The sequence below is a fragment of the Corapipo altera genome, unplaced genomic scaffold, assembly GCF_003945725.1.
Source record: "Corapipo altera isolate COAL_440 unplaced genomic scaffold, ASM394572v1 1, whole genome shotgun sequence".
In the NCBI taxonomy this organism is placed as follows: domain Eukaryota; kingdom Metazoa; phylum Chordata; class Aves; order Passeriformes; family Pipridae; genus Corapipo; species Corapipo altera.
In genome coordinates, this window is record NW_020884873.1 from 27982400 (window position 1) to 28270757 (window position 288358).

The 288358-nt window shown below is 38.0% G+C and overlaps 3 protein-coding genes across 8 annotated transcripts in view; 2 read left to right on the top strand and 1 right to left on the bottom strand.

The window, feature by feature from the left end:
* Positions 1 to 28344: 28344 nt before the first annotated feature.
* On the top strand, positions 28345 to 141932 carry PPP1R12A (protein phosphatase 1 regulatory subunit 12A). 4 transcript variants are annotated; one of them, XM_027655443.1, is made up of 26 exons: positions 28345 to 28687; positions 66262 to 66392; positions 84318 to 84436; positions 92765 to 92924; positions 94738 to 94882; positions 97405 to 97479; positions 97894 to 97982; positions 98109 to 98257; positions 101895 to 102016; positions 104381 to 104596; positions 105420 to 105514; positions 108454 to 108576; positions 110099 to 110260; positions 110709 to 110885; positions 114242 to 114332; positions 115818 to 116015; positions 116192 to 116360; positions 118365 to 118483; positions 119677 to 119742; positions 125349 to 125365; positions 126474 to 126615; positions 127297 to 127401; positions 128231 to 128278; positions 131719 to 131749; positions 132799 to 132849; positions 139443 to 141932. In XM_027655443.1, the coding sequence occupies exons 1-25, from the start codon at positions 28451 to 28453 to the stop codon at positions 132828 to 132830; spliced, it is 3018 nt and encodes a 1005-aa protein (XP_027511244.1). In that variant the 5' UTR covers positions 28345 to 28450; the 3' UTR covers positions 132831 to 132849; positions 139443 to 141932. The 4 variants fall into 4 exon arrangements, with proteins under 4 accessions (XP_027511244.1, XP_027511254.1, XP_027511226.1 ...); XM_027655425.1 differs by lacking the exon at positions 131719 to 131749 and adding an exon at positions 134508 to 134669 and having other exon boundaries at positions 28347 to 28687; positions 139443 to 139524; XM_027655453.1 differs by lacking the exon at positions 108454 to 108576.
* Positions 141933 to 155889: 13957 nt separating this feature from the next.
* On the top strand, positions 155890 to 233708 carry PAWR (pro-apoptotic WT1 regulator). The gene is made up of 6 exons (XM_027664141.1): positions 155890 to 156587; positions 196971 to 197099; positions 218695 to 218729; positions 226977 to 227124; positions 228494 to 228598; positions 232985 to 233708. Exons 1-6 carry the CDS (start codon positions 155910 to 155912, stop codon positions 233069 to 233071), a joined length of 1182 nt encoding a protein of 393 aa, XP_027519942.1. The 5' UTR covers positions 155890 to 155909; the 3' UTR covers positions 233072 to 233708.
* Positions 233709 to 264050: 30342 nt separating this feature from the next.
* Positions 264051 to 288358, bottom strand: part of SYT1 (synaptotagmin 1) — a 351884-nt gene continuing 327576 nt past the window's right edge. For all 3 annotated transcript variants that reach the window (XM_027661549.1, XM_027661558.1, XM_027661540.1), the window contains 2 exons: positions 271352 to 271485; positions 264051 to 267149 (listed from right to left, as the gene is read on the bottom strand). In XM_027661549.1, coding sequence (XP_027517350.1) covers positions 266943 to 267149; positions 271352 to 271485 — 341 coding nt within the window. In that variant the 3' untranslated portion in view covers positions 264051 to 266942. The remainder of the gene's footprint in view (positions 267150 to 271351; positions 271486 to 288358) is intronic.

The window sequence follows — 288358 nt, forward strand, 5'->3', positions numbered from 1 at the left end:
TTTTTGAATATGCAACAAAACAAACTATTCCATAACTCTCTGGGTTTGATTTGTCCTCACTTAGGAAAACAGAACAAAACAAATGGAACTGGTACATGCTGTGAGGGAGACTCTCATACCGGTGTGCTGTGTGGTGTGATGTTCCCTCCAGGAATGCCAGCTACTGGAGCTGGTGAGAGACCCATCTGTAAGAAATGGTCAACACCCGGAGCAGACAAAGCAATAACAACAAAAAAATCATTGATGCACATCTGTTCATGTTGTTTTGTTCATATGTATTAGGTACAGATACCCTTACAGCAAAGGAAAAGTATTGTTTAAAATTATTTCGATATACCATGAAAGAGAGAACTAAGCCTAATGGAGAAGAAAGACCTTTTCCAGAGAGCACGGCCACAATTCCTGACAAGGGATCTTCTTTGTTGCAAGGGCACTAGGCCAGGGCATATATGACGTCATACATAAGATTCTCTGATTTTGAGTCAGCCAATTCAAACAGTAATAAGTCAGAGCACTGTGCAGCAACAATTGCACTAATTGGAACAAATTGCCCTTAGGGGGGAAATTAAAAACAAAGGGATAAGCTTCCCATGATCTTTGCGCTGCTGAATCCATTTACAAGAGCAAGTTCTCCATCACAGTGGGCAGCAGCAGTGGTGGGCTCTGAATCAGCTATGAAATCTAACAGCTCTCAGCGGGAGCCATGAGGCTGCTCTTCAGGAGGGAGAAAATAAGACTGGCTTAAAGACTTGTGTTGTTCTAGGATTAAATGACTGAAGAAAAAAAAAATTAAACCTTTAGCTTTCTCATCTAATATAGAGATGATAAACAATGTGCCATAATAAAAGGACCTTTCCTGTGCAAGGAACTTACTCTAGTAAAGTATGAAACATTTTTTGGTTTCTTATGTTCCCTGGAGCAACTTCTTAAAAAAATACTTTTGCACATTCTACGCACATCCTTCCCTGTTCCTAAAACGATTACCACTGAGACCAAGAAATTGTATCTTCTTCTGGCATGGTCCGAAGACTCAGGGTTGCATGGAGCATGACTTGTAGGGCTAAACTGTTCCCTGAGGACTTTACGCATAGTCAGCCCCCTACATTTCCATTTCATTTTTTTTCAAAATCTATTTGAGTAATGTCACTGGGACATTTTTCTCCATTGGATTGCCTGTGGACAGTACATTCTATTTTTCTGTGGACAAACTTATTTTATGAATTATTTTCTGGCTTCTTTTTTGAATACATGCAAGCTTGTAATGACGCTACATAGATAAGTTAGCTGTTGCTGAGTTCCACAATACCGTACGTATGCAGTAATAGGCACCATCCTAGTTTGTTTACTCTACGCTGAACAGCAAAGAGTCAGCTATTATAGTCAGTACGATAATATCTGAGAGTTCAAGTTTGATTTTTTTTCCATTCTGTTACAAATCTGTTACCCCAGAGGTGCTACCACCATTGCTGATGGCCTCAGCCTTGGTCAGAAGCAGGTCCGTCCTGGAGCCGGCTGGCATTGTCTCTGCTGGACATGGGGGAAGCTTCTGGCAGTTCCTCACAGAAGCCACCCCTGTAGACCCCACTAGCAAAACCTTGCCATGCAAACCCAACACAAGGCCATACTGAGGACACATCACTGTGCATTTGCACTGGTTTTATATTCTTCCATAAACAACTGCTATGGCCATGTCAGACAGGATACTGGGCTAAGTGGACTCTTTAGTCTGACCCAACCTTGTTATTCTTCTCCTGCTATGTTCTTCTTATGAATTTATTTTCTGCTTCATTGACTCAATCTCCAGTCTGCAGGGCCCATTACTTTGTTATAAAGGAAATTAGGTAGGCAAATTACTCTTGACAATTTCTCAAGGGCTGCTACTCCTTAATCCTTGCTTTGTTATCCTCTCAGGATGCATATAGACAGACCAGGATACCTCTTATTTGGATTTGCTTTTGTCAAAACCTCATTTTTTTGCTATGGCAAAAGCAACATTGAATTTTACTTTAGAAATACAGATTACAGTACTGTGGAGTATTCTGTACTTCCTCTAATTTTTATTTTCAAGTCAGTAGACTTTTCTTTGCAATAATTCTTATTTAGCTTCTAGATAAAAAGTGTTAAATTATTGCTTAAATAGTTTCTAAATTCCGTAAAGATAGGTATGAGGCCTCAGCATTTAGTGGCCCATTTGAGTTGCTTATCTGAAACTGGTGCATGAGTTACACTGGAATACGTAAACAATATAGCTGAAAAGCAATGTGAACAGTGCCTTTGATCATGGTGTACCAGAGCAGACTGTGTTGTTTGCTTCAGAAGAGAAAGAAAGTTACTAATGTTGCTACTGCATCTTTTAATCCTTCCTTTGACCCCCGTTTCACAGTTCAGTTGCAGTACTCTGAAAAATACTGCTTTTAGCAACTGTCCTAGCAGTTGCAGAATAGGCACATCAGGAAACTCGAGACATACACAGTACAATAATCATGGGTGCTGCATGGAGACACCAAATCCCACACTTCCAGTACCAATGATACAACAATATACCAATGATACTCTGTTGATTCTGAAATGGCCTTCTTGCAACTCAATCACTTGCAGAACTCAAATATATTTCTCATTCAAAGGCAATGAGAGGTCTTCAAAGTCCTCCTATTCACTGTTGTTTAGATAATTACAAAATTTTTAGACATCTCTTATTGCTGTTTTGCATAAGGCATCAGTAACATTTTTAATTGGCTGGGTACAACTTGCTAATTTTGTTTCTCTTAATACAGTGATTATGCAGCTTCTAGGAACACCTTGGTTGACAAGGTATTTAAAAGAAGTCATGGTCAATGAGAGTTTATTTTAAAATTTTCAATAGTTTTTAATTCTCTGAATCTCTAGTGAGATCTGTGCAGCTTTCTTGACACATTTTCACCAGGTCTTTATGCTCATGATGAGTATATGGATTGAAAAAATACAGGTGAAAATGAAATCATAGTGAAAATATGGTTTTATTCTGTATCGTTAAATTCTTTAAGCATAATGTATTCCTAAGACTAGGCCCATGACAGAAATTTCAAGATTCTTTTGCCAAAAATAACAAATCAGGGCGATTAACATCCCTTGCCACTTTTTTTTCCATCTCTTTCATTATTGTTTTTTCCTATTCCTATCTTACAAAGTTAAATGCAGAACTTGTTTATATCAACATTGTTATTAATAGTAGTGTATTATCATGACATAAATATATATTGCTATACAAATACTAAGTTTTGCAGAAAACTACATAATTCATCAGGATATCCCAGATTCTGAATTGACCGTTTTTCATTGTGCAGCTTCAATAAAATTGAAAAGTTTAAGCCTTTTCATTCAAGAGCAAAAATTGGCTGAAGGGGAAAACAATGGATGTTTGTTCTGTAAGTTAATGATTAAATTTAAAAGATTGAATTATAAAGTCAAATATCCTTAGAATAACTTAATGAATCTCAGATGCTTTTGAAATTGAAAAGAAAAAAATGAAACAACATTTGGACTGATCCAGAGCCCCAGTATCAACTCACTGTTGTGAAGTTGATTAGCCAGTTCATTTAAACTGTTTGTTGTTTTAGTTTTACTGAGCTTACCTGAAAGTAGAAATATAAGTATAAAAAGCAGAATTGTCACTCTGTTTCTCTTTTGTTTGTGTCTGTTTTCTTTGTTGCTAGACAACATGTTATTTTTTAGATGATTTCCCATAATTAAAAAATACCACTATAGCAGATAATATTAGAGAAAGTAAAATAACATACTGTCTCTTTTGTCCTAATAATGGGAAGGTATTTGTCTGGATAAGGTCACAGTTGCTTCTAAGTATAAGTTACTTAATTGTTTTCAGTAAGGCTGTTGTGTGAGCTCCAGGACTAGGCAGTTTAATCTAAAGCAGAACTCTCTGTCTTTGAAAGAATGTTTCTGAGGACGACCTTTGCAGGATATAAGGATGAAGTACTAGGTCACCAGGGGCTGGGCAGCTTGGATTTTACTAGTACTTTTTATTCTGTTTTAGAAGAGAATATGGATAATAAAGAAACGTCATTTTACTAACTCTGTTTTCTATGACCATATACTTTCAATCCTTTGTATTGTTTAGGCAGAGAAAAGGCCACTGCCAAAACAAAGGTTGCCTTTGAAATAGCTCAATTCATGAGTTGCAGACATAGTTTGTGAGATTTTTAACAACAGCCTGGGATTTTTAATTAAAAAATAAAAATTTTATGCTATTTATGTTTTCCATGTGGTGGCAAATACCAATAAATCTATTAGGTATACATTCTAATGGTGCATTTTCAATGGAAACAGGGGAAGAGTGGCACCCCATTAATACTGTCTGCACATGTGCCTGATACAGCTGGAACCGTGTTGCTGTGCACTCACAGAACAGCTCCATCTTCTTGGATAAAAATAAATTTCATTCCATCTGAGTTTGTATATGGATGGACGAGCCTGTGTGCATGGCTGTTCAAAGAGCTCTCCCTCTGCACAAACATTCTCTTTGCAAAGCCAAAGCTGGAGGCCAGTTCAGTCAAGATATGTACCAGTTTAACAACAAATTGTACTCAAGATGTTTTTATAATTGACATATCTGTGGACAGTCTAACCCCTACTTTAATCTGGCTTGTATCAACTAAAAAGTCCACAGCTTTTGTGGGAAAACAAGCCCTGGCCCTACCCAAGTCTTGTGCCTGTGCATGGAGTTTATAGAAAACTATGCAGCATTAGTTACAGTGCAATCAAGGGTTCACTAGGAGGAAAGAAAAGGACTTGTCCTCATGTGAACTGTGCATAAGATGCCTTTAATTACTTGTGGGGGCTTTTGAGGTGACACAAACTGAGAGGATGTTGGAGATGAAGGTAGAATTACAACGTAAATTTATGTAAGTGTTAGGAGCACATTTAAAATTCTTAATTAACTGATTTTTAAAATATCCCTGTTAGCCAAATGCATGCAACAGTCCAAAGATGAGCAAATGGCAGTACAAGAAGAGTAAATTTAGCATCCACCACTATGCTAAAAAACAGTTATCCAAAACACAAGGCACAAGGAAGGGTGGATTTCAGGGTTGGTTGGTTGTTTGGGGTGAGTTTTTTCAAATTTTCCTCTGTAAAGCTAAAGTGATCCTCTTGGGGAAAAAGAGGACTCAGGAGTTTTTTCCAGGGCAAGCAGTACACATATACAAACCTACAGCTGCAAACACAGAGATATATGTACCCTACATTTTCTCAGAGCCATTCCGGCTCCAGCGGAAGAAGGCTTGTTGAACTGGTCTTTCACTGGGTATGTAGGGAAAGCAGAAGCAGAAATAAATATTTGAACAAATATTCAAAGCCACACTGCTTCACACTGATTTTCAAGTAGCTTACTTTCAAATGCTTGTTGCATGTTTTCACGATGATGTTTTACTTTCTTTTCTCATCTCTGTCTTGAATCATGTTCTGTCTCCCCACTCTGCCTCCATTTTTTTGGTCCTTACACCCCTCCAGCTTTTTTTTCATAAACACAACAGTAAATTGTAATGTGGGAGCACCTATGACTTCACTTCATTATGCTTTTGGTGCTCAGCAATACTGGTATAAACATTTCTGGTTTTACATTTTGATCTCAGTTGTTTAATCTGCAGTGTGTTTAAACTAGACATCAGCATGATTGCAGTCCTTAGCAGGCAATCCCATTCCTCCAGTGAGGATGCCTATTTTGTATAAAACATGTGATGTTAGAAAGGTTTGTTAGCATATACAACAGTGAGACAGCTAGGATGCCATCTATGGATTTTGTTGGAGCCTATTATCTTACAGAGTAGCTAAAATCAGATAAATGTCATTTAAATGCTACAAAGTGCATCTTTAGCATGGTGCGAGACATTTATATATGCAACTCCTGTTATTATCAGTAGGATATACATCTACTCTGCCTTACTCCTGGTATGATATGAACAATGAATTTATAGCCACACTCTAAAGGAGCAAAGATTTCTGTATAGGTATTGCTAAATATATACTGTGTTATCTTGGTTTTACTATGTTACAGGGAAGAAAAGTTTGCCAATATATTGCATACCTGTACAATAAAGAGCAAAAAAGAATAATGTATAGCTGAAATGCCTCACCAGCACTGAAAGGCTCTGGAAAGCTGCAGCAGCACATAAATAAAGAGCAACCCACAACCCTGTGCCAGATACGACTTAGTTGGGAAACTATGCAGTGATTAAACAATGAAATTAAACACATAGGACCTGGTACATTTAAATATTTAAATGCCACTTTTCATAACAAATCATACTAATGCATGACTGGGAGTCTGACCTTGCTAGGATGGCCTATAACACTGTAAGCAAGAGAGATAACTTTGTGCATTCCTCTACATCTTCATTTATGATCTGTGCTCTCACCTAAAGGCAGGGTAACCTACATGAGATCTTGACTACGAAACATCTTTGGTTTTATATATTTATCAAGGATATGACAGCCATTTTTAAGTGAAAACAGTGTGCTTCCATATAAGTGTAAACCTGACGTAAATCCATTGACCTCAGTAGTGCTACAGGAAAATGCAAGTCTGGTTTCTTGATGGCTGCCACTTAAAAGTCTCCTCTTAGTATTTTAGCTACTACTCACATTACCTTATTGAATAACTCCATGGCTTTTTTCACTGGAGTTATCTCCCCCCTTCATCTGCCATTAAGGTAAACTTCACGGTGGAAGATCCATTCAGATGTCCTTCAGGAAAGAAGGTTACAGGTGGAAGAAACTTTCAGCAGAAGGAAACCTTTGTACCAGTTTTGTAATGAAGAAAAATATGGCTGTGTGTTTCCAAAAGAAGTTTATACTCCAAAAAGGGAAGATCAGTAGCAGTCTATGCTGTGGCATACTGAGCAGGAGCTCTCAATCTTTCAGTGCTTTTATTTATGCCAGCAAAGAGCTGGTTATAAGATGTTAGCCCCTCCTTGTATCCATGCCAAAACTATATTAAAAGATGCATGTAAATACATTAAGTGCTTTCCTAAAAGTAATTTCCCTTGAAAGCAATTGCATGACTGTAACAGCATCGTGCAGTCATTGAGTTACTTGCTAGTTTCTGTTTATGTACATGTCTATGTGGAAAAAGAAGTGCCTTGGTAACAGCTAAGCTCACTTAACTAAAAGGTTAAAACAGCAAGAAAAACAAGGTAACTTGTGTTCTATCTCTGGGTAATAGATCGAGTTCCAATCAGCATTTTCCACAGATCTCAACTCCAGGTGGCAAGCAGAGCTAAACCAGACTTGCACTGTCACTGTCTTAGCCAAGGCTTTCTGAAGCAGGAGGGGGTGGGAAAAAGCTGTCTGGCACTATGCTGCTCTAAAGGTCACTCTGCCTTGCACAGGGAGCCTGCAGCAATGTGAATTCCTGAGTCAAGATTGTCAGGAAACATTTTTTTATCTGAAACTACCTTTAAAACCATGTTAAAAAAAAACCAATGGAAATGGATCATTTCCCCAGAAGTCCTTTATCATGAGGGCATTTTCTCTTGGAGGGAATTTATCTTGATGGAAGTTTTATAACCAGATTTAATTGTAAAACCATAGCATTTGTAGAACAGACATGCAATGGCCCTTGGGGATTATTATTTTAGCCCCACCCTGACACCTCCACATCTTCTCTTTGGTTGGATATTGCCCTGGGGAGAACATTTGCTCCTACATGCAAGTCTCAGAGTTTAAAAGGATTTTCTATTACAAATGTTCTGTCTCAAAATTCCAACTTTTTTTTAAAATCTGTCAAAGTGTATAGTAAGTGTGTGCTAAGGCCTACTGACACATCCAGCTTCATCTCCATCATTCACTTCTTTTCAGTTATTATTGCGGGGTGCTTTTATGTGTGTGTACTTACATGTATCTATCTGTCCATCCATCCATCTATCCATCCATCCATCTATCCACCTACCAGGGGGCTGTTGGGCAACAAGAGCAGAGGGAACCCATGGCTCAGGCTGTGGCCCTCTCACCCCTAGGCTGAGAGGTCGTGTTCAAATCTCATTTTCTGATGCTGTGGACAGAAATCTGAACAATTAGTGGCTTCATCTCTCAAACAAGGTATTGACCTAGGATTTCTGAAAATTGAAGATTTCAGGGGACATTTTGGAAAGAAAAGGGGAATAACCCCAATGCCTTGCCCAACATCCCAGTCTTCAGCAGAACTAGCATCAAAACAGAGTGTGATTAATGCTAAGTACATAACGGCTGCCACATCTGCCTCTGCAAGTAGAAGGTCTCCTGCAAACAAGCTTTTTATTCTTTCTTTCTGGTTCCGGCTACAAATCAAAAAGTTTCTTTAACTGCGGGACAAACATTGTAAAATATGTTGGTGCTCTAGTGTTTTACAAAGATTATCTTGACTTATGAATATGTTTTCACTGCCAATTTTAAATTGGTGTAATTGAAATACTTGCAGAAGATTCCCATCCTTCTTAAAGACAACAGTCTGTGGCCTGAACTTATTGTCTTCAAACTCAACACTACTGCACTGATAATCTCTCTAAAGACAGAACGGTACTTACTGTTCAAAGATGGCATTTTTGAGTGAAATAAGCTTTACTCATTCCCGTTACTCTTGAAATTTGATGTAGCTAATGCTGGAGAAGCTTAAATGGCCAAGTTTAGTTTTATTTTCAGAATTATACCCTAACCCAAAATATATGTTTAGAAAATCACTATGTTTTTGCTAACAAGCACATAAGAACTCAGACAGAGGCTCAGAGAGTTCCCGTGTGGATCACATATACTTCAGACTTAGCACATAGAGAAACTACATTGGAAGAAAATGTTACAATAAAAATTTATCTTAAGCCACATAAGAATTCTCATTTCCAAGTGGTGAAGGTGGACTGTGGTAGCCATTTGTATAGCTGTACAGTTCCTAGATAGGGAAAGGATCGCTCCCTGAGATCATAGAATCACAGAATATCCTGTACTGGAAAGGACCCGCAAGGATCATCAAGTCAAACTCCTGGTCCTGAATAGGACTACCCCAAGGGTTACTCCATGTACCTGAGAGCGTTGTTCAAATGCTTCTTGGACTTTGGCTGGCTTGAGATCAGTGCCCGCCCCTCTGCTTGCCCTCCCACTTCCTCTCTGTGAGCTTTCCTCTCAATCTTCTCTTCTCCAAGCTGAACAATACCCATCAGCTTTTTCTTTGCAGAAATTGAGTCTCTCAAAAATGGGAAATGAATAACTAAAATGGCAGAAACTCGCTCTCCTAAGCTGTAGGAAATAGAGAGGTAAAATACATTCACTTCTTACATGCAGCCTTAGCTCTGCCCGGAGGCCAGCAAGGACAGCTCTGCATGCACCACCAAGCTGCAGTTGCAGATGCATCTTGGAGAGAAACCATATGAACATTGTAGTAAAGTAGTTGCAGTAACACCTTCTCTTTGCTATGGCAGAGCTCAGCTTCTCAGACACAGTGAACAGGAGACACAAATAGATGGCTGATTCTCAAATACTTAGGATCATCATGTTGGCATGAGGACATTTACCCACTAGGGTTACTTCTGGCATTGTAGTTTGGCTAGACCAAGGGAACAGCGAGTGCTTCCCCAGGGTGATATGCCCCAGCGTTCTGCACTGCATTTCCTGGTGTGGCACTGTGCCAGGGGCAGCTTAGCACTGTACTGTAAGTCCAAAATGCCTTCTTTAGGTTTGTAATGGGACTTAAGGGGAAAAGTTCTTACATACCAGCTTACACTTCCTATAGTCTTCTTTTCTCTTGTATTTTATTTTGCATTTCCTCTGTAACATCCATATTCATTTTCATGTCACAGTTCATTCTCTTCATTAATTTTCATAGAAATACAGGTGGTATGCAGGTCAACAGATGTTTCTCTGTTAGAGATGTATAACATGAGGGGATTGTGTTTTGGTTTTGGTTTTTATTATTATTGTTATTATTTGCAGAATTTCAACAATTACTGAAATGGGATATCCTGTGCAGGGCCAGGAGTTGGACTCAATTATCCTGATGGGTCCCTTCCAACTTAGCACGTGCTATGATTCTGTGAAAGCAGTGAGAATAACTCCAGTGGACAGTAAATTAGTTTCTGAATGTTATTGGCATTTAAGTAACACCTGCACTTGGTAAGGTAAAGCTACAGGGATTGTGAGACAAGTCACAAGAAGTGAGGCTGAGTACTCATATAATCCTTGACAATCACCAGGGGAAGTGAGATTATGGAACAACCTTTGGAGAGTTCAGCCCCAGCCTCCAACTTGACATCTACTGAATGAGGAAAGCTCTGATCAAGAAAAAAGAGATGACGCTGATGCAGACTTATTTGGCTTTTCAGCAACTATGTGGAAGCTGGAAGACCTAAGGCATTTCATCTAAGACTGCAAAACTACCAAGTCAGCACAGAATTGTGACCATGGGCGATACAGGGTCAGTAACAGAGGAACACAATAAATTTGCTTCCTTTTGCCTCCCTGTGATTTAGAAGGAAATAATATCACAATTTTGCCATCCACAGCCTTCTCCCTACTTTACCAATGGAAGAGAAGGAGCTAATTTACCAGAGTTGGGAAAATGTCATTGAAACATTGGGGACATATCATTACTGTGAATAGAACTGGTTAGGGAGATACATGATAAGTCTTCAGAATGAAATGGTTTTTGTTTTAAAAAATGAACTTTTTTTTAAAACCTTTAAAAGAAAAAACAAAACTATTTTTTTAAGCTTTTTGAAAGTCCTGAAGGGGAACATCTTCCTAGACTAGCACATTCACATTGGTGTTGTTGCCAGACTAACCTGTACCTGAGGAACCAGCTACTTTTCCTGTTCTTCATGGAGCTGCTGGGATCTGAAGGCAGATGTGAGCATAGCTTGAATGTTTTGCATTTCCATGCAAAATGACTGTTTAATGTGTATTTGTAGGCTGATGCTGGAAACCTTACATAATTAGATTGTGTCTAAGTAAGCCAAAATATTTTTGTTCTGATATTTGAATATTGCATTTTACAGATTATTTGTAAAACAAAAAGGAAAATGTTACCAGAAAAGAGGGTAGGAACAAAAATACCTCTGCTGATTTTGAACTGCCAGACACAAAGGCAATTATCACAGCAGACTGTAGAAATATGCACCTGAAGGAGGCCTTGAGGGCATGCTTTGACGTTATGTCAGAACCAGAGGAATATCTGCTTTGTGCGAATTTGTGTCACTGTAGTTGGCTTGCATATAGACTTTAAATGAACTGCTGATTTTAAATGAATATGCCAGTTTTGAAAGCTTGAATAAATCATTGTCTACGTAAGAAATCATAGCAAACAGAGACATTTCTATGAAGATTTGAGCCACGAACAAAGAAGATTCAAGGTACTGACCATTCTTATATGAATCACAGATTAGAGCATCATTACCCTTAGGGTACAATGTGGTTAATATGCAGTGAGTACAAAGTGTATACACAAGTGAGAAGACCTAGTTCAGCCATAATATGTTATCATGTGGCAGGAGATGCCTGTAACTTAGATCACAAAAACATCCATAAAGTACAGTAGCTCTTGTCAAGTAAGTTTTAGGTTCTTCTGTGTCACAACTCTATAACACAGTCTTTTGGTATTTGAAGGGTGCAAACATTTTGTATGCTTCCTGAATCACCTTCTAGTTATTCTGCCCTCTCTTGAAAAGTAACTGCCTTCATTTCTTAGCTTCTGCACACTCTTGACCAAGTTAGAGATCATGTCCTTTTTTTCTATTTCTTCTTTCTTCCAGTTAAGTTTCTATACTTGTTTTTCAAGCATAGCACAGGAAGGCCACTGAGAAGTATCTGATGAGCAGGAAGAAAACTGCAAATGAGAAAACTCTTTAAAGTTTTTCCATAAGTATATTATTAGCAATATTTAATTTGCTTTAGATGGTTCATTCAGGACAGTTCAGCAAATCCCATTATAATGAATACATGAAGGACATGACCAATGGACTGCCGGATGTCAGCAGTGATGAGATAACTGACTATACTTGTGATTCTGATTGATATTTGGCTTATCAGGATGCCAAGGGATCAGTGCAATAAATTGAAATGGATCAAGGATTTGTGCAATGGGATATTTCAGAGTGCTAATTCTGCCATTTTCATCATTATTCCTGGGGTTGTTTTGCAGCCAAGCTTATCACTGATTCTTCTCCATATGGACTGAGGAAGCTGAGGGCTTCTTTCCCGAGAAAGTTAAGGAGCAGTACTTCAAATGGCTTTTGGGAACAAGGCATTTTTAAAAACACACTGGGAATTGTAATGGAGGAAAAGTAGGGCTTTGAGATGTAATTGCTATGACTTTGGGCCATAGAGTCATTAACATGAACAGTCCCAGTTATAGGAACATCGGCATCTTTGATGAAGGATTAATCACTGACAATTAATGCAGCATCCCAACAGGCACTAATGGGAAAGGATCAAAAGGCACATCAGCTAATTTTGTTAAATTGACAAAGATTTGAGATTTTACCAACAAGATTTAAGATTGCAACATGAAAGTAAATGTCAAACCAGGGGTACTTCTACTGATAAAATCAAGGTGGTTAGTGCTTGCCTACCTATAGGTAACAGTAACTGCATCAGGTTTGCTAAATGTTAACAGTCTTCATTGTTATCTCGGCAACATCTTTTAAAATATGCCCATTTTTACTACTCATCACCATACCATAGAAACTATATTTATTCATGCAAACAGGCTGCTGACACACAAATTGACAAGATATCTTTCTGCTTCTACTGTTTGTGATCTACAGCCTACAGACTCTGGTACATTAATTCCATCTATCAGAAAACTTGTCTTCATATCTCAGTTTATATAGACACTGCTCATGATCAGCCTTAAGGATCTCAGTGTAAAATCAGAGACAATTTTTTTTCCCCTGATTTTCTCTAGGTCCCTGAGTGCCTGGGTGCAAAAGGCTGGCTGGATCAATCTATTTAAAATGAGCTGGAGAGAAAATGTTCTCATTGTCAGACCAAAAAATTCATGCCTTGAGACAGCAGCAAATTGTTTGGAAACACTATAAATGTTACAATACTAAGGTTGAATTATTAGAAGCATATTTAATGAAATATAAGGTTTTAGATTATTATCATTCACATCTTCACTGTCATTCTGTCATGTCTTATTTGCTCTGAAAAAATTAAAAGAAGCATCTATCTTCAGTTCTTTAAAAGAAAAGTGAATTCTTCCTGCATGTAAGACCTAGGATAGCTGTATCACTGTACACAAATGAATGTCCCATGGCAATATAAAGTGAAAAACTGAAATTCTCCAATTGTTTTCCATTGTTCTAAATGCAAGCTTTAGTAGTGCTGAGATAGCAGTGATGTAGTTCATCGCCCAGATATGCAGTAATATTATTTGGTCATTGATGTATAGTGGAGTAGGAACAGTCTCAATTCTCAGTAGGCAGTCTTCAGTATCTGGAAGCTGCACCTCCAGCAGAGATTTTATTCAGAAAAGTAGTGAAGTTTTGAAGTGAATGCTCTAATCATCCTCACTCACTGTGTATTGGCTTGGTTTGTAGAGTGGGTTTGGTGCAAACATAAGATATTCTTTCTGGGGGAAATGAAACTGTAACTTTCATTCCAAAAGTATACCAGCTGCGCTCCAAGCCTAATTAGAGGAGAAGGATTTTGAACCACATGTGTGGTAGGCACCACCCACAATATAAACCTAGAAATAGTTCAAGCATCACAGTAAATCTGTCCAAGGTAAGATGCCCATCCATATACATCCCAGGGAAGTGGTTTAGTCACTATGAAAGTGGGACATGGTTTAGTGGTGGACTTGGCAGTGCTGGGTTAATGGTTGGACTAAATGACTCAGAAGTCTTTTCCAATCCAAATTATTCTACGATCCTATGGTTCTACAAAAGTCAGACTCACTACCAGCCATTTCCAGCTGCTCCTATTGCATGGAATTGCTGATGTACATGTGACCACGCTGCTAACACACAGTAGCATGCAGCCTACTACAAAACATTGAACGTGGAGTCAGGCTGTGTAACGACACACATTTCCAAAAACAGATCTATAAAGCATGGGATCAACAGTGAAAGCTGTGAAAATCCAAGAACTGTACCTACAATTGTGAATAATAACCACTTTCAGGTGTTTCTCTGCAAGGTGAATCTTTGGATTTTGCTTCCTCTGCTCATATCAGTTGCAGGCTGACGTGAAATTGAAAGGGCTTGATTCACTGTCCAGCCATTTACACGTGTCCAAAGAAAATGAAATGGGAATGTTTAAAATCACCCCACTAGAAGCCCAGACCTTTCATTCCACTTTGCACTTGCATTTTGTTAGTTTAAATGATTGTGAAGTAGGGGATATTAATGCTGCCTGACTTCAAGCACCCATCTTAGGAGAGCAGTCTCCCTGGACTCTGTGGTCACTGGAAAGAGAAAAACCTTTCTGGAAAGCAACTCAGATCGCCTGTCTTTGATGACTGAACTCAGACTCTGTAAACAATCTCTTGCACATAGCAATAGAATTGTAATAATAAATAATTAAATAATAAATTGTAAAAGTGCATTAAAATAGTGAATTAATGCATTTTAATGCAACAAAAATTATGGAGAATCAATGATTTTTGCACAGCATGAGATTGAAAACAAACACAGTTATTTCATGAGAAACCAATGTAATTCTTAAATCTGATTCAACAAAATTTTAGGTTGTAGAACCAGAGGAAAATAATCCTAAAGCTTTATGATTATTTCCCTTTTAAACTACGTGATAAACAGTAACCAGGAGAACCCTTGCTTTAAAAAGAAAAGACCTGGCAAAGCTTCTACCTAGAGCAAGAATAAGACATGATTACAATGTGTTTACTGGAACATGATAAAGTCATTTGAGAAAACAAAAACCACTGGAAACCTCACATTTGCTTTGGATACCTATCCTAAACATAATGCAAAATATGACATTACCTTTTCCATTTCCTTATAAAACATGGAAAGAATATGAAAATCATTTTAAATTGTTGCACTTTATTTTTTTTGTCCTGGGATAAACTAAGATCACTGTCAATAAATTCAGAAGATGTTACTGTGAGTGCGTTTTACAACCTTATGTATGTTAGTGGAAGAAAGAAATTCTGTTTAAAGAAAGGATCTGATAGAAACAAGCCAATCTGGATAATTCAGCATGCAGGCTAGCTCCCTTTACGTAGACTTTCTCATGTATATTTATATTATGTAAGAACATCCCATCCTGAAAAACCCATCTGACTGCTGACAATAACTAGTCTTGCTAATAGTTTATAAGTCTAAAGGTGAGCTGGGAATGAACTGATGCACTGTTTAAATGGCAAAGGCCAAAAGCTTTTTAGTTTTGAAGGACCAAAGCTGGCACAGTGTCAAATGGCACTTCGGGAGAAGTCCAGCATCTCATAGATATATATACACCTGTATACATACATATATATACATAAACATAAATATATATGCAAGCTTAGCATCTTTCCAGCTAGAAGCAGATGCACCAAGGGAAAAAGACTCACATCCAGTTCTGTTGCACTGCACAAGAGCAATGGGTGCTACAGAGAGAATTGTTGTTATATGTATCTGGTTAGATTAATACAAATACCATAATTAATACCCTGGCAGTCATTTCATAGGAACTGTGCAAAGATGTACACAACTCTGTAGCAAAATGTTTTATTATAATGACTGACACACATGCCAGAGAGCTAACCCATCTTCTTGCACCACCTTCAGCCCTTCAGGTACTGAAATGCCTAGTTCCAGTTTATTACATCTTTTCATCCCCTTAAAAATTAAGGCTTCTGCTTATATTGAGGTAGAATCCTTAATAAGTATACGCTTACTTAATTAGTGTACATGTAAGCATATGCATACCTACTAGGCCTTCAAGGTTTCAGTGGGACCGATTACATGATTGCGCCTCATTATATTGATTAATATTGTGTGAAAACAAATGTTCCACAGATTTCTTTACAGTCTTTCCCTAACTTTACTAAAATTAATAAGTGCATTCTCTTCTAGGTATGAATATGCAATGACTAGGCAAAGAAGATGACGCTTCCCTCACGCAGCCAGTCATTGGGTGCTGTGCCCTGAGGAAGTGGACTTGGCTTCCAAAACAGGTGTTATAGCCAGCAGACAGATGTGATTAGATGTTGGTAGATAGGGCGTACACAAAAGATGTCCTGAGAACAAGTGCAGTGGCTTGAATTCTGTTCTCCGCCTTGCCTCGAGGTCTCTGTTGCTGTCTTTGGCTTCACTGATCAAGATCCAGCTGGCATTTGCCACCTGTTCATGTGTAGTTCTGGCCCAAGCCATATGTCCTTGCTGCTGCTCTGTCTGTTCCTTCTCCTGGACTCATGAATTGAACTCCCTGGTTTCCTGGCTCCATTTGAAGTTCAGCTCTGCTCTTGTCAAGGTGCATGCAAGCTTCCTGGTGCCAAACCCTACTTCCAACCATATGCCTGCCTTACTCGGTTAGCCTAATGACTACTATATGTCTCTGGTTCTTGATTTCAGATTGCTTTAATTATATCATCTGGCTCCTTCCTCCACCCAGACTCCAACCCTGGGGCCTCACTGTGAGGCTTGCAACACCCATGTCCCGTCATAACAGTCTTCACAGACAGGTGCAGACAGATGGCAGCTTGTTTCACTGGTGCTCCAAGCCCGGCAGAAACAAACCAGCTTTGGTTTCAGAAGCACACACCTACATTACCTGAAAGGAAGAGCTCTTTTATTTGCAGACAAGATACACAGAAGCTTGGAGCACAGATAAATTGAATCCATCTCTGTCTATACTTGTTCAGTTAGACATAATGTGTAAACCTATACTAACTTTTAGGGTACAGATTAAATTTAAATAGTAAGTAGAGACAGACTGTTTACATGTCTCAAATGTTTGCCCAGATGTTGAGCAGTATCCCTTGTGACACGTGGGTAGACACAGACAGGAATCTACTGTGTGGTTCAGAGAGGACCAAGACAGAAACATTTCTACTAAACTTTCAAAAACCTGGTTGTAGCTTACTTGCAAACATTATCTATGTTCACCATGCCATTCAAGTGAAGTGTAGCAACTTCATGTCATTAATTTGGGTATCAACCAAATTCTAGTCTCAAGTGCACTTTTTTGAACATGGTGGGTTGACCTTGGCTAGATGCCAGGTGCCCATCAAGCCACTCTATCACTCCCCATTCTTAGTTGGACAGGGGAGAGAAAATAAGATAGAGAACAACTTGTAAGTTGAGATAAGGTAGTTTACTAAAGCAAAAGCAAAAGTTTGTGCACGCACAAGCAAAGAGGAAAAAAATTTTTTCTCTACTTCCCATCAGCAAGTTATGTCTGATCGATTCTCAGAAAGCTTCAGCACACAGTTGTTCTGGAAAGCAAACATTGTAAATAATGAACACCCTCCTCTTCCTCCTCCTTTCCTTAGTTTTTATATCTGAGCTTATCTCATATGGTATGAAATATCCCTTTGGTCAGCTTGGGTCAGCTGACCTAGTTGTGTCCCCTCCCAGGATCTTGCCCATCCCAGCCTATAGATGAGGGGTGGAATGCTAAGAGACAGTGCTGATGTTGTGCCAGCGCTGCTCAACAGTAGCCAAAACACTGGTGTGTTATCAACACCTTTCTGTCTACCAATGCAAAGCACAGGACTGTGAGGGCTGCTATGGGGAAATGAACTCCAGCTCAGCCAGACCCGATACAGTGAATCAGGTGTCTCTATTTGTTTCAATAGACCTAGTCTAAACTTTCTCAAAATATGTATTTCTGCAAGTGGAACCCAAATCTGATTCCTAAAGTACTAAAACTTGAAGTTCAGGACTTTATCCAGGGTAGTTAAAATAAGTTTACACCAGCTGATGATTTGATCCTGTGTAACTTCCACACCAGCAAATGAAACATCAACAGATATGGACGATGCCAAAAAGATTTGCTTGAGCTACCTTAAAGCTAACTAGTTTGGCTACTGTTGGCAGCATACACAGAGCTGCATAAAGCTCAAGTGTAAACTAAGTTAGGCTAGATTTAATTTAGACTAACGGAATTTTGCAGCTTAGGCTGAGCTCTGTGCTTACATAGTTTGTACCCAATCCAGGCAACCCAAAACTAACAAAGCCACTTTACATTGGAATCATTAAAGCAAATACTGAAGCTAAAGGGTGCCTACTTTATGGCAGCTTTAGAAGTAAATGAAGTATTTATTAACTTCCAAATTGTTTCTAATACCTGAGTACCTCAATGAGACTGCTCCTAAGTACTGTATGATGTGAGCAGGATCTGCCCATAAATGCTTTCAGGCATGTGACAGAGACAAATACTTTTGTGCTTTTGTTTCTAGGTAACTGCCTGGTTTTGTTTAACAATGTTTTGATTATGGTATGGACTTCACTAAACACTGTATGGGCAAATGGCATGCTTTATGTTATATATAGCTTTATCTCTCTACTTATGAGGACCGCGTGGGGTAATTGCTTCTTTGAGGGCTGATCCTCATCTCTCTACTAAAGTTAAAGTGTGAATCTGTGGGAACGTTATATAACAGGGGAATGAGATTCCAGATCTGCTATAATATGTTTAACCTGACTAAATAGCCAGGCTGGAAATTGTGTTGTATAATCCCCTCATAAGTTAACATATAATTAAATTACAGATTTTGGAATTTATACTGGAAATCATTTACTTGCATAAGAAACTCCAGTGGGATTCAATGGGATATTATTGGGAGCTAATACAAACTCACTAAAACAAGCAGGATTTTCTAAACTGAGCCTTGACTGTTTTAAGTAAAAACAAATTAATGCCTCTAGACACTCTCTAGACAGAGCAAGAGGTCTAATGTGACCTCTATGCATGTATCACCTATACAATTATTACATTTCTAGAAGAAAACGTCATTAAAAATACTGCAATATTTGGGGTATAAAAGACTAAGAAATATTTTTTCCTTTGTGCTGCTGCAGAGAAGTGTGAGTGTTATATGACAGTGATTGTATGCACGATACCGTTGCAGGATATTCCTGTTTTGTGCAGGGATCTGCCTGGCGTCTCTTTCAAAGTAAATATCTTCGGAAATATGCAAGGCAGAAAAGCAGTGACATAGATTTTGAATTTTAAGTATGGATTAGCTCCTTTTTACAGAAAAAAGACATCAGAGTTGTACTTTAAGCCAGTATTTTTTTACACCATTTCCTTTTCTTTAGTAGTTAGACCTCTTCTCTAATCTTACCTAAATGCAAAATGACGGAGTAGGACAAAATCCTTCTCTTTCTGAAGTAATCATTTGGCATTTATTTTCCTTGGACTAACACTGTGATTTTATAAAGATAGTAACATTTCATATTATGCACAAATTCAAAATTATGAAAACTCTAAATTTTTTAAATATGGGAGCCCACAGATATTTTAGCACAGAAATCACTTTTGTGTTTTCTAACATGCAAGAGTGTTTGTGTTTTTTCAGAACACTCCTTGCTAAATTAAAGTTCCCACTGCAAAAGAAGCTGTAGCATTGGGTGCTTCATCTCCAGTAGCCTTTTATATGTTTATTAAAGCTTTCATTTAAATATTTGAGATCTTAAATTATGAACAGTGGGAGTGGGAAGATTCTAATTAATGTGACCAAAATTCTTTATTTAGCTCCTGAGGGTTAAATACAAACTGAGGTCAGAAATGCAAAATTAAGAACTTTGAATTATTTATCCCGTGTACAATCAAGACAATGCAGAAAGAATCGTGGCTTGCAGAATATACCACTTAAGGAGTCTTTCTGCTGTGCCTTTTGCAATCGGACGTGTCTATCTCGCATTGGCCTTTTTAGCCACCAGCACGCTTGGAACAAATGTGGACAGAGCCCTTCCCAAATCTTCGTTTGCGAAGCCTAGCCGTGAAAATCAAAATTCAGATGCACAAACAGGAATGTTCCAACTTCCTGTTAGTTATTCTACTTATCAGCCCACAGTCCTAAATAAGTAATCAAAATGTTAAAAATAAGCAAAACAATTACATTTTAAAATTGTATCTTCCAAGTCTAATTATATACGCAAGTAGTTAATTTTACTGCTATTAATCTAGTTAAAATAATGTAATTTCATATCTATCTTTGTCTTAAAATAAGTGTAATGTAGAACTTTCCTAGGATCAGCCTTTACTTTCTTGAGACAGTTCCATTAGAGGGAGAGAGCAAAAAAATGCACATAAATAGAAATCAAGGAATGCTTAATGCAACCTGGAGCCAAGTGCCTGATCTCGGTAAAATCTGTGGTTTAGATCTCAGTTAGTACTTGAAATAAAAATATACATAATTATAAAGAAGTAACTATACCAGTGTTGCAACAGGGAAGTGACCATGACCCAAACCTGCCAGGGAGGAAGAAACAGGTGGGCATGGGAGATGAAGGACAGCACCAGCACTGTCTGGCTGTGGATGAGAGGGTGAGTTTCAGTTGGGTTCCTGCCTCACTTCATGCCACTGTTGCTGTACTCCTAGGACTGAGAGTGTGCTAAGTCCCCTTGAGACTGTCAGTTTCTAAAATTAACACTGCCAAGAATGAGAAAGTTTTTTTATAATGTAATATGAAAATTATCTATCCCTCCACTCACTATCATGTTTGCCCAGAATCCTATTTGCTAGCTGCCACATGAAAGCGAACAGAAAGTGAAATGAAGACAGATACATAACCTCTACAGAGAAGACAAAGGCAGTGCTCATTTACTCTAGTTAGAAGATTTATTTTCTACATGCCAGAATCCACGCCCAAAGGACACCAAAACATTAAAGAAATCTTCCCAGACAGGAAAAAATACTGATTTAAAGGTCACAGCTAAAACTACGGGTGAGATTTCTTGTGATGGTTGAGCCTATATAATGTGTTCCTGCTTCTGCGGAGAGTGACTCTGTCCTTCCTCAGGCCTGGTCACACATTCTCAAGTTTTTTGGAAGCCCCCTGTCACCCTCTGATAAGTCTGCTCAGCTTGCTAGACCAGCAGAAAACTAGCTGATCCAAGAAGTAAATAGTCTGCCAGTGCAGACAACTCACTCAAGTAGGTGTTAAATGAACACCAAAGCCAGGGAAAAGATTGGTAATGGCATTTGTGCATCCAGGGGTAGGGAACGGGCAGTACAAAGAAAGGAGGACTGCCCCCTTCTGTGGCAGTTACCTATCTGAATGTCTCCATCATCTAGCGAAACCTTAGCCTAGGTCTCTGAGAAAATGCTGGAAGACATGCCTTTCTCTTAGGCAAAGAGAAGGTTGAGTCATATATCCAAAATGTTTAGGGAAATAAAAAAAAATTGTCCAAGATCTAGAGGTTACAGCCTTTTCCTCATCTTATACTAAGTGATTAAATAATGCTTTGGTGAGAAGAAGCTGGTTTTGAGTTACTTAAGCATCTGCTAAAAGGAAAATTAATTTTACATGTCCCTTCTCAATGAGGTATTCTGAGTTATCATGATGAAGGAGGAGTTGCAGAAGTTGCAGGCTAGTAAGCCAATTTAGGAATGGTTGGGAAGCATAATTTCATCAGATGAGTGCTGAAAGTCATAAGCTTATCAAACCAGAAGCCATTTAAGAAGATTCTGAAGCATACATCTCTGAACATTAACGATATGGATATTAAAGTTTCTGGAGTACCTTGGTGTTATGTTAGTGGTTGCTGGAGATTAATGTTGCCTCAGATTAATTATCTCAATTAAGTCACTCTTCTTTTGAACTGACAAGATGAAGCAATTCTATTTCACAGAATCACAGAATATTCTGAATTGGACGAGACAAGAATCATCGAGTGTAACCCTTAGTCCTGCACAGGACAATCCCCAAGAGCCACACCATGTGCCTGAGAGTATTGTCCAAATGCTTCTTGAACTCTGTCAGGCTTGGTGCTGTGACCACTTCCCTGGGGAGCCTGTTCCAGTGCCCAACCACCCTTGGGGTGAAGAACCTTTTCTAATATCCAACCTAAACCTCCCCTGACTCAACTTCAGGCCATTCCCTCAGGTCCTGTCATTGGTCACCACAGAGAAGAGATCAGTGCCCACCCCCCCTCTTCCCCTCACAAGGAAGTTGTAGACTACAACGAGGTCTCCCCTCAGTCTCCTCTTCTCCAGGCTGAACAGACCAAGTGACCTCAGCTACTTCTCATACGGCTTCTCCTCAAGGCCCTTCACCATCTTTGTTGCCCTCCTTTGGATGCTCTCTAATAGCTTATTATCTTATATTGCAGTGCACAAAACTGCACACAATATTCAAGGTGAGGCCACCCCACTGCAGAGGAGAGGGGGACAATCGCCTCCCTCAACCTGCTGGTGGTGCTTTGTCTGATGCCCCCAGGACACGACTGGCCCTCCTGGCTGCCAGGGCACTGCTGACTCATATTCAACTTGCCGTTGACCAGGTCCCCCAGGTCCCTTTCCATGGCACTGCTTTCCAGCATCTTATTTCTTTATGGCCTTGTGCTAAGGAACAATAGGAGGCCACCAAAGGAGTCACCTGATGGTTTGGGATGAAGCCTGATCAGTTGAGCTGTAGCCTGAGGAGTCACAGAAGTAGCAGCTTTCCATAGCAAACAAAGGGCTTGTAACAAATTCAGGGGAGAGAAAAGCTGTAGTAGAAGTGTTTATTAGGACACTGAACTACTAGGAAAAAAGTGATTTCTGAGCAAGCAAACTTTCAGTTGCTTGTTTCTCTTGTATTCATAGACACAGGTCTTTATGAATATTCTTATAATAAGCATTGCTGTACTTCAACAGCCAATTCTCTTTCTTAAGAAACTACTTGGTTTTCACTTTAATGGCTGTCTGAATAGACTAAAGGATGACATTATTTTTGCAGTGATATTGGTGTGTCACTATGTTACTGCATTGCTAAGACTAATCATGATGTGAGAGCACAGTTATGTCATATGCTCTGCTGGCTCACAAAAATAGAGCCTGTAGGCACCATGAGCAGCAGGGCATACTCCTAGATGCCCAAAATCCAAGCCAGGCCAATTGTTCAGCCACATAGAAATTTTAGTATTTTTAATTTAGAGAAATAACATATTTATATATCCCAAAAATACTTTAAAAGGAAATTCATATACCTTCTGGAAGCAGAAAGGCAGAAATCTAAGTGTCATGGCTGTCAATAACCCTTGAGTGTATGTATATATGCATTGTGAGTGAGAATCTAGAACAGGATGTCTTTCATTTCTATTTGTCCAAAACATCTTCCTGCAGCCCTGGAAGTATATTTCTCAGCTGTGATATGTTCAGAATGCAGTTCACAGGGAACATCTTGCATGCATTTCAGAGGGACAGGTCATTCCATTCCCCCTCAGCACTTAAATCGTGTGTTTCAACAGTAAACTCCTTGACTCAAGACACACACAAAAGTGGGAAAGAAACATTTTAACCTCAGAAATGCTGAGCAAAGGTTCATAAAAGCTACTGTAGGATTGCATGGCCTTTTGGACATCAAAATAAAGCAAAGATCCTTGTTCTTAAGACCAAGAGGCCAAAATGGACCACTGTCATGGCAGAGTGTTTAACACTCTGTCTACATCCATACACATGCAGTATTCCCAGTACTGCAAATACTGAAGAGAAACAGAGCATACATATTTCTGTTACACAACATATGGCCCAGTTCTTTTTTTTTTCCTGAAGTGACTAGACAAAACTTAATTGAAAGTAGGCGTGGTTTTATAAAGTCAATATTATAAAAAAGTATATTTTCCTATTTCTGAAGGATATACTTTTTACTAGCCAAGACAATTATTTTTAGCTTAACCTATGTACTGTTGAAATTGTCCACTGAACATATGTCTAACTGAGCGAGTATAGAGAGAGATGGGTACACACAGAAATACGTGAGAGCATCTCTAGGTGACTAAAGTTTAAATGTTATCTTGCATTGCCATTCAGGAACAGAGAGACACCAATCTGTGTAAAGCTCATAGAAGATGCTGGTAGAATACACCATTGTAAATCTGATTCTGAACTGCACAGTTTATAAATCTGTGCTCTGGTTGCTATGGCAGTGTTAGTTTTGGTTTTGGTGACTCAGGATTATGCAGCATCAAAAAGTAACTCACTTCGAAACGTGGGGTTTCTGTGCAAGAATCTTACTCAGAACTGACAAAATCAAAGAGCAAGAAGTCTACTTCGTACATAGTTTACTTGAAAATTTTGATAGCAATTTGTGCATAGTCTTATTTTGTTTTCTTTTTATAAGGAATGTATCTACCAGAGTTTTCACTGTTACTTGTGTAGGGGTGTCACACAATAAGAATAGAGAATACACCAGATTTAAAGATAGAAAAGGCTATCAAGTAAAACAATGAAAGAAATGCCTTATTCTTGTGATAAGTATCTCTGCCATGGCCTTTTCATGTGAAAAAAGATTTTTATATTTTCTTATCCTATCTCTCCTTTTACCATCCATGATTCTTTAAAAATTCTGTTAGATTTATCAGATAGTAAGTTTTATGTCAATATATATACAATATTTGTCACTATCCCTTCAAATTACCCTTTTTTTACCAGAGCTGGGTTTGATGAAATTAACTGTGATATATTAGTTTTTCTTCAATGGGGAGAGAAAAATGTTGGGACAAAATTTTTAGAAGCTGTGTCTAATGCTGTTCAAAATGAAAGACAAGACAAGACAATAATTACCATGTTGGAGGTCAGAACAAAAATTCTACATCTCAAAAGCTGACTATTTTGGGTAGTGCAAAAGCTTCATCTGCATAGTTCTGTGGTCTAGAAGCCTGTGGGAAATAGCTTTGAACAATGGTTGTAACAATTTTCAGAAAAAATGGAAAACCAGAGAGCACACTGATAACAATCTCATTGCTAAATCATTGTATTGATCGCTTGAAGCCTGACATTTAATTAACTGGAAATATATACACACATTGATGCTATCTCTGCAAATGTTTACATGATTACCTCTAGATGAAAGTAGTCCTACTGAATTCAATCTTAGTATTTGCAAGTGGAAAATTACATATTCAATCAGCTTTAGTGCTATGTATATACACACAAACAAAGGATTTAAGAGCACATCTAGTGTGTTGGGTAGTCTGGTAGCATCAAAAGAGCCCAATAAAAATAGATCTACTTACTGTGTCCTTAAGTTGGGCACATCAGGTAGCTCAAATGGTTGTGTCTCTTTTTAGTATACTATGATTTTTGTAAACACACATGCACACTTATGCAGTCATCTAATTCACTCTTGTGGTATTCTCTTGCAGTAGTAGTGACTCTTTCAGAATCAATTTTATACTCACTTTCAATATGCCCTTCAAAGAGAGTTTCCTTTAGCCCTCTGCACAGATGAATTTCACCCTCCATGCTTACGTAGATAATTGGAAAAGAATATTAGATTTCTACAGCAATTATTACTGGTAGTTACATATGTTTATCTCAATTAGTACTGAATTAGAATCTGTAGACAGTCTCATCTCCTCTCAGCTACACTGATTTTACAATGAAATTGAATGACATTAGAATGGTAGGATGAGGTAAAGAATACGGCCCAGTATGCCTTTGCTATTGAAGTTACAAACTTTTCTGAGAGATATGACATAGGAAAAATAAAAATAAAAAAAATTTTAAAAGTTATTGTTATTAGTAATAATAATTTTATTATTTTTTCCTGCTTTTTTTTAATTTTGTTGAATACAGAAAATGTGAACAACTGTAGAGATTTTCCTGCTTTTTTTTAAATTTTGTTGAATACAGAAAATGTGAACAACTGTAGAGATTAGCTAGTTTACATGAATGACAGCTCTACTTTTTGTTTAAGGAAGACCATATGCTTTGCTAGATTTAAGAGCCCCATATAATTTCCTCCAGAGCACACAGCTATCTCAGAACGACATATATATTCTACACACATGGAATATCTGAATTTCAGCTGGCTGTACAGCTGAATTATATGTTGTCTGTAGAGTCTGCAAAAAGCCTCAAACATAACATCCAACCATGAGGTGCAATCCAAAAAAATTTAAAAGTCAAGGAAAAATAAAGTCAAGAATGTGGAACATACAAATAGCTGCAGTGTATGGAAACATATTTGCTGAGGTTTTCTGAAAAAGCTGTAGATGAATCAGTGAAAAATGCCCTGGAAAAAGGAATAAAAGGAAAGTATTAGATCTGATCTTTAAAACCAGACTGCGTGATACTTAAGAGCAGAATTGAACTGTAAAACCTCTGCATTTCACTAAGAGGCCAAGAAGAGAAAGTTAGAGTTAAAGGGGGATCCATGACCAGAAAGAAAATGTTGAGTAGGAAAATTTAAATCAAGAAGAGGAGACTGGAGCCTATCAATTTGCCTAGAACTACTTTGTTGCTAATAAAGAACTGATTTAAATATTGCTTGCTGAAATCAGTCTATTACATTCTGCAGCTATATGGTTTCTTGAAGACTCAAATTTTCAGACAGTCAACTGAGAGAGAGAAAGAGAGAAGCAGCATGTTGGGGAGGAGGGTAGTTGTACAATATCAGAGACATTCAGGGAAGGAGAATGCAGCTTTTATCTTGCTTTACTTTTTTCTGGCTTATAGTTTTCAGGTCCTTAGGAAATGGATTAAGAGTCTGTCCCCAAGGAATTTTGCCCATGAGGACAAGACCACAGCAGGCGGCTGGAGTCCATGCAAATCCCCTCCTTAGACATGAGTCAGGTGATCCAGTCAAGTTCCCACATGGTAACTATCCATACAGGGCTGATGGTACCAGCACTACACCAAAGCACAACTGAATCACTTGTGTGAGTAATAAAAACTCAAAGACTGCTTTTGAAGTGCACTCTGAAGAGTCAGCCATATTTTCAAACCCAGGAACCTAAAATGTACCCTGGATAGTCACACAGGCTGTCAATAGGAAGGTATAAATTAGAAGCCAGGTAATCAGTCATCCACCTACTTAACTGCAAATCTTTCTCTGGCAAATCTTTCATCTTGACTACCAGATGTTGTCTTTTGTTCTCAATCACATTGAGCCTGCAAATTGTCATTGCATGTATCTAATGCACTGCTGTATGAGTAAATCTGACAGATACTATGCAAATATCTCCGATGGAAATCTGTTCTGAAAGATATTAAGAACGGCACATTGCTGCAGGCACCTTACAGCTATTACTTCTTGTGAAATGCTGCTGACATCTTTATCAATAAAAATGGAAATAAGAACCCTGAGTTGGCTGTGAGACCGCCCACCATAAGAAGGAGACATAATTAAAAAAGTGCAAATCATGCAAAATTTGAAGTGCATGAGGTTTGGTGACCCTCTCAAACTATACTTTGTTTCCCATAATTAGTTGAAAATAAACCCCACATTTTATCCCCAAAGATTATTCCATTTAAAGCAAAATACATATTGCCTTTAGCTAAAGAAACCATGGAAAATAGTTTATTATCTGTAATAGCTTGGTTCCTAGAAGTTGCAACTCTGAACAAAAAAATTTTAGTCTTTGTATCTTCAAATGCTGCACCTGTTTTCTCCCAAGAGAAAGGATGTTGTGCTACCCCAGGTTTTCACATCAAGGAAGTGAACTTTAGGCAAAATGGACAATAAGCACAAGGCTTTGTTCACTGTCACACAGAATGTTGAGGAATGTATGCACCTGAAAGATCATCTAGTCTCAAGTCCTCCATGTGCAGGATCACCTCCCACCAGACCGGGTTGCTCAAAGCCTTATCCAGCCTGGCCTTGAACACCACCAGGGTTGGGGCATCTACAGCCTCCCTGGGCAACCTGTTCCAGTGTCTCACCACTGTGAGAGTAAAGAATTTCTTTCTCATATCTAGTCTGAATTTCCCCTCTTTCAGTTTGTACCCATTACTCCTTGTGCTGTCACTACAATTCCTGATGAAGAGTCTCTCTCCGGCTTCCCTGTGGGCCCCCTTAAAGGATAGGTGCAAATGTGGAAGGATGTGTAGGGGCAAATGGCAGCTGGTGCTTTTGTACGTCACGCTGGCCTGACGTAGTCATGTCTAACCTCCCAAAACAAAGGACCCTCAGGAGCTGTCCCATTTCTTTCCTCTTTTCCCTCCAAGTGTCTGCACGTGCCCCGTTTGTCATTACAGGCAGAAACACGGGTGTTGCTACAGGTGACACAGAGGTCGCACGCAAAGGCTGACGGCACCTTCAGCTCAGCTGCCCGACGCAGCCATAAGACCACTGACTCTCCCACCTCCGCTCCCACCTCCGCTCCGGCACCGCCCATCCCATGCCGCTCGCGCACGCGCCCCGCCCCCTGGAGCTCTCGCGAGGTTATGCTAACGAGCAGCCACCGCCCCGCCCCTTCGGTCCCCGCCCGCCCCGCGCCCTCCGGCTGGGCGGGTGAGCGCGCGCGGCCGCGGTGCGCTGTGGGATAGTGGCGGTATAAAGTGTACGCTCGGCGCGGCCGGGGCTGAGGGGGCCGGCGCGAGCGGGGCATGAAGATGGCGGACGCCAAGCAGAAGCGGAACGAGCAGCTGAAGCGCTGGATCGGCTCCGAGACCGACCTGGAGCCGCCCGTGGTCAAGCGCAAGAAGACCAAGGTGAAGTTCGACGACGGCGCTGTGTTCCTGGCCGCCTGCTCCAGCGGGGACACTGAGGAGGTGCTGCGGTTGCTGGAGCGGGGCGCCGACATCAACTACGCCAATGTGGACGGGCTGACCGCGCTCCACCAGGTCGGTGCGGGGCTGATCGAGGGGGGCCTGGCCGGGTCAGGCAGGCGGGGAAGGAGGGGGCGAGGCCGGCCGAATGTTCCCCTCGGCGGAGGTGGAGGAGGAAGGGGCCGGAGGCGGCCGCGCTCCCTCCGCTGGGGGGTGTCGGGGCGGGGAGGCGGCGGCGGGGTCGGGCTGGGACAGGCCGGAGGGGCCGGGGCCGAGCCCCGGGGCCGGCGGGGCTGCAGGGGCGGGAGGCTGCGCCCCCTCCCCGCGGGCCGGGCGTCGGAAGGGGCGGCTGGGCCTCTCCTCTGGCGGGGAGGAGGTGCCGCTGACCCCTTTCGCTTTCCCCTGTTGGCAGCGCCTCCCTTGGAGGGCCAGGGGCAGCGGGCCCTGCCCGGAGGGGGTTGCGGGGTCGGGGGCAGCTGCTCCCCGGCGCGGGGGGGTGGCTGCAGGTGAGGAAGGCGGGCTCGCTTTCCCCGCTGCCCCTTGCCTGGGATCCCGGTAGCAGTTCCCTGCGTCCCCCGTCTCCACGGTTCCGCAGCAGTTGAGCCGATTAAACCCCGCTCGTGTGTGCGAGCAGGCGTGGGGAGAGACGGATCATCTATTTCTCTCCGGTTTCTATGGGGAACCAGTGTTTTGTTCCTTATATAGAAACGCGTATCAATAAGAGGCTGCTTGTTTTCGTTACCGATGGCTCCCGCCGCAGTGGGAAAGCTGAACTTCAAGGGAAGCAGGGCTCTTACATTTTTCTTCCGTGCGTTGGAAAGTAGTAAAAAACCCAATCCATATCGCTTTGTTCTGGTTGTGAGTATGTGGGAGGGGGTTGGTGCCGAGGGAGATAACTTTCACTTGGGGCAGGGGGGGAATGGAAGGGAAACTGGCTATGGAGTTTCCTCAAAATGGATGCTTTGTGCATGTTGAACTTCATAGCAGTCTGATTGGAATCTCAAAACGTTAGCCAAATAAGGAAAGGCTGTGGCAATCCGGAGATAATACGGGTTTGCCTGAATAGTTTTTTCTCTAGAAGGCCAAAAGCTTCCACACAATATTAGATTCACTGAATATTTAGAAAGCAAAAAATGATCTTTGACAGGCTAGCTTCTCATTCTTAATTTTAGAAGTTCTTCAGTAGTTTAAAAAAAAATCTTAATGATTATGAGGTGTAGGTTGATCAAGTAGAAATTTTCCCAAAGTGATTAGGTGAGGTAGTTAGGATGTTGTTTTTATGCACCACTTTTCTCGCATAAACAAAAAATGAGATGGTTAGTTTATTTGCTGCATTCCATATAGATTTTTCAAGGGTGTGAGACTCTAGAAATACATAAATTGCCCTGCAATTATCCCCTCCTGAAGATAAAAGTTTCTATCAGTCTTTGCTCTGTTTCCTGTGTATGAGTTGTCACTTGCTCCCCTGTAAAGGGTGTTGGTTTACTTTCAGTTGTGAACTGAACTGGAAGAATGAATGTGTGTTGTGGTTAAGCCTGTCAGCATGTTACTGCAGCACAGTTACCTGACTGCAGGCTAGCCCCTCACTTCAGTATGAGTTTTATGTATTTATCCTCCTCTAATCAAGTTATGATTGCTTCATGCTTCCAGGGAGCTCTGTACTAGAAGTCATACCTTAACTGGTTAGATCCTTGGGTCTGCAAGTTACTGTACTCCAGTGATTGGTAGTGATTGGTAGGAAAGGATGACGTTTGGCTGAACTCTATTGTTAGAATAAGAGATGGCGTTATCTCTCTTTACGAAGTCCCGATGGCATTTTCAAAACGTCTTTCATACTATATACAACAAAGCTTTCATCAGGATAATTCTGCACTTATTCTCTCCTTTTTACCTGTAGTCAGCTTGACATTTGGAAGGTAAAAGTTGAAGGGAACAGAGGGAAAGGTTTACATCACTTCTAAAATTCTTACTCAGTCTCCCACCCCCCCTTTAGTGATACCAAAGGGCCTTTTCTGATTTTATGATATTGAAAGCAAATAAGAAGATCAGTTGTAAAGTTATAATCCTCTTGAGGCAGTCCCATAAATCAGTGTTGCCTGTTGCTATTTAAAAAAAAAGGCATATAACAAATCCCTACCTATAACCAGCTCTGAATGGTTTCACTTCATTATTATCAATAAGTCTTATTTTCCTCTAATATGCCATATAAAAGGTGCAAGTCAAACACGATGGATTCATTTAATCAGATTTGGCTGCGGCATGATCAAAGCTGTGTCTGTTCTCAAAAGAAACTTCAGAAGCTTGTCATTCTTCCTCACAGTTTTGACTGACTGATGTCAGTTGTGTCAAAGTCCATGTTGTTGTGTTTCAGACCGCTGTGGTTTGCTGTTGCTTTGTGCGTTTTCGTTTGGTTGGTTTTTTGTTTTGTGTCATCTGTCAGATCCCATGTAGATGTTACTGCTTCACAAGAATAAATTTATCATAGCAAAGAGAAAATGATTGTACCTCTTTGGGTTGTGCCTTTTTTTTTTTTTTTTTTCTTCCATTATTTTTTTTTTTTTTGCAGTTATGGAGGGCAAATGCATGTGTCTGAAATAGCAATAGAATTAAATATTTAATATACTGTTTAGCTTCTGATTTTCCTGATGCATATGGCAGTTATAGGAAGAGACTTAAGCTGTGTTTTCTTTTCCATGGCCCAGGTAGTTGGAAGTGCTGAGAGGGAAGTACCATTAATCCTGAAATTCTGATAGACTTCAGATCTGGTCTTTAGTGGAGCATCAAGCTTTCACTAAAGCCATTAGCTAAGCTTTTCCTTTATCAATGGGGTAGAGTGCCATCACCATCAGAAAGCTTTATGTAGAATTGTTTCTCTTTCTGCATATGGGAAAGAAAAAATTACAGTTGACTTGGTAACTCAATTGTGGAAAGGGGGGATTATATTTGTAGGTACCTGCTTCATGTCTTGACACTGCCAATGAGTAATTTTGATTTATATTTGCATGTGCATAAATGAGGGGACTTGAGTGCATCATATCTGAGGATAGGTCAACTAAATTTTTTTGAGATCTTGCAGAAGGGGAAAAACTTGTCATTACGTGATTATTATTATTCCTGTATGTGATGGTGTCAAATCACTTGCTTTAAGAACTTGTTCTAGCACAAGTTCTCACATTAGGCCTTTAGCACAAAGGACCAAACTGTGTGTACCATTTTTCTGTCTCAGAGATATGTGCAGTGTAGGATATTGCAGCAGGATAATATGTACTCTGCTGCATAACCTGCATTTATATTGTGTGCATGTGTCTGGAAGACCAGAAAACTTAGTTTTAAATTAGACCTTAAATTTACAATCAGATGTCAATGTTTACAATGCATTACTTTACTAGAAGTTGGTTTTCAGTGTTGCATTCGCAGACAGTTGTCATGCAGGACGAGATCTAACTTAAAGATAAGTGCAGCTTTTCTAATCTCCTTAACAATTGAATGTAAGGGGAACTTGAGACAAAAAAGAAGCCCAAAGGTGAGCTGTGACCTTGCAGGTTATTAGTTTCTGCAGAGTGTGGGGGGTAAAAGTGTCATATTCTGAAATAATGTTAAGAAGAGATAATATACTATTTTCAATAAAACCTGGTCCCTTTGAGGGCAGACGTATTTCTTCAAAGTGGTGTTCAGTTCTGTCATCCTGAAAGCTTAACACCTATCCTTCCTCAGAGTTTAGACTCTCTTCTGCTTTCCCTGGCTTCCATGAAAGAGGACTTGTTTCACTAGCTCTAAGTGGAATTTATTGCTTAGGTGGCTGAAAGTAGTTTGTCTAGAAGTTATGTAGAGCTTTGTACAGGAAAGAGGAGCCCACCCTTTCTGGGCAGCACATGGGAAGGCTGTGTGTAGTAGGGAGGGACCATGATGTGGCCAGTTTCCTGGAAGCCTGGATTTCCTGTGCACGCTGCTCCCCTGGGAGTATGGGATGTGCACTGTGGAGTACCTGCACTCTCCTGATAAAGAAAGTGGCTGAGATTAGGCTGTGCTTAGGTATGACAATTTATGCAGCCTGCTTTTTGACCGCCTTTTTTCTTTGGGGCTGCTCAGACTTAGGAGATAGTGACCTGGTTTTTGGCCTCATTCTCTCTGGTGAGAAGGTGAGTGCTGCAGCCTAATTCCACTACATACCATGAAAAGAATATGTCCTGATCTTACTTCTTCCTGGGGAGGGTACTTGCTTTGGAGCTAAGATAAGGGAAATTGTCTTGGCTGTTTGTGTGTGGGGATCATCGAGTCCCTGTAGGGGGTGTTACTGGTGAAGGCCCCTGCTCCTTGATGAAGGATTCATGTGCTCTCTTTTCGTCTGGGACAAGTACAGTTTACTTAAGCAATATTCCTTAAAGTCTGTCTCTCTGTATCAAATAGTGGTTTTCTGCAACTCCTCAACTACTAAGCTGAATATGAAGGTCAGACTGTTTTACCAACATTTACATGGCTACATATCAGTTTGCAGGCAGAGCAGTCTGCAGTGTTAAGTACAAGTTGATCCTTTGGTAGTAATTAAGGTGTCATGTGTTTCACTGAAATCTTCCTTTTTCTAGCTGAGTAAGGACAGGTGTTGCTGTCTTAATATTTCCTTGAAAAGTTCTGTCAGGACTTCTGTTGGCATATTCTTAGAACTTGATATAGTAATGAGCATTGTTACAGTTGTAACTGTCCTTGTTACAACACCCTTTCAAACACCAAGTGATACCAAAGGTACATAAAATGTACCAGCACTGGATCCATTTGCCTTAGAACTTGAGAAGAGGGCATTAAGTCACTCTGTTGGGATCCTTTTTGATGAATGATAACATGGGTCATGTATTTGAGCTGGGGCCACAGCATGTCAAGTCGTAAGAGCAAAGAACAGGTTGTTACAGTCTTAGATCTGTAAGGTGTTTGCATCATAGCAGGAGCACCCCAACAACCAAGGGTAAGGAAGGTATGGAAATAGCTCAGAGCTATCCTAGTAAAGTTGCCCTCTTTTGGAGGGGAAGCAACCTTGCAATGACCAAACCTCCTTACGCTCTCATTGTAGATGTTCTACAACTGAGAATTTTGGAGAAATTTGCTAACCTTGTATTATTTTATCCTGGCCTTTTTTTTTTTTTTTTTAAGTTTTCTGTCTGTGCAACAAAACACAGAGAAAAAGAGTCCTGAAATAATGGTAATATTGACTTCACTTGGTGATTAGACTACAGAGGCAAAATCCCTTTTGTAATAGGAGTTGGTTCTTGTGTGGGCCATAGATCTTTCTCTCTGTAGTTACAGTAGCTAGGTTCAGATTGTACAATAAATACTTGTTAACTTTCTACTGATTTTGCCATCTAAGATTTTTTTTTTTACTCTCTGAAATGGAGGTAAGAAGAGGAGAAAAAAAAGGTGTGATTTTTCATAATGTACTATAAGTATAATAGTGAAAATCTTAAATGCATTCAAAAGAATTGTGTTCTTTTTGGTGTTTTATAAAAGAAACAAATAACCATCTCTTCACCTTTTTAAGTGTATTGTTTCTGAGTGATCTGTCAAGTCTGAACCTGGGATTTCTGTTTTCTTTTCATTGCTATGGATATTTCTTGTACACAGATAGAATAACCCAAGTGAATTCTAGCATACAGACATTATTAAAGTATTTAAAGCCAGTTTCCATGTTAACATAACTGACAGATTTCTTAAACTTGCTAGTCATGGGGGAAGAGTTCTACATTCCAATGTAAGGATGAATTCAGCTGGTAGGGCTTTGGTGCTTACTGAAGCTAATGTTCAGGGACAATTTCTGCTGGTCTATAGATAGGAATTTCACCGTAGCATTATTGCTGCTTTTATAGTAGAGCTTTATCTATGATTTTCTACATATTCTGGTCTGGTTTCGGTATTATTAGAACACATTTTCATGATAAATCCTCAAAAAGCACCTTGTAAGAGTAGATGAGATGTGCTCTTTTATGTAAGAATCAAACTAATGGGAACATGGTTGAGTCAAGGCCTTTTTGATATTAGCTTTGTAGTGGCAATAATGCTATTTTTTACCAAATTACTAAATTTCAGTTTGTTAGCTAAATCTGAGGCTAGGAGACAGAAGCAGTCTGTATAAATCACTAGTAGAGATACCACTTAAGTCTTCTGAGGGACCTGTATTCCAGGTTTAAGAATATATATTAAATTTTAGTTGGAACAGATAATTTGACAGGGGCCTGTCCAGTTCTTTATTTGTTTATCGCTTTCCTCATACTCTCACTCTCTCAAAGTTATTACTTAGCCTAGTTAGACACTTGCTACAGTCCTTTCAAAACTTGAGAGCCCAATAATTGACAGCCTCTCTCTGTGTGGTTGTGTCTCCGAAGGCTGGCCTCACACCCTGTGAAATTGAGGAACATGCACATATTCTGGCAAATACTGAAATTTTATCCAGGGATATATTCAGATGAGTTAGATTTAGACCAACTAATATGCTCTGAAAGGAACATGGTGGTAGTTTTGGACAACTGTAGCAGGAGTACACCTTTTCTGGGATTCCTGCAACCAAGAAATTGTAAATGATATCTTTACTACTGTATTGTAATATAAATATAGTTTATGACATATAAGACATGCAGCATATGAGGACATTTGCCTAACAGATATCAGTGCTCAACAATATATTTTTCTTCATTGATCTGGGCAATGGTAAAATGCAGACTGGAGTTCAGCTGCAAGGCAGTGGAGCCATCTGTAAGCTGGGCAGCTTCTAATGCTGCTGGATGGGTGGTGACATTCCAAGCTCCTTTACTTTCCTATATGCATTCTTGAAATGACAGTCAGTGGAAAGCATGGCATAAGAGTGGCAGCATTCCTCAGCTGTTTCCTTTCTAGTAGTTTCAAAACTGTAAGATAAAACAAGTAGGCAAAAGATGGTCAGGGTACTTGAGGGTATGGGGGAAGCATTGTTGGATTTTTTTTTGTTGTTTTGTTTTGTTTTTGTTTGGCAAGACCTGGTACCCAGCTTTTCTGTTTTAGTTGTTTTTTGAGCTCACTGAATCAGCCTCTGTGCTTATCCTGGAAACACTGAATCTTTTGATGGCTCTTTCACAAAACCAAAATTAGAGCAATATGAAGTTTTTGAACAAGACTGTTTCCCATTTATGCCTGTGTTAGCACTTACCCATTAACAATATATTTGTTAGACTAATGGCTTCTAAAGGTCTGTTAAACACAGTGAAGAGTGGAGTTCGCTTTATGGAGAGGGTGAAACCCCTGAGAAAATCTTAACTGCTAAATGTAACCTCCCTTTGGGGCTGCACACAGACTTAGGTTTGTCTTCAAGACTGCAAGTAAATAATTCCTATACTACCTTAATTTCTGAATATTTACATTTGGTCTGTAACTAGCACATAACCATCTATTTTGATACTAAATTATCTGTAAGCTGTGGTTGTTGGAAATGGTTCTAGCCCCTAAAATCTTCAATCTCACTGATTTTTTTTTTTTATCTTTTATTTTTAAATCAGTCTGAAATATCCTTTGATTTATTTTCCTATGTTACAATTGTAATTCAGGCTCTTGAGTTCAAACTATGACAGCTTGCTTTAATGTGACTAGTAAGCCAGCCAGTGGTGATTACTATGCAAGTTTTAGTTCTGGGGTGATTATTTATTTAGTTTTGCAGTTTCTGTTTTACCATACTGACAGTGAAGTTAGAAGAGTAGCCAGAGTTTTCTGTATACATACATGAGTATTTGAGGTTTCCTGTACATCAGAAAATTATGTGCGAGTCTTGGCCTGTGTTGTGGATCTGAAATATATATATTTTCACATGAATTTCAGTTTCCTGGGGTTGTCCCAAGTCTTAACAAAAGTACTGGTTTTGCAGTATGTTCACAAATATATGCAATTATACTTGAATAAGTAGGCTTAATTAAATGAATAATCTTAATGAAATCAATTAGTTTTCCAAAAGTGTGCCTCCCCATCCCAACAATGAAACAATCCAAAACTGCTTGTATTATCTCCTCAATCAATTTGAATTTTTATTACCTTCCTTGTGTTCTATACAATATAAGTAACACTGCTTATTGTCGTTGCATTATTAAGTTATTTTTTAGCTAGTTATGAAAAGTCGGTGCTTTTAAACTTGTTTTGTTAACCTGTTATTTGAAAATGCTTTTAAACCTGGTGCTTTAGGTTCTGAACTTGCCGCAAATTTGGGCAAAAATTATTTACCTTAGGTTTTAGTCAAAGTGAAAAGTGAAAGTTACGGTGACAGCATTATGTCTGTGGACCAAATTTGGACTCTTGTTATTAAGGCATAGTCTCATTTCCATGGAATTGTATAAAACAATGTCTTTAGAAAGCTTGCCAAATTTCACAATTTGCTACCACTTTTACTTTGCTCAATTACTGTAGCAAGTTGAATTATTTTAGGTCCTAACAATAAAGATTTTTTTTTTCACGAGGAGTCTGTACTTTGTCTCCTACTCAGTCGAAAATGCAAGTAAAGTGTGTTACCTCTGAAAGAAGAATTTTTGTGTACTGTCACTTTCTCAGCTTCTGAGTGTAGCAGAGCAGAGAGGGTGAGTTGTGCTAACACGGACTGGCAGTGGCTTTTTGTGGATGAATTTCTCTGGGCATGGCTTTCTGGTCACTGATTTTCTGCTTGCTTGCAGACAGCCTAGCAAAACGCTTGGCACTTGTGTGTCCCTCTAGCTATGCTTGGATATGTGTAACAGTGGTACTGAATACTGGCACTTGGATGTTGCAGTGCTTATTGGGTATTGGTAGGCTTAGGAAGAGAAGCAGCTTTCCTCCACCTCTGTAAAGAAGGAATCTAACAGATCTAGTGGCTCTTGTGCTTAACACTTCTGAAGTACTTGTAAAATACTGAAGGTGGGCTTTGGCCTCATCTATCAAATATGACTCCAAAGAAGGCTTATGAAGTTACTGTATAAACCAAGTTTTACCTATAACTGTATGTAAATATAGCAGTGGTGATTTTAAAACTACTATTTTTAAGGAAAATACAGAACAACTTGGTGTGAATGCCAGAAGATAGGTCATATATTTTATGTTTTAGCAGTTAGCCATGTAAGATGTGGGGGTGGGGGAGCTCTGTCTCGATCGTTTTCTCAGCAGTTGAAGAGATTGCTGTACTCCCTAATACAGTAAAAAAGTGTTGATTGTAACTATAACAATGGCATTTGAAAGCTCAAGTGGCTGTTAGGACTTGACTGCTGCAAATAAATATTTTTAGAATTTTTTCTCCAAAAAGCTTTCTCACATGAGAATCGGTGTACTGGTGAACAAGTTACCATGGCTTTCCGAAGCATGATCATTAGCAGGTTCTTTGGCATAGGGAACATGGAGATGGGAGTTTTTCTGGATGTATATGGAGCAGTTCCTGAGAGAAGATCAACTGTTGGGTGTCAGCTTCAGTTTGACCTATAAAAACTTTACAAAAGCCAGAAAAGCCTACTAAAACAAAATGTGTGATTAATAAGATGGCGGATTTTAAAAGCTGTTGATGCTATTAATGGTTTGGCATCCTTTTTTAGAGTAAGTGACCTGCCATGTCAGGTGCATATGCTGGATTAAAACATAAAACCACAAAAGCTGTGGCATGGAAAAGCTTGCATGATAGTATTCTTATTAAAGACATTTTGCTTTTAAGTTTGTTGGTAGGTGTTTGTTGTTTGTTTTTTTTTAATTTGAGTGGGTTTTTTTTAAATTTGAGGGTTTTTTTTTTGTTTTAAACAGCATATAAATTAAAAAAGCATTAGTAAAAGTTGAAGGCATGCAAGCTATGGGGATTCAAAGTGAAAAACCGAACAGCACTTAAATGTAACTTTCTATTAAGGAGCATTGGCATCAGAGCCATAGTTTCTTCAGTGACATCATTTATCATCAACTACTCAGAGATATGACTTGAAGAGCTGATGTGTAACTTCCCCCTTTTTGGAGATCCTCCAGGGACTTAGTATCCGAGCAGCTGTTTGCTTACCTGCACCAGTACTTAGTGTTTTCAAGACAGAAAATCTCATGGCTGCATTTGGAAGGCTTTCTCTTAATTTCTTCTAGGATTTTGAGCACTTCTCATTTCTTCTCTGTAATTACCTAATATTATTTTCTATTGCCAAGATAAATGACCTAAATATGTGAGAATTTTCTTGGTGTTTTTTTTTCCCCTGTTCATTTTGCTTTGTCATGTTTTGTTTGTATTTGGTAACATGCTTTGCATTCTATTAATACTTGGAGGGTGCTTATGCAGAACTTAAGTAACAGCCTAAATCAACTGATTTGGACTACGTTATTGCAGCTTAAACTGCAAATATTACTTGGGTATTAAACTTTAGGTCAGAACCTTCAATTTCTAAAACAAATATGGTTTAAAATCTGGCTTCAGATGTTTGGCAGTTGAGCTCACATATGATAGGCTGTAAAACTGAGGAGTGTCACTTAAGTAGGAGTGACATCACTAACTTTTTATCAATACACTTCTGTGCTTATCTTTAATAGCTGTCTGTGATTCATGAGACCCATATTACATCGTACAGTTGCATAAGTTTCTCTTTTAAGAAGTTCTACTACCTAGAGGAAGTTGGGCATGGGGAGAGTATGATTCCCTCCTTGCTTGAAACACTGTATTCATATGACAACAATACTGTTGCCAGTTTAGCAGAGAATGCAGAGTGAAGTTCTTGCTTACAAGAGTGTGCTAATACACAATGAGTAGCAGAGTGATGGTGGTCTGCTGGAATAACTAGGCGAAGGTAATGTGTCTGCCCCACTTTCTTTGGGTGAGTGGAGGAGATGAGAGCAGCAACTAATTTGAAAATTACACCTGGCACAGTGTCTAAACTGAAAATTACAATAGGGCCACAAGTTACTGACTAAATGGGTTGGTCTGTCATGCTGAGAAAATCCTCTCTTTAGCCATCAAGGCATGTGTTTCTGTAGTTGAGCCGGTGGTTCTGGCTGCTTTGCTGTCTTGGATTTGAATTGTGTGTTCTGATGCTTGTTTATTTAACCTGGGGCTTTTGACTTGTCATCAGGCCTCTCTGTCACATGTAATGTCCAGTAAAGCAAGAATCAAAGGGAAGTGCTGCATCTCACTGAATGAGTGGAAACGGTCAGATTGGACTGGTTATGGTAAAAGCTGTAGGAGCTGCAATATGAAGTAAAGCTCACTGAAAGATGCTATAGTTACAAGGGTTATAGATTAGAGCAAACTCATAGTGATTTTGATTGTTTACTTAGCTTTAGAAGCTTTTGGAGATGTCAAACTCTTGGATCTGTTTCACTTAAAGAACTTTTTGATTCTATCCCAAAGAGTGGTATTGTATTTTTAAAACAGGCTGTTGTGATGGTTATGATGTAAGTGTATATATTTTCCTCCCCTCCCACTTCGAGTGTAAGTTACAGTCTATGGTTAATAGTTCTTAACATCTTGAGTGTCTTTGCAGCTATTAGGAGGAAATGTTTTCATGCCATATAGTTTATAGACTCTTGTGGTATCTCTTGTGTTAAGGATCAAATATGGAGGTGTGCTGTAGAACCTAAATGTATTGTAGTGGTGTAATAAACCTGTAATATCACCCTGTCTTGATACTGTTTTTACAGCTGCTAGAGTTACTGTATGAATAGTACAGATGCTTAGGTTGTTAATAGTGCTCTTCAGCCATAAAACAAAGAGTTAAAATTTCGACTTTAATTGTCTCTGAATCTTTGCAGTAAACTTCTACAGCATTCTTTTTGAGCTTGGGAATTCAAGTGAACGTCAGCAGTATTTTTTTTTTTCTAGAAGAATGTTCAAATTGGCAAGCTTTAACTTTGTACTCTTCATTTTTGCATTGAGTTTGACCTGTGATTTCAAAATATGTCCCACATACAATGAAAGAATTCAGAATTTTTTGTATTGTCATAATTCAGTCATATATTATGCCCGTAGTTGTAACAACTTGTTCTTCCACTAAGTGCCATAAATCAGTAATCCTTTTTTTCCTGAGTTCTTTCTGGACTGTGGATATTCTGCACTTGCTAGCTGGCAAACATGTTGAGTTGTACAGGCCACTCAGTTTGGAGATAGAGAAGTCTTTGACTGCGTGAAGCCAAAGTCCTGATTCTACATTACTGTGATATGGGATTATTTAATTTATAACTTCATCCAACACTTGAGCTAAAACTGCTAGAAGTAGATATAAAATTCTCCAGTAATAGCTGAATCTCAGTAGTAAAGTTCAGTGCAACTTTTGCCCCAGCTGAGGAAGTTCTAGTGCACTTGCTTTGATGAACTCAGATTTTATTTTGTGCAGGTACTGGCACAAGCAGCTCCTTCAGCTTGTAACCAGCTATGATGTGTAATCAAGTATAGCCAGATTGCTCTGACCTCCTGCAAGTTGGTCTCCTAAAATGGAAATTATTCATTTTGCAGATGGAAATTGGAGCCAAGCAGCTGTGAATTCCAGGAGACAAATACTGAAGCAAATTCATAACTTTGTTCTTCTGTTCAACAACCAATGACAGTTATTTGCCACTTGTTTTCAGTCTGTGATTCAAAGATCTTTTCTGTAAAGTCAGCAAATATTTGTATGAAGACAGTGCTTAATATCCAAAGTTTTTTTTGTTAGTTTGTTTAAGTCTTTTTTTCAAAATCCTCACTTTCCCTAGCTCCTTCCTCTAAAACAACAAATTCTTGCTATTCCCCAGCCCTCACTTCTGTGGCTGCCATTACAGAGAGTTTTGTTAATTTGCATTTAATCACTTTTACAGATGAATGGCAGGAAAGTAGGATAGATTGCCAAATATGTGTGCACATTTTCATGCAGCAGTGATGCTGATTACCTGCAGTTGTAGAAGTTGGTGTAGAACTGCTGATCTAAAAGGCCTGTTAAAAGTGGCAAACTACATGCTTACAGATGGTAATTCCCCGAATCTGTGCTCTGCTGTGGCTCAGTGTAACTGTGCTGTGTAGGCGAAAGGTTTACTGTTCCATGGGCACTTTAGCTTTGGAAATAAAACCTGGGTGAAATTGTATTAGTGCTATGCTACTGTTCTGTGGTGTTCCCAGGGAACTACTTATTTAAATTTATAAAACCATAATCTAACTGTTGTAGAAATCTTTTTTGTCTTGTGTTGAAGTTTGCTGTATATTTCAGATTTTCATGGAGGCTTGCAACTAGCACTACTTCAGGTTTAGCTTTTGACAAAAATCTGACTTACAGGCAAAGGCAGAGCTGGAGATATATGCAGGCAAACTACCAAACAACTCTGCCAACATGTTCCCAAGGGTCCTACGTAAACTGCAAGAAAAATTATGCAGCCTCCTTAAACTGCAATCCTGGTAGCCATATTGAAACCTTGTCTTTGAAGAAAGAAGGATATTGTGTTGTGCCCTAAGGCTGCAAAAAACCTAATACAGTGGCATAAATAGGCAAAATGGGAAGGATCTTTTCCCAATAGGCAGGTCACACCATAAATTCTTTTTGATGAAAAGTGCTTTTTTGGAGGACAGTTAAAAAGGTGAAAGACAAAGTAGAGCTGTGGTTTGATGAAAATTACTAAAAAAAAATACTTCTACTGGTCCTTGAAGACAAAAACCTGCTGTTGCACAGGTTTCACAACCTTTCTGATTTACCTCTCAAGGAGTGGACACTGAGTGTGGTACTACTTTATGAGGTGGGCTGTATTTAAAGTATATAAAGTACTTCTAGATACTGGCTGTTGAGTACCTAGTGGAAGGCTCTACTACTTCTGCCACTGAAGTATCTGGAAGATATTTGTTTAACCTTTGTCCCTTTGCCTGAATACTCTTAAGTGAAACAAAAATGAGAGGGTTTTCTTTTACTTTAAAGACTTTTTTTTTTAAATCTGAGTTATGTGGCTTTTGATTTATAGGGTCTAAGGAATTCTGACTTCAAGTCCTTGGCCACAGAAGGCAAGTAAATATTTGGAGACAGGGTACTTACTGTAGTAGTGTACCAAACAGTCTTCTGTTTCTTGTATTCTGGTTGGCCTCTTTTTTTTTTTTCCCCCCCCTTCCCAAGGCTACCTGAAGGAGTAGAATGATTTTTACTCTGCACCTCTTTTAACTTTGTACATTTAGCCAACAGTTTTAGAATGCTGTTTGATATTATATTGGCCTTGATAGCTTGTAGTGTGGTCTTTCTTGTTTTAGTCAGTCCAGGCAAAAAGTTTCTCTCCAGTCTAAATGCAAGTATGCAGGCTTCAGTGTGCTGAGCAGGGATGGCTTTGCTCAATCTATTTCTGGATGTAAGAGCTTACTTTTTTTGGCAGGTAGGTAGGCACGTGTTGTGTTGTAATCTTTCTACCTACTGCAAAGTTAGTCTGGACAGAAGCTGTGTGCTCTTAGTTCCTGAAAAGTGTGATGTGGAAGCAGAGAAACTACTGAAGAGGAGGAATGGCAGCAGCATACCAAACAGAAAAGGTTTGTTATGGAAAGAAAGTAACAAGTTTTGTTATAGCAAAGTATTCTTTGTTCTGCAAAGCAGAAATGTAAAATGCAGTTGCTAACTTTCAGTGCTGTATAAGCAAGCAAATATTTATTTCATGTATGTGTTATCTTGCATTACTTTCCTAGAGTTTTCAGAAATCTTATCTTAGATTGTCTTTTGACTTTTTTTTTTAAAAGGACATGTGAACAGGTGAGTGAGAGAAGAGGTGGGGGCACTGGCTTGATGAGAAATGAGTTAGAAAAGGAGTTTTGTTTTGTTGGGGTTTTTTTTTAATGAAAGTATGGTTTAGATTGACTGCTTTGAATAATGATTCTTAGAATTGGATGCAGAAATTTAGATGCTCAGTATAGTTCTTCCATGAGTATTGTTTGGGGAGATGGGGACTTTTACTGGTGTGCTAACTAATGGTTGTCTGCCTGTTTGGAGGTTTTGTGGTGTGGGTTTTTTTTTTTCCTTTTTGAAGACTCTGCTGGTTTTTGCTACACTCAGGCAGCTTTTTGGCTACTGAAGCTGAAATCTTTTCCAGAAAACCTGAATTGCTTCACAGATGTGGTTATAGATATTTCTGGAGGTCCTGGTGCATGTTTAGAACTCCTGGGTGTTACAGTAATACAGGAACTTAAGTGATAACTGCTGCACTCAATAGCTTTTCTCTCATGGTGTGCCTGACATACAGATACAGGAGTAATTCCTGATGGAACAGTGGCTTCACTTGTCCTAGGCTCCGTACAGATCTCTGGAGACATCGTTCCTGCTCTACAGTGCATCATACTGGAAGATATGGATGAAGTTTGGCATGGAAGAATACAACCAAATATATAAAATGTGCTTGCTTGCATTTTAATGTTGAATTCTTGTTGAAGAAAAATAAATTTTATTACATAGGTTGTACTTCTTCTGTATCTGTACCTGGTGAATTGAGGGGCACTGTAGTAATACTGGGGGGGGGGGGGAAATTGTCCACATTTCCTGGGCTGTTTGATGTTTCCTTTGTGGTGCTTTGTTATCTGATGAACTTAAAGTAGTTGGGTAGTCATAACTATTCAAAATTTCTTTTGAATGTGACAGAGTATCTTTGAACAGTCTATAGTTTTTTAATAAGTTTTCATTTATGTGGAGCCAAGTTCCTAAAGTAATAAATTAAAACTAAATGGTTGGTTACCTTCTAGAAGTTGTGATGGTATAAGTTAAGACACCTGGTGGCAAAAAAAAAGTCCCTAAAATCCATCCAAAAGGTGTTAAACTGTTGCTATGTGTTACTTGATGGCAAAGAAGGCATGGGTTAAATTTTGTATATTGGTATTTAAGTATTGTAAAGTTTTGGGGGGTTTTTAAAAGTAGATAGGCTCTTGCTTTCAAGCTCATTGTAATTGTTAATTTCAGCAAATTTTATCTTGCTTTAACCATAGTTCTGTAGTTGTGATGTTCTGAACATACTTAGACTGAAAGCATCCAATAAAAATAAAGGTAGCTTGCAGTAATGGAAAAAATGACTCAGTACAAGTTGAGAACAGAAATTAGCCAAAAGGCAAACAGTAATCCTTAAAACAGCAGCTAAGTTTAAGCACTTCATAAACTAGATTTAAGATCATTCTGTTCTTCTGGTTTTCCAGTTACACGAGCACTTCAGTTGTAGTGTTCGTGTGTTATTTTTACTAAAATTTCCCAGTTTTGCCAAACCAATTTCATACTTGGGTGTACTAGGATTGATCTACTACCTTATTTAAGGACCATAACCCAACACAATACAGTAATCTGAGAATAAGGTACAATTTAACTGAGGAAACTTATACCACACACTTCAGAATGACACCTGAAGCATAAGGGTGGTGCCAATTTGTCTTCTGCCAATAGCTGCATATTTCTTTGGAGTAACAAGGAGGTTACTGGTGACAAAAGGGCCATCAACTGTTCAGCTTCTCTGGTACTAGTCTGCATGCCAGAGTTCTGAGATGTAGATCAATTTTCAAATGAAAGAAATAACCCATTTCCTTGTGAGCAAGACAAATCATGTATTGCATTTCCATATTTAACCTTCATTTAGACCTCATATCTTCAGTTCAAGACGTTAAGTACAGGGTAATTTTAAATATTAAGCATTAATAGGGAAGACTGTTTTAATTAGGGAGTCATTGCTTTATAGCTGTGAGTGACACTAGGTCATAGATGTCTCATATAAAGAATTGATGTTGATCAAATTAACAATAAGGTGCTTCTTTCCTTGGATTCTTATTTAATTCAATCTGTTCTATCTGTACCTTTGCCCAAAGTAAAACTAATAAATAGAATATTTGTCTTAAATTACCCAGTCATATTCTGCAGCGTTATACTCTTGGTAGACGTGTAGCAGGTACCTACCAAAAAAATACCTGGAACACAGTAATTGGGTTTTACAGACACCTCTTTTGTTACCTCAGTGCTCCCTAAATATGCTTATAAATGACATGACAGGAACTAACTCCTGATTTTATGGCATCCAAATGAGCTCCAAATTACTGAAAACTGGCTTTGTCATTTGGTTTCTTAAGAGGAAGTGGAAATTAAACACAGCTTATTCTTAAAGTTCTTAATAACTTTTTTCAAGGCGATAATTCTCAGTTTTACACTCATTTTACCTTCCCACATTCACTCTTTGATGATGTTGGCTCCTGCCTGAATGATGTCTCTATTATGCAGATGGTTTAAAGCATAAGCATGCATAGACTTTTTCCCTAGATAGCATTAGCTTTCCAAATAAGAATGGGGACATTCTGGAGCAAGGGCTTTGGCTTACCTGAAGGCATTGGCCACATTTCAGTCCATCAATGTTTTCTAGTTTCATTGTTGGAGTCCACCTGAACACAGTGATTTAAAACATCAGGAAAATAAACAGAATTCACTCTTTTTTGTTGTCCTATTTGTGATAAAATTGATTGAAGTTACGCTTGATAACTTCGTAATCAACTCTTGCTAATCCTTCTTTTAAGAACGTTGTTAATCCACGTCTGACACCTTCATCGGGAAGCCTCAGTTATCAATACTTGTCTAAGAAACAATGATTAATTTATTTACAAGTCTTTATAGACTTCTAGTGCGGACAGTAGTGAGCACAGACTCAAGAACTGGATGTTGCTCTACACCTGGAAACACTTATACTCCTCTAAATACCACAACTTGAGAAGAATTATCCATAAGGCTTGCCCATCTGTGGCTCAGCTCTCCAGCCCTGTCTTGGTATACTTGGAGTGTTCTTTCTCAGCGCTCACGTTTAAAATCATATATTCTAGATTCTCCTAAACTATAGCTGTAACTTCAATGGATCTTTCCAGTTTTTCCCTATCTCTAGAACAATAAACAACTCCTATCCATGCACACAGTTAGTATCTGTTTTAGGTAAATGAATTGCTTAGCAAAAGGAATTACCTGTGGTAATACCTAAACCTGTTCTACTGCAGTACTTATCAAAGTGCTGTTTCTGATCTCTTGGATAATTATATACTCTGCTTTTGGAATAGTGTGGTTAAATGCAAACTTCCAGAGCAGCAAGGTGATGTGAGTGTATTTTGTCTCACCACTTTTTTTACTTGCCATCTTCTTGTGGGGCAACTTTGATACAGCTCAGCTCTTTCTTCAACTTGGTTAATTACCTCATCCATTCATAGATGTACTGGTGTCCTATTTTTCATTAGGGCTATGGGAAAGGATTTGCATAACCATCTTAAAGCCCTTTTTTCTGAAACTCAACATCTACATTGATTTTAAGGGAAATTTATACATATTTTATTATTAAATATATTAACAAAATGGTGTTGTAGAAAAAACAAAGAACACTCGCAAAGTTACTGGAAGCTTCTTGCCCAGAAAGTGACAGCAAGTCTGGATGTGAACTTTTCTTCACTTTGAGCTTGGAAAGCTGGGGTTGCATTCTGCTTTCATAACTGTGTACTCTGCAGTTGAGATGTAATTTTGTGATTAGAGTGAGGATGAACACTGCCCCAGCATGTGATCAAGGTCAGCTGTTGTTAGGTTTTGAAAGAAGAGTGCTTGTTTTCCTTTGTGACCTTACAAGGCTTAAAACTTCTGAGTTGTCTCTTATTAAAGCTTTTAATTTGCCCTGACCTGGATTTTCATTCTTCTCCTAAATGACTGGAAAGGCTGGTGGGCTGAGCTTTGTTGATAATCAGTTACCTTCTCTTCTCACAGTTCTTAGGGCAGCAGGAGTGGTATGAGGAAGAGGAAGGAGATGAACTGATTCTAAAATTTTTAGCTAGTGACTGGATACAAGGCCCAGAGTGACTGTGCAGCATCAGCTGATGCCTGTATAGAACCCCTTGCGCACTGTAGCTCAGGATGTGTAAATGTAAAGTATGTGGCTGTTTTAGCAACCTGTTCTGTCCTAGACATTAGTGATTTCCTTGGGAAGAAAGTAGTCTATAGCCCAGACTAAACTGGATAGGGAAAAAACTTACCTACCATCTCATTTCCTTCTTCCTTTTGCCTACTAGCACATTACAGAGGACTTTGCTGTGCTCATGTTATTAGGTCTGCAGCATGCTACAGTTGTGTTGAGTCTTTTGCCTAACCTGATTTAGTCTAATGAGTAAGTCCTCAGCAGAGCAGTAATAGGTATTTTCTGTGCCATTCCTAAGGCCAGGAGTGTGTTAATGTTATGTTGCTTCAGTGTTGGCACTTCATATTTAGTACAGGATTGATAGAGAATAAGTTTGATTCTAGAAGTGTCTCAATGTGGAGCCCTTCCAAACGAAAGCTCACCATCCCAGCTGAGGCATCCCACAGAGGCAATATCTGCCCTTGAAGATTTCTTCTAAATAGAGCCAATATATTTGGCTTTTTGAGTCCAAGCTCACATAAAATGTGCTTTTAGCAAGTTGATACCCTGCAGAGCAAAAATATAGTTGTAGCTACTATAAAGTTATCTGAAGTATCTTGGTATAATGATATATTTTTCTGAAATAAGCATGCATTTACTTTAGATACTTAGGGATGTAGATACTCTGAACTACAGTGCTGTCGTTGTTATAGCCTAAATGCCTACTTAAGCACAGTGCTTACTCATTGACAGCTCCTGTACATTCCCATGCTCATTCACTCTTCTGTAGAGAAGTTTAATTTGTTCACTTGGCAAGTCATGTGGTAGATGAACTTGCAATTGGAGTGCAGTAACTTCTAAAATACTGGTATAAGAACTAATTGAGCAGTCCATTAAATTACTGCTTAGGACAACTCAACATAAGATCTTGAGAAGCGGAGTCTTAGCTCTCCTCTGTGGATAAAATCACATAAATCTACAGCTTCTTATGGGATCTTTTTAATTTGGGGGAATGCTAGTCAAATGAATTCCAAACTTGAGTAGAGGTGGCTCTAGATTCACAGTGGAGCACATAGGTTTCAAAGGTGTTTAGTACTGAGGGCAAATTTAAGATCAAACTAAAATTTCATCTTTTACACAATTGTTGTTGTCATCTCTCCTCTTTGTGTGCGTATTTTTATATTTTCATGCTGGCACATACCTCTAACTTAGTCTTTTTGTATTCCTGTATTTGTCTGTCTAATCCTAAAGTTGGTATATATCTCTTTTTTGCTCCTTCTTTGAGACTGATGTTTCCTTCCATTGTCTTGAAAGCTTCCTTGCCCTTCTCAAGTGGAAGCCCTGCAGTCCTCTTTATTTTGCACCACTGTCTGTTCAAGAATGGTGCTTTCTCTAGTTCTCCCTGTCCTTTCTCTGTAGACTGTGTATTACCATCTCCTTATAAGCACTTGCTCGTTAGAGTTATTCTTGTTGGAATCTGGGCTACAAATAATCTTTCCATGCAGCAAGTTGCTGCCTCAGATGTATGCAGGCTGCAGCCAGTGGCTGGCAGGGAGATTCATTTGCTGTCAGACCCCTGAATTAGGCTTTTCTGGTACTTTTCATGTGCACCAAAATCAAGAGCATTGTGTTTGTGAATGCTGCCTGCAGTCTGGAAATTGATCTGGTCTTAATATTATGTAAAGAAATGTATTCAGTTGAATGTTAAGCAGTAGATTCTTCTGGAAGGCTACTTACATGAACTCGGTTAAGGCGAAAGTAGCGCTGTATCTGTAAGGTTTAATTCTAAAGTGTCTTAAAAATGTACCGCAAACGTTCAACTTAACTATAATATATAAACTAAATAGACTGCGTGGATCTGATTTGTGTAGGCATTTTCCTTGGGAATCCCAGTACCTTATATGGTCAACTTGCTTTGTAGTTCCAGTGAAATGAAGGCAGCCATCCAACAACAGGGAAAAAAAAGCCAGCCTGGCTGGCTTTAGCTTTGTCTATAATACCCTGTTTCTTGGCCTCCTTCAGTAGTACAGTAGCTAATTATTAAAACTAAAAGTGTGCAAGAGCCTATGTAGCAAGTAGAAGAGATAGATTTCTTTTGTAGTTGTAACTTTATACTTAAGATTTAATGTTAATTTAGTAAAGAGTAGTAGTATATTGATGATACAACTTTGTTGCACAATGTACTATTGCCATCATGTAAGTTGTTGTGCCTTCACTCAAGCTTGTTGTAAAGTGGTGATAATTCCTGTAGCTGTTATAGACAAAGTTTAGCCAACAGAATCCAACATGCTTTTTTCTGTGTGTTTGGCCTGTTTGTTAACTGCTTGAATCATAGCACGTTAAGGGTTGGAGTGGACCTTAAAGTTCTTTATCCACTGAGTGGTCCATCCATCAAATCCATGTCTCTCCAATTCAGAGATAAGGATATTGCTGGAACAGTGTGAAATGCTTTGCATAAATCCAGGTAGATGATGTCAGGTGCTTTGGCCCTGTCCACCAATGCTGTAACCCTGCCAGATGCTAAGAGTTTAAATAAATGCCTTTTGAGGCTTGCATATTAAGGGATTGCTTCAGAGGAATCTGCTTCAGGTTCCTATGGAAAGAGCATCTCAGTAGAGTAGCACCAGTCATTGAAAATGACAAGTTTGTAGTTGAGGTAAGCTACCCTGCATTTACTCTCAAGTATTAGGATGCACATAAGCTTTACTGTAATGCTCCTTGTGGTAATTTGTACACCTGTGCTTTAAAAAACCCCTCCTGAATGAGAGGCTAGACTGTTAAACTTAGTCATATCTCTTTATTCAGATACACAGGATCCTGTTTTACAAGAAGTATGATAAATCGAGAATGCAAGAATGTCAGCACCTTTCCTTGGAGTCCTCATAGAAATACAACATATTTTCTATTGTGGAAAAGAAAAATGGAGCACTTTGTCATTTACCTACTGTGATGAGAGTAGTATCAGTAAAAATGCTATAATATTAATTTTACTTGTAGTGAAGAGGGTTTTTTCTATACCTGGCTGTCTAAGGCCTTTAGGATTCTTTCAGTTAATCATATAGCTCCAGTGCCTGGTTTGTATGAAAAGGAAAGGACAGTCTACTGAGGTCAGTAATAATGCTTGGGCTGATATGGGGCATTCCAATCAGTTTTCAGAAAAGCAGCTTTTGCTTCTTTGTCTTTTGGTTGCAGCTTCTGCTGTCTTGATGTAATGACTTCAACTAATTGTATTAGCAGAAACTGTGAACAGCTGATTCCTATTTACTTTCTCTGTATTATTAATGATTTTGTAGTTATGTATTGCATGGTCATCAGCATCATTTTGTTCTAGGCTGAAGAGTTCTGGCCTAGTGAGTTCTTTTTCAGGAAGATAGTCCATCCCTTTGGTCAAAACATGAATCTTCTACAAACTCTTACTATAATTTTTGGTTACGAAGCTGTAAAGGATGATGGATTTTTTTTTTTTAATACAGAATCAGATTGGGAGAAGCAAGCAGAAGGTTTCCTTGGATGAATCTGTGTTTTACTGTTCTAGCATTTTGGAGGGTGATAGGATTTTTCAGAAGAAATCCTTTATTCAAGCTTTTTCAGATTTCCCAGAAGAGTGCTTCAGAGAAAAGCTGATATCCGACAGAATTTACCAAGACCTAAAGAAAACCCACAGTACCGTACGGTGATATATCTAATTTAATTTTGAGTATGATAATTCAGAGCACAGAAGCAGTACAGATGTCAGGCTGCTGTGAGCTTGTAAAATTCATTTAGAGGTATGCTAGTACTATCTGTGCTGTGACCCCTTTGCCTCCATTAGCACAGAGGAGGAAGCTGTAAGATGCAAAAATAGAGTAGGGGTGTAGGAGTGAGTCAGAAGAGTGGAGGCAAGAGCAAGCTGTCAGATGTGGGCTGGCTGTCACGATGAAACTGAGAGTTGGGAAAATTAATATGTGGAAAAGGAAGTGGGAAAGAAATGCTCATACTGGGAATATTGAAATAATGGAACTCAGGTGTTGGTATATTATATATCGGGTAATTAATGTGAAATCTGTACTTGGACTTAACGTGCATTAACCTTTTAATACTCTATTATGTCATCATACCTAGATTATAGGGCCTCATAGAGGATTGGCTCTTGGGGTAGTTCAGGACATCTGAAAAAGATGCTGTTGGTCACGGAACTTCTTCTGCTTTGTCAGTGAGGGGGAAAAGATGAGACTGGCAACTGGGGTAGAAGACTGCAGGGAAATCTGTAGGAACATTGTGTGCTTGTGACTGTGTAATGAAAGAAAACTTTCCTTTAGAGATACGAGATGGTATATCCATCCCAAAACCTCAGTTCCACGGCATTCCAAATTGTATGGTTACATTAGGAGATATGGCTTATGATAACCTTTTTGTTTGTTTACCATCTGTAAAATGATAGCTTTCGTGGTAGAGACTTTATGAATCCTTCTTATGTCCCTAAATGGTTGGTAAGCACTGATAGTGGAAGAATGCATGAGAAAGTGAGTTCTGTTTGCAACAGGATTTGAGTAGTGCAGGCTGAACTCTGAACAGTGAAGAAAAATCCATAATTTTGAATAGCTGCACATTATGAAAGCACTGATCATCTAATAGATCAAATGGATCAAGTTCCTTTAGCCACAGGGAAGTAGAGGTCATGTAGGAATAGGTCATAGGTTTGTGGGGCCAATTGTTTTGGCTTAGGTAGCATTAATTAAAGCATTTACTAGGCCTGGAATATTTGACTGTTGAGCCTTACTATTGCTTATATATAGGTCTGTGCATAAATATTTAAAGCCAAAGTAGAGTCCTTAGAGAAGCATAAAACTTTAGCACATTTTGCCTAATTTAATAGTGCAAATTCAGCTGGCAGAACAGCTTTCCCCTCTAGGGATTTTTTTGTGTAGGTGTGCCCTGTAGAGCAGAAAAAGCAAGCTCAAAGCAGCAAAGGTAGTCTTGTGGCATGTCATGGAGCAGGTTTTTCTGTTCAACATGGAGGCAGTCTCTTACCATGCACTCTGAGGTATTTGAAGCACAGCCCTTAGACTGATGGATAGAGCTTTCTTGAAAATAAATCGAGAACCAGTTTTCAAAACAGTTTGCATTGCAGGAACTCTCAGTTTACAGCATGAACGGTGGACTGTTGAGTAGTAGAGAAAGTCAGATGAGCCTTTATCCATTTGTCTGAAAAGAGGAAACTTGGAAGTCTTCCCTATCAAACGCTACCCCTGCCCTTGCCACTGCTCCACCCTCACCACTGAGTGGTTACCCACCAAAACTCTGCAGCATTCCCCATGCTCAGGCAGCGTGTGTATTTTGTGTACTTTCTCCATATAATCAAATCAGTTTCATTTTTTGTCTTTAGCACTTGTTCTTTGGTATTTATGGGGGAAATGCAGTCAGTAAAACCAGTCCACATTCCTGTGACTGACCTTGAAGCCAATGTGCTTTTCAACTAGGCTTTCATTTTTGTGCTCTTTAATAATAGTCATCTTTAACTAGCAGTCTGATGTACAAGAAGCAGACTCTAAAACATTCATGATTAATTTTGTGATGATGTGCATACTGCTAAGGTCAGGTAAACAACAGACTTCTGGGTACTTGTTATTTCTTTCATGCTGACACAGTCCTGGTGAAGAGAAGACCAGTGTGTTTTCCACCCTGGTGCAGTTCAAATATGTCAGCAGCCTCTCAGAAGCTAGAAGTCAATACAAATGAGTTATTGCATAATTAGAAATTTAGGCTTTTATCCCTTTCTCCATAATTCTTTTTTCAAAGAAAGTCAGAAATGGCTGCAGCTCCAGGTACAATTAAAGCAGTACTGTACTTTGTTGCCTTGAAAGGGTGTGCTCTTGCTTCTTCCTACCACTATGCTGTTTTCTTTCCCTCCTCCTTTTTTTCTTTCATTCAATGGGTGGGGAGGGAGAAAGGGTTGTTTCTGCCTTGCTGGTTAGTTGAATTGGCTAATGGAGAGTCTGACAAATGCTTTTGGGAGTGTGCAGTTGAGAATGAGGAGAGAGACTGGGACCTCCCTGTTTGTCAACAGTGAGCTCCTGTAGAATCATGCCCTGAGTGATTAGTGTATGTTAGCTCAAATGAATTAGGGTTTGCTGGTTCTATAGTGCTACCTCCTGCAGGGAACAGAATATTTCTTAAACTCATCTTGAAACATAGAAAAAGGCAAATTATCCAATTGGGTGGTATTTATGAGTACTTTGAAACATTATCATCATCTGAATGTCATAGATTCTAAAGCAGAACATTCAAACGAGGGTCTAATTATCATCAACTAGAATATTGTTTTCATATAACTGCCTAAAATCAAGTGTGGCAGGGAAAGAAGATCATGTAATAAACTCACTTAAAATGCTTTCCTAAAGTATGTGTTTTTATCAGCATTTGACTACAAGAGCTTTTACCAAAGCTATATTCTCCTAACCTCTTAAAGTGATATTATGTGCTGCTAAGGAGCGTGGAAAAAATACATCAGTGTCTTTCTTTTACTCAGGTGAAAGCTTCCTGTAAAATGACACTGTTGAGGAAGTAATGAGCATAAGAACTTAACCTTTTTTAAGAAATATTTTGGCTTTCTAACAGGTTTCTTTAATGCCTTTTCTCCTTGGAACTCATGTCTGAGCTTCCAAAATCTGGCATGCAGGACTGAGAAGCTAGAGATGAACTGCTGCAGCCTATGTAAGAATGCATGAATTCCTTGTGCTCTGGCAAAAGAGCAGAGTACACCATGATTTTGCCATGCTAATTTTGGCATGTATGCTATTATGAGTTACAATTGCTCATCCAGGCACAGTACATTTCTCTCGCTTGCTTGCCTGCTTGGATAAAATTGCTGCTCAGAAAGTTAGCAAGAAATGGAAAACTTAAAATTTACTGGGCTACAGGTTTGCCTTTATAGAGATAACTTGGTTTGTGAGGACCAAAGGCGCTGTAGAGGGTGGGGCAAATACAGCTGTATCCTTGCTCTTTTTGTCAGCTCTTCGCTAGAACTTGTAGAAATAAGGGGATGGCAGGCATGACCTCTTAGTAGTGCAGGTTGTGCCACATAGAATAAGCAGTAACCAGAGCTGTGGCTGGAGAATCCTAAAGTCATGCCATGTGAGGTGCTGCAGATCTGCTGTCTTAAGTGTTTGGTGACAGTGGTGAAGGTGGTGTAGCATGAATCAGAGTATACAAACAGATTTACCTGAATGAGGCTTGACATGATCTCGGTACTGGAGCACACACAGCAGTTTGAAGAAAAAGAAGCTAATTTTGTAATATACTGATGAAAATTATAACATTCTTAGTATACTGATGCTTTTAATATAGTGACCAAAAGTCAGCATATATTGTTCTTTCCCTTTGTATCAGAGTAAATATGGAGTCAGGCTTGCTGTTCTCTTTAATGCTGTGAGGAGAACAGAAATGCTAGTTGCAGATGCACTCTAGAGAACTGCTTCTCAAAAATACTCAATTTGTGATGGCTTTTCATGCATTGTGTGCCAAAACAGCAGACTAAGTCTTAGATACGTGATGTAATCAGGGTCTGCTATGGTCAAAAAAAGAGAAATTGTTTCACTCAGGTTTGAGGAGACGTATTTAAGGGTGTCCTCTGAACCTCTTCGGTTCAGGTTCTGCACCTGAGCATTTGTGAACAGTTGTTCTGTGCGGGGTCAACTTTTATCTGGCAAGGCTACTGGCTTAAAAACCCTCAATGGACCCATGTTGGTTCAAAACTATTTCCTGGTGCCCCAGGCCAGAGTAGTGAATGTCAAGTGGGTTCAGTGTTGATCGGGTCTGGCTCCATGGTGCAAAAAAAGCAATGGTGCTGTTGGTGAAGGTAATCAACCTTTTGGAATAGTGTAACTGTTGACACGTTATTGCCTTTCTGCTAATAAGCCTAATGAACCTCAGTTATCTTGGTATCTGTCACATGAATTATTTTTTATTTGTTTGTTTGTTTTTTATTTATTTTATCCAGCACAGCTAACACTTTCAGGCATTTGTGTTACTGCTTTGCAGCGCTGGTACAGTGTAAACAGCCCTTTACTGTTTCCCAGGTATTTCAAGATCTGTTTAGAAAACAAACACTGGCAAACTTGAAGCTGCATTAAGTTCTTGAATAGTGGCTAGAGAGCTGCCTAAGCACACTTGTGATTTGTATTACCAAGATCTACTGAGTTAAAATAGTGTTTAAAATACGGTTTTAGTGTTTTTCTTAATTACTAGTAGATGAGAAGATATATAAGCCTCATTACACAAGAGAAAACTTTCTGATTCTTTCAAAACACAAAGTAGAAGTATTTGTTGACCAATTTTCTATATTTTTGTATCTATGCCTTGTTGCTATTTTTTTCCCATTCTTATCATACTTGAGAACTGCTTTAGTATTCCTGCCCCTGCCAGCCGTGTTTTTTCACTGAAGTTCATAACTTTTGTATCCAAATTTCTACTCTGTTACTTAAAGCTTGTACTATTTATACCCATTTTTAAATCTGATTTTATCTTGATTTTTCAGGACTTTTATTTTTTGGAGGTATTTTGTTTGGTTTTTTAGTTGCTGCCATACTTTTGCTTTATTTCTCTACTATTGTAACTTCCTTATCAAATTGCTTTTTCGAATAATGACTTCTGGTCCATGTGATACCCATTCAGAGGACAAAAAAAGACTTGAAAATCTGCCCTTTTAAAATGCCATGTATTGTGTATACATGGTGATACATACTGTTGTGGATGGATCTAAATAAACAGATTATTTTACTTGTTGTCTCTTGTCTTCCTGTCCGTTTTTCAATGTAATTGGGATGTAAGTGGTTTCTTAGGAACTTGTGATTACTTGCAGTTTCTTCTTTTAATCCGTCCTAATGAGTTTCTAATGGGACAACTGTACCAAAAAATTTCCTGTTTATATAGACCAGAAGGAGTCCAGTGTCAAAACTGGTACTTCTGTCCTGCTCTTTTGGGAGAAAGAAAGTTCCAAAGTGGATGTTGTTAATTTTGTGGCTGGAGATGAGTCGTTAGGCTTCTGTCTCTGTTAGGAAGTACTCATGACTGTTTTCTTGTGCTAGTGAAAAATTTGAGTACAGTCAAAAGGCAGTCGTTGGAGGTGGGACTGGGGTTGCTGCTGGGGCAAAGGAAGCACACATATGCGAGTGCAGGTTTCATCTTTGCTCAAGTGAAGCTTTGCTCAGCAACCTCACCATGTGGAGAGCCTATTGAAAAGGGTGTTAAGTTACACTGTGGCAAAAATGCCTTTTTTAGAAATTGCAGACCATATCTGTGCAGATGAACAGCTGCATAGCTGGCCTTTGAGAGACAAGGAGATGGATCCTGAATACTTTTTTTATTCTTTATAATTGACAGAGGCTTGTAGTGCATTTGATTATTATCTCCTTAATTGTTTGCACAAACGGTTTTGTTTATTATTCTGAAACATGCAATGTATTTCATGTAGGTTATTTTAGAAGATTGTTTAGCAGATTTAGCAAAGGCACAGCATTTCTTTGTGCAGATTAAATGAGAAAAAAGGCTTTGGACAGGTTGTTCCAAACAATATTATGTGTGTACCTACAATGTGGAAATATGAATATATACATGGAAATTACCTGACACTGAATTTTTTAGCATTGTCTGTATGTTATGTGCTCCCCTCTTGGAAGTTTGAAGGAATTACTCGGAACAGAAAGCATACCAGGTCCCAGTTTCTTCTGATTTTGTTCTGAAGTCAGAAATGAACTGAGCTGTTTTAAAATTAAGTTATGTGTGTACCACAGCCAGACTTCTCTAAACAGGAAAACTGGAGAGCTGCTACTTGCTTGGTTTTTTTTTTTTTGAAAAGTGAAGTTAAAATGCATATATGCCACTGCTATGTGTAAAACACACTGTGCTAACAGGATTATGCTGGAGGTTTATCACATATAACACCCTGTGTTGCCCTGCTTCAGAGCTAGGTCTGTCCTGAGGAGCATTGAGGTGTTACTGCTGGTACACTTGGCAAAAGTGTTGTCTGACACCTGCAGGATTGTGGGGACTGGAAGCTGTAGGTTTCTCACCTTATTACCATCTGAATAGACAAAATCCATATTAAATCTAGTTTTAAGAAAGAGCAGTGTTTGATATTTACTGTAACAGATTCAGATAATTTGCTTTTGGAGAATTTAACTTAAACTGTATTTAATTGGGTTTTTTTTTAAAAAATCCTTCTTTTTTTGTTAAAATTTTACTGAGACTCTTAGAATACTTTCATCCTGAACCTGCTGATTTGCAACCAATATCGACTTCAAGACTTAACAGGATTTTTGAAGAGTTGGAATGCTTTCCTATTTATCTAGTCAATTCAGTGGATCATAAATTTGATCATAAATTGAAAAATGTACTGGGATTTACATAACAGAAGAATAGGTTTTCTTGTCTCAGTCTAGGAGGAGAAGGTAGCAGTGGCAAGATGTTCTTTCCTTAAAAATGGAAAATTATGGGAAACAATTAGTCACATTTCCTGTTTAGGTGTAGTCCTACCTTTGTTCAAGTGGTTTTGTGTACAAAATGCACTTTTGATAAACAAATATATTTACCACATTTAAGATTATCTGATTAATGTTTAAGCAATTTGAAGTACCATTGTCACTTCTAATATGATTCTTCATTCCACATGACGTGATTATATTAACTTTTTACATATAAAATGCGTATAAATATAACTGATGCGTAATTCATACATCATATGTACTAGTTTATTATGTTAAATTGAATTATCCAAATTAGCCAATTATTTGGATAGATTCTCCTGCTTAGGGGGTAAAAACGTCCTGACTGGTACCAGCCTCATCAACTTACTACATCTGCTTTTACTGCTAATGTGTTGTATAATGCTAAGGATAAAACCACACATGGCAAGTGCTAATTGAATGAGTATCTTACAGCCTTTTTGTACCTGTAATCTTGGTTTCTTCTGCTAAATGTGCTTTTTATTGTCAAATGTAATGTGTATTAGGAAAGTGAGTACACAGAAAGTCTGTCTTGGTTTCTCTGGTATGCTCTATCAACATGTATATTTTTTCCCTTGTTGGGGTGAAGGGTTATCATTGTTTTACTAAATTCAGTGTTATTACTTCTATTCAGCTCTGCCACTTCATTTAGCTAAAATTAGAAAGCAGTGAGAACTTCCCCTAGATCCTGCTAAAGCAGAAGATTAAACGTCAGTTGATGACTACAATACTAATGCAGCCTGTAAGAGTTCACAGAGGAGTGCTGATAGATGTGGTCAGGTTTGCTTTCTTTCAAAGCAGTGCAGTTTTCCACTCTGAAGAACTCAGAACTGTATAAAGGTGATAGTCAGAAGCAGAGGGAAAAAAACCAAAAACTTGGCACCTGTGGTTTAAATTTAATACAAGGAACATAGAGGCAAACAAATGTATTTGTTTATGTAAACGGATTCTTCTAGTAAATTTTCTTGATGACTTTTTGTTAAGAAAGTATATTAGGGCATATCAGAATGTTAGATATTTTAGATTGAAAAGGTGCTTGAACTGGCTCATGAACTCAGTTGCCCATATGCTAAAAACAATTTGTTTACTCACTGAAAAAAATAACTGTTTGAAATAGGATTGGCATATTATTAAATTTGACTGGGACAGAAATACATGTCCTATACAATGCTGCTTTCTCCTTCTCAAATGTAATACTGACACATTGTGTGACCATGAAAAGTAATCGCTATCTGCCAAAGTTATAACAATAAATGCTTAATGAAAGCATAATTGTATAATAGCACTATATTTTTACAGTATGATAATTTTGTTTACTCCTAAACCCTATTTCTTTTCTATGAAGAAAGAGTGCTTCCATACCTGTCAGGAGGTAGATGTGGGTAGAGGGTTGTATGTCTCTGTCCTACTGAGCATGGTGCATCAGCCACAGGGCCTGTTCAGCCTTGAGAAGAGACATCTGAGTGGGGACCTCATCAGTGTCTGTAAGTATCTGAAGGGAGAGTATCAAGAGGATGGATCCAGGCTCTCCTCAGTGGTGCCAAGCAATAGGACAAGAGACAACAGGCAGAAACTGATGCACAGGAACTTCTTTGCTGTACACTGGAACAGATTGCCTTGACAGACTACGGAGTCTCCGTCACCGGAGATATTCAAGAACTGTCTGGACACAATCCTGTGCCATATTCTCTGGGATGCCTCTGCTTGAGCAGGGAGGTTGGACCAGATGACCCACTGTGGTCCCTTCCAACTTCACCCATTCCGTGATTGTCCGATTTGTTGAAATTGCCTCAGAAAGCAATGTGCAAAGGCATGGGCTAGAAGAAAGAGAAGGCCGCTTGTGAAACAAATGAGCCTGAAATTCGTTTCTGGATGTGACTCCCAAATTCAGTGATTTGATAGGTTTCAACAACATGTAGCTAAAATGAGAATCTGTCATATGTAATTTGTACATACCTACCTGTCTAAGCCTTCAGGGTTCAAGACAGCTTGTAATTTGCACATCGTACGAACTATAATACCATGCTGTCAGTCACATTTTCTTTTCTGTATTTCACCCAAGAAACTCATGATCTTTCACCACGTTGACTAAGAAACCTGAATGTGAATTTAAAAGCAAGTTCCACATAATGTACTAGTTTTGTTTTTAAATTCAAAGAAACCAGAGGGAACAGCAGAAGTTGTTTCTCAGGTGCTTAATACCATGAGTTTAAGGGAGAGCCTCATTTGTGTGAGCCCAAGGATTGTGTGAACTTCAGACAGAGTTTGCTTCATAGACCAAGATGCTCCTCACCAGCTTGGTCAATATATTGAGCCAGGAGAAAAAGAGCATTCAGGCAAATAGATCTGTGCCAGCATCAGTATCTTAGTTTTTCAATGCTGTTTGGTTTGGTCTTTTCCAAAATAATTTTTTTCCATGGCGTCTCATTTTCCCAGAATTGTCTGGGGGGTTTAGGGCAGGGGGGTTTTTGGCAAGTTGTCTTGAGAATTTTCTTTGAGTTGAAATACATGAGTACTATTAAAGTTTAATATTTAACATTTAGTTTGGTGGTTTTAATTGGGAGATAAATTTTAGTGTGCGGATCTCAAGCACTCCTGAAAATAGATTTGCACACAGCTAAAAAGAAAACAAATATTTATTTGAAAATACATTTGCATGTAATACTAGGTAGCCTGGGAATAGCTGGGGTTGTTTCAGCAAGAACAGGAAAGGAGGCATTAGACTAGGTCATTTTTCCATATGATGTCTGCCAGAATGAGTCTTGAGCCATTACTGGGGTTGGGAACAGTAAGGGTAGCATCTCTGGTTATAGTAAATAACATGTTGCAGCCAACTCTCCTCTTCCTCTTATTTGTCTTAGCAGGAGGTTAGAGGGCAAGAATAGCTCTATCTTTACTTGAAACACTCTAAAACCACTTAAATATATGTATCCTATTACAGTCCTGATTAAGAACTATGATTAGGCATTCATTAGGATTTAAACAGTGGAAAGTCCCTATGAGATCAATTTTATAATATGTAGATTATATCAGTCTAAACACCGATAGATTTTAGTATTTTTCATGAATTGTACCCATAATTAAACTTATGGATTTAACTATAAATTACAAAATAGCAAAGCTTTAGAGCATGTAATTAATTCAGTAATTCAGTGTAGCAAAGTAAACAAGGCAAAATTGTAGTATGGAAATTATATTATGCTCTTACTGCATATTGGGGCTATACAATTATTGATTTCATGTAGCACCTGGCTTTATCCACCTCTTGGAGATGAAATAAAATCTAAGTGAATTTCTATTGACATACAAATATGACAAGTTGTTTACATGAAGTGGAAATAATAGCTAGAGAAGTTTGAGTTCTGGAATGATCTGTCTATTTTTGGCAATGTTTGACAGTTCTGCAGCGTTCTAATTAGGTAACGGTGGTTAATGGGTGCTCAGTTTCATAGTCTCTGCATGCCTTCCCCATGAGACTTGAATGGGCATGAAACATTGCATCAGGCTCAAGTAGTGTTTTCTCCTTAGGAGAAAGTGTCTCTTTCACCTGCTTTTGCAGGTGTCTAAAATGATTCTCATTTTCTACACTTGAGAGTGAAATGTTTTGAGAAATTTCTCTGGAGAAGAGTTTGCTGCCCTGCAGTGGAGGAAAGCCTTTGACATTGAAAGTTATGCCAAGATTGACTCATGTTCTGGGGTGAGAGAAATACAAACAGTAAACTTGAAATGCTGGAACTGGCTGAGGCCATGAGATGCTCTTGAAATGATTTGGGAGCTTGAGTTATTTGGTATGGCAACTATAATTTTAACTCCTTTTTATGGACCAACTCTCCAGTATTTTAAATAGTAGGCCATTCTTAGATGAAAATAACACACAAGTGCAACATACACAAAATATTTACAAAGAAGTTAATTAAAATAATACTAGTCTAGCTAAACAGTAATATTACTAGTTTAACAAGAATATTTGCACTGTAAACTGTTCCATTTTTATTAGAAAGCATACTTTAATAAAGTAAAATATTCAATCCTAAAACTAGATTTTGGCAGTAGGCGAGGTATCAGGTATTACCCCAACTCACTGAAAAATAGAAGCTCTGACTTGTGGTTTGTCTAAATGAACACTTAATTTCATAATTAAGCAACATTTGTCATCTGTAATATTAAATTAGTACTTGAAGTTCTGTTACAACACCAAAACTCTCCTGTTTCTACTCGTAAATGTGAACATCAACAGCAGCCTTTCTGCCCTGTATGTACTATATTAAATAGAATACCTGACCATTTTAAAATACCTGCTTTTGTAGTGTTACTTGAATAGTAAATAAGTGTAATAATCCTAATATTTTGTGACCTAATTTGTTGGTAAAAAACTCAAATGTCTAGACCTCATTAGATGCCATTACCTCATTAGATGTTACCAGTAATGAAAAGCAGTAAAAATTGGAGCCTCGTGTAAGGTACGTACTGTACAGCTCTGCTGCCTGTGTGTGGGACAGTAGCCGAATGATCGATGGTCAGTTCCCTTCCCTACAAGATTTCTGATTTCTAAAAAATAATTACAGACTTGTTTTTCCTGTCTTTTGGGGAGGAGTGCTATCTGCTGTATTCTTTGGCTGAAGAACCAAGCCCTTTTGGTATTCTTTTAAAGCTGTTTATTTTTAAAGTTACTCAGTTATGTCTACCCTTCACCTATGTTCTTAACACCTGATTGTAATGAGAGCCAGTTGTATCACATGCCACTTGCACTGGGATATGAAGTCATGGCGAATACACTTAAAAGTTTAGCATGTTTAGCAGGTATCTGGTTATCCGCTTTAGAGTATTTATGGGAAAAGGTTAAAATGTTGTCCCCAGCATCAACTGGACCTATCTAGGACTGGTCTGTGTGGGAGCCAGGAGCTGCTGATCTTTGCTGGTATTTGCAGTCCAGGTTTCATGTTACTTTACAAATGGAAAGTGGGTTTTTTTCCTGGACTTTAGTATATTTCTTTTGAGATTTCAGTTTCTGTTCTTATCAGAAAAGGTAACCAGACTTTGTGTTCTCAACTTTGCTTTGTTTTGCTTCCTTTATGACTGATTAGCTTAGTTTCTAAATTGGTTCCCAAATGAAAAAAGGTTTATATGATTGCATCGTGCAACTGTCATTGTATTTGGGTATCATTGGCTAACTTAGATCAAATTTGGCAGGGGAATGAGCGCTTCATGTGGAAATGCTGCCTTTCTACCAGCTGGTGGAGGCTGGGGATGAGAGACAGAAACCAGTGCATGGGATGAAGAGTATCTTGTGTGTGTGAGCTCCCATGTTCTGCTAGCCCCAGGAGCTGGCTGGTGTGTGTGCTCTACAGATGTGGTTTGCAAGCACTCAGAAAGAGCTTTAGGGTGACCTGTTGTTCTGCTAAGTGGTAATTGAGGCTCTAAGTGGGAAATATGGACCATGAAAGGAGAGACTGGGAATGAGGGGAGATGAGCTCTAAGAAATGAGATGAATCCTGAAAGGATTGTAACAGATGTGGAAGAGGAAAGCCCACAGTTGTCTGTCCTCTGTGCAGATTCTGGGACAGAAATAATGGTGGGAATTTATCTTTTTGAATCACTCTAACATCAGTGGAACACTTGTTATTTACATCTTGCATGTACGTGTCTTTTTCCTTTGTAATATCTTTGAAGCTGAGGTCTAGAAGGGCAGACTATTTGGAGGCTGTTGCTTTAAGTTTATCATGCTGCTCTGACAAACTTTCCTTTTGTGGCTGAGGTGTCAGCCTTTAACAAGAGGCACTTCTGACACTTGATAAATATTGCTTTTAGAAGTGAGCAGTGCAGTAGAAATGGAAAAACATTGAGATAAAATTTCTTTTATAACATTTGTTTCTTGGCTTTCTGACTTAAGATACCTACTGATAGTCAGCGGTGCCTTTCATATGGAAAGTGCTGAGACTGATAGGGGCTGCCAAACACCTGCCTGGGATGCTGTTAAGGAGAAAAAGGGGACATGAAGAAATAGGATACATTATATACATGTTCTTCAGCAATAGAATCAGTTGTATTTGCTTTTCTTCGCCTTAAGATAGATAATACCTTTTTGGAGGCCTCAGTGAGTTTTCAATAAAATATTTTTCTTGTTATGAATGTGCTATCTGATAATACATGAGAAGTGTATTTGAGCTCTTCTGATTCTTGCCATGTATGGCACAATAAACTGCCCAAATTTGGTCAAATATTTTTAGCCACTTAGTCATATGTCTTTTAATGTGCTGCATATGTAAGCTTTTGATTCACTTAGCAACAGCATTTTTATGAGTATATCTTGCCAGGTTTTCTTATGTATATTTGAAAAAACAGGCAAGGATTCTTCTGTGTTGGGTTGTGTCACAATTAGTTGGGTTGGGGGTTTTTTTTGTTTGTTTGTTTTTTAGTAGTGCTAATCAATTTTAAGATATCCTTGCTTTCACAGATGATGAATTCTAGAGGATTTTAAGATACACAAGTATGCAGCATATTAAAATATCTAAATTTAAAAATGTTTCTGATAGAAATTTATTTTTCCTTATAATTAACTGGTGAATATTATTGTAGATACAGAATATCACTGTATCAGGCAAACTGGATATCCAGAAAAATATGGACATGTGGCGTGTGTGGCATATGGCTTGGTTAGTGTTTCTGTTAAGTGTAAACATCTGAGCTTCTTGAATTTGTTTTCCTTCTGAACTGATTTATGGTCTTGCATTTGATTCCCTTTCATTTAAGTAACGCGATGTCTTACAACAAGAGGAGATTCTCTTCTTTCAAGCTTGTAACTAGTGTATAAACATTGTACACTGATGATAAGTGGAAGAAATTAAAGACAATATGCTTGATGAATTTATAGTCTTTATTGTTGGAATATGTTAAAAAATTATTTTATTAAAAGAATTCCTGGTTTATGGATGGATATGACTAAAACGTTTCCAAGGCAGTTTTCAAAAATACCTGAAAAGGTAGGAAGGTTTCTGAATGTTTTCACTCAAGAATGTGGTTTTGTGTTTAACTGAAAAACAAATAATGCAAGCAGTGTACTGCAGTCGAGCTGCACATTTCTGAGTGAAAAAGTCCAGATGAGGCTCGTTAAAACAGTTCTATGTTACATTCTAAACAAAGCCTGAAGTTCATACCTAACTGAAACAAATGGGGTCAAAGAGGGATGATTTGTTGCTGTTTTTGTTTGGCTGGTTAAACTGGGCAGCAATACATCAGTGTAGCTGTTGCCTCAACATTGCAGAATGAAGGAAAGCTTCAGGATTCATCTTGGAATGTCCAATTGCTTAAATAAAGAAATCTGAAGGATTTTTTTCCTTAGTAAAGCAGTATGTAATTTTTTGTCTTCTTAGAAGTATACTGGAAAGTAAAATTTATACCTTAATTGCATTTAATTAGAGGCATAATTCTCTAGAAGGATTTAGGAGCCCAGGAGTAAAGTTCTTATTTCAGCCTTCTGGCTATGTAAGATTGTTGATTTATTAAGCTAAAAAGTTAATACCAGTCTTGTGGGGTCTAGCTGTTTAGAGTTCTTGCTGTCCTGAGATGCAGAGGGACTTTTCTCTCAGTTGCTCTGCCCTTTTAAGGGCAGCATTATGGAAGTTGGCAAGAAAACTCGCTGAGCACCCTGTGAGAAAAATACTTGAACACAGAGAAGCAATGCAAAATAGGAGTCAGTTAAGATGGAGGTCTGCAGAATGGCTGTAGTTCTGCATCTGGGCAACACTGTTTGCTTGGTGATTAACAGATGTGCAGATATGATAATATTTTTGCAATTGCCAAATTGATACTCAAGTAAGTTTTATAAACAGAGATGATTAATAGACTGTTAAAAGATTTATGGTGGTATAGAATATGCTGCATTAGAAAACAGCAGGGGGATGTTGAAATACAATGTAGCATCCCCTTGGTACTCCTTAGTCTCAGCTGTATTACAGTTGAAACCACATTATGGTATTGTTTCCAAACTACTCCCTATCTCTTAGTCACAATTCTACTTCATGGTTAGCATGGTTTATTCAATTTTAATATCCGCTCCAGTGGCCAAGCTGGGCCTGGGGTGGAGTGAGGACCTGGTTGGTAAGTGGCTTCTCAGAAAATCAGAATGCAGGTACCTGAGAAAATAATATTTTTTGGTTTTGTTAAACTCTGTTTACATTCATTTATTTAAAGTTTTACAAATTTGAAACACCTGCTGTTTATCTCTCAAATTCTTCCTGTCTTGCTGTCAGAGCTCAACAAGTTAACCATCCTTCCTCATCAAACCTGGAAATACTTACCTTTTCTCCTGAAGATGTTGCTTAAAGATGCACAGTATTGTAGAACAGCTTTAATATGAACTTACTTCTTAACTCTTTCTTTCTTTCTTTGTAGGCTTGTATAGATGATAACGTAGATATGGTGAAATTTCTGGTGGAAAATGGAGCAAATATTAATCAACCAGATAATGAAGGCTGGATCCCTCTACATGCCGCTGCTTCCTGTGGATATCTTGATATAGCAGAGTAAGACTTTTTCCTCTATTTTTGAAATCAATATATTTTGCTAATACATTGTTAGAGAGGCACTAGAAGCAGATGGTATTCATAAATTGTCTTTCTAGTTGCCTCTGGGATGTGTAGTGAAAAAGAATGCTTTTATATTGTGTGTTGGTTGTGAAGTGTGCTCTGTCCATAACTTTGTGCATTGCATTTTCTCTTTCTAGCTTTCTTACATTGCATCTTAGGTAGATACAAACATAAACAAAACATAAGACTGTTTATGACTGTCAGATCGTTTTTTTAAATTATTTTCTTCCGTAGAAAGATTTTTTTGGGGGGAGGCATATAGAGAAAGTTCAAATTTACATTTATTAGTGGTCTGAACCATTATCCCAGGATAAGTCTGTGTAGGAGATACATTTTGCAGTTGTATTTGCAGTCTTGAAACATTTGTTTTTCAGCTGTGGTCTAGAACAGTGACTTTTGCTAGTTATTTTGGCTGTGGAGCAAAATCTTAGAGTTCAAGTTAGATGCCTGTTACGGTATTAGTTAAAGCTTACTCACTACTGAATTCCAGGAGTGGTTTTATTATTCTTGAAGTCTGTTCAAGGCCAGTGAAGATATGCTAAAATCAGATTTTTCTAAAGGTTGTCTCTTTGAGCCTGAAATAATGGTTGATTTGAGAAAATGTGTGATGTACGTGGTTCAGCACACTGTTGCTGCAGCTAAGCAGGTAACAGTGTCTTTCTAAAGACACTTTGGGTAAACACAAACTTCGTTAATTCTGCTAAATTCACTGTGATGTCTGATCCAGTGTAAGGTTTGTATAAAATATAAAACAGTATTTTCTCATGTAATTACAGTGGCGAAGAATGGAAATGATGAGTTTGTTCTGTGAGTTTGAGAGTTTTAATTGCCTCAGTCTAAAGGAAAATGAAAAATTCTGGGGACTCGTATATAATTTTCACTGGGAATATTTTTTTTTGGGTGTTCATATGGTGAAGTGCCTTGTATGTCCTTGGTATAACTGGGGCACTGTGTGACCACAGCATCTGTAATCTGCGTTTCTATGCTGTGCAGATGTTTGATGCTGTAGTCCATCTTGCATGTGTATTGGTAGTGCTTACTTGATGACCATACTGTGACAAGAATTTCCCTACAAACTGAGATAATAAAGCCTCTCTTCAGTTTAGTGGAGATAAAATACCTGCCTTTTTTCCACAATAAGAAAAAGTTGAATAAGTGTTCTTGATTTGGCATTGCAGCTTAATGTAGGCACGTGTTCAGGAAAGAGACAGCAATGTTCCATGTCCACAAGACAGTTTTTTCCTGTTGACTTGAGTATCTGAAATCTGTCACCTTTTTTTTATATCAGAGTGGAACAGAACCAGTGTGCATATTTTCTATAGATAGCTTTTTGAAAAATGAGGTTATTGGGGTATAATCCTGTGGGATGTGGGACGTATAAGCTGTTGGAAGAGCAGTGTTTTTAAGGTGCATGGAGTTTTGAAGATAAACTGTTGAAACAAATTTCCATATACAGTTGAGAAGAGTAACTTGACATGGATGTGGCAATACTTAGATCTGATGAGGCCCATGGAGTTTAGATTTTCTTAAAACTGCTTCTCCAAGAGCTCAGCTTCAAATAATGTACAAAACTGAATTCTACAAAGCATAATTTGCAGATGATGCAAAATTGGGAGAAGGTGAAACGAACTTTTAATTTGGGTAAATTATGGATCTTATGTACGTAGTTCTGAAAAGATTACAGCTAATAGCTTGTCATCTTTCAGTTCTTTATGATTTAGCATTTTTGTAAAGAACATCTTCTGTTCTTTTCCTATTTTTGTGCAAGAGAGAAGAGAGTCAGGGAATGAATTCTGGTGTTCCCTAACTTTGTTAATGAAAGGCTGGGAGCGTCTGACCTGTGCTTCCCTTTCTCATCCTCCTGTGGAACTGCCTGTTGCCAGCTTTGTAGAGCTTCTCAAATTGGAGACTCAGCAATCTTATTTCTGCTTCCTCTGCTGGCATCTTACATCTTATTAGGGCTTCCTTCAGATGAAAACAGCCACAATTTATTTCTCTTGAAATAGCACAATCTTTTAAGTTCTCCAAATATGCAAAATTACTTAATATATAGAATTTGTTTACAATGCTTATATTTTTACAATTCATAAGAAAAATATTGCACAATAGCATACTTTCATTATTTCAGGTTTGCATGTTTCAAAATCAAAAATTATGTCTAAGAAAGTAACTGAGCTAGGAGATGAGGATATTTTCTGCTACAAAATGCATTTTTATGTTTAAAATCTTAGAATCATAGAATAGTTTGAGTCTGAAGGGGCCTTTCAAAGGTCATCTAGTCCAACCCCCCTGCAATGAGCAGAGACATCTAAAACTAGACCAGGTTATTCAGAGTTCCATTCAACTTGGCCTTAAACAATTCCAGGAATGGGGCATCCACTTCTCTGGGCAACCTGTTCTGGTGTTTCACCATAGAATCATGTAAGTTGGAAAAGATCCAAGATCATCAAGTCCAACCTTTGACTGAACACCACCATGTCAACTAAACCATAGCACCAAGTGCCACATCCAGTCATTTCTTCAACACTTCCAGAAATGGTGACTCCACCGCCTCCCTGGGCAGCCCATTCCAATGCTTAACCACCCTTTCAGTGAAGAGATTCTTCCTAATGTCCAACCTGAACCTCCCCCAGAGCAGCTTGAAGCCATTTTCTCTTCCCCTGTTGCTGGTTGCCTGGGGGGAGAGGCCAATCCCCACCTGGCTACACCCTCCTTTCAGGTAGCTGTAGAGAGTGATAAGGTCTCCCCTGAGCCTCCTTTTCTCCAGACTAAACAATCCCAGCTCCCTCAGCTGCTCTTCATAAGACTTGTGCTCCAGACCCTTCACCAACTCTGCTGCCCTTTTTTGGACAAGCTCCAGAACCTCAATGTCATTCCTGTAGTGAGGGACCCAGAGCTGGACACAGCACTCAAGGTGTGGCCTCACCAGTGCCAAGTACAGGGTGACAATCATTTCCCTGATCCTGCTGTCCACACTGAGGATGCCATTGGTCTTCTTGGCCACCCAGGCACACTGTTCGTTCATGTTCAGCCAGGTGGTGACCAGCACCCTTGGGTCCTTTTTCACTTGGGCAGCTTTCCAGTCACTTTTCCTCAAACCTGCAGGACTGCAAGCGGTTGTTGTGACCCAAGTGTAGGACCTGACACTTTGCCTTATTGAACCTCGAACAGTTGTCCTCAGCCCATCAGTCCGGTCTGTCCAGATCCCTCTGCAGAACCTTCCTACCAGAAGGGTAGAGCAGATTAACACTCCTACCCAACTGAGTGTTATCTGTGAACTTACTGAGGGTGCACTCAACCCACTCGTCCAGATCATCGATAAAGATTAATATTAAACAGGACTGGCCCCAAAACAGAACCCTGGGAAACACCAACCACCAGCTGAATTCACCATTCACCATCACTCTCTGGGCCTGGCCGTCCAGCCAGTATTTTACTCAGTGATGAATGAATAAAGAGTCCAAGCCATGAGACACCAGTTTCTCCATGAGAGTGCTGTGGGAAACCTTATCAAAAGCTTTGCTGAAGTCCAGGTAGACTTTATCCACAGCCTTTCTCATCCACAAGGTGGGACACCTGGTCATAAAAGGAGATCAGGTTGGTCAACCTGTGCTGTCTGCACCTGATCCCCTGATTGTCCTGTACCTTTCACTCACAGTGAAGAATTTCTTCTTAGTACCTAATCTAAACCAACCCTCTTTCAGTTTGAAGCCATTCCCCCTTGTCCTGTCACTACATGCCCTTGTAAGAAGTCCCTCTCCAGCTTTCATGTAGGCTCTTTTAGGTACAGGAAGGCTGCTATGATGTAGATCCCATAATGTACACATTCTTCCTAAGTAGTACCTGCTGGTACTCAGATGTTCCCAAGTGAGGGCACTCATATGCTGGAGATATGTGAGAAGTACCGAGTATGTAGGTGGTAGGGAGCTTCTTCAAAAAAACCTCTGGATATCTCAGGGAGCCACCACTTCAGCCATGTTTGGGCACTGGTCCCATGCTGATTGCGAAGGGGCTGATGAATTCATGGCATGACCTCCACTTGTTGGGGTTTTATTTTGCTTTTACTAACTGTGCTGTCTGGTCACTGGGCTTGTCATTGCAGGTATATTCCCTGTCCCTGTTATCCTCCACTGTGTTCACCAGTCCAGTGGCATCTCCCAGCAGTTTCTCCTGTCCCATTTGAGCTTTCTGCCCTTCAGAACAGCTGTATTCTCTTGCCTATGCTTCCTGTCTCTTCTAAAAAAACAAATCTTCCAGTTTAACAAATGTTAGTCTTATGGAAGGCCACTTTAAGTGAAATATACAGCAAGAGAACATAGTATAGTGTGAAATAAAGCGTCAGCTGGTTGCACATGGGGAGTTGTGCTGTAAAAGCAAAAATTCTGGTGTGGAGAGCAATTGCTCCTGTTCTTTCTGTAGTTTCTGCTATCTGTAAGTGCTAGGAGTGTTTCAGCTTACTGGAAATTCTTTGAATACTTTTAATTTTAGAATTGCCTGCTTAAGTTGCTGTTCATCTAGGTTATGATTATATGAATTACCTTACAAGTAATTGTAATATGAACATGTTTTCAATTATAATTCTTCAAAATTGCCAAAACAGGTGGATTTTGTGTAGCATGTTCTCTTTTTGTATTCGTCTCCATTTTTTTCATTACACAAAACTTTACACAAAGGAACCTTTTTTTCTCTAATGTGCTAGTATGAACTAAAAAGTCAGCATCAAATGCTTTGTAAAATTTTAGTTATATGAATAAAAACTTTTATGCAGGAGGACTTGAACAGAAATTTTGTGTACATTCTTTAAGATGGTATTTAATGGGTAGGATTAAATTTACCTTTGTAAGACTCCTGTAAAACTATTTTTGTATATAATGAATTATTTTATTTGATAGATCTCTTCTACAATTTAAAAGCATGTATATTTTTTCAGTATCAAGGAATAGACAAATTCCATTTTAGAATGTAAAAAATGTAATGGACGAGGGAAAAACAGTGGTATTTAGAAAACAATTCTAAAATGCTTCTCTTTTATTTCTCTCTGCTTTGTATTGCACCAGATTAATGTAAAATAAAACTGAAATTATAGAAATTTGTGGTCAAGAATTAAAGTTTGTGTTAAAAATTTATTCTCATGTGGGTTTTGTAGGATACCTAGTTGTGAGTGTCTAGTTGATGTATTTCAAACCTTGTTTGCAACTGTACAGTTATACTACTTAAATATGAATGCTTTTTCATTTTACCCAAAATGAAAGAAGGTTCATCTTCCAGCAAGTGTAAGAAAAGTGTTTTTCAAAACCAACTTAGAAGTCAGTGACAGTTACACTTTTGTGCAAAAAATCCCCACAAAACAAAAACTGAAGGGGGAGAGAGATGTCTGCTGAGGGCAGAATACCTTCATGTAGTAGGTATTACAACAGTTTGCCCAATGTTGCTGTAGATACTAAAATTCCTCATGGATTCAAGGGTTGAGAAGTCCGTGGAGGGTGGATATATAAAAAAAATACAAATGCAGAATATATACGTACAAATGGGATCTGGTTCAAAAAGTTCATGAAAGTAGATGGAAACTAGAAAAGTATTACAGGAAAAATAGCATGTATTTGCTCCATTTTTATTCTCTGTGAAGATCTAATTTCTGGATATAGGCTAGTTGTTGAATGAATGCTTGAACTAAATCTGTATGTTTGAGAGCCATGTTTGATACACAGTTACATATGCAGACCCTAAGACTTAGCACATTTTCAAAATACACCTTCATTATTTTAGAGGCTTTAAAGGGTGAAGCGTGTGATTGCAGTCAGAAAGAGAAAATCTTGTAAAGTTCAGAACCTTCTCACTCAGTTTATTTAGGAGGAGAATAGCAGCTTGACCAACTCTGCTGCTCTAAAACCCAGCTCACCCACTTTCCTTCCTTCCTGAAGTATACCTGTGTTGTATCCTCTCCTTCCCCTAATATTTAAAGCAGACTTTAAGAGGTTTGTGTGTAACCACTCGCTTGTTGCTGACGCCCAACTGTTCTTCCAGACTCCAGACACCTGAAAGTGAACCCAGACAAACTCGTTTGCTGAAGCCTCGGCAAACCATTGTCCCAGGATGTCCCTATTTTAGTAACAGGCCATTAAGACTAAATGAGTGATCATTGTTTGATATACAGAGGACTCAGAGACAATCCTGAAAACCTGTAGTTGGATACCTAGATGTTCGATTATAGGGTGCTTACAGCTCTAGTTGGCTTGTGGGGACTGCTGTGGGCGCTGGCTGGTAATGATTCCTGCTTGTGCTCTTCTGACAACAGAGCTAGTAAAGAGAATCCACTGCAGTTTCACAATATGCCTAATGAGATCTAACTTGAAACTACTGCGGAAACAAGGAGATACTTTCTTCCGTCCTCGGTTTTACTCACTCCGCAGGCTCTTACCTCCTCTCTTGCATTATCTAATTATCACACAATGTGGGAATTATTAGCATAAGACTAACCTTCACGGAGTTTGGAGGATTTATTCTCTTTTGGATCAGTGAGCTGACCTGCTTGCCAGCAGCAGTTGGCATAGATACGCAGGTAAAAAAAAAATCTGAGCTGCTTTTCAGACATACCTAGTACTTCTGATCAGAAGCGTGGCTGTGTAGAGGTGCCTGTGCAGTGGTAGAGTGCTGTGTTTCATCTCCCACTTCATGAACCTGAAGCAGTTGGTACTGTTGAATGTTCTTTGACGATAAGTGAGAGTGTTGGTGTCAGAAAGTGTTTCAGAGCAGTTGTTTTTAATCCATTTCTCTCGAAGTTTTAATCACTTTATCACCTGAAGCCGTTTCTTACTCACTGGTGATTTTTAATCTCAACTCTTTTAATCTAAATCTTTAGGATTAAACACTTTAATCCTAAAGAGCAAAACATTATTTAGGCAGAGCAGGCCTATAAAAATGCTGGGGATGGCTTCTGTTCCTTCAGCTTTGTTCCCAGTTATGGTTGTAAATAACTGAAGTGATATTATTAATGATACATTCAGAAATGGATCTTCGAAGGATAATCAAAAATTTGGATTTGTGAATGGCAAGGTGAAGTTTGTGGTTTGATATAAACCACATGGAAAGTGATTATGCAAGCTGGTATGGGGTTTGGTCTGATAGAGGTGCTGCAAGGTGAATGAGTGGTTTTGTCAGGATTCAAGACGTTTCTTTAAATGACACTAGGAAATGTTAACTGGAGGAGTAGAATTAAAAGGAAAAAGAACCAAATGTGAAACTTGATACAACCCATTCAGAAAATGAGGACTTCAGAAGGATGTGTTATAAAACAAGCCATGTGACAAAATAAAAGCAGGGAAAGAAGATTTATTCCCAGCCAGAGAAAAACAGCTCTTCTAGAAGAATGACGGACTCTTACAAGTTGATACTGATAAAGACGCAGTGTTTGTTTTGAGAGCTGTGAAAAGGTCACTGCAGGCTTTGGAAGATTGTTTCAGGTAATTAATTTCCATCTGCTGCCTTCTTTCTGGAAGAATAGTTTGGGAAAAACCATTAATGGGAGAGAAAATATACCAGTATGGTAGTCATCTGTGTAGTGTCCCCTCCCCGCCAGTCAAAAGTGTGATGCTTGTTCTTTATTGGCAACATAAAAGTTTCTCCTTCTCCAAGCTTGTGTTGGATATCTGCAAGGATAAAGCTAAATTCTGTTAGATAAAATAATGGAGAAACTTGGAGAAGATCAGTGAGCTAATATCAGTTGGCATTTTTTTTTCTGAGGAGGTACTGGGGCTGTGTACTGTTACCAGCATGTTTTTGCCTCATATATGTACATCCTGTGAATAGTGAAATACTAATGAAGTTGTTATGGTTGATGGTAAGATTCCCTTTTTAAAATCATGTCACTATGTGGTAGAATTTACTCTTTTCTTCTGTGTAGCTGTGATCTGATGTGTGGATAAAACCCACTTGACAGCAATACACAGTAAGATCTAGTTGATGGGTTAGAGGAAACTATAGGACCCAACAGATTTGTTGCCTGTTTGTTCAGCTGAGTGTAGGAGACCTGGTCGCTGTAGAATGCACAAAGGCAGTGTGTGCTCTCTAGCTGCTTTCTATCAGATTGGGTTACTGTGTGCATGTCTACTTGTGACCGTAAATATTGTTTAGTAAGTATATTGTGTTTCTGTTCTTCTAAGGTTAAATGTACTAGAATTTAAGTCCAGAGATATGTTCCTCAGGGACATATGACTTAACGGAAAGTATCTTTTTTGTCTTAATGTGATTTAGCAGTTCACTGGATCTACGGAAAAGTCAAGGAACTGATGTCCAGTGTAAAGCTCAGAGCACTGAAAAAGAATTTGAAAGTGCAGCTCATGTCTCAAAAAACCATCCTGCTTTGAGAAGTCATGTACATAGGAAAGATCTTACTTATCATAAAACATTGGTTTTATTGGTATTCTGAGAACAATTTAGAATAAATACCTTACCTCTGAATTCTGAAGTAGAATATGATACATATGGAAGAGAAGACATACATAAGAGTGATAGATATGGAAATCTGGGAGCTTGGATAGACTCCCAAGAAATGTAACACTCAGTTCCTTCCTGGCTGGTGTCTTGTGGCCCATTGCCACAGATAAACTCCTATTTTCTAGGTATGACTGGAACATGAGAGAACAGCTCTAGATACATGAGCAACCAAGTTTTGAATTGCACAAATGCTTGGTGAGTATGGCATACTGTCACATGTGAGTGCCTCATCAACTAATTCAAAATTACTGTTTGAGAGAGAGGTGAATCTATGGAATTGTTAGTGCCGTTGACTGTTGAATGTAGTATTTATTCAGTTATCTGGTATAAAAATAAGTTAATTCACAGTAAAGTTGGTTTTGAATATTGATTTTTAGGAGAAAACAAGGATGTGGTATAGATTGTCACTCCTATGCATCTCAGTTTTTACTTTCTTTCAGCTTTTACTTGAGTGGTTTTCTTTGTTGTGAGTTTGACCCTATTCGGGCACATAGAGCAGACTTTCTAATGACTCTAAAGCAATTTATGACCTATTTGTCCTTTCTTAAAGCCGTGTCTCTTGTTGGCTATCCTAAACTGCGTCATTTCATTGCAAATGATCCTAATCTGTGTGTATTTTTCTAGTGTTATCCCTGACTGAGGCAGCATAAAAGCTGTTTGAATTCTTCTGAAATGCGTGTAAATAAATGTGGTATCTCTAAACATATAGTGCTGCTGTGCATTGATGAGAGTGAGTTATTTGGATACGATTCAGATACTAAGACACAGAAGTGTGGGGGTTTTCAATAACAGCAGATATGACAGAAAAAAAGTAGAAAAAAAGGAATTATTTGAAACCTCTTTATTACAGATGAGGTACTGCTTATCAAATTTTAATAAAGAGTAGGAATTTCTTTTGGAAGAAATGTGATTTCAAGGAAAATTAAAGTGGACTGGACATGTGACAACTGCTATGAAGTGCAGATTGTTGATATCTAACTAGTGGTCGTACCAAGTTCAGTACTACTGAGCGATGCTAAAAGCTTCACCGTGGTAGTAATGTTGCCTTGTAGAGAGATATGCTCACTATATTATTACATAATATAATTACAAAGAAGGTAAGTTCTGTGATGTAGTAGTTATGTATACACTAATACCTATTTAGCACAATAAAAGAATTTATCTTGGTTTAAATTTTTCTGATATAAATGCCAACAAACGGCTGTAAACTTGTTAAGTCCATACTCATAACTTCCACAGAAATAGGAATCAACAATTACAAATTGTTATTTGTGGTGCTAATATACCCAAATTTAGCAATTCTACTTTTGGCACAAGGCAGGAGGGATGATGAGCTACTGGTGCGATCACCTCTTGTTAGTGGAGAATTAACTGAGGAAGGTGGGCAGCAGCATAGTTTTCCCTCTTTCTCCTCCTTTTCTGTCTCCATGCTGCAGTTACCTCTTCTTTTCAATTAGTGTAACAAAACCAAGCGTTCCAAGCACAGAGAGTGTTGTGAACTGGAGTTACTGTACGCACTCTGTAGCTGCAACGAGATATTTTTCAAACTCAACCTTCATTTTTGCACAATAGGGTGCAAACTTTAAAGGAGAGAACACTTGTTCACAAAGTGAAATTAACATCTGATATGCACTTTAAAAATGCTTTTTGTTTTGCTTTGTATCATTCCTGCCTAAGTTTTTGCCTGGTATTCATCCTGGCATTGCCAGGCTCAAGTTCTGTCTTTTTTTTTTTCTTGTCTTTCTTTTGTGTGCAGGTTTACACCATATGTTTCCCTATATGGCTTTCTTCACGTTTTCTACTTTTGCTTTCCTCACTCTCTGTTTACTTTCACCTGCACATTGCTCTGCCACCTCTCATATGTCTTTCCTCTGTATGGATATGGCAAAATATGAAGGCTTAGTTGCTTTTCAGATGCTACAAGTAAGAATTTTTCCTGTTCCATCTTTACAACATTAATGTTTAGGTGGCCACCTACGTACAAATATTTCTAGAGTTTATTGCTGGCTTTTTTCAGAGACACAAGAGGACTAAGACTAACCAGATACTGTTATCTACACTGTTTCTTTTATGCTCCTGCATACCAAGGAGGAAGACAGATCTCATTCTAGTTACTGTGCTTCCTTGGGCATAGAAGTTGTAGTGGAGGGTAGGTACAACCTCCTATGTACAGACCTCAGTGATGTGTTGGTATGCTATGAAATGTTGGCTTCATAATCATAAATATGTTTTTCATACAGGTATAGTATTTAGAATTGACAGTGCTGTTTACATAGGAAGATATTTTTTGGTTTTTTACTACTTTGATAGCTTTGGGAATAGTTGACAATTTTGAAGCAAAGATGTGTTTCTGCCCAGGATGCCTTTCATAACAGCTTCATGAGGGAAGATCAGAAGCTGGACTTGATGGTATCTGAAAGAGATACTGCATATTGAAGGACATAAAGTCTTTGCAAACTAGTTAATAGTTTAGAAAAAAGGCACATGCTGAAATTCGGATTATACTCGTGAAAATAGAAAATGTCCCTTTGCATTTGCTCAGAATCATTTGGCCATTTTTTTTCTCAACTATTCTTTGTTATTCTTTTTTTAAACATCTCTAGCTATCTGAAATTGTCAGGTTTTGTGTTCTGCAAGAGGAAATCATAAATTTACCTCAGGTCTTTTGCTGATATCAACTGTCCTTTATTTCAGGATAAATAATTGTCTAGTTATGCCAAATAACCCTAATTAGTCTTATTTAACTTGGTGTTTTGCATAGTTGCTGGCTTGATACTGCTCATGGTGGGAGCATTCCTATTTAGAAGGTGCTGCAGCATTTTTTTTTCGAGAGAGAGAGTTATGAGTGAAAATCTTCTGGACTTTGTAAAGCATCATAACCTTAAAAGTGCCTGAGTTTTCTCATGATTTGATTTTAATTTAAATGCCATTGTAGAAGCCCATCTTCCCGTGTCAGTCTCTATTCAGTTGTAAATGTTCAGAGGCAGAAGGTTGAGGCACAGCAGTAGCTGACAGCGTGGGATGGCATTTTGCAGAGTGCCTAAATAAGGCACCCCTATGAGTTTGACTTAATTGTTTTTCACGTCATTTAATTCGTTCTACTTCGGTCATAAAATCATGCAGGAGAAAGGATTCTTGGCCCAACTGAATTTCTACAGTTTTGATTCTGATACTGAATGTGGATGATTTCCTTTTGTAAATCATAAATTCAGGAAAAAAGACAACTGCAGGAATATTTCAGCTGTGGAGAAAGGAGGTCGAGGGAAATGATCTGTCAGTTTTCTCAGAAGGGGGTGAGGAGATTCCCCGTTGTGCAGAGCAAGGGTGCTGTGCGAGGTGCCCCTGCCCAGGCAAGCAGGACTCCTCACCTTGCAAGACCTGCCAGCTGCCTGCCCCATGGAGCACACATTTTAACACTCTTCACCAGGTGATTACAGGGGTTACAACATATATGGCCAAAACAGTGAAGTTGTGATTTTTTTATCATTACGTTTATATGGGCTTTGAATTATGTGTTTAAAAGCGATTGTAACAGTGTGAGAGTGAATGAAGGAGTCTTTGAGGGATAGCTGGACACTGGCTGTTCACTCCTATTCAGCCAACTGAACATTTTCCTTGAAACTTGCCTGCTGATGCAGGGCATATGTGTACTGTGTACCACAGCAGAATTTAGCGTAGTGTTATGCTAATGCTACTGGATTTGCTTCAGGTTTATATTATTCAAGACATTCAAGAAAAATAAAAAGACTAGTCCTTTCTTCAATATCTTATTTTGAGAAGTACATCTTAATGCAAAAATCACAAAGAAACTATAATTCTGTCTCTCAATATGTTGTATATGTAGGTAGGTATACCTTTGCTTACCTGGCCTTTAAGTGTTATTTTTGCTGCAGGTTAAAAAACAAAAAAACCGAAACCAACAAACCGGGACTCAAAACAAAACCACTTTTGAGAAAGACAAAGTAGCATGAGCTTGAGGTAGCATTTCTACTTCTGTTTGACTTAATAACAACATTGTTAGGAATTCGGATTGAAAGTGAAACTCTTCTACAGTTAGAAAATATTTAAAGAAACATTTAGGAAAAAATTCTTTACATAGAGGGTTATCAGGCATTGGAACGGCCTACCCAGAGAGGTGGTGGATTCACCATCCCTGGAGGTTTTTTTAAAAAGAGATTGGACGTGGCCCTTAGTGCCATGATATAGTAATTGGAGTTGGATCAGGGGTTGGACTTGATGATCTTGGAGGTCTTTTCCAACCCAATCTATTCTATGATTCTATGATTTACAGACACTTAAACCAATAGGAGGTCTGAAAAGGGTCAGGTTTTACAGTTTTAGTGTATCTTTGACTTTAAAAAAAATTGGAAATAGCAATATGAAAATTTTATGGTTTTTATTTGATAAATATCTCCTGAAGTTGATTGTTTGGCCAGATATATTAGATATATTTTTATAAGTTATTTGAGGGATTTACAAAGGTGTACTTTTAAAAGTCTATTGATACTTTATATTGAAAAAAAATGAAGAGTGAAACAATTCTGAAAGACATTTTAAAAGAAGGCAATTTAAATTCATATTCCAAAGATGTTAGAGTTTTTAATTTGTTTTTACATCCTGTGGACTGTGCACCGAATTTTTTACATTGTTGGTTTCTTCAGATGAGGGCTTGCACAGCTGCATGAACACAGTGACACTTTCTGTCTCTGGCTCCCTATTATTATTCAGTAAAGAGACTCTTGGAATTAATTTGAACTCCACCATCTATGGATTTTTTTAAAACCAGCTGGGTTTAGCTGAAGTGGCTAATTAGTTAGAAGTTCTTGGCAGATCAGTTGTGCTCATAGTTGGTGCCTCCACTTGCAATTAGGCCATGTTTACTGGGAAGACCACATTGGACATGCTTATTTCAATATTTTTTAGGAGGGTCCCTGTCATCAGATTTTAGGAATCAGGGACTGCTCTCCGGTCTTCTGACCAGTCTGAAGGGGCCGCTTGTTTGCCCAGTGAGATCAGCAGGCAGTTTGTAATGAACTGAATCAATTCAGCAAATACTTCTCTCCCTTCCCTGGGCTTACCACCCTTCTGGTGACCTTCAGGTTCAGCGAATACTTAAAGTTAATTATATCCCTAATGACTTTGCAAACTTGTTCCCAGATGTTGTGAAATGAGCCAAGGTTCGACTGTAAACATATGTCCCTCTTTCTGGTGCTGTGATAAATAATATGAAAATGTTATCTGCAGTGTATCTTGTCTGCAGCTGACAATTTTTAGTAAATCCAAGTTTGAGCATCTCTAGATTCTTAAGTTCTAAATTCACAGGTAAGACTCAACTTCGTATATAAAGTGTTTTCAGAGAGAGGTGTTTTCGTCTGTTTACTTTGTGTCTATATATGCATTTTGTTAATAGATATAAACACAAAAATCAGCTATAAGGGGTTTGGGGTTTTTTTTAAATTCAGAATGCAGGCCACGTTGCTAGTTAAAATTTTAAACTTCTAGTTCCTGAGTTTGGTTTTCGTGTGGGATATTTGAATTTTTACAGTAATCTCAGAGGTTTGTTATTTATTGTCTCAGATATACTGAGATTCCAACCCTCTATGGATGACACTGAAATGTATTTTTCATAAAAGGATGGGAGAGAATCTCGGTTTCATAGTAATTCTAGAAAATAAATGTTTCTTTTTTTCCCCAGGTTGTTAGTTTCAGTCCTCAGTAGCTATTGAGGAATATACAGCAGTGATTCCTAAAACAAAAATTTCAACTAGAAATATTTTTGCCTTCATAAAAATATAAATATGGAAAGCAAACTTGTTCTTTCAGTCTTACTGAGACTGCATAGTGCTTGTCATGGAAATATCAGGGGTTAAGTATCAGGAATGATTTTATTTTCTTTTCCTGCTTTTGTCTTTCCTAGTATTCCTGGGATACTTGCAGTTCTCTATACTTAGACCACAAGAGCATCTAAAAGTGGTACCTTTAACTTCTGTGTTAACACTTTAATGTTTTAGCTCCAAAAAAAACCATGGCATGAATCAAGTTACTGTTTCCTTCTTATCTGTTTAGATTTAGAATGAGCACCTACCAGTGTATTATATAGATTGTTATTCTTGTGTAACTGTCTTATGAACGTGGCCATTTTTCAACAAGTGAATTTCAGAAGATACAAATTTAAGTGGTACACCAAAAGTATTAGTAGGTGATGGTGGAAATCTTAATTTGTTTTTACTTTTTCACTGCATCCACGTTTGCGAAAAACACCTTTTTCTAGATGTGGTATCAAAAGAGATGGTTCTGGACTTTCTGTTACACAGCTTCGGTTTCCTTTTCATTGCATACATGTAGCTCTGTCAATTAAGTATCGGCTGAGGAAATGAAGTTATATTATTTTTACATACTTTAGAAAGATGAAATTTCAAGATGAAGGTAACACCTACTTAAAAAAGGTAAAATACAAGCAATTGTTTCTGTACATTGTTTGGGGTTTTTTCCCAAAAGATAGAAGAGTTTTAAAATATGCATACATACCTACACACAATAATGCGCTGTTGCGGTTGAAGATTTTGGTGTTACGGTACCAGAATAACTGAAATGTCAAATACACTCATAAGTTACACTGTAAGTTTTAATTAACATTTAGATTGAAATACAATTCATTCAAAAAATAATTTATTTACATAAAACCCAAAATCTTCTGATTTTTAGGATTATTTTGGTACTAGCTTCTGCTCAGTTATGCCTTGCAAACTCAGGGCATCATTCACTTGGTCATATTTACCAAGTCCGTTTCATTTCTGTATGTGATGCAGAACTAAGTTATCTGCACACCTGCAGTGATTGCTCTCCTTTCCATTGGTAGTGCTAGGTTTCCTAATAAAAGCTTCTATGCTGTAGGTACCAGGTTGACTTCATACACTGTCTGAACCCTGTCATTGCTTTGCTGAAACTACTTCTACTGTAAATAAAGATAAACAAATGCATATGGGGTAATCTGGATGATGTTGGAAGTAGAAAAAAATGTAGATTTCATTACCAGGCTTAAAAGGTGTCTTTAAAATCATTGGATTTTGAATAGTTTGATTTGTCATGAGTAATGCTCTTTCATTTAATTTAGTTGAGGGGGTCACTGTTAATTTTTTGAGAGGGATAGCAGAGGAGAGGCCGAGTTGGAGTGTGTGAAGGAACGATTGTTAAGGACAAACGATTGTTAAGGACAGTTAACACTTCTTCGGTGAGTAGTGTGCTGCCTTTCATCTTTGTTCTGTTTCTTCCATCCCTTTAAATCCCGTGGACTCTGGGCATTTTCACTCATCCTTCTTTCGCTGACCCAGGAAAACCAAAGCCCTGTAAGCGCCTGCAAAAGGAAAATCAGATAACTCTACTTCTCCAACCTTACTAATCTCCCTAGCTCTGCTGATCTGATGTTGATCTGTAAGCAGCTTCATTTTTGGAGTCTACTTTAAAGGAGTAATTGATCATGAAGTTGTCCGTGTATAGAAATAATTACTTTCTGAAATGCTATGCTAGCTTTTTGTTAATTCCCTACATTTTCTTATGCATTCTTTCTTTTATCATGTCTATAAGTTGTTGGCTCAGTTGACCAAATACAACTGCTTCAATGAGATATGTATTTCCTTACAGAAGTAGTTTTCTGCTAGAGGTATTATGTGGAAACAGGTAAAAATCAGGTTTTATAAACATCACTTTTTCCCTGTCTGTATTAGAACATACACGTTGAAAGAACATGACTATTCACTTGGATTTGTTTAAAAAAGGTAATTTTGTCAGTGGTTGGCTTTGTTTTGACCTTGTAAGAAAGTTGTTTTCCCCACTGCTGTTTCTGCCTGTTTAGCAGACACCTGCATAGCAATTACCTGATCTGTGACCTGGAGGGTGTTTCACTTTTGAAACAACACAACTGGTATTGTTGAGAAATATTGTTACACTGTATTAATTTTTCATTCCCGCAGAAGTTAAATTTTGTAACTGGAGAGAGGTAAGAGTTACAGCACTGCACTCTTGTAAGAGGAATAGTATAAAACCGGCACCACATACCAGCATCAAAGTTGTTGGTGGCGACTGATGATGCATATCCCAAGAGATATGGTTACATTTCTGGGAATTAATTTTCATTTTGTAATCTGTTCATTCTTACCTCTGCTTAAAGTAATTACGGAGGTTTAATAACATGTACTATTTAAGTCATACAGTAAAAAATAGAAATATATGAAAGTACTTGATTCTGAGTTATTGAATAAAGATAAGGAAAATGTAACTGATTCTGGATCTAGGACCATAATTAATTGGGAAAAGTTAAGCATCAATTAAGTACTTCAAGTAATTTGTATTAGTGTTGAATAAATTTTGTGATTGTCTCTTGTGTAATTTGGAATTCTGTAATACTGAAAGTAAAAAAGCACTCTTCATTTCATCCACAAATGGATGAGTAATTCTTCAGTATTTCCTGATTTTTTTTTCTCAAATATATGGAAAATATAGATTAAGCTCTGCAAAGCAGGAGGTATGTTTGCATATGGAGGAAGTATGTTTTTTGCTTATGTTGACTCCTATCATGGCTCAAAGTATTTAATTTGTTAGGGAAGTGGAAATATTAAGTTGCAAGACTGATCTGTATTGATGTTTTAATTGTTTATTAAGCTGTACGTTCTCAATAACTTCAATAGGCCAATGGTTTAATACAATTAAGTAATATAATTCTTGTATGAATTATTGTTGGAATTGATCCATTTGACTTCATTGGAAATTCAGAATTTTGGATTGTTGACTTCTGAGGCAGCAGCACATTAAATAAGAAAACATAGAGAGAGGTTGGAATGTGTAAAGTACTGCTTGCTTTCTCCCCCTTGCCTCCTTCCCCACCAAAAGCTGACCTTACAAATACTTAGGAGAAGAGGTGGTTCTGTTTTTATTAACTTCATGAAGCTGCCTAAGAGATCAGAAGTCATCATTCTGATAAAGTATAGAAACCTCCTGCCACTGAATTTGTGAGCTCTAGGATAAGTGACTAAATAAGAGGAGGTCATGGGAATTGGTGGTTCCACCTCTGTTTACCTTGTGTTCACTTTTGTTCATAATCCAACCATTTTGTTATTTCAGTTCTTCCAAGTATGTATTAAACATGTCAGGAGACAAACTGAAGACCAGAGGGCTATTTGTATTAATAGTTGTTATCTTGAAAAGACATACAGGTATTCAGGGGTTGTAGACAGTCACAAGGGGTTTTACTTACACCTAATATAATTGTTTCTATTAATTGTGTGTGTGCATATGATATGCTAGTGGCTGCTAATTTTTTTGCATCAGCTTTGCTATGTTATTTACAGGTTTTATTTCTTTGTCTATTGGCAGGTATTTAATTAGTCAAGGAGCACATGTAGGAGCTGTAAATAGTGAAGGAGACACTCCATTAGATATTGCTGAAGAAGAGGCAATGGAGGAGCTGCTTCAGAATGAAGTAAATAGACAAGGTAATTTTGAAAATGGAAGGATGGTTGTGTTTACTGGGCATTAAATATATTTTTGAAAACTTAAGCTAAATTGGAACTTATAAAGTCAGTTTATTTGCTGAAGAGAATTATTGATACAGTGTATAGTGTTTAAACTGTCTTTAAGTGTTTTTGCTCAGCCCAGCCTCTTGTGAAGAAAGAGGTCAAGTATTGAACCCAGGTGGTCAGTGGATTCCTGAATTCATTTAACTCAGCCAGAATGTAGGTGTCATTCAGATGCTATGGATGGTATTCAGTGCATCTGGGACATGGACTTCTATATCCCAGCTTCAGACTAGGTCTAAAGAGATTCCTGCCTTGGAGAAAAGAGAAATAGGCAGGCAGTTTTAGGATGAGGTCCTAATGCACTCCCACGGTTACAAAGGTAACTGTTTCAGTTGACTACAAGAAAGCCTGGAATAACTAAAACAAGAATAAACAACTATCCCGTATGCCATAAATTAACCTTTGTGTCTTGTTCTGACCTTTTTAATGCCTTTCTACAGTGACAAATATCTAAAACTACTCCTTGGGATAAGGAGTCTTAGACTGCAATTACCTTAGGCCTGAGAACCTGTCATGAGCTTTTAAGTTCCTCCTGGGGTTTTTTTGTGTGTTCTTCTGAAAACAGTATACAGGTGAACATTCATATAAAACTTAAAGGAGAGATATCAAGTTTTGACATTATTGTTTAATAACATATACCATTATTGTTTAATAACATTTATGCACCTTGCTCCTAGAAAATGGCTAGTACTGGCAGTAGTGTCTTTACAAGAGAAACTGGACTTTGAAAAAGCATACTGATTTATTTTTCCCTGCTTTTTTCCCCTCTCCTTACACTGCTGTATTCCATATTCCAATCCTCAAACGGGTTTTTCAGTGAAAGGTCTTGGAAAATTTCTGGGTTTTCTGCTCCACAGAGAAAAGAATATTCAGTTGTTGTTGACTGACCATTCCTGAGTCTGATAGAATTGTGCTGCTATCCCAGAACTTCGAGTACAAGAACTAGGGTGCTGTGGTCTGAGTTACATATTGAAGGGAGATGACATTCAGAGTGAAGATGGAGCCTTTGAAGGGGGTGTACTAGGGGGCTGCATCTCCATAACTTCTAAACCTCTGCCTGCCTCTTAAAAGGCTTCTTCCTGCTTGAAGATGGTCCTTCTTTTATAATGTTGAGTTTCCGTGTCTAAAGACAGATTTACATAATTTAACAGCAAACTAGTAATTGCTTTAGGCTTTGCCCTGATTTAATTTGTGTGCTTAAACCCATTTAATGCCCAAAGCAAATGGTAAAAAGAAACTGGAAGACATGATATGTGAAATAAGAGATACCTACTAATACACAGAAGTAGACAATAGGCTTTGATTCAATTAATTGATAGTGTTAACAGAAATTTGATTAGCAGTTTTTATACTTAACACACAAAGAACATCAGATTAGATAGTTGCAAGTATTTTTTTTGTCTCTATTATAATTTCTCCATTTTAATTACTTGTTCTCTTTTCTAACAGTATTGTCAATCTTTGCTCAAGAGTTGTTTCTGGAATGTGCCTCAGACTAGATTCTTTAAGGTTCTTTTTTAAATGTTTGACTTCACTGATGTGCAATACTAATTGACTGCAATAGCTGTTTGTAAAATTGGAATTATTTGGGGAACCAACTTTTCCAAAATCTCTTTTATATTTTGTTGCTTTTTTAAAAAGAAATTATTTGTTATATTGGATTTTACATACATTTTTACAATGCATATATTCAACATTACACAGTAATGTTTAGTCTTTTGCAAGTTTATTTTAATTATTTTGAACATCCCAATTGTAACGTTAACATTTGCAACCTAAACTAAATGCCACAAATCACTGAAAATTTCAGTGAGATTTATGTATTTCGTAGTTAAATGTGCTATAAACTGTCTGCTGTACTGTCTTTAAAAATCTGAGAAGAAGGTACATGTTCCCACACTGTAGCTATTAGCTTCTAAAGTAATAATTTAGGTTGGTTTAAAATCCTAAATTTCACTTGCTATGGAAAACCTATTTTCCAGGCATTCCTCTGACATTTTTGTCAGTTGGTTTGCTTGCTTGTTTCACAGAAACAAGGAAGAAGGCATGCAGTATCCCTCCTTCTGAATTTGTGTCTGAAGCTATAAGAACTCAGGGCTTTTACCTGCAGAGATGAAATCAGAGGAAATATTTCATGATTGTGCATGAGAATAGAATAGAAAGGGTATGAATCTGGATGTGAACTTGTGTATATCTTACTAAATCATGAGACAGTTGTCTCAGCAATAAGGTTTTAATTATGTGCTTTTGGTGGCATCCTTAACTTGAATGTAAACTTAATATTAAATACAAAATGATTATTCAGTCATTACAATGATCACTTATAGAAGTACCTAATTGTGTATATGTTGTGGCTAGAGAAGTTCAGAGCTTAAATAGGAACTTAATTGTTTCTCCTAATGTGGAATTAACAGTGATGCATTGTCACAGTTTCATCTTTGACCATACTTGTAGCAGAATATAATTATTCCTCTAGCAGTGGGATAATTCCTATTCCTTCCATATAATGCACTCTTTCGTATCATATAAAGCAATGCCAGTTTTGATAATGCAAGTTACCAGTGAGGTCTGTGGAACGGTCAGTCTGGCTCATATTATGGGTAATGGAAGATCATCCTATTTATTTTGAAAATAAATAAACCTGGGTGCCAAAATATCCTACATCTGCATAGGTAAAACATGCAGTGTGAAAAGTAAGTTGACATTTTCTGTAACATTTTTACCTTCCAACCTTTTCATGTGTTTATTCCTACATGAATTAGTTTCATTTTTGTGTTGCATTGTTAATGCTGCAAGTATGGCTCCCTACCTACTGGCAGTCAGAGTTGCTTGGTGGCAAAAGATTGCCTGGAAAGATCAGTCAGGTTCATTTCAGATCATATCATTTCAGATATGTTTAACTGATGACATCTGATGTTTGTTTCTGTTAGAAATCTGAGGAAACCCACTGTGTTAGATCACCCTTTTTACTACTTTTGCAGGCCTTCTTTCTTTGTAGGAAAAGTACAAACAAACCCTTCCAGTTGCGCAGCTATTCAGTGTGCAAACTGATCAGTGGTGCACTGATGTACAGATGGCCAAATTTTTGCAGGTAATTGCAAAAATTGTATTTTAAAGACATGTCTTACTACAGGACAAAATGTGGGAGCCTCTGAAGACACTAAATTCACAAAAAGTAAATCACAGAATACAATACAGTTAATTTCTATGTGACATAACAGGCTTAATGAAAGGAAGGATCTGCAATGTTTGCTCATCCTATTTTAGTATTCAGACTCCAGAATCAGATCTGACTAGAGAGAAGATGGTCAGTGATCCAAAATGATCTTGTTGTTTTACAAGTTCTGTTTTTGTAAAGAGCATTGGATGTGAAAGAAGAGAGCTTTTCTAGTATTATTATCCAGTGTCTGTTTTTCTTCAGTCATGCTGATCTCCGTATGTGACACCTCTAAATTGCACGAAGGGTTGGGTGCATTTTCATGTGTCCTCTTGTGTTCTGCTGGGCGAATAACATGACTGTTGATACAATGAACTCTGCAGTGATTGTAAACTAATGAAATAGATATCCTGTAACTAAAGCCGTACCACCCTGATAGTAAGGAAAACATTTTTTTACCTTAATCTTCAAAGGGGAATTATTGGCTTAATTATTTTTTAAACTAAAAACCTAGTTTAGTTTTATATTTTATGAGAAGATACCTTACATGCTTAGGTAAGATATAAAGGTTTTTTGATACCAACACTTCACAGAAAGCAAAATCAGGTTTTTTGTGGAAATTATTCTAAATAATGCTGAACAGCTATTCCTTTTTCACTCCATGTGGTTTAACTGATTTGTGTGTTATTAAAAAACCCTTCTTTTAGAACTTGTTGTTTCTGCTTATGGCTGATGCCTTTACCATTGGCCGATCCCATGTATGTAGGTGCCACTGCAATCCTCAAAATGCTTTAGCTTTATCAAAAATATTATTTAGTCTTTCAAAGTGATCTCTTATGTTTCTACTCTACAGTGTTTCAACACAGAGTTGTGGAAGTTATCTTCTGCCAGTAGTGTAAACTTTTCATTTGCACTGGTGAAAACCAGCAGACTTGAAAGAGATGTGGCTTTAGTCTTGGCCAGCCCTGGCCAATTTTAAATGTCGTCTCTCCTGGGGTCTTCAGTAGGGTTTAACTATAATGGTTTGAAGGTATTTTTTTTTAGCTGTTTATCATCAGATGTCCTCTTAAAATTATTTTTAACTGCTTAAGGAGTTATTTTGAATTATAGGAAACATTCTCAGGAGGTGAGTTAGTAGGGAGAGGTGATGTGAGGTGAATCAGGAGTTCATCATACACCGTGGTAGCTATTTATTCAATAACTCGAAGTCAATCGCTACTTTTGTTTCAAGGAAAGAAGCACATGTTCCCTATTCTTAATTATAAGTAATGTAACAGGACTCTCTCAGAATTATTGCTTAACTCAGCTCTATTTATGTGGATAAAATGTGAACTATTACATTTTTATATAAACATTCACTTCATGAAGTAAAAAGTGGGTTGATCTTCCCTGCAGTATCTGTAAAACATGCCTTTATATGGCTGAGTTGTCCTGAAACAATGATTCAGCAGTTAAACTTATGCTGAATTTCATTAAATGCTCACTGAATGGCACACTGTTTTCAAACCTGTTGAGTAACACTTGTTGATCAGAAAAAAAAGTGAAAACATTTAGTAATAAATTATTAATGATTTAAGAAGTTGTTAGGCTGCCAGAGAGGTTAATCGGACTGGTGGTGTGAGCGAGTGCTGTGGCGGAGGCTGAGCTGGGAGGCAGCGCATTGCCATCTATGGGCCGTAGGGAGAAAGGGTTGGAAACCTATGATGAAGCGTTTTCTTTTCCCTTGGTATTTTAATGGAGTCTGGAAAACAACAGGAAAGAGAAAGCCCGTACAAGGTATAATAAGGGCTGTTTGCATTCTGTTTTCTGTAGTTAATAATGGGAATTTTATTTAGCGTATCTCAGAGCACACAGCTCTTTTTCTATGACACAAAGTTCAATTCCCATTTTCATGCCAGTTATTAATGTGGAATGTTTTATTTAGATTGGCAAGATTGTGGTACTTTCTTCTGTTGAAATATGACCAGAAAATTACTGTCTTGTCAAATAATGTATTGATGCAGCCATTACTTCTCTGCAACCATTATAGCTTGTTTGGGCTTTGTTTGTGATACTGATAGAAGTCAATATTCAGTATTAGTTGCTTTTTCTACAGAAGCATTACTATTTTGACATAAATCCCTGAGTCTGCAGGCGTATCTGGAAAGTGTGCTTAGACATGACCCATTGGAATCTCAAGATCAGGGTTTGGAAGGAGTTTTTTCTCTGTTCTACCTTTATACAAAATTGCCTCAAAACAACTAGACATGTAGATGGACAGTTTTACACTGATAGGAATTTGCATCGTGTTCTTCAGGTGGAAAAGGTTACTCATGCTGATAAGGATTCGCAGTTGGACTTCGGGCATGCAAAAGGGAATGGACATAAATATGACGAACAGAGGATGAGATATAAACTATTTATTAGCACAGTAGTGTTTTGCAGGCCACACTGATATGTAAATAACTGCAGTCTAGAGCATTATTGTCCCAGGATCTGCTGATTTGCACTGCTGTGTCATTCTGAAAGACAAGCAGATGCCAAGGCCCAGGAAGTTACAGTTTGCAGTAATTCACACTTCAATATGTAGGAGCCTTCTGGAGGAATGAGAATACAGGATTATCAGTGCATTATTGATTCAGAGTTCCTGGTCCTCATTCTTCATATTGGTCATAAAATTTTTTAGCTTTTTCCTCTGCTGAGTGCTTCTTGTATATCTTCCTGCATCTTGCAGACTCAGCTTCCAGATTATGGTTCTTCATGAGTTTCTGATAAAATGTAATTCTGTTAGTTTTTATTAAATTGTCAAGAATAAAATAATTTTTTTAGTCAATTAAGCAAATGAGTCTAGGAGTTTGGTCAGCTGCTTAGAACACTGAATGTTTAACCTGCTTCAATTATTTTATGATACTTTGTAAAATTTTATCTTTTGGTTGTCCTTAGAATAAAGTTTTACCAGATTTACTTAGTTAAGAGACTCTTTTCTGCAACTGATCTTTCTTTGTGTTCTGCATTTGTTTGTTTGTTTGTTTCAGTTTCTTGGCTTTTGGGAGGTGATTTTTTTTGTTATTTTAGGGGGGGATTTTGTAGTTTTGTGGGTTTTGTTTTTTCTGTTCACATATTTGTATATTCCTACATTTCAGGAAATTTTGATATAGGCATATTGTTTTCAAGAGTTTGGCTGCTCTATAGTTGGGGAATTGCAGCAACTATGGAATACAAATTCATACATAACATAACAGATATATCACTGCTATCCACTGCCTTAAGGGTGTTTCAGCAATGCCCATATAATTGCTTTCAGTTTATCTGTTCACTGCTTTGACTTTCTAGTTGCCAGTGGATTGATAAGAACTTGATGAATCTGTTTTATTATAATCTGTTTTATCACATTTTACACAGTAGAATGATGCTTTGCATTACATAGAATCTTCTCTCTATTATCTGTGTGTTTTCATTTTGTGATACTAATAATTTCTTTAATGATGACCACTTTGCTGAGTACCTCAGTTTCTGCTGCACGTCTAAATGGGCAACAGTCAAGTTGGATTTCATTTGGTTTCCATCCTCTGGGGATTCATTCATCCTGTAAAAGATTAGTAGCTTGCAGTTCCTTTGAAGACATTAGAGCTTGAAATTGCCATTCATTATAAAGACTGTGAAAATTAATCAAAATTATTAATTATTTGGAGTAGTTTTGAAAAGAGATGTTCTAGCTTTGCATACTCTTGTTTGGGGTCTGCTTGACATTGTGCTTTTACTAGTTGGACAGTTAGGAGAGCTATGTGATAGAAACAAGTGTGCTAGAGAAAAATAGTTTGGGGAGAGATGAAGTTTTGGTGGGAAATACTGAAAGAATGTAGAATTAGATCTGAGTCAAGGAGCATCTATCTTTTAAGTATTTTGAATGTTTGATTTAATAGGCTATATGGGCTGTTGTTGAGCAGATCAGTACCTGTTTCTAGATATGTTTTTATTATGTCCAAGTTAATGATTTGCTCTACAAGAAATTAGAAGTCCAGAAGACAGAAGAACAGTATACATCTCCCAATTCCGTGCATACCAGCGTCTAAGATTAGAGAAATCATCCAAATAAAATTGTTTTGCTGAAGGTTGGCCCACTGATTTTTCTGTTAAAGGTCAACTCAGATACAGTTTGTAATCTTGATGATCACAGTTACTGAAACACTTCTCCTTACAAGTTGTCACCATTCAGGTATCACAGATAGAACATAGTTCTCTTCAAGACCCCTTTCCTGCTATGTTCCTAGGATTACTCCATGTAGTAGTAATTAAAAAATCTTTACAAATATATGTTTGCTTTGCCCATTCAGGGTCTGTAATTTATTTTCATCTGTTTCACACAATGTATATACTTGTTGATGTTATGATGTTGGACTGCCTTTCTCCCTTTTCATCAGTGTGTGATAATTTTTTGTGAGACATACTGTAAAAAGTTTTCAGTGATTTTGGTTTTTTTACTTAAGCTATGAAGTGACATATCCAAAGGGTTGGCTGTTTGAGTATAAGGTTTATGATTCACCGTGATAGAAGACAAACAAGAAATGCTGTAGAAAGTATAGAACATACACCTCCATCTTGTCATCAGTGTTGAAAAGTGAGGCTGTTTCTCTTCCCATAGATAGCTCTTTGTAAAACAATTTTAGTTGTTTTCTACTTTGTACAGATACATCAACTTATATGTATATATAAGACTTATATTTTAGTGCTTAGTTAAAATAGAATTTTCCTCTTTTTTTAACAGGTCAGTTCAGTGGTTATTACTGTGATGGTAGACATTCTTAAAATGGAAGAACCAGTTTTAGTAGATTGATTTTTACAGTTATTTTTTATTTATAAACCCTTTTGTTAAAAAATGCATTATGCATGCAAACTGTCGTATAACACTGGGTGTTTCTATAACCTGTTAGGGTTCATCTTCAAAAAGATATTCATCTCTAACTCCAAACATTATTCATATTGTTTAGTGGTTATTTTTTTGTATCATCTAAACATGGCATAAGATTTGTTACATAATTAAAATGAAGTATTTGAACTAAAATATTTTGTGTCCTCTCTTACCCTATTCCCCTCCCTATCTGAATTAGGAGTTGATATAGAATCAGCTCGAAAAGAAGAAGAAAGAATAATGCTAAGAGATGCAAGACAGTGGCTCAACAGTGGCCATATAAATGATGTCAGGCATGCAAAATCTGGTGGTACAGCACTTCATGTAGCTGCTGCTAAGGGCTATACAGAAGTCTTAAAGTAAGTGTGGTTTAAATGGAAACTTCATATTTTCTCATCTTGATGTTATGCTGCTTGGAATTGATAGAATTGGAGACTTCCAACTTTTAGGAGTTGTATCTTTAAAAAATTAGTCTCTAAACCAATCTTTTCTCAAAGCTTGATTTTATGTTTTCAAACACTCATAAATCATGATGCTGTTAACTTTTATTTTAAATCATTTGAAATATGAATACAGTGTACACATTTAGCCTGAATACTTATTTCAGAGAAGGAAGTTGATAAAAAACTTGTCCTGTTTCTAAAACCAACTATGTAAACAAGCTTAAGACCTTTTTATAATGCCAGTTAGCCTTCCAGTTTGTACATATTTTCAAGACAACATATTTATTTGCAGACTTAAAGCACAGTTTGTAATCCAGACTAAAAGTTTTTACAATTGAAAACTAGTTAATTTTGCATTTTGATATTGGTGAAAATCATGACTCTTGAAAGCTTTCCTGGAAAACTTCAGGCTTGTGGTGTCCCCTAATTGACAGATAGTTTTTCATTAATATAATACCAATCTATACCCCTACAGAAATTTAATTGTTATTTTTCATAAAAACTCTGCTTTATTTCAGTAAAGCATAATTAGTAATACATTGCTTTGCTGTGATTATAGATTTATTTGACTGCTTTACCAGTGCTAGGAGCACTTAGGTATTGTAACATGAATGAAAATGAGCATACATCCTGACTCTGTGAGTATTGCTGCCTTTAAGGTCTGCAGAGCAATTTACTGAATGGGAGTTCTACTTCAGAAAACCCTGATGCTTCAACATGACAAAGAGAAATTATTCTGTTGGAAAAGAGTAATTTTAGTTTTAGAGTAGTATATGTCTGTAAGGGAGTTTTATCTATAATTGTTCCATAGTTTTCTAACTCTCTCAGTTATTGTAGTTTTTTGCAGTCCAGTCCATATACTTTTCCTAGGGGGGGAAAAATATATGGGCAGGCAATTTTTGTGATTACTTCAAATTATCAAAAACGTGTACTTTGTATAGGATGCCAGACTGCAAGACTTTACAGCTAAGCATATGTGAAGGTTGACTTATTGGAGGATACTACTATAAGTATGTTGGCTCTTGAGAAACTGGAGGAATTTTTTGAGAAGAATACTTTGTGGTTATGTGATTTGTAACAATTATGGACAGCGGTACAGAGAGCTGTTAGCCCTTTACATAGAAGTGTTTTTAGGTTAAGTGTCCTTTGTCACTTGGACGCTCACCTCAGAACCATGCTGAATTTGAGTATTGAATGCAGGCTGAATGACAGGTCCTCTATTTGAGGAGCTCTGTTCTCTCTCAGAGACAAATTGAAGCACCTAAACACTGGATTGTTGCAAAAATGCTCATAACAGAAGGAGATGCAAATTTCAAGCAACTAATATTAGAATGGGAGGCGGGTTTAAGAGTTTACTAATAAGAACAAAATTTTTTACGTTTTACAACTCTCTTTTCCTTAAAGGGGCTGTTCTCTATTACTACACGTATAGAGAAAATTATCTAACTTTTTTCTATTGCTAATAGAAGCAATGCTTTGAAGAGAAAGTGAATAGAGAAGGAAATGGAAAAGACTATTTTTCCTGATTTTTCCTTATAAATATATACCCACTGAACAATGAAAAGGCAAATGTTTCTGTGAGAAGTGAAAATCAATTGTCAATAGCCCAACCAAAATATCTATGATGAAAAAGGAGAAGAATATTATCATAGAATAATTTCATGATTTTTATGACAATTTATTTATCTCTGTCAGCAGTGTCAAGATCTGTTTCTTTTAATTTCTTTAGGCTTTTAATACAGGCTCACTATGATGTAAATATTAAAGATTACGATGGCTGGACACCACTTCATGCTGCTGCTCACTGGGGTAAAGAAGAAGCATGTCGCATTTTAGTGGAAAACCTATGTGATATGGAGGCTGTCAACAAAGTGGTAGGATTTTTATGTAATCCTTGTCAAGATACAAAGTTCTGGTCTCTAAAGTGACTTTAGAAGCCAGGGTAAGAAAAGTGATGATAAACTGCTGTTTACTGTACGTGGAGCTTTATATAATGCATGTTTTGTCAAAACAGCATGTTTGTGTTCAAAACTAAATTCTCTGATTGTCTAAATTAATTTCTAGGCAGACATGATGCTTAGTTCTATATTAAATGGTCCATGCAATCTTTCACGTGGAAATTCAAAATCGAAAGAGTTTGTTGGCATTTCAGTGATTCAAAATTAGTGACTTGATGGATTGCATACAGGCTTTCATTTGATCTCTGAAGATGATGATGCCTTTGGGTAGTGTTTGAACTCTTAAAATAAGCTTGTGCTGCTATACTGAAGAGTTACCACTATATTATGCTCATTTGGGTGTGCTGGAAGAAACTTTTAGGCTTCTCTGGACTCACTAGACATAATTTAAATGCTTCCTAAGCTGTATTTCCTAGACTTCTATGCCTGTGTAGCTTGCTGGCTTTGCAAGATCTTGCTCCCAATAAGTACAAATACATTCATGATTCACACAGGCATCAGAAGGATCCAAACCTTTTCATTCAACTGTGTAAGTGCTGAACTCTCATTCTTTTCTTTGCAGTGTATTCTGATCTGCTTCCAGTTTCTGTCACTACTATATATGTAAATTACCTGCCATCGTAAGATGGATTCTTCATTGAATTTTTTCATAAACTTTTAAAAATAAATTAGGAAAATAATGCAGATGCAGACCATGAATTAGCAAATATTTACTCTATGTAAGGGTAAAATTACTGCTGCTTAACATTTTTAGACTTCGTTGAATTTTTATTCCTTACAAATGGAGGATACTTATAATAAAATTAGTGAATTCTGAAATTAAATTCCAGACAGCTTCAACTCTTTCTGTATAATGCTTACAGAACTTAAAAATGTCAGCTACATAATTGTATTTTGTATCAGGTAGTCAGACGCAGATGTAATTAATCAAAACCAGTTTTTCATATTATGTGTTAGACTTTTTACTGGGACTGTGACAATGCGGATATAATACGCTAGAGAGCACTTTCATAAAAGTATGTTCAACTCCACCTAGGCAAGAATAAGAAATAAGGAGTCACAGAAATATATCAGCTGGTTTTTTTTGCTATATGGGCTTGTCTCTGAAAGCTAGGAAAGATTTGCCTGTTGTGTTCTTAAGTAAGCTAGTAAGCATTTTTGGTTTTGGAGATAAGAAGATTGAAAACTCCTCTGGATTTGGTTTCAGTTGTATGTGCTTAGCACCTTGGAGAACTCAGCCTTTATTGTTTAGGCACTTCAGGTATCAGTTGTTGTAGATTTGGGTTTAAATGTAACCTTCCAACTACAACATTTTTTTGTAAAGTGACTCTTTGTGGTCCAGGTAGGTCTAACTCCCACTTAACAGCTACCTAAAAATAGAAGACCACTTTAAAAACTGTAATTATAATGCAAGTATAAACCTGAGATAACAGTTCAAATGTCAAGCTCTTTTGGGTAAGCCTTGTTGAAAAGTGCACATGCTTCTGTATGGTCAGAAGCTTTATGGATGTGAAAATTAGTGGTTTCCTGTCTAACCGGTTAAGATAGCCTTCACAGTGTAATTAGGAATATATTTACCTTTAGTTAACATTTTGAGAAACTGAAATAAGTGCAAATAGGAACACCTTTCATTGTTTTTATAAGCTACTGTGACTGCATTTAAATGACAGCTCTGTCTTTATTGCTGGTTATTGTACAGAAGAACTTACTAGACTGATCTTGTCATGATCTTCCCAACATCTCATGAAATCCACCCATTATGTTGATGCAGCTGCATATATACCAGTGGGTCTAGGAATTTGCCTGGATTCCAGCCTTCAAGTTCATAGCCCATGGAAGTCATACACTAAAATAAAAACAAGTGGTTGTAGCAGATCTTCTCTAAAATGGAATGTCAATTATAAAATAGAGTTTTGCTGTAAAGTGTGAAAACATGACTACTTAAATTTAGTATAGCTTGTTTAAATATTATAATCTTTAAAAAATCAATCTGTGGTTGATGTGGTAGTCTACGATGAGAAGGATACTGAACTGCTCAGGATCCATCCGTACAGCTGCCACTGGGAGCAGTTGTTTGTTTGGAGCTAATATTGTGAGAATTATATTCATCAATCTACTTTTCTTTTCCTTCATAGTGGGTTTTTGTTCACTTCAAAGGACAGGAAAATGTTGTTGTTATGTCTTTATCACTTAAAAAATGTGTTTACTCATCAGGTATAGATGGTTTTGTTTCAGTTACCCCCCAAAAAAGTAATATTGCAAAATTGTTTTCAAATACTGACAGACTAACGGTTTGCAATAGAGCTTGACTTATATTTTTCAATTTCTCTCTCTGAATGTGCTCCTTTACCTGCATCATCATATGAGAAGACATTGTAGTCTGTTGTATTTAAATTCTCTTGCACAATTACGATGTTTTACTTCTTCCCCTTCTCCAGGGTCAAACAGCGTTTGATGTAGCAGATGAAGATATTCTAGGATATTTAGAAGAATTGCAAAAGAAGCAGAATCTGGTAGGCCTTGTGCATATATATATATATATAATAGTTTATTTTACATGGGAATATGGTATTCAGCTCAAGAGCAGCATAAACATTAAACCCAAAGTTTTGATTTGGCACTTCAATTCAGGTAATCCTACAGCCATCTCACAAGATCTTTTATGCCCTTACTTGGTCAGTTTTGGTAACCAAAAAACCTTGGAAGAAGAAAGGTGCTCTACTACTTGCCTCGTCCAGTGTCATTTTATGATCTGAAGTATAAACAATTGGAATAACAGCTTCTGAGATTTTAGAATTCTGAACTTTGAAAGCTTATACACACACACTCCAGTATTTGTAATAGTTAGAGAAGATTTCCCTCCATTTGTAATTTTGTCGCAGTGATACCATTCTATCAATTAAACTGCATCATTCTATTTTTTGAAGCTTCATAGTGAGAAGCGCGAAAAGAAATCTCCCCTAATTGAATCCACAGCCAACCTGGATAATAATCAGACACAGAAAACATTCAAAAAGTAAGTAAAATAGGAAAAATTATAAGCTCTTAAAAAAGATGACTTTACAAGCTGTCACAAAGTCCTACTTAACAGGTTTTAGTAAATTTTTTGGAATTTAGTAAGTACTTTTCTTTTTAAACTCAGTAAGGAGACATTGATTATGGAGCAGGAAAAGAATGCAGAGTCTCTGGAGCAAGAAAAAGCAGATGAGGAAGAAGAAGGAAAGAAGGATGAATCCAGTTGTTCTAGTGAAGAGGAAGAGGAGGATGACTCAGAATCTGAAGCAGAGACTGGTACGTTATTTGGAGCATTGCCTTTCTTCAGGTTTTTACTTTATGAATTTACTTATTTAATATCACATGATAGAGAGTTAAGTATAGTACGTTTCACTTATTCTTCTGCATTTCACTAAGCTTCCAGTCATTTTAAAGCAAGTTTATACAAGTCTAAAGTCAAGTCATAACAGATACATCAAATCGATGTGTTTACTGGTGGCTACTTAGGTTAAAGCTATTAACCAGTTTACTTGATTGGCTACTTAACAATTGATACTTTTAATTAAATAGAATAATATAAGCCTTAAGTAGCATGTCAGAAACATTGAAAAAGAAGATCAAATGAGAAATGAAAGTTTTGTAGCAGTATTTGCTTGTGAAACTGGTTTAGAGATTGGATCAGTAAAAGTACAAACATTCTTATTACCAGATTAATTATCAATTAATCTGGCAATCGTGACTCAGCTATTGATAGAGTAATAGTGCATATATTTTCAGTGTGTACTGAGATAAACTTTTAAAGGTGTTATTTTAATGTTAACAGTTACTTCATATGCAACTTGAGTTAAAGAGGAATGTTCTTTGAAAAGTTTGGGATTGTATGCAAAGTTGTATGCATATTACCCTGTATTTTGCTCTTCTCTGGAATTTATGGGTTGGTTTTTTCTTGAACAATTTTCAGAATAGCCAATAGTGATATAAGAACAGCATAGAATCATTTTCTTTCAAACCAGAAAACAAATGTCAGCCAATTAGTATTTAAAGATGTATGTTCAATCCTAATAAAGAATTTTAAAATTACAATGCAGCAATAAAATACATAGACAAGGATGTCGTTAGAAATAGCTTGTTAATATTTTATATTTACACTTCTAAAAATAAGTGACCATTTTTGGTAAGCTGTCGGTTTTCATTTTAATACATTCTAATTTCTTCACCTGAAAGGTAAGACTAAGAAGGTATTTTAGAACCAATCTATCATGAACTTTTAATGTAGTTAGAAGTAAAAACAAGTTGCTGAAACAATCTGTCTATTATGGTTTAATTATTTTTTTGTATTTTGAAATAAGCCAGCATTTCACTATTAAGCTGGAAAAAATGTCTGTCAAGCTTTGTAAGTAGTCTTTTACCTTAGCATACTTGCATCAGTTATTTACTGAGCTTTGCTAAATTCAAACCACTTATAATATGTAACATGTAGTAATTTCTCTGTCATTGAGCTGACTGTAATGTCTGCTGAGCTTTATGATTCTGGTAATTGTGTTCTCTTCATTGCCAGTATGTAGTTTGTGCCAGGAAAATTTGACTCTGACACAAGAATTAATTTATGTAAACTTCAGGGGTTTTAATATCAACAAGGCTTTATCATACTTTATTTGGCAAGATAGACTTTAGGCTTTTCCCTGTAGAGCTGCATCTCTAAGTTCCAAGATTGTACTTTCCCTTTCTTTTCCCGTTATTCGGCTTAAAGTAGTGAAAGGTTTTTCTAGTGAAAAATCTTAATATTTTAAGGAGCAATCTGGTTGTAAAGTATTTTAATAGTGTTCCATATTCTGAAGTACTGGAAACTGTGATTTCTAATCTCTCGGGATATTTTAAATGTTTTCCTAAAACTTATATTTTGTTACATTAGTTATGTGAGAATATAGTTTCAAAATAAATACAATTCTGTCTGTAAGACCAAGAGGGGAATTATGAATACAAAGCTAGAATCTTGCAAAGGGCAGGGAAGCATGATGAAAAACAAAATTTTTCAGCAGTTCAGGTTTTGTAACTTACTTTGGGGTACTGTAATGTTTTTTGAAAGTTAGTCAGTATTAGCTCAGTCATGGATACAACTATGTTCTTGGTGTCCTAGAAATAATTTCAGAATACAGTTGTGAAAAATCCATTTTTCTCCTTCCATGCTTTTGCTCCAGATAACTTTTTTCTATATTTTAAATCATTTTAATCGTTAATAGTTTTCCATCAGATCTGCCTGTGCATCATCTCAAATTGTACTGTCAGTCCACATTGTCCTATTCAGCTTTTTATCATCTAGAATTTCACCACCATTTTTTTTCAGTTGTGTTTAGAAAGTACTTTCCATTAAGTGGTTAGTCATGTAAGCTGGTTTTTTGTATTTGTATTTGTTTACTGCATAAGTCACTTTCGAAACATTTGTTCAACTGTGTCCATAACTAAAACAAGTATGTAACAGCAATACTATCAATTATAGAATTTCTAGTTGAAGATTGGTACCTTGTTGAATTTGAATGTAGTTGTGAGAACACTACGAAACATTGCATACTTTCCAAGTTAACTGCTCCTATGCTGTATGGGTAGTGTAGATGTAAAGGTGTGTTTATAGTAAGGCCAAAACTGGTGGGGATTGAACCCCATGTTGATCCATACTGCACAGATAGGAGGTAGCATCCCATCCCAAATAATGTGCAATTTGAATACCTGAAACAGAAGTGAGGTGTAACATTATGAAACTGAAGCAAATGCAGTGAGAACAGTTACTGTATCACAACCACGTCATTTTCTGTATGTTTATATAAGAGGAATTAAGGTACATAAAGCACAGAGAAAGACATTTTGGTAGAAAGGACAAAGCAGAAGAGTAGATAGACAGTGAAACTTAGGTAGGAAAAACAGGGGACAAAGAAGGAATGAAGCAAATGGAAAGTCAGCGCTCTGGAAGGCAAGTCCCTGCTTCAGCCCATTCTGGTGGCCAGAGTTCCTGGCTGGGTTCTCCGTGCAGTTAATAATTTCTTTGAACTCAACATATACAGTTATCCGAGAATAAATATTTCATTCGAATTAACACCTATCTTCTTTAGTTCAAATTAACTATTACATAATCACAGAATCAAAGAGTAGTCGGGGTTGGAAGGGACCTCTGTAGATCATCTAGTCCAACCCCCTGCCAATACAGGGTCACCTAGAACAAGGTACATGGGAATGTGGCCAGGTGGGTTTGATTGTCTCCAGAGAGGGAGACTCCACGACTTCCCTGTGTCTGCTGCCCTCAATGTGAAAAAGTCCTTCCTCATGTTGAGGTAGAACTTCTTGTATTTTAGTTTATGGCCATCACTTTGTGTCCTGTCACTGGGCACCACTGAAAAGAGTCTGGCACCATCCTCTTGGCACCCACCTTTGAGATATTTATATGCATTAATGAGATCAGATTAGATGCCAACATACCTCCTACAATTTTTTTATGCTCATTAGCTAGCTACCAAAATATAGGCTGTCTGGGGAGACTGTGGAATTTCTGTCTCTAGAGGTTTACAAGACATGTCTCATCAAAGCCTTTAGCAACCTACTCTGTAGGCAGTATTGACCCTCCTTTGAGCAGAAGGTTGAATTAGGTGATCTCCTGAGGTCACTTCCAGCTTGAATGATTCTGTGGTTTTGTCTCGGCATCTCTGAGTGGTAACACTTCCTGAATACCAAAAAAAACATTGCATGCATGACCTTTTAGAAAAAAAGATGGACCTAGATAAGATACAGATTGGGAGTGATGGGGAAAACACTGAGGAATAAATAATAAAATGCTGTTTGTAAAATTGACTGTCAAATTTGTTCAATAGAAATTCTGCTCTGTGTTGTAGAGGTGAAGAAATTGTGAAAGAAAAATGAAAATTAAAATCTTGTAAATATTTTGCAGATAAGACCAAAACGTTGTCAGCTAATAATGCAAATACCACAAGTACACAATCAGCATCGGTAGCTGTGACGGCGCCTTCAGTAGCTGGTGGCCAAGGGCCACCTACATCGCCTGTTAAGAAGGTAAAATAAAATATCTTTTTTGTGATTTTCCGTTTCTTTTCTTCTGGGTAAGCATACATTTTTTGATTGTAGTATAAAAAGTAGATTGGGTTAACCAAAGTGAATTGATGAAATTATGCACAGATTCTTAAAATATTTTGTGTTCTTCTCCAGAAACTGTGTTCATTTTTTTAAATTTTGAATGGTTTTAATTCTAAACTGTAGCTTAATTCTAAACAAAGTAGCTGAATGTAAGATCCTCTTAAAAAAAAAAAAAATTTGTTGCACAGTGAGTGGAGTTCTTGTTTTTTCTGAAGCTAAACTTCATCTTTGGAAGTCTTTTCTATGTTGGACTCCTTCAAAATTTCTAGAAGTCACAGTTCTAGCGTCTCTCTGTGTCTGTATTTGTGCAGTAAAAAGTACTGTAGATCTCATCCCTGTTTCAATATGGTTAGGACCTCATGGAAGAGCTAGATAATTAGGACACATTTTTTCAATGGACAGCTCAAAAAACACACCTAGTAAAGCCATATTGCACGCTTGAAGCTTTTTACAGCTTGTAACTTTACATGACAAGTTAATTTGAATGAACTTTTATTTGGCTTGTCAAAGGAAGATAGGTGTGCCTGGGGGAAAAATTACAGTAGATAATAATGCATAGTCAGAAGATGGTATCCAAGTCAAACTTTTAGAATATCAAAACAGACTGGATAGTAAGCTGGTTAAGTCTTCATTTGTCAATCATTACAACTTTTCTGTATGCATCAATGAAAGTGTAACCCACTACTGATACTTCTGAAAAGTGTTCAGGATATAATGAAGCCACAGTAGAGAGAAAAGACATACTGCTGGGGGAATAGTATGTAGTGTATTTAGCTCCTGGGAGCTTACTGGGGTTATATTTTCCTACTCAGAATAGAATCTAATGATGATTCATCTTACAGAATATCCTTTAATGTAACATGCAGTTGTGTGATTAAATGACAAGGGGGGTTATTTTTATAGGAAGAAATAAATTTGATTTTAAGCTGAATTATAACCTCTTACAAATTGTTAATACACTGTTGTAATTTTATTATGCAGTAATTAATGGTTTATGTTTTGATCTCAAAGGTAAAAGGTGCAGTTTAAAAGTAAACTGTAGTTATCTTCCTAATATTGTATGAAAAGCTCAGGGCCTTCTGTAGCAACAAAATAAATGCACATTTATATCAAGACTGATTATCTTGTAACATAGGAGGTACATGTGATCTAGAGGAGTAGCTGAAGCTCGTATCAATGAACAAAAAGTTTTTAAACTGTTTTTACTAATGAAGGTAAAGCAGCACTGTATGAGTGATCTTTCACCTGCTCTTGCACATGCCTTTTCAGGTTTATACTGTCTGTGCTACTGCAGCTGCTCTTCTGCTCTTGCACCATAGATGGCCAAGCCATATGTTGCACACAGGTGGTGCAGATGCAGTACTAAGCTTGAACTTGGGTTTTCTTCAGTCTACATGGCATTCAGTAGTGCTGCTCTCTGACTGCAAGTACTGAAGTAAAGCAGGTTTGGGAGGGTAGCTAAGCCAGCATGGGACGTGATTAAAGGATATGAATGATATAGGATTAGAAGGTAAGGGGTATGTTAGTGTGAATCTTCCAGTATTCTCAACACTGTGAGGATTTAGGCCATGGACCTTGTTAGGTCATAGGCTTTGTCGTTCTCTTCTGTGCAAACTGTAATTCTGCCTCTGAATGAGATAAACTTGCTGTGTTTAGTAGGAATCTGTTACTAAGTTTTTAAGTGTCTTACTGCTTTTGGTATTTGTGCTGTAACGAAGACCTATGTAACATAAACATAGGAGCAAACTACGTGGTGTTAAAACAACCTTTTGTTTCTGTTTTCCATTCTTTCAATCTTCATCTTTGTCTTGTCTTAATTGGCTTTAGTATGATTTCATTCCTCCTATCATGCCTATCGTGGAGTCAGTAGATCCTGCATCATGGAGGCAGGGCTTGCGCAAAACTGGCATTGTTCTTGTACCCAATAAGGGTGAAAAATCTATGGTGAGGTTCTTGTGTGCACAGGTTTATGTACAGGTTGCAAAATAACATATTTAATCAAAATGTTAATACCAGATTTGCATGTTTCTAAGTTTGCATCTCAAGTTCACAGTGTGTATTACAAAGTGTGGGTTTTCCTAAGCTAACTTTTAGAGGAGTAGTGTACCTTGACCAGTCTGACATTTCTTATCTCATTGACTAATTTAAGAGAAAAATGGGTTGCCTCTCATTACAACTCCCCTACGAATTTGGCACTTATGATTATTAAAAGCAATTGTGTTCTCAAATCTCTGCAAGGAGCATGAATTACCACAGGTAATGTAAATTTCATATGTGTTACAGTTTCCAACATCTACAACCAAGGTTTCTCCCAAAGATGAAGAGAGGAAAGATGAATCTCCTGCTTCATGGAGGCTGGGTCTTAGAAAAACTGGTAGTTATGGTGCACTTGCAGAGATTACTGCTTCCAAAGAAGCTCAGAAAGAAAAGGACTCTGCAGGTGTTATGCGTTCTGCTTCAAGTCCTAGACTTTCCTCTTCATTGGACAACAAAGAAAAGGTAGTAATATTAAGTGTAAAACAACATTTCAAGGAATTTATATACCTTTCTTAGTATAGATGTTTATAATGTATTATAGAGGTACGATTGTAGTCCACAGCTCTTCTTTACTAAAATTCCAGAAAGTTAAATTATGGAGCTTCTGTGTAGTATTTCTTCAAGTGTAATATGCACCTTCATTGCCTGGCGATCTGGAGTACAAGTCTGGCATTTAACCCCTTTTTAGGACTTGCAGTGCTAGTAGTAGTTTTTACACTTTGGGGGCAATAGAGGTTTGATGGTTTTGGCCTCACTTGGAGAGTGATGTTGAAAGAATCTTATAAACAAAAGAAGTCTCTTTTGTGTTTGTTTTCATTTTGTAGTGATTTTTTAGTTACAAAAACTGGTTCTGTAATTAAGCATGGATACACTGAACCAAGTGATCCAGTGTATACACTGAACCACTGAAACAAGTGTTGTTTAGGTAACTGAACAACACAGAACTTGTGATTCTGTTTCAAGTACAGGTGTGTCTATGTTTTAAAGATTAAGAATATTAATATACTCTACCATATAAAAATACTGAACCAGTTGCTTTCAGTTATCAGTGTTGGAATTGTACTGCCACAAAGCAGAAAAAAAGAGAAATTGAATCATTTACCTCAATAGAATGAAAACACTAACAGTTTCCTTTCACTACTGCAGTCTTTATAATATTTTACTAAAGCATAAACCTCATTTATATAATCTGGTCACAGTAAATACATCTCGACATACAATTAGCATACAATTAGCAGTATAATCAATAATAGTAACACTTAATAGAAAATAACATGTCTTTCAGGAGAAAGATGGAAAAGGAACTCGACTTGCGTATGTTGCACCTACAATACCAAGACGACTGGCCAGTACCTCTGACATTGATGAAAAAGAAAACAGGTGATTCTAAAGCTATAATTTTTTTTAAATATAAAATTACTTGATATTAGAGTGACTGACAAACTTAATGTATTTTAAGACAATGCTAATTTATACCATCCTGCTGCATAGATTATGCTAATCCATATGATAATCCAGTTCCTGAAGGTTTTTGGTCTTGTAAATTATAATGACCCTTTTTAAAGTCCAAATTATTCTGTGACAAGACCAGAACTGCACAATGAGTGTTGCCTCCTGGGGAGAAAATAAAATTCAAAATTTATTTTTAACTGCTTTATCTTGAGTTGCAAAATGCTGCTACTGGGCTCCATTATTGCTTTTGATAACGATAAAACGATGTGTTTCTTATAGTCTTTGCTTAAAACCATGTTGTGCAGCAGCAGTACAGAGATCATAGTTAGCTTAGAAAAGCCATTCTTCTATTGTTCTTGTTTACATGTTGACCTTTCATCTCCTGTAGATTTTTCTTTGCTGATACTTCTTCTATAGTTTTCAGTACAAAAGAAACAAAAGGTGCATAGGCTTCCTACCTGTTAGGATTTGGGATACTTTCATGTCATATTTACATTGTCAGAATGTAACATGATCTTACCTTAACATAACCATAACTTAACTTTCCCATTTTTCTCTTCTTCTGGGACATTTTCTTGAATTACTGTAGAATGCATAGTACAAAACTTAGAGGTCTTCCTAATGTCGTGCATTTTGTTGGATCGTGTCTGGATAGCTGAACGTTGAATGACCTGAGCTGAAAAGCCTGTAGTTGCTCAAAATGTGCTGTTGTAATCCTTGTGTGTAAGACTGATAATTTCTTTATGCCTGAAGAGGAGTGTCTTTGTTGCTACTGGTGAGAATGGTTTGTTTTGGTGCGAACACAAGATATAAATACTGCTTTTTCTTATGTTTGCAGGAAATTACTGAAGTTTAGTCTCTAGGTGACAAATTCTGTTTTGGAAGAGGAATATCCCCAGATCTCATGCTCCCCTAAAGTGCAGTGTGATTTGTTAGCATCTCTCATTTTTCTTGGCCAGATGCATTTTAATCTGTATTTCTATAATGGAGGGGTTTGGAGTTTCTGTTTGTGCTATCATTCTCTGGAGCACTATATTCTTTGAGACTGAATTTGCCAGTTTTCGTTTGTTTATACAGGGATTATTATTATTCAGTTTTTATTCTCTGAGATCTTTTCAAAACCTCTTGTTCTCTAAAAGTGTCTGAAGTAGAAGATACCTTAGGATTCGGACAAACATTTCTTTACAGTTTTATTTCTTAGAAGCCGTTACTGGTTGTAACAAAGGGATTAAGTTTTGCTTCAGCATTGAGGTTTATTTGTGTCCTGGATGTGCCTGTCTTAACCATCACGCTTCATTCACAGACACAGTTCCAAAAGTGGCTGTGAGCAATAGCACAGTTTTTCTCATGTGGATTGGGTTAACTGCAGTCACTAGTCTCGTTGGTCCCAGTGCTCGCCAAACAATTGATTTTTCTGAGAACTTTCTGTATGCCTTGGGGTACCAGAGATGAAGCCTGCTTTTAGGCCAGACTGTTTAGGCACCAGTACTTTGCCTGTGTATTTAGAAAACCCATCTTGCCTACCTAAAGCCATAAGAGATTTTTGACATTTATTCTGACCTTGTTTACATGTAGAATTTAGCCATCTGCCCTTCAGGTACCTTAATAAATTATTAAGGTTTCTGCCTTTGTCACAGATCTTTGTCCTTGTTGCTTATGCCAGGTTCTTCTTCTACCTGTCTGAGCACCTACTTGTCTCACGTATCGATAATGTAGCGTAATCCAGATAACGTCCTACTGTGAGTGATGGAAATGACTTCAAGGTGAATCCTAGCTGGGCTTTTAGGTTAACAGATCTCAGACACCCAGCCTCAGTTGAGTAGCCAGTGCTTCAGCAAAAGTGCTGAAGTCAGTTATGTCTTGGCAAAGTGAAACCTTGTGTAATTATGAAAAATTTCTCATGCAGCAGGACCTTTCTGTGTAAGATGATATTCAGTATTTGTGTTTCTCTTTGCTGGTAAGAAAGAAATAACACTACACTGTTATTATTTCATCATTTTCAAAAGTTGTTTCCAACTGCAGAAGTTCTAGCAAAATTTTTGCGCAAAAAGAGGTACATTCTGAGGCCAAAGGTATCTGAACATAAAATAGATCATTACAAAGTTTTGTTTTATTTTTCTGTACCCCTGGTTACCTTTTATGTATAGTTTTGTGAAAGTCATGGGGATTTTCCCTTCTGTCTGAACTTTATTTCAAATCTTGAACTCACATTTTTATTAGAAATTCAGTTTTTGCATCTCAGTGTCAATAGTTTTTCTAAGTAGATTTTCGCAAGGTTGTTTCTTGCTGCTATAAACTGCAACAACAGTCTGGAAATTCCTTATGACTAAAGTCATGTCAGCTAGTGATGCATGGCAGGCCACTCAGGAATGGCTACTGTAAGCCTGTTTGCGCTAGTCTACAGTATCATGAGTTCTGAAGGTTTGTCAGCTTTTCAACTTCTTATAATATCAAAGAATGAAAAATCCCATTAAATCAACTACTAAAAAACCCAAGTAGTTTTCCCCTTATTACACTGGATAATCTCAGGGGCAAACAGGTAGATATTTTGTTCCTTTTCTGGGAAAAACAAAAACACCAATGATCACAGATAAAAGCCAACAGTTGATTTTATCTGGTTAAATCCTCTTTAGCAGTTTTCTTTTGATGCTGCTTTTTTCTGATATTTCTAATGGCGTTAGTAGGAATATAGTATTTTTTCACAGGGACTTGAAAATGATTGTCCATAAAGGTAATTTTATTCCTGTTTGGTTATGTTTAAGTGTATTACCCAGGGTTTTAGTTTGAAGCTACTGTTCAGCTCACATCAAGAACAGCCTTCTTTAACATCTTTAATGTGAGCTTGCTAAACTAAAATCATTTTTCAGAGAATCATCTACTAGTTCAATACGTGGTGGCAGTTCCTATACCAGGAGAAAATGGGAGGAAGATGTCAAGAAAAACAGTTTGAATGAAGGTCCTACATCATTAAACACAAGTTATCAAAGAAGGTGTGGAATTTTCTTTTTTTTTTTTTTTTTTTTTCAAAGTAGACTTAAAAGAGGGAAAATATTGTCTCTGAATTTTGGTTCTTGCATGACAGTCCCAGAAGTCTTGGGCTGTTCTCCTTAATGGTAAATTATAGCCCTACCTCTGTTGAGTATCGGTATCATAGAATGCATACATAAAATTAACTTGAATGCGAAGTAAATGATGAAAAGATGAAAATAATTTTCAAGTGTGCTAGTTTCTAACTTACAGGATTTTCTCAGGAGGAATCATATCCTGCAAATATATGCACGATTAATTTTCCTTCATTGTGCAGTTTCAGTGTAGCTATTTAAGTCAAGGTCTTCATTGTAATTAGTGGAGCAATAAATAGCTCAAATGAATAAATCAAAAAAAAAGGCAAGTAACTAAGCTGCATATTGATACGTGCTGCTGATGTACGTGGTGATGGATACTCAACATTTTTTTGAGTCTTGACATTGGTATTATCAGTGACATGTAATCAGGCTGTTTCATACAGCATAATCTTAATTCCTTGATAACCTCCTGCCTTAAAAAAAGCCTTGTCAATTTTCCTAACTTTAAGTTTAGGAAAGATATTGCACAGATTTCCTTTTCTGGATGGAAAATATCAACAGTTAATATATAAGAACAATCTTTGCATGTTAGCTTTTACCAGTATTTATACTCCAGTCTTCAAACAAAATATGCTCACTGCTTTTAATTTGCATGTTGTGCTTTAACAATGTATTTCTTTGGTTGTTCTTTTACCATTATTTTTTGTCATTCTAAAGTTGATAGAAAAAAATATCAATTGCAGAATGACAAAGAAGCATCTTTATCCTTAAATCTTTTGCAATTAGTAACAACGATGCTCTGTCTGTCCTAACTCTGGATTCTGAGATTTAGTCATGGGCAAACATTCTGACCTGCTAGTGCAAAATTTATTCAGCCAGAACCAGTGGATAAAAATGTGGAAGCCACTGAGTCTTCTTTATAACTTGAAGAGCAAGGGAATAACCTCAGTGGGAGGTTATTCTTGCTGGGAATGATTTAAGGGTGGTTTTTTTTTTTAAAGGCAGTACATTTAATTGGTTTCAAATTATAAGAGGAGTGACATTTTCTCTTCTGACAAGCTGTGCAGTGAAGTTCTGCATTTTCTGAGGCATTCAGTGTGGGTGAAACAGCAATTTGAAAATGGGACATTGGGGGCCCTATATGAATACTTTGGTAGGTGTGATCAAGACAGTCTTACATAAACAAGTGAGATTCCATTCTTTATCTCCTTGTTGTGTGAAGAAATGGTCAGGACTAAGAGACTTCTGCTGCCCTCTGAAGTCATAAATTAAAAGTTCTAGTCAAGGAAACAGTGAAGAAAATGCTTCTTTTGTCCCGGAAGTTTCCAAGACTCATCTGAAGCACAGAATACATGGACAGGAATTTAATGGATCATTCCTGCTTGGTGATATTTTAATGAGCAAAGATAAGTAATAAATGCAGACATTGTACTTGTCTCTCCTTCAGTGGCTCCTTTGGTAGAAGACAAGATGATTTGATAAGTTCTAATGTTCCAAGTACTGCATCAACAGTTACCTCTTCTGCTGGTCTTCAGAAAACACTGCCTGCCAGCACAAACACTACTACGAAGAGTACAACGGGTTCTACTTCAGCAGGTGTACAAAGCAGGTAATGGCACCAGCACACTTTTTTTCCTTGTTTTTTTTTGTCAGGTCTACTGTGTGCTTATGTATGTGCATGCGTTCTTGTTTAGTAGATTCTGGGGCTCTGGATTTTTTCACTTTCCTGTTAAATTTGTTTTGATTTTGTACAATTTGGCTCAAAAATTGCGAATGGCTTTCTACTGTAAAGTGACGGCCATATTGGTATAAAAGAATAAATCCAATGTTAGAAAGGTGTGAAGAATAAAAGTTCACTCATTGTGAACTGCTAATTCTTAATTTATTCAATTTAATAGCTCAAGTTGAGCTTTTATAGTAGAGACATTTCAAAGTCTACCTTTCTTAAAAAAAAATCCATCCCTCAATTTACATGTTATTAGTTGTTTAGTAAAGTGCTTTCATTGTTTAGCTGTTTCCTTTTCTCTTTTTTTGTGTTGCTGCTTGTTATGCTGTAGTACCTCAAATCGTTTGTGGGCTGAGGATAGTACTGAGAAAGAAAAGGACAGTGTTCCTACAGCAGTGACCGTTCCTGTTGCACCATCTGTTGTAAATGCTACAGCCACTACCACAGCCATGACTACAGCTACTTCTGGCACTGTGTCCTCAACATCAGAGGTCAGGGAGAGACGGAGGTGTGTAAAGGTCCTAAGAGTAATGTTGCTCTTACACAAAAGTTATAATTTTTTTCTTACTTCAAGGAATGTGTTGGTTACCACAAATTTGGACAGTACAGTATGTTAAGCAGTGTTGTTTTCTTTCTGTGTATTGAAACAACAAGTAACATGTCTTGATTTATCTAAGAGCTGAAGTCTAAGAGTACTAGTAGAGACCATTCATGAAATATAAACTTCAATACTGTATGTTTTTGACTGGCCTTGGGTTCTCATTCAGTATGTGGTATTTTAATATTTATATTTCTGTTAATAGATTAAATGAATCCTCTTAAAAATACCCATAATGGAACTATGTAAAAACACAGGATTAAAAATAATGAGTAATGATTAATTACTACAAGTACATTGCTGCTGATTGAGCTAGTATGCCACTGGCAGTATGCTAATAAGTTATAGCATAGCATTTTTTCAACTATTTTGTATGGCTGGCAATTCTGAGAAGAGAGTATTGAACCCAACACATTCTGTTTATTTCATTGCATCATTTAGGGTCTCTTCTACTTGAAACATAATTATACAATTGTAAAGGCAATATGAAGAATGAGTAAGAAGCCGATGTAAATCTTATTTTAAGAATATGCTGTGTTTTTTTGTTTACAGTTATATGGAGGATGAGTTAAGACTGGTGCATATATGTTTCCATAAAGAGTTGTTTCCTGCTATTTATGGAAGCAAAAATAAGATTTCAAAAGATTAATTCCTGTTAGCTTTCCCCAGGTTCTTCTTCTTCTGGATATTTATAAATGTTTATCCTTTAACCCTTCTGCTGAAATGCAAGTTCAGATTTCTGTGTTGCTCCTGTAATAGTTTTGAAATGTAGCTCCTGTATCAGTGTGTATCTCTGTATGTTCATGGAGGTAATGAAGCTGTTCCTTATTACATAAGAAACCTGCATTCTTTTGGTTCACTTAAGGCAATAACATTTAAAGTTTTAGGCCTAATTAGGGTAACCTGTTTTCCATAATCTTCCCTCATACCCAAAACTGAAATGAAATAACTTCTACAAAAACGTGGATTATGTTTTTATTCTTTCCCACCATGATTCAGGAAGTGCCCACATGTGCTAATGACAAATTTCAATACCAACCATGGTCAGAACAGGCATTTTCCACAGTGAAATTTGACTGAACCCAACAAATGAAAAGCAAAACCAACAAAATGCATCTTTTTTTTCAAAAATAGTTCAGATTTTAAAATACAAATGCTATTTCAGTCTCATATCAGCTGGAAAGGCAAGGAATGTAGAATTAAGGATTTTGCGGTCTTATTGACTCTCATTAGTGTGTTTATACTAATGTGCACGTAACTACACACGCTTTAGATACCTGCAGTGGGCCTGAAATTCCTTGGTTTTGTCTGACTAGGATGATTGTGTAATATATTGTTGTAGATGCATTCTTCATGGTATAATAGAATATCTATTAAATCTTAATAACCAACAACAGTATTTCAAAGATATTAAATAAATAAAGACACTATAAACTTTTTAGTAATGAAGCAGGTAATGGCACATCCTTTTGGAATAGCTAAAGCTATAATCTTTGTATGATTTTTAGGATTGGTTTGGAGAAACAGGGAAGAAAATTACAAATCTTTAAATCTTTTTATCATGAATAATACTGTATAGGGAACCTGTGTGGCATCCACAAGGGATGCTAGGGAAGCTGCAGTGTGCACCTGGCAAGTTGAAAGTTTTCATTTTCTCTCAGTGAGATTTAAAGTATTTCAGATTTATTGGAAGGTAGGTGTAGGTATGACAGTTACCAAAAACCAATTTCAGTAGGAGAATTTGTAGCAATTTTCAAACCCTAAAGATTATACCTGCTCTGCAGTCAAAACCTTCTAGGTGGGTAATGTTTCAGGTCATTTTAGCTAAAGCAGCCAGCAGCCACCCTTTTCCTGATGTACATAGGGCCTGGAGCTCTAGGAAAATGGAAAGTCAATGAAAAATGCTATTTGCAAGAGAACAGGATAGGGAAATCAAATTAACATAGTGTGGGGTTTTTGAGATGTGTCATACAATGGGCGTTGTTTCAACATTTTTAAGTATAGCAGATAAGTATTTTCCTGTGTTTTAGGGGTACTTAGTTTAATAGAGTTAGAACACAGGTAGTGATACGTAGGTCTGTATAAATGAAGTTTATTTTAAGTGTTAGAATTGTTTCAATACTGTTTTTAATATGTGCTAAGGCTAACAAATGTATTATTAGATGATCAAAGAACTTCTCTTTCTATATATAAATTATTTAAGTGTTAATAGATGATGGCATAATCACTAGCCAACTATTGAATCATTAGCCAATTATTCTTAACTAATGACATATAAAAAGAGACAATCGGAAAATATTGCAGAATCTGATCTAAAGAAGCTCAGAGAGGCTTAGTGTTTTAAGCAACCTTCAGATTTTGCTTTTCCAAAATTTTTTTTATTTTTTCTAATTTTTAGCTAATCTAAGGATTTCAAAACAGTGTGAAATTACAGCAGCATTCCCAGAATATTCTGTAATAGAAAATCAACAAATGCATTAAAAACTTCTAAATTCTTTAATTATGGTTTTCCATACGCACAAATATATGTATTTATACATGTAAAGATATTTATATCTTGGTTGGGTTTTTTTTTACTCTAGTTACCTGCATTGGAGAATTTCTGTAAAGAGTCCAGACTTTGTGTGTCTACTCCAGTAGCCTTTTGGATTTGATTACAATTACCTGCTTACTCTGGAGGATTTTTGTGGGTTTCATGAGGATTTATTTTCAAGCTCATTTTTTTTAAAGGGAGTTGGTTTACTCAAAGCATAAATGATTCATATGAAAATGTAGTAACCACCTCCTCAAGGACTTTTGATTTCTGGTGCAGTAAGTGATATAATTAGGTTTTCTGCATTAGCTGTACATTTAGCTTTTTCTAAAAGCTTACAAATAATGTTAAAAGTTAATACGCACACATATTCGATGTATAAATGTCTATATGGCTGAATCTCTGAGTTCTTCTATCCCTGAAGAAGTACTTAGTAGGCTGGTGAAATACCAAAAGAGCTGAAGTTATATTTAGAGAAAATGGAAAAAGGAAATCTAAATTAAGTAAGAAAACACTGTTTATTTTATTTGAGTTCTAAGACTGCTGTCTTGATGAATAGATTATTATGATATGGATGAAATGTCTATAATGTAACCTGGTTTATATAGTTAAAGATTTTCTTCTGACTGCTTTGGTTTTTACTCCTATCATGTTGTGGGGGTGTATTCTGACCTTTTAATACGTTTGTACAAAAACTATCATTTGCCAATTTTGTTTGTAATTAACTCTTTAGATCATACCTCACTCCAGTACGGGATGAAGAGTCAGAGTCCCAAAGAAAAGCTAGATCCAGGCAAGCAAGACAGTCTAGAAGATCTACGCAGGTATAGTAGTATTAAAGCTTCTACGGTTGTGGAAACATACCCATAACGTAATACTTGAGAAACAGGCATAGCATACTGCATTTGCACCCATTTCTAATTCTTCTTCTTCTGTGCAAGGGCTATTTGTAAATAGTGTGATTGAGCTGACCAACATATGAATAGCTAACAAGATCCATGACATAGAAAAAATACATTCAGGCTAGCGTCTGTGGAGACAGGAAAGTACTAGGAGAGAGTTTTTTGTTTGCTTGCTAATAATCTAGTATCTAACTGCATGTCTCCTTGCAACATTTCTCTCTCTTAGTTTACATACTGATATATTTGGTGGTTCTTCGCAGTTTCTGTCAGAACTTCCTTACAGTGAGTTGCAACTAGCACAATCCTAACATAGGGAAGGATATGGCAATAGCAAAATAGAGGGAGTATCTCTAATGGTACTTGAATGCTCTTTGGGCAGTGGAGTAACTACCAATCACTATCTGCTGACAAACTGAGAATAATCAGCATATAGGCCCTGAAAAACAGCACAAAAATACTGTAGCCATTGTCCTTACCTGTTTTAAGGCCAAGTCTCTATCTACATTGTTTGCTGATGTTACTTTCAAATCTTTGCAGTTTTATACTTCTCAAATATTTCTGGTTACCTTTTGTAATGAGAGATCCACTCTTGGTACGACTTTATCTTATCAGAGTTATTTTTGCTTCCTAATACTAATTCAGAACCCTGAATGATGGTTAAACTACAGGCCCACTATTGTTGAATCTTTACAGTAAAGAAGCTACCAGGAATTACTTTATCAACAATTAAATAACTGATAAGCTGCAAAGTTGGCTTTGAAGAATAGATTACGAAGTGTTTTGAGCAACGTCTCAGTCAGATGCATCAGCTGAAAAGTGTAGTAGAGAAAAGCTGTCTTCAAAAAATTGTTTGCTTTCTGAGCTTACTTCAAGACTAGTTTTTAGCCTCAGAATAACAACGAAATAACAAATGAGTTACAACTTTCTCTAGTGCTGTCAGTGCAATTTTTTATGTCTTGCTGACCTAAAAATCCAGTTGCAGAGAGTGAATTACAAAGTATCAACATTTCTGAAAATATGATGTGCTATGTTTTTAGAGTTCTTTCAGAAATATTTAGTATGCTTATGGTCATGTTGGAAGCATCGGAAGCATCTAGTGGGTTCTTAAATTATCTCTATAGGATCTTCTATTCAGTCTGTATCTGTTAGTTCAACTAAAAATTATCTTGCTGGAGAATCTGTGGTAGATCACATTACAGCAAACACTTTGCCACTTATCAGAGGGATGTTTGGTTCCAACATTCGAGAGGAAAGATTATAGGTATAATAGTAAGAAATTTATTTCTTACTAGCTAGATTTAATTTTCTTAAGTTGAATTTTTTGTTTAAAATATTTATGTAATGTGATCACCTGCATTAATATCAATTATATATTAAAATGGTGTTTGCTGACTGCTGTTTTCACAGGGTGTAACACTGACAGATCTTCAAGAAGCTGAAAAAACTATAGGAAGAAGTCGTCCCACACGAACCAGAGAACAGGAAAATGAAGAAAAAGAAAAAGAGGAGAAAGAAAAGCAAGACAAAGAAAAACAAGAAGAAAAGAAAGAATCCGAAACTAAAGATGATGATTACAGACAAAGATATTCCCGAACTGTCGAAGAGGTATTTTCATGATGAGTCTCTTTAAGTAGAGAAATTATGTGAATCCTGACTCCAACTTTAATAATTTAATTTTGGTACTACTATGAGAATTATTTATATAGTTAAATGTTTTAATATCCCGTGGTTTGTATTTGTTAATCTGTGTAAATTAATTTTGATATTTTTCTACTGAATAGCCATATCATCGCTATAGACCAACGTCAACTTCAACTTCATCATCATCCACCTCTTCGCTCTCCACCTCCACTAGCTCTTTATCAACTTCAAGTCAACTAAACAGACCAAACAGCCTTATAGGTATAACTTCTGCCTATTCTCGGAGTGGAACAAAGGAAAGTGAGAGAGGTAGGAGTACTTTTTTGTGAAGGGTTTGTTGTTGTTGTTGTTTTAGTTCACAAAGGGTAACTTATGTTTCTAGAGATAGTTCAAAATGAGGTGCGATATGTAAGACCACTGAGGATGTACCTTGTTCCCATCTTCTATAACTTGGATATAGAGAGGAAAGAAGATTTTCTGGACTTGGTGGTGGTTTGCAACTGTTTAGTATTTTTCCATTATTGGGTCATAGAAATGTCAAATATACTGCAGTAAGTATCCACATAATGCTTTCATTTTTGCTTTAACACAGCAACTATAATAAAATACCATATTTCAGAGTCTAAATACTTGCAGGTATTAAGAAGGAATTTTACTTGATTAAATAATTGGTAAATGACAGGGATTTTGTTTCAGTCCTTCTACACTGAAGGACTGGAATGATGCTTTACTGCTTTAAGGACATCTCAGGGTTTCATGAGCAGCTGAAAACAAAGGGAAGGGCATGCTTCCCATGGTAGTTCAGAATGTTTAATGGAACCATAGTTCTGAATACTTTAACTAGTTTATGTAATCTTAAACTGAGGATTAGATGCATGATACAGAGATCACAAAAAAGCTTTTCTCTGTCACACTTTTTGCCCTCATTTCAAATGTGAATCACCGGCAATAATTCTGAGAGATGTTGTGCCTGATACTTTGCCTGTCAAAGGAGGAGCCTTTGCAGTGTGATCTCCTAGTCCCTCTTGGAGGCTTGACACAGTTGACTTGAGAGAAATACTTTAATTCAAGTTATTATTCAGTGGCTTTAATAGGGTTACTGATTGACATTGATAATTTTGTTCTACAGAGGGTCAGATAAAACGATCTATTGATGAAATCTCTGTGAACTGTATAGCAGTCTTGCCATGTTCCTTAAAATGGTATTTTCTGAGGAAATTGTTGGGGCTAAGCTGCGGGGATATGCTTTCTGAATTTTTTCCCTTTGTCCTAACATGAACTGAAATTTGGATTAAGATTCTTCAGTAATGCATTCTTACTCTAGGAAGCTCTTTCTACACTGTTCTGTGGAAAAGATTTTCATGGGTAAATATTAGCTACAGCAGGTTTTATATTTTTTCACATTATGACTTCAGAGGAGAACTACATTACCATGTGAAATCCCAGCAGTCAAGTCCTAAGTTATTTAATTACAAAAGGTATATGATCACCACAAATATTTGTGTTTCCCTTCTTTCCTGTTTAATTCTTGCTTCACACTAAAATGTTTATTTACCTCTGAAGTCTATTGATGGTAGTTTTTAATTTTTAGTGATTAGTGATGCTTCTATCTGAACTCAAATCTGTAGTTGCTTTATTTAATAAAAGAACATCAGACTGAATAGACCATGTGATAATAAGTAAATAACTTTGATTTGTCCAGGTTTGTTTAAATTTATTTTTTTTACAAATTACTTGTAAACATACAGTGAAGCAAACATAATCCTGAGGTATTATGTCTTTTTTGAATTGCAGTTGCATTTGTTTTAAAGAAAAAGGACATCTGTAATACAGTAATAATCTAATGTAGCAGATCCCATTTTATTCTTCCTTGGAGCAAAAATCGAGATGAAACGAAGGACTCTAAGGAGGACTTAACAGCCTTTTAAAAGTTGGGATTTTTTTTAATACTGAATTCTTGATTTAAGCAAAAAAAGCTTGTTTGATGAAGAATGGTGAAGAATTATCTTCTCTTCCTTTGTTCTCTTATACATCTGCTGACACAGATGTTTGAATTATTAGGATTATTGTTACATTGAAACATATTGTCTAGGTGTCTTAGGTGGAATTAGTATTTACAGTATTTTAGAGCTATATACTGGGCAGTGTATGTTACAGAAAAGGCTGTATGTGGTAAGAAGCTCTATAGCAGATTTATTTCAGGTAAAGAAAAACATTGCAAGAAAATTAAAGACTGAGAAGTATTATTTCAGAAAATTTTCAGCAAATTAGATTGTGTCATAATTCAATGAATAAGAAAGCTGTTATTAACAGAAGGAGGCAAAAACGAAGAAGAAAAGGAAGAAGATAAGTCACAGCCTAAGTCTATAAGGGAAAGACGGAGACCAAGAGAAAAACGAAGACCTACGGGAGTTTCTTTTTGGACTCAAGATGTAAGTAAACTTCACTTATAGCAAAGTACACTCTTCATGCATAGTGTACCCTTTAAATAGAGAATACTTTAGAGTAATACAGTATATAACTAATTGTTCTAGAAAAAAATGCTTTTCTAGTTATATATTCTCTTTTTCTTTGTTTTGATGCTTTCAGGAGCAGAATCAAAATTAAGTCTTTGTTTGGTTCATAGTGCTAACTAGAACACTGTAGTAACCGTAACTTAATAGGAATTAATCATAATCTAAAGAGAAACATTAATTACTGAACAAATGTTGTATTTATTATGTTGTTTATTATAATCCTATTAATTATGAGATATCTTAAAAGTTGTGTATAAGAATTTTTTTATAATAAGCTCTGAAATAAATGGAATGTATGAGCCAGTTCCCTGTCACATAGCTATATAAATTGATTTTGCTAAGTTGATATAAGCTCTTTTGTCACATCAACTGCAGAAAATATTAAAAGAGATTGTCAGTTGAATATCAAAATAAGTATTTCATGTGTGTTTAAGTTTTGTTTTCAAATTTTGTCAAACCTAACATGGAATTTCCAGTATGTTATCAAAATTGCAGGGAGGAGGAGAGAGGAGAAGTCCTAGCCATGTAATCATTATAATACTGTTAATTACAAGGTATCTCAAAATTTGTGCATAAGAATTTTTTTCTTTGTAAGGTGTTTTTTTCCTTTGCATAGAAATGGTTTTTCAGAGATTTAAAGCATCATGTGGATTTCAAGTATCTTCCTTTCTTTGATAAACAACTATTTAGCGTTTATCAGTGATCAACTGAGAACTATGTCTATTACTTTCGACAATGCAATATTCTGCATACATACCAAAGCTGTAAGAAGGAGAGTCGTTATTTGGCACATTACAAGTAGCCATGTACTGCTATCAGAATAGAAAGGTTATAGTTGCTATTTCGGGCTCCTCTTCCCTTTTCTTTGTCATAGGGTCAATATGTAATGTAAAAGCAAGATTTTCATGTGCCAAATGCAAAGGTAGGTTTTGTCTCCTTCTTGTACTGAAAACACGTATCTCTTTGAGAATTTTCTTCATGTATCCTCTATATTCTCTGTAGAGTATTCTGCTGGTCTTACATTTTCATATTAAAAGTGTAGAATGCCTTAAAATCTCACTATGCTTTCAACAGTTTAATTATTTTTCCTCTCCCACTTCTTTCACCAGAGTGATGAAAATGAACAGGATCACCAATCCGATTCAGAAGAAGGAACAAATAAGAGAGAAAGTCAGGTAATTTAAGGAAGATAATTTGTTCATTAACTTTCTAACAGATACATTTTTATTGTAAAATTTCTGTTGCAGTTGGATTCACATATCAACAGTGGCCAAAACTGATAGTTTTTGTCTGCCATTCTGATTATATAGAATTGTCATCCAGACAATGTAGATTAAATTTCTGACAGCCAGGTCAGGGACATGATGCAGCAAGTTATTGGAGGGAGCTTTCAGTTTCTACCCTGCAAAAATCTGTATTTCATGTGTACTTTTATTTTCAGGTAAATTATGTCCAATAACTTATGCGCACTAATTAAAACCTTTTAAAATTAAACCCAGTGCTGTCATTATTATAATTAAAAAATAATATGACAAGTTAATTTAATGAAGCATAGAGAGTTGAAGAGCACAATGTATGTAATTTCTCCATTTGATGAAAATGATTTTCTGAACATCCTGATTTAGTATTATTGGTCTTGTTAAAATGTTGGTAGAAGACAGTATAATAGGTTTGATCTGATGGGAGAAATCCTTAAAAACTGAATGGTGTGAGACAGTGGGATGAAGAGGTGCTAAAAAGGAATTAGTAACATAAGCTGTACTATAACATGGTATAGCAGAATGTATGTCTTTGAACCTAAAACCTGGAGTAACACACTACAGAATTATAGAATCAAGTTCATTACTGAAGAATAAATATTTCTGATATTTCTCTTTTTTATAAAAGCTTCCATTGCACATTTCTTAAATACTGTAGTTAAGAGATTCATTCTGTGCTGTTTTGGTTTACTGTATTTTTTATTTCTGTGTCACATTAATGTAAATGCATAGTCCTGTTTCATTTCCTCCCAGTAGTACCTATTATTCTTAAATCTGTAATTACGCCATATTCTGTTCTGTAGAAATTAATTTTCGTAGAATGTGCACGTGGTGCTTCTGTGTAGAACTGGCTGACTGAGAGTGCTTGGACAGGTGCACTTTTTTCTGAGTTAAAAAGTGGCCCAGTGACTGGTGGAGCTACATCCAGCCAGAGGCTGGTCATAAATGGGGTTCTTCAGGGCTCAGTATTGGGGCCAGTCCTGTTTAATGTCTTTATCAATGACCTGGATGAGGGGATTGAGTGCACTCTCTATAGAGGGATCTGGACAGGCTGGATCGATGGGCCAGGGCCTCTTTTATGAGGTTCAATAAGGCGAAGTGCCAGGTCCTGCACTTGGGTCACAACAACTGCCTGCAGTCCTACAGGTTTGAGGAAAAGTGACTGAAAAGTGGCCCAGGGGAAAAGGACCTGGGGGTGCTGGTCACCACCTGGCTGAACATGAATGAACAGTGTGCCTGGGTGGCCAAGAGGACCAATGGCATCCTCAGTGTGGACAGCAGGATCAGGGAAATGATTGACTCCCTGTACTTGGCACTGGTGAGGCCACACCTTGAGTGCTGTGTCCAGCTCTCGGTCCCTCACTGCAGGAAGGACATTGAGGTTCTGGAGCTTGTCCAGAAAAGGGCAGCGGAGCTGGTGAAGGGTCTGGAGCACAAGTCTTATGAGGAGCAGCTGAGGGAGCTGGGATTGTTTTGTCTGGAGAAAAAGAGGCTCAGGGGAGACCTTATCACTCTCTACAGCTACCTGAAAGGAGGGTGTAGCCAGGTGGGGATTGGCCTCTCCCCCCAGGCAGCCAGCAACAGGGGAAAAGAAAATGGCTTCAAGCTGCTCTGGGGGAGGTTCAGGTTGGACATTAGGAAGAATTTCTTCACTGAAAGGGTGGTTAAGCATTGGAATGAGCTGCCCAGGGAGGCGGTGGAGTCATCATTTCTGGAAGTGTTGAAGAAACGACTGGATGTGGCACTTGGTGCTATGGTTTAGTTGACATGGTGGTGTTCAGTCAAAGGTTGGTCTCGATGATCTTGGATCTTTTCCAATCTTAATGATTCTGTGATAATCATGGCTTGACTTAGGAGTCAAAACACTCTCCTAGGCTGTATACTTCCTAAGAAGACGTTGGTAATTGGTTTCATTATAAATCAATATAATATCAGATAGGAATGTATGGAGAGCTCTGAAACAAATTGAATGTATGAACCAGTTCCCTGTCACATAAATTGATTTTGCTAAGTTGATATAAGCTCTTTTGTCACATCAGCTGCGGAAAATACTAAAAGAGAAGAAAGAAATATGAGTAAACTAGAATTACAGTGTCAGATGTTCAGAAAATAGTTAACCCATTCAATTCTTCTGGTTCTTTGATGTACTATTATTTGGAAGACAAAGTTTGGAAATGCTGAAAAACTGTATTACTTCCTTAAATGATGCTATTGTTGCTTTTGTTTGCTGATTTTTTTTATTGGTGAAGCTAGAAGCTAGAGGTGGAAAGTGGTAACTGTAAACTTCCAAAGGCTTTGGTGGTAACTTAGGAATTTAAACTAACTAAAGAGAGGGGGTCTTGTGTGCATGCAACAGAGAAAATTAAAGGACCTCAGACAAAATAGTTTCTAGCCTGAATTTTTTAAGGAATCAGAAAAATCATTATTTTATTCATGTTGGAGGTCTTTGAAGGAACTGTCTTGTAAGATTTCAATTTGAATTTCTTGTTTTTCAGTACTTCGGAACTGTCTTTTGACTCCTTAGCTGATCATTTGTCCATAAAGGAGAGCTATTAAAAAAAAGTTAGACTTTGCTAAGCACTTTTACAGCTGAATGTTGTTCTCATGAAATTTTGCTTAGGCTTTTTAATATTAAGGGCAGAAAATTTCTTCAATTAGCATAAAAAATGCCATGTTACTTAAAGGAAGGTGGTGTTCTTAAGGATAGTCTTAGAACTAAGTTTTAGGATAGCCATTTAAAAATAAGGAAGTCAGAAGATTACTTTGGTAGATGAAGGATTCTAAGTCAAAATGTGAAGCTTATTTTTCAGAATGATGCATTAAAAAAAAAATAAACTCCAAAAACTTTAGTAATTTGACTAGATACTACAATTGTGGTTAGGTTATAATGAAATGGACCAGAATTTTATCAGATACGTGATTTCTGAAAGGTGGGAGCTAGCGATGTTGGGATAATAAATGTCACTAGGTCTTCCGGTTTTGTGGAAGTAAACATGAGAAACTGGATTAATAGTGTTGGTTAAATGATGTATTCAAATTTTATTTTTCGGTTTCACTGCTGTGGCACTTTTACAGAAACACTCATTTATAACAGTACAGAAAATTCCACCTGAATTTAATATTTTATTTTCATGACCAGTAATTATTGTAACCTCGCTAAAATGTAATGTGCTTGTCTAGAAGCTTAGTGTACTTTTTCAAATATGCAGTTTATTTAGGTCTCCAGGGTCTGTTTAGAGTGATAGTGCAGGGTCAGGTTGTTTAGATAAGGATACGTGTGTTTTAATTTTTGTTACTGCTTTTGTGCTGCCAATGTAACTCTGGCTGCTGAGTCTGCTCAGTTCTATGACTGTACAAAGAACATGCATCTCATGTGATTTGGATGCACAGGTATATCTTTGTTGGCATCATTTGTCCTCAGACAAGCTTTGTGCAAAGTTTGCAGATTCTCAGTTACACTTTTTCACAGATTTTTATCAAATGTCAAAAATTGAACTAAGCACAACTGACTGATTTTGAAGGAGAAAATAGTGAAAACAGCTAAGACTGCTAAACCACCACCCCCACCAAAAACACCTCCAAACCAAACCCAAACACATTCTGTGAAAAGTGAGGGGAGCAAGAACAGGCATGTGCTTGAGAAATGTGAGGCTCTTTCAGTGAAGTATGGAAGCAGGATGGTGCTGGAGCAACAGGAGCAGGGATTCACAGCTTTTGGGGAACAGAAATTGCTGAAGGACAGTTTTTTGAAGATTATGGCATCCTTGTCTGGCTTCTCAGGTTCCCAGCCTCAGCCAGGAGAGCAGGAATGGGCTGCATTTGTGTTTGCCTGCCTCTAGTAATTACTGCTCTCTTGCCTCAGCAGTTCATTTTTTGTCCCCCTGTGTAGCTGGAAAATTTTGTTTCTAAAGTGGTCTCTGTGACTTAATAACTTGCCTTTCTGTTTGGGAAGCTATAGTGCAGCACGGGAATGGAGATCTGGAAAGTTTTCACATTACCACAGCACCATAGGGAGTCTACCAGAAGCAAAGAAAAACAGCCTTTAGGAAGCATGTTTGCTGTAGGCTGTCCTACATTGTAGGTAAATGTTAAAAGGACCAGCTTAGCATTTTCTTGAATGCAACAGTCCTTGTAAAAATAGAAAACTAAAGTTTTTATGGACAAAAATTCCTCTATTTTGTTCTCACCCAGAGAAGGAATCAGTGGAAAAGGGATTTTTTTAGGTCATTGATTACATGGTGGAATTCTGTAATCTCACACTGATCATGCTTACACGTAGGATGGATGATGCAAGGTAAGACTCCTGCTTAGATGAGAGTTAGTTTTCTTTTGGCTAGTAGCCTAAAAACTATCTATGGATAGGTGCGTGCCACCTAACTGTGACATATTCTACAAAATCTCTTAATTCTCAACATTATTCATGCTCTTAACAGAAAATAGCAATGTTTTATTAGGAGTGGTTAGGCTATAGCATGTACTTTTGATATCTTCTGTGCAGTAAATGTACTTCGAGGTGTCAAAGGGGAAATTGAGTATATTGTGGAGAATGCGGCTGTTTTCCTCTACATATTGAAAAACTACCATTACTTCTGTAAAAGAAAACCAAGCAAGGCACATCACCTTCCAAAAAAAACACCCTATGGGAAGGCTTCAGCCACTGCTGGGGGAATAACATTGAAGGATGTCCAGGTGATGATATATCAGTAGAGTGTCTTGACTGAAATACCTGTACTCAAGTTTGTTACTATAATTGGAATAAATTATGAATCTGTGTTGACCACCCAGAGGGGAAAAAGGTTTGTATGGCTGATGTAATGCTTAAAGGGCACTCCCTCACTCTTAAGTCATCACTTCTAATTAAATTTCACTTGTCAAATAAAGTGATTGAATTTTGTGCCTGTGGATTCACCTGGATTGAATGAATGAAAGTAATATAAAAAATGAAACTATGTTATTTAAATAAATAATAAGTACTTCCTTATGTTGGTGGTGTAGTAACTTATTTCCAGTCATGCTGTGTTGAAACAGTTATTCTGTAGCTTAATTTATATCGTTAGTTTGAGCTGAAGTTATTATAGATATGTTAGAGAAGAGGAAGAAGGAATAATGAATTCAGGGAACACAGTTCTGATGTCTTTAATAACAGTCAGGCAAATAACAGAATGCACTGACTGCTGAAATTACTCCAATGTTTAGGGCACTCAAGACTTTTAGAGTGTGATGTTAACATCCTTGTAAATCATATTTTGGCAAGCACACTGTAGCACGTATTTCTTTTCTTTTCCAGACATAACAAAATTGAAGCTTGGAAATGTTCATACAATACCTACTGGTGGATAGCATGTGCATTTAACATAGTTGTTTAGCTGTACTTGTTCACAGATTGTTATATATTGTATTGAATTAAATTACTGACTTTTATTTGATTATTATATTTATATAATGTATAAGTTACTAATATATTTATATTAACTATTATTGAATTATTCTTTTTCTCTTTTTTTTACCTCTTCTCACCTCAGAGTGATAGCATTTCAAGGTATGTGCAGTTTAAACAAATTAATTTAGAACTGTTACGCTTTTTCTCCACATATTGTCATTTTAAGTTCTTTATGTACAAATTCAGCATAACCCCACTAGTTAAGCTGGTTTGAGCTTTAAAGGGCTGTAATGACACTTAAATTTTGTATAAAATATGATTGTAAAGCTACAGTATTGACTTTTTTTTTTCTATGTGTGGGTGGAATATATTGAACTCTGTATTTATAGTGCATTGAAGGCAGATATTTTGTAGAACTTAGTGGATACAGTGCTATTCCCCACAGATTTATCAGCAGGGAGTCAGCTTTTACAAAGAAGACAAGATGTTCTTGTTGCCCCTCTTTTAGAATACCTGCTGAAAATTTCATGTGTAATCTCAGGAAAAGTACTACAGCCTCTGAAAATCATATTTCCTTAGGACTTGTTAATAAGTAAATGCTGAAATAGTATTTTTTAAAAGGGTTTGATTTCTTTTTAGACCTTTAGAATTAATTATTGGATTTTATTATGTTCTGTCTCTGCTGAAAATCTGTTAAATAAAACTGCTTTAGCGTATGATTAGTGAAGAAGGAATAGTGTGAAATTAGTCTAAACTTTATTAATAGCAGTTGTAATTTAGTGATTACTAGGATAAAGACTGCTGAAGATTTGTTTCATAAACTACTTCTACTGAAATATTAGAATCCACAACAAAGTTCTGAAATCTTGGTTTCTGTAATAAAACTTTGAGAATTCATGTATACCAGTATTTTAGAGATTACTTTTTTAAAACTCTTCAATTAAACTAATACATTTTTTAAAGAATATGTCCTGTTTATAAGTAAAGGAGAATTTTTGCTTGAATTAAATTATTTAATTGAAAATATTTCTCTATATACGTTGCTCTGCAGACTGAGCAATTTGAAAACACATTCACAGAGAATCTTGCAGTACTGAGGGAACGTAAAAATTAAATTTGCATCAGGTTAGAAGGTAGCGGTCTAAATAAAATACATAATTGCATTTGGTTGTTTTCAGCTGGGTAGCAGCAAACTCAGTGTTTGATACAGTGAGTGGTCTCAGTTTGAGCGTGAAGGCAGATTAAAATGAGAACTTTCCTTTTACAGATATGATACGGGCTCCCTCAGCATGTCTTCAGGTGATCGCTACGATTCAGCACAGGGACGATCGGGATCACAGAGTTATCTTGAAGATCGAAAACCGTACTCCAGTAGACTAGAAAAAGAAGATAGTCCTGATTTTAAGAAGGTATCTGATCCCATAATTTTGGTGCAGAAGTAGAATGTTATTACTGCTTTTCATAAACCGTTTGCAAATAATCTCCCATTGCATCACAGACTTAAAGCAACTAAGATGAATGGAGAAGCAGAGCAACCACTACAGTAGGGGAAAATGCACATTTACAAAACAGCTGCTGGCTTTTGCACTTTTCTCTTTAAGGAAAGGGAGAAATCCAGAGGAGCCAAGATCCTTTTTTTAATGACAAATACTATCATAATATTTTTTTATTTGATTTGTCATTAAAGCTGATTTGCGCATATGTGAAGCCTTTTATTTTATATGTTTGCTAGCTTACATATGTATAAGGTAAAATTATGTTTAGGTCTTGCTTTAAAATAGAGGAAGAATTTGTTGAGAAGTTTACTGTGGTGGTGTAATCTGTAAAGTCAAATAAAAAAAAGTGGCAAGTATTTTTTTAATATGTGTAAGGTAAGTTGTGTGCTCCCTATGCAAAAGCTACTTGTTCCTAGAAATATTTGGTAACAGTTCTTTACAGTGCTTGCTAATTATAAACACCTTTATTTTACTTTTTACACTACCCTTAATGTATTTGCTAATTTTACATGCAGTTCAATCATGCTTTTAAAGTTTTTCAGCTAATCTCACTGAATTATTATCTGGTATTTTTTAATGAATATTTTCTCTTAGCTTTATGAACAGATTCTAGCTGAAAATGAAAAACTGAAAGCACAGTTACATGACACCAACATGGAACTCACAGATCTTAAGCTACAGCTGGAGAAGACCACTCAGGTTTGTATAAAACAAAAAAAGTATGTACTGAGCTGGCAAAGTAGATAGTAAACCAGAAGCACCCCAGGTTATGGGCCACTCTTTACTAGGCATCAGCTTTGTTTTTTATCCAAAGATGGGAATGGAGAAGAGTACCTCTGTTTCTAAGGAGAAATAAGCGCAGGATTCTCTTCTTCAGGTGTGAGCAAAATCTGTGAGACTGCCTCCTGCCTAGTTAAGTAGTAGTGGTTCTTGCCAGCATGTGTCTGCATGCAACTTGTTTGCAGGGTAGGAATAAACACTTTCTACACTGTTAAGCTGATATTCAAACTGAGTCAGGATTGATTGATTAATTCATAAACCTGCTGGCAGATTGGCATAACTGCCAGTTCTTCCTGGCTGGTTAGATAGCTTTATCTTGGAAATGAAGAGCAAATAGTGCATTCCAGTTATGGATAACTGCTGTCGATAACACTGCTGCATACAGTAATACTAAACATGTAACAGAAGTTAGATTTGTCTTAAATTGCTGTTGAAAGACTATTTCGTATTCTCAGATCATGCTTACCACAATTTACCTGTTCTTAAGTGTCTTCCATGTGTGCCACATAAATGTCATTTAAAAGATATTTGTTTTGAGGCTGTATAGTGATTAAATAAAGGAATGGTTACAGAGGAAGTTCATAATAAATCCATTTCATTCTTTATTTCAGTGTTACTTCCTTGAACACATTTTAAAATGCTTTTGAAGACATACTTCAGATAGAATACAAAAATGTCTAATTGTTTTTCCTCATTTCTGTGTTGTTTAAGAACACATATCAATGTCTTTATTAATTTTGTGTTTCAGAGACAAGAAAGATTTGCTGACAGATCACTCTTGGAAATGGAGAAAAGGGTGAGTTTCTGCCAAAGAATTTTTAAGTACTCCAATTCAGGCTTTAGTTTAGTTTGTTTTGCAACCCATGGCTTGGATATAGTTTAGTGGGAACAGAAGACTTTCTTATAACTTGCATTTTTTAGAGGATTTTGGGATTTTAGGTTTTAAAGTGGCAATGAATGTGAGATACTGTGAGATGGAATTACTCTTAAGAATTGCCTTCATGTTGCCTGTTCATTCATGATAACCAGGTTCTAAACCCCACTGCCCTCCAGGGACCTGCTGCTTGTTCCTTTTCATCCAAAACAATGTTGGCATTCCAGAGGGTTAAGCAGATTCAGAGTGTCTCATCTTCTAATGCATTTCCAAGATTCAGTGAATTTAATTTCCTCAGAGCTTTCCAGAGGCACCTGTGTTCTTTCACCAGTTATTGTTGGTAATGAAATAGCTGTTTGTACCTCACAGACATGAGACCTTAAACCTGCAAATGATATAAAATTAATCTTTATCTGTCTCTTTTCTCACACTGCTTACTCCTTCTTCTCCTCTCCCTCCCTGCCATACTATCATACTCCCTCTAGAAAAAGTTATAGTGTGAGAAGAGGGGCATCAGGGTCAGACAACCCTAAATTGAATGGGAAAGAAGTCATGTAATAAATTCATATGTGAGATAGACTACAGGAATTATTTCAGAAGTTGGGCATATGATAATTTTAGGCTGTAGTTTCATGCTAGTTTAAAATCCAACCCTATAAAAGTTTAGTTTCACAGCAACGTAAAGGAAGCTATATTGGTTTTGTGGTGGTCTTGGCTTCCTTCATGACTGTGACCACTTGTTCTTTTCTTCTCCCTTGATCCTGGAGTGACACATTAGAAACATAAACAGGAAAAAAACCAAATGGCCTTTGACAGTTATAACTGATATGGTAAACATTTGTTTATCCCTGGTAAACTTTACATTCGTTAGCCTTTTGTATTGCTCTCAGTATTTTAGGTTTAGAAAACAAGTTTTAGTTTTACAAGCCTGTCTGGTGTATAAACAAACAATTGGTAGATTTTATAGGAGCACATGAAGATGTAGAAATACTCTCAGGCACTTCCTGAAGTTCCATTATCTTTACCTTGATAGTCTTTCCAGTTAATTGCAACAGCCTTTTAGCACCTATTTCTCCTTGATTTTTTGAGCATCCTACTGCAGACAGTGATTTCATCAGTAGAAAAGTTTCATTATCAGCTTTAATTAGATTCTTGCTTGCTATCATGGCCACACAAGTGCACATTTAATTATTTAATAGATTTAACTGCATCCATTATTATGTAGGTTCCATAGTAACGTATGGAGTGCTGCATAGATAGACTTTACTTCAGTTTTAAATTACTACTTTACTTTTTTCCCAAAATAAGCCATTTTATTAAAACAATTGACTGTATTAGAAATTCTGCACCTTTTTTTTCAAGAAGACGTTTAGTCCAACAGGAAAATGTCTTTCAGAGGTGTTATTCTTCCTAGATATATTAGTAATAAAGCTAGCAGGTAAAAAAAATTAATGATAATGCTGTATTGCTGAAACATGATTTACACAAGATTTAGATGTTCCTTGTACTTTATAATTACAAATTTCTTTTTGGACAAGAATTTAAATCAGGAATATATTTGCGATTGTATTTCCTGTGTGGTCAAAATCTGGAGTTTCTTTTACTTTGAAAGTGACTGAAGCAGGATTCTCAGCCACTAGTCATCAATAGCTGATCTCTAGAAAAAAGCTTATCAAATTCAGAATTTAAGAATAATTTTGAATACACCTTTATAATGTGTAATGTAACAATATAAATGTAAACAAATAGAAAGAAATTGTAGGATGTTTGTAAGTATACTTATCCAAGTATATGAATTCGCTAAAATAAAATATAAAACTAGAGATGTTTATGTAAATTACATAGAGAAAGGGGAGGGGGAAATTGGAACAAATAAAAGGCCAACGGAGAAAAACCTTGAAGGCATCTTTGAACTATGACATTTTCAAGCTGAAACATACCTTTTCAGTAAAGAAAATGGTAATATGTATTAAACCTGTATTTGCACAGTAGTAATATTTTAAAAATACTGGCTTTGAATTTTATTTGGACTGAGCCTTCAGAAGTGGGTTTCCATGATGGGACTTGGTGATGCATTGTCAATATTGTTCATTTGAGAACTATTTACCAGACAGGGGCTATTTCTTTGGGGCTGGGGGTACAGATTGGGTCACAGATGCAAGGTCCTAGCAAAAATAAAGAGTTTCATTAACAACCTGTCACTCTGACAAATATGCTAAAAGTCCTTTGCAGAATTTTGTATGATATGGTAATGAAACTTAAACTACCAGGTTTCAGTCTGGATTAGAATTCAGAAAACTGTAGGTCCCTTTAACCAATTTTCCCCAAACTTAGAATTACTAAGATGGGAATTTGGTTTTTGGAGATGTGTGGTTTTGAGGTTTTTTTGTATTACTGAATAAATGAATATATGTAGGCATATATGTTTGGTTTTACTTTTTAAAAATTGTATAATTCTGGGGTCAATTTTTCATCTGTGTGTATCCCTGTACCTCAGTCTCACTGCACAAGCCTGTAGCTCCTAGTTGCTTCGATAAATGCAAACAAGCTATTGTGTTTTATAAACTGAGAGACTAGCATGTATTTTTTCTTATTTACTAGTTACAAATGTTCCGTGGCATACCTTGGAGAGTTGTGGAAGTTTATCATAAAATTTTAGAATGCATAGATTTCAAACCCTTCCTTTGAGTCCAGGAACTAATCAAATAATACTGGCAAATCTTCCCAGCAAAACTGCAGTGTGTTGGCATTCTTCAAGCCAGTTCCTAAGAGAGTAAGCAGTTCAGGAAAAAGAGGAGCATAGCTTTAGCTAATTGGAACAATATGGTTCTACAAAGAATCTTATATATTTGTTTCTTTTACATAATGTGAAGTATAAAATAGTTAATGAAATAAAGATTTTATTGAATTAGCTTTTATTGCTAATAGTTGTTCTTAGACAACCTCAACATAGTTAAGAAAATGCATCATAAGGCTTAACAATTTCTAGATACCTGAAATTTTGAAATTTATCTGATCATTCATCCATTCATCTTGTGGTAATTGCAGGAATTGTTGAATATTTCTTGATATAAGAAGACATAATACATGATATTCCATAAAGCTAGATACAATTCTAAGTACTGTAAGATGGCGTGGGGTTTATGTTAGTTACTTACATCAGTTAACTTGCTGGTATTTATTATACCCGTTACTATCATTATCAGAAAGGTCTTAACTCGAAGGAGTTAAGTACATTATGTACTAAAAACTGCAGTAATACATTACTTTGATAAAAATTAAAGTTGTTTGCTATAATGGGAAAATGTTGGGGTATAACTGCACTGTGATTAAACTAAATTCAAATGATTTATATCTGAAAGGTGGCCGGCAAGAGTCAGTATCTACTGGGCGGTATGATCTAACCAAAGTTTTACACACCTCAGTCAACGCTGCTTGCTGTTTGCATAACACTGTTGTATGCAGATGCATATGTCCACTTTGCAATAATCTGTTGCTTTTGCCTTTCACACTCTGGAAAAATCTGAATGTAGAGTACTGATAACTGCAGCTGCTTTTAAATGAGAAACACTGCATTGTCTGACACAGGAAAGCAAGCAATCAAGCTATAAATCCCAAATCCTATTGCATTAACTGCTCATCTATCAGATATGTTGAAAAATAGGTTTAGACAAAATAATATCATTTAGAAATATGGATGTGTGTCTGCACTGCAGACTGCAGTGTAGTATAGAAAACACTAAGCTAGCTTTCAATAAGCTAGCTTGGTTGTGTAATTAGTATAATCAAGTTCTATAGACAGGATAATTTCTCCTGCTTCTCAGGTAAAAAGGAAAATAAAAACAAAATAAAACTATATGGGAAACGCAGAAAATATTCAGGAAACATTTACTCAAGAAACAGGTGATCTTACATAGCTAGATTTCTTTGGTACTCAGCTAAGTCCTATAATGTAAATTGGGTGTATCAGCACTAGGTTGCAGTTTGGGGTGTGGACAGATCCCACTGGGCTGAGACAGATGTTTCAGCTATATTTGTTTGTCTATGAAAGCTTACAATTTTGTGCTGGTATCTTTTAATATTCTTGTTTGTTTCTGATCATTTTCTGCATTTCTTGGATATTAAGCTCTTAAAAAAGCCTAGCTCATGAAAAATAAATCCAAACAAGTGGTTCTTACAACCTGTCTAAATTTTTGAAAAGGAAAAGGGGTATATTGTGCAGGACTTGATATAAATTTCTATATCTCTTCCTCCTTAGATATTAAAATTCCATATTGACAAAATTTCTATATATCACTGCCACCACAAGTTTCCTGTCCACACTATGCTTTTGGTTGTATGATCTTTGAAACTTGAAGTATTTCACTGTTACCACAGTATTTAGAAGCTATAATTTTTAAAAAATTGTATTGTTCAGTGTTAATACATACCTTCTGATTTAGGAAAGAAGAGCACTAGAAAGAAGGATATCTGAAATGGAAGAGGAACTGAAAGTAAGTAAATTATTACACATTAAACTATTAATAACAAAGTGTATTATTATGTCAGTGAGACGTAGTCTGGCAGTATTACTGGTTTCTATAATTTCATTAGAAAATGACCAAGTTCCAGCTGCATGTCATACATAAGTCATAGAGCTTGTAGTGAAGCTGGCATAAGCAGTCAGACGTGTAAGATTGAGAAGGTGCTGAGTCCTAGGCTTCTATAACATGTTGGTTAACAAGAAACATTCAGAGATGGTTGGAGTGAAATATATCTTGACTCCGTTCAAGATGGAATTGCAGTCTGTGATTTTCATGTGATACTCATAAGTTTTATTAGCTTATTAATTACTGTTATTAAATTATATTAAAATATTTAATAATAATAATGGTAGCCTATAATTCCATAGATACTTAAGCATTAAATGTTGCTTCAATCTTTATCTCATCTTCTATAAATTATATATTAGACAGCATGTTACAATATCAAAAGAAAAACTTCCATTTGTATACTGTGAACAAAAATCAGGTTTTAGTTAACAAAAAACAGTAGATAGATTTCAGATGTTGACCAGTAAGTAACATTTACCATATTGATTTCTGGTTTTTTCAACTATGTGTAAAGTGAATCCCAGAAGCAAAATACTAAAATACTTAAAATAAATTTAATTTCTGGTTTGGTTTTTTTTTTCAACCAATCCTCATTAGCAATGTTAAACTCTCTGGTATGATTAAGAAGGACGAGAAAGTTGGCAGGTTTGTTTTTTATTATGTCCTTTGATATAAATATTGGGCACAGTCAACCAAACTGATGGAATTAAAGTGAAATGTGAAAGCAACATTATTCATTGATTAATAAGAAGTTTCCTTTCAAGCTCATTTTTTAGCTCCCTCTGGTGCTTGGAAACGGCATTAACTTCCAAATACTTTTCATTGAAATACATGCACCAAGTTCTGCTGAAATAATTGAAGCTGACAGGCAGATGTAGGCAGAAGGCAACCGTGATGCCTCTAGCAACCTTGGATTCAGACCAAGATAATTTACTGTAAGGGAGGACACCATGTCTGTGGTTCCTTCAGGGGTCTTCAGAGGTTAAATACTTAGAAAGCAAACTATACCAGAGGACAATAATTGTCTGTCAAAGAGTGGAAGACAGGATGCAAGCTTCTATCATCAGCCTGTAAAATCCTGTTAGGGAAGGTTGGGCTTCTGATAAAAATAAAGAATGTGAATATATTGCTTTTTTCAAAAGCTTACTTTTAATAAGCAATATGTGACAGTTTTGAATTAAAGATTAAATACTATTCCTATTGTTTGTTGCATAGTTGTGTAAAAGTATATGTAAAATGTGTCATTATTTACAGACTTTTGAATAGGGGATTTAGTTTGTGCAATTAGGATGTTAAGTGAAGAATTCCAGGAATAGCTCTCATTGTTAAGGCATCCTGAACTGTTTTGGAAAACTGTGACTAATCACTGCTGGTTCTTAGATTGCTTTTCAGGAATGTGCCACTTCTTTGATACTTTCCTTTCACAGCAACTTATCTACTTTAAACAGGGCTGTCTCTTCTAAGTTTTCTTTCAATTTTGCTTGTCTTTAATTCTTTTAAACATAATATATTTGTGGATTTTTTTCTTGCTTTCACCCCTTTTTCTTTGATTCCTGCAGAACCTGCAACAAATAAAGCAGATTCAATCTTTGAGACACATAAATGAGCGACTGGTGACAGAGAATAGGGCCTTGACCCGAGTGCTTGCCAAGTTGTCAGGGTCCTGTAGGCAACTACGCTCTGTGGACTTGTAATTTCTTCCTTCTCCTTTGTGTAGCCAGGCAGGTGTTGACGTTCAGTTTGTGCTTGGGCAGAATTTTACTATTAACACCTGTGTGTCAAAAACAGACTTACTGCTTCTCAGTTCTGAAAGTGTGGCTAAAGCATGATGTCCGGTGTACCAACTACAGGTGTTGCAGATGTGTGGGTATGGCGTGGTATTGCCCTTGTTAGCACTGAACCTTGTCCTTGAAGATGAATTGGCAATGATCCAGACCTTTGACATATTAAAACCTCGGCTACAATTGAAAGGATTTGAGTTTGCATGAGCATATACTGAAGTCAGTCCCTTACTTTGATGTTTGAGTAAATGCTCAAATAGCTTTGCCTCTAGTTTTCCAACAAATTGAAATTAAGATTTGAGCTTTCTTACTGCAGTTTAAGTGAAGTGCATAGAATTGATACAAATCTAGTCTTGACAAAAGAATGTTTGAGAACTGGTTTCAGTACTGTGCATTCACGAACAGTTGCATTAGCAACCTTATTTCTTACATTTGTGTGGTTTAGTGTTTAGGGGGGGATCAAAGTGTTTTGTTTCAGAAATGTGTTGGAATTTCAAGTCAGTTATTAGTTACACATATTAACTTCCCATGTGGTTCTTGCCAATACTTATATACACCTAGACAGCTTAAAACATCCATTTTTTAGCACTGTTAAGTTATTGATTTATATTGCTATACATGTAGGCATTCCAGTCATAGATGAGTCCTACAATGCATGGACTTTAAAAACACAGACACAAAAAAACCTGCCTAAGTGTGTCAGATTGGTTCAGTCCCCTTCTGTTAAAGGTACCAATTGTTTTGAGTTTCATCTTGGAAAAAAATTCTAGTCTATTGTTCTTAGTGTTATTGCAGGGCTGTTACAGAAACCCACTGAAGGTTCAAAACTTCTTTGAGGAACAAAATGTCATTTCATTCTACACCAAATCTATATACCTTTCTTCCTCCTCTTATATAACAACTGTCTAGGCTGGAGTTTCAGTGAGTTTTTAAGATGTATAGTTGAAAAAAATAAAACGCCTCTGCAAAGTGACTCTTGCTAAACTGCTTCCTCTCATCTACCTACCTTCCCACTTTACAAGGAAGGCAATGAGTGTACATTCTGCTCAGAATCTGATCTCAGGTTTTTCCCACTAAGAGGCATGAAATAAAGAGGTTTTTTCCTTTGGCTTGGTGTCTTCCTGGAATTGGACTAACAATAGGATGTGGATAGAAAAGTTGTTCTTGGTCCAGGCCCTGCATTCCTTAATGTCCCCTTGTGTTAACCCTTGCTGAGCAAGTTAGCTCACTGACCTGACTGAAAACAAATCCCTTTATTCTTTACAATACTTGATCCATCTTACCCCAGCATTGTTGAATCACTAAACTAACATGCAGAAAGCAACAGGATCATGCTGCTGCACGAGGAGGGAGAGCTGTCCCTTTAGGGCAGCCTGTCTTACATCAGCCTCAGCTAACAATGTGGTTTTTCAACACAGTTGAGCTAATCTAATGCCTGCTGTCCACAGCTACACATCCATACCATCTTTTTTTACTAGCACTGGCATTCCTTTAACCATGGTAAGCCAGTTCAGGGTGTTAACCACAGAAAAATATTCAGTATTCCCTTCTGTAGAGCGAGTTTTCAATGGCAGAGTTTTCAGTGGCAGATCATTGTAGAGCTTGAGGAGCCTGGCTAGTAAAAGAAAAGCAATGGAAACATAGGAGGAAGGCTTGACAATATGATAGTAGCTTAACCACAGCAGTGTGTCTGAGTAATCTAAGCAGGTACCTTCACAGTTCATGAATTTTTTGTAATCTTTATTCACCAAGCTGTTTTGTATGTAAAAACTGTTAAATCCTCCAGCAAACACAGACATTATTATTACTGTATAGATCTGAGTTGGCTCCACATATGTCAAGCGATTATTGAATAATCATTTGCTCAATGACAGCACTGCAAAGTTAGTAGCTGGTCATACGATACAGATAGACAAAATAGTGCATTTTTAATCTTAGTCAAGAATCTCAGCACAGGAAGATACTTCACAATTTTGGTGAGAAACAAATTGGAATTCAGAGTGTTAAGTGCAGTATATACCTACAATTTTACTGAATTTACTGCAAAGGGGGCTGTTTCTTGCCTCTTGACATTAAAAGTGTATCTTGTCACCTCATGAGAAGTTTGAGTACCGTAGAAATGCACTGCTCCAAGAAAATTATGTGGTTTTGCTAGGTTTAAGGTATGTGGGGATTACTATAGATAAGAAGCGTAAATATTTTAGGTTAGTTGTGCTTATCCTTCCCGATGAATCTCCTGTTATTCATAGAATCATTTAGGTAGGAAAAGACCTCTTGAGATCATCAAGTCAAATCATTAGCCCAGCACAGCCACCCCTGAAACATGTCCCTGAGTGCCACATCTACCTGGAGGTCTTTTAAATACCTCCAGGGATGGTGACTCCATCACTTCCCTGGGCAGCCTATTCAGGTGCTTGACAATTGTTTTGGTGAAGAAATTGTTCCTACTATCCAATCTAAACCTCTCCTGGCGCAAGTTAAGGCCGTTTCCTCTTGCCATATAACCCTTTTGTCTCCTACCAGTCTTCCCCTATTCTTAAGTAGACTCAGAACAAAAGGGAAAATATTTTCTTAATTCTACCTATTAATCAGAATTAAAATCGATCTACAGAGATTTGCAGATATACAGTGGTACCAGATTATGTTAAAGCTATTTTGTTAAAATAATTCACCAGAAAATATGCTGCTCTGTGGGTCTGTCTGTGCATAATTAAGCATTATGGGCTGCAGCTCCCTACTCAGTGAGTTGAAAGAGGATTGCGACATTCCTGGATTTACTTTGAGGTTTCATTGGAATGCATACACAACACTACTTGCTGAGATACCTATTTAACCAGAACAAAGCCAGACTCCCCTGCTTCCCCATGCATGGCTAGATGAGGGCTGTTGTGGTTTCACCCAGTACCTTTGGTATGAAATCCATAACAGAATGAAAAAGAGGAGGGAAAGGTTTTAATTGGTTTGCTTGAACAAATGGCTGTTCCATTGTTTGCTGATACATGCCATAGAACACCCCAAGTTTATCCTAATATTACAGGTGCAAGCACAAATGTGGTACATGTGCATATGATCTGGATATGACCCCTATCTTGGACAACAGTAGTTATTTTTTACAGCTCAAAAAACTTAACACAAGTAGTACTTCAATATTGCCAAATGATCGCTTGTGTTGCCCAATTTCTAACATCTTGACGTGGTTTTTGAAAGTCCATCAGCATTTTCACACCACTTTCTGTTCAGAACACGGGTCTCACTTAACTATAATGGAAGCTTCCCTCTGACTCTCTGAACAACTCAATTTAGGTGGTTTCCCCTAACCTCCAGAATGGAGCAGAGTTGGAATCCAGGGTAGCAGAATAATTTTTACCTATATTCTTGTAGAGACCACCTTTTTTCTTTTTATGATCACCTGTCATCTTCCTTTCACATACTTTGATATTTGCAGGGAGATAAATTAGAGGTCTGTAACCTCAGTCATTTTCAGTGCACCATCGTGTTTCACTCTGTGAGAGGGTCTGCAGTTCCATGAACTGAGTGTGGACAGGAATCCTTTCAAGGACAGGTATTAATGAAGCCTTCTGGTGTAGCACAGTTAATTAACCCAGCATTTTTAAACTTCTCAGTTCTTTCTGTTCCATAGTAATGTTTTGAATATAATGGGATTGGAAGTACAATTTGCTTGAATAAAATGAAAACAAACTAGTGCCAAGAAAATTTCATCACCAAAAATTGTGTAACAGTTGTTACATAGGTCAGCAGCTGGACTTGGACCTCCTGCATACACTTGCACTTGAGGTTACTGAGTAACCACTGTGCAGGAATAGGCTGTTACCTCCTGTGTAAACCTGCTGCTAGAATCCCTACACGTAATTTAGCCATGACTATGATACGTGCTTTGTTATCAGTGTGTGAATGTAGCTATGGAGAACTACTGAGATTAATTCTGGTTTCTCTGGCAAGTTAAATTCTCTCAGTACCAACCTCTGTGCACTGACTTGTCCTCCTTTCCTGTCTGACCCTGTCCCAACTCTCACCTCACTCGGCTTCTGCCTTTCAGCTTTTGTGCTTGTGTGTCATCCATCTCCTGTGGCAACCGTAACTTGCCATCTCCTAACTTGTATGCCTGAGTATGCAGCCTGGTGTTCTGTGATCTCTTTCAGTGATCTGATCTTGTGTGAACTGTGCTATTCAGGGACATGATCTCAAATTACAGGATATGTGCTTCAACATGAGTTTGGAAGTGATTGGAAGATAAATGCTATGAGCTAACAAGCTGAATCACACTCTATCTGATGAGGATGAAATCATCCAAGGGCACAGTGGTAGAGATGCTTAGCCACAGCATGTTTTTTTGAATCTGTGCAAGTGCAGTGCAGACAAGCCTCTTTAAATTGTTGGTAATTAACTCCCCCCCCCTCTGGAATTTGAAGTATTTCATTACTTTCCTCATACTATAAATGCTTTTGTCAGAGGCTGGTCATCTGCACTGCTGAGTTTTAGTGCGTCTAGTCCAAGCAAATGAAAACTCCTAATCTCTAACTCTTAAATGTATCATGCTAAAAGGTGAGATTTTTCTGAACTGCTGATATGAAGGGCAAGGACTGCCAAGATACCTAAGCTGAATAAAGATTTTTACCCTCAGTGCTAGTGAAGTCTTGCTGCTTTTACTTGGGGTGTAACAGCAAATAACCATCACGTTTCATTTTTTCATAGATGCTACCAGACCTGAAGGCAGACAACCAGAGGCTAAAAGATGAAAATGGGGCCTTGATCAGAGTTATAAGCAAACTTTCAAAATAAAGGGTTTACTGCAGCAGCAAATAACGGTATTGCACATCACTAGTAACTCCAGTGGACCATGGTATGGCAGTCACTGGAAGTGTGGGAAGATCCCTCGGAGACTGTCATTTTCAGATATCCTGCCAAACACCTTCTTACCTGTGTGTTTTTTTTGTATCAAGATCATTGTTTCTGTTAAAATGCAGCTGCTGAGAAGATAAAATGACTGAGAAATCTTGTTTACAGCCACAGCATAATAAGGAAAGTGTTCAAGGCCAGATACGCCTCAGATATTTAACCAGTAAGCCTTAGTTGTACATAAACACTTTTACATCAACAAAAGCTTTCAGCTCTCACAGAAGACAGTTACTCAATAATGTTTTTGTTGTGCCACAATTCCCAGTTTTTTCCTATACTCAGTTTTTCTTTAAGATTTAAGTTTGGATTTTTTTTCCTTCTAAATTTTCATGTACCAGATTTTCATGTACAGTGTTTTCACAGCTTTACCATTTGCAGAGACCACACGCCCTTTTGAATTACATATTTGTGTAGCTAACTAGAGTTGTATTGTCCAACCACCTGGAACAGAGATGTTTGGTGGAACATTTGCTTTCACTGTTTGTGCAATATGCATTTATTTCCTATACAAAATGCTTTAAAGTCAGTTGAAATTAGAAATATTTTAAGAGTCCTGTTTTCTGCCTTTATTGGTCACTTTAAAAAAAAAAGAAAAAAAAAGAAGTTTGTAGTGAAAGATGTTAGATCCTGTAATCGTCACATTCATTTGAGCAGGTACTGAGTGATGCTGTATATATAAATGTGTACTGGTTTGATTTTTCAGACCACCACGTGGCATGCTTGAATATATTTCCCTATTGCAAATGTTTGTATTGCAAATTAGGCTATCCAGAATAGTGTGTTTAACAAAGTTCGTTAATTTTTATGGTATAAAGAATTTAGACATTGTACATGGTATGGAGCCCTATCTTTACAAAAGGTCTAAACTATATAAAATACTTTATTATCTTTTTCTCCCATTTTTTTTCATTTGATAGTGTTCACCATAATAAAAAAATGCATAAATATAACTGCTTCACTACATTTCACATACCTGTATTTATCTGAGTGCTGTCCAAAACTGTTGTGCTAGCCAAAGTAACGTACTAAAACATTTGAGAAGCATAACCCATTACACTCACAATAATGTTTATATGCACTGTTGTTGCCATGTGAGAAGGCATCCAGTTTAATAACACCATCATGTCAGACCATTTTATACATTTCAGTGGCCTTTAAAAACAAACAAAAAAAAGTACTTAAGTGAAGATCGGTTTTGCTAGAAACAGCTTTTATATTTTCACTAAACCATTCAAAATATGACATCCTATTGGCACATAGTTTATTGCCTAAAACCACTGAACAGATCAGCCATTAAAACAAATTGTACATTGTAAAGCTTGTAGTAGCTATTGTATTATTGATTATACTGTATACTATATTAAATGTGAATTTGTACCCCTTCATTTAAAAAGGTCATGGTGTTCTACTGCCTACTTGTGGGAGGGGGGGTTAATTTTATGGGGGTGGGATATGTTTTGGTAAGGAAGACATGATGTCCTCTCTCTGTTGATTGGTTTTTTGAAGATCTAAGGTTATGCTCTTACTACCAAGCTCAGGATTCTTGATTTTAAAGGTACACGGATAGTTTGAGATATCTTATTGTTATTGATCTGTATGAGAGGTGGGTCTGAACCATAGGGACTTCCATTGTCTTATGCTAACATAAAGAATTGAATGGCTGCAACGTATTGAGTTCTGTTACAAGACAGTTAGGCATATTTTGGATTATATTTGGTAAAGTTTGGGTGCCTGTGAATGATTAAATACATGTTTCTAATATTTTAGTGTTTTATATTTAGGTTATTTATTCTTTTTATCTAAAAAATGAATGGCTACTGTGCTATATTGATTTTATTGGTAGTACTGAGCAGACCTTGTATCTGCATGAAACTAGTTGCAAAACCCACTATTTTGGAAAAAAAAAATTGTATTTTGACATATACAAATAAAAGGAATACAAACTATTTTAAATGTGTGAAAGTTTTACTGAGAAGACATTGAAATTTGTTATGAATTTAAACCATGTTATAAGTTGCTATTTAAATTCTTTGGTGGGCATTTTTCATTCATTGCATTACTTGGATGCAAGGTTCAAGTACCTTTCAAAGATTGTAATCAGATTGTGATTATTTGCATATCATTGTACATGCACATCTGTAAATGCAACAGTAAAAATGCCATATTTATGCAATCTGTAACAACTTGGACAAATGTTTATATATTTTACATAAACCTGTCTGTGTGCGGAATCTGAGAACCATTTTTTACGTGATGTTAACCGAATCTCACAAAGCAATTGCTAAACTTGTGTGACTGTCTCATTGTTCTTGATTGTGTTGAAGATCCAACACATCCCCAGAAAATCCAGCTACCACAGAGAGAAAAATGGGTTATGGACAACTATTATTATTTAGGAGACAGTCTGCATTCAAGGAATATATTATTGCTGGCTGCTGACTCTGACAAGCTTCCTTAAGTGACTAATGGCTTCAATGGTTGCTCAAAACAACAACTTAGATTTTCAGGGGACTTGTCACAATGTGGAAAGGGATCTCTTAAGTCCAGAATTAACATCAAATACACACAGAGGCATGGAATTAGCTGGTGTGGAGAGTGAAGAGAAAAAGGGCCTGCCCAGAACCGCCTCCAACCATGAAGGGAGCCATAACCTGGGGTGGAGTGACCACAGGTGGGATAGCAGCACAGGCAGCAGAGAGCAAGGAGAGTGGGGGCAGCGTGGCTGCATAAGGCCTGCCTGATCTTAATGGCTCCAAACAGTAGCAGTTACCTAGAAGAAAAGACTCAGGAGCTGGAATTTCATCTTTGCCCACGTTGTCTCCTTTACCATAAACAATTCCCTCTGAGCCTCCCTAATTCCTACACCACTTTCAGACTTCTGCTGTTTCCTCGCCAGATCCCAGAATGAGCAGTTACGATTCATATTGTGCAGGTTGGTGCATTTCTTTGCTCTGCACAAAGTACAGAGATTCAAAATGTGAATCTCAGATTTCCCTCATTTAGAAATATCTTCCATTCTAAACTTTGGGTTGGGCTCAGATGAACATCAAACTGGTGAGTATTAATCTTACCTGTCCAGAATTCCTGGCCACTGTCTGTCAGCTGCCATAAGAGCAAATGTGTTCCCATACATATCCTCTCATTTTTATTTTAGAAAGAGTAGCTATTTACATTTTCTAGACAAGGGAAAATGTGAGCTTTTGGGTTGCTGAAGATACCTACTCTAGGAGATGTGCACTGAGGGAGAAATTTTAATTATTTCACCCCTGTCATACACAAATGGGCTCCTTATGAGATGGCTCCTACCCCTGCTGCTTGACATAACCAGGAGGTTTACAGATGGCACCACAGAATGCCACAAACATCTGTATGGTGGTAGACAGGAAATCTGCACTAAAAAAAGAGGAGGTGGTGAGAAGGAAGTATGCCATGATGTCACACTTGGAAAGGCAACAACATGTCAGAAAATGAATGGTTCACATGGAGAAAGGCAGGGGTTGGCATCAGAACAAAACTGGTCCCAAGTCAAGAGTTCAGGGCCCCATCACATCCCAAATCCTGGACAGAAAAAGTTGTCCAGTGCTGCCAACAGTATTTGCTGCTGGCTCATAACACTGCTCAGAGAAGGTACTAATTTATTTTTAAATTGATTATTACACTGACTTGTACTTCCTCTGGGTGATCCTGGAAGTGGCTTGACTTTCTGCAGCTAGCTCTTTGCCTTTCTTTTATGGCCATCTTGAGGTTTTACTCATCTGTGTAACACATCAGCTCCTCCAGAAAGGTACATGCACCCTTTTGTCTCTGCTGTATTGCTTGTAGTCTTGTGGCAGAAGTATAACTGGAGGTGGCCAAATCTGCCATGCTGGACTGTGGTGCAGCCTCCGTCTGAGCCTCCCCAGAAAGAAGGGTGGGCAAGGGCTCTTCCCCTTTTAGTGGTAGCTTCAGCTTCTCTAACTTTACATGGTGCAGTGTGGCCAGTAGATAATGTTGATGCTTTAATTTTGCATCTGTGAGATTAATAATGTTTTATAGATGAAATTTAATTGCCAGTTACAATCTAGAGTAGTGTCACAGCAAAACACTACACAAATTCACTACATAATGTACAGTTAAAAAAACCAACAAACTCCACAGCCATACAAACATTACAGATTTTTTTGTGGGCCTACTTTAAAGAGGGGGAAGAAACAATTGTCACTGCATTGTAGAGGGTTGCTTTCCCACTTGCTTTAAATCTCTGAATAGTTCTATTGCAGGTCTGCTGGTCACCTCTGTGAAATTACAGGGTTTTTTCCCACATAGGGATAGCCAGTCTGTTGGGGAACAGAACAAATGCTCTGAAGTTTTTCAGAAGAAGCTCTTGTTCATGGTTATGTACACACTGTTACATTTAGATGTGGTGATTCAGCTTCCTCAGGTTCTTAGGTCAAAGCCACTAATAACATGAGTAAAAAAATGCTGGCAACTGGAGTTACTTGCTTTACATCTGTTTTGATTGCAGGAGCAACAGTGGAGTTGGTTAGAGACTAATAGCAAGTAGCATTGTGCTCGGTCGGCCTCAGCATAGATGTAAGGTAAGGCTGGAACAGTCCTAAAGGTGACTGCAGGTTCCTGCACAGAATTAAAAAGCAAAACAAAACCTCCCAAACCCACAATGAATTGCTCACACTTTAAAGGGAGAGCTGCTGCCACACTGATGAGGTAATCAGCTATTCCTGCTTGTGTCAGCACCTCCCCATTTTGTATCACTGATTAGATAGGAAAAGTATGTAGCCTTTAGAAAAAGGAGGAACTGTTCAGTTCTTTCAGCTGAAAATATCACCTGTTGGATGTCTAATGTTTCTCATCTGGCCCAGGGACAATTACAGCAGGGACAAAAGCTCCACATTCCAACTCTTAATTATTTCACCCTTCTTACTTGGGTTCTGCACGTCTGTTTTGCAAACCTATTAAAGCTTAGCAGAAATGGTTAGCCAAGACCATGCAATTCCATCTCCCAGTGTGGTCTTTTCCCTTTACTTGCTGGAGAAAAAAACCCAAAAACCAAAGTATGGTGTTGGTGGGAAAGAACCTGTTTATTTCCTTGGTCTTCTTCCAGCGTCTTTCTGCACTCCTCCTGTTTCACTACAGAGTCCTTGGAGCAGAGACTCACTGGGCTGAATTCCTCTTTTAGCAAACCAGTGCCGGCTGCGCTCCCTGGAGTGGGATCCCCATCTCCCCCCAAGCAGAAAATAGTCCTGTTGCCCTTGTTTGTGGCTGCTTTACATATACCCCTGTTTTAGTGATATGTCTCTAGCTCCAGAAAGGACAGGCCTGATCTGAGGGAGTTGCTACTAAAATAAAGCTACTGCTTTCTGTGCATGGTTACCTAGGCCTGTACGCAAAGTCCGCCAAAGAAAAGTGAAGGGGTTAATAGTGGGTCTGTTAGCTCCCAGGATGGAGATATCGACTGGGAAAACTTTCGAGTGTATCCTTGACGATAAGGAAGTCAGTACGCAGCCCTAATGGAGAAAACAAAGGCAGGCTGTAAAGTTGGTAGGCCTAGGATGTGGGAACTGCAATAAGGCCTTGAGCTTTGCCAAATGTATCGCACATAGAACCTAGCCAATGAAAATGCTGTTGCTTGCCTACCTAAAATAAGGATACTGCTTGCTGCTAGCAAAGGGTATAAAAAAGCAGATGAGAAAATAAAAGAGAAGGAGACATCTTTTCTGCACATAACTGACTCCTTGTGTCTTTATTGGCCATCACAACTCTACGCTGACAGAAAAGAGCATGACTTTTTACATCAGCTGGTACAAAATACACATTTACACAAAATTTGCACAGTATACACATCTTGCCACACAGTCTAGTCACTGCTTGGAAAGAAGACTTAATGAAAAAATTTGTTTAAAGATAAAAATCCACATTTACAACTGCTGATGCGGTGGGTGTGACTCTTCAGCTGTTATCAGCTTGCCTCTCTACTTTCAGCTGTATGAAATGCAGCAAATTAGACTAAGTTCTTTCCTCCCACTTAACCCATGGCTATGGGTGATGAATTATGGTAAGTAAATTGCCCAGTAACTCATCCTCAGCTCCCCATGTATAAAATGCCGATTCTCTATGAAAATAAGAGAGCTTTCACTACAGGTTTTTATGATGCTTCTTTAGTCCAATGTGTAAAAAGAAGGCGCAACTCTACTTAAAACTGTAAGGGGGAAGGAGCGGAAGCAATGCCGCTGAAGCGCTAATATTATTTCACCAGTTTCTACCTAGAAATAATGACACCGAGATCAGTTTTCAGCCCGTGGAGGAGCCCCGAGCGGGGAAGGGCCGCTGGCGGGCGGCGGAGCCGGGAGGTGGCACCAGACGGCTTCTCTTTTCCTGGGCTGCTCCGAGGCTCCTCCGCGGCTCCCTCTGGGCTGCCCTTGGGCTCCTCCCGGGCTCCCGCCGCATCCCCGTAGGCGAGCTGCCGCCGTGCCCCGGTCCGAGTGGGTCTGGGAGGGCAGCATGGCTTCTGCACTTCCCGTGACACCAGTACGAGGGAATGGCTCAAACGACAGAGGCTCGAGGAAACTGCTGTAAGTTGAACCAGGTCTAGTATGACCGATGAAGTGTGGCAGAGAACAGCAACCTCAAATTCATTGACACAAGGAACGCACTGAGTTAGTCTGAAGGTGGCAAGGACTACCTCTAAATATCTTATACTGAAAGCCTGGGAAAGGAGCGTTAACAACCTGGGAAGGGCAGAGCGCTCTTGGCTCAGCTGGTGAGCTGAAATCGATCCCATTTAGGAGGCAGAAACTGTAACACAAGGAGGACCAGCGGGTCTGGCAGGATGGATCCCTCTGTGAGCGCAGGCAGGGACCCATTGCACAGTGAGTACTCCCATACTGTGTGAAGAGACAGACTAGGACTGGACACCTAGCACCACGGGATGGCTCTGCTACAGCTAAGAGGGACAGCAAAAAAAATAATCCTCTGTATCAAAAGTTGTCAAGCCAGCAGTTCATAGCAACATTGCACTTGGCTGAAATGCCAAAAGACTGAATAACTCCCTCTTGCTCAACCCCCTTTCAGTATGATTACTATATGTGTTGCTTCTTTTTGTAACCAGAGTGTTCTGTACACTGTGAGGTCCTTGTAGTTCTCCCTTTGCTGCCTTCAGTCTCTCCTTTGGTGCAGCACACCAGAGGCACTCATATTCTCCTCATCTCCTCAGCCTTTTCTTCTTCTCAGCTCTGCATGCAGAGGGTTCTGCCCCAATTTCCAATCTACCATGTACAACTATTTTCTGTGCCAGAAAACGCTTTGAGGTCTAATTACATTCCCTGTTAACCCTGGTGATAGCCATAACCAAAAGATCTCAGAAGCCACTTCCCCTGGGACCTCGAGCACTGTCTGACTTTCCCTTTGTATGGGGAGTGGCACTCAAGAGTTGCTACATGCAGACACTGAGTACAATAACTCCCTTCATATTTTACTAACAAGTCACTACAAGCTTACCAACATGCCACAGCTGCTGGAGAGAGCAGCCTCTCCTCCATCTTCCGCTCATCTCGGCTGTCAGTCTTCTCAGTCACTCCTGTGTGCCACCCTGATCATCGAGACCCTGCCTTGACCATTCAGTTCCCAGCACTCTCATTCAGTCCTTCTCGTACTTGCTGCCTATTTCTGGCCCCTCAGACCACCTCCCATGCTTCTGCTTGCTTCTTGCACTTTCTAATCATTTGCCACTTCTCTCTCTTGTTTCATTCCCCCTGCAGACTCATCACTGGTTATTTCTGCCAGAGCTCATTGCTGCACAGTTGTATCTGTTGTTGAATCCTCTGCTGTCCACAATTCCTCACTCCACAAGTCCAGCAGCCTCAACACTGTGTGCTCTCCCTCCATCTCTGTTCCTCACCTCCTGCTCCCCCTTTCCTCACACTGCTTTATCCTGAGATTCTCAGATCCCTACTGGTTTCAAAGACCCCATTAGTCTTTTCCTGACCACTGGGTCTTTGTTTTTCACTGATAATCTAATCTTTGCTCAGCAGGAGTGTCTCTACTCAGCCACTGAGTTCCCACGTACTTTTGGTTATCTCTAATGCAAGGGTTTGGTTTTACCATAAGCTAAACCCACTTCTAAAAATCACCTGTTCCCACTCAATCCAATTATTCCCCTCCTCACGAATCAGCACTATTTTTCATAGGCCCCTTTCCTATTTTTCTCCACTATACCTCAAAACAGTTTCCAGGGGGAAAGCAGTGAAAGCTTTTACACTTCTTTCTTGTTTTCAACCTATTGAAGTGTTTGCAGGCAAACCATAATTGACTATTTTTTAGTTTTGTTTCATCTCTTTTTGAGTGTCTAACAATAAAGCAAACCCATAAGGGGCATGGCTGTTGGGTCCTAAAGCTTGGGAATAAATAAACTTAGCATTGGCTGTGGGTTTGCTGCTGGGCAGGGTGAAGTATTCAGCTTGTCCTCTTTCAAGTCACTTTTTAATTTAAAACTTCTTTTTAATACGTATTTAAAGCTTGTCATCTTGAAAGAACAAATCATATATATTATGAGCAAATCACAAATTTTTTTTTAAGCATGTCCACGTTTGTTTATGTTAGATCATTACAGTGGCACATAGATTTTTTTCCCAATTGTTCACAGTCTCAAACTTCTGTCCTAGATGTTTATAGTACGGCCATGTATCATTGAAATAAATTTTGTAATATAAAATATCAACAAAATTTTAACAATAGGAAGCATATTTTATTTTTTACGTCCTTTCACTTCCTTTGTAGTCTGTTTGGTTTCATACACACTCACTCCCAATTCTTCCAAGTGCTTCCCCCCCTTTGCTTACATTCACTGACACCACACTGCCATTGATTGATTGTTGGTTGTGTTTGCTTTGGACACTTCCAGATGATTGCTACTAATAACCAGTACTAAATTCCTAAAATATCTGCCTGTTTCTTTTTCCAAGGCAACTTCGTTATGGTCCATCATATGAAGCACAGTAGGCCCTAGAAATACTGTGGTGCAGGAGAAAAATAATCTCCAAATGAATGGGTAGCTCAAACAAAGCATTGTAAAAAGCCATCACACTAAATTCTGCATGCATCATCTGCTGCATTTCAGTGAAGGCCAAGTTTCTTAGTCAGCTCTCTGAGGAGATCCCTCAGCCTTAACTATGATTCTTTTGGGGCATAGTTTTGCACCCGCTGCGCTTTCCTACAGCGTGCAGCTCATCACCTGCCTGAGGTTAGATCAAAAGGATGAGGTATAACAGTTTAACCAAGAGGTACACAGTGAGAATCAAGAGGCCTAATTAATTTTTACTGACTTTGTACTAGTTCATCAAAAAATCAAAATAATTTTTATGAGGCAGAGGGCTGTTATTAAAACAAAACAAACCCACAACACAACAGCCCTGAAGGATTATGAATTGTAACCAGTACCAACAAGACAGAATGACAGTGAGCCAGTAACCACTTGATTTGGTTTCTAATTATTCATTTGTGTGCTTACATTTGGAGATAGAGAAAGACGGAAACAGAATTGTCGGTGGTGTAGACCAAAATCTGTTTAACAATGTTTTAAAATTATAATGATTTAGATGTATAGAGGTCATAGAAGTATCTTGAGTTGGAAGGGACCCACAAGGATCACTGAGTCCAACTCTCTGATCCTTGCAGGACTACCTAAAACTAAACCATACGACTAAGAGTCCAGGCATATGGTCAGAGGATGCTGTCTTTAAGAAGAATGAATAGGCTCCATAGGTGCTGGAAACATATCATAAAAAGCAACAAGGGTAGTGTTATTCAGATAACTTATCTTTTAAGGGTAGCTTACACGTATGATATTATTTCTGTCATATGGATAATTACAGTCAGCTCTTCGTTACCAAGGTGATAGACAGTATCTTAGATGGCACAGCAGCATGGTAACCTGGCAGCCTCTCCACTAATGAAGATGGTGGCAGCACAGGTGCCCATGTGGTGTATTCCCAAGAACTCAGGACTCTAGAGGATAACATGACACAAAGACACGCCCTAGAAAACACCTAAGACCAGCTTATGTCCATAAGACTAGAAGAGCTCTCTCTTGTGGAGGAATGCAAAGCTCTATTTTCTAAGCAGTTTGTTCCCAAAAGGGCAAGTGTGGAGCTGGACTAATGAGCCAGTATATAGCCAAATCCAATGCCTCTATGTAACGCTCCCTTACGGCAAGGACGCATGGGCATTCTGAAGGAGCATTTTAGTTTGACAGACTCAGTGCTGCTCAATTTGTTGCGTTTCTTTCCAATACTGTGATGTTGAGGGATCCTCCATAATGAAGTGCTCTGGTGTGAGCTGCTCTCCAGGCTCATTGACAGTGATACCAAAAGTAGGGAAAAACTCTCTTCCAAGTGCTTCTTTTGTATGGTACATCCTGGTGCTACTGATCCACCATGAGGGGATTTGCTTCTATGCCTTTTGCACACTGGTCCTCAAGCATATTTATAGCCTGTCTCACAGCATCCACCTTCTCCTCCCTTCTTTCCCATCAGCACCAGATTTTCTCTACCTCCTTATACCTCACTGTGTAACGTTTTGACTCTGTGTCTATTTTTCCTTCCCTACTTCTCAACAAGTTGCTCCAGGGCACACTCGCCTGGTTCACTGTTCAAATCTGGCCCTACAAAGGACCTGTTTGGGCAAAAAAAGAGGTTGCTCAATGAACTCTTTCAAAGCTATGCTGACTGAACCTCATCACAAACAGCAAGGAGTAGTAAGACAAGCTAAGTCATGGCTCTGTACCCTCCTATGGTACAGGACATGAGCAGCAGCAACACACCATCTTACAGAGTCAGACTGTAAAGTGTGGCAGAAAATGTTCCCATCATGCCTTTGAAGTCATCTGCACAGATACTGAATGCATTCCCATCCCCACTGTCATTCTTATCCAACAAATGCCAGCTGGAGACAGATGGCAATCTCTGCATTCATTTTTCATACTGTAAGATGAAATACTTTAAAAAATCAAGCAAACTTCTTTCTGTAAGTTTGTTTTTTGCCTTTTCATACTGCATTCCTCCATCAGCCAGATGAATGAACTTTGCTGCAAGAAACAACACTAGTTTGTCTGTCAAAACAAACCAGTCAAAGAAACTAGTTATTTTTGGTTAAATTATACCAGAGTTCAAGAATGGTAAAACAAATACAGAAACCAGACTAGAAGATGCATTCTAGGATTGATCTTGAAAGCTAGTGCCTCCTGATAAATCCAGCTATTTCACAAAGCTCTGCTGTATTTACATACAAGATTTTAAATCAGGCCCTAGCAATTGAAAAAAAAAGGTTTAAGCATCCAATTCAGTGGCACAACAAATATGATAAAATTTGCATTTCAGTAAAAGTGGGATTGTCAGCTTTGTATGAGTTTGCAGGCACAAACCATAAGAAAGCAATCCAGTCATAATTAGAACAGAATCAGTTGTTAGAACCTTACAGAGGAAAATCTTGCCAAAAAGTTAAGTGCTGTGACACAAAGCTGGGGGGGGGGGGGGGAAGAATAATTTAATTAATTTCTGCAAGAAAAGTTTAGGAAATAAAAAAAACCCATGATAATAGGCTAAGCCTCTCAGAAGGCATGCATAGCTCAGAAGTAGCAGAAAACAGTATTAAATTGAAAAGTGTAGCAGTTCATTTGCATTTAGACAAAACCACCAAAATACCCAACCATTAGTAATGAAAGGTTAAAGAAGAGGAATCAAGAGGGGTAATGGTGCTTTGCTTAAGGATTATTTTACTTTCAGGGGAGATTTGACATTAGAAATGTCACGGAGCATAGGTGGGAAGTTTACAGGAAGATTAGATGGAAGTTACAGCCAGAGATTTAAAGTGAAAGATTTAAAGAGAGGTTTTTGAAATTTTATGGATAAAAGGAGGGACAGATATTTCTACAAAAAGATGGCAGTAAGATTTCACTAAGTCATAGCAATGTTAAGCAACAGCATTATTGGATAGATAGTGCAGAAATAAGCAGGTAGGTAGGTTAGTTATGGTACAGTGATGTGGGTGAGGATTATCCAGCAGGGAAAATTTAAAGCAGCAGAGAGGGAAAATTTAATAGGACATCACTGGAGCAAGCTTAGTAAACCTAGTTTAATAAAGCAGGTAGAACAAGTATGTGACTGAAAAAGTTTGGATTGGGAGAAGAAACATGAAGAGTTCTGACTGAATGGACTTCAAAGGGGATGAGATACGGGAAGCAGTAGATAGGTGCACTAAGTGAAAGAGTTTCATGGAAGTTCAGGTAAGACAGGCAGGGGCCCAAAGGAATGTGAGCAGAAGGAGGAGCACGTGTGTTTGGGAAACAGGCAGGAGAATACAATAAGCTCAACAGAGGCTTTGGGGAGAACTTCCAGAGATGCTGAAGAGGGTGGGAGGGAGGGAATTTCAGTACAGAACATACAGGTATCAATTGGTGTAAAAAGCAGAGTGTAAGCTCAGAGCACAATGGTAACAAGCAAACAGATATTGGGCAGGAATTTGGATGTTGTCCTTAATTTTTTCAGCCAGTAATATGTTATTATATCCACTGGTTTATTTTCCAGCCCTTGAAAATAACCACTTCAGAAAAGATTATGGCTCAGATAAACTTGTAAACACAACAAAAAGGCTGGATAATTTGGTTGAATCTCTAGAATAAATTAAAAGAACTCAAGCAGCTTGCAACCCTTTACAAAGGAAGGAGCTTTGAAGTGCCCAACCCCAAAACACACTTCATTTCCTTGATATTTTAGGAATGAATTATGGGTTTTAGTCTAAATTGAAAAATGAAGTATTTTTTGCATAGCAAAGAAGATCAAGATCATCCTACCCAATCCTGGTGGTAATTTTACCTCTAGGGGAGAATCTTATTCCATAATATTGAATATATAAAACGCAGTATCTTAAGGCTTAAGGTCCCTTGTCATTATGCCAGTTTAAAACATAGCTCATAAAATGAATTGTATTTCTAGGCCTTAAGGATATCCTGAAGATTTTTTTTTCTTTGTAAAAAAAAGTGCTGCTCTAAAAACGTTTGCAAGCTATTAAGCTGTACTCCCTTGTGGCAGAGGAAAACATGCAGCATGATACTTAAACTATTTGGGACTTTATCCCTGAAAGCTCTCCAGCACAGACAACCTTATTGAGATGCAAACATCTGATAGTCAGCATTTTTGTATTGGGCACTTAAACCCAACCTCACTCACCACAACATAACTTCTGTTAATAAATAACAGACTGTAAGGCACACAAAGCCTTTTTGGCACTAAAACCATCCCAAACCAAAAATCCCAAACCGCACAATGTATTTTACATCAGAAAAAAAGTAAATCCAACAGCATTGGTAGATGCAGCTAAACCCTGGACACATCACCTCCCACACATAAGAAAGGTGGGCAGATCAGATGCTAAGTGGGGCATGCACATCTAAGCCTTGCCAGTTGCTAAGGACTGCCAGAGAGAGGAACCCCGGGAGCAGCTGGGGAGACCTGGGGTAACGGAGAACTGAGGGTGCCCTAAACACTAAAATACATTGTTATATTTCTCCATATACACAGCATACTATAAGTAACAACTTCCTAACCTGACTTTTTTTACTTATTTTTGGTCAGCTGTGCTGCTCATGGTGTGTAAAAGTGAGGGCGAAATACTATTATTGCCACGGTTACATGATTCTCTCAAGAAAAGCTCTTTATTTTATAAATGGAAAAAAATTACAGGAGGGGAAAGGCAGACAAGAATTCACATGAGGAATCCTTTTTCTAGATTATATTTTCTAGAAATACAATTGAGTAGTTGTCTAACTCAAAAACTCTACAGATAAGAGTGTAGGTAAAAATTATTTTTTAGGAGAGTGCTTAGTCAAAATATTTTTTAGGAACCAACTTCACTAATTTTGTATTACTGAGTAGTAAAGAGTACAAAACTATGTTTTCACTATCTATTTTTCTTCCTCTTTACAGCTTTCCAACAAAACACAGAACAACTAGCCAGTTTTGTTTGGGGATTTTCCCTTAGCCTGAAATATAAAAGGTTTCATCTGCAGTGATAAAACTGTACCTTAACTTCCACATATACAAGTATTTAAACACCCCTTCAAAACCAACCGCCACACCAAAAACATTCTTAAACCCAAACCAGAGCAGAAATCAGATACGAGTTCAGTGAAAAGTCCAAGTAAATGAATGATCACCAGAAGGGCAGACAAGGTTGGTAGGGTGAGACTGTGCCCACTACTGTGAAAGGGAACAAGGCAGAGATCTAAGGCGAAAGTGGTTACATGGGCTAAGCCTGTTATTTACACTGTGCAGAGTGCCTAGTGTCAGATGTGGAGCCTCATTTTGCTAGATATTTTTTACCCATACCTGTGACACCTAGAATTTTTTTTTTCTGTAAAAAGAAACCAAAAGCCTTTGCAAAGTTTATATACTGAATTTTATTAACGAGGTGGACTAAAGCAGGACTGAATCTGAAAAAGGGAAAAAAAGTGATGAAAAGGTGATCACGTCCCCATAGCTAGGTAAGCCCAGGCTGTATATTTCCTCTAACTGATGTAAACTTCTATCTTGTCCTGATGCTGGAAAGGTAGCACCGATCCACTATTTTTCCTCAGCATACACTTTATAAAGCTGATTAGGCAAGCCACAAGTCTATTGAAATCAGTGATTTCCAAAAGTACCACGATCAGTTTTCAGAGTAGCAATTAAGATACGGTGAGTTCGGGCAAACGAAAAAAAGCTGAGTTTCCGTGCAGGTTTAGCCATCTTAACACCTACACAAGCTGTTTAACAGATACGCACACTCCCATCACGATCCCTACATGTTCGTTTTCCCCAACATTTAACGCAGTCAAGTTTCCCCACTGAGAGCTGTTATTATTTATAAACGAGACATCTTTCAAGTCTTTGCAGTGTGACTCAAGGAAACCCCTTGAATTCTTGTTTCTTGTCACATCAGGAAAACATAAGCTCTTTCTCAACCTTCCGCCCGCGGGAGCGAACTCCACCAGCTGCTGCGGTCTGACCACCGCTGGAGCGGCCCCGGGGAAGTCATTAATGCCGCGGCAGCCACCAACCGGGGGCTCCTCCCCCCGGGCACAGCCCCGCTGTCCGGCGGACCACGTCTCCAGGCCAAGCGGGCGCTCCCGTCCCAGCGGCGTGTCCCTGATGGGAGCGGGGCCGCGGGCTGACCGAGCCGGGCTGCACACGCTGCTCCTGCCTCGGCGCCGGCGACAGCGGCCGGCGGTGCCCGGGAGCCGCCCCGCCCGAGGGCCGAGCCCGGCACCTGCCCCGCGGGAGGCGGCCGCACGTCGGGGCCCCTCACCCGAGGCTTCGCGGCAGGTGCGGGGCGGATTCGGCGGAGCCCCCTGCGGAGAGGGGTGACACCAGACCGCCTCCTCCGGCCCCTCCCGGCTGTGCTCCCGCAGCCCCCGCCCGCCGCCCGTTAAAGCTGCCCGGGGTGTGGAGGGCGGCCCGGGGCTGGCGGCGTTTGGCGGCGGTGGCGGCCGTCCCGCTCATCCCGCTCTCCCGCGGCGCCCCTCGCCCTCTCCAGCCCTGGCTGCTGCTCATCGGGGGCGCCGAGGTCCGTGTCCGCTCCCGCTGCCTGGGGCAGGTGCCGCGGCCCCAAGGCTGGCCAGCACCCGGGGCGGTCGGGTCGCGGCGCGCACCGGCCCGGGCGGGGCCTCCCCGCCCTCACCCCTTTGTCGAGGCCATCTCGGCAGTTTCCGCCCTGGCTTCGGCTGCGTCCGCGCCGCGATGGGGAAAGGGGAGGGAGCTCGGAAAGCCTCGGGGGCGCGCCGCTCCTTCCGGGACGGCGGGAGGCGGTGCCGCTCACCTGGTGCCGCCGGCGCTGGGGAGCGCCCGAGCCGGGGCCCCGCCGGGCGGTAGGTGAGCGCCTGCCGCGCTCGCCCCGCCCCGCTCCGCGCGGGAACGCGGCTCTCCGAGCAGGCAAGCGGGCGTCGGGGGGATGGCACCGGGATCGGGGACACAGCACCCGCCGGGCTGGGAGCGAGGGACGGCGCTGTGCGGTCGTCGTGGCCGCGGCGGGCGGGCGGGGGGGAAGGCGGGCGCCGCCGGGCGGCCCTGCGCCGAGGGATGAGGGGAGCCCCGGGGAGCGAGGGGCACCGCGGCGGGTTCGGTGCCCCTCGCCCCTCCCACGGTCCGAGCCGTGGGAGCCGAGCGTGTGAGAGCGGGTAGTGATGGAGACCCGTACCCGGGTGGTTTCCCGGGGAGTTGGCGGGGCAGCGGGACGGGGATGGGCAGTGCGGCGGGACGGCTCACGTCCCCCCTTTTGTTTCTCTCCAGGGTGTTTGTGCTTCTCCGAGCCTCTCTCCCCGCCCCCGACTCTCCCGCCCGCCCCGCCGGGACCTCTCCTCTCCGGGCGGCACCAGAGTCGCCTCGGGGCGGGCGACGGCAGAGGTGCTGGTGGGGCGCTCTCGCCGTCCAGCCCGCTGGGAACATGGCGACCGGCGGCTACCGCAGCGCCGGGGGCAGCACCACGGACTTTCTGGAGGAGTGGAAAGCCAAGCGGGAGAAGATGCGGGCAAAGCAGGCGCCGCCGGCCGCGGGCGCACCGGCCGGAGGGGAGCCCCGTCCCGCAGGGGGCGGCCCCTCCGCCGAGCTGAACAACAACAACAACAACCTGCCCCCCGACCGCGCGGCGCCCCCCGCCGGCGGGGCCGTGAACTGCGTCAGCCTGGCCAGCGCCGCCCTGGGCCGCGCCGCCCCCGCCAAGGAGCCGCCGCCTGCCCTCGCCGGGGGCCGCGGGGTCGAGACCGCCGCCGCGCCGGACTCCCCCGAGGGCGAGGAGAAGCTGGCCGCCAAGGGAAAGAGCTCAGGCCCCAGCGCCAGGAAGGGGAAGGGGCAGATCGAGAAGAGGAAGCTGAGAGAGAAGAGGAGGTCGACAGGTGTGGTGAACATCCCGGCCGCCGAGGTGAGCGAGGACGGGGGGTGCGGCCGCCGCGGAGCAGCCGCTGGGGGCGCCGGGCGCAGCCCCGGGACCGCTCTCCCGAGCGCTCCGGCCGTGCCCGGGCTCCCCGCGTGGGCTGCGCTGGCGAAGCGCTCTCCGCACGCTGCGGGCAAAGCGTGATGGCCCGCGCCGGGCGGAGCGACCACAGCGGTCATTACAGGGCGGTATCCAAACAGACGAGCAGATGAGGTGTCATTTACCCTAAATCAATTAGACCTGTCACGACCCGCGCCTTTTTTTTTCCTTTAATGTCTTCTTGTCAACAGAGAGTAAGTTCTAGGGCTTTTGGAGGATCAAACTCGGACATGTGCCTGTTAAAGTACGGTCAAAACAATAGTAATGAAAGAAAATTGATCCATCAGCTCGGAATAGTTGTTCAGGTGTAAATATTATTCAGTTTGGAACCCGGAAGAATTTCCTACACTGGAAAAAATGTAGTGGTTTAAAGAGCATTTTTTTGAGGGCAGAGGAAGATATTTTTATCAGCCAACACAACTGTCCTCTGCGGTTTGCTACTAGTATAAAAATCTGGCATTGATTTGTAATACTCCTAGAGGAATTTAAAAGAATGATAACTAAGTTTTTAGCTTTTTTTACCATTAATAGGAAAGGCCACAGGAAACTTTGAAGAGAGATGGATTTTTGTCTTCAGTTTTGCACTAATAATGATGACCACCATGTTTTTGTAGGAAACCCCTTGTAGTTCTTTTGGTTAACATTATAGATTATTAAAGGAACACTAGGAAGTAAGATCTTTGTTTCTGAAATGGCAGGAGAAGGCAAAATCATGTTCTCCACACATGAAATCGCTAACACTTTTTTTTTGTGACGTCCTAAGCACTTTCAGAGCACACACTTTCACGTGAGAAGGTCTTGGAAGGTGGAGAAATGAGTTTTCGGAACAGTAGAAATCTTTATAACTGTGTTTTTTGAGAATAATTGCTTGCATAGCCTTTAGTTTGAGGTGAAGAGTTTTGGCATAGGTCTTCAATATTGTTGTTTTGGAAAGTGATGAATACAAGTGAGTTCTTTTAATTTTCTGGCTTCAGAGCATGCAAACCTCCTAGACTGTGTCTTGGTTTATATGGAGCCCACTAAATACCTGCCCCTTGTGCCTTTTATAGGAACCTTAAAGTGCTGCATCTTCTCTAAGTAAACTAGTCCTAGCCTAGTTCATAATGGTTTTGCACATTGCAGCAAGCGTTGTATAAAAGAATATCTTAGGGGCTCTGCTGTGTACCCCGTCCCTAGTTGTACTCTTGTCTTTAGTTGGTTGGTTTTGGGCAGTGTGTTTCTTTTTGCTCTTTGAGACTGGTGTCCTAGTTCTTTGAACTAGTTCTCTGAACTAGTGTTCCTTCAGTATTGTTTTGGTGGTGTTGTTTGGGGTTTGCTAGTTTGGTGGTGGTTGGGGTTTTTGTTTGTTTGTATTGTTAAAGTATTGCTCAAAATGTGCCTTGCTTTCCAGGAAAACACATTCCTTGCTCAGCAGCCATTAGAATTTGCTGCATTCTTGAGAGTGCCTGTACTTATTAAGGTTAACGTATTTAGGCACTGAGAAACAAGTTCTCACCCGTTTCCATGTTTTTGAGGGCCTAAACTTTGCTGCACCGTGTCACCATGCGTTGGCACTTCATGGAAACTTCCTGTACCTTTATACTAATTACTTCTATAACTAGCAATTAAAGCATTTCATCACATTTTTGGGGTCAAATTTCATAAATGTAGATACCTGTTGTACAAGGTATTATCAGGGAAACTTACTAGTAGTGTTGCATTTTTGACTGGCATATACTTACATAAGGCTATCTCTTTTCAGTATTTTGCATTTCTTAAATGTTCTTAATCATTACCACATGGATTCCTAAAAATTGTTTAGCTAGGGAACACTAGATTATTCCTGATGATGGACAGCTTCAAATGTGTCAAATGTGAGTACCTGCTTAACAATGAATGTTTTACAGGCTGTTTACTTGTGCAGTCTTTGGTACAGCAATGTAGCTGTAAGAAAACATTTTGAAGTATTGATTCAGCCTGGTCAGTTGCAGTTCTCAGACGAAAGAAGGCTGTGATGTGGGTGATGGCTCGTTGGAGTAATCTGCAGCAGGCCAGCTTCTTACTGTCTTTCTCCTTAGATGCTGGACATAGCTTTACTGAATAGTGACTTGGTAGTAGTACACAGTGAATTTAACCACTTAGCACTTGTAGCTCTGCCTGGTGTATATTTTAAAATGACTTTTCAGGAGATGTTATTTTAGAGCTTTGCTGAGTGTTTCACTGTCTTATTTTTCAAGAAAATAGTCTTTCTCAAGTAGCTGTTTGATGCTAAATATGTGCCTTTTATGATCATCTTGCCACTGTGGTGGAGACTGATAATAAGATACTCAGAAATGAAAATGGGCACCTCTTGAAATAATGCACTCATAGAAGATACAGAGCGCCCAAAACTGAATACAAAACCAGTTTTTGCCCCAAAGAAATGGGATCTAATTTCAGTTGCAATGCAGCTGGAGAACTTAATGATACGAAAGGTGGCAGAATAAGAAAAATAAGTTTGTGTTGCCTCAGCTATCTTGAAATAGGCATGAAAAGTATTAGCAGATTATTATTTATTAATGATTAATTTCTGTTCAATAAGAAGGTATTAGAGTCAGTCCTTAAGTAGTTCTGTGTCTTAAGTGTATTTTGTGTTGAAGTTGGTGGAGGACAGAAACCATAGGAGAAGCTGTGAAACGGGTGGTGACAGGATGGGAGTAGTGGTGAAACTTTGTACATTGTGATAAAGGTAAAGGCTGATTTTTATCTTCACAGCACTAGTGCTTATCTAAATAATGGTGACTTTTGAAAATGGCTTTGGAAATACTTGCATCTTTTTTCCTTTACAGTTGTTGTAAAGTAGTTTCTTGATAGCTTGTCAAATCTTGAAAGGTGGATTAGCTCCAAATATTAAGTGCTGTGGGATTTGGGTTTTGTTGCCTCATAACAGTTCTTCAGGTTGTAAAAGGTAATTGAATTGTATACAATTATCATTACTACATGTGTTTCCTTCTTTTGATTTTATAACCATTTTTAGTTATGTTTAGAAAGTGTTTCTCAGTTCATAGGTATTTACTTGATACAGGTGTTGAGTTTACTTGCAGCATTTTTCTCATTTACAACTGTGCTGGTGTCTGTCCAGGAAAGACAGAGTTCTCATTATGCACTTTGTGAGGACCCACATATAGGATGTTTTATATTGTTGTAGTAATTCTGTCCTGCTCCGAGCAAAACAAGCTGCTGGTGAAAGTGCAGCTTTACTTTCGTACATGTTTACACTTAAGGAATCTGCTGGCATAGCTGTGTGGATAAGGATTTTTTTTTTTTAATTTATTATTATTATTATTTATTTATTTTTATTTTTTTCTGAACCCCAGTAGGGAGAATAACAAGTATTTTTGTGGTTACCTTTTTAAAAAAGGTGTATATATAATCAAAATCTTGGTTCATCTAGGAAGGACAGTTGTATAGCTGCGTTTAATTAACAAAAGTTTACGTTTTTACCTAACCAGATGGAAGTCTCCTAAACTCAGAAATGTCTTTCTGTTAATAACAGAGTAATGAATGATTTAGAAAGGTGTAAGGAACACTGATCTGTGTCTTTTTCACCTGAGGCTGCCAGACTGGAGACACAACAGTCTCCTGACCTGTTTGTGGGAAATACCTGAGTGAAAGGTAGAAGTGATTAAAATATGAAATCTGCATAGGATGTTCAGTCAGTATTCATCTCTTGTCTTATGGACAGCAGTAAGGATATGACATCTTGAAACCCCACTGATGGCTTACTTCCAAGACTCTGCCTGTCTCTTTAGAAGGCACTGCATGTGTGGTACTTGGTAGGTGTCATACTGAACAACAGCATTGGAAGTAAGCAGAGAGCAATGAACTCTTTCTTTCTCTGGCCTAAGAAAGGGTTCGTGCTACAAGAGAAGTCCAGTATGCTGAATTGAGCAGACTGACAGAAAGTTGCTGTGTTCCAGTTGGAGAAACTTTAAGAAAATTTAAGTGTTAAATATGTCAAGCATAGCAATTACTGGGTGCCTTGTAAAGGAATTGAAGTCCTTCTCTGAATGGGTGGAAACCAGAGAGAGCAGTGGAATCCTGTACTAGTTGTTGGACTCTTGACGAGAAGTTTACCTTTCAGCAGTATCTTTCTCAGTGATTGCCTGCCTGAGGATTAAGTTTCCTTCTTGCTATATCTTGAGGTTAATGAGGTAATGTCTTTGCATAGTCTTAACATCTATTTTACTGTAAAGTAACCTGCTTCTTTTTGCATGTGTTGGGGGGAAAAAAGCCTCAGTAAATGTTTGTTCAAAGTACTAGAGAAAACCCCCTATTTCTGACCAGTGATACCCTTAACATTCATGCAGATGTATTACTGTTATAATGGAAGTCTGAAATACATTTATTAGACCTGGACAGCAATTCATGATAGGTTACACCATCCTTCTGCTTGCTTTGTCTAGTGAACACATCGTATTATGGTTCATCCTTCAGATGTGGCAGGGTGAATACAAGCATTTTTATATTCCGAGAAAAGAATTGTTTGAGGTTGTTAGCATCCAATTTGTTTTCCCATTAATGCCTTTGTGAATTCTGATTTTCACCAAATCTCCTGGCAATACTCGTTCAAAGAGCATATTTTCTTCTTCCCATCTTTTTTTAGCACATAAGGTTATGCCTTTTTTAAAAATTTTTTTGTTTTGTTTTGTTTAGGAGTATGGTTTAATATCCTGACACTTAGCTATGTAATTAAAGTTATTTAGTAAAAAAAAAAATCACAAAAAACCGTTACAAATCTGGAAAAATTGAAGTCCCAGAATCCATGTGGCAGCTTCTAAGTCACTGCATGAGCACCTTCCAAACCTGGCATGCCATCCCATTGCTTATCACTGGCAAGTCTGGGAGAAAACCGAGTTTACCAGTGGTAAGCAATGGAACTTCATGGCAAAGTTTGAAGGACTGCATGCTAATGAGGTCCTTCAGTCCTCTCCATAGGGTATTGGCTACAATGAACTGCACTTGAAATGTTCCTAGATCGATGCACAGAGCAAGAGAAGCAAACAAGAGGAGCTAGGAGCCTTGGCCCACTCCCAGAGATGTGACATTATTGGCATAAGTGAAACCTGGTGGGATGAGACGTGTGACTGGTATGTTACAATGGACAAATACAGGCTCTTGAGGAGGGATGAATATGGCAGGCGAGGTGAAGGGGTGACTTATGTAACAGAGGGGCTGAAGTATATGAAGCTTGCAGTTGGCAATGGCACAATTGAGAGCCACTGGGTAAGGATTAAGGGACAAACAAACAGGTGTCATGGGGGGGTTCTGCTATAGGCACGATGACAACAGTGATGAATTATTCTTTAAGGAGCTAAGGGATACCTCTAAATAGATCACCCTTGTTCTTATGGGGGACCTCAGCTTGACAGATGTTAACTTGGAACACTGCACAGCTGGTACAGACAGACTTCCAGAAGATTTCTAGAACGTCTTGTTGATAACTTTTTGGTACAGGTACTAAGGATGCTGACTAGGAAAGGTGCCCTCCTTCATTTGTTGCTTGTTGATAGAGAGGGTCTTGTGAGTGGAGTAGTGATTGGTGGCCATCTTTGCCACGGTGACCACAAAGCAATCGAGTTTAAAATCTGTGTTGACAAGAGGAAAAGTGCCAGCCTGAATGGCCAGTACCTTGAACCCTGGACATGAGGAGAGCAGACTTCAGGCTGCTTAGGGAACTAGTGAGTAAGGTCCCCTGGGAAAATGTAGGTCAGTCTCACTTTGGTGCCTGGTAAAATTACAGAGGTGGTTATGTTGGGACTTACTGAGAAACAGCTGAAAGACAATGTAGTCATCAGTCACAGCCAGCACAGGTTCATAAGAGGAAAGTCCTGCTTATTCAACCTGATTTTCTTTTATGACAAGGTAACCTGCCTAATTGATCAAGGGAAGCCAACTGGTGTGGGTTTTTTGGATTTTAGTAAAGCTTTTGATATTGTCTCTCACAGGATCCTTCTGGACACATGTCCAGCACACAGCTGGATAAACACATCATGTGGGGGGTGAGCAGTTGGCTCACAGGTTGAGCACAGAGGGTAACAGTGAATGGGGTAACATCAGACTGGTGACCTGTTACTAGTGGGGTTCCTCAGGGCTCCATCTCAGGCCCTGTGCTCTTCAGCATCTTCGTAAATCACTTGGATGCAGGACTGGAAGGGATACTAAGCAAGTTTGCAGATGACACAAAACTGGGAGGAGCTGTTGACTCCCTCGAAGGCAGGAAGGCCCTGCAGAGAGACCTCGACAAATTAGAGAACTGGGCAATCACCAGCCTTATGAACTTAAATACTGACAAGTGCTAGATTCTGCACATGAGATGGGGCAACCCTGGATGTACAGGCTGGGAATGAAACTCTGGAGAGCGGCCCTGTGGAAAAGGATCTGAGGGTCCTGGTTGATGGCAAGTTGAATATGAGTCAGCAGTGCCCTGGCAGCCAGGAGGGCCAACCGTGTCCTGGGGGGCATCAGGCAAAGCATCGCCAGTCAGTTGAGGGAGGGGATTGTCCCACTCTGCTCTGCATTGGGGTGGCCTCACCTTGAATATTGTGTGCAGTTTTGGGCACCACAATATAAGAAAGATATTAAGCTATTGGAGAGTGTCCAAAGGAGGGCAATGACGATAGTGTACCATCTGCTCCTTCATTTGAGGAGCAGCTGAGGTCACTTGATTTGTTGAGCCTGGAGAAGAGGAGATGGGGGAGAAACCATCTTTGTCTGCAGCTTCCTCGTGAGGAGAAGCAGAGGTGCAGGCACTCATCTCTTCTCTGTGGTAACTAGGACCCAAGGGAGAGGCATGTAACTGTGTGTCAGGAGACTTAGATTGGATATTGGGGAAAAGGTACTTCACCTGGAAGGTTGTCAAGCACTGAACAAGCTGTCTGGGGAAGTGGTCACAGCACCAAGACTGCCAGAGTTCAAGAACTGTTTGGACAACACTCTCAGGCACATGGTGTGATTTTTTTGGAGTTGTCCTGTGCGGAGTCAGCAGTTGCACTCTGATTCTTGTGGGTCCCTTCTAGCTCGGCATATTCTATTCTGTGCTCTAGGATAATGCTGTTTGGGATTAAGGCTGGGCAGTGCAGTAGCTTTCCAATGGAAAAGACCTATGGAAGTTGTGTTAATTTCTCTTCAAGAGGCGATATGAATCACTTCTTACTTAATTGAACAGGGGTGTTTTTGTATATGTACAGATCATAGGCCATTACCTGCAGCTTGAATCCACAGGATTCCACCAGAAAGTACTAATTCTTTTACATACTTAATTCTTTTCAGTTCCAGCCCTTGTTTCTACTGGAATGGGAAGGATGGTGATAAAAAAGCTATTAATTTCTTCTCTAATTAATTCTTTTGACTCTGCATTTATCTCTAAGTGCAATTTTGGGAAGGTGGGTTTTTAAAATGATCTTTTAATACCTAGAGATAATTGGAAAACATTAGTGTATGGTTGGTTTTTCTCACTCTCCTTTTTTTGGGGTGAATCATCTGAAATGATAGTTAACTGTGTGGAAAAGAAATGCAGTGTAAGTAAAGTATTTTCTGTTAAGTACTGAATTCTACAGCAAGTAAGAGAAGTATTTAGTTTAAGTTGTAGTTGGTGGTTGAATGTTGTTACTGTTGGGCTTTACCAGTTACTGCCTTTTCTTGCCAATCTGTCATGTAGCCCATAACCTCAAATAAATGTAGACACTAGTTGACTCAAGATAAATATTTCTTTGTGTGCCTTCTAGGCTATTTCTAGTGCTTAAGACTGAAGCACTGTCTGTCCCATTGTTGTTTGTTCCTACAGCCCACTTAAAAGACAAGATAATCTAGAAGAAAAAGTATTATAGGTTAAAGAGTAGGAACAGTCTGTCAGCTGTACGTTTGTCTACTTTTATACTGAAATGAACATATCAAGCATCTTGTTTCGAGTGGAAATCAGTTGACCGGTGTCATTGAAAAGCATAGCAAGAGAAGTGTTGATATGACCAGTTATCTCACTGAAATGAACACACTGCTATGTATCATTAAAATGACTTATCTGACAATTTTTTTTTTCCCAGAATTTGTATGTATCTTCACTGTAACAAGTAAGTGCTCTGAAAATATTTGATTGTTGTTTTATAAAAATGCCTTAGTGTGAGCTTCAAATTGAAAATGCTCTTCCTAAATGATAGTTTCCTACAATTAAGAAGGAAACTTGTGTTGCTTGGCTGTTTGAATTTAGTGGCATATAAATGTGAAAATAACTTGAAGTTATTTTCAGGATTGGTGTATGGTAGTAGGCTGAAAATCATAACACTGATAGAGATTGGAAGGGATCTCTGAAAAAGTTGTCTGGTCCAATGTCCTGCTCAAAGTGGGGCCAGTTTTGGTCACATTGCCTATGGTCTTGGCTAATAAAGTTTTGAATATATTCAGCCTGTTGAGGTTGGTATAAATAGCTCTGCTTTCCAACCTCTTAGCCAGTCCTTGCCATTTTGTTGTCAGCCACTGACTTGCTCCCATCCCATTGTTCAGGTTGCTAATAAAGGTGTTGCATATTATCAGCCCTGACACTAGCCCCACCAGCCCCTGAGGGCTGCCACTTACCTGGCTGCCAGTGGAAGTTTGTAATATTGATTTCAACCTTTTGAGCCTGAAGATGCAACCATTATTTCATCACCTGATAGTACACTTCTGTGGGCCATATTTAACCAATTTGTCTTGAGGGATACTACGGGGAGACCAAGTCAAAGACAATTCCTCATCCTTGAAGGAAACTCTCAGTGTTTCTGGGATTAGAGGTACAGAAGACCCTAATATGAGAGTTGTATACACTCTTTGTTGAAGCTGAATTGTTAAAATTGTATATATGAGGGAAATAGTTTAGCATTTTCTAGTTTCTTCTTGGCGGTGGAAGTGGTGCAAAACTTGTTCTTTTGTTCTGCTGCTTTTGAAAAAGTTAAAGTAGTTTGAAAAACAGCAAGAGCGAGGAGGTTGGACCAGATGACCGACTGTGGTCCCTTCCAACCTTACCCATTCTGTGAAGGGGTCAGTCCTCCTTGTTGCTCTGTAGTATTGTCTCAGGTAGTTGAAGCTATTGATATTTTGGAAGAGTAATTCTGTGGAAAACTTGTGATATTTTTATATTTAAGTATTTAATGTTATAAACCCCTAAAACAATAATGTTTTACTGAGACTAGGATGAATAATGAGTTACTGCTTTGGTTTCGTTCTGCAGTTGAATCCACCTTTGCTACCTCATTTCTTATAACACTTATTTAGAACTGTCTTCTGAAGATAATGGGATTAAATAGCAATCTTGGGTATTTGTTACAGTGTTTTCAGAACTAAGTGCTAATATCATTAGCTGTGGAGGAAATAATAACTTCATGAGTAAACCCTGGAAGTTGAAAAAATGAAAGAATAAATGGAGAAGCACTCCAAGGCTCCTGCTTCTAAAAACTCAATGTTTGGAATTGTCGTATCTTCAAAATGCCTTTGTGACTTTGGGATCCTGATTCGTCTCAAACCTGAATATTTGGGACTAATTGCTGAGAGAATCCTTTACTGTAGACATCAGGAAAGGGGCAATTGGAATAAATGATGAAATAAAAAATGTATTTTATGATAAAATTAGACTTCTGGTTTGTTTCTGTAATAGAAGGAAAAAATTTTAAACTATGCATTTGAGACTTTCTCATTTTGACTTAGGTTTGACTGTTTCTAGTGAAAATGTATTCTAGTTCTTATTTACAAAGCTAAAAGGAAATTAGTCTGTAATTAACTTTTTATTTTTCTACTGTACACCAGTAAGATTAGACTAATTGTAGTGGGTCTGGCTAAGGAGCCACCTAGCTCGGTGTCCTTCTGCCATGGCCATAGTCAGACACATAGTCAGGATAAAGAATGTAGAAATGTTGTCCAGTGTTTCCTGTAAAATAGTTCTCTAGCCTCTTGGCAGTTTTCATCTTGAAGACTTTGAGCATCAGATGAAGGTTGCTAAATAGATAGAAATGAAATGAATTTATTTGCAAAATACTCATTCAGTCTCCAGCTTGTATAAAGTGTTAGCATACAAAAAATCATCTGGCAGCGAGGTCCACATTTCTAAGAACCTTCATATATGATAGTTCTTAGATCTCTTTTTGATTCTTATTTCCTCCTCTTCCCTGCAAAAATCTAGTGTGGTATTAAGTCTCATGTAATGATTCCTGTTCACTAGTTATTTTATATATTTCTCAAGATTCTGAAAGATGACCTTTACTGCAAAGTTTAGGTGGTGACTAATATTTTGGTACTGTAACACGGATTATTAAACAAACTGAATGTCGAAAAGGTCTTGACAATGTGTTGTGTGTTGCCATTTCAAAAGAGCTCTAAGAACTCTTAGTCTACTCTCAGAGGTCTTAAAACTAACTTAATCTGAATAATTCTTTCAAGGTGCAATGAACAGAGTAGTTGAATGATGTGAAGTGTAATCTCAATTTCTTACATAAACTTGCTTTTTTGTCTTTGCAGGTTGAACTAGGAATTATTATTAATATCAATCAATTAAGCAATGCTTTGCCCAGCCAGTGCCTTTTTAGCTGTAGTTGTTTGAAGCTGGGCAGCAGTTGTGCTGATAGTCCTTGTCCCAGACTGTTAATCACAGATCGAGATGCACTGTGTATATTTTTCTTTTGTTGTGATGTGGCTTATTAAATTTTGTAGACTAAATCCAATCTGAAATAGGACCATAACTTCATATTTTCAATAAGTCATGTATCAAAAGTCATATTGATCTCTGGTCAGACAACAGTACTTAGCAACACCTTACTCATACCTTAGTTAACCGATGAACTCTCCTCATTCTGTGTTGTATGGCACACGTTCTTTACAATGTAGAAAAATAGTTTCAGCACATGTAACCTGGAACCCAGCAAAGACTCCATGCATGACTGTTCTGTTCTTCATACTGGTTTAGTAACTATTATCTTTCCAGAGGTCATCATCATGGCTGGGCTTCGCAAACGAAGATTTGGGAAGGGCTCTACCCACGTTTGTTACAAGCACGTTGGTGGCTAAAAAGGCCAATACGAGATAGACAAGTCCAGTTGCAAAAGGCACAGCAGAAAGACTCCTCAGGTCTTTCTGCAAGGCACGATTCTTTCTGCGTTGCCTTTTCTCCTCAAGAGTGATCCTGTGTGCGTTCTGAAAAGCATCAGCAGCATTATAGATGTTGTGTCTCCAGGTCTCCCGATTGGAGGCCAGAGTAGACCAGTTATGTTGATCAATATGGCCAAGGCTGAGATGTTGTTTCAGGGAGTCCTTGTATCTTCTCTTTTACCATTTAACGATAAGTAATTTTTCTTGAGGGTGGTAACTGCTGGAGGTGCCTCTAGAACAAAAACTCAAAAACTGATCTTTATTTTTTTGTTGTCTGCTTTCTTTGGAGGAGTAGTTTTGAGTAAAATCTGTTTTGAGTAAAGATTTTGGAAGTTGGTGCAGAACATGGAAGTGCTTGGTCCTGTAGCAAATTGTGGTTTAGCCCTGTACTAAATGAGTTGCTTAACTTCAGTCTGTTACACAGCCATATTTAGGGTTACTGATTTTTTTCCTTCCTATAAAAGCTCTCAGGTCCTTATGTAAAAAGTTCTCTTTAAATTAATATGCTAACTCTAAGATGAAAGAACTTTTGTGTGTGTCGTAATGCGGTACTTCAAAGGATAATTGTATGACACTGTCATTTCAATTAGACAAAAGCTGCAAACGTGTAAAATGCTGAGGCATGCTGAAAGATTTAAAAACTGAATGTAGAGACATTTGGCACAGCAGTCCTTTGGGCTTGTTCTTTAAGAAAAAAGGGTGAAGATACAGTGAATTGAGATGCTCCACATTATATTTGATGCCAAACCCCTTATTTTTTCATATTTTAAATTATATTAATTTCTGCTGTAGAATGCTGAGAAGAGATAAAGGATATGTTTGGAGCTTAAATTATTAGTTTACAGATTTGTCATTGTTTTCCCAGATGTTTGAGCCTAAAAAATTGTCGCATTTCTTTCACAAAGGTATTAAATACTGTAGTAAACTCAGAAATGTGATAGCTTTTCAGATTTGGAATTCTACAGCTAAATGTTTAAGTAGCATATGTTTGGTGTATTAAGTACTCTGATAAACCATTCCAGTGAAGTATACTGGAATCGGGCACTTTCAGCATTCTTAACAACTAAATTAGGAGCCTGTCCTTGACAACCAAATATTTAGGGACCTGCATTCAGACACTTCTGAATAATAGCATAGCTAGAGTTTAGTTTGTTCTAACACATCTGTGAAAGAATTTCCTGTTTAGAATATTTCTCTTTTGATTTGTTACTGCTAGTAAGAATTGAAAAGGACAGAGTCTATACTTCTGTGGCTGGAAAGACATGGGAACTCTGAAGGTAATTCTTTTTGAAACGGGAAATAAACCAAAAATTAACAAAGCTTGTACAGTGAGTGCACATAGAGATACTTGTATCCTCTTGAAGATAATGTGTATTATAATTATCTTGTATGAAATAAAGATACCTCAGGCAGTTGACTTTTACAGCAAAATGTAGGTTATATTTATCCTGAGGCAGAAACTGAGGAACATCTCATTATCTGACAGTCTTCTTTAGTCTAAAACATAAGTGGATGTTTTAATATAATCCAATTTTGTGGGTTTACCTCTTCCTTTCATTTAAAAAAAAAAAGGGACTCCTCAGATGTCAAATCAGTTTTTGTCAAACTTAACCAGAGGCTGTTTGAACACAGGTGTTGCTAAACAACTCAATACTAAAAAACACTTCTCATAGCATGTTACATTTTTTATAAGATGCAAGAAAGTTTGAGAATCAAACCAAGAATTTAGAAATGGCTATATTGATGTATTTTTGCATGTGTAAAATATTCTCAGCTACTATTCTGCTTCTCTTTTTGATTTTTCATAATTTTTTTTGTGTTGTTTATTTGGAATGATTTGGAGGTTGTATGTTTATATATTCTAAAGCTTTCAGCACTTATTGCTGGCCTCCTCAGATCAGAAAATGAGATTTGAAGCCTGAATTACCTTCATTATGCAAGCTATCAGTAAATTATGTATGAGTGTAGGCATCCTTACAGCTTTTTATAAGGTAGTACATCTTACTAGTTTAGGCTGAGAATGGCTGTTTTGCCTTAAGATCCCGGTTGGATCAATCTGGAAGCACTGTGATGGTACTTGTGCACTGCTGAACTTGTGGTTAATAAATCATGTTGATTTTACCTGGCTCTATCTGGAAGTACTGGGAAATGTGGGTATGCAAATGTGATTCAGTGATGTTCAAGCTGACTATCAGATCTTTGGATGTCAGTATTGCTTCCCACTTCCAAGAGTATTTGATAGACTTGCCACTACATTGCCTAAATACAGTTGTTTTTAAAGCAGTGCAGATTTTGCGCTGATTGACGTACCTGAGATCTGCATGTTGTATACCTTAGTTTGGACGCAGCAATATTAAAAAGAATAGCTTTTGTACCACTTTGGCAGAATAGAATCGTAAAGATATATCTGCAAATGTGCTTCTGTCCCTTTAAAATATACCTGAAAAAACCTTCTTTAAATATGCCTGGGTTTTTTAAAATTTTTATAGTAGGAATTTTTTACTGAAGTCGTAGTAAATAACAAAAACAGGCTAAATTGAAGGATAAATTCAAGATGTAGCTATCCTGTAATATGTAACAGAACTTTGACAAAGATGACAAATGTCCTGATATTTGAAAAAGCAGATTATAAGGAAAGATAGCCAACTACATAGCTTAGAAGAGACAATTTTGTGGATTTTTGTCTAGGTCAGTACTACAGGTTGGACTGTCTGGAGAGAACTGATGACCATGATAAATAAAAAGCGGCTCACTAAGCAGAGGTATACGAATGGATTATTTATTTGGGGGCTTACAAGAAGGCTGGAGAGGGAGTTTTCGTAAAGACATGTATGGATAGGACAAGGGGGAATGGTTTTAAACTGGAGGAGAGTAGGTTTAGATCAGATACTAGGAAGAACTTGTTTACTATCAGGGTGGTGAGGCACTGGAACAGGTTGCCCGGAGAGGTTGGGGACTCCTTGTCCCTGGAAATATTCAAGACCAGGCTGGATGGGGCTTTGAGTAACATGGTCTAGTGGAAGATTCCCTGACCACGGCAGAGGGCTTGGAACTAGATGATATTTAAGGTCATTTCCAGTCCTAACCATTCTGTAACTCTGTGATTCTATCAACAAAAAGTTTTATTAACAAGCAGACTAAAAGCTACTGAATATTCAAGTGCCATAATCTTTACCATAGTAAATAAAGTGAAGAAATAGAAGATTAAAACATATTAATTCGTATTAAATTCTCATTGCTGCTAGACCATCAAAACTTTAGTCAATAACCTAATATGTAGAAGACTTGTTTTTTTGGTAGTGGTTTCCTGTATGATTTTCTTTTGTGCCATGCATTGGCTTATTTTTATCTGTATTTTATTTTGTTCTTTTTTGTCTGTTGAATACATGTTGTATGCAGTGCCTGTATTTGCATGTGAGATGGTGTTTTTAGAGCCTTTTGCATTTCTTCGTAATATACTGAAACTGAGATAAACTTTTTTTTAGAATCCTGGGAAAAAACCCCTAGCATTGCAGTAAGTGACTGTTTTAAATCTGCAGTGACTACATGACTGGATTCTTCCTTAATTTTCTAAAACACCTCCAAAATGAGTATGGGGTAGACAAAACTTGCATTGGAAAAACAGAGACGAGCACATGGCAAAGAGAAAGTAGAGCGGCACAATTTGAGCGTGAAAAGGGAAAAAGGGAGAAAGAGAAGTGTATTCCAGTCAAGTTGGGTATACCATGTTTTTTAGTTATAGGTTCTGAAATGGAAAGCATGTTACAGCCATTCTTGAAATGCAGGTGACCAAAATATTTGTTTATATGAACCAGTATTTAAAGTGTACAGTTTTAAATATACCTCTTTATTTCTGCATACAATTGAACTGATATAATTTACATAATCAATAGTTCAGGATACTGATCTATATCTGAAAGTAAAAGCTAAAAAGTCTTTTTTTTTTTTCTTTTTGGTTGTTTACCACAGTTATTGGTTCTGCATAGCAGGACTCCAGTGGAACTTCAGAGGGACTGTCTGAAGCAGAATCTGTGGCTACATTAGTATTTGGTCAGTATCAAAAGTTACTGATTAGCAAAAACAAAGTAGGACCTGTAAAATATTTTTCCACTGTGTTAAGTGGAATTTTTTCCATTATCCTCTGCTTTTATTCACCTTAAGGAATTCAGATTTTTCTGTCTTTTTTGCAGGGATGGTTCTTCCACTTGAACACTGCTTATTAGGAAGGTGCATTAATCATGAGTGATTCCCCTAAAATATCACAGGATAGAGGGGAAGAGGGACTGTATGTTTTTACTATTAGGGTTTGTGTTTAAAGAAAAGCTTGAAAAATAAATGAAAATTTCATTTGTTTTTAAGTGCAGCTTAGATATTGCTGGTATTAAAATAATAAATTTAGAATGTTAACTTTGCAAATATATTCTTTAAAAGCAGATAGTCTTTAGTCATCAACACAAAAGTAGAGACTAGGGAAATATTGGAGGAGTATCTGACAGGGGAATTATGAAATGCATTTTCTGTTAGCCATGCATTCATAGCAAAGACTGCCTTCTCTTTAAGTTAAAATGTCATATTGGATCTTGTACTTGATGAAAGCTCAAAATACCTGTTTTTTATTTGATTTCCTTTGCATGCTTTGGAAGACTAATTTTGCATGTGGACACAGCTTTAGAGATGGCATAGAAGTGGGAGCTTGTGTACCACTGTAAAGAGGCTGCTGTCAGGGATTACAGATGCTGCCTTATACCTGAATGTAGCCTGGACCATACTTCTCTAGCTCTCTTCAGGTGTTCAATTTGTAAGCCAGCAGCTGTGAACGTCAGAGATGATGGGATGTAAGAAGTGAGCTAGAGGGAATGGTGCTGGCTGGGGGAACCACATACACTGAATGGGATGTGCAAGAGTGTACTGGGAGGCTGCCTGTCCAGACAAAGAAACTTAGAGAATTCGGTCACAGATGTTTGTGCCTGGAGATGGCTACCTGACTCTGAAATCAGCTCTGCATCTAGGCATGCACCAAACTGAGTGCAGTTGGTTTGATTTGGAGGGCCTTGGCTTTGAATCAGCTTTGGGTACAAGGAAGGACATGTTTTCTCTGTGACAAGACAGCCCTTCCAAAAGAGACTTTAAATAATATCTTCTTTCTACTCCTTTTTTTTTACATATAGGGAAAGCTTGTTTGAAAACAAAGGGTTTGCAGTTTACTTGGCTTGCAGCTATGGAAATCTGTACCTTGAAATATTTTACTCTTGAGAAAATGATGAATTTTCTAATCAGTGTTTTCATGAATTAGCAGCTACTGGTAGAGGTTGAGTTGAAAGGCACAATTGTAAGTGAAAAGAAAATTTTTTGAGAATAAAGGAAAATTAATCCCTTTATTTTCTCACTTTTTATTTTTCACAACTTGATGAAAATTTCAAGTGTCATACATCATGCCTGTAAGAGGACGGTCCCTTTATCAGTTGTAGCCACAGGTTTTATTTAACAAGAACACTCTCAAAATGGCATGTTCAGTCATGCCTTAACTGTATGACAAACAAAATGCCTGAAGCCAATTGAGATAACAGTAAATGGGGACTGTCTTCTAGCAAAGAGACACTAGCTCATTAAACAATCATGTTCATCCCTGGTGTTCCAACCCTTTCTTTTCTTTCTTCCCTCATAATTCTGTCACTGCCAGATACTGTCAGTAGTATGCTATAGTAATTAAGAGGAGAAAGGATGTGAAGCCTATGTGCCCGAGCAAGTTTGTTTAAGGTAAAAACATGTGATACCCATACAACATTTCTCATTGATCACTGAGAGTATTTAATTTGTAGCAAATCTATTTCCCAAAATAGAACAACAATGAAAAACCCAATTTAAAGTGCACCTGTGTAAAATGCAGCTAACAGGCTTCAAAAGTCTGTATTCTTTTTGTGTGCGTGTTTAATGGAGAAAGGTAGGAGGATGGATAAAAAGCTAGAATAATCTTTAAGGTTCGGTTGTAAAACTTTATCTTAAAGAGGAAAAAAGGTAGAAGGAAAAAAGGCTCAAACTGTATTTGAGCCTTTGCTTGGCTTCATTTAGAGCAAGCAGGTAGATTTTTCTATTTTGCAAAGTAGCTGGCTGCTTTATTTCTGATTTATCTCTTAGCCCGATCCTCCATTTGTCTTAGTAATTTGTTTTCTGACTAATTTTTTTTAATAGCCTGTTAGGTACCATGTCCACTTCTGTAATCAATGTATGACTTATTGTTGTTCATTTTCTAGCATAGTATCCAATTTAATTATATGAGACTGACTGTTTTCATAAGTTATGGTACCTATTTAATCCTTAAAGTCACCATGACTCTTGGGTGTATACTTTTAGGATTTATTTCTTTTTTATTGCTTCATGTCTTCATTCTTAGTACAAGTTTGTAATGTTCATGCAAAGCTGTGCTTGTAGGGGAATTTTTATTAAATTACCTTTTGAAGTTTTAATGAGTTGGCTTTTTTAAAGACTGTGTGCTGGGAACTTTAAAATAAAACATCCTTTCAGACTGTGAATGCATATTGCATGCCTTGGACTTTTTTTGTCTCCAGGTATGTCTGAGGTAGAGCAAAGGTCAAATGTTAACCATCTCCTCAAGTTACGTTTCAGATTAAGAAGCCATGAATGTCAGGAATTTGCAGGATTGAGTTTACTGAGGCCAGTAATGTCAAAGTATTAGTTGAAAATGTGAGGAAGGGAAGAAGGGAATGTGGCAAGAGGGAGGAGGATATTTTGCAGATATTTAAATGCTCTTCACCCAGAACAGACAAGGGACCACAGAACTGGTGGTGTTGGGATGAAAAAGTATATTTTGCTTTTAAATTAAAAAACAGTTTTATTAGTTGCAGAATGGTTTGGTTTTGAACAAAATTAGCATTTGCTGCTGCTCAAGTTTTTTTGTTGCTCTTAATTTTGTTCAAATGTTTTTAACACTTTTGAAATTCTGCAGTAGTGGAAGTGTAATTGTGGATGTTAAGGGGGTTTTTTTTATTATTTGGGAAGCTTTTCAAGAATGTGCTTATTTTCTGCTTAAATGCATTTGCTGCTTATAATTTAAATGAGTTTATAGATGAGAGCTTTTTACTTTCAAGACCAATCCTCTTCAAAAGACAGAACTGTCCCCGAAAGGTGGATTTGTAAAAAGCCGTTTATCTCCAGAAGGCTTTTATTGTTCGAAATGTATTGTTCTGTCCTCTAAATATTTAATCTGTTAGTCAAGAGTGTTTTATATACAGCAGTTGGATTGAATTCCCTGATTTTTAGGGAATACTGGACTTGAAGATAGTTCTGTGGCTGAGTCAGTTCTTGCTGAAATATAGCTAGATGTTCACTGTTGAAATCAGCTGATCCAATTAGAACTTGTCAGGAATTCAGTCCTCATGTTATATTTCAACTTGCTTCTCTGTTGGAGCAACTTACATGTTGTAGGTGTGTCATCGGCGACAGCACCAAAATCTGGACAAAAGATAACAAGAAGAAACAATCTCCACTCAACTGTTTTAAAGTATTTGGAAAGAGAACTACAAAGCTAAGTGAAGACTTTAGGATTTTTGTTTTAAGCTTTAGTTCATGCTACAAGATACTTAAATGTGCCTGTAATGAGGCAGAAGGAATTGTCATTGACTGCTTACGCATTTCAGGTATTTGGCAGCTGCCTGGTTAGTCCCCATGAAAAGTCCTTTGATAGTGATCCCTTGGCAGTAGATAGCAAGGAGAAAAGCTGTTGTGAAGCTTAGACACTGCAAATCACTGTTCTGTATTAGCTAGTGGAGTACTGTAGTAGAGAAGTGGGTACATCCCTTCCAGATGTTAATGTTGGTTAGGAGGGTTAAGTGCAGGGTTTTTTTGAGAACTGATTAAAATTAAAATACACTGAGCTGTGTGCTTTTTTACTTGAGCTTAATTTGAAGGCAACCTTAATTCTCAAGGTGGACTTTATTATATTTTGCTATGATTTAGTCAAAGATTTTAATTATTTTTGTCTTTGGTTCCTAATTTTGCTTGAATATTTCCAGCATGGCCTTTGTCAGTACACCCACTGCTTACTGCAGTTATTGACGGGAAATTTGTTTTCATCAAATAATACTTTCATATCTAAGTGGGACGTTTGGGGAAATCATCTTGAGAAGTTACTTTATAATGCAGTTAAAAGCTGCATCTGTCTGTCCCTTGGCTTCTCACTAAGACCATGCAGCAGTACACAAGGAACAGGATTTGTAGAGTATCTGGATGACAAGCACGCATACTGCCTCTTATCTTAGAAGATGAGCAGGGTTAGCAGCTATATGGGTTGATAACTCCTTTCATTATTGGGAAGGGAGTGGTAAAAGTAATATTTTGTAGTTCGTTTTCCTCTACAGCTTTTAACCCATGAGTCCCCATTTCTTCTTTTCCTTAAATCTGAGAAAGTTGCCGCTCTCAGTAATAACAAAGCTGTTACAAATTCCATAATGAAGGACCAAGAAGAAATCCAATTAGTATACAACAGAATGAAATGTAAGTGAATACACTGACAGAAAACAGCAGAAAATAATTCATGCAAAGGAGAGTGATTTCTGATTTTGTCAAGTTTGATTTCAGTGAACCATCAGATCGCAAAGCCGTTGGAGCATGACCTTCCTTGAGTTTGGTGCATTCAGAACACCTTTGCTCAGTATACAGTCTTTATCATGTGGTGTATAATATGAGTTGTGGCTTGACTGTATATCTGTCTGTATGGCCAGTAGAGTAACAGTTGGAACAGTGAAACAGTAAAGGTACATTTGGATAGGGCAGCTCACTTTTTGGAGGTGGGTAACGTAAGCAAATGTTACAAGAACAAGTATACTTCTGTCCAGATAAAGTATGTGAATTTTGAACAGTCCATCTTTCTTCATTCTCTTAGTGAATAATAGAGAATCAGTTGGCTGTTTCAGAACCAGAAACTTTGGCTTTTTAAAGCTTTTCCTTTGCATATTTTAGGATAACCTTTCAAATGCATCTGATTACTTGTTTACATGAATTCCCCCCCCCCCCCCCCAAATGTTTACTTCTGCATGCTTTTTTAAGATGTATCTTTGGACTTGTGCTTGAGTGCTTTTTTGCGCTGAGCTTTAAATCACAGAACATTTTGCCTGAAATTGTCTTAGGAAGGAAGTATTAATCTTAGTTGTTGCCCAAATGTAAGTAAAATAAAAGTCAAGTGGACCCTGAGATTTCCAGTTTGGGAGGAAGTGGGGGACAGAGCACAAAAAAAAAAGTAGCCCTACTGGCTCTGTAAATGCATGGAAATGTTGATTGAATAGGGCATTTGGAAATATCAGAGCAGTACTTTGAGCAGCCTTGGATCAGGTCAGCCATGGCTTTGTCTTGCTGAGGTTGTAAAAACTGTAAGAATGGAGGTTCCACTGTCTGTCTGGGTGGTCTGACCCAGTGCTGCACTGCTGCTCTCTTACTGAAATATTGTTCCTAGTGTCCAGTTGGTGCATTTTGTACCCTTTGGTATATCATCTGCTGCTTCTGAGAGCAACCTGGCTCCCTCATCCTTGTAACTAACCTTGAAATAGTTCTAGGATGCTATTAAATTGCTCCTTGACTTCCTCTTCGGCAGACTGAGCAAGCCCTTCTTCATGTGCTCTCGCTCTTTAGACCCTCTGTAGTTTCTTCTCCTCCTGTTCACTTCTTTTCCTATTTTCAGAATTTATTCTGATTTTGTAGTTTAATCATGTTTTAATAGGAATACGGGGAGTATAAAGCATACCTGAGAAAAGTGTCTTTCTTTTGGTTCTCCTTGCTGGAATTCCTGGTCATCAGAGGCATATATCAGAGAGAGTACCTGCTGGTGTGGTGAGGGGGTGTTGTTTGTTTGGTTTGGTTTTTTGTTTGCATTTTTACTTAAAGAAAAAGAAACAAAAGTTACCTGGAGACACAAATCATTCTCTCTCAGAAGCTAGTAAAAGTTTACATTTTTCTTAGATCCTTTTCTTTCCAGATGTTTCAGGGGCCTAGGGACCTTAATTAATTCAACTGTTCTTTCAAAAATGAAATCAAGATGAATTAAAAAAGGATATGTCCAATAGAGTAATTGTTAGTAAAGCATATTTTTTTAGGTTGTTCCTCATTCTTCAAACTGAAGCATTTTAATTGCAAACAGAACCAGAAGTATTTCTAGTAACAAAAATACTCAATGTTTATTTGAATAGATATGTATTCACATATTTCTGTTATTTTAAAGAAGTCTACTGTTGCTTACAGCAGCCGTCTAGGAGACTTATAATCTTGGTGAATTATGGAATGCACATACAAATGTATCTGTTACAGATAATTTAAATTTGAGGACAGCATTAAATGTTTATTCTGACTAATAGAAAAAATTCATAACTTTTCATATCCATCTTCATATCTTAATCATTCTGATAGTGTTCGTTTTGATAAAAGTTAGTTGTTGCTTTTGTGCTGATAAAAAAAATACTTACTCCACTACTTTAAGAAGAATATATATTCTTTCTTAAGAGTTTGAAGACATGTTTAGTGATAGAATGGATTACATAGTGGTTTTTTTTACAGGATGGTTTTGGAAGCTGAATGATACTCTGTGAAGTATTGCTTAGCTTAGTGTTTTCAAGAATGGTGTTTTATTTTGTTGGTTTCCATTCAGAAAGCCAAATTCTCAATTGTGTGTCCAGAGAAATTTGAGTTTTTTAAGCTTCCCTTAATGGACAATATTAATCCTCAAAATGTACTTTTTGGGGATGAAATTCTTTGTTCCTACATTGAAAATGAGGTTTGTCCCTTGATTTTGATTTGACTCTTTATTTGTTCTGATATGAAACTTAAACGTGAGCAATACAAAAATATAGTCTGCTCTTGCTTTGTTAATCAGAGTGGTGTGGAATGGCTTGTTTGTGAATAAAGTACTTGATTTAGTTTTAGAGCTCAAATTTGAGCAATTGGGGAAAGTTCAAAGTAATTTTGTCATCCTAATACTTGTTAAAGTTCTGTGTTTATTTTTCAGTAAAACATGTGCTAGGGAATAAGAGCTGACTGTTGAGATAGTTAGAAGTCTTCTCCTTCGACAGTTTGAGGGAATTTTTCAAGGAGTATCCTCAAGTTGCCTCTATTTTCCAATAGTGTATAATTGTGACTTCCATAATCTAAAATTTGCAGATGAGATAAGGCTCAGTAGTGTATAACAACAACAATTATAATAATAATAGTAATAATGTTAGAGTAGTCATAAAGTCTGTTTGATTTTATAGTTGTCTCCTTAAATAAGGCTACATAACATGTTCCTCCCCCCTCAACTCTTCTTTATGACTTCTGTGTAAGATAAATAGTTGTTTTGGGTTTTTTCAAGTATTTTGCTATTAAACTAGAGGTCTTGTGAGAATTCGCAGGAATCAGTCATTTCCGAAGAAAGCGACTCCTGAAAGATGGTCTCTTCTAACATACTGCTTCTACACCCATGATGTGCTGCATGTCAGAGTAAATTAGAGCACAGCTTATTCATTCTCCTACTACATCACAGGAGTTGGGATTTTGAATACCCATTACTCTTTATTCTTCAGACTTCATTAATAGTTTCAGACCATAAGTAAAGTTCTAGGTCACTGGCCCTTTCCCCGTTAGTGTTAATGGAGCCCTTTTTAAGTGTACGGGAATGTGAAGAATGAAGTTTTACTTCCCTTTTTGGGAACTTCTAATTTTTGCCAGTTGTACGATTACTTCATGCTTCTGCATTGCTTTAAGCAATAAAAGAGTATCTCTAATTTATTTACTATGAGTAATTAGAATTTACAACACAAATGACATTTAAGCTTTAGCCTTTCAGGAAACTAATTATCATGTATATTAAGATTCCCTGGAAGATGGGAACTGAATGTTGAGAAGATTTTTTATGTTAAGGCATGTTTTTATTCTGATACCCTACTCATAAGCTGAGCAGAAAAGTGAGATTTGACTGAACAACTAAGAAATTATTATAAGCGAGCATGTATCAAATCCTACTAAAACAAATCAGGAATCAAATTTCAGACGTACAATTTGAGATGTACAATTCTAGTCCTTAATGTAAAATTGTCTTTTCAAATGTAAAACTAGCAACTTGTAGGATTTTACAAACTTGCATTCCATAGTAGTTTTGAGAAATACAAACAGGTTTCATTTGGTTTAGAGACCTTATTGCAATCAGTATTTTTCACTTCCCAACCCCCCCCCCCCCCCCCCCCCCCCCCCCCATTATCTTATTAAAACGGACTTTGCATGTTGATGGTTGTGTTTTTTCAAGGAAAAAGATCAGGAGGAATGAGAATGTACTCTTTTGTGTGTGTGTGTGTGACTGTATCCAAGTTACTATCCGTAACCCAGGTTTTGTTCTGCAGCAAACTAATTTAAATCCTCCTAGGAATGCAGACTATGCTTGCCAAAGGGTTTCACCAGGCAGTTGAAAGCTGTGTTTCAAAATAGGCATTCTTTACAAATACTTCTATTAAAATTTTGTCTTTAGGAATAGTCTATAACAGTGCATGTGCTTTTTTGGCAAATAGAGGTAAGTGTTTAGTCTGCACTGTTGAATAACTGAAAGCTCAGCATGGTGAGCTTTGCCAGGAGTGCAACTCAGTGGAGGGTGGCATGTGAAGAAAACCACAAATTAAAGAGCTGTAGTAGTGTAATAAATAAAACAAACCATTGGATTGACTATAAAGAAAAACAAAAAAAATTACAATTCTTGTCTCTTTTAAAAGATTGTAAATAAATCATGTATCAAGGCCAGCATAGTCATATAAATCCTCAGTGTTTCCAACACTTGTTTCCACACACAGATAGATGGCTCAACCAGTAGTTTTCAGATCTTTCCTCTGTAAGTGCCCAGCAGCATCTGTTACCCAGAACTGTGACCACTGCAGATTGGGGTGGACGTGTCCTGCTTCCAGTAGAAGCTGGATTCATCTGCCAAATAAGATCCACAAGGGACTGAGTGCTTTAGGCTCGGGGTTATGGTCAGTCATCAGCTATGATGATGTTGGTACTCGGGTTTATGCCTCTTGCTTGCCTATCTCACTTAAGATAGAGTTACTGGTGTGCTGTTAGCTCATTACAGTGTAAACTAAGGGGATTGTTTCAAATGGTTTGGATACTTCAAATGAATCCTTTCAGTTCCGAGGTCGGGCCGAGTGCTACATTTCATTTGGAGGATCCCATCTCACTTAAATGTGCCATTTTTTTCTTCAAACAATTATTTGGTCATAATCTCAGTCATGTTGTTTTGTCTTTCTGGTTAGATTGGTGTTACTATGCTGCATAGATGCTTGCCATTAGGAGTACATGTTCCAGAAATATTTCTGTTTTCTGCCTAGTGGAAAGTGTAAGTATTCATGTCAGAAAAGGTTTATCTAGGGATTTGATTCATTTCCAGTAAGGATAAACATTTGAAAATTATCATGTCCAGATAACTTAACCTCAAAGCAGTTGTCCAGAGTAGTCTCTGGTCCGGTAATACTGATTTCTAAGAAACCCTGGAATACTAGACAGGTTTTCAGAAAATTTGAGTATAAAATTATGATTATAACTAAAACAATTCCAGGAGCATAAATCTAGATCAGCAGATGCTAGCAGGATAGGAGTCAGTTCCAGGGGAATTAGTGAGAGATCCACTTTATTTTATTTTCTTGACTAATAAACAGATAGTGTAATTTAACTGATCTTTTTTCCTAGGATTTTAACTAAAACCATTACAGAAGACTATTGTAGTCATCTCACGAATAGCTTGTGTTAATAGGAAGGCAGAGGTTGTAAGAAAGGTAGCAATTCTGACTAACTAGCCTGGAAAATGGCTATGGATCACAGCTTCTTTAATAGATATGATAGACTAATAGTAATTGAAGTTAATACTATGGTGCAGGTAATTGGATAAGGTCAAGAGGGGAAAGGTATAATTTAAGAACTGATATTCTATGCTTAAAAAAAAAAAGAGCCTGTACATTGAAATGACATAAGAGCAAGTTGTCCTCATTCACGGGAAACACTTCAACCATCCCAGCAACCTTTCTTGTCAGGGATGAGTGGGAATAAGTTTGAAAGCAAAGCAGGTGTGGAAGAACCTTTTTCTTTTTCTTTCTCTCCCTTTTTTTTTTTTTTTTTAATGTTACTTTCCCAGATTTGAACTATATTCTACTTAGGCGAGTTCTTGATGCATGTGCTCTGTCTTCTGATGAAGAGCTAGAGTGCTGCAGTCCCATACATGTTGGATGGTGTGAGAGCAGAATTGCCCTCCTGCTTATTTTCCTTCTTCCAGTTTGCTGAGCAACTGCAGGTGGTTTCTGTGGAATGTATGCATGAAGGTCGGTGGGGAGAAATGTGTCCTTAGTGCAATTTTTTTATCCTTATTTGTTGTTTGTGTTACCACTGCAACTCTTCCTGCAAAGAGTTTGCTGTTACAAAATCCTAGAAAATAAGGCTGCCAGAGGCCTTGAAGAACCATCTAGTTTGTCCTCTTGTTCCAACAGGATCCTTGCACCTGCGTTACTCTTGATGTTTATCTGTTTATTGTTGTGTTCTTTTGGCTTTTTTGTATGCTGTTGGGTTTTTTCCTGTAATGTAATTGTTGTTTTTGCAACAAAGTCTTCTTAGATTGAATGAAACGTGTAAGTGAATCAGTCTACATCCTATTTGCAAGGTGATTTTTGTTGTCACTGACCTACTTGGTAGTTTATAATATGAACTGAGATTTTGGGAGAAATCCTTTCTTACAGCATTTTGTATCAGTAGTGTATGACTGTGAAAGCCTTTGTGGGTGTTTGGAATGGCAATGCATGAATGTACTTATGTCTTGCTTCCCTTTCTCCGCGTTTTAAAAATAGTCTTCAAACACAAACCCCAAGTTGAAAAGGAGATACAGAAGAGAGTCAGAGCCTTTTATTATCCCAACTCCATTTAATAAGATTCCACTTATAGAAAAAAAGTTAGCCAGAAAAGATCCTAGGCCAGACTTATATTCCAGGCATAAACCACTACAGCTAAATTATCAGTACATTCTTTTTATCTTACTACAAATCCATGTCAGAAGTACAGTTAAAAAAACAAAACAAAACAGCAACAACAAAAAAAACAACACCACAAAAAGGCATGGAAGTGTATCCAGAGCTCTACTTATTTTAATAAAAAGGAGTTCCCTTTTAAAAAATGTAGAAAATTTTGCTTAAAGCAGTGATAAGAGAATAACAAAGCCCTAGTAATGTAGGACATAGCCGTGTTATGATCCTTCGTGGTCTTGTTTTCAATGGATATTTTATCCTAAAATTACTTGCATACATTAGCAGGAGAAATTGCTAATGTGAGGAATGCTTTATGCATATTTTAATGCATTTTTGTATATCTGTGCCAAAAGAGGGGGTAATTCAATACAAATTTCACAAGGAATTAGGCCAGGTCTAATGTTTCCTGTCCTTGTGCTGTCCCTTGTGTTGTGTTTATACACCTGTTGTAATAATAGGGGAAGTGGCAAGACTGAAAATTGACTTTTTTGGGATTTATTGAATTAATTTACAGTGGGATTGGTTCCTGCAAAGGTAAACATTGTACCCAGACAGAAGGATAGGTGGTGCAGGCCCCAGGATGAGTAGAAGATGAGATTGTGCTGTTTGACTGGACTGTCTGTAGGTATTTCTGAATTTATGCTGTTTGTGGTGGACAAGCCACATTAAGTCCAGTTTGTCTTGTCTCTCCATTCTGCTTATTTATATTTGTTGCAGTTTTCTTTCAGTTGCAATAGCCCAGCTGCATGTGGAGCCAAGCTGCAAGAAGGAGCACGTTAATCCACTGTCCTTGACTCCTGATGGGCCTTTTTACCTAAGGGATCATAACATGGGGCTGTGCCGTCATGAGGCATGGTGGTGAAACTCAGTGGTTGGATGGATGAGCTCTTCAGCTCTGTAGTAGTCCTCTTGTTTATACTTCAGAGTAATAGCAGCTGTGCAGATTGCAAGGGGCAAACGATTCTGTAACTTTTACAGCCTGCAGATTCTAGAAGTCACCTTGACCATGTGTCAGAGCTCTGGAATCTGAATCAGTTTGTTTCCCTTTAAAAATAGATGGTGTTTACTATTATCAAGGACACTATTTATATTCCAAAATAATTAATAATGTTAAATATTAGTATGTGCTTTTAGATGAGTACTTCACTATTTGTCCAGTCTGAATTGCTGGAGTTTTAATTTTGTGAGAGTTTCCATGTCCAAGCTGCTTTAGATCTGTGCTTTTACCTGTCTTGCCTGTGCTGATCCTGTAGTTAGCTAGACTAAGATGTACAAAATACTCTTCACTTTTTATAGAGATAGCTTTCTGCTAGTAAATTACCCTGACATGACTTGCAGGTGTCAGGGGAGGTGATGCAGAGGGCTGGTAGATGCCCATGGGCAGGAGCAGGAAAAGAGGGAGAGTTGGAGTATGGCTAAATGGACACACGCTAATTTAAGCTGTTGCGGAACCTCGACCCTTGCCCATCATGTTGTTAAGTTTGTTAGGAATCTTGGGGGAGGAAGCAATCTTGTTTTCTTGGCTGGAAAAAGCAATTGCGGGGGGACATGTGAAAACAAAAAATAGGACATAAAAATAAAATCAAAGCAATGCAGACTTAATTTCAGTATTGAAATAAAGTTTGGCTCAACTTTAGGGTAAAGGTTCAGTTCTGATTGTATCTGCAGTAGTTTCCTTTCTTTAAATTGTCTAGTGTCCTCATACAGTTAGTCATAGATATGCAGAGAGACTTTGTGTTTCCTTGCTCTTCCAAATCTACAGACTAGAATCGTGTGGCAGGGAAGGGGAAGAGTTTTAAATATTTACTGAACAGAGAGCTATTTATATATAGCCTTCTGCTAATTTTTGGTTAGCGCAGGTGCTAAAAGGTTAATAGCTAGTCTATGACTTCTATTGTATCAGGATTTTTTTTTCTAACCTAAAGAAATGGTAATTTCCATTTAAGGAAGAATGTCTGCAGGAGCCAGTGGTATTTACTAACTGCGCCTGTAAAAACATTCCTTTTCACCCTCAGATGCTCACTCAGCCATCTGTTTTCCAAGCGACATTATTACAGGCTTTAGCTTGTAGTCTGAGAAATTAAAAACACGTTTTAATAACATGAATATGAACAACAGAATCCTCATTCCTGACACCTCCTTGGATACTTCTTCACTTGTGCTCCTCTGGCTTGGATTGGAGTACAAGTGTAGCAATGGCAGCGAGATTTACTTTGTTGGGTTTGGTTTGTGCATATCTGTGCATATGTGTGTCCTCCTGTTTACAACATGAAGACCCCTACTGGGGCATCCCTTTCTCTTTGAAAGGTTCTTTTGTCATTGAGATTCTTTAAATGAAGAGAAAAAAAATCTGGTTTTAAGTATTATTTGGCTGTGATAAGTAATTACAGGAGATGAATTGAGCTCTGAATCCCATTTCCAGTGTTGTCAGCTCATAAGAATTCCTCTCCTTGTCCTCTTTGGTCAGAGTGACAGGCTGCCGAGTTGGGCACAGGAATGGCTCAGGGCTGCTCCATGGTAACGAAGTGAATGCTCCTAACCTGTGGTACCTACAGTATGCGTATAATTGTTTACGTTTCTTTTTGCCAGGGAATGGTAAAACTTGAACTACTTTGTGTTTACCACAGTTTGGTGTACAGAAAACAATACATATGAACAGTTTCCATGGTGTAGATGATGCATGTTAACTTGTGTATCAGTTGTAACCTTGACTTCATGCTTTCATTACACAGTAGAAACTGAAGGGGAAGGGGTGTCATAGCCCTTCTGTTCCATCTCTCAGCAAGGCAGACCCTTGCCTTGGGTCTGAAGTGCAGAGCAAATCCATGTCAGCGTGTGGCAAAGTTTCCCAGTCATCATTAATGGGCAGATTCTGGAGTACTTCAGAAAAGAGGACTTTACCCAATATTCCTGTTTTACAATTGAGAAGCACATGTTACAGTTGATGTTCTGAATTAAGATAATAAATACCTTATAAGCTGAAATCTTAATAATTTGCTTGAGCTGCCTGGTCTAAAAAGGTAGATGTGGTGAAATACAAAGAATTGATTGCGGAAGACCTGGCCAAAACTTGCACTATATTGTATGCAAGTAACTCTGTAGCTAAAAAAAACCCCAAAACTTGATCAATCACTCAACAATTAAAGTAACAGTAATAGAAAATTACCTTTTTTGTACAAACACTTCCTGCCCTGCCCAGCGCAGCTGTGTTCTCAGCAACGTGGCCTCAATACTTGTGGCTGCTGCTTGTTCTAGAACAGATGTCTCAAGGATGAAGGACCACCTCCTCCCTAAGATCTTGTTTTATGGTGAAACAACACCTGAAACAACATCTCAGCCTTGGCCATGTTGATCACCATAACTGGTCTGTTCTGGCCTCCAGTCGGGAGGCCTGGAGACACACCATCTATAACGCTGCTGCTTCCTTTGAGAAAGCACGCAGGATCACGCTCGAGGAGAAAAGGCAATGCAGAAAGAATCGTGTCTTGCAGAATATACCATCTAAGGAGTCTTTCTGCTGTGCCTTTTGCAATGGGTCGTGTTTATCTCGTATTGGCCTCATAAGCCACCAGCGCACTTGTAACAAATGTGGATAGAGCCTTCCTAAATCTTCGTTCGTGAAGCCCAGCCATGATGATGATGACAAACACTTCCTGCACTTGTGAATATAAGCTTTTATTTATGCAGCGTTTTCTCTTCTTTATTTATTCGTGCTTTATACTGGTTTGAATTTCTGTAGAAATATCATTGCTCTCTTACGCAAAGTTACAGTCATGTAGGGTTCCAGTGAGTGCAGTTGTTTTGAACAAACTGTGTGACGTGACTAATTCCTCCCATTATGATACAATACTACATTTCCTCACACCTGGATTGATTTGGTTTTGTGTCTGTGCATGTTCTGTGTTCTGAGGTCACCATGTTCAAATGCTGGTTTTGTAGTAAGTTACTTGAAGTTGCTGGTACTGTTTTGTGGACTTAAAGTGTGCTCATGAAATACTCCTTAGCAGCAAAGTCTTGTCTGTCTGCATGTTCCCATCCTGAAGTCCTAGTTTTTCTTACCTACTGGAAGTGGAGTATGTCCAGCTCTTAGACCTGGTAATCAAAATGTCAAAGTTTTTGGATGTGTGCTGTGGGGCAAGTTAGGCAGCTCACTCCAACAGTGACACAAAGACCGCAAAAAGGTACAGTGTGTGGTTTTGCTTCTCAGACCTATTGAAACAGATGTCTCCTTTGCTTCCTTGCTTATTTTTGCTACTGTAATCTCTGTTTACTTGAGTAGCTCTCTCTCACCAGGCATTAGCTACATGTTCTTTCTGTGAGCTTTCCCACAGCTCTGTCTCCCACGCTTTCTCCTTCTCACTCCTCAGTCAATACTATAGTTCCCTCAGTTCCTCACCCAGCTTTTGAATGGGAAGAGTCAAACACCTGCTGAGCCTGGCTCAAGGCTGTATACAGTGCTGACTGCTCAGGTATAAGGGTAACTGCCTGTTTTGTCTAGCCCTTGAATTACTGTGGCAGCTAATCTGCGAATTTCACTTTTAGGAAACTTGAATTAACCCCCTCACGCTTGTGCAACTTTCATATTTTAAAGATACTAATATATTATTAAGTATTTATTACTGTCTGGAACACAACACTCATCCCCCCATCACTAGTGACTTTAGAAAGATATGGATACAAAAGAGCTGTGATTTCTGAGCAGTTTCCATAAGAAACAGGGGTACAAGTGATGGTGACGGAAGACTTTGATACTGTTAATATGTGAGATTGCACTATGGGAACCTAGACTGGATTTCCATCAGGAGCCTTGGACATTGATACATTTATCAAAATAAAATTGTTGGCAAAGCCCCTGAGGAAGAGGACTTCCATCCAAGTACAGCACTAAAGAATGACTTCAGAAGTCTAGGTTGGGAAACAGTTTCTCAGAATTGTCACTAGGATTAATTTGTAGTTACAAAATGTTTTCCCAAGAAATAGTTACAATATTGACTGCTGCAACAACTTTAAACTTTTTTGATCTTACCTGGTTATTGCTGTCCTATCAGGCTTTAGTACCACGTCTGTGCTTTGCCTGCCTACACAACTTTGATCAATGCTGTCTATTCCTGAAATCAGTGCTGAGCACTTCAAAAGTGCTTATTTATTGCCTTGGAAGTCAAATTCAACTTTTTTTTTATCCAAATATGAGTCTATCCTGTTTAAAGTGCTTTTTTGTCAGTGTAGAGTTGTGACAGCCGATAAAGATACAAGGAGTCAGTTATGTGCATGAAAAATGTCGTCTTCTTCCCTCTTCATTTTCTCATCTACTTTTTTATAGCCCTTGCTAGCAGCAAGCAGTATCCTTATTTTAGGTAAGCAAGACTTAATTGATGGGGTTAATAGTGGGTCTGTTAGCTCCCAGGATGGAGATGTTTCGAGTGTATCCTTGATGATAAGGAAGTCAGTACGCAACCCTAATGGAGAAGACAAAGGCAGGCTGTAAAGTTGGTAGGCCTAGGATGTGGGAACTGCAATAAGGCCTTGAGCTTTGCCAAATGTATCGCACATAGATCCTACCAATGAAAATGCTGTTGCTTGCCTACCTAAAATAAGGATACTACTTGCTGCTAGCAAGGGGTATAAAAAAGCAGATGAGAAAATAAAGAGGGAAGAAGACATTTTTCATGCACATAACTTGACTCCTTGTATCTTTATCGGCCGTCACGACTCTACACTGACACTTTTTCAGTACTGCTTCTCCCTTTCTGACCCTCAGTGGAATGTAGTCTATATCTGTCTGGTTAGAACACTTACTAATGTTAAAAATCTAATAAAGCATCTGTGGAGCAAAAAATCTGGTTGATGTTTTTATCAGCTTTTCTATGGATTCAGAAGATCCCACTCTGAAATGAGAAGTGTTGTACAACTCTCAAGAAAGTATTGTGCCAAAGATTTCTTTTTCCTTTGGAATTGGTTCTGAGTATATTGTCTTGGCTTCTCTGTGCTTGGTTGTCATCAGCCTCTTTGGCTTTGTTTAGTTTGACCAATCTCACATCCACTGTGTGTAAACAGTGAATGAGATTCAGTGAGTAGAAGAAAAATGACAATTAACCTGTTAAGCAAGAGAGCAGAAACCTATGAAGGCACTGCATTTTAAAAGAAATTAAATTCAACTTGATATTCAGACAGTATAAATGGCTACAAACTGCATGCTTCAGAGGATAGGACAGTTGAAATACAGTTCCACTAATTAACCTGTTTGATCTCCTTTTAGAACATTCTTCAAGTACTGATCTCATCTTTATTTCCTTTTAGAAGCACCATAGATGTACTACGGAAGAAAACATATATTACATGGTCACATTAAAAGAGATAATTCTGTTTTGAAAATACTGTGCTAATCTCCAAGATTTGTTTCTCTCCCTGTTTTTCTGGCTTTAAAGAGAAGGGTGCTTAGTCTGTATGTCTATTTCTACATGACAATACATCTTTTTCTCTTTTGGAATATTTTTTGTATTTGTTAATTTTGGCAGAAATACATGGCAATGAAAGTCAAAATAATGGTGGCTAGAGACATTTTAACTCCATTATCTAACTGTTGTTTGAGTGGCTTTTGTTCAACCATTGTTTACGTGCTCTCTAATACCAGTATGTCCCAGAATCTTACCTAACACAGGAGCAAGTTTAATAGAAAAACAGTGTAGGTGGGCATCAAGTGTATAAACTATCGCTTGTTTTATGCTAAACAAACCATCGCTTGTTTTCTATACACAAATTCTCTTGCAGTCTGTGGTTGTTGTTTCCTAATGTCTGTGGCATGATGCAAACTGAGAAATATTTCTTCTGTGAACAGTGCAAATATCTTCAACAATTCTCTCTTTTTCCTCCTGGCTGAAACAGGCAAACTTTGTTTTACCAGCTTTCTTCTGCTTGACCACTGTTTTGCGATATTTGTTTCAGATAGGATGCATCATTTCAGAATGTTGATTAGGAGGCTGTAGAGACTGACTCCACTTTTGTATGTATCTGTGATGTTTGAGAACATTTCTGTTACTTTTAGATTCAGGTGTTAAATGCTATTAGTGATTTCTGTGTACAGAATATAACCTTTATTAACTCTGTACCAGAAGTAAACCATTAGCAGAGGAGGGAAAAGACATGTTGTTACTAGCAAAATAGAAGTAAGAAGAGCAGTATGCAAAATTTGAATGAGGATGGGGATGGGATGTCTAATTTCTAATACATAGAGATGTGCTGTATCAGGGCCCTGTAATTCTGGAAGTCAGGTGGCCTGGAACTGCCTGTCTATCATACTCAGCATGAAGAGGATTTGGCTGCTTTTATCTTGACCCCTTTATTTGATGTTGATTTATATTTTCTTTTTAAGAACAAGGAATTGGGACTTCCTTTGGATGAATCATTGTTATATTCATGTAATAATTTTCCCATGGAACAGGTATCAGCAGCGTGATGTCTTTTAAAGGATCTTCAGTCAGTTGTGCTAACCTTGAGTTTGGTATTGAATAGTTTGGTGCTTAATTCTGATAGCTTGCCAATCCATATATTTTAATCTGTCTTTCTCTTTCTGAAAAGGTTATTAATAATGCTAGATAGCTTGTGTTTTGCAAGCTTCTTGTATCCCTGGAATTTTATTCTGTGACTTTAATATCATGTACTAAATAGTTAAATTAAGCATTTCCACCAATCATTCTTGACAAGCCTTGTGATAAAGGATTTTTTGGTGATTAGCGTAAGTTAAACATTTGACTTTTGAACTCATTCTTATGGTATGTTTGAAGACAGTGGTGACCAAACAGTTTATTTTGCTGAAAAACGAACTGCAAACACTGCTGCTTTTTGTTATTCTAATGAGGGATAATTGACATTCTGGTGTTGATCTAGTTGATGTTTCACTTAAAGCTTTAAAAGAATTTGAAATACTTTGTTATTTTGCTCTAATACAGACAAATATGTTGGGTTTTTTTCCAGAAGCATTTCTAAGAGGATTTTAAGACGGTAAATTGCATTTGCTCTGGAATATAATTGAATGTACAAAGTAGGTACTTATAAATTCCCATTATGGGTGAGAAAAGGGTAGAGTTCAAACAAAATATACATATGACTTATAATCAGGAATACTGGGAATTTCGTAGAGCAAGAGATGCGCACTTCAATGATCTCTAAGTGATGCTCGTCTTTTTGGGTTGCTTTGTGGGAGTATTGGTCAAGGATGGGCTCATCCTATGGCTGCAGTCAGCTGTGTGCTGGCCCACCTGCTGGTCACTGACCCATTACTGTGTTCTGATCTGTTTTGATCTTGGATACCAAAGATTCCTGCCTTTCCTCTTCTTCTGTGTTAAAAATCCATGCTTGTGATCATACTAATTGTTGATATTGGACTGCTCCATTTAGATACATAGACTTTTAGAAGTGCACAAAGATCATGCAGATAAGATGTTGGAGTTCAGTATCCTTTTTTGGGCACTCTTAATGTGAGAATTGAAGTCAAGTGTTCTTAAATAAAATACTTTACTGGATAATCCATAAAACTGTTTGTAGGTTTTAGATAGTTCCTAGGAATACCATTAGCTCTTTTCACCTTTATTAGGATGTTTTTAATCTTGTAAAGGAAAGCACCAAGGCAAGTTAAATGTGTTGAAAGGCTTACGTAGTGAAAAAGATGCAAATTTTCCAATTATACTGTTGTTCTAATAAAAGGTTTTATTACTCTAAATCTGTTTTAATTAAATATCCAGGGTGCTATCTGGACATTGTAATAGAAGTGTGTTAAAGTATGATTGAAATCAATGTTCCCAAGGGGGAAAGGTTATATAATCTCAAATCACGGAAGTTTGGGATTTTTGCTTGGTTTTGCTGGGTATTTTTGGAAGTGATGACAGAAGGGTTTGATATGGTGCAAAGAGGTAGGAAGATCATATTTAGGCGATAAGAGAGAGCTGTGCGTGATAAAGTGAGGAAGCATTTGGTTTTCAGTGTTGCAATAAGAAGAGTGATGATAGAGAAATGTGTAAAATACTTGTCTTTTATTTGCTGTTAATTTTCTAGGCTTTTCTGAATGATCAGCCAAGGGAAAGATATTGTTGAATCCCAAAATCTATATTGCCATAGTTAATTGCCTAGGTACGTTTTTTTCCAGAGTTAAAAGTAATTCTTGTCTTGTATTTCTACTGTGGAAGCTTTTAGGAAATGTTTACATTTAATAGAAACGTTTGCAGTTTTACAGCATCTTAAGATGAAGTTGTGATACTGCACTTTGAACTTCTTCTAAACATGGGAAGTGTCTTGTAAAATTTATTTTTTTTTTTCCCTAATTTTTCAGAGTAATTTTGTGGAAGTGAGAAGAAGCCTTGATTTTGTTTTGTCTCCTAGATTATTAACATGGTTAAGTAAAAAAAAAAAAGTCAAGATAACTGACGGTGTTTGTGATGTACAGTTTCCGTTTATTGCCCAATGTGAAGTTGAGCACAGGGTTTTACTGAGAGTGTGTATCTGCTTGCACCTCTTGCTGTACTGGTTAAATATGTTCTTATCTCAAGTGCTCATCATTTTTAAAAAGCTGACTTAGCACAACCGTTCCTGGAGTTCTGCAAAATAAAGAGTTTGAATGGGCTCGTCTCTGGTCCAGGCATAATCAATTGAGCTAATTAAAACTGCTGAAACAAACCTGATTGACTTTTCATGAAACGAACTGAGAAGCTCTTAGTTATGTGCTCGGCCAGCAGAACTGCAAGGCAGAAGCAGGTTGTGCGGGAAGGGGGGATGGGAATAGTGACATTTTGACTCAGCACCATTTCTTGTGGTGAGAGCAGCTTGTGTGTGCTCGGGAACTGACCATCTGCACGTAGGAATACCCCGTATTTTCAGGAGAAGACAGTCCCTCCCCAGTTTTTGCTTGTTCTTAGCAATGCACAAATGTTTATAGAAAGCAAACCAATGAATCATTAGAAGTGTTCTTCATACAATGTCTCCTTTAACTGCAGGCTGGTGGTGTGCTGGAATGTGGGGCTATCTTTGTGGCTGTTTCTTTCATCAGTCTGATTCTTTTGAAATCATTTTATTCTGTATTTTCCATACTAGAGGTTTACAGAAAAATGTTTATACTACAGCTTCAAACATACACTGAAACGCTAGAAAACCTAAAGAATTTTTGTGGATTCCTTATATTGAGATCAGATGTGGGAATGTCATATTGAATATCTACTGTACAAAACTCAGATGATTTTAATGGAAAATAAGAATCTGAAATGGTATGTGCCTAGCAGCAAAATAAAAAGGCAAGGAAAGGGAACGGACAGAGAGAATTATGTAATAGCTCAGAATTACACCTTGGTGGTTATAAGTCCATTTCTCTGCTGTGCTGACAGAGAAAGTAATAGCTGCATTTATGTCTTTTTCAATAACGTGAAACTAGTTTCTAAAGGGAAGTGTAGTATATGAGAGAGCCTGCAATGTAAGCAACACATTAATCCATCTGATTGAAATGTCCTATGGGCTGAGGCAGTTTCAGCTGCAGGGCAGTTTGAAAAAAAAAAAACACAGCAGTTTTTAAAGTGTGTAACAAAACTTTGGACATTTTTAATTTTTTCAATAATAATGTGTCAACTGAAACTTGGGTTTATTGATTTTTATTACTCTAAAAGTTAGCTTAGAATGTAAATGGCAATAATATTGGTGATCAATAACTGAAGATGAAGTGCATAAACAGGATATTTTCAATAGGACAGCTTATTTGATCATGAGTCAAACAGATTTCTTTGTTAAGGTTAATGGTTATTGAAGCAAAACTTAATAACTTTAGTAAAAAGCAGTAAAATGTTTACATTATGTGGTTGTTATCATGTTCATTTGTACTCTGGCTGCATTTCATAGACATGGTTTAAATTGATGTGTGGGTATATGCATATCTGCATGTTTGGGAGGGGAATGTAACCTTTTTGTTAGGGAAATCACGGAAGGTCTTTGACTTGTAATCTGCTTTAGGTCAGGAAGGCTTTGGCAACCCCAAGCAAAATGTGCCACATTGGCTGCAAATGATGAGGATCAACCTGTACCTTGACTCTTCCACCTCATCTGTTACAAGTAATAAAAACCTGCTGCTTCTGTGTTTCTTGCCACTGAAACTTGTGCTGACCTTGGCTGGTGGGGGTGCCTGCTCTGGTGAAGGGAACTAGAGTCGGGAGCAAGCCCCCAGTAACGTTTAAAACAGAGGTTTATAGGCTCCGAATTAGATTTATGTAAACTGTAACTGTTCTATGCTTAGGAAGAAGGCCTTTAACTTTGGAAGTACGAATTATTTGGGGGGATTGAATACTGGTACCGATCAGCAGACTTTGGGCTCTTGGACCTTCCTGAGAAGAAGGAAAAGGATGGCAATGGACATTGCTGGTAAATCCTAGCTGAAAGTGTTTAGTTTAAAATTTTGTGACTAGAACTTTTATATCAGATGACGACATTTTGTTCCTGTCCAAAATTGCTAAGAGAACATTTAGTGACAGGTGATCTTATTTTAAAACAGAACATTCTTCATCACAGACGCAATTGTATTCAGAGAAAAATACTTCTGTGGAACGCTGCTGGTCTCAAGAGAGCTTCTGAGAAGCATGTATCTGAAGGAGAGAATTTGTGAAGAAAGGAGCACTTAGTCACTACTAAGACTTTATTTTTTTACCTAGAGTATTGATATTTTAGCTTTATTCTTTTCCTTAAAGGATGCTGTTCCTTGAAAATGCGAAGATTTTTTGAGGTGTGTGAAGATTACTAGCGTTTTCTGTCTTGAGTTGGATTTATCCTATGCTTTTTAGAGGCTGCTCTTCCAAACTCATTTCAAAGGATCTCTTTCCTTTGAGTTTATTTGGGATCTCTGTTCTCTGATATGAACAACTTGGAGACTGGAAGAAGAATATAAAAGTTTTCCTGTTTTCTCATCATCATGGCTGGGCGTCGCAAACAAAGATTTGGGGAGGGCTCTACCCACATTTGTTACAAGCGCACTGGTGGCTAAAAAGGCCAATACGAGAAAGACGCGTCCGGTTGCAAAAGGCACAGCAGAAAGACTCCTTACTTAGGTGGTATATTCTGCAAGGCACCATTCTTTCTGCATTTCCTGTTTTCTAACACAGTGTCATTCTTCATCTGCATGACATTAGTCATAATTTATATGACACCTTCCAGTATCATATAAATGATATGAGCCTTATAGTTCTTTCTGAACAAGAAAAATCTTCTTTTTGGCTTTGTAAGAGCTGAAGATCAGTCCATTTCTTGTTGCGGTAGGGGCTCATTATTTCTTATTGTGTCACTTTATACTGGATTAGTATGATAATGGGATAAATTAGGATACAGACTCAAGTTTATGTTACCAAAATTTTTAAGCTTTACAGTTTATAAAAGGTAGAGGATGTTGATTTAAAGATCATTTCCTAGAATGTGCCATGACAGTGTTTTGTAAACGCTCTGTTAAAAATGGATCCAGGAGAACTAAATTAAATATTTATAATTATTTTATTAGAAAAGACTTATTAAAAGTTTTTTTAAGGTATAATGATTCAGCCATAATAATCTTTTAAGTGTGTCTTTTCTTAGTGATAGAAGTAGACAGGTCTGCATCAGTTGCATTGACAGGTTAGTTAGAAGTAGACTGGTGAAATTGCATTAATATTGCTGTCATGAGCACTCTGTAGAGAGTTTAAATGGCTTTTATTCAGGTTCACTTTTGTTCACTTTATTATGTTCGCTTTCTGAAACATATACCTTTCTAGTTGGTCAGTTTTCCAGCACTTGTATCACCATAGTGTTTGCTTTGGAGGAGATGAAATTAGTTTTTGATATACTATCGCTATAATAAAACTGGTTTTACTTTTAAAGTTACTGTATTCCAGCATTCTTATTATATGCTTTTGACTAGTTTTGTGCCCTTTGGGTGAGTTGATGCCAGAGACTGTCAGTATGTACTACTCAGAATAGTGACTTTGTTTTTTGTGCGTTAGAAATGTCAACTGAAATAATTTAAAATTCATAATTCATCTTTGTTCTCTGGTAGTCCTGTTCTCTTTTTCTTAAGGTGTTTTACATTAATCTAGAAGCTTTTTCTGATGTCCTAGGCTGGTTAGTTCCTTGTGTTTCTGTAACAATATTTCACACATCTCTTATTTTAATGTAGAGTGTCGACAAACAGCTTCTGATATCATGGTCAGAATTTTTTTTTTAATTAGCTTCATCTGCTTCAAGTTGGTCTTTTAAACATAAGATAGTGGGTTTTTTTTGTTCTGTAAATTTGCGTATGTTAAATTAATAGACTGATCTAGACATAGTTGATTTAGTCCAAACCTAGCTGAGTCCTTACATTTCTACCGTGGCCTTAATATCACTTTGAACTAGACAGAGGGAGTTATACCGATTACTTCTTTTTTTAATTTATTTACTGACTTACTTTTCCTGTCTCTTGCCTGTCAGCAGTCAGTGGTTTAGAAGCTTAATCATTTCAAACCAAGTATTTCAGCAAATCAAATATGAAACATTTGTGTTCAGGAGTCAAAATGTTATATATGTGTTAATTGTTAGTAATTAATGACTAATCAAGTAATATAAAAATGATTTTCAATGGTAAATTTTCAAAGACAAAACTAAAAACAAGGAGGGCAAAATTACAATTGGTGATTGAGATTGACGCTTCAATTTCAGCAGATGCCACTGTGTCAAAAAAGATTAGCGGTTGAGAGAAGAATATGATTAATTCTTGTTTTTTCCTTGTCTGTACTGCCTCAAAACCTCTTACTTGTAAAGGTAATACTATTGCATGTGACAGACAGGATTGTAGAATCATTTAAACGGAAGGAACCTCAGGTGTAGTCCAAGCTCCTTCTCACAGAAGGATTAGCACTGAACTCACACAGCATTGTCTGAAGCTCTTGTCAAGTTGGATCTTGTTTTGATTATTTCTTACTTTTGTGATGAAGAAAAAACAGTTGGAAAGAAGAGCTTTTAAACAATTAAACTTCTCTGAAATATGAAATTAATCTTTGAAAATATTCACTGATGCATGAATTTTTGTGAAATATGGGAAGTATGCGAAGTAACATAGGAAGACTTTTTGATAAGTGAATATTTTTCATTTTAGAGCCTTGATGAGTATGAAGATGACGAAGCAGGGCAGAAGGAACGAAAGAAGGAGGATGCTATTACCCAGCAGAATACGATACAAAATGAGAGTTCCATTGCAGATACCTCTAGCTCATACTTACTCCAGGTGAGATCTTAACACTTGTTCATTTTGATATTTTTCTCAGTTTTAAAACTCATACTGCCTTCTTTTTTGTACTTGTTAACAGTAGATTATACCCAACATGAAGAAAGTTCAGGAGTTGACACATTACTAAAAATGGAGCATTGGGTTCCATTCCTCAAACTCAGCACTGCTGAGACCCAGTTCTGACAAGAGAATCCTATTCTTCTGTAGGGGCATTGAAGGTAATGGTGTCGATGTTCACAGTAGAACTTACTATGTAATGAGAGGAAGAAAAACAGGGAGATTCAAGTGAAAAATACTGACAGGTTTAGAATATTCAGTTAGTTGGAGGTAGACTTTTAAATCAGGACAGACTTTCCTAATTTATTTTGCCAATTAACAAACTTTTAATTATAGATTTTGGGACTTAAGCAACACAGAACCTCCTAGGGAAAACACCTTGCCTCTGCAAAACCTTTTCTCCCTTTTTTTTACTCTCCAGTCCCCTGATTAGACTCATTCCTGCAACCCCCCTCCCCTGACATCAAAGCATTGCCAACTATGCCCAGTACCCCCCTCCATACTACACTACCTGTGGCAAATATTCTGTCTATTCCACGTAGTGCCCTAAGTCTCTTAAGCGAGTCTTTTTTCTCTCCTCTTCTGATACCTAACAGCATGTCCAAATCCAACTGTACAAACTGAGGCCATCCAGCTCTGCCCCTTGACTCCAACAGAGGCAACAGCATGTGCACAGGGAATAAAATACACAGACAAACCAAGCACATGGTTTCACACCACCCATAACCGGAGGGGGCATTGCTGGATTTGCTGGATCTGGATGAACCTTCTTTCTAAAATTTTGCTCAGTCTTTCATATGCTCATGGGTGCTTTTAACATTAAGAATAGCCTAAGGAAAGAAGTCTACAGCTTAATTGCCTGCAATGTGGAGATCAGTCTCCTTTTGTTTAAGTTGAATCTGTCATTTGCAATCTTTTTCCTTGTGATTTCAGCAAGTTGTCCCAGTGCAAGATACAGGGAACAGCTGCTCCCTCTTTATATGACTGAGTGCTGCAGAGAGAGTGTGGCTCCTCTCAGCTGCTGGTTCCTTAGGTTGAAGAATTGTGGTTTATTTAGTTGTTCCTTGTACAGGAGATACTCAGTAATGTTCTATACTTTTCCGGTTTGACTATATTTTGTTTGGTACCTGGAAACAGAACCGATGAAGTGTTCAGTACAGCATACAGTTGTACAGTGATTTAGTGTTGGGTTTGGTTTTGTTCTCTGTTTCTTTTCTGATAATTTCTGATATCTGCCTGTTTGTCTCCTGGGTACTGCATTCACTGCTTATGTTGTGTATGCCTAATCTAACTTAACATTTTGGAGTTATCTTTGAGTGATAATAACAAACTTAGAGGCTGATGCATATGGAAATTTAGAAACATATTTGCCTTTTGTCTCACTTGTGTACACTATGCTTATGTACACTAAATTTAATCTCCTGTTTCACCTCACTGCCACTCCCAATAAAGAAATCCTGCATGTTTTCACAGTTGACCCATATCTTTTCTGTTCAGAATAGCATCTCTGGACAGCTCCTCCCCAAATATATTGAAAAGCACAGGTTCCAGTAGGGGTTCCTATGACACTCTTCAGGGTGCTCCATCCACTGTAAAAGCTAACCATCAGAGTCCACCATTATTTTCTGTCTTTTCTCCAGTGATTTATTCACAAAAGGACATTAGCTCTTATTCTAACTGTAGTTTAAGTTCTTTAAGAGGCTTTGGGGAATGTCTCTGAAATGCACTAGGCTGTCAGTTGAATTTCTCTCCTTGACACTTTTTTATAACTTACAAAAGCTGTATTAGCTTTGTGAAGTATGACTATTCTACAAATGCTCTGGTGACTCTTCCACATGATATTGTATTTATTCACTCATTCCATACTTGTTCTAGGCTTCCTAGCACCACTTTATCCAGTATAAGTATCAAGTTTACTCATCTGTAGTTGTCTGATCTGTTTTAGAATCTTCTTAAAGATGGTGATTATGTTATCCATTGGTACTAGGGCAGTTTTAAATGAGGTTATATATAATCTCTAGTAGTTTAGCTGTTACATTTTTCAGTAACATCAGTTTCTTCAAAGCTAAAGGAGTAAATTAATGCCTCATTTTGGCAAGTAACTTTTTAAAAATTTATTTTATTAATTGGTTTTCATGTTCTACACATGCTTCTGTTGGAAGTAGACCCTTTGAGTCCTCCATGAGGGAGTGCTCTGATGTGAGACTCTTACCATGCTTTTTCAGTGAAGACCAACAAAAATATTTCTGCAGAGAAACTGTCTCCTTTGAGTATGCCTCGCAGAACTGGATCTGTTTGTCTTTGTAGATTTGTCAGGATTCATCATTTTGAAATGGTTTTATGCTTTTTCCAAGTTGTTTGACTCTTTCTTACAGTGTTCACCCTGTTTTCACTTCTTCAGCAAATATTCCAGAAGTTGTTACTTTTAGTTTCCCCTAGTGGTATTATTACGTAATGCTTTGGCTAATAGTCCCATGCCCCTTTCTTTTCATCCATATTTTCTATTCTTCTTGACCAACAATCTCAGTTTTTATTTACCAAACTGTTTGTATTAATTGTATCCTACATGTTTCCAAGTTTGTCACCTCTGTATTCCAACAGGCACTACTTTGTTGACAGAGCACAGCAGGAGTGTCCTGTCACAGACAATACATAAGAGACTCCCAGACCTCAAATCTGGCAAAGAGTCAGGGTGGCACATGTACAGAACAGATGGAACCTTAGAAAGTTGTAGCTGCTAAGACTTAATCAGTTTCTTACTGTCTCTGTCAACTTGCTTTTTATTATAAGACTTAGAAGTTGCCCAGTTTGAACAGAATTTGACAGCAGTGTTATTTCAGCTGCCTTTTGGTTCTACTGTGCTAGTTAACAATAATACTGTTTTTAAAAGTAGAGTTTATGTTATAGATGTAAGAATTTGAGTTGCCATTGACCAGTATGCATTTTATGTCTTTGTACTAAGCAGAATAAATACATTTATGTAGTTACAGACATTTCACTGATTTATTCATTCTTATTATCATTTCATGAAATTTGTAAATCTATAATTCCTGTGACTGTAGTAAACAAGACAGTATTGATTTCATGTTTGATGGGCAAATATGTTGCTGAATAACGTTTTATTTCCAATCCCTAATCTGATTTTTCAGTTCTGTTTTAACATTATCATAAGTTACTGTTCTCCTTTTTGTGGGCAAAACACACATTTTTTTGAAAACTCTGGCTGAACTTGAAGTTCTTGATCCAAAGCACAAAGATACCAGATTTGTTTAAGAATAGATCTAAAAATATAGCAGACTTCAGAGTGTTTTTCGTGAAGCAGACTTGTTTGACTGAAATTGTCTTCAGAATTGTTTTATATTGGAAATATGAAAGACGTAGGTCTGGCAATGTTATAAGCATTGAAAAACAATTCCAATCAGAACTGTTAAGTTTAGCAAAAGATAATGTGGAAAGCCACACCTCATGAGGTGAATCAACATTAAATCCACTCCCAGATGTAAGTACTGTATCTGGCTCTGACTTTCTTGCTTGATTTTCCTCCTATTTTTAATGCTGCAGTTCAGTTGTTTTCATCTTGTGAGTTACAGTGCTGTGGACTTCTCCACAGGGATTGCAGACTGAGAGTGATAAGTCATTTGTAAGGAAGCTTAGAACCCTTACAAATGAGCTAAAAATTTGTCGTTCTAAGGCAATGGTAGTCAAAGCTACTACTTCAAAGTTAACTAAAGTTACTATTTTAAATGGAAATCTTTAGAGTCTAGTCATTATAGAAATGTAGCTCTTACTTAGCAGAGATGGCAAAACTGAAAGTAGCGCAAAACTATTTGATAGCAATGTCTTTCTTGCAGTTGGAGAGAAATGATACATTCAGGGTAGTGAACATCTCTTATTTGAAGAAGGTGTTGGTATATACGTACTGTACAGATAACTTGCATCAAAAAACCCACAAAATTTGGCTGGAAAAAACAATTAGGTTAATGATGATTTATTTTAAAGTCTTTTAGGAGACTTACTCAGTTCCAGAACATGAAAAAATGCTATTATTGGCTATTGCTCAAAAACCCCCCACCAAACTCCACCATATTCAAGGCTTTTGCTTTGTATTAAAGCATCCAGGTGTGCTGATACCATCATCAGGTACCTCTTTGAATTCAGTTGTTTGTGTATCTGGTCTCCTAAGATATTTCCCAAATACGTGCCCTTCTTCGTGTAGTCTTGTGGCAGTAGGGTTGACATAACTTTTGTGTTGTTACAGAAGTGATATCTGAACATGGTAGCATGTTGTGATGTCTGTATGTCACCTTATGATGTTCCTGGAAATTTGGAGGGTAAATTGGGAAGGCTGAGAGGATTAATTAAAAGTTAACATAGAGCCTTGCAGTGGGAGACATATGTATACATCCTCCGTCCATTTAAATCTTCAAATCACAACTGACCTTTTTTCTGGCAGTTATGCTATAATAACACAAGAGCATCATTCTCAGTACCTTGGAAGGGCTTTGAAATCCTTTGGTTTATGTTATCTTTGATTCCTTTCTGCTTGCATTGTATTTCAAATGTTGTAGTGTCTGTGAATGCTAGCTATGCTGGACACTGTATGAGCATGCTGCAAAAAAATTCGTCAACTGTGAACAATTGACATTTAAGATATGGGAGTTGAGTAAATATGTATTGTCAAAAGCATCAAGTAACAACATGTTTGAGATCTTAAAAATATTTGTCATTGCTAGAACAGATATAGGTGAGTAAACTTAGATGGACTTTCCTCTCTCCGGCAAACTTGAATGAAGCATGTTAGAATGATTTTTACTACTAACATATCTTGAAAATAAAAATCAATAGAGTGAGAGATAATGGTTTTTTTGCCTGTGAGCATGGAAAGAGGAAGCTCAGAGTCACTTAAAAAATGAGGTTCAGCCTTTTTGAAGTAAATAGTCTGAATCCTTCAGATTCAGGATTCAGTAATGATTTATAAAATACTAGATTGATATAGAGTGTCCTACTGTAAAAAGGGAATGTTGATCTTTATTATTGCCACACAAATAGCAAAATTTTCCCAAAGTATTTCTTAATTCCATGTTAAGAAATTACAGATCATAACTATCACAGTTACCAATACCTTTTGTGTCTGTACTGATTGCCAAAGATCTCTCTGCAGTCATCTGCTTTGGAGTTTGTACTGCTGGCATGAAACTGGTAGGGGAATTTTGCTTCTCAAGCATTCTGAAGTCTGGGACCCCAGTAGGAGACATGACTCACCCTTGTTTTCTTTAAACCACACTAACTGTTTTGCTGTACCTAATTGTGTATTTTATGTTGTTGCAAAACCCAGGGCCTCATTCAAGACCCTTGGACTCAAGTTAGAAATTGCGATCATTTTGTTCCGACCATTAATTTGTTTTGTGTATACAATTGTAATGCACATTTCTTGGTGCCCCTCTGTTGCTCTTAGAATGTGCATCAACAAGAAGTTCAAGAAATTAAAGATGTTGAATCTTAACAAATTATTTTATACAAGATGCAGCTTTGTGAGATACATTTATACAGTTAAACATCCACACTGAATCACAGTCAACGACACTGGATGGATTTGCTAGACAAAAAAAATGTCACTTCATTTGTAGTACTGAACCTTGTCATTAGGCTGTAAGTTGTATTATATTCTTGTAGTAAGCACAAATTATGTGCATTAGCAGACAGAGTAGCTTGATCCTAGCACTGAATGCTGTGGAGCTGTTAATCCAAGGCAATAAAAGACAAAACTTCCCAAGTTTTCAACTTGCAGCGCTGACTTACATACGCAGTAGCATTGCCATGTCTTGGGTTGCTTTCACTCCTCTCTGTAGCAGTGATGGAGGTTTTTGTTCTCTGCAGGAGATTAGTTTATGATAGATGCTTGGATAATCATTCAGTTTAGTGTAGAAATTACCCAGTACCTTTGAAAAAATCCTTGTTAATTAGAGTTGAGGATAGGATGAAATGTCTACATAATCAGCACTCACCTAATGGCATAATTATGAAATTGTTTCACAGTAGATTGGGTTCATCGTACTAACTTCAGTAGTGAATAGGTTAGGTGGCTGGTGAAGTCATCTGAACTTGGTTTATTAACATGACCCTTTAGTTATGCCTTGTGCATTTAGTTGTAAGTCATCTCTTGAAATTGAAGGAAAACCATATCTGTCATTTTTTTAACCTTTTGTTCTAAAAAAGCTTAATGTTTTACTAGAACATTGCAGGCACTGTCTGAAAGGAATGCAGTCCAAAGATATTTCCATAGAAGTGCAGTTTTGATTGCTTCAATGCCATTCCTTTTCTTAAATGAGACCTAACACATTGAAATTTTTGGAAGCAGTGACATATGTCAGTGTTACGAAGCTGTAAATGTTTAATAGAGGCTTATGAGCTATGCTGAAAGCAGTAAATAAAGTTAGGCAATAAAATTCCCTAGTAACTTCTTAGTTGTGTGGCAGACTGCGAGAAATGCAGGGATCTGAACTGTTGCGTGCACCTCTGTTAGGAAACACAGCTGAAAAACTGCTTGACACAAGCTTCTCCAGAGTTTTATACTTGAATATCATGCATTGCAGTTTTTGCCTGTCTAGTTTGCCTTTTTTGGCTTTTCATTTTGTGTAGCAGTGTTATATCATACAACATCATTTTACAATTACTCTCATTATCCAAAGTATGTGATAATAATATTCATATCCATTCATACCTGACCACAGCGTTTCAAAGGTATCTGGCATCTAGGTTTCGGGTAGTTCTTGCAAAGAAGAACTGTGTGCATGCATTCCAGAGTAATAATTCATCTTTTATAAGTATATTGCCATGATGTTGCTTTATGTTAATTTCTGTCTGTAGAGAAGATGCAGTTGTGCTGCATACAAGGCGTGCCCGAATGTGTTAAACATGTGCTTTCTTTTCTGCGCTACATTTCTTTAGATGTTAGTCCAGGAATTATTGTACATAGTAACATGATATTAATATTGGTATTGTTTTAAAAAGTGAATAAAATGTGATTAAAATATAGAAATATGTAAATTAGAAGGAGGTGTGTTTGCATATGTGAAGTCCTAAGTAATTCTGCCAAATCAGGTTGTGGGACTCTAAAATTTGAGTTAACTACCAGATAATGTTCATCTTGGGTTTTCTATTTGCAGATTTGGAGTGTGATGCACTTCACAGAGATGATATGAAAGCAGTCATTAGTATCCACAAAGCACTTAAGTAATAATTGTGAGTGCAATAGAAGGACTCATGAGGAAATCTTATTGTATGTCTAAAAATGTTCCCATAAAAATGCATTAAAAAGTATTCAAATTCAGTGTTAAGTATTAAAAGATCACTATTTTTTAGTAACTATATTTGCACCTTAAGTCAGTCTTGTGTGTTCCATGGTTTTAAAGGAAGTGACACTAGTTCCAGGGAATTTGCTGCCCTGTACAGTTCATGAAATGAACCAGGGCTTCAGATAAACATCTGCCGTGGTTGCTGTGGGTTGGGAGACCCAGATCATTTCTGTGATATGTGTAAGGGAAACAGGAACACAGGAATTCCATCTTTTCATGATCATATATGATCAGACAATCACTCAATTTCTAGTAATATGGGTCTCTATTCAGAGCAGTTTGAGTATGTTAACAACAGTAATTAAGGCACTGATTACCACTTTGTGAAGAACAAGCAAATGCAAAATACTGAATGTTACTCACAGAGTATTGTTCCTTGTGTTCCAAGAGATCTTGTGGAAAAATACATTTTGAGGTGATGTCAGGAAGGGCAGTATCATGAGTTTTAATGCAAGTTGCATAAGTCAACAACATTCTGTTCTGAATTGGTCGACTTTGTAGTCTTAATTTTCCTTAAATGCTTTTTGTATATATTGTTGGAGATTGGGAAAAAAGCCCACTCCATGTAGTAACTTTTTAATTAATCTGCAAGGTAACTTGAGTTCTGTTGCATGGTGGTCTTGTCTGGTATAACTGGAGGCTTTAAGTGGAGGGAATGATGTGTTTTGAAAAATCGAGGTTGCTAGTTTTTAGTTACATGGTATGTATGTATGTGTGTTTTTAATCGAACGTAAGTTTTAAAACAGTGGAGTCTGGATTTCTCATCAGAATGGTCTATGTAGTGAGACGATGTAGCAGCATAGGTTTCTCAGCCAAAATCATCCTCCTCTTCTCTTATTGTGAGCAAATTTAGTAAATGTATGCCCATGGTGTAGTGCTGCTGATCCATGCATGTTCAGTGGATTTTACTTTCCCAAAGGATCTGCACATGCTCAGCAAATCCAATTCATCTATATTGTGTGTGCACTGTCCAACACTGCTGCTTTTGGAAAGTGCTTACAAGTGAAATCACAGTCCCTTTGCCCCTAAGAAATCAGGAAGCTGAGGGCTAGCAGTTACTGATGTGAGACCAAAGGGAAAGCAGGGGGCTGTAAATTGCCTACAAGCCGCATACAGTTGCTTGGCCAGCAATGTGTAGCATTGAGGATGCGGCTTCAGTGTCCCTACTTTGCTTTGTCTGACTTCTGCTCTTGGAGGAAAATACTGATACATGAGTATCAAGATCTGTCTTCGTAACAACTGATCAAAAAAAAGATTGTTCCTTTTGTTTGTGGAGGACATGATTTGTGTTCAGTGCTTGATCATTGTCAGCATAAATTTTCAAGCAAACTTTGCTTTTCTTAGAAAGAAATGTAAAATTACTAACATTTTTAACTTTTATATTCAGTAAAGTTTAATTTAGTGGACAAATGGTTTAAGCTTAAAATTTTGTTTCAAGAATGCATTTACTTCCAGTAAATATAGTTGTGTATTCATGAAGTCTCTTAAAATTGAATATTTGGTTTTGTGTGCCTATTCATGTGCACAACTATTCATCACAGGACCTGCATGAAAACTAAAACTGAATCAAGCCTCTCTCTATGAAGGCAAGGCAATGTAAAGGCGTCTTGTAACTATTTTAGATTCACAGTTGTGCCTAGGAACTGCAGGGTTTTCAGCACAGCCTGCTCTTCAGGTACTTTCTAAATCCTTGTGCAGAGCAAGTGTGAAGCAAAGTGTGGAAGTTACAATTTCTTCCTTGTAGTTTCTCTCAAGTTTGGTTGTGATCCTTCAACTAAGATTTAATTTCTAGGGGGCTTTGTTTACTTTTATTATAATTTTTTCTTGTCTAGATATCTTGCTGCTATCCACTCGGCCTGTATGAACACAAGTTTGTTTTCTTGTTACCTTGTTTGTTTCTTTCACTGTGGAGTTCATGAACCTGTGCTCCAGAATTGCATAAGCTGGTGCATTAGCTGTTGTTACACTGGTTTGGAGCCTTTATACAGCTGTAAGGAATAGGAAGCAGTTTCCCAAATTCTCAGCTGATGTTTTGAGCAGTCTAAAGGAGCCTCATGTTAAGAAATTTATTTTATTTCCCACGTGTTTTCTGTTTTTGGACTGGCATCACTGAACTGGGTTATAGTGGGTATCTCCTCTCAGTCTTAAATTTATTTGTGTGTGGAAAAAGCAATCCTGGAAGGAGAATGGTGCACTATAGTTGAGATTTCTTTGAGAGGAAGAGTATTTGTGCCTAGGGGGCACATACAAATGTATTGAAAAAGGAAGGTCTTCCTGATGTATGTACTTGAACAAATAGATGATCCAACCTGACTGATACTAAAAGCTTCTGTAAGGTGTGGTAGTACTGCTGAGTCCTGCACTTTTCTGGTATTCTACTGCTTTAATACCAGGTACAAGTCTGAAGCCTGTATAAAAGTTATGAGTACCTGCTGGATGTGTACAGAGAGGGAGGACACTTCAACCTGGACCAAGGAGATTCCTGCTGCTGAGTGTCATTGTGCAAGGTGGAGAGGGGAGGCAACTTGCTCAGTAATATATACAGCTCTGCACAAATACACATAGTGACTTTATAACATGGATCATACATTCATATTATTAATACCAAGTTAGAGAATGTCGTAGCAGTAGTTGCTCAGATGTGCTTGTGCATTTGGAAGCTGCATGCTCCAGATCCATAATGGTATGAGGATGACAGGGGTGGGGGAATCTGTCTCTACATCCTTGTAGTCGGGTGTAATTATTCTGATGGCTCAGGAGGGAGGAGGAATCTGTAATTCAGAGTTGTTTGGTGGAGACAGTCTGACTATGTTTATACTGTTAAAAAGTGCAAGACCTGGGTGTGAGCTCAACTGCTGCACTGCTGATAGAGCCTGTGGTTTAATTATTAGCAACGTTTTTTGGCATGGTTTTTGTTCATGCTACCTAGTGCTCTCCTGTATCGTACCCTGGGGACTGTCTGAGGAATAGTGTGCTAGGAACCAGTCCTCACATGTAGTATGAACATCACAACACCAGTTTTGGCTGCCTGGTTAGTGCTACAAGGACATTATTAGGCTTTGCTAGCTCAAAAACAACTACATACCCTCAATTAACACACCGGGGCGTTCAACGCAAACCTAGGTTTCACACTCTGAAAACACTGCTTTGGTTCAGCCTTTGTGTTATTTCAGATACTTTTGACTGAGGGGAACCTACAGATTATTATTTCTTAGGTACACCACATGGGACATGGAAGAGACCCATCATCAAGGGCTTTGGAGTATGGATGTGGCGACTCTGTGTTACTTGGCTTCGGAGCCATGGAGTAGCCTATGACTTCTCTGCCTCCATTTGCTGTTTTGTTAGTAGGAGCTATCAAGTCCATTTTGCTGGTAAGCTCACTGTCAGGAATCTCTTTTCTGAGAACCAACACCCAGTAACCGTAGGCAGGATGGTTGGTTGTTTTAAACTGGTTCCACTGAAGAAGCTGGTCTTAATCACTAGTTGTATTTCTAGTACATGGTGTACAAAGCACTGTATCAACAAGTCAACAAGCAGGTTGGTACTCTAAAATGAGATTGAAAAAGTTATAATGCTCTATAAAATGTTAGACAAATGTAATTTAAAAGAATTTTGGGAAATTGTATTTGGTTTGTATGCCTGGAAACAGAGTAGTGTTTTGTGAAGAAGCTATGCATATAGCTCCATGCAGGATTTTATATTTACAGTATAAATTACTTCTGCAAATTCTATTGTGTTTTCACTGTCATCATCTCTGCTGCGGGTTTCATATTGGGACTTAGCTCTTCTGTGACTTGAGATCCTAGAATCATAGAATCATTTAGGTTGAAAAAGACCCTTAAGAACTGACACAACTCAAGTTCTCTGAACCATAAAGGTTTAGGTCCACCTGATTTCTCTCTTCTTTTAAAATACCTTCGTTTCAGCATCAAGTTGTGTGTTTTAGATCCTATGCTGTTTGCTTTATGTGTTGGAGGTGTTCCATAGGTTTCTGGTAACATATTGATTCTCTGTTTTTTTTATGACTGACTGACACATTGGGACCTTTGTACAAGAATTTCCAAGTTGTGTTTCTTCTCTATGAGTTTTAGGAAGCCTACATTTTCGGTTTATGACTATTGAACACTGATCCACGAGGGTCATATGTTGGTTTTAATCATTGTCTTTCTGATAATTTTTCCAGCTTGGCTTTTTCTGTGAGTCATCTAAGTCGGGTTTTGTCAGCCTGATCTAATCAATTCCTTCACAGCTTTTGTTCTGAGTGCCTGATTGTTTGTCCTGAACTGTTTTTCTGACTCTTTGGTACTGAATATTGCTTGGATATAGAAATGGAAAATAACAAGTAAAGGAAAAGCTCTGTTCATATATTTTAGTGAGTGTTTCTGTTTTCCTTATTTTTGGGAGTTGCTTTCTTCTGGATGATGCTTGACTTGCCTGGGAGTTGCTTGTGCTACCTGCAGGTGTTTCTTTAATTATTTTCTCTCACCTTATGTCCTTAATAGATTTCTTCATAGGTAGGAATTGAGGATACTTACCTTCCTCTTAGAAGTCTGATTTGATTCCCTAGGTGTTCTTGCAGTGTTTCTCAGTGGCCTCCTGGCTCTATCTAAACAGGCAGATGAATCATAACTCCCTTGGCTTCGCAGGAATAATACATTTCACTTGCACCCAGGCATTTTAGCACGTCTCTTAGTTCTTGTTTGAAGTCCTATTAATTACATATGAATTGAAAGTAATAGATGAGGCTGTAAAAAATAAGGTTCACTTAAATAAGTGGACTGAATCAAGGACACTGAACTTTTTCCTGACTGAAATACATTTATCCAATTTGGTTTTCTTTAATTTTTTTTGTCATTTCCTCTCCCCCCCTCCCCCTTTGGGATTTAGCTCACTACACAGGCTGATAACTATCTGGAAATAATTTCACCATTTCTTTTATTTTCTCCCATGTTCTTGTTTCCTTTTTTTTCATCTGTAAGTAATACTGTGGTTTATATTTCTTTACGAGTTATAGGTAATAATTTTGGAATCTCTGGGTCGTTGTAAACATACTATAGTCTTACTTAAATCATATGTCTGTGTTTATCAATCAACATAAAATAACATGCTACAATTTAACAGGAGAAGATATTATATAAAAATACTTATATGAAAGTACGTAAGTCTGTAATACATGTAATGTAAAGGTAATGTCCCTTCCAGCCTTATAATAATTCTGTGATTCTGTGTTATTGACATCTATTTTAAAGCTGATTAAAAGATACTGGTAAACTATAAAAACTTAATAAACTTTAAAGTCTTCCATTTGTTTATGTCAAAATATAGATAGGTTTGTAAACCATATTGACCAAGAAGTAACCTACAATGTAAGAGATTAGGTTTAGCTCATAGTAGTTTTTAGGCAAAGAACCACCATGAAGTTACGTAGTCTGATTTTTTCTTTATAGAAAACATTCATACCTTTGCAACTAGAGAATTATGTAAGAGCAGATAAAACCCCTTATGTTAAGATTTTTAAATTATACTACCATTATATTACATAAGTCTGACCTTAATTTGTGCCACAGTTTAATAATTGATGTACCAATATATTTGACATTTTTCTTCACAACATGACAGGTAATAAATAGTTGGTATAGCTGGATTTCATCCTGTGAAGTAATTAGAGACAGATAATGTGTGCACTACAAAATACTTCTGGAAACATGGTGCAAATATATTTCAGGAGGTCAGGATAGAATGTAAACTTTGCATCAGACTTGATGTTGCTGCCCATGTCACAGCCTGGCTGACTCTTCTCTGTGGCGCTCAAGCGCTTTCACACTGTGCTTCCTGCCCGGCTGGGCTCAGATGGGGTGTGCCAGTGGCTGCTTGGTGTGGTGCCCAGGCAGGCTCTGAGTAAGAACATTTAAATCATTCTGCAGCAGCTGGATGAGGGTGTTGCTGAGCCAGACCTTATAGGTACCCTTGGATCCAGGCAGATTTTGGGAAGAGACATTCTTTGCATGGTTGTCTTCATTACTATGATTTTTAGAAAAGCAAAACCAACCTATGAGGAGACTCTGTGCACGTTGGATTTGCAGTGCTTCATTGAGGCTCTGCTCTGTCAGATAAAGAGAACTGCAGTGTTTTCACCTAGGGTGTCGTTCATTCACAGTCCAGAAGCACACACAAATCCCAGAGAATTACATGTTTTTAGATTTCCCGTTTGAAAAAAGAAATTAAATAGCTTTTCTTCCCAAAGGGCTGCATAGTCATGAGCTAGAAGAGACTGACTGGAACCTGTTTGAGATGCACGGATTTCATATGGGCTGCAGTGGAAGGGCCTGGGAAATAGGGAACTGGTCACTTGTGCCACTGTCCTAATTTATTTTTAAGTTACTCTATGTGTGGAGAGAGAGATTTCTCCTCTTTAAAGACAACTCTTTCATTTGGTGTCTCTTTTGTTGTCTCTGTCTTGTTGGATGCTCTAACAGATTAATTTACTTACTGAGTTTATATTTTTTGCTGACAACTTCCTTCCTAAAGAAATCTTCATCCTTGTATAGACTGTAATGCCATTGCCCTTACATTGTTACAAATGCCTACCTGATTCAATCACCCAGTATTTCAGAAATGTGGGAACAGAAGTTATATTAACCTTAAATTTCCTTGTTTTAGTATGGGTAAAGAAACCGTATCTTCCTTTTTTCCAGTAGCTGTTTTTTTTAGGTCTTGTGTACACTTTCACATAAAAGATGTTGTTCTGTATTGCTGATCTGAAATTATGTATCTGAGTGCCAGAATATGGAAGTAGTTCTGGCGATTGAATTTTAATATCCAGAATACAAGAATGTCTCTTTCCTGCTTAAAGTTCTCTTCTGTTACATATTACTTGTTATGGCATATTTAAAAAAGATCCAGTGGATGTAAATTAAACAAGGCTCTTTTAATATGTGGTTGTTCCAGCTTGCCAAGAGTACAAATCAAAGGAAGATCAAAATATGAAAAATGTTGCAAAGCTATTTAAAAGCTTCTGTTTTTGTTTAATCCCACCAGGTTCCTGTTTCAGTTTATTTTGTAACTGATTAATAGGTGGTGATAACTTTATGCTTTCTTAACAGTTTTAGAAATAAAAGCTCATTTTTAGAATGTCTGCTTATAAAAGAGATTTATTGGGTGAGTAAAGAGTGTTTAAGGTCATCCCTAGGAAATCCGCACTAGGAAAACCCAAAATATAATGAACCTTTGAAATAGATGTAAAACCTTGGCAGCTAGGAGAATAGCAGGGGAAGGAGCCTGAGGTGGTTTTGTATGTACAAGTATTCTATTCAAGAAGAGATCTAGAAAGTGCTTAGCTACAAGAGGTGCAAGTAGTTGAATGATGGAATTGCTGCTTGAAACTTATCGAAAGCACTTTTGAGGGCTTCTGGAAAGAATGGTTTCTGTGGAAATAACAAGTGGAGATTTTTTTTCCCCTCCTCTGTGGTGAAAGCATTTTTGTTCAAAGTTGAATTTGTGTTGCATTCCTTGAAAAACATCTCTAGAAATTTTCAAAGGGACAACACTAAATTGGGAGAACCTGTCAACTCCCTGAAGGGCAGAGAGGCCCTGCAGAGAGACCTCGACCAAATTAGAGCACTGGGCAGTCACTAACCATGTGAAGTTCAACAAGGGAAAGTGCCGGATTTTTCTCCTGGGATGGTGCAACCCTGGATGTTCATACAGACTGGGGAATGAGTGCCATGGAAGAGGACTGGGGCGTCCTGGTTAACAGCAAGTTGAGTCTGAGTCAGCAGTGCCCTGGCAGCCAGGAGGGCCAACCGTGTCCTGGGGGGCATCAGGCAAAGCATCACCAGCGGTCAAGGGAGGGGATTGTCCCGCTCTGCTCTGCACTGGGGTGGCCTCACCTTGAATATTGTGTGCAGTTTTGGGCACCACAATATAAGAAAGGTATTAAGCTATTGGAGAGTGTCCAAAGGAGGGCAATGAAGATGGTGAAGAGCCTTGAAGGGAAACCGTATGAGGAGTGGCTGAGGTCACTTGGTCTGTTCAGAGAGAAGACTAAAGGGAGACCTCATCACAGTCTACAGCATCCTCACTGGGGGAAATGGAGGGACAGGTACTGATCTCTTCATTCTTGTGACCAGTGAAATGACCTGAGGAGACAGCATGAAGCTGAGTCAGGGGAGGTTTAGGTTTCATATTAGGAGAATGTTTTTCACCCAGAGGGTGGTTGGGCACTGGAACGGGCTCCCCAGGACAGTGGTCACAGCACCAAGCCTGATAGAGTTCAAGAAGCATTTCGACAATACTCTCAGGCACATGATGTGATTCTTGGGGTGTCCTGTGCAGGGCCAGGATCCTCTTGGTTCCCTTCCAACTCAGCATATTCTATGATTCAGGAATGGAAGATAAACTGACTCCCAAGAGACATTTGCTTTTGGGGAATTTTGATGGGAGGGAGAAGAAAGGTATTTCATCTCTGCTGATTTTCACACCTGCAGTTAGTTCAGTTGTTAAGCGTTCAGATGTTATCTCACTTTTATATCTGAATGAAATTTCATCTGCATTGCAGAAGATATGCAATTGCCATTTCCAAACAAATCTCAAAACAAAGGTGCACTCAATGTGACAAGTAACTGTAGTTAATCAAGATGTGACTTATGAAGGAATTGGAATTAACTTGATTTGCTGGATGTAAATAGAATCTACATGTTCCTTGATGTGTAAAAAGGCAAGAAACCCTAGTAACCAGACCTCCTTCCTCCGTATAGTGAAGCTGTATTTGCTCACATCTTGAAGAACTTATAGGAAACTTTGTAGGAAGCCTATATTTGAGTTACATATGAAAAAAAAAATTGTTTTGATGGCCTAATTTCAGTAAAAATTTAACCTTGCATGTTGCAGGAATATCATTATGTAGTCATAATTTGCACTGATGTATGGTGAAATTTCAAAACAGTGCATGTATTTTACATACCAGTATATATACCAGTGTGCCCTACCAGCCTGATTTGATCCAAGGTGTTTGCTTTAATTGTTTACAAAACTTCTAAGTAGTGTTTCAGGGGATTCCACTGAACCATTTTCATAGTCCAGCTGACTCCAGAGTTTGTAGTTGTTTAAAAACAATGTTTGTTAGTGCATTTTAACTAGCAAATTAGTAATGGTAGGGTGGTTTAACATCTGGAAATCTTTGTCAGACACTTGTAAACACAAACAACTCTATTTATTTAAAGCCCAATGACCAACTTGTTTATTTAATCTCTCTGTTGACCAGATGAAATACCAAGATGAGCCAGGGCCGAAGAGGGGAATTAGCCAAGTTCCTTGCATCCTAGTTTGACATAAATTTAATTGGCAGTAAATGGTTGCATTAGTTGAAATGGTCTCAGCTACATTTCCTGCCCTTACACATTCTCTTGTGCAACAGGTGCGTGTGTCTTTGTGTTAGTCTTTTCAGTGAATCACATGGAGGAGCTCACGTGGAATGAGACAAATCTTTGCTTTTTCTTTGGTTATTTTTACACAGATCACACCTGTGTTAATACCACACAATCACTTTTGTACACTAGACAGAAAGGTAGCATGACCATTTTTCTGGCACAGTGCTGATGTATGTCAGTCTGCAGTGTTTTTTAACATAATAATTAGATGGCTAGCAAAATATATACTGTTAAAAGGTAATGCAAGCTGCCTGAGATATGTGCAAGAAGTAAAAATAATTTTCAAGCTGTGTTCGGAATACTGCATTGAAATGAGTGTTTGGTTTCAACCTTAGACGAAGAACTACTGTTAGTAGATGTCTTTGGCAGCAATATTTTTTCACTAGTATGAAAGAAACCATTAGCATAATTGTTGTGGATTACTTCTTTATTGATTGTTTTTCCGTTCAGGATTTTCACAGATAGTAAAAAGAATTCTGTTTTACAGGGAAGTCAAATAAACTGATCTCTTCATTTCTCACGACGAATCATTCATTTCTGTAGTAATGACTAGGTATTTTAAACATGGGTTAAAAGACAGAGTTAAAAAATACTAAAGAATATAAACAATATTTGTAAATTAATATTTATATACAAGACTAATCATCTGCTTTTAGATTAATTCTTTGCAGAACAAGGATGTCCTTCCTTTCTCCTTCCCATTCTTCACTTTCTGCCAACCTTCACTTCTGCAAAAGTGGTGAAGACGAGATTAAATTATAGATGTTTGCCTCATTTTAAGATCTTTTGCGTAGTTTGAAAGCTTAGATTATTTTTGATTAATAGACACATAATGCTGTTTACAGTGTAACTACATATATTTGTTACCAGCGGCTTTCAGACAAATAAGGCACAGAAAATAAATTTCGTAAGGTGAGAACAGAGACAAATAATATACTTTCCTAGTGCTTGCATCATCACCTGAAAGAATGATTAGTTTGCATTTACATTAGAGATTTCAAAGTGATCAAAGTAATAATTTACCAAATCTGCAGTATTAATTTATTGATCAGAAGAATTTATATTTTATGCATCAGATGTGCATTGTTAACTCTTGCTTGTAGTTAGTTTTATCTACAAAAATAAAACCCATTAATACTTGTTGTAGAAACATCTGTTACAAAGGGCTAGTTAATTGGTTAAAGGTTTGGGTTTTTTTGTTTTAACAGCTGTAGTTTGTAGCAAATGAGTGTATTTGCCATGCACTTTGTCTCTAAGCATTTGTTTGCTTTACCAGCTTTTTCTGAAGAACTGGCTTTTTTGAATAGTACTGCCAAACTTTTAAGTGTCCCATTGAGTTAAATGTACAAGTCTTTGTGTATAAATTTTTTTACAACTTATATTTGCAAATTTGTATGAATAAGTCGAAGCAAATTTGGGGTTATATGGTGCATTTGTTGCATCCCTTTAGCGTCTAGAGTACAAAACAAGCAACCGTGATCCAAAGATTTCTTCGTACAAGGGTATGTGTACTTCACTGGACTCCAATGTCACATGCAATTTCTGCCTTTCACTGTAAACAGAGGCTTATGTTCCCTAAGAAGCATAGCCGTAATGTCTATGGTTTCAGCATTTTCTTGGAAAAGTTGTGAAAAAAATAAGAACTGAGGAAACTTAGAGCCCAGAGTTCCTACTTTATTGTTTCTGCAGACAGGCAAAATTTTGACCCAGTAATCTATGTAACTCCCTCCATCCAAGCTTAGAAAGGGAATTGAACCATTTGTCTATGGCTAATGGGACAGCCAAGATGTTTCTGAGACCATCATCACCAAGAACCTGTGTCTGATATTACTGATGTGGCATTTCAGTTTCATATACAGTGAATATATATCTTAATGTATTAGATGGAACAATTTGAATCTCTTCACATACATCAGAGTCAAATTACCTTAACAGTCATAAAGCTAAAAATCATTAATGCTGTAAGGAATCTTGGGAAGTCTCTAGTCCAAGCCCTGCAGACAAAACAGGATCAATTATAGAAATGGCTCAGGACTGTAGATGGGTTTTTATATTATCTCCAAGGATAGAAATGTCTTGATATCTTACCCAATGAGGTGTTTACACAAATTGAGCATTCTCTTCTCTAGGCTGGACATTTCCAGCACTTTCAGCTTTTCCACATGTGTCAGATGCTCCAAACCTTTAATCACGTGTGTGGCCCTTTACTGGAGTCTCTCCAGTATATCTTTCTCATACTGAGAAGCCCAGAACTGGCCAAAGCACACCAGCTGTGGTCTCACTTGGGCAGAGAAGAGGGTAATGATAGAATATCCTGAGTTGGAAGGGATCCACAAGAGTCATCAAGTCCAAATTCTGTTCCTGCACAGGACACCCCAAGGATCACAGCATGAGCCTGTTGAACTCTGTCAGGCTTGGTGTTATGACTGCTGCTCTGGGGAGCCTCTTCCAGTACCCAGCCATCCTTTGGGTGAAAACCCCGTTCTAATATCCAACCTAAACCTCTCCTGACACAACTCCAGGCCATTCCCTTGGGTCCTGTCGCTGCTCACCACAGAGAAGAGATCAGTGTCTACCCCTCTTCTTCCCCTCTTGGGGATGTTTAAGACTGCAGTGAGGTCTCCCCTCAGTCTCCTCCAGGCTGAACAAGCCAAGTGACGTCACTTGCTCCTCATGTGGCTTCCCTGTAGACCCTTCCGTATCTTCATTGCTCTCCTTTGGATGCTGTTCCTCAACATGCTGGCAGTGCATCCTGAGGGTGCCATTGACCTTCTTTGCTGCAAGGACACAGTGATGGCTTGTGTTCAACTTGATGTCCACCAGGATCTTTTTCTGTGCAGCAGCTTTCCAACCACAGCAGTCCACAGCAGGTACTCGTGCTTGAGATTATTCCTCCCCAGCCCCTGGAGTTTGCATTTTCGGTTTTTTTGAACTTCATGGAATCTCTGTAAGCCCACTGTCTAGCCTATCATTGTCTCTCTCCATGGTGACAGAGCCACCTGACATATTGTTAACCTCTCATCCAAGTTCTTTGTAGTGTGCAAACTTGCTGAGAATGTACTTTGTCCCATCATTCAGGTCATTAATGAAGTCGTTAAACAATATCGGCCCCTTCAAAGACTGTCGTCCAGCTGGAATTAATGCTGCTGTTTATAACACTTTGGGCCCAGTAGTCAAGTCACTTTTCATTGCATCTCACAGTCTACTTACCTTGTCCTTATTCCAGCAGTTTGCCTCTACGTATTTTATGTGGGAAGGTGTTGAAAGTTTTGCTAAAATCAAGATAGACATTAGGTGCTCTTCTTTCATTCACTGAGCCATCTCATCATAGAAGGCTGTGAGGTCAGTCAAGCATGATTTCCCTCCATATATCCATGCTGATTTCACCTTCTTGTCCTTGAGGGTTTGATCCATTACCTGCTCAGGAACTGAGCTAAGGACTGTACTGTAGTTCCCTGGATGATCCTTCTTGAAGAAAGGAGCGACATTTACTTCCAGTCCTCAGAAACCTCTGCCTGATGCCATGACCTCTCAAAGATAACATACCCTTAATAAACTTGAAAAATAGCGGTGGTACCACTTAAAATTATATATCCTCACCCTTTTAAAGGTGAATTTAGGTTGCTGTTTTACAGCTGTGAATTGCTACTTTTCAGATGCTGTCAACAATGATAAAATGGTTATCAGTGTTAAAATAGCAATTTTGCTCTGCTTTGTGGGTTTCTTTAAATAGTTCCCCTGACTTCACTTTGTTGAATTTTGTTCTTCTGTTTATATTAAGGAATATGTAGCACATATGGCAGAAGTTGAAAATGCTATATAAAATAAAATGCACCTTCAGGTCAAGTTTTTTTTCTGTAATACAAATATTTTTGTCGATTTCATTTTCTGTGGTAAAATAATAAACATTCTTTGTATCCTAATTTTTAGCTTGTTTATTTACCTACAGATTCTCACTGATGTGCTGATCAGTGAAGGCAGTGTAATGTCTTCCAGAATTTTCAGAATGGATGGAATTTCTCTTGCATCTTGTTTTGAGAACTCATTTCTTTGCCTGCAGTTAGTATCCTAGATAGACAGAATTTCATACTTTGCCTTTATTTTTTTTCTGGTAAAGGCAGTTGTTCAGTTCATTAACTCCTTAAATATTCTTTCCAGACTTCTTATGTATTATTTGCTGGAGGGCGTTTGGTTTATGAGTAATAAAATAATTAGTTCCTCTTCTTCTTACAGCATCCTAAAATATATTTGTGGACTCGACTCTGTCAAATCTGAGCAGTTGAAACATGTTTAAATTTTTCTACTTGCCAGCTTCAGTTTTTGTTCCCATCCAGAAAGACAGCAGTGGTGCTGAGAAATTGGAACATTTTTGCTCTGTTAGACACGTAGATGAAGAGCTATCAAAGTGCACAAGTGTTTCCATACTAGTTAGTGGTAGTGAAAGCATGCTGGTGGCAGGTTGTGTGCTGTTGTGCATGCTGGGGGATGGAGTAAGTGTATCCAGTTTTCAGGTGTAACTAACCAGAGGCAGACATTTAAGGCTTCTGAGGTGGTGTTCAGAAGCAGTAACATGGTGACAATAATCCTGGTATTGTCTACGCTTGACAGCAAAATAGTGCAAAACTGAGTTGTACAGCAGCATGGGACTGCTCTTAACTGTAGACTTAGTTTTCTACAGAGTGGTAAAGTATTTTGGCAGTATAAATATAAGAAAAATATTAATTAGTTTTTCCTTTTTGTTTCTTTTAGGACTCCTCCAGGATGGTTTCAAGCAGGTATAAAAGGTATGAGATCGTTGTACACAGCAAATTTCTTTACATGTATAGTTCTACCAGAAATAAAGCTGATTAAATGAATGTTTGTAGTAGAGATCATCGTACTGCTACTGTAGATACATAGCTTGATTTTGGGGTAAGGACCGGAAAGGTGCAGCAAACTTAGCCAAACCCCTCTGTAATGTTACTATTTTCAAATAAATTCAGCTAGTATTCTGCTGGGACCTACTAGTGCAGAATACTTTCCCAAGCAAATGTCTAACTTGGCACATTGCCTAGGGGCCAGTATTTTCACAGTTAGTTCACAAACCTCTCTATTCTGAAGTTTAATAAAAGAAAATAATGCTGTTGTTCTCCACAGTTATACTGAAAGAAATTTCTATGGTTTTGTCATACTACTGTCCATACAGCTGTCTCAGTTGTAGCGGATGCTGCCCACATGTAGCATTTCCTGTTTGTTATTTGTTTGTCTTTGAGTCAAGAAAGTAATGACTCTGGTCATTACTCCAGTTCTTTAGTCAGAAAAATATTTCAGAAGCCTTTGATGCACCTGACCAGTGTGTGAAATATTTGCCCATGTGGAATTAATACCAACACAACTATTAGGATAATGTTATGGTAACATGGGGTCTAAAACACGTCAGCTGAAGCAAGACATTTTTGTAAACATATTTTTATTTGATACATGGATGCATTCTCTTTTAGAGATATATATATATATCTTTTAGATGTGTATATATATATATCTATATCTATCTATCTCATGGCTGTAGAAGAAAGTGCAAAGAACACCTACAATTATCTAGTTGTCACTGGTGTATTTTCCACCCTCAAACTTGTTCACCTATAGAATCGTAGAATGGGTTGGGTTGGAATGGACCTTGAAGAACTTCTAGTCCAGCCTCCCTGCCATGGGCAGGGACGCTTTCCACTAAATTAGATTGCTCACAGCCCCATCCAACATGGCCTTGAACAATTAGAGGGAGGGAGCATCCACAGGTTCTCTGGGTAACCTGTTCTCTAGTCTCACCTCCCTCATTGTAAAAAGTAATAACCGATCCTGTTATACTTTAGCTTTCCTAGCATGGTGCTGCTGTTTTTTATATTTATATTACTGGGTTCTTGTAAACTTAGTTGAGTGATGCTTTTTATTGTTATAGGGTTTTTTTTTAAAATCACTTTGTCACTGCAGAATGGGTGGACTTATTGTCACAACCTTAATAATTTCATGATTCATTTCTTATTAATCAAGCACATTTTAGTTCAGTCTTCACTTCCTTTTTGATTCCCATGCAGACTTTTATTGCTTTTTGTATCTGCTGAATACTTAGTGGTGTGTGTCATACTTTTGTGGCTTATTATAAACCTTATCTCTGTTCACATGCTCTCTATACTCACTCACTTGCAAAAACTTGATTGTACGTGGGGGAGTAATAAATAGAAGTTTGCACAACCACATTCATAGCTTATTTGAAAATAAGCGAATTCATCTGATTGGCATTGCAAAAATAGGAAGCACCAATGCTAGAAAATGCTAAATAAGACTTTAGTTATGTGTGAGATGTAAGGTCATTGTCAACTTTCCCCATCAGGACTGGCATCACATTCAGGAGGAATCTGACTTGCTGCAAGCTGCTGTTCAATATTTTATGTATGTTACCATCTATCTTACTCGTTGCACAGTCTTGAAACTTCATGTTGAAAGCAAAGGATTATTTTCTACTGTCAGCACAGTGCCTAGTGCTCACAAATACTCAGTGGGTTTTATTCTAATTGTACTTCTTGAGGCATACAATGCCCACTGTGATTAGAGTCAATAGTATCTATTTAATTTTCCTCTATATTTGAAAATTTTTACCTCCCCTGAAGTAATTTTTCACTTAAGGGTACTTAAAGTGTGTCTCCCAGTGGCTTCACTTTCTGGTGTGAATGCTAAAGGAGTCAGGACCAGAGTTGTTCTGGGCTTGTTTGCCACTTCCAACATCTGCAGTAAGTGAAGGTCTTACAGAAAGCAGCATTCTCTACAGTAATTCTTATCCACATCACTCAGAGCCCACTGAAGTCCCAAATACAGTTAGAAGTCCTTTGGAAACAGAAAATGCCATTCTGTGATTACACCTAGAACTGGACTATTGGTGCGTGAAGGCTGAATGGAGATCAGAAGCTTCTTCAAGGCTCAAATGAACTTAATGTGCTTTTAACAGTTTTGGGTGTACTTCCTTAGGTTTTCAAAGCAAACTGTGAGAGCAAAGCACGTTCTCACATAGGGACAACCCTTTCAGATCCCATTTGAAACTGTTACTTGCATTACTCTGACAGCAGGTGGTCAGTACTTTGTGGGAGAGAGTTTGTTGGTAGACTTTATAGACATTTGATAGCAAGAATAGAAATATGTTTTCCTAAAATTTTGTGTTCTGTTGTAGACTCTCTTTCCCATTGAAAGAATGAATTATTTGTCAGAAATTTTCAGGTTGTTTTTTTCCATCTTTACTACTCCTGCTTCTTCATTTTTTGCCTTCTCCCTCTTCCCCTATTGTTCCTCATCAAACATGACATTTCTTCATCTCAACATTTTTCCTCACTTTGCTGGTTTCTATCTTCTAGGCTAGTTACATACCCTTTCCCTTCTCTCCCCCTTTCTCTTACATCCTTATATTTAATCACTGAGGTCCTAGTCTTCTGTTTGTTATTTTTCTGATTACTTGGTGTTTTTTTTTTTTCCTGTTTTGTCTCTGTCCTGTTCTGTCCTGGGTTACTGACACCATTCCTGGCTTCCAGTACCTTTCTTTTGCCTTTCCAGTACCTTTCTTTTGCCTTTCCAGTACCTTTCTTTTGCCTTTCCATATAGCTGTTCTCATTTTTCACAGTTGGGCTTGATGATCCTAGAGGGTTTTTTTCAATCTCAGCAGTTCTATGATTGTGTCTACATTGAGATACCCAGCCTCCTGTACCTAACAACAGAAGAGAGACTTAAGAGCAGAGAAGTTTCTGTGATGTGTGTTCTCATAGAATCATTGTTTTCTCAATATGTTGTAGGACTCAAGGAATTGCACAGATTTTACGCTACCTATTTGATCAGACACACTGGCTACTTTGCCTTATATGGATGCAGCAATCCATGGTTGAACATTTATATACATTACTGGGAAACCCTTTTCACTGAGTGTCCATTGACTGGAAGATGTGTTTACATACGAACTCTGCTGGCTGCTGTGTGTTATTCTTCTGTTCTGGCTGACATGGACAAACTGAACTTGTCTCCTCATGCACTTAAATAAAAGTTTGTGATGAGGATCTTAGTCTATAATTGTAGTCTGTCTTTTGAATTTACTTCAGAAATTTTCACACACCCTAAAAGTTTGTGGAGGGGTTCCTTTGTAGTTGCATGATTAACCATGTAAAATATTTTCAAAAGAAAGTGATGGTTTTGTTGTGATCTGGAGTGATACTGTGAGATCTGTTAAAAGGATGACCAGAATCTGCAAGGTCATGCTGACATGAAGGCCACAGGATGTGCATGAGAGTATTTGGGAGCTGTGATGAGCTGTGTGTCCTAACTGTGAGCTTCATGTATTAAAATGTATAGTTACTTCAGTAACTATACATTACTTCAGTTGTAATGGCCCACATCAACTTCCTTTTCTTTAATTTTTCTCTAAGCTTTTCTTAGTGAGATATGCCTCATTTTGGCCATTCCAAACTACTGTTCCTGAAACTGGTCTACCAGTTTTTGCCCTGCTTTGTGGGCTATTTTAAAGCACCAAGCACACTGGCATTAGTAAGAATAGTTTTCTGATTTAGGTCTGATGCTGTCAGTATAGTTGGTGTTATCACTGATTTCTCAAACAGGAGAATGACAAAGTGTGTTCTGTTTATTGGAATATTTGAGTGTAGTCTACATGTAAACATGAATTGTGTTTCTGTTGCATTCTGTGAACCTTAAAAAGCTTGTTTGCAAGCAGCAGTAAATCAAGATATGTATGTGGACAGAGGAATATTTTTATAAGCACAGAGAATTTGTTTTAACAGCTTACTTTTAAGATTGTCTACTAACTTTTGAACCAGTTTAGTTTCTTTTTAAAAAATTGTAAAAAAACCCTTGCAGATCAGGATTTAAAATAACTCAGAAGATTTTTGCATGGTTCATGGATCAGACAGATCAGCTGGATCAGTTTGCAGAAAGAGATTAAAATCTCTTAGTGGTTGAGGGATGTATTCCCTCTATAAGTTGTTTATTAGTGGAAATGAATACAATATAGTATGCTGTTATGGCTTCCAGTCAAAATGTCAGAGAGGATTTTTTCCCCCCTCTTCTGGGATAGTACAGCATGTTAACCTGGATCCCTAGAGCTAGAACCATTTAGCACTAATTTCAGAAGACTACATTGTATTCAAGTTTAGCATTCATGCAAGAGTTGAAAAATAAATGGAGAAGTAGAGACCATAAGAAGAGAAGAACCCAGTGCTTCAGAGCATTAATCGAAGGGGCTCTGAAGGAAATTTTTGAGCACTGCTGAAATTATCTCGCTCAGTGTTTTTTAGGTAACTATAAGACTTAAACTATAACAATTTACATTCCATCTTACTAACCTTGGTCTCGCTAATTCAAAAAAACCACAGCTGCAAAATACTGTTTCATAAAGCTATGCCCAGACTTGCCTGCTTCCTGTGTTTGGGAATTTTGCTGTGGAAGCATTGTCTCATCTAACTTGTTACATTAGAATCACTACTGTGCAGATATGAACAGTGTATTTTAGACAGGGGTCACTCAAGATGCTTTTCTTGACTTTTCTAGCCCCTCTTGAATCAATGCTAAAGATTTAGGTTTTATTTCTGCAGAAGATTTTCATGGTCTAAGTTGTACTAGCTGAACTTCTCACTGCCTGTTGTGCCAGTGCTCATGCAGCTGGACAAGGTACCACTTCAAGAAGCCAATGTGGCTGAAAGCTGATGGCTTCCTTTTACTTGTCTGCTGGATTGCTGCATCAGTTCCTTGAGTGGTTTCACACTCACCTGAAGGCCAGAGTAAGGGAAAAATGGAGCAGACTAGGAACATGCAGCTTTAGAGAAGACAAGACTTCTTTTCCTTAGCTCAACTCTGAAAGCCACAAATTTGGCTTAAACAGTAACAAAAGTCCAAGATGACCTATTTAGAAAAAATTGTCCTTTGCTGCTTTTTCCAAAGAGTCTGTTAACATCTGACTCGATTGCAGAGACATAAGTAATTAGGCGTTTTCAAATCAAGTATAGTTACAAGATTCTGGCAATAAAAATAAACCTGTAGTAATTGAACATGTTGTAGTTGAAATACAGTTTTGACAGGGTGATTTTAATTGCATGAAATGGCAAATTGGACAGTGCTTCAGGAACACATTGAGAGAATCAAAGAGGCATTGGAAGGAGCAAGATTTATTTCACCTTTCTGTAATAATGCTTTAAAACCTGCCTCTGTGAATAACTGATTTTACTGTAAAGGAAATAACTAGAAACATTTTTCCAAAACAGAATTTCTGTTTCCCTGTAAGAGTAGTCAAACTGCAATGAGAGTTGATTTTGCTATATGGTTTTTATTTAAGTACAGCCAGAAGAAACCCCTTAGAAATATATTTATATATCTGTATCTAATCTACAGGTATAATTCCATAGACTCATCTTTGATGGTGGTGGTTAATAGGTATTTTCTCTTAGTAGAGAGACACCAAGTTCAGTGATGCTGTTATTCTAGTCAGCAGTGCCCTGGCAGCCAAGAGGGCCAACCGTGTCCTGGGGGGCATCAGGCAAAGCATCACCAACCAGTCAAGGAGGGGGATTGTCCCACTCTGCTCGGTCCTAGTGTGGCCTCACCTTAGAATATTGTGGCAGTTTGGGGTGCCAGAATATAAAACAGACATTAAGCTATTGGAGAGTGTCCAAAGGAGGGCCATGAAGACGGTGAAGGGCCTTGAGAGGAAACCTGTGAGGAGTGGCTGAGGTCACTTGGTCCATTCAGCCTGGAGGAGACTGAGGGGAAACCCCGTTGCGGTCTTCAACATCCCAACGAACAGGGGCAGGCACTGATCTCTTCTCTGTGGTCACCAGTGACAGGACCCAAGGGAATGGCCTGAAGTTGAGTCGGGGAGGTTTAGATTGGATATTAGAAAGAGGTTTTTCACCCCAAGGGTGTTTGGGCACTGGAACAGGTTCCCCAGGGCAGTGGTCACAGCACCAAGCCTGACAGAGTTCAAGAAGCATTTTGACAACACTCCAAGGCATATGGTGGGATCCTTGGGGTGTCCTATCCAGGGCCAGGAGTTGGAGTCAGCGGTCCTGATGGGTCTCTTCCAACGCAGCATATTCTATGATTTTATGACTGTTTCACATTTAATGCTCATAAAGTGACATATCTGAAGACTAAAATTCCATTCTTTGTGAAAGATACGCCTGTTGTGTCCTGGATGGTACATTTTTTCCATTGCTGTGTACTAGACATTGGTTATAACAGCACAAATAATGAACTTTTTATCTGTCACATTCCATATACTAGATTATGGGCTGATGCCTCCTTAATGTTTTTTTAAATCCCATTTCCTAGAATTCTTCCTGATATGTCATTTGTACATGCTAACAGTGAAAAAGAATGCATTCAGTAGGGTCTACTGCCCAGTGGAATAGATGAGGAAATTTCTGGGTGTGAATTTCAGGGAAAATACTGAAAAATTAAGTCATTTTCTGTGTTAATGAAACCCTTCCTGTCTAGGTATTCTTTCTTCTCATATTCATGTAGGAGCTTCTGCCAATATCACTTGCTAGAGCTGAGGTACTCCAATATGTTGACAATAGGGTCAATTTTTGAGTGATGAAAAATTGAGCCTTTTTTTTGTGTGGTCTATCCTTTAGACATTAGCAGAATACAACTACACATCTTTTAGAAAGCTAAATAATCTAGAATTTATAGAGTTAAGCTAAAATATTTCTCTTATGTTGTGTTGTAACATGCATATCCGGTCCTAGAAATGTTTTTTGAAAAATCTCCTGAATGAAGAATAAACAGTGCTAAATATGGTAATAACATTAAGCTACAAAATTCCTTACAATTGTGTCAGTGTGCCTTGGAAACTTCACACGTACTAGAGCAAAAGAATATTTATATCCATGAAAAGACATGCCTTTGCCAGATACTCCTGTTTTTGATTTGCACTATATCCATCTAAATCTGCACGTGGTCAGCAGGGGTTTTCTAAAGTTATGAAATGCAAAACTGTTAAATGAACTCATTAATCATATACTCTTCTCTGTTTTAAAGGAAATGTTATAGGGATGCTTGTAGTTCTTTTCATTCTTTTCCTAAGTACTCTAGAAAACCATTGTATACATACTTCAGCTGTGTGATTTTGCAGAATCACAGGCTGAGTGAAGTTGGAAGGGACCTCTGAGGGGAATCTTGTCCATGTCCAGTCCTCTGCTCAAGCAGGGACACCTAGAGCTGGTTTTTGAGGACAATCTCCATGTGGCTTTTGAGTTCCTTGGTGAAGATAGAAGAGGGGATTTTTTGGTTTTGGTTGGTTTTTTTGTTGGGTTTTTTGGGGTTTTTTTTGGGTTTTTTTTTTTGGTCTTCGGCAGTTTGGCTGTTTATTTTCAAAGTCTAAGAAGTATAGTTTTAGTGAATTGGAGAGGGAAAGATCAGTATCTCTACTTGTTCCTGGGGCACTCTGTTCTGTTGTTCTTCATTTTTCATTAGGTTCTGTGTTGAAGGTAAGTAATATTACTGTTAGGAAGAAAATAGCTATGGGAAGAGCACTGTTAGTTTTGCGAGTGAAAATGTTTGACTTCTTATACATATTTTTAAATTAGCACTCGTTTTGTATATAGCAACCATAGTGGAGTACAGGCCAAATCCATAATTCCAGAAAAGTCAGTTGATATTCTTCTTATGTTTTGGACATGCACTTGTTTTTCATCCTTTATGGATGCTTGGTTTAAAACTTTACTCTTTGAAATAAAATTACTTAGCTTGGTTTTTAATGTGCACAGTTCATGAAATTTTAAAAGTAAGATAGGATAAGTATAAGTATGTGTTTTAAGTCGATTACCCATGTGAATGAGAGCTGCATTATCCAAGTATTTGAATCTCTGAGGCAGCGAATTTAGTGAGTTCTCAACCACACGTTTTCTGCAGTTTGACTGACCTGTTGAGTGCTTTGGAAAGCAGTTTTGTTACTGCTATCATTTCCATTTTGTTAAATGTATAAATAGGTGTCTGCTCTTTGACTTTTGTAGCACAGCTAATGCACCAGAAGATGACGCTCCAAACAGATATTCCCGAACAGAGAGGACAACTTACAGCAGATACAGCAGGGATGCAAATTCTTCTGGCAGTTCTCTACCAAGTAACACTTTGGAAAAGAGGATTGAGGAACTTGAAAGGGTAAGTGCCAACTAACGTCTCCATGGCATACATCTGAAATAAAGTACTTTCTGAAGTCTGTGGGGAAATTTACAAGTAAAATACATAGATAAATGCTATGAATGCTTGAAGTAGCATTGAAAAATGCTAAATACTTGAAGTACAGATAGTTATGTCTATAAAAATGTATAAAGAGTCAGACTGACTGAGAAGAATGTGAACTTTCAAATCATGGATGTTTAGTTTTCATTTGGTATGTAAGTGAGAAATAGTTGAGGTAAAGACAACAGAGCCAGCAGTGCTCTGTGTATTTCTCTTTCGTACCTCATGACACACCAACAAAGAACAAATATCTTGGGGGAGGGAAAAAGGGGCTCACTGGCTGTTCATAAAATTAGCAAACCTGTTTCTGATCTACTTATGGTTTTGGATATTTTTAATGTATCAAAATATTATAAAATTTATTGCTATCCAGTTGTTAAAGTTTTAAACATTTAAAATACATATTTAAAACAGTTTTCATAATTTCAGATTAACTTCATACAAACAGTTTTGGGAAAATGTAATAATGTTAAAGCTGAGTTTTTCATGTAAGCCAGTATTTTGCTAAATAATGTCATCTGTGTAATTTATTACTAGCTTTTCTGTCTTCCTCTGAAGTAGATTTTTTTTGTGGGTAGCTTGCCAAATGTTCTTGAATTGTATGGATCAAAGTTACTAAGTAAACACAATTTGAATAGGTGTTGGAAAGGGTGAAAATAAACTGTATTTTGTAGAAATTACTTTTTTTTTAAGACTTGAGGAACCTTGATTTGAGTGAAGTATACCATAACCCTCCCTTCTAAATCAGCTTCTTTCTGAAATACTTAAATTGCCACTAACATGAAAAATACTTTCAGTATGCTGAATCTTGACTTAGTGAATTCCTAATGGACATTTTCATTTTTTCTCACATTCAGGCCCACAGATCTAACATTTAGTCTTCCTTCCTTGCTAATGGTAGTTAAAGAAAACAAACAAAACCCCAAAAAACAACCATAAATAAGACTAAGCCTCCCAGTATAAGAAATTTGGAAGCTCATACTTTACATTTACTTCTTCTGTTCTGGGCCTCTATCCAATTTTGGGTTCATGCTTAAGTTAAATATTAATTAAAACATTATCATTTGAATCAGATATCACACAGATTTGCTGTCGGTAAAATATTATCTTGAACGTTTCTTTAGCTACTTAAAATGTGAAAAGACTTGAAGATGTGGGCTTGACTTGCTGTAGGAAAGGAATTGTAACTAAGTGTGTGGGTTCTTCTTTCTTTGTTTTAAATGGTATTAAACTTTAAACTGTCTCTTAAAAATAACATTTCCAACTTCATTGAATATTCTGGTTTTAGGAACTTGCAAAGGAAAGACAGGAAAATGCAAGATTAATGAAGATGACGCAGGACAAAGAAGAACTAATTGGAAAGCTGAAGGAAGAAATTGATTTATTAAACAGAGTAAGCAAATACTTTCTTATGAGGTTCTTTAGTAAGAGGGGATAAAAGTCTCTGCATTCTTTGTTCTGTTCTTTGGGCACCTGCATCCACTGAGTGGAGTGTGAGGAGTCTTTTGTATTGCATAGATCTCAACAGGCATGTCAAAAGTTATATTTTTTTCCAGGTAACTTGTGTTTGTCATGATTAACTTCTCTGAGTTCTCTGTTATTGGAGTGCCTGATTTTGTTGTTGCTCTAAGTGTTCATAGAGCAACGTTATAAAAGCAAAAGCACTTGTCTGTCTCTTCTTTCCAGATTCAGTATGTAGAATACCAAGAAACAATTAAGTTGTGGTTTTGACAATTTTCTCAATAAATTGTTACACAGGACTTTTTCAAAGTAATTAGAAATTTAATTTCATTTTAGTCAGCTTTTAATTACTACTAATAATTTAGATTCTCTTAAAAAGACTTGGGAGCAAGTTTTTTATATTCTGACACATATTCTCATACTCTTTATAGTTGATCCCAAGTAAAAGCAGAACAAGTCAGAAGGCAGGACACCTGAGGTAGCATCACTCAGGCAAGGTATGAAGGCAGGAAAAGAGGGGGTTAGAAGAGTGAGACATGCTTGGAAATGGAACAGGATGAGAAATTTAAAAGTTAATAGAAAAAAGTTGCCCCAATTTTAAGGGCGAACAGAAATTCTTTTGTAGAGTGGATTAGTGACCTCATCTTGCATTTCCTGGCTGAGGTGTGGAGCCTGGATGTACGAGGGTATATGCATCTTCTGGTCCAGTGCAGATATGGCTTTGGTCAATGCAACAGTGAAGGGAGGCAATAACTCTGCATGAACAATGTCAAAATTTCATTTTGCATCTCTTCATCTGTGGCAAAGAAGGACAGCATTCACAAGTTTGCAAACTAATCTAAGAATGAAAGGAGATTATTCTGAAACATATATTTTGATTTTTTTATGAAGAAAGTTGCAGGTTAGTCTGTAGGATAAATGAGGTATTGCCTGTTTTGGAGAGACTTCTATTTTAAGTGAGGCATTGGTCTTCATGCTGTTTTTTCATTCTGCAAAGAATCTATCACATCTAAGATTATGACATTATTACAGTCAAGGCAGGTGTTCATTCCTTCTACATAATGGATGGCAAAGCTATTTAATATGGTTAGTCACATCCTACTTCCTGCCTCAAAGGTCAGAAAGAACAAATCAAAATAACCTAAATCACTGAAATCTTGCGGTTTAGGACTATGACAGAGGTTTGCTGTTCCAGAAACAATGTTATTTTTTTCTGCTATATTTGAAGTATGATGTCGTAAATTAAATCCATGAAGTGTCTAACTAGAAACCATCTTTGAATATTTGTAAAGTCAGGCAGTGTCTGTGTCTTGCCTGCGTTAAGGACAGTGACAATTTCTGCTTGTTACATGAAAGGAAACATTAAACAGAATATAGTCTTTCAAAAACCACTTTATTATACCATGACTAAAACTGTACCTTTCCATGAGATCTACAAAGCCATCTTATTGATGCTTTCTTGGTAGATACTATTAAATGCAGAAGAGGATGGAGTTTTTTTTTCTCCATGAGGTCAGCATTCTTCATAGCTTTAACACTGTCTGTTTGCTTCATTGAGTGCAAGTTATTTATGTCCATGTCTCTTGGGCTTTTCTTAACGATCAAAAAGTTGCCTTTTGACTTTGTGACCAGCATAATTTGTCTTTTCTAAGAAGCTTGAACCCATGTCTCAAGTGATGCTTCCATTAAAATGGATTCAGCTTTACTTTCTTGTTTATTAACTCTTGGATTTATGTTTTCTTCCATATTGGCTATCCATGTGGATTCAGAAAGAGAAAAGCCGTAGAAATACTACATCATTCTGATGATAGAAAGTCATGGAAGTTAATAGGGCAGTTATATTTGCTTCAGGTTTATTATCATAACTGAGAACACGAGAGCCAGCACTGGGACATCCATATGTTCTTTGTGGAGTGTTAGTCTGTAGACCTAGCACCAGGTTTGGATGCTTTGCATGGAAGAACAGTTGTGATCTTCAGCCTTCTGTTCAGATAGAAGGATGTTCTGAGGACTAAACTTACCTTAGGGAGCTTATGCAGAGATCTTTTTAAAAAATTTTGCTTACAGGCAACCTAAATAGAGGTGTCTAAATTTGAACATCTACATGTTCATGGTATTTCTCCAGCTTTTCTGTTCATCAAAATATATAGTTATTGCATGTTGAGATGCATGGGTATGGAAAGAATTTCATGTCAAAGACTCTAAATAACTTCTTAAAAAACCATTTTACTGCATAGCTTTCTGACTGCTCAGTCCATATTAAAGAAATGCTCTTTCTACAAGTTTCAGTCAGTTGATGACCATGGATGCATCCTTGACTGTCTAAGACCTTGTGTTGCAACTGAAAAACTGTTTTTCCAAGAATCCTGAGCTGCATTTATATTGAGGAACAGAAAAGGCCATAAATGGCATTCCCTCATTCCATTCCATTAGACATTAGACATTAAAAGTATGTCTGCCATGTTCTTTGTAAGAAAGGGGTAATTGCTTCATTAAAACTTAAAAAGTCTGAAGGGAAAGGCATCTCAAACTATTTAAATATTTGTAGGCAAAGTTCAACTGTTGACTAGTTTACACTTAGTCATCTCTGACCTCAGTAAGATGTCATTGTAGTTAAAAGTGCGTTTGGAGAGGGTCTGTCAATGAGGATTTACAGTCCAGTTAGTGTCAGTTGTATAGTTATTGGTTCTTTTGGTACGTGAAGTCCAAGCTTTCCTGCTATTGCATCTTTTTTTTGCAAATAAGCATAAATTAGTGGTGTAATTTTGAATAAGAAACTTTAAACTTCAAAGTGGCAAAATCCCCTGCATCTCTCAGCCCATTGTTTCTGTAGATATTTAAACTGCAACAGTTATTTTTCCTGGCTCATATTCAAGAGTCTCTTACTTGTAGTAATCTTTGGAATGTTATTTTTGCAGCATAAGCATTTCACAAACTTGTAATTTTTTTTTTTGAGTCAGTTGCGATATTTTAAACAGATGGTCTTTAGGTAAGCTTTAATTGAGGCATCCAATGGCTAGGTTAACAAGTTCAAATAAAGTATTCTGTATATTAAACTAAAAAAACAAAACAAAACAAAACACACATTTTATTGAAAGTATAAAGTGTGTTTCTTTATATTAAACTATATTTATAGCATCAAAACTTTGCATATTTTGTTGTTTAAACCACTTGTATCTGTTATGTTGGAGTGGTCAAATGCTTTTCCTGGAAGTCATTCATACTGTGACGCAGCATTACTTCTGTGAAGCAAAGAGGAATTTCTGCTAGCGATTTCTTGATTCCGCATTAGAAAAACAATAAAGTCATTGCAGAGGTATTGTGGTATGGATTTTGGCTTCACAAACTGAAGAGGCTTTTAAAAATGATTATACCAATTAAACACATCATCTCTAGCATGCACTTCTGGAGTGACCTCACTAAAAAGAAATAAGAAACTGGGCTTCATATGTCAAACGGTACTTAACTTAAAGAGACAAGAGAAAGAAAATCTTTTACTACTTAAAGCAACAGGAGGGTTTTGCAGACTTGAATCAAGAGACATTAAGATTTCCAATGAGAATTCTGGTTCTTTTTCCTTTGGCTATCATTAATTTTTCTCCTTAGAGTGCTGTTCTTGATACCACTCTTCTGTTTTTCTTTCTTTGTTTTGTTCACGTTCTGTTTCTTCCATGTGTTTTTTTTTTATAGAGTAAAACTACTTTTGCTCAAGTCATACTTGCATTAAGCAGCCATTTTCACTGGTTTGAAAAGGCTTGAAAAGACTTGGTAGGAAGTGAAGAAGTAAAATGGGAACTGGATAAAAATGGTAATTTGTGGAAAAGAGGCAAACATTTGGGGTGAAAGCAATCTATTTGGAGCGCTCATTATTATTGTGTGTGCTGTTAAAACACAAAGCAGATCTTCTTGCAGTAATAACCAGTGATGTGTATATGTGAGTGGGATAATTGCAGACAAACACAGTCTGGGAGAGCAGAAGCAATATCTGAGTAATACTCTCTCTGTATATGCCAGAAAAATAATCACACCCATCCTATTTTGGTTTCTTTATTCATTAATTCCTACTGTAGCTTTAGTCTGAATGTATTTCTATTTAAAGGTGCTTGTATGTGGGAATATAATATTAATATTTTGTAATTACAGTAACACTTGGAAACTGGCTGGTTTTAACAGTTGTAAGGGTACCTACTGTGACACTAATTCTTCCCTACCCCATCTTCTTCATGTCAGAGCTAAGATGCTAAATTCCTGCTGCTACTAATTGAGAGTTTGTTTATGTTCTGGGAAATGTTTATTCTTCTTTTTTTTTTTTGCACAGGACCTAGATGATATAGAAGATGAAAATGAACAGTTGAAACAAGAGAATAAAACCCTCTTGAAAGTTGTTGGACAGCTGACAAGGTAGAAGATTCAGACCTCAATGAGGAAAGATTTAAAAACTACTGAGTGAACATTAAGGTCAATGTAGTAATACTTCCTGTGTGTTGCAGTATGTTATAGTAACTGTTTGTATATTTATTGTTAGGAAACCAGATGAATGTTTATTTTCATAGTACTTGTTCAGTGAAATGACATAAAATTTGGGGTATATTTTTAGCTTTCTTTTCACATAAGCATAATTAAACTTTTTGATGTATTTGCAAAACATTAAGTTCAAAAATATTTGGGTTTTGTATCTTCAGATTACATCTGCATAAATTACAATAATTTAAAATTCATAGCACCAAGATCACTTTCAATCCATGTGGGTGTATATTTTTTAAATAAATGGAAGCAATACATATAAACTTTGTTTACAGAGATCCAAAATATATATTTTGGGAAAAGCTTCCTTTTTTGTTTAAACAACTGTAAAGTGGATGCCTTATTACTGATGTGTAACATTTTGCAGATTGATGACTTGCTCTAGAACTCCTCTTGTATGTTGAAGTTTTTTTTACTGTATCTGAAAGATTGACAGTAGTAGAGAGTAGCAATTTTTTTTCTGTGTTTAACAGTATTCTGTCAGGAGGGGAAGATTTTACTGAAAAAAAAAAAGCAAACACAGAACACCAAAAAGCCAAATAAATCACCTCTGGTATCAGCATTAATAAGTTCTTAGAATCATATTGAAGTTGTGCACTGCAGTTTATTTTATAGCTTTTGCTTTAGCAATGAAATGCAAGTTTGCAGTCAGTTTGTTTGCTGTGTTGAGAATTTAGACAAAGCCTGGAGCTTTCATTTTAGCAGACACTTTTGCAATACTCTCCTGCTTAAAGCTGACATCTTAAAATTTGTAGTGATCATAACCAATATGAGTTTTTTGATTTCTTTTTTTTTTTAAGCTGAGTGAAAATTTTTGTACATAACAAAAGTAGAGGGGCATAATTCATGCCTTTCTGAAACATCAAATGGTATAAAGACCCCCTTTTTATCCTTGATTTTAAACAAACAAGGTGTTTAAAAAGTGCCTGGTTAGATGTTACAATCCAGTTATGACTGTACTTATTCTTCTATAACATGATAACAGACAAAATTTTCATTAGACTTTAACCACAGACCTCAATTAACAACTCTCTTCTTAAAATTTTTGTTAGACTGAAATTTTTTTTGTACTTTGTCATCTTAATACAGCATATTTTTCATTCTGGATCAGATTAAATGTACATGTCCTTTGAGTCAGGACACTAGAAATAAAAACATTTCAGAGAGTCCAGACTTTTTCTTACAGTGCTGAAGTTTGGTGTCAGAAAGTTGCATGAATATAGTTCTTGTTACCTTAAAATTTAAAGGCAATGTTAAAATATAACAATATGGCAATATTGTTATATTTTTATATATATAATATATATAACAATCACCTTTTCAGATTTGCCAGTTGTTTTCATATTGAGTATTTAATGACTGTTGCGTAAATTTAAAATCCAGCTATTACACCTTGGATTGTTTTGGATATAGGATAGATTATTTTGCATTTGTGCATTCTGATGAGGAAGAACTTTTCAAAGCTTTAAAATATTTTTCAAGACACGTATAGTCCAGGATGCCTCGATGTTTTCCTTCACAGTAGATGGGATCCCATGGGACATCATTTGAAACCTTTACTCAGGCAGTTAAATGGTATGAGGGTTTGTATAGGCCCTAGAATATACACTAATGAGTATTGTTTGTAATACTGAAACAGTAAGAAGTCCCTCAATTTAAGTTTCATGAAATTGAAAATTTCAAGTAATAAAAAAGTCAGTTGAGATGTATGCATTTTGAATAAATATGAAACTTTCTCTGGAAGAACATCTGATTTCCTTCTCTGTTTACTAGGTAGGAAATACACACACTGATGTACGGCATAGGGTGTCAAACATATTGAAGCAACATTTAGGATTTACTGCAGAAATAGCAATATGAAGCTGTAAATGAGATATTTCATAAACTGTGTTTCATATACATTTTAAACCAAAGAAAAATAACAACAAAACATAAACAAGAGTTACTTGTCTTCGTATTATCTCGGTTTGCATGTGTGTTGACTAAAAATTAGCAGCAGTAATACCAAAATTATTTGTTTTACGTTGGACATACAACTGACAGAAGTATTTGGCAGAAATGCTTCTGATACCTTGCCTTGAAGAGACACTAGCAAGGGAAGTTTGCAAATATTTGAAACCAGTATAATTCTCTAGCAGAACGTGTGAACAAAACCATTGTGAACTCACACATCAAGTGCCTCAGGACCTTATTATTGCTGTGTATTATTATACAAGTCTAAAACTCTTCATTGTTTTAAAAGTTCCCACAAATTGTATCATGAAGCATAACACTTCTGCTGACAGTTTGGAAGATTTAGAGGGTTTTTTTGGAAGAAAGTGTGTCAATAACAATTCATTATTACTCTTGTGAGAAATTTAGTAGATTCTAGGAAAAACTATGTATTATATAGAATGTTAGTGATTGTCTGGTTGTTACTTGCCATTATCCTTTTATTTCAGTAGGGTACCTTTAGAGTCAAACTCAAACATAGGATATGTTTTTATCCCAAGTGATTTAAAGGTGTTAAGTTACTACCTTACTAGCAATTCACTAACCCATGGCCAGTCCAACATCTCCATTGTTCTCAGTTCTGTGATTTAAACGCAGAGAGACTGATGGAAGTGGGAACCCGTGTCTCTTGGGAAGGTTATATGATTCCTGAATGACTCTGGTATTAACATACCTAGGCTAAGTTAATTTACTAGGGGTCTTCTTTTGGTGGGTGGGGGGAGGAGGATGTTACTAGGCAATATTAAGTGAATGGGTAAGTCCCTTGGAGATTTCTGAACTTTCATGTCTTAAAATTCATGCCAAACTGCTTAGGTCAACCATGTGTGTTTCTGGGTAACCAGAGTCATCTAGGAAATCTTAACAGGAAAGTACTCTCATTGACTAAAGCAAATAAGAGAAAATTATTTTCATGATACTTTACTATGAACATCACATAATTCCTATTTTGATAATGCACAATGGTGGTTCTGTTATGGTCATATACTGTAGTACAGAAAAACAGAACTACATGCAGAACTGAAGGTTAAAATTGTCCAGAAATATTTTTATCATTGATAATGTGTACTAAAACAGCATTTCAACCATATTTAGAAACTGGTTAGTTTTATAATGAAATTAAAATGTCTCTCTCTTCATTTTTCAAATAATATCAAGTGTTTCTTGATATGTGTATTAACTGAAAGTTAATATAGAGTCTATATTTACAAATGAGTGTTTTTTCTGTCTTTAAAGCAAAACTTTGCATGGTTAATTGCCAGATTTGTATTGACACAATTGGAGATTAATTCTGTTGTATATTGGCTCTGACTTTGAGCGGTAGAATAAGAAAAGAAGATAATAAGAAATAAATCAGTGACTTCCAAAGTGGGAAGTACAACCTAATTGAGGATTTATTTTTATTATCCAGCTGTACTGAGAATTAGCTGTGGAAAGATTTGTGACTGGCATAAGCACTACAAAAGCTCTTTTCAACTTGTATCATATCATTACACCTTGGAAACCTACAACTTTAAAGGATACCAGAAGTAGTATTGGAGATCAAATTACTTATTAACATTTTGCTAGGAGAGCAGAGTTACACTGCCTCCAGATGTTTTATGGTTTTCTGTATGTTCTGTATGGCTATTTTCAGCTTGAATTGCAGCAAATCAATATTAGTAGCCAAAAGTAAAGGTAATTAATTACTGGAAAACAAATACCTGATTAATAAATAAGGATACCATTACTGAGTGTTAGTATTTCTCGGACTACAGACCTCTTATGAAGATGTCGGTTGAGTCTCTTCATGTGCGTCAGTATTAACAATCATAAACATCTGATGTTTTTAATAAGAAACAACTGTTTTAGTTGGAGAAATTGCCACTGCAATCCATGACTTCATTTTTAAGTACTTGTAGCTGCTGAGACTAGGGAGGTGGGGATTATACTTAAAAAATTTGTTAAAAGGGAAACAAATTAGTTCTTGTAATTTAACTTTATCTAGAAGTTCACTACGGATCTGTTCCATGACAGTCTGTCTGGTGTAAGTACCTGCAAGAGGTATTGACACCAGCTATTTTAGAAGCATTTCTACTTCTGTTATTAAGCATTTGTTTAGGACTACTTAAATATATTCAGGGCAAAAAGAGCATTGGTGTGTATATAACTGATGATCTTCCAAGTATGTTGACTTATTGCAGCAAATATCTGTCAACTGTTTCTCCTTGTACTGTAGCAGATGTTTATTAGCTTGTTAATTTAATCCTTTTGCTTTTATTTCTGTATTTCTAATGTAACTGTTCTTGTTCAGGGCTATTTGTGATTTTTTCTATTCTGGAAGACTTGTGATAGTTGAGTTTTCCTCTGAAAATAGTCTCGCAGTGCGGAGTAATTTAAAAAAAATACTCGTTTTGTGCATTTAGAAAGTTTAAGCATAATTAAGCTATAAATAACTGAATATCCATTTAAGTTTTGAGCATTAACTAGCTGTGGTGATACTTGTGGTATCAAATTAAAAAATGATGTTGAGATTCTTAGTATTGCAGGTAAAAGTTACATGTTTAGTCTAATAATAAAGAGTGTGTGCTTTTTTCCAAATAAAACAAAATTCTTTTTAATCCAGACTGACTACTTATTGTCTTTAAAGGAGAATTAATATTGTCTGTCTAAAATTCTGACTGGATTTGTCACCCATACTGGGAAGCTCCCAGCCTGAACTGCTAGAATTAGTTTACGTTCACATTTGAGTTTTCAAGTATGAATGTGTTTGCAGACACATGAGAGTAATCTGTATATTTACACTGTACTAATTGTCTGCTTCAGGAATGTAGTGAGTATCCTTCCATCTGTTAGATGGAAATGATCCTTTCCCCTACTTCGTAGTAGAAGTATAACCCTTCTCAGGAAAAGGAAGGATGCTACAGTGCAGTTTCTGCACAAATGAAGTGAATTGATTTAATTTGATTTAACTTTTGAAAGTTCTGTATAAAAAATACATATTCTCTTCTCCCGCACAAGCAGAATCATTAAAGACAACCTCCTTTTCATTCGTAGCTGCAGACTGCACATAAAGAGGACAAGTGAATAATTGGTAAACATCAGAGAGATAACTACTATATATATCACAGTTCATCCTAAAGTTTATAATGTTGTTTTAGAACAACTTGAAACATGAATACCACAAGCAACCATGCATTCAACACCATGGTTACTTTATGGATAAGACATTATGAGCATTTTCACTTAGTAAATCTAAAATATTAGGTGAATTTCGTTTAAATTCAGTTGACTTCCTTTATGAAATCACGGTGGCTTTTAGATTTTGCTTTAAAATACAAAAGTATGTCCTTTCTCAGTTTTTGGCTTTGGCAATTTAGATTTCTCAGTCTTGCTGGGAAATTTTAGTTCCAAGTGCACAAGTGTCTGTTCTGTGTTCTTCCTTTAGTCATTGGATTTGCCATACAATAGCTACGTGATCTTAGCACTTGGTATGTTTTCCTGTGGATGTTCTAATTTTTCTCTTGCAACCCATCTCTTACTTTCTTTTTTTGTGATTTTGGTGTCTTCTTCTTTCCCTTATTCTTCTAGAAAGCTAAAGTGGTATCTGTAAAGTGTAACAATGTCCATAAATCTACTTGCTGGATACTTCTCCTTTCTTAAACAGACCTCAAATATTTATGTGAAAAAATTTTCTCATGCGGTAAAGAATTGCACTGAGAAACATACCGCTGCTGGAAGTTGCTTTGGGACACCAAGAGCTTACCAGGGATTTGAGAGGGATTGAATATTGACAGGATATTGAGACAATCCGATGCACTTGTTGTACCATAAAAAGTTCTGTTAGTCTCTAACTGTTAAAAGTGAAACCTTGTAGGAATATCACATGTAAGAGTAATGCTGATGTATGGAAAGCATTCGGACAGGAGCCAGCAACAGGATACACATCCTTCTGATGTGTATCTAATAGTCCCAAAATAGCACAATTCTCTATGGAGATCTAGTAGATTTCCACCTGGGAGCTTCCTGTCTGGCAGCCGACACCCCTTCACATGTGGAAACTGATGCCTACATTTCTCTTGGCATTCCTTGAGCAGGAAGGTCTAATTCAATAGCCATAGTCTCGCACTGGTATCTCAGGAGGGATTTCTGTTTAAGCAAAATTGACCTGCAATTTCTGGATCCACTCAAGACATTTGAAGTAGTATTATGCATTTGACGTATTTTATAATTGATTAGGAAATGGGTGACATCTTTTATACCACATAAAAAGAGAATGTTTTATTTTCTTAAGCAATGTCAGGTCCCCCAGGCCTTTTCTTAAAGTGAAAGTTGCTGCCTCCAGAAGACTTTTTTCAACACCTTTAAATTGGTTTCATTTTATAGTCTGACAAGGGTCCTCACCTCAGCAAACCCAAAACGTCCAGGCTGTCTTTTTACAAACACTGGAAGTTAAAATGTCTTCAGAAGAGTTCTAGGAGCAGAGATTTGAACGTTAAGCACTTAAAAAGAAGACTGTAAGTCCTTGTTTTCTTTTGAGCTTTGAGAAGCCTGGTCTAGTGGAAGGCATCCCTTTGCATTTCAAGGGAGAGTGGAACTAGATAAGCTTTAAGGTTCCTTCTAACTCAAACCATTCTGTTATTCTTCATTGAAGAAAATCTGGCTAAAAAGACAACACCCAGGAGTGTTTAGGAGTGACTGCCTTGGTAGTCATTGATGGGCTTCTTAGGGAACGCAATTGTCACTGCAGGCTGAAGTGTACTGCAAGTATAGCAAAGAATAGCAGCAAAGTTGTAGAAATGTCTTACTTGCATTTTCTAGTAGTTTGGGCCAAATGGTGTAAAACATGGTTAGTAATTAGTGATGGGATTATAGCGGATGTTGCTAATGAAGGGGTAGGAAAAGTCTTACCTTTTTTATCTGTGTTTTAGACTTCTGTTAAGAAATCTTTCTGTGATTATAATTGTTGAGAGGTTGAACAGTGAACTTTGGCAATAATTGTGTGTAAGGTTTAGAAAGAAACTTCGAGGTAAGAAGTGCCATCTTTGGTATCTTTGATGCCTTTGAGTCTTCGGTGTTGTTTTGTGGTAAAGCTCTGTTACAGATAACAAAAGATAAAAGCCTTATCTGTACTGCAGAGATAATCCAAGTCTACCTTGATTTTTAATCAATATGCTATAAATGTTAAAGAATATTAAATAACATAGGAATCAAATTTTGTTTTCAGATCTAGAATTTCTTTAATAAGGGAGGCAATGAAAACGTATGCATATTTTCTGATAAAGGGAAATGCTGTTGAAAATGAAGAGGTTTTATGATTGATTGTCTCATTGTTGACCTCTTTAGGTGTTACGGCTAATAAAACTCGTGCTTTCTGAAATAGCAAAAGGACGCACTTAAAATGTGGCAGCAGCAAAAATGAGAACTTAATCTCCTCTTAGTATTTTAGAATGGGAACTCAAGCAATTTTTATAGGTTTACCTGAAGATATTTAGGTATTACAGGCTCATTCAACAAGCTATTGCATAATCTCATACAACAAAGTAAATTAACTATTGTCCTTTTTTTGTATCAAAGTATTTTCTAAGAACCCTATAGCAAAGTTTAAAAGAAAAGCAATGTTTTTCTCTTACACCAGATTATATTTTAGAAATCTGGAGCTTGATAATTGGCATCTTGACACTTTCTCCATTAGTATTTATCTCTGGAAATCAAATTTTGTAGACTGATAGCCTGTGGAATGAAATCTTTGTTTTTCTCTCAGAAGTGTTATTCTCTGCTTTTGCCTGAAGGCTCGTTATAACAATGATGTATTTTAGAAAGTTTAAAATTTTGATTGCAACAGTGTATGTGTGTTTACAGCCAGCTACCAAATATATTTAATGGGTGGGGATAATAAAACTACTGAAGCTTTGCAAGTTGAGACTCTCTAGAAATAACTCTCATATTTTTCTGTGAAGCAATTATAGAGGAAATGCTAATTGTTCCCAGCTGAATCTCTCTTTCTTAGGATTTAGCTGCTTCTGCTCACTATGGTTTGTAATAAAATATCACTTAAACCCCCCTGTAATTGTGTTGCTTTGGATTTGTATGATAAGCAATGTTTAAAAATGACCAGTCACTTTCAATTTTCACTCTCAAGATTCTAGGATTCATAAAGATGCTTTAAAGCAGAGAGAAAATAAGGAGAAAACATTGAGACTGTGCAGTATTGAATACTAGGGAGAGGAAATTGGTGTGTAAAGATGAAGAAAATCTAGGTTTTCTCCAGCATTTTTTTTCACATAGTTTTCAACAAGGAAAGGATGACAAACTGGGTATTTTATAAAGATCTGGAAGTGATTCTAGTTATCACTGCAGTATAGTTAAGTGTTTTTAGGAGAAAAACATAATCTCCAGCTTTTCATTTGTTCACCTCTGCACAAATACTTAAAAAGGAGATAAATATGACTTTCTAGCCTTGAAAAAAATGTAAATAACTATTTAAACCCAGACTTGTGATCATATCTTTCCTAGACTATGCCAGGCTGTAGGTGAGTGGGCAGAAATGTTGGACATTGCTTTTCAAATATTTCATAATTTGTGATACTACTATAGTAATATTGGTTGGTATGACTGATGTTTTGGGGATTGTGTAGGGCTAGCTCTAGACATTTAGGTCTAGTAAAAACGTAATAGAGCTGGTTCTCAGGATAAGGCAGGAGCCACTTGCTAAAATGCCAGGACTGTATGGAGGACTTCTGATTTGCCTGTATCTGAGAGCCCTCCTGCTGCATCCTGCAGATTTAAATATAAAAAATCTTGACTTCAGCAACTGCTGAGGTAATTATGAAAAACACCCTAAAACAAAATAGTCCCTGCTTTTGCAGGGACCAGATAGGTGTGTGCAGATGTTGTGGAACAAAGTAATTTAAAAAGTCTTTTAAAAAGCACATTGAATATAATGTTACCGAGAGAGGTCATTTAGTACATTTTAATGTAATTCACTGTGCCTGTATTCAAGTGGTGGTGCTTGTAGAATTTTTTAAAAAAAGCTTAGAGTAATTATAAATATATGTATCATAGATTTATGTTCATAAGGTTAGAATAGTATTTTTTGTAATTGAAAAACTGTGCTCAGGTGCTTCCTTTACATCCATTTAAATAGCTGTACTTGTTTGAAAAATTGACTGCTTTGTTACTGCAATGATTACTAACTATTGTAAGTAATACCTAAGACCCCTTAAAAGTGAGTTAAAAGATGATTTACATTTTACTACTGTCTTTACTATTCAGTAACATTCATTACTCACTTTCTTAACTTCTCCTGTTTCACTGAGATTTCATATGTCTAATTTTTTTGTTCATCTGCATAGCATCAGGGGAAAGATACTCTTTTGGGTGCACTGGATTGTAAAAGCCCAGAACTGGATATGAATCTCAAGAAAGGTTTTTATTTTGAATCAAGTCTTCACTGAGAAATTCTGTATTTAGGAACCACATCCTTTTTGTTTGGAACCCTATCCACTGAGTTTACATGGCTTTTTAAATGTTGTTAATATTGTAGCTGAGGCAGTTGAGAGCAGAAAGAATTGCACTGCCTTCCTTCCTGGTGTATTCCAATATTTGTAAACTGTTCCTGCCAATAACTTATTCCAGCGGTAGAAGAAAGTAGATTGTTCTTTGGGGTTTGTAGTAAGAAGTGGAAATGTTCACTGATTCAAAGGCAGCAGTGACTGGCAGGTGTTCACAGGGCTGCTTCTAACACTGAGCAATACACCCTTCTGAAGCTTGTTAAGGGGTCCACCTTTAAGGTGGTAAATTGACCCCAGATCAGTGGTCAAAGTATTCAAAGTAGAAACTAACTCCTGTATCCAAAAGTATGTTATTGAAATGGGTGAATAAAGCTGGATGTCTTTGGTCTGTCTGTTCTATAAGTAAGCAAAGGTGGTTTACTTTGGTGCATCTAATGTATAGGTAAAGACTCTAGCTTTTCAAGTCTGTCACTTAACTACCTTTTTTTTCTTCAACACAACTGAATTATTGTTTGTGGTACTTTAAACAAAGACAAGTATATCTCATTTGTCTGCTTGAGGATTCTACAGTAGAAGACTGCAGTTGTCCTTTTTCTTGGTTTAATTTTCTTCTGTTATCTTTTGCCTTATTGATACCTCTTGAGATTTACAGTACTTAAGCTGAAATGTAGTTCAGTTTACATTCTAAGTCTAAGGAAGGTTATCCTAGCAGATTACTATTTACCTCTGCAGTCGGAGTGTTCTGTGTATTTTATTCATTTTTTAATACCATGGAGGCAAAACCACTTAACTGAAGGGTTCAGGAAATGACTGTAATGATGGTGCCAATACCCATTATTTAACAATGGGTTAATACTCTTTTTCTGGCACTGTACTGCAGTCAGAGCTGTGTGATTACGGAAAGTAAACAACTGAAGTACCTATGCAAGGAGCAAGAGTTATAGGTAAGCACTTTCTGTTTGGTTTTTTCCTCTCTCAGGCCATGCTGTCCACTAAGCTGCTGCAGCTAGACAGCTGAACCAGCATATTTCAGGGTAGTATCATTAACTGAGTGCTGATATGAAAACCCACTGGACAGGATGAATCAGCTTCCATTTGTTTGCAAATTGGCAAAATGTCATGTTCTTCCTCTGCTCTTCCTCTATGAAACTTATATCTGTCTTTCTCACTGCTCTTTTGCAAATAATGGTGTGTCCTGATATTCAGAAATAGGAAGGTTTTAAAGCAAGTCACGGATGGATTTGTCAGCCGCCTTCTTCGGCAGCAAGGCAGTGAAACACGGGATGCAGTTTACTAGGCATTGGGAGAATTTTCCTCCTTGTAATCTGACAAAGTACCACATCTTCTCACCAAAGAGATTGAAACAAAACATATTTTTTCTCATCATTATGCAAGAATTAGTAACCTGTTTTGGGATCTTGGCAAGTGTTTCTGTGGATTTTAATGGACTTCAGTAATCTCTTAAGTAAAGAAATAATTAAATCACTTTGAATAAAACATCCAAATCTGAAATCATAGGAGGAACTTTTCCCCCCAGTGTTATGTTACATTATTTAGTTTGTTATGCATTCTTGGCACTTGTAAGAAGAGATGATGTGGCATAATGAAGAATATTTCTTTTGGTACTTAAGAAATGAGATCTCTATAGAATACTATCCCAGTGAGCATAGAATTTAACTAAATATTTGGCCTTTTTCCAAAATAGAAAAGGGAAACACTTTATTTAGCACAAGTTCTGAAAGAGTTGTGTTCTACCTGGTGGGTTGCAAAGACTGAACACATGTGTGATGCTACACTTCTTACTAACACAACTCTAGGATCCGAGGCCCAGGATGGAAAGCTGCAAGGCCAAGGAAAGCAAGCCTCTGCTTCAAATTCAGTGTCATAGGGGGAAATGGTTGGCTGTGTTAGTTTTCTCCTTCCTCCAACTACACGTTTTATGAAGCTTGACTTCATTGGAGGTTTGCTGCAGTATTTTTTGTTTGTGCGTCACAGCGAGAGTTTAGGGTGTGTCAGAATGCAAGCAAAGGTCAGGCTGGATGGCAGGTGCTGGATTGTGGTGCTGGTAAGTATACCTGCAAGGCATATGTTTGTGTGAGATGATGGTATGTGGCTTGGGAGGGGAAAAGACAATGTTCTTTCGTTGATATGTTGACATGAAATAGTTACCACAGTAGCTAGGCTGTGCTGAACCTGTGGAAAATGGTATTATTCAAAGGTAAGTCCTCATGCATATTGATTCTGTTTTTCCTTTTTATTTCTTTAGTGGAATAGGGAGCAATAACTATGGGATGCAGAGGAAGTAGAAAAGGACAGAAGAGAGGTCGGAGTGTAAAAGAGCAGGACATTGCAAAAAGGCTTTAAAACAAAATGGGCACAGTAAGTCAAATGCGAGAGGAAGGTGGCTGGAATCCTCTTGCCAGCAGACAGCCTGTCCCAGCACTCAGCAAAATAATAGCAGTCAACCAGAAAGGCATCCAGTCAACTCGGAAAGGCATCCAGACTGTGGGCTGTGAAAGGTGAGAGCTGTGAGTTTCTTCCTTTTTAGGCAGATAAGTTTTAAAAGTTACTGCTTTTGTCAGTTTTCAGCTGATAAAAAAATCTGTATGCTGTTATTAAGCCTATATAATCTTTAGGAAACATCACAAAATGTATTTTCAGATACATTTTGAAAGTGTATTTGGCATATATAGTTTTTACAGCTGTCTCAGTGGTATGCAAGAAAAAGAAAGTATGCGTAGGCAATGAAGGTGGCTCAGAAGAAGCAGTAGCAACTTCAGAGCAAGAGCTGTCTGCATGTGTGTGTGCATTGTGTGCTGATAGGCCTTTTCTTGAGTAGCCATGTGGGTGAGTCTCTGATACTTAAGAGACAGCAAGGTTGGTTCAGTGAAGCGTCAAAAAACCTGGGAGTTTGCAAGCTCTGCAAGAACCAGACAGAATTTAGAAGTTCATGAAGAGATACCAGAGTGGCTGTGATGGGACTTCCTTCATGAGGAAAGGAGGAATTTGGCAACGAGCAGCAGCAGTAAGGACAGAGCACTGTGAACCCTACATACCAGTGTTGCTAGCAGTAATAACCTGTTCCTTTGAATCATAGCAAAATAAGAAACTAATGAATAGCACAGAATGATCTTAGCATGGAGTGGTTTCTGTGCTCAGTGTAAAAAAAAAAAACCCAAACAAAACCTGAACACCTGGGCAATATCCTTTGAAAAGATCCTTTAAAAGGAAAGAGAAATGCCATTGTGACACTCATAGCACCAGGTGTGTTTGAAGGAAGTGGAGCTTACCTTTCTCATCTCTGATGAAGGATTTTGATTTTATTTGAGACTTTTTTTTTCATATAAAGGGGATAGATCTGCTAGTGTAAGTTTTTCCACAAGAACTCCTTAACTCAGGAATTTTCTGTGGTTTTTAACTCATGTTTAGTATTCAAGAGAACTAATGTTTTAGCTATCTAGATATGATAAACACTTCTCATTCCTTCCCCTTTCAATTAGTGTAAGATGGTAGAAAAAGGATTTGAAATAGTTCTTAGAAGGGGAGAGGTGGATTTGGTGGTCATTACTAAGATTGTAGTTTAATGGGATTTGGTATTATTGGAGAGCTGGATATTTTGGAAAACATGCCCATACTTTGGATGGTCATTCTGGAACCTGTTTTTAATATATTCAAAAATTAGGAATTAAAACCAGATGCAGCACAAGATTAATTAGTCTTCATGTACTTTCCCTTGTCATCATGTAGTCTTCCTATGAGAGCTGTATGCCAGAATGCCAGGAAGAGGGCAGTCTCACCACAAGCAATTTAATTTTACAAGAACAAAACCTAATTCCCAAGTTTCTTCACAGATACAATCATGTTAAATAGAGGATCTTTTCAGGATTGCATAACTCATTCTGCAACAATTACTGAAAAACCTGGAAAAACAACAGTAGGAAAGCATTTGTGTTTCTAGCTTGTCTGTCTGTAAGGTTTCATTTCCTTTTCTGGTAATCTAATACAGATACAACTATACAATTAATTTTTCTCTTCAGTACAGTTTTTTCTCATTTTCTCATTTGTTGTTTCTCTTCCTGAGTGAAATGAGTGGAGTCGACAGAGGTAGCCAGATTTCTGTAGATCAAGGGCATGTGATTTGTGGCCCATAGTTGGGAAACCACTGGTATTAAGTTGTTCATGAAATCTTTTTCAGCAGCATGATGACTATAGAAGGATGTCAGCCTTCAGGAGGGACTAGGCTGGATGCAGTGCTAAGGAGCAGGGGAGAGAAGTCCTATAGCTCGCTTGACTACAGGCTACTTAAATCTCTCAAAGTCTAGTGGACATTTAATTATAGATGCTTTCTGATAACTCTTTGCCCTGCTCTCTAACTTACTGTGGCGAAAACAGGATCTCTATCCAGTTTATTGTTAGATTATATACCTGCTGGAGCAGGTGATATGAACTTCATTTTGAACCAACATTTCTGTTTTCAGTAGCCTGGTAACTTGTTAGATTGAGATATTTAGATCTCTCAGTCAAGATGTTTCAATCACCTGTTTTCTTAGAGGCAACTGCTCCTTGCAGACCTTGCCTGTACCTTCTTTAAGGTGCAGGATGGGGCTGAGGCTGCTGGGACTTTCCAAGCCTTGCTGAAGGCAGAAATAGTGCTGGGCAGCACATAATGATAAATTCATGGAAAGGCTAGGATCAAAGAATTGTAGTGTGGGAAGCAGCCAGCTGGGGAATGAAATCAGAAGCTAGTTCAGCAATCCACTTTTTCAAAAGAAAGCAAATGAGCCAGCTGAGAGCTTTCTGAGGGAGCCAAAGCAGAGGCCAAGAAAAGGAAAGGGAGGAAAAGTCACTGGCAAACTGCTTCCTGCGCATAAGGTCCCAAGCTTTCTTCCCCGCTGAGGCTGAATGGGACACACCTAAATGGAGTTGGTGGTGTGAAAAGCCCTGTCCCTACGTGAGGAAAAAGGGATCTAATAGAATACCCTTGTCACTGCTCGTGGTACAAGATGAGGTAACAGGAGCTGTGTACTGAGTGTAAAGGGCCTCCATACATTGATAGGGTAAGAGACTAAGGCACCTGATGAGGTCCAAGTGTCCAGCTCTATTTGTAGTGGAAGTTTTCCTTTTGTGTTCTCATTCTGAAAGGGAAAAGAAAGAGTTATTTGGCTGGAGGCCAGGCCGTTTCACAAGGCCTGAAGAGACCAAAACATCTTGAATGAAAACTTGTATGTGTTGGCACTAGGTGTTGGAAAGTTACTTGCACACACTTTACATATATTGCAGTGTCTCTTGGAATTGCTGTTCAAGATAATTTGTTTTATCTCTCATCTTTATTTTTGCAGTCATAACAGCTACTCAAATTTTTACATCGTATATATAGAGCTCCTAGAGCTATGTCAAAAGAAAAGATAGCAAAACAATAACAATGACCAAAAAATACCCAAACCTAAGGAAGCCTAGTGCTACCTTCATTTAAAGTTGGCAGACTGCTTTTTAATTGAGGAACTTGCAAAAAATTCTGAGAAGGAAGAGGTGGGACTCGCCTTGTTTTGCCCAGATGATGACTCACATGCCAGTTCAAAGGGGAATAAAAATTAATTGTCTGTCTTTCCTCCTATACAGAACATTTTAATGTGACTTGATTTCACAGAATATATTTATAAAATAGAAGTTGGACAGTTCTTCCAAGTCCTTAGAGGCAGAGTCCTCAAGATGTGCGCGGACACCGTGCTGCTCTCCCAGCCTCCGAATTCCTTAGGAGCCAGAGTTCGGTTGAAGTCACATCTCTTGACCAATCTGTTTACTGTCTCCCATTTTCAGCATTCTTCTCTTGACCTTCAGTGATAGTTCATGAACTCCATTACAAATTCCAGTACTGCAGGTCAGTAGGTGGCGTAAAGGTTTTAAGTAATTCCAGGCTGGTTTGTTGTGGGAGTAGATAGGGGTGTGTGATTGAATCATACTCAAGTTAGGTGTGGTTTAGCTTTTTTTACTCAATTGAAGTAAAACAAATGATGGGGAAATATCCTAATATAATTGTAATTGTGAGGTATGGACAGTCAGTGCCAAAATTATGGTTACAGGAAGCTAAAACATTAATGAAATTGGGGTTGTAGCTGGATCAGTTTTCAACCTTTAAGTGAACAGTGATTTCCAAGATAATTAGCATACATTTGTAAATAATTTTCATAACTCAGTGGTAAATAGTACCTGTGGCTTATTTCTAAGGCTGTGAACATTTTAAAGACAATCCCTTTTTACTGCACACTTTGTGTTTTTAATGCTGCATGTAGAGGTCTTCAGATCTACATTCATAAGGAACAGTTGAACCAAAAATCAATTCCACACCATCCTGCCTTTTGCTGAAGAGTGAGACTGTGCTGGGGAACTGAAAAAGGGCAGTGGCTCTTCATTTGTAATCCAAACTGTTCTGTTTCTTGATTCTGTGTGAACTTGAACCATTTGCGGATTGCCAGCTAGAAGGCAAGAGAGTCCTTCCCATCACATGTTCTCAAATCTGTAGGGGACTAAACCTGCTGTTTCTGCAGTGCCAATTATGATGTAAAATTAAATAAAAAATGTGACTTGCCATCTGGTATTTGAAAATGGACAGATTATATTTCTTCAGAATGTCTTCACACAGATGACCGGCTGCTGCCTGCCTAGTGCTAGCCACTGGGCAGAAAAGAATCCACACCAGTGTGTTGTTATTGCTCCGTTTGTGATCCCAGTATTCAATAAAGATTATGGATGGGTATAAGGAAATAGAGGTCATAAATATCTACTAGAGTTATAACGTATTGTAGCAAGAGCAAAAGCAAAAGAGTAGATAAGCACTGTAATCATAAATTTTAGGTCTACAATATACTGAACTTGGTTCTCTTCTTAGTAATAAATATCTTTTCTTGAGCACCTTGAATGGAATCTGCTGACGTAAAAGCTGCAACAGAAACAGAGTTTGCTCCATGTTTCTTGGATTCTAATATAGTGCATTAAAACCTTTTCAGTCATTGTGGAGTTTGTAATATCTAGTACACAAGTTTTAGCTTCAGGACATTGTCGTAGCACATACCAAAAAGATGCCATGCTTCATCCCAGAGTTGTGGGTGGGTTTGTGTGTGCGTGCCTGGGTATACGCAGGCCTGTGTGCAGGTAAGTTGGTTTGAATCTACATTCAGGTCTCAGTGGAGTTGCTCTTCTGAAGTATTAAAAGAACTAGTAAGAGTAAATGAGAAACTTATTTTTACTTTTAATTTTGAGATACAATAACATCAGAAATTTTGGGTTCTACTTCTTCCAAATTTGTATTTTCTCTAAGTATGAAGTAATGACACAGTAGTAGCAATGACATCTGTGCCTGGCCAGTGCTTTTCAGATGAGTGTTTATTTCTGTGGATTTGGCTTCCTCAGACATCTCCCCTGCTACTCCTCACCCTGCTCATGGTCCATGCCTGACATCTTGTGGTTGCGTTTCTGTACTGCACAGTAGCCTGTACAGCAATTATTGAGGAACATTATGTGGCCCTAGAGCTTAAACCCCCCCATAACTACTTCTGTGAAATTGTCATACTAAGATTTTTTTCATAACCGTCAGAATCACTGTCATTGTGTTCTGCTTCATCCCCTTATTTATGTATGCAAAGGCTCACACAAATTCTGTATTTGCAGTTGTTCCTTGAGATTTCCTATGCAGAATTCTTGAGATTGATGACATTAAAAGAAAGGGGGGGAAGGGGCGTATTTTTAAAAATAAGTATGAAATAGATAAGATGCATTGTAACTGTATTGTGAAGTCCAGTGAACTTCTAAAATGCATTCAGCATCTAACTTGCAGCTTTGGGACTTCTGTCATGTAACAGCAAAGCCTCATAACAGCACAAGCTTTAGATCAAATTAAATCAAAAATTTAATTTCCTTAAGTAAAGCTTAAAGCAGTGGTTTTTTGATGCTAGACCACTGCATCTGATATTTCGCAGGAATTTACTGGGCTTCTATGCATATATGCACAAAGCAGTGGGAAGATAGGTATGTGTTTAATTTAAAAGAAGCTGATGGTTTTGTTTACAGAAATTACATTCTAGTCCTTCATCTCCATTCCTCTCTGCATTCCTTTCATTCAGGAACTCAGACTGTTTACATGGTCCGCTTCCCTGGCATTATGCTAAACCCTGGAAAGAAAGATGATTTCTCTAGAGAGGTCTACATGGGAAACCCCCCTCCCAGATGAATAGTCTGTGTGGAGAGCTGATGGGAATTTAAAACTTGAGACTGTGAGCATTAGCGTGGGGTGTTTGGAAGCAGTCCTGAAAGAAGGGTTGTTGCTCAGGCTCCAGATGACTGCTTGCTTCTTAATGTGCTTGAGGATATGGTGTCCTTCGGCCTGGGACACACCATAGCCACTCACTAGCTGTGTTCATTCCTTGAATTTCTTTAAAGTACACAAAATATTTTAGAACACTTTCTCCTCCCAAGTCAGACTTTTTGAGCAGGCAGTCCCAACCAGAACTTCGTGTGGTTCCCTGCTGTCCTGCAGTACAAGGAGCTGGCACTGTCCTGCAAGAGCTTTTCCATGAGGTATTCAACCTCATGTTCTTCCTTTGAGCCGCCATTAATTTTTGAGTGTTCTCTCTCTGCCCAAGCAGAGGGAGCTGCCTGTTGCATTGCTGCAAGGCGTCCTTCCCTTTATGTTATATGTAGTGTAGTCTTCAGAGCTCCATACATAGTTGAAGTTGAAATGCCCTTTTCAGTACTTTCCATGTCATATAAAAAAATCTTGTTACTTTCCTCCCTTACTGTTTGCCTTCCTGAAAGTCCCCAAATGCCTTGTGAAGATTGTTCAGAACAAGCCTATCTTCTGCTCCTCACAGAAACCTGAGGCTTTCTTCTCAGACAAGGTCTTCCCTGAAATGAAATTAATTACTGAGGCAACAGAGTCATGGGTGAGCATTAAGAATAATTTTGGCTGCTTTCACTTTTTTTGTGCTGGGTCTGTTTTGAGTACAACCTAAAAAGCATTAAAAGCATTGGCCCTAAAATCCAAAGCTAAGATAATGCCCTCACCTAGTAAAAGGATAATCCATCTCTTCTCTCTTTGTGTTATTCTGATGCAGTTTTGATCAGATTAATGTGACCAGCACTTAGTGAGACTTTACAGCTCTTTCCACAGTCTGACATCACTTGAACCTGAAATTGAGAGCATGTTGTGCTGAAGTGCAGAACACGGCAGCAGTGAGAGGGGTTCCTAAACCCATTCACAGTCACTTCCAGCTAAGTGCCAAAGTAATGCTTTGTCCTGTGCAGGGCCAGCTTGTTGGAGGACAGGTCTGAATGGTTTGGGAGAGATTAATTTCGAAACTGGCATTAAACTGGGGTGCCCACTTAAAATTTGTCTCTTATGCCTGAAGTCCAGTGTAGTCACTGGAGCTCATTTAAAGAATGGTGCTGCTCCCTAATGCATACACCTTGTGCATGGAATTGTTGTTTCATTGACCAAAATTCTACTTGGAATTAAGCAGCAGCTACATTTGTGATATGTGGATATCTATAGTCAGATGTCTTAAGCCAAATCCCCATCCTCATAACCAAGTGATCTTCATTTTGCAGCATCCAGAAGTATCATCATTTTCTAAAGAAATTCTGTTCCAAATCGCCTTCCTTGAAAAATCATTTTAGTTCTGTGCAGTCAGTAGGTAGCCCTGTTGGAAATCCAGCCCCCTTCCATTGTATGAAAAACAAATTTAAAAAAGAATTTGTAAATGTAATTAAAATATTTTTAATAATTATTTAGTACCTTTGAAACATTCATAACTGTAGCTTCTGGACAGTCAAAGCCATGTCAGTTCAGCTCCAAAGTGAACTGTAGGACTGAAGAATTTCCTGAGAGTTGTAGTACATTAATTTCTCTCAAAATACTTAACATCATCATAAACAGGTTGAAAAATTTTCCACCTTCTTTATGAAAAATGAATCTGTGGTCAGGTAGTTTCCATGGCTGTGTATGTAGATATACAGGAAATACATTTCCCTTCAGTTTTTTGCCTGCTGTATTTTACAGTTGTTTTTTGTATGTTTACTACTATGTAGGAGGAAGTAATACAGCAAGATGTTGATTTGAGTGACTTTTGAACTGAATGAGAAATGCTGTTAGTCCTCACTAATTGTTATTGGCTGATCCTGAAGGTGTTTTATACACCTGCTAGGTTCAAAAAATCTGCACCATTCTGCAGTTAACACACCCCTGGGTTGCTCTCTGCTTTCCTTATCTTCCACAAAGTGGAGCTACAGCTGCACTAAGAGAAGGGCATGTGGAAAAACAATTTAAGCATCAGGAAATAATATTCTGCAGTGAAAAAAAAGTTGAAGCATGACAGCTGAAAGTGACGGAGAGATAATTCATCAGTCTAGCTTTGTAGTGCTCTAGATGCAGAAATCATAAAGGCTTTTCATCTTAATCCATCTTGAGTGAGCAATGAAGTGCCCGTACAGCTTGCACATGGCATACCCTTTCTTTACTTTGGCAAAAACCTTATTGGGGAGTGGTAGGATGTGTTTCTTGTGGAAGACAGTAGTTAATTTTCAAAACTTTCATTTCATTTGCAGGTAGAAAGGTGTGGTGGCACGTACTGCAACACTGAGTAGTGGTGACTAGTTTCTACTGTAACTACCCTCAAGATACTGTGCAAGCAGCCGTGTGAAATCTCTAAGAACTCCTCAGTGATGCTTTACAGCTGAGTGAGACTGTCCAGATATTCTTGAGGTTTGAGCTGTGTCAGGACCAAAACTCTAATCACTGCTGTAGCCCTGTGTGGCCCTGATGACCTGAGGTCAGATAAATGGCATTCAGTTTCTGCCTACAGAAGAAGTGTAATAATGCTTACCAACTCATTACTGAAATAATGCTTTAGATGTGATGGGCAAGGTTTATACAGCAAATTGAAAATGAGTTCCTAATTAGGGAATTAATGGCATCGCTAATATACAACTCTGTTACATAGTATCCACTAAACTCTCTTCCTCAACTTTTCAAAGAGTGGAAGATTTTAGTTTCCTGGTTGCATACATGGCATCAGAGGGAGCAGACATGCAAAGTAAAATACATAAGATTCCTTGAAAAAAAGCCAGTCAGAAGTAAAACCTAATCATCATAATGTAGCATTCTGCCAGTCAGGCCATCAAGTACGTAATTATCTCCTAGGCACACAAGAACTTCAATTAACCAGGATGGTAAACCTGACCAAAACCCAGCTGAAGCTGTGATTGGAATCAGAGAAGGTTTGGGAAATGCAGCCATGGACTATAAAGGAAAAGAGACAATACAGGGCACATCCAAATGTGGGGCACAGGCAAAGGCGGTGGGTTACCCCACTTTTTATTGCAGAAATAAGATAGAAGATGGGTTGGCTATTTTGGTATGAACTAATGCTCATTGATTTGAAGGGAAGAAGCTTGGGAGGTGAAAGACGGTGGGTGATGTGATCATGAGACTGATGGGACTAATCACAGAATCCTAGAATAGATTGGGTTGGAAGAGACCTTTAAAAGTCATCTAACCTGACTGCCCCACAATGACCAGGAACATCTTCAACTAGATTAGGTTGCTTAGAGCTCCATCCAACCTGACCTTGAATGTTCACAGGGATGGGATGTCTACCATCTCCCTGAACAACCAGTTCCAGTGTTTCACCACCCTCATAGTAAAAAATTTCTTCTTTATTTCTAGTCTGAATCTACCTTCTTTAAGTGTAAAACCACTGCCCTGTCCTATTGCAACAGGCCCTGCTAGGAAGCCTGTCCTCATCTTTCTTACAACCCCCTTAAATGTTGAAAACTCGCAACTAGGTCAGACTGTAGCGTTCTCTTTTCCAGGCAGAACAATCCCAGTTTTCTCAGCCTTTCCTCATAGAAGAGGTGCTGCATCCCTCTAATCTAATCATCTTCATGGCCGTCCTCTGGACTCACTCCAACAGGTTGATGTCCTTTCTGTGCTGAGGACCTCAGACTGGATGCAGTACTGCAAGTGGGGTCTCTCACAAGAGTGAAGTGGAGGAGCAGAATCCTCTTCCTTGACCTGCTGGCCATGCTGCTTGTGATGCAGCCCAGGATGTGTTTGGCTTTCTGGGCTGTGAGCACACATTGCCAGCTCATGTCCAGCCTCTCATCCACAAGTATCTCCAATTCCTTCTCAGCAGGGCTGCTCTCATCCCTCAGCCTGTATTGATACTGGGAGTTGGTTACCCCAATCCAGGTGCTTTTACTTGGCCTTGTTGAACCTCATGAGGTGCCCATGGGCCCACTCTTCAAGCTTGTCCAGATCCCTCTGGATAGCATCCTATCCCTTGGTTGTGTCAAGTGCATTGCTCAGCGTGTTGTCATCTGAACACTTGCTGAAGGTGCACTAAATCCCACTGTCTGTCTGATATTAACCAGTACTTGTCCCAGTATGGACCCCTGAGAGACACCATTCGTCACTGATCTCCTGCTGGAACCAGTTGACCACTACCTTCTGGATGCGACCATCCAACCAGTTCCTCATTCTCCTACCAGACCATCCATCAAATCTGTATCTCTTCAGTTCAGAGAGAAGGATGCTGGACATCTGTGCACTACAAATACCCTGGCTCCTTGCTGTTACGTTTACCAGTAAACTTCTGATCTCACTCTCTTGTATGGCTTTTAGCCTAAGTAGGGAGGAATGGGATGCCAAGGGGGCTGGTGCAAAATCCAGTTCTGCACCAGCTGAAGTCAGCTGCTCCTCATCAGGACCTTCCTTGTTTTGTTCTGCACTTCTGGTGAAGAGGAAGACCTGACCTTATGTCTTTGCTAAGCACTGGACTTTTTAAACATGGGAAATCTGCTTGCCTGTATCTGCAAACTGAGAAAATAGCTCACTGCTCCTTACAAAGTCCTTGGTTTCTGTTATTACACCTTGAGCTAAGTCTGGACAGTATTCTCCAGGCAGTTTCTGGGAGCCATGTGTTAGGAATCAGTTATTTCATGGTATTATCCAGATCAGTAATTTCCAGTGCAGGGATTTCCCCCCCCCCCCTTGATGAGTACCCTGTGGCTGTGTTACCAGACGTGTTGAATCATATTGCACGACAAGGAAGAGACTGTGTTTCTACTAATAAGACCAAATTCACTCTATGGATGACTGTTTTAGATAATTAACAGGATAAAATGTTTTCATTATGTTCCAAATACTTCAGATGAAAAGGATATAATTCTTGCAGGATTTTAAAAATTATCTAGCTCTACAAAACACATCACAGTAAGTGGCTGTTCTATATGGGAAACATATTGTTAATGAGATGATCAGGAAATGACATTAATCTTCTCTTTTTAAAAAAAAAAATAAGGAAGAGTACAGCAATCTCTAAGGATATGCAAATCCAGACACTTTTGAGTAAGATGATTTGGTTGATGATAATATGATTGTTTATCAAATTACAGCAATGGTAATTTCAGATTTGCAATGTTAAAAGCTATGGGTCTTGAAGCCCTTTGCTGTGGCTTTGGAATTTAAATAGCTGGTATTTGCAATGCAGTAGTGCCCAGATGCCCAAATTGTGGACTAGAAGTCTGTGTGCTACAAACCTTAGGAAAAGTGAACATAGCAACAACGTGAGTATAAATGAAGTAGGAATGTGGTATATATGCCATGTAATATACTCATCAAGGAATAGTGTGTTACTGCTTGCATGTGGAGACCTGCCCTATTTGAGAGGCTGAGGAATACAGTGTGCCAGTGCATACTTGTGTTTAACAGCCGCTAGTCAAGCAACATGCTCTGTAATTGTGTGGGGATGTGAAATATTTTGTCGTGAAGAAGCTCCTCATCTATCCTTGAACATATCAAGAGTCCGAGAGGATTTATAGAGCTGTCACCTGGGAGATAATGAATGCACACACATACGAAAGAGTGAAGATGCTATAAAACCCTTAGCCTGGCTAGCAGGAAAATGAAGGACTTCCTCAATAGTGCTTTTAACTTGCTGATCTTTTCAATGCATTTTAAAATCTAGATTCACTTCCATGAAGCTCATTTCCGTGTCACCTGTATTGACATTGTTTAATGTTTGCTGTCTACTCTGTATCATGTAAATTTTTCTTTAAGATAGCTGACAGTGGGTACAGGATAGTGGCCTGACCAAGTTTGCTCCTCATGAGATGCCTTAAAAAGAGAATGTAAGTCAAACCAGCCTAAGTCAGGTCAAGAGCTGAGACAATCCTCTTAGCATGTGATTAGAGAAGTTTTTGTGCTACCAACCTCAAAAAAGACTGGGAAGAGACTGGTGAGGCTCATGTGTAGTCCATATTGATTGTTCAGCTGCCTTAGTTATAATGCAGTGGGCTTGCATTATGGTGCTAGGCAGGGAGAGTATTCTCTCTCTCAGGGAAGACGTGACAGGATGTTTGATGAAGACACTTGAGATGATGAAAATTGTGGTGGGAACTGATTTAGAATTTCTGGTGAAGGGGGAAAAAATAGCCCTTGGTTTTGCCTAGTCCATTACATTTCTTCTCCATTGAACGTGCTACTACACTTCTTTCAAGTGCTGACGTGACTCATCCTTGCTAATAAGTTATAGAATAAGATCATGAAAAAAGTATACTTTACAAGGAACATGTACAGAGTAGTATTATGCTGTGGGAACTGATTAAACACTGTAGCATCTTTGTAGTTTATGTTCTGAAACAAGTATTAACTGCTTGCAAAGGCTTCTGCAACTTGGTGTTTTTCCCTGAACCCATGTTCCTAAGAGATTATTAGGAACCAATTGTTGTAGAGTGGTTGAATAAAACTTTACAAAGTTGGCTAGGCAGAAGTGGAGCAAGGGAAGCATGAGAAGAATCAACAAGGGAACAGCTTGTACTCAGCTGTATTAGGGAACGTGGTAAATATAACATGAACAATAGCAAATATGGGATCAGAAGAGATCTTTAGGCTCTATTGACAGAACAGTGACATGGGGAAAGACAAAAACAGGTAATGACCATGAGCTGGGGCTATATGGCAAGAGATAAGAGATGTGGTCCCCTGGTCTGCAAGTAATTTCTTTTTCTTCCTGCATTTTTGCCACTTTGTTCCTCTCTGTTATCTCTACTTCAAAAAATGTCAGCTGAAGAAGTTTGCTTGCTTTTCTTGCTTGCTGTTGTTGCATTACTAATTACTGCAGATTTAATTGTGGTCATGGTGCTCAAACCTTTCAGGCAGCTATTTGTGTTAAATCCAAGGAATAAGAGCATTAACCAGTTCTCCTCATCACTGGGCTGGAGTGGGAGAGGTGATTCTTTGTGTTGGGAAAAAGGCTCTTTTTGGAAACATGCAGCAAAGCAACAATAATAACCCGAACCTTCTCAGATTTTTATTCTGGAGACTTGGAAGGCTCAAACACAAGGTAGGACTCATCTTTGCTCTGGTACAAATCTCTAAGTGCATACTTTTTCTGTAGTATAGTAGAAGTCTGTATAGCTAGGATACATACTTACTTTGCCCTACATTTTTCTTGTTACTGTTCATTTATATAGTCCCCATAAATGTCTTTGTTTCCCTCAAGATTGGCTTTTCTTAGATTTACTTTTCAGAACTTCCTGCTAAGGTCTCCCTTAAATCCTTTTAATATATCCTGTGTTTCAACTACAAAGACTTACCTGATTCAGCTGCCGTGGAAGCTTTTTACTCTATACCAGACCACATGACAGCTCTTAATGAGGCAGTATTTTTCAACTTTTCCAATATGTATTTTCCAAGGTTTAGTTTCATCTTTGAAAAGTACTTTGAGACATTTACATGGAGGGTGTTATGTCTCAGTGACAGCAGGAATTGTAATGGACAAATGCCCATACTGAAGTCAGGAAACATCCTGGCATCTGTACATGTGCTGCACTGAGACACAGAGCATGTTCTCTGGATGTGTGAAGTGTGTCTACAAATAAACATATTCTAAATAATGTATATGAAGGCTATATATATATATATCTATATATGAGGATTGTAATTTGAACATCCTTTGTGTACTACCAGTTCATCATAAACTTTCATTATGTCCTTAGAGACTACTGAGAAGACAAATCTATTTTTCTGTAAGCAATTCTTGTACAAAAAAGAGGTTCTGCCTTCATTTTCCATAGCGGCTTGACTTCTCATTTGAGATGACATTTTTTGTACTACTGTTCAAAGATCTCTTCACAATATTTGGTATCATTTGAGTTGAAGTGCCTATCTGGGTACTGGATTCTCAATTTATGAAATTAGATATGGCCTCATAATTTAGATCTGTTCCAGCTAAAACAATTTTACGGCACAGGTGAATTTTGTCACCTCGTTCATCTGTTTTCTAGATCATTAATAAATGTTCATCTGCAACAATGAACATCTTTAGCACCTCACCCTTAATAATACACTATGTTGAAATTTGACTATTTAATCTTCATTTAATCTATGAAAAGGATTCTCTAAGTCACTCTAATTACTAAATTTCCTTGATAGGCTTCTGTAGTGGTTTGAACCTTGTTTTCCCCCAGAGGCTGAAAAGTGGTAACCCCCAGGGGTGGAAACCCCTGGAAGTTTTGGAGCTCTGTCCAATGAGCGCTCCTGCAGAAATGTAAACATATCACAAGCACCGGAAGAGAAGGGTTGTAGTTTGGTTGGTAGAAGAAGTAGCCATGTTGTAGGAGCCACGAGGAAAGGGGCCCGGAGCCCCTCGGGGCCTCTGGGGCCCCCCCCAGCCCCAGCTGGGGGCTACAGAGACAGAGCAGGAGCAGCGGCAGTGTCCAGAGACTCTGGATAAGAGCCAGGACAGATAAGAACTGAACCGGAGGAAGCAGCAGAAGAGAGCCCGCAGCAGAACTTCAGAGTTCTGGGGGTAGGAATTGTACCAACCCCCCCCCCCAAACTCCTTGAGACCTCTTGGAAGGAGGAAGATGATGGACTCTTGCTTGAAAGAGCCTTGGAGTGCTACAGCACTTGCAGAGAGGAGCTGAGAAGCTCAGAGCGTCCTGGGAAGCTGGACCGGGACGGAGAAGGAATGCGGGGGGGTTGACCTTGGCCCCCCTCGCTGCTGCTGCTAAGCCAGCAGCCTTGAGACAGAGCACAGAGCTCTGCAAAGGGGAATTTGAATCCCCTGAGGAAAGGGACTGCCACGAAGACCCCTGAGCTTCGTGGTATGACGTGGTGACGCGAGCTTGTCCCTGCTACGCAGTCCACGGAAGAGAAAGACCCTCGTTTTGGAGACGACGGGCCGAGGGGCCTGGAGACCCCCTTGTGTGCATTGAACAGAGATCCAGCTACAACAATCCAGTTACTGCTGCATGCATGAGATGAGGAGAACCTGCTGCCTTAGAAGAAGCTGCTGCCCTGAGAGACTGGAAGGGATCTGTCCTTCTTTCCCTCCTGGACTTTTATTTGGAGGGGAGAAGAGATCTGATCCTTTGTAAATACATATGTCATGGTAGAGATAGTTGTAATCGTGTGTATAATGTGTTATAGTATAAGTATTTATTTGTACAGTCATTGTAATATATTCCCTTTCCCCCATTCTGAGTCTGGTTGTGTTTTGTCTGGAAAAACCCATCTCACATTGGGTTGAGATGTGGGAGGGGGGATGGAGCAAGGGAATTGGATTTTAGGGCTATCTCAAACCATGACAGCTTCCATCAGAGCTTTTTTTCTATTAATCAGTGTCAGATCATGGTGTATGGCTGGAGAGGAGTGAGTGAAACTGAGGTTTGATAAAGCTGGGAGTTAAAGCCAATTAAACAATTCAACCACTTACTTTCTTTGGTGAGTTGGCTTTAAAATTCCTAAAACTGAGTTAAACAATAGAGACAACCTTGTATTTGAAAGAAGAAAATATATAAGTCTCAATGTCACAGACTTATCTTTAAAAAAAAAAGTTTAATAATATTGCTGGTTTCATGAAGGAAAAAAACATCTTGAGCAGGATGCAAGTTACTGAGCTTCAGTCTGTCTTTCACCAGGACAAGTGGATGAGAATGTTTCTGACTAAGCGTGAAATACTTGACTTCAGCATTCCATTTTGGGTTCCAACCTGTCAGACTTTCAATCAGGATGTTCAACCAGGAATCCTTGTCCTTGTGATGAATGGTCCAAGGGAGAAGATAAATATAACCTAAGCTCTTCAGTGACAGATCCATGTCAGAGTTTTGGAACAATTTCTTGATGCCAGTGGGCACTGATCCTTCTTAGGAGAAATCTTCTAGGCTAAGGTACGTGTTTGTGAACACAATAGATAAAAGAACTGTCCCTGGGCTGAGGGAGAATGCAAGCAAAATTAGGTCTGTGCAGGACTGTGGGATAATCTTGATTAGTGGAGCAGAGAATATTTTGCCACTTTTGTGCATTGGTCTTTTGTTTATGAGGAAAACTGATGTCAGCTCCATTTGGTGTATAACATCAGTGCAGTATCGCCCACAGTGTGCTCTCCTTGTTGTAAGTAATAAGACAGAGTACGAAGATATGAAATGGTTGACTGAAATTAAATGTGAGCTGTCAAACTGATGAGATTGATTCTGTCAGAAGATGAAATTCTTTGTTTGGTATGGCTGGGGATTTTTTTGTCTAAATGACTATTCAAAATCTCAGCATGTTATCACACAGTGCATGCATAGACCAAAAATACTGTACTAGCTGTACCCTCCACCTTTAGCCCAGAAGCCTGGAAGAACTGTCTTCACTTCCCCAAGCTATTTGGCCTCTATAGGCTCCATTAAGGGCATGTGTATCATCCCCTGCTTTGTAGAACTTTCTTTTTTATTTTGAATACAGCATAATCTTGATGTAGATCTTGTTGTGTGGCCCTTTTGTCTTAAAATGTTGCTGCAGATATCAGTCACAAAATGCCACATAAAGTGTTCTCTGTACCAGTTTGTCACATGCTTTTGGAACTACTTTTTGATGCAGTATTAAAAGTATTCTCTGTATTGAATATAAAGATTTAATGCGTATAAGGTAAATGTCATGAAGGCTGCATAAAACCTTTTGTGATATGTCAAGAAAAATCCTTTTCCATGCTTTAATGCCTGGATGAACAGCAGCACTTGAGCTGACAATAGGGGCTGGACATGAATTTGGTAGGTTTATGTTCTGAAAACAAGTCAATACACGTACAACAAACTGAACTGGCAGCCTGGAGTGAAAATGTTAAAGCGTAAATAAATAAATAAGGGAACTGTTAATCAAAAAATGTAATGTTTTAATTCTTGCTTTGCATAACTAACAGGCAATTAACTTTCATTGACTCATGATGTGAAAAGTGATGGAGAGACAGATACTTTGCTTGGGTAACAGTCTGACAGTTGGGAAGAATGTTTTTTTTGACAGCTGATTAGGGGTTAAATGAGCTGAATAAAATTGGTAATTTTTGCTGCTTTCCCCACTTAGTAACAGCTATTATATGAAGCATTTTTAGCATTTTTCCTTATATTAGTTGTAATGGCTGACTTCAATGGATTATTCTGTTGAAATAACTGTTTTTGATTGACAAAGGTGTCTCTTTGGTATTCTCAAGATCTGCAAAAATTGTTGGTGCATACAGAACCTGCCTCAATGTATTTTTATTGATTGTCTTTGATAGATTTGGGTCTGCTCTTAAGCAAATTGCTCCTCTTATGGAAGTGTGTGCTTGGTCTGATCATGCAACAGCTTAGATGGTGAAGAAGGGAGCAGAAGCATCTCATACCTCCATAATATGGTACCTGCCTGTATCTATGGGGAATTACTGTGCACCACAGGAGTGTTGCCTCAGCTCCTGCAGAGCAAGCAGGCATCACGGTGAGACCCTGGATTATTGTATTAATTATTGGCTTGGACCAACTCAAGTGCATGTGTGTGGGGGGAAGGGACAGGTCAAATTTCACGAAGGTGAGGTGGTGCCCTGCCCCCACTCCGTCCCTTTGGAGCCTCCTTGGGCAGCCCTGGTGCAGCCATCAGCCACTGGACACTGGGAGCACTGCCCACACTCCACCCCCTAGAGCCCCAACCCAGTCCCGGATCAGCTGGAACACCGAGGTACCACCTGGGGGGGCAGTGGTCACAGGGGACTGGAGCAGATAAAAACAGCATTGTGTGGCCAGTCTGTGGCTCTGCCATCTCCTGGACTCCTGGTAGCTGGATCTATGCTGGATCTGGGATGGTAGCTGTAATTATCTCCTTTTCTCTCTCTCTCCTTACTTCTTCTCCTAATCTCCTCTCTTAATATTCTCAGTAACTTAAAGCTGGATGGGTTGGATTTTGCCAAGTTGTATGTGTTAGCATGTGCTAAGTCAATACTTTGTGGAATGCTTTATTTTGGTTGAATGTTGCCCTTTAAACTTTTGCCAAGTTCCCTTATTTTCCAAAGTTTACCATAAAAGTGTCTTATTTGACCTCCTGAGAAACGTGTGCACTGTCTTCTCCTGTGTACTCTTTCATGGTATTAAAAGAACTGAAGGCTCTTTTAGTAGATCTGGCGAGCGGACTTTTGGAGCCTTGTGCATTTTAAAAGTAAGACCTCTTTGATGAGCTTGTAGCTCAAACCTGGGGTCTTACAATCAACCCCTAGCAGTTCTGTAAAGTCACAGAACATCAGGTTTTGGAGGAGTAACTGCTCTTCATGTCACCAGGCCCACTGTGGGCAGAGACACCTTCCACTAGATCAGGTTGCCCAGAGCCCATCCAACCTGGCCTTGAACACTTTCAGGGATGAGGGATCCACGACTTCTCTGGGCAACCTGTTCCAGTGCCTCACCACCCTCACAGTAAAGAATTTCTTCCTAATATCTAATCTAAACCTACCCTCCTTCAGTTTAAATACAATGACCTCTTGTCCTATCACTACATGCTGTTGTAGGAAGTCCCTCTCTATTCACTTCCTCCAATACTTTCTCCCCACTGCCCCTCCTCCCCAGTTAAAGGTTTTATTTAATGATCTTTAGTCTGTAAGAGGCTTGATTTTATGGACAGCTTAGAAGTAGCGCTTGGATGTAGGTTAAAATATACCATCTCTCTTCAAACGGAAACTTCAACCACAGCTCTAACATAACTGTCTGGAAGAAAAGTGATGTGTAGGTAACTACTTGGCAGTTTTTGTTGTGGTATAGAAACTAGTCCATGTTTGGATAGAGAGTACTGAGTTTGGAGGCAAATAATCAGGGTCTTGGATAAACAAGGTAATAGTCCTTCATCTGCAGTAGAGGTGAAGAATTCATCTACTGGAGCGCTGCTGGCTGTGACCATCTTACTGATGAAAGCAGCTTTTCACAGACCCTCAAAAAGTGCTGTGCTATTTCACTTGCAATACTTCAAAGTGTATGATATTATGTGAAAGTCCTGGAATGAAATGTCTTTTCAAAGTTTTAGATCAAAAGAGAAATGCCAGAACATCAACAGGAAATAAAACATTTTTATTGAATATCTGTGTAATATGTATGTTATTTTAACGACAATTGGAAAACTCTACTGTGGGAAGTCACTACACAAAGTGAAACAAAATATAAACCACCTCATCAAAAATGAAGGTAAAATACGGCTAAAGTTGTCAGCTCGCGGGCCACGAGCGATATGGCAGGATAAAACACCCCAAACATTTCTACAAGATACAGAGAAAACCCACACAGAGAAACACTCAAGCAGGCAGTAAATATACACAAAGGCAACTAGGATCTTTCTACAGCATCAGATTCTAATACTTCACACAGCTTTGTCAGAAAGGTACATGTGGCTTCTTTGAGGATGAAAATGTCATCTTGGTCACATGGCAGGTTCAGTCTCTGAGAATCATCGTACCTTACAAACCAGTTCTAAGGTGACGTTCAGTCTGGCAGTGTAGGAAGAGAAAGCATTAAGAATACCTTAACACAATGAGTCAGTCCTGGCATGTTGAACTTGCAGCTATCCTGAATGAACAACTGAAAGCTGGAGACCATGAAGCTCGTAGGCTGGAAAGCTGACTGTCTACTTCTTCTCTTTGGTGGGGTTTGGTCCTTAAGGATAAGATTTTAAAATATTCCAGCTTGATGCTTTGCATGTATGTGCCTGTTTCTATCAGAAAATGTCTCGCTTGTGTTTTTTCTGTGTTTCATGTAAAAAAAGAAAGAAAATGTATCTTGCTGTTCTCACTTTTGGAGGTGGGGAGAGATCCAGGCTTTTATTCTCTTCCCACATCTTTGCTGCTGCTGCTTTTACCCTCAAAGTACTGAAAAACAGTGGTGCTTGGCCATCGCTGCACTGACCCCTCAGGCTGTCACACCTCTCCCAGAAGCAGAGCCTTGAGGGAGGCTGTGAATTTAGTTTTCAGTGCACAGTTCTCTGATTACATTCATCTTTGTTATTTCAGTAGTTTCTGTTAGATGCAGCAGATTGATAAGAACATTAATAGTTAATCTTCCTGCCTCCCTCCAAAAGCAATAGCATTTCCACATTTCTGGGGTAGTTTGCATTGCTGAAAATAATGAACTCTTTGAAGAATTATAAATATATTCACAGCTTGGAAAGATAAGCAAGGGGCCTCAAAGGACGGTACATGAGATAGAAGTGATGCCCTAAATGACTTGATGAGATGGTACGAGCAGAGATGACATGCTGGGTAGCTATAAGATGACTGTCTACATAAAACAGCAGGGGTTGAGGGCAGTTGAAATGTAGAGTATTGCACAGGGCTTGACAAAATGCTGCGTGGTCAACCCATTCACTATAGCATCCTTGTCCCCCGCATAGCTCTCCAGTTCTAAATTGGTCCATAATAACTAGAACTGCTTGTGCTACGCGTTCCTTCGGCAGTGCAGTAGAAGGGAATGGCAGTATTATTACAATATCACTACGGAATAAATTGATTGCTATCCACTGAGAAAACTACATTTCTAAGCACACACGGCAGTCACAGTGATACACAGAGCAGTCTTTCAAGACTCTTATGGAATGACTAATAGCTTCATAATAGTGCCATTTACTACATAATAACATTTAAAACATTTAAAAACTCCTCCTGAAACGAGCATCTAGTATACAGAAGAGGTTACTTCAGTTTTCTAGAACTTGTTCTTTGTTTTCACTTTTTTTTAAAGGACAAATTAAAACTTAAGTATAAATAGTATATAAAAGGTCACTAGCTGTTCTCTTTTGGCTTACTTTGAAGTGCATTTAGAACTATGGCTAAATTTTGTCATCTTCTGATGGGATTACAATACTGTCTGTTTACCATGAAACTATTTTGTATAATAAACTCACACGGCTGTGTCTAAAAAATATTCTGCATTCCTTCTAATCTGAGTTAGTATAATAAAATATTTTGTTACAAATTCTAATGTGCAAACTCATTATAATGTGAAATCGTGGATGGAATTCACAGTATGCAAATTTTGTATAAAGGTGATAATGGAGAGCTACTCTTCTTTTCATGGCAGCATTTTGCTACTGCTGCATCTCCTCCCCCTCCCTGCACAACCTCTGCAATTATCTTTGTACGTTAGATGAAATTGTTGCCTCCGATGGAACTGCTTCCTCAACTTTCAATCTAAAGCCATTTCAGTCTGTGTTTGCTTTGGAATATATACAAAAAAATTGTATCCTGGCTTCTGGCTACATCTCCTTGAGGTCAGCCACAGAACTGCTCAGATCATGCTAAGTTGCCTGTGAAAGATGTCTACCAAGTTGGATTTGCCCCTCCAAGATTCACTGTGGATGTGAAGTGTGTTATTAGGATGGTCCAGTTGAAAGCTCAGATTTAAGTTGTCCTTTAAGATGTCAGTGTAACACTACTAGTGCCTTACAAGTTGGATTTTTTTTTCTGGAATGCAGACGATACAATAGTTACCCTATAATATATTATCAGCTCTCCTATATCTCAGTCAATTTACATAATTTAAAATAGAACATCTTATTAAAAACATCTAGATATACACAGATTAGGAAACGCTTACAACATACAAATACACAAACTAGAAATAAATTCTCAGCATACTGGTGTATATATACAACTGTGTCATACAATAAATAATTTCTGTCATGCTCTATCTACACATCATATTGCTTAAAAGAAGAGTAGATCGGGGGACAGTGGTGAAATGAAGCGCCTTTAAAAGGCTCTCTACTTTTAAATTTGTGCAAATTAAAATGGGAATTTAAAAGTACAACTGATCTGTGTCAGGAACACATGGCTGAAATTAAAGGACCCATATTACTGAGGTATTTACAGATACTGGCTAAAGAGCACTATGTGGGCAAATGCAGAAAGGCTTCTTCTTCTTTTTCTTCTTCATAATTTAATTTAATTTAATTTACTTCTTGACTGCCAGCATGGCATCTACCTCCTCCTCGGGCTGTAAGGTGTGCCACTGTGCAATGGGCCGCCGGGGGTTGGCCAACATGTCTGACCAATGCCGCAGCTCCGCTCCAGTGCTGTTGTAGCCCACAAAGACTTTTCCGATGGCATCGTTCTTGCCAATCTTGTCATAGTCCAAAACAGTCACAACAATTTGCACTTTCTACAATGAGACAGAGAAAGAGCAGTGAGCATGACTTTAAAGGGAAGGTGGGCGAGCATAAATGTGGGAAGAGACAACTGCAGTGGAGAAGCCATGAAGGGGGTATGTGACAGCCTGAGCAGATTCCCCTAGTGAGAAGCAAATTCAAACTTTTGTCTTTGTAAGCCTTTCAAATCAAATTAACTTTACAACCTCCCTGTTAACTTGTAATTCGCCCCCTTGCATCAAAGAGCTTCATATGGACATTGGGGTTGATTATTTTTCCTTTAACAGATTACAACTTACAGGTAAGGTAATTCAAAAGTTGTGCAATTTAACACATCATTACTGTTTAATATAATACTTACAGAGAAGTAAATAAGTTAACAACTAAAGCTCAGAAATGGCTCTACCCCAAATTAAGGTTTGTGATGTTGTGCTCCATTTTGTTAGTTGCCTTTCTGCTTCTAAACAACTCTTACCCATCCATCCAGCATGCTAGTCAGGTATTTGCAGATAAATTCAGAAGATAGCCCTTATGCTTACTAAACACATAGACACACATGCACACACACACGTACCCCTCTCTTTGTGTGTGTGTGCATGTGCACACGTGTGTGTGTATACCATGTATATTCTGTATATTTATAAAGAAGTCTAGAAAACAGGCTGCACGCTTATGAAAGTTGGAAAAGATGTAAAAACTCCACTGTCTCGGGGCTCTGACATAGTGACAGCGCCTATGACTGAGCTGATGTTGGGAGTGTTACTTCTGCAGGAATGGTGACCTCTGGCAAAGAGAGTTAAACTAGTCCCACAAAGTTTGTGCAAGCCCATCTGTCACAGCTCACAGACAATTTTCCATTCATTTAGACTGGGGCACAATGGGAGATGTTCAAGCCAAGCTTTGGGTATGCATTTCTGTGCACATGCAAACATTCCTCTCCTCCAAGTCTTTAATATTTGTCAAAAGAGCGTATACAGCTATTCCTTCAGTGGAGTGGTGTTCTTCCCCAACAGCACCTAAGATGTTCATAGCCTTGGGCTGATTTTACTAAATTGTAAACACTTCTCCTTACAGAGCTTTATTTTTAAAGCTGAACATACAGTTCTTTTCCTGATTTCTTATTACAGTGTGAGCTTCCTGAATAAGAGCAAGAAAAGCCCTGAAAAACATTTCTTCTAGAAAAATCTTTTATTCTCAAGAATCAGTTTTTTAAACTTAAGGCTTTAAATATATCTACAATCTGGACTTCTTACTAGAATGATTAATTTCAGTGCTTGTAAAAGGATTATCTTTTAAAAGTAGCAAGACCAGGCTCCTGAGGTTTATATTACAAAGTCCATTCCCTTACAGGATTGTACAAATCACTGAGCCAGAGAAAGAGATGAGTCCAACAGGCACTAAAGTATTTATATAGTTGCTGGTGACAAAAATGTACATCAAACTCAAGACTCTCTCTCCCCAGAGCACTCAGGATAAAAGGCAATATCCTGAAGCAAGTATTTCTAGATGCCAAAATCATGTTTCAGTGTTGCTGTTTGCAATACACGCTCTTTTAATGGTACCTCCCCAAATGAACACTTATGTTTTAGATGCATGGTACAATCACAGATATAAAAAGTAAGCATGAGACTATTTATTTACAGTACAAAAAATGCTTGCCTGCTGTGCCTAGAAGCTTGAGGGCTTGTTACTGTTGGATTATTTTAGTGTTAATTGTAAGACAAAAATGAGCACTGTAAATGAAAGACCCTTTTCCTTGCTCTATAAAAATGTAAGCACAGCTAGCTCAGATGATTAACTCCGAGATGATTCTCACCTTGTGGTGTCTGACCTAAACCTACAGAGAAATGTGAGCATCTCTTTGCCTTTGTACCATATATTAAAGGAGCAGCTGTACTGCAAAACCCAAGAGGTGCTGGTAGAAAGCACTGCCTCTCCTAATAAACACTTGGATTAGCAGTTTCCCAGTGTGATTAAGCCCTTTGGACTGAAAGGGCCTGGAGACATTGCTGCCTACAGAGGCAGTCTGTTTTGCTGTGGCAAAACACATGCCTGATCTGCCTGTAGCAACAGGATTTGACTTCCCAGTAGTGTTCTCCCATTACCCTTAAAGACATCACTTTCTTTCCCTTAAGAGCCAGAATTCATAGTCACTATTAAATTGTTGAAAATGTTAATGTTTGGCTCATTTAAAATGATATATATGTACTGCTACTGAGCTACTTTCTCTTCATAACCTCCCTTCTCTTTGTTCTCCAACAATCAAGAAATTTGTATAAGTTTGCTTAATGGCTTTTACTTGAATTTCTCCAAAGTCCCAGTAATCCTTACCATATTAAGTCTAAATATAATTTAAAAAGTGTTTTTCTAATGATGAAATCACTTCATAATGAAATAACTTCTAAATACAGTCTGTTATAACTAACTCCAAAATACATTGGCATATGACCAAAGTCTATAATTGCAGATTTAAAATTGGGGCTATATACTCAAGTATAAAGTAGTTCTAATAAAATTATATATAAAAAAAGACAAAAATTTAAACATCTAAACCACAATACTTTTTAAAGGACCTGTATCCACCTTACAAAAATGACTTAGGATTAGAAGGCAAAATGGTCAAGTACCTACAGAATGCCTCTAACCATGCCAAAGCTCTTATTTGGTTATTTGGAGGTGCCCATTCCAGTTCCTCAATCCTGTCCCTATTTAGAAATCAAAATATTCGTTGCCTAAATTGCTAAAGAGACTTGATTTGATTCATCTCTTTTTTTTTGCCTCTGGGTCTCTGATGCTTGTTATGAGGTCTTTCACAAGCACATAGACCAGCTTTCATTATAATCAAGGGAAATTAGGCCCCACTGGATTTCTCACTTTTTGTTTCCTAGAGTCCATAGACACCTGTATATGCTGAAGGGCATGAAGAAACTGTAAACGGACTAGTCATGCATCCAAGTCACTGTTCCTACTGCCTCACCTTGTCTAATTTTATTATGTTTGTCAGTACCAAGTCAATAAAATGCAAGGACACAGTTTTACTTGAAATATAGGCCTTGGCTCTCGGGCTTCTCTCCAGTACAGTTACTATCAAAATCCAAGATACAGAGTGTGAAAACCCATACCATGCTCTCATCTAATCCAGAGGGGGCTCCCAATTTTGTCCAAGCCATTTAAACCCATTTAAACTTTTGGCACCTGACTCATATCTAACCCTCTCTTAGAAGCCACAAAAGGATGTATTACCAGACTATTTTAATTATGGTCATTCAAACTAGGAGACCCCTGAAAGGACATTTTCCCCACTCAGCTCCACCCAGAAAAGCTGTTGTGTTGCTTAACATTTCCATGGTTCTGGGGCTCCATGGGTGGGTGGCAAGCCACCATAAAGTTCTTTTCTCACATGCCTCCTGAGATGGTTAAGAAGAGCTTCTCTCTTGCGATAAAAGATCAATTAACATCAAAAGAAGTTAAACCTCCCTTATGAGAGATTACTTGCCTCCCAGTAGCCAAAAGGCAGGTCACAGTCCCTGAAAAGAATTACACAATGCCTTGTCCTGGTATTTCCCACTGCTAATGTAGGTGACTTCCAGCTCACTGTGCTGATTTCCGAGACCCTTAATTTTAGGCTCTGGACAACTGCTGGAGCTCTCCTGAGGTGCCAAGAGAGCAGTACTGACCCCTGAGGTTCTCAAATGCCTTTTTCCAAGGGACGTAGGAATCACTGAAAACGTTGTCATAGTGTAGTGAATAACTGAAAAAAAAGTTCTGGACGAATTAGATGTTTTACTTAAGAAGTATGCTGCAGTGCTTTCAAAGAACAGGGCCAATAAATGAGTAAGGAACACAATTTAACAGATGATGCCAATTTATTATTTCAAATAATTTTGGGAAAATAATGCTATATATGCCTTTTCTTTTATCTCTATACCGTTTTGCTGGCACATTCTTTCACTATCTCGCTGTGGATTTTTTTTTTCCAAAATCCATTTCTGTTGACAGAAAATGTCAGTTATTCATTTCTCACTGATGAATCAAAACTTTGTAAGTACTTTGCATTTTATCATTTCCCTCTTGAAGCAGTCACACTCAGCACAGGACTGGCATCTAGGTGCTAATGAAGGCATGCACACGTGATAATTAACAAGATTCCTGCTAAATATTTATAAGGGCTGAGAAATGGAATGGAGAAGGAAGACAAAACACTGTTTGACATTACCTGAATTTGCTCGAAGGGTACTTCAAAGCTGAAAGACTCATTGTAGTAGGGATTCAGAGTGTTCTTTTTAATTGTAGTCTTTTTCTTCTTCAGCCTCTTACCGTTCTGCATCAGATGGATCTTCACATAGGGATCTAAGCATTCAAGAGAAGAAGTAGAGCTAAGAAGGATAGTTCTGTGTCTTTTCTACAAATTTTAATCCCACACATGTAAAAGTAGATTAAAAAATAAGAAAACCCTTACAGCTTGTATTTAAACAAAGTCTTCATTTCTGCTATAGAAAAAGTCCTGTATGATTGTGATACATTCCTGATGGAAAAATGTACAAAATATTTATTGCATTATCTCCTTAACACGGCAAAGGAGAGGTAAATTCCATCTAACTTTGTTCCATAGCTCATTAACCATCCTGGAAATGTTTTTACTTTAACATTATTTATGTACTGCAAGCATTTCTTAGCAATGGGTTGTGGGGTGGTTTTCCCAAGACCGGTGAGTGCTGCCAAATGCACATACAATGGGTACAGGGCTGGGGTGTCTGGATGCTCTGCAACCTCCTGGCAGCTATTCCCATTGTTCCTTGGGGAGGTGCTGCACCATGGTTTTCCCATCCTGTGACCTCCCGGTGGTGAGCTGCGACACAGTGCAGGGTCCATGGGTCTGTGCACGGCCAGACTGCTGTGCAGGAAGGGTCTCTGCCCCTTAAATACCAGCCCTCTACCTTAGTGCTGCATGCAGCCAGAGTAAGGTGGAGGCCATGGTATCAGTTTAATTTACAAATGTGGTTTGCCACTCGCTATTGAATTCCCATTGTTATTTTGAACGACTTCTGGTGGTGAAGTAACAGAATTCATTTGGTACCTAATCAGGTATTTCTTGTGCAAGCAAAACTTTCACGGTGGTGTTAGCAGTACCTTCACTGAGCTCAGTTATTTTTCTGTTTAGGAGTACTACAAAGCACCATTTCAAACATCTCAAAGCTCATCCTTTTTAACAACTTGTATGGTACTGTCAGAAAAATTTGCTTAGGTATCTCTTTGGCTTTAGACAGCTGAACTGTGCTGCAGATCAAGGCAAGCCTTCCCTCAAGTGAGATGGTAAAGGCTATGTAAAGTGCCTGCCAGCTACAGGTAACCTGCAGCATAAAGAGCCTGAATGCAAACTATCAAAGGAGAGGGCTTCTCCTTTCCCTCCTGAGAAAAAGCTAGGGCTACAGAAGAAGGACAAATGAACACTGTACTTACTATTAGCAAACCATGCTTTGTGACTTTGAAATTTTGTGCAATGAAATTAATGTTTAGAAGAGTAATTGCACTCTTCTACAGTCAAAATATGCCTTTCCATGGAAGACCCAGATGTTTGGGATAGTTAAGTTACTGGAGTGACTTCATCCTCTGAAAGGAGCATAATTTTGGTAGTAGACTCTTCAATGAAGGTAGCAGACAAAGGTAAAATAAGATCCAATGACTGTGAAAAGAAACTAGATAAATTCTAACTTAGAAATAGGCATATATTTTAGCAGTAAGATTGAAACAGCTGGAACAGCTTCTCAGTGTCTGTGGTGAACTCTCTGTAACAGAGGGTTAAGACTCCTTCCCCCTCAAAAGACTCAAGTTCAAACAGAAATTAAATCTGGGTAGGTTTATGCTTGAGGCAAGACAGGGGATTGTAAGGGTTCCGTGTGGCTGCACAATGAATTAAGGAGTATCATGTGAAGAGCAAAATGCTAGCAAAAAGCCAACAGAGGTCTACTTTTTTTTAATACTGAGTTCAACATCACTGCACACATGGTTTTGAAGATCGAAAAACGGGCAAATCTGGACTCCTTCAACATTACTTGATACTTGAGAAAAGCTTATCACTTTTGCTGAGGCTCCATGCAGAATGCAAAATTGCGTTAACATGAAAATGATGGTTTAGGTGTAGGTAATACATATTAAGAAAGTTCAGTAGTCAAGGAGTAAGTGGTAGAATGTTAAGATATGAAAATGAGATAAGATGCTGTCAAAATATAATTTAAGTAACTAGAATGAGCTGGAAGGCTAAACAGTACAGTAAGACATTATTATGAAGGGGATTAGAATGGAATAATTCTATTAAAATAAATGCAGGCAATATAAGCCAATCCTTACTGTGCACAGACAATATACACAGATTTGATGATTATTCATATGTCCATTAGGAACTGTACAATAATTATTTATAAAGTGATGCAGAAATATTCCTATCTTGATAAAAAATCCATATTTTGGAGAAAAATATTTTTAACCTAGAAATCAGTATATGTGAGTGCTTGTACATCTATGTGTATGTTTACTTTAAATGATATGCTTCTATTGACTTTCTACAGTTTCTGTCTTCATGCTGGTATTAGAACAAAACCTGACCCCAGAGAACTCATGGCCATGGGAGAAGACCATATTCCATGGCACTAACTCCCTCAACTCCCCAGTAATCTATTTGCTTGCACTCCATACAGAAAACCTAATACCTAAGCACAGACTTTCTTGTGACTACATGAATAAATCTCTGAATAATTCTCTTCCACCAAATAACAGAAGCAGAACTGCTTGGAGTCAATTATTGGAAGAAGGGATGCTAATCAGAAGAAAGCAGAACCTTTGGGAAGTGTCAGTTTACAGTGATTTTTGTGAGATGAGGTTTAGTGCAAATAGAAACATCTCTCTACCTGCAATATAACCTCTGTGCTGACACCATTACTCATGCTGAGTAATACTTTAATATGTAAATAGTGTCACTGAATAACTGAGACTAGTAAGGATGACAGAACTGATAGTACAGCCCTGCAATGAAAAATTGTCTGTTAAGTGCCTAGCCTGGGCATAAAGGGCAGAACTCTTTTGACCACGTAGAAATGTCTACATCTGATGCCAATGAAAATAAATAAGCATCTCTTTAGGTACTCTGGATAGTTATCTTATTCCAGAGTAAATATCTATCTTTGCTCAAATAAATGGTACACCAAAATACTAATTTCTCTCCATGAGTGAACATCCTGGTTTTTCAAACAGTTTTATTCTTTTCAAGTAAACAGGGATTTAGAACCACATTACATCCACAAGTATCTGTGGCTGGACCTCACCCATCTATCTGAAAGAAAGGATGTTGCATCCAGATGTCCCTGTGCCAAAGGGGACAGAATAGCTGTATGTCTTTTGCTTAATAATTCATTTTAACGAGTGTGTGGGATTAAATAAAATTGTGCTATTTATTCCCTCACTAACGGTCTACCCATGAATGCTAAAAAGATATAAAATTCGTAACTAATTGTGCATTGTAGACTTTACAGTAATGTCTCAATGGAGGCTAGCTGAACAGCTTTTAAAGCACTGGAGAACCAGTTGGCACATTTTGTTTTCCTGAAATTTGCAATCAGATGCCAATACATTATTTAAAAGGTAATTGAAATGGTATGTTGTATCAAGACTTCTGGAGTCATGTGGGCCATGGGGCATATATATATACACACAGTTGAAACCCTCTTATAATAATGACTAGTTGCAGACACAGTGTAAATGAGATGGACTTCATTGTTAGAGATTTTATAAAAGCAAACTTTACAGTGGAAAAAAATACTACAACTCAAGAAAAGAAAATTGTGGCAAATGACAATATGTGAGGAAAAGGTGGAACTTGAGAATAATTGATTCTCAGTGGGTTTTAAGACAAAAAATTTGGTATAGGGATCAGTAATCAATGAAAAATGATTTTTTTACATAGGTAGGAGAGAATTCAGCACAAAAACTTCCATTTATATGGATCTTCAGCAAAAAAGCACCAACAACGTACTTGGCTTCGGATGGTTTTATTACAACGGTTTATTCTGAATGCAAACAGAAGGACAGTGCCCATCTTTTTTTAAATAATTGTAAGGTTTCTATAATCTAATCAAAATATGAAAAGAAAGCACCTAGAAGTTGATAATTTTGAAAAATGATATAGGAATAACACTGGAATTGATTGGGTGTGCAAATACAGTCCCGAGACTGTGTGTGTGTGTAGCTTAATGTTTTAAAGAAAAAAATGCCATGCAGCTCTGTGCAGTGGGATCACAGAAAACCCTCTACAAGCTTTGAGTAAGCCTAACATGATTAACAGGAAAAAAAATTGAGCCAGAACAAACTAGTCACAGATACAGCTGAATAGTTTCATATGACAAAACACTGTAATGAGATGTTCTCAACTAAAATGTAGAAACAGAGAAGAAATATGATGCCAGAATTGCCTCCAGCTGTATTTTTGTCTTCAAAATGTTGGAGATAACTGGGTGCTCATTAGCATGTTTTTTTTCCTCCATCAGAAGAAAATCTAGGCCCAACCCATGCCAAAGCACACATCACTGAGATTTAGAGCAAAGGTGTCAGTGGACAGTAGAGTTTCCATTCCAGGAAGCAGAATGAATTCCCAAAGAGCTTGGAAATTGATCCAAGAAGTAAAGAAAATTGGGTTTGGAAATGCAGCTTTACAAATAGCTGTGAAAACGCAGTTAGGACAGACGTGACTTGCAGGATGGATCATTAGTTCCATGCTGAAGAGCCATAATCAGCTGAGGAAAGACCAAGCCAAGGGCTTAGACCGGAGCTGGAGCAGGGCTGGATTCAATACTGCACCCTTCACCTATTCCTATTCGGTACAAATAGGCTTCAGATAAAGCCTTCTTGGCGAGCAGCAGGGAGAACAGCCATTTAATACAGTAAAAGATTTAATTTTTCTACAGACTGGGCCCAGGATGAAGGCTGACAGCATCAGCAATACCTGCATGCTTCTGCCTTTGTAACAGCAGCATATGCCAGAGTTGTGCTATGGAAAGCAGCAGGGCTCTAAGAGCAAAGCAAAACAGGAAGCACTCTCCTGGGAGTTCCCATAGATTTGCTGATTTTTCCCAAAAATCATGGGACATTCTTCCTCTGTGGGCATATAAACCCTTCCTCCTGAGAGACAGGGATGATTCACACGATGCCTGTGGCATCCAGGCCATGGATAATTTCCCCTGACTTTTTTTTTTTTTTGTTTATTCATGCTTGGATAAGAGGGGTTAATTAAAGTCTCTGAAATAATGAGTTTAGAGTGACATTGTGCCTGGATTGTCTGAACTAGTATTTTTCAGATGAATGGAAAGCTTCGAACAGGAAGAAAAGCCAGGGGGGGAAAGAAACAATCTGGGGAAGAAACAATATATGGTACAATGACTAAGAAGTAGTACAGGTGCTATGTTACCTTCTAGTCTGCATAGAAGTTGTAGTTTATATTCATTGACACAAGCTCTTAGGCCTTCTACCTTCCTCCACAAATGAGCAAATTAAAGTTGGGACATTATTTTTATGGAGCAGCTAATGTCTCAAGGGAAATATTGGAAAACACTCTCATTAGAAACAATTCTTGTGGCATAAAATGTATGGTTTGTGAGGTTTTTTTTCTTAACACATTTCCTTAAAAACAGGACTGTTGTGTAATTTTTTTTTTTAAAGCTTATTTTCTACATAATGTCTAATTCTCAGCTAATGTTGGTATTGAGCTATTCTCATCATAGTTTCCATAACCCCACCAGGCTGCAGATTACTTGATGTTATGGGCCAAGTCTTTCGCTGTAGCCAGTATTTGATCAATACAAGGGAGAGGTAGCTAGCAAGAAGTATTTGCTGTAGGTTTCTGTGCAGAATCTATGCCAGTCCTGACTCCAGGAAAACACATTTTAAAATCACTTTCACTACAGGGCTGAGGATTGAGTGGTGTGCCTGGGAGATTCTCCCAGCACCACCCAGTAGGGTACTGGCCATGAATGGAGTTGATAAACTGCAAGCAGTCCAAATGGGCTGTCCGAATGGCCATGATAGCTGTGAACAGTTTAGCTTAAAAAGACTCATACCACACTTGCTAATGCCTGTCTGTGCCCCATGGATGGACTGCTCCAGATGCAGTGCACACACACACACATAAAGCACACTCCCATCAGGCCCTTTTATGCTCATATTATATGTCATAGTGTAACAAGTTAGATGACTTTGGATTACTTATTTCCATCAGCATCTTCAAAAGAAGATGCTGTAAGACTGGGTAATTTATAAATGAAAATATTTGTGATTTCACATTCAATAACATTAGACATATTCTCATAGGAATAATGGAGTTTAGGAATCCTTTTATGATGGGGAATGCCTATAATGGAAAGAGTTAAATTGAGAGTGTGGCAAAGTAGTCTCAAAGTAACAACTTCTGCACTGGTGTACAGTTAGATGACTGTCAAGTTTCTATTGAAATGCTGAATTCAGAGAACCAGGGAGCTTTGGGAAGAAGGAGGTGCTATAAAACAGACAGACAGCTGATGATTCCCTCACTCAGAAATCTCAAACTGAGGTTGCTGAACATGTAGAGCTGACAGTGGAAACAGAAACATTCACAGTGGCCTAAGGGCTATTCAGCCAGCTCTCAAGTCTGAAATTCCACCCACAGTGCTTCCAACTGAAACATAACAAATGTTATAGTGCCAGATGGGGAAAGTAGCAGAAAATTGGAAAAAAAAAAAAAAAGGAAGCCAAAACTCTTATTTAAAAACAGCACAAATTAGTGCTTATGAGCTTATGATTAAGTTTACTGCCAGAGCAAGGGCAGCTGATCTGTCTCTTGTATCCAAAGGGTTCATTTCAGCACAGCTACACACAGGCAATACAAATAGTTTTATAAGGCTCAACGAATGGGGTTGCACCAACAGGAAACTGCACCTTGAGTTTTGGCTGTGGGTAAACACAGAAAACTCATGGAAAAGCAAAGCAACTCAACCAAGCATCTTGTGTGATTACACTGAAACTACATGCATCAAAGCAGTAAACCTTGTTCCCCTGCATTTGCACCAAATGGGAAGAAACTGACTGCTCACGAAGCTTGAATGTAGTTAGGAGGGGGGAAAGACAGCATGACATTTTAAAACTTTAACATACTGGAGAAGGACACCTGCAATCTTAGATAATGAATAAAGAAATAAAAAAACCATATTGTAATGTAATGCTTGTATACAAATAGAAAGAATACAATAGCAACTAAGATGAAGGAGGCATTTATATCAAATGGTGGGGAGGTATTAATTTGGGCTGCTGATATAGGCAGACCCTCCAGTATAGGAATCCAGACTGAAATCAAAGCAAACTGGCAATAACTCAGGCAGCAAATTCCAGCAGACTGCTGAGTTAGAATTTAGGTAATGCCTTTTGATGATATAGAGTTAAAAAAAAAATAAATTTATTTATTAAATTGGTGGCACTGAAAATACCAGAAGATAATACATAGAGGCTTAGAGAGATTCAAAAGACTGTCCTCAAGCGAACTTGGGAGGAGGGAAGGGGGAATCCATATAGACTGCAGAATAACAACAGGCAGGAGAATGAAGAGAGAAGCAGAAGCACAGAATACAGAACACCCAAATCAACCCAAGGTTAAAGAGCAGACCTTGTGGGATGTTTTAGCAGAAAACAACAGCAGCTGGGTACATAATGATGTACTGCACTGGACTGTTAGTAAGCACCTTGAAGTCCCCCAGTCCTGAGCTGGTTTGGGGGCAGAACTGCCCTGCCTCACTGAGGCACACGCTGCCAAGTGGAGGCTGCAATCCAAAAATCAGGCTGAAAAAGTGAGCACATGGGGAGCATCAGGTGACAAAGGCTAGGGTTTGGAAGGGCAGACACCTGGGTGGAGAGCTGCCTCAATACACCTGAGTAAAGTATGATGTAGAGGAACTACACTTCATGTTTTCAAGTCTCCACTGTTTTCCTACGGCTATGCCAGCTTAGGTTTCTTTTTGTTTATCTATTTTGTTTTAGAAAATTAAGCATTTAAACATAGGTTTTTGCCTTCCATCCCTCTTGCTGATAGCCAAGAGGTTAAACTGCTTATTGCTGATTTAGGAAACGTTCTCCAGAGCTCTCTGTTGGCTGATGGAATCCAAATCTATATTTTCCACCTTTTGAGAGAGCAAGACGACGTTATAAGATAGGTGAAATGGGTTCTCAGTCTGCTCTGCTGAGAATAACATTGAATTTTTTGTGCTCCTTTCAGCTACTCAGTGGAGTGAAGGCTGGTGCCAGGTCCAGGTTCATTAAGTGCCCTCATTCACCTTGCCTGTGTGAGCAGCATCTTTGACCCTCTGCTCCTGAGGATATTTACTGCATATATATATTTGCCTACATCCTGGATGATGGTGGAAAGGCATCAACTTTAGGAATCCCAGTAGGTGATGCTGCTGAGTGGTGATGTGAACATCAAGACTTTAGGGGACCTGAATGAAAGAAACTCAGGGGGATTTAAAAGGCTCGGTTAGTCAAGAATTTCTATTTGCAAGACAATATTTTTCTGTGCTTCCAGGCTTATATAGCTAGGAATAAAAATTACTGTGCCACACAGAGACAAGGGTAAGGAAAGACAACCAAAAATAACTGGAAGAAAGCAAAAAACCAAACCAAAACAGGGATGTCTTTCATGTCATGAAAGGCTGTGCCAATCGAAAAAACTGACTGAAAGGAAGTGATGCCAGTCAGAAAGAAGCGTAGATGACACCTATTCAAGAAGAGTATTTTGCCATGGCTGAGCACTGAGACACCTTTACTTAGGACAAATGTTATGGAGACTTAGTGCCGTAGGGAGTAACCTTCCATGTTCATTTCTTTCCTCTGAACACAGCTGACACATTTTTTTCCCTTTCATAAAGTTCTGACTGGTAACAAACATACTCCTCTTTTGGTTACTTCCCTGATCCCGAAAACTCACCCACCACAAAGGTCCCAAACCCCAAATCCAGCAGCTGTGAGGCAAAACAAGTCCTAATCTCAAACTGCATTGAGGACAGATAGGCGTTCTAGTATTACTGGGTAATAAAGAAAACCACATGGGAGTGAGTGGCAGTTTTCACTCAAACGAATTACTCAAACTTGAAACACAGAGAAAGTCTATTAAGCTGGTCTAACTAGTGTATTAGCAATTGAATCTAGCAAGAACATACATTTTATGCTACTGACTCTTCATGTCAACATTGCCACAGTAAGATTTTATAGCTTGACTGCACGTCAGCACGGCACTACTGTGATTGTCTTTACATGGACAAAAGCGAATACACCCAGTTTAAGGGTAATCTGTACATTCTTCCATAGAGGCTTAGCAGGAACACACTCAAAAACTAGCAAACTGAGTTATAAGGGCTGCATCAGATAAAACCCACCAAACTATCATATTTTTTACACATGAGAATTTGCTTCAAATGCAGTGAACTCAGTCATGACCCTGTATCCCATACCCTCACATCCAACATAACGTTAGGTGAGCTGGGAGGAGAAGCAGAGGATAGCAAAAAAAGATAAGCAAAGCATGCAGGGTGTTTTATCTACCTATGATAGAAAGGGTAGGAAACACCCAATTACCTTAGCTCACAGAAATGAGTCACCAGAAAAATGCAAACCAATATACCACAAAATAATTCTGTTGTTTTTAATAAAAACCTAGTGCTTCTACTTTATAAACTGTTCTTCTCATTCAGGTAAGTTTTCAATCTCAGACAACCTAAAGGAGACATGTTTTTTTAATTCAGATTATTTAACTAGAAATAGCACTGAGAGCTAATACTGCAGGAATGCTACAGTACAGAAGGAATAGAAAAAATAGTCTTACAACATCAGTGACTACCAGTAAAGCAGCCTGATCTGAACTCTTCACTGCTGAGAAACCAATGCTAGTTATGCTTTATCAAGGTTGATATTTATTTTAAGAACATATCAACTTTCAAACTACATTTCATTTATCAGTGGTTGCATGTATAATATAAAGGGAGTCCATCAGCATCCAGTTCTCAGTTTCAATTTGAAATAATACTCAGCACTTTTTCTACCTGAGAAGTTTATATTTATATAAATCTTAGTTCTCATTCTGTTTTCATTATTTTCATCTAATGTTAGATTTAAGCTCTAAGGAAAAAATGTAAATGGAAGGAGGGAGACACATGGCTGTAGTCTTGCTTTGAGCCTACAAAAACATACATTCAGAATTACTTAGAGAAAATACTTAACAGCTCTCTTTCTCTCCCTTTCTCCTGCCTTCCAATTCATCTAATGTCTGTTAAGCAGGATTTTGGAAAGTAGTTTGGGAATTCATATAGGCTATTTGTGGCACCTAATTTTAGTACAGCTTGAAGGATCAAACTCTTTACTGTCTCAACACACACCCCACCAATCCCATACATGAAACCTAAAGCAACCCATGATACAGTTGTTTTTTTGTGCCTGTTTAACCACAGAGGCCACATGAAACCTTTCCCTATTCCCTGCTCAGAGCCAAGGCTAAGGACAAGCCTGGCTGATGTGCTTCCCGGTGGTGAGAAGATTCTTGAAACACTGCAAGGCAAGAACTGCATCTGCTCAAGGAGTGGAAGGGGCCATTCCAGATGGCCCAATTTTGTTAGGAAGACTGGTTTTGATTTGGATTAAATTTAACCACAGTAAGGAAAAGAAGATCAAAAGTAGATTTTATTGGGATGGACAACACCTTCATCTCAATCTTGGAATGAGAAGTTACACTGTAGGCTAAATTTACCAGTAGTTTCAACTAAGTTCAGCTATGTTACATCTGTTTTTCAAAAATGACAGCTGAGTGAAAACCTATTTTTTACTATCACCAAAAACCCCAAGGTTTTAAAAGCCTGAAGGTCAGATTTTTAACTCGAGTACTTGCAGAGGAAGGGCTGGGAGGCTGAATGCCTGCTCGCATTCCTGTTGATTACACATAATGAGAAGCAGTGACCTGAAACTTAAGGCAAATTTTTACTTAGACAAGAGTAACATCGAGATTATACCCACTGGAGAGTCATGGAAGTACTGAAGTCCTTGGGAGATCAAATGATTGACCTTGTTTTTTCACTCCAGACAAGTTACAAAAAACAAGACTAGGAGTTATTTAAGAGCTAAGATTCAAGGAAAAGAACAAGCATTCAAGGCCAACAGCATCTGCATTAAGAACGCTCTGCTGCCGAGAACATTAGTCCTGCTCTAAGACAAGAGGACAGATAATTTGAAAAATGGTGCCATTAGGTGAAAGATGGAAGTATTTCTGATTACACAACCAATAGCTCATGCTTCAAGGTAGCCAAATTGTTCTTCAAATTGCCCCAGTCAGTTAATGGCACAAATGGGCATTTGACTGACAGATTCAACACTGACTGTACACCACTTTAAGTTAAAAGGCAGTCAAACATGACACAACCTGTCAGAAATCCAAAGGTACATGACAGTTTTCAGCTTGGATACCTGCTACAAATTTATACAGCGGATAGCCAATTTGGTACAAAAGTGGTGAAGCAATCTGATCTTGTGCTTCACTGACAAACCAGATCGAATCTGGGCAGCTCAGCATATTTCTGCGTGCTACTCTATTGAAACAAGATCTTCATTGTAATTTAGTCAAGGGATCATGATCTGTAATAAAATCAAATAACCCAGGAATCCATAAAGCACATATGAATTTCTGAAACCCTCTGGCTCTTCAGAATTGAAAGGAGGAATATTTTAAAAGACAAGCCAGAGCGTGGTTATCAGATGAGGAGAGGAGAAAGAGGATGACAAAGGAGTGAAACTGATGAGTGTTTTTATTTGGAATCAATAGACTGAAACCACAGTAAAGGAAAGGTGGATGACACTGCTTCCAAACCAAGGTAGTATTTGTTGTGTAAAACAGAGAATATAAATATTTTCAGTGAAACTAAGCTCACAGAACAATACTCTTTCAAGCAATGTTCACCAAAATTAGAAAAGATTTTCAAAGTTATTAAGTATCTGGAGTTATAGATGCATTACTTTCCCTAACATCTGTTAAAAAGCACTGGCATGAACATGAAGTAAACAATTTCCCTGGAGTCCCATGCTTCAGCTTTCCTCTGGAAACTCCTATTGAACATTTTTCTGCATTAGTCAGTATCTAGGTGACAACAGACCTCTTTTTTTTCTTTGTCTGTAAACAATCAAAGTCAAGAAAATCACTCAACAGCAGTAAGAAAGAATTTAAATTCTGTTTACGGTACAAGTCAGCAATGGCAATCAGCAAGCAATGATATTAAATTTGTGGGTTTCAGAAAGACAAAATATTCCCCTGTTAAAAATGAAGATCACAAATGTTAAAAAGAATGTGGTAAAGAGAACTGAGGTTTCAAGTAAAAAAAAGAAAGACTTAGCAAACAATAAACTTGCTTTTCTGATACCCTCAGAAGAGAAAAAGAGAGAGGGAGAGTCTCTGGGTAGCTTGCCATTAGCACAGATGAAAACGATAGCAGGGCTTAGGGAGGATTTAGCTTTAACAAATGCTTATCACAAAGTCATGTCACTGCACACTATTGTTCTGTATTTGGAATGAAATTAATTTCCAACTCCACATTAACCTTTTAGAAGCCCTGTTTGGTAGAGGAATTTAATCCTTTGGATTTTCATATGTCACCAGCAAAGGCCATTTCAAGATCTGGTGAGTTTGATAAGACCTGAAGAAGATTAAAAGGAAAAAGAGAATAAAATAAAAATCAGTTTACTGACAGCAGATATTTAAGAACACTAAAAAGTTGAGTGTTGAATGAAATAGGTAAGAAAAACAAAATAAAAGTGGAAATACTAAGTTTTTTTCAATTCCCATATTATTCCTCTGTTCTATAATTAATCCACTGATACTGCGACAGCATGCTCTCAAGCCATACACTAATATAAAAACATTTATTGTGATGAAGTAGATATTTTCTGAACTTTATGAAAAACAGGCCTTGTGATGTGACCCAGAAAGACCAATCAGCTGGATAATGGGAAACAATTCATAGCCTTCCCATAAAGTAAGAGAAAAGCGGTGATTTAGATAGTAGCGAAAGCAGGAATTTCAGCACACGTGGGGAAGCCCATTTTCTGGTCCTTATTAGTCTTAATTCTACAACTGTCCTTGTTGGCCTCTGCAGGACTCTTTCCCTGCTGCATTCCAGGAGCTGAGAGGAGCCCTCTGGAAGTCAGACAAAATCTGCTGTCGCTACCATATTAGGAATCAAACTGAAAAGCGAAAGCCCCTGGCTGAGCAGAGATAAATCAACATGGAATGCATTTGCCTTCCAGCCAAATGACTAAAGCTAAGAGATTGAGGAAACAAATAATACTTAAATAACAAATCCTTAGCAATAGGAATGACTGTTTCTTTTTTACTTTTATCATGCTTTTTACTGAAGTGTAGCTCAAAAGCAGATTGGCAGATATGTGCACACCCTGTTCCTTACATATCTTTATTGCTGCGAGTGAAATAATCCAAGATACACATCAATAATCAGCTTCAAATGTTTTTAACACATTCTTTTTGGCTGGAAAGGCATCATTATACTGCAGTGGAGCCAGTTTAAATTACTCTCTATTGACATAAATTTCAGTTTACAGTCACTCTGGTCCTTTCACCAAGATTTCCCCTAATCATAGACGTAGTCGCTCTTTCACTAGTGATCAGCCTTGTAGACTGTAGAAAATCTCACCTGAAATATGCTTGCTAATGATTCAGCTCTTTGTTTGTGGAGGCAGAACACAGGACTTGCTATTATACGTCTGTATATGTGCACAGATCTATTCTGAGCAGTCCTTATTAGAGAGGGTCTATAAGGTAACTAATCTATTATGGCATTGGCGGAAGCATTAAATTCCATGTAGATGTGATTAAAATCTATAGATTTTGTATCTTCCATGTGTGAATGAGGGCCAGATCTGCAAGGCATGTCAGTTCATAGCCTGTAAAATGTGGGAAAGTCTTACTTCTATTGCATGGCATTTCAGAATCCAAACTCAGCATAAAGAACTGTCCTGTGAAAGATCTCTGGCTCTACTCTGTGCACTGCAGATGCTGTGAGATGATGGTTGCTCACGAGATGCAGACACTCCAGATGCCATCCCAAAAGAGAGGAAGGACTGCTGGTGGACTCACACACCAGCCCCACATATCTGGTGATGTGCCATATCCCCTCCTGCTCCTCAGTAGTCCACAGCACAACCATCCCACTTCCTCTCACTTGTTGCACAAGTACACACCCCACTGCATGGTAGCATGCTTAACAAAAGCATGGTATAGGTAAGGTTTGGGTTTCTATTCTCAAATCCAGAGAAGTTTTGGTTTTAGTATGTTATTTCACAGAAAGAAAACAGTCTGGAAAGTAAGAAAAAATGATGAGATGGATATATTGTTAAGCCATTGTTAACTGGTCTTAAGCAACACCAGTATTTCAGCCTTAGTAACCTTGCATGTCACTTCTGATTGTTGTCTTTGCTTGCAATGGGTAGGGAACTGTCATATATACACATTTTTTTAATTCTCAGCCATCAGGCTCCCATGTCATCCCTTGTTTCACACAACCAAAATGAATGGGGTAGTCTCCCCACAGAATTTAGTGCAAAGTATTGTAAAAATAGTTGCAGAAATCATTTTTTGCCCATGGAAATATTACCACCTCTTCTGAGAGGAGAGGTGGTTTGTGGAAGGTGGTAGTCTAACAATAAAAAAAAGAAGATTGCATGTATGTCTTGTATTTGTTCAGGGGAAGAAAATCAGTAAGATTCTGTCAACCAGCATGTTGTCTCGGAATGAAAATAAGCAACAGCTGAGGGAATGCAGAAATAGGATGGTAGTCATGGCTTTCTACAGCTTTTGAGATGAGAATAAAGCTGCAGATTCCTAATTATATAGTGCTCACCCTCTAGCATATTGGTTTCATTTTTATATTTTCTCCTTTCTTGATAAGGCGTTGTTGCATGCTGCTGTCAGCTCCAACCGTGTTGCTTTTCTGAAAGCCTGCCTTAACTATTCGAATCCATAAACTATATGAACATTAGCAAATAAAATACAGCTGAGGCTGTGCCAAGATACCCTTATCCACCTTTCAAAAACAAAGGAAGGTAAAGCAGAAGCTCACAGGTCATGACACCAACCAGTGGGGGAAGACCAGAAACATTTATAGGGCATCACACTTTCAAGTACTTATCACCAGTGGGAGCCTGGAAACTGGACTCTACTCTGGGGCGTGGGTGAGCCTTCTGGCTGTAGCTAAATTCAGACTGATTCACTCTGAAAGGCAATGAGGATGCTCAGAGGAACTGGGTAACTCAGCCTACAACCACCTTTCTGCTAATTTGAGTTAATTTTTGTGTTTTTTTAAGCTGGAATCAACAAGGAGGTTGTATCCCATTTTCTCAGTTATGTTCGCGGCTGATTAGAAATGCTGGTGTACTGGATGGAAATTTAAGGGGAATAGAGAACAGTGGGGTTTGAAGCCCTGTTTGCTTCCATTTCAGGTTATGGGACTTGCATCTATACTACAGACTGAAAAGAGACCAGCAGAGCAGATTATTTAATGAGGACCCAACTTTGCATTAAGTCCATTAGATTTTCCTTTGCAAGACAGTTACTACATATTTTGTCATAGATATTGCTCACCTTCACTGGATAAGTATTGTTCAATTAAGAATTGGTGTCTAAGGAGTAACACCATATTTACAGAAAAAATTGCAGATTGCAAGAAGAACAGTAAAAAATGTGAAAAATCGATCTTTCATACTGCTACAATTTTCTGTTAATTAACTTTTCCTCGAATCAGGTAGAATATAAACTCTGAGTCACACATTTGGTATCTCAATTAGATTTTCACAAAAGAAAGGCTTAGAGTGCCTTTAAAGCTTTAAAGTGAGCTCTGTTATATAAATTTGCCTACAACATCTTATGCAGTGCACTGCAGCATTTCAGACTTATTTTTCATACCATCCCTCTCACTCTAACCATAGCAAATTCCAGACAGGGATCTAAGCAAAACCCACAGAAGCTTTTCAAAGGCTCTGTATTTTCCGGCTTCTCCTGGAATTATCAGTGCCTTTGTTTCATAAACTTTTGAACTTGCCATAAACATGTCTCAGTGTGTTAAAGTATTGTCCTTCACCTAACCCCTAACTGTGAAAATACAGTAGACTACAAAAAGAATTGACACTTATTAAAAAAAAACAAACCCGTATACTCCAACTTTATATGTTTTACTTTTTGTAAGTAAAGAGGTGACTTTGCCGACCATTTCTAAAGGATTAAAAAGCCTGCTGTGCCATCTCATATATCTTCATTCAGTTTCTCTTGCAGCCAGAGAACACAAAGGCTGAGAGAAAACCTTTCATCATTTGCAGTTATCGACTAGGCCAGAATACTGTATTAGGAACCTCAGAAACTTTTAGCTAAAACTTCTTTGCTTTGAAAAATGGCTAATCTCCTAAGTGAAGGAAAGCAGTCTAACCTCAAAAAGGTTGTTATTATTATCCAGAAACATAACACGTTTTAGGGAAAAATTGATGGGAGCACTTTAAATGACAACCTATTTTCTACTGAATTGCCACAACAGACCAAAAGTTTTTGGATTTCTAAATCACTTTATACACCAGCATAAAAGTTGCTTTAGGAGAGTTTGAGCTGCCTTCAGGTCTTCTTTAAAAAGAAAATTATATCAGAAGGCAAGGGCAATTTAAAAAAATTGTTGCTTCAGCGAGAGCAAAAGTTAGTATTTTGTCCTGAGGCTCTTTATCCAAGATGCAGCTGATCTTAATGTTATAGACTTCCTGCAAAATGTAGGCAGAATCCTTTTCTTCTGACAACCTCTTGCTCATGCACCATGGCATGAGCAAACTAGAAGATCAGAGATAAAGGCTGATATTAAACACAAGAGTACTGCCCCAAACTAGGTGCCAAGTACTCAGCAAAGTAATCATATGAAATTTTATACTTTTAACTTTGGAGCTTTTATATATATGCATATATATATAAATGTATTTTTAAAATCTTTCTACTTGCTTATGATTCCTAGGATTAGGTTTGGTTTTGCATCCATCTTCCCTTTTAGTATGGATCAGAATTTAGACCTTGTTCTAAGGCATACTGATTGGGCAAAGCCCACTGAAGAACTCTGGTATTTGAAGTCAAGCCAGCAACCAG

Excerpts from the sequence above, each read along its gene's own strand:
- PPP1R12A (XM_027655425.1), top strand. The coding sequence starts at position 28,451 with ATGAAGATGGCGGACGCCAAGCAGAAGCGGAACGAGCAGCTGAAGCGC. Across the intron at positions 28,688-66,261 it reads GGCTGACCGCGCTCCACCAG|GCTTGTATAGATGATAACGT; the intron begins GTCGGTGCGGGG and ends CTTTCTTTGTAG. Across the intron at positions 92,925-94,737 it reads GGCTATACAGAAGTCTTAAA|GCTTTTAATACAGGCTCACT; the intron begins GTAAGTGTGGTT and ends TAATTTCTTTAG.
- PAWR (XM_027664141.1), top strand. The coding sequence starts at position 155,910 with ATGGGCAGTGCGGCGGGACGGCTCACGTCCCCCCTTTTGTTTCTCTCC. Across the intron at positions 156,588-196,970 it reads TGAACATCCCGGCCGCCGAG|AGCCTTGATGAGTATGAAGA; the intron begins GTGAGCGAGGAC and ends TTTTCATTTTAG. Across the intron at positions 228,599-232,984 it reads AAATTGATTTATTAAACAGA|GACCTAGATGATATAGAAGA; the intron begins GTAAGCAAATAC and ends TTTTTTGCACAG.